Source organism: Puma concolor, chromosome A3, assembly GCF_028749965.1.
Source record: "Puma concolor isolate L17-30 chromosome A3, mPumCon1.1.hap2, whole genome shotgun sequence".
NCBI classification, from domain to species: Eukaryota; Metazoa; Chordata; class Mammalia; order Carnivora; family Felidae; genus Puma; species Puma concolor.
Window position 1 is genome coordinate 134,843,661 of NC_141669.1, and position 283,003 is coordinate 135,126,663.

A 283,003-nucleotide genomic window follows, 5' to 3' on the forward strand; every position below is an offset into this window, starting at 1 on the left:
AATGCAATTTAACTCCTCTTTAGAATTACCAAAATGACACAATTTGTATTCTGTAGCTCACATGTACACATGCATTTCATTCCTACCAGAGCAGGAGAAATGCTGCACAAAACTAGTTTAACCGTCTTTAGCTCGCTTTTTGATATCTGTCTACCTTCAGCTATTGACAAGGCAGGAGGACTGAAAGAAAAAGGAACTCTGGGGTGCCCCTGCCCTCCTCGTTCCTTCTAGTGCATCATTTTCAGCACAAATGGTTTGCTCACACAGGGAAGTGAAAAAAGATATGATAGAGTCCCACGGTCATTTGTGCTTCTTAGAACAACATCGCCTTCTTTCTGCCTTCAAAGCAGGCTCTGGTTTGAAGACAAGAATCAGCCTCTCAAAGCTATCAGTGTCCCTGCTGATTCAGCCATAGACGTAAGGTGCTTATCCTGTTCCCCTTGGAGTCTTGCTGAGGCCCGTGTGCAGTGTGTCCCCTGGAATCCTGTGCTCACGGGCATCATGAAACCTATGTGCCCATGAGGCAGACAGGACCCACAGCAGATACACACACGTGTCTCCTCCACTCATACAGACACATTGCTGTCCAGTCAGACTTCACTTACAAAACCTAAGTTCAAAGACAAATTGTTAAGAGGGGCACCTGGGTGGCTCAGTCGGTTAAGCATCCTACTCTTGATTTCGGCTCAGGTCACGATCTCAACAGGCTCCAACTGACCGTGTGGAGCCTGCTTGGAATTCTCTTTCTCTTTCTCTCTCTCTCTCTCCCCCCCCTTCCCCATTCTTTCCCTCTCTCAAGATAAACAAAAATAAACTTAAAAAAAAAAAAAAAAAAAAACAGTTAAGAATTTCAAGGTGGTGACAGCAGGGCATTTTGACCAAGCTCAGGGCCCCTCCGAGAACATGACCTCAGACAGAACAACTAACTGCCCGTGAAGCCGGCCCGCCTGGACCTCAGGAGACACAGCATCCCTCATGTTGACACGGACATTCTCTGGGTTATTCTGGATATTCCAACCCCATCATCACCACCCGAAACAACAGAGTCAAAAAGTAGTAGTTTAAAATAGGTTGGCCAAAAATAAATAAATAAATAAAATAAATAGGTTGGCCAATAGTCAAGGAAAATAAAAGCTCTCTAAAAGCCAATGTTAAACCCTACCGCATTGCCTATCTGGCTAATTATATGTTGTTCTGCTCTCTACTGCTCCCCTGACATTCGTCATCACTGAGATGGTAGAGACTGAGCTGTGCCACACGTTTGTTTCTCATGGATAAACGTCCAGAAACAAATCAAGCCATTTTGTGTATCTTTGCTGAAGAAGTTTGCCAAAGAAGCCGGGCCCATGAATCAAGGTCCTGGGGATCTATCGCTGACAGGCTGTCCACAAAAGAAATGAGTCATGTTGAGTGCATTTGGAACAAATTAGCTTTTATTTAGAAAGCACCTCTGTAGCTCTTTGTCAATGCCAGCAACTGTTCTAAACATTTCACAAATCTATTAATCCCCAGGAAAATTCTGAAAGAAAGCATTATTATGTCCATCACAGAGGGGGTCAAACCAACGGACAGAGGGCTCTATTAACACCTAGCAACATCACTAGTCGGCAACTGGCTAAAGGCAATTGCAATGGTCAGAAAGTCCAAGTCCCGAGAGAATCGACTAGCCCTGTTTTTCTCACCAGGCATAACACAACCCACCCAAAAGAAGTAAACCTTTACTCGGCTTACCTGAAACCGGGCGTTCTTCTAGCCCCACGGGTTCTCAGCCCTCACTACATATTGTCATAACCTGGGCAGCTCATAAATATCGGGGTGCCCCAGCCTCACCCCGGACCAATGACTCAGAACCTATTAGGTGGGAGCCAGTCACCAGTGTTTAATACAGCCGTCCGAGTGGTTGCTGTGTGGGATCGAGGCTGAGACCCTGCCGGGTCTGGCCTACGCTTCCTGGGACTGTGGTAACTGACCGGCCACCATCGAGAGGAAGTGCCACCATTTGGGAATGACATATTTTAACAGAACCTGCCCACCTCTGCTACTTCTTGAAGACCATGCACGCACGTCCAAAGTCTCAATATTGAAGTTATAAGTTAAGGTAATAAATTGTGACGTAAAACATGCCCTGATCCTCCCAGCTTGACAAACACACCCACCCAGCAACTGAAACGGAAAGGAAACAAAACACTTGTAAAGCAACAGTCTATGCAAGTAATTGTGGGAAGAACAAGTTTGAAGTAAGTTTCATTTTCTGCCAAGGACCGTAATTTGCTCTGGAGCAGGAGTGGGAACAGGAGGAGCGAAATGATCGCCAACAACCTCTGGCTCCCCCCCCCCCGCCCCCCGCTGGGTTGCCTCCTGGCTTCCTCAGCCTAAGCACACTCCCAACCTACAGACGCTTCGTCTTTTTCGGGAGGGGAGGCCTTGCCAGGAGTGGAAAGCTCGAAGTGCTGTTATCATCACCACGCCGCACATGACAAACGGAGGCTGACGTAGGTAAAGAACTCCCAAGATTCTGAGCCCGCCAGGCAGGGCCAAGATCTGAAATGAGCACAAACTCCAAAACCCTCGATGTTAACTGATACGTGACACCTTCTCCCCTCCCTCTGTCTAAACCGCATCCCTTTCACACGGGTCTCCACGAGGCCAGGCGACCTCAGCCCCTCAGCCAACCTGCCCCGGGCCCCCCACTGCCTGTGACCCGCGGAGCCCTGAGCTCACGTGCTCTGTGTCGGCGACCACGCTAGGCTGTGAGCACGTCAGAAGCTCTGCGATCAGCCTCACGGATGGCTGCAAAGCCATCCACCTCCAGATTCTCCAAGTTCATCTGTGCTCTCTTTCTAAATCCGAGCTGAGTACGTTCTTGGTGCCCAGAGATGCTCCCAGCGCCTCGCTCACCCGACCCCCCCCCACCCCCGTCCACCCCACTTTACAGAAGGGAAGCCCGCCTCCCGTCGCCCCGAATGTCCTACATCGTCCCCAAGTCCAAGCACTCTGGGGGCACCACACGAAGGATCATCAGAAAAGGAAGTTAAGTGTTGAGAAAGTGAAGGCCCCTTAATGTCGGGGTCAGAGCCCCCCATGAGTCCAGCGGCTTCCAGTTCTTAGCTTGCAACAGTATTACAGCAGGACTTAACTGGGTTGTCAGCTCACAGATAATCAAAAATACATTTCCTGACAAACTGCCGTGTGATTTTTGGCACATAACTCAAGAGTTTAAATAATTCAGTGACGCTGCTGTAGCAAACCTCTCTTATTCCCATCAATTTATTCACGTGTGAGCAAGGTTTCTCAGAACTTACATCTATAAAAAAATGAAAACTAAGAACAGAATTAATGCTGAACCCGGCATCATTATGGTAATAAGTCCTTCTTTTGGACAGCCTTTCTAAAAAGCCCTATCCATCTTCCTAAGAGACGCTGTCCAATAAAATGTTACTTTTTATGCTCAATAATTACTTCTCATATTTTATAAGAATTTCTGTGATGTGGACCAATTATATTAATAATAGTTAAATTGCAAATTCAATCTAGAAGACTTTCTTTAAGTCCTAACAGCCTTAGAGGGCCAAGAAGCCATGTTTTTGGCTTCAATGTATATTATGTTTGCCTACAGAGAACCATGCTAAAAAGGTCAATAAAAGTTTTTAAAGCATAAAAATATATGTCATTAGAATAAAATTCTCTCTGGAAATAAAATTGTAAACTCAAGGAAAAAGGGAGGCCAATGGGAAATTTACAGAATTTTTTTCCACCCATTCCTAAATGAATAATGGCAGCTATCAACTTGGTATGGCATTTAGATTCCACTGGATACAATGTTTTTAACATGTAAAATTTCTATTGTAAAACATAAACATCCAGGGGCGCCTGGGGGGCTCAGTCAGTTGAGCATCCGACTTCGGCTCAGGTCATGATCTCACGGTACGTGAGTTCGAGCCCCATGTCAGGCTCTGTGCTGACAGCTAGGAGCCTGGAGCCTGCTTCAGATTCTGTGTCTCCTTCTCTCTCTGCCCCTCCCCTGTTCATGTTCTGTCTCTGTCACAAAAAAAAATTTTTTTTAAAATAAAAACATTCATAAGATGCCAAAAGTAATATTCTTCACAACCAATTAAACTTCCCAAGAAAAATCTGAATGTCAACCTCAGGGTGTATAAAGGGAATTCATCGTTTTCCAAAATACTTTTAGGCTGGTATGCGTGCAAGAAACTACAGAAGCTGTCGGCCTGTGTCATTCACTGATCCCCACCACCGTGAACTGTGCCTCGGGTTTCAAAACTATTTAGCTGCTGTATTTGTTTGAATTTCCTCATGGCAGCCTTGTCTTTCCAACTCGACCTAAAGCAAAGAGCCGCACACCTTTCCGTGTCTTCACCCCAGTGTTGGCAAAGCACAGAATAAGGCTGAGCCCAGACTCCAGCGGCTCTCGATCTGCCCCCTTGTAACTCAAGAGTGAGACCTGAATGGAAATTGCATGTTTGCCGGCTACTGCACATGCTCCATGGCCATCAGTGCCCCCCTCTGGGTCTTAATTTTCTGGGTCAAGGCCACATACCTTTTGTATCTATGTTATAGGATTTTTATGAGGCTCAAAGAGAATAATCTTTCCTCCCAGTCTCAACTCCAATTTTTCAAGTATTACACCTTGCACCCTGTCTGGTGTTTCTGAGCTGGGAAACACCCTCTTAGGGGCGGGACACCTGGGTGGCTCAGTCGGTTGGACGTCTGACTTCGGCTCAGGTCATCATCTCACAGTTGGTTTGTGGGTTCGAGCCCCACATCAGGCTCTGTGCTGGCAGTGCAGAGCCTATGTGGGATTCTCTCTCTCTCCATGTCTCTCTGTGCCCTTTCCTCCCCTCTCAAAATAAATAACTAAATAAATAAACTTTAAAAAATATTTTAAAGAAATAAATAAACACCCCCTTAAAAGGAATAAAAACCCTCCCTACAAAAAAAAAAAAAAAAATCAAGGTCTGTAACTACCACCACCCACCCCCAAACAAGTGAATCTGTTCCTTTCTTGTCCAATGAACCAAACATGGCCTAACATCCCTTCACAAAACCCACAGCTCTCCAAGCCACTGCCAACTGATCTTCAGGGCCACTTTCCCTCTGATGTGTTTGATTATTGATTATTGAGTGGCAGGTGTACAGATTATTGAGCTTTTGAGGGCACCTTCCTCCCAGGAATTCAGAGGTCCCAGCTAGAGCCCTCTGTTGCAGAGACGGGCACTTACTCCAGCATCGGGCTGGAGAGTTAGGAAGGCGTGCAGGGTGGAGGGAAGAACTAGGGGATCGATGCCCCACCCTCCCTCCCCCAGAAGAGAAGCCAGAAAATGTCTCCACATGGTTGCAGACACTCTCTGCAGCATCTCGGCTCCATTTGTGACGTTCTCTGCAGAGTCTGCCCCCGAACTCTTTTAAAACCACCTTCATTCGGTTTGCTTCGAGGATTTAAGTAGGAGAAAATCCACTGCTCTGCCTGCTGCTTCTCTGTGCAAGAGGCTCATTTTATTAATAAAAAGACCCTCTCATCCTCAGAAGACCTGGGAAGGCAGACAAAGGAAGCAGAGCGACTCAATCAATAAGCCAGGGAAAGAGTCTCGGCAATTGCTCTAATTCACCCAGAGAACGAACACAACAGACCAACCTGTGTCCCAGGGAGGCAAAGCCGCTACAGTTCTGGGGCCAATCGTCAAGCCCACAGCCGCCACCCACAGGTAGGAGTCACAACACGGTCTTGGGGCACCTGCGTGGCTCAGTGGGTTAAGTGTCTGACTCTTGACTGCGGCTTGGGTCATGATCTCACAGTGCGTGGGTTCAAGCCTCGTGCCAGGCTCTGTGCTGACAGTGAGAAGCCTCCTTGGGATCCTCTCTCCCCCTCTCTCTCTGCCTCTTTCCCTCTCACTCTCGGTCTCTCAAAATAAATAAATAAACTTAAAAAAAAAAAAAAAGAGTCAGTACAGTCTTGGGCTGAAAACCAAATCGGCCATGTCTCAGTAAAACTCCAGTTCTCTGTCCTGATAGAAAATAGAGCCATACTGTCCCTTCCCACGTGGTCCCAGTATCTGCAAACATGCCCATGCAGACAGAGTCCGGAAGGCCTTACATCCTGGGCTTTACTGGGCTTGGAGTCTTAGTTCTAATCAATATAGAAGCCACAGGATGGAGGGCAGGAAGGAGCCTTCCAGGACCACCTGGGAAGCTACCAGTATTTGTCAGGCAGAAGCAGCATTACTTACAACATTACAACAAGTTGTCTCTGATACTCAGACCATAAGCCTCCCAAGGCCAATTGCCTCAGCAGGCATGGAAGAAACTCAAGTGCTCCTATCTTGGAGGGTACTGGCTCTTCTGTTCTAGGCTCTGACCTCAGTGCCTGAGATAAAGCAGTGGGCCGCAGACAAAAGTCCTAGTGGGGGACAGATAATAAACAAGAAAGATAAAATATATCCTATATCCAATAGTAAAAAGAGACAAGAAGGTGACTCATGTAGAGAAGGGTCTGAATAGGGAGAAGATGCAGCGCAATCTGAGACAGTGAGGTCAGGGAAGACCGGGCTGAGAAGGTGACCTACGAGTTCGGATGTGAAGGACATGAGGATGGGAGCTATGCAGTGACCTGGGAAGAGAGCAATCTGCACAGAAGAAGAGCAAGTGTGAAGACCCCAAATCAAAACCTTTCATGCATATCTTGGTCACAAAACTAAACACAGCATCAGCTGAGTCCATCTTCCTTTCTCAAGTCCTTTAACGCACTTATCCGTTGTTTTGCAACAAGATAGGGTGTTACACTCATCGCTCCAGTGGCAGACATTTGCCCCACTACTAAGAAATGTCTACACCTGCTGTCGTGTCCAACCCTTTCCGTGGGTCTAGTAACTTTTCACTTCGAGGCCAAATTACGGTGTGATTGTTTTGCAGACATTTTTAAATGGCAACCAGACCTATGGAAACGATGCTCATCACTCAGTTGACAGCTGTATCAGCAGTCAAGACCAAGTTCACACACATTCAGACAAGGACAGTCACATCACGCCTATTGTCTGGCTGAGAGCAATCTTAAAACACCGGTTCAAGACTGCAAGACTCATGTTTTCAGAGATTTTGAAATGTGAGATGAGTGGTTATCAAGGTAAACGAATAGGAGATTAATATACAGAAGCCAGCTCTGTTCTCAAAAGCAAAACCCTGGAAGCAACCCAAATAACTGGCCACCAGCTGGACAGCAGATGGGCAGACTATGGTGTATTCACATACCGAGATAGTGGATGGAAGTAAAAATCTATCCATTGCAGTGATCTGAAGTAACGTGCACAAAGCACGGCGTAAGTAAGTGAAAAAAGTCCAAAAAGACCACATAAGGCAGATACCCCCTTTATGAAGTTAAAAACCACTAAAATTAAAGCTACACTCCTTAAGAGTACATATAGATGCAATAAAACTGCATAAACAGAGAGAAAGGAAGTACTAACCAGTAACACGACATTCAAGGAGATGGTCGCCTTGAGTGGGGGAAACAAAGGCATAGGTTGATGGGGACCATCTGGTTAAATGAGGCCACAGGCTTATCCTCTGAGTCAACAAATACATATTTAAGATATGAGGGCAAGTACCACCTTGTCAATCTTCACCACCACCACGGTGCCTGTCTATGTCTCCAACAAAGGCGAAAGTGGCAGGAAGAAAAAGGAGGCAAAGCCAGCTTCTCTGTTTAGGACCAAGAATGGGGCGGGGCGGGGGGGGGAATCAAACCAGACTGGAGAAAACTGAACACTTTCTCCAAAGGAGACATTCGAAACAGCTTCCTACAGTGGAGAGACCCCTACCTTTGTGGAAAGACACATGGAGCTATCACCGTAGCCAGAAGACAAATTCAGGCTCAGGATCTTTCTGCCTCGTTAGGGACAGGGAAGGAATCCTGAGCCCATACAGAAGATTATCTAGATTATTACTAATAACATTAAATAGCTATAAATTGGGGATAATAATGTCACTGCGGTCACAAACTCACTGTGTGGTTCATTTGAGATAAATATTTGTGACTGGCTTAGCACAGTATCGGCAAAGCAAAGACATCAATAAATGAAACCGCTCTTATTGGGTGGTTATGACTACCAACGCCCAGCCAAGTACAACCTCCCCTGGTCATGGAAAGAGGCAACATTCTCTTCCCCGAGGAGTTCTGCTAATTCTTTCATCCAAATACAAAGACGGGGAAAAGTTATTTCCACTGGAGCTGGCTGGCTATGAAGAAAAAAAAAAAAATGACATTCTTTTCTAATTAAGTGACTGCAAGAGAGAAGCTTCCTCTGAAACCTATTGCTTGCTCAGTCAGTACTAGCTTTCAATGAGTGCAGCTGCAAAGAAAAAAAAATTAAAATATTGAAATGTCACAAAAGAAAGTCATCCCATTAATAAAGTTATAAGGCTTTATTAATTCTTATTATTTTTTATTCTTTATTCTTTATTCTTATTATTATTCTTTATTATTCTTATATAAGGCTTTATTATTCTTAAAGTTATAACTTTAAGAATTTGGGAGTTTTGAGGGGCGCCTGGGTGGCGCAGTCGGTTAAGCGTCCGCCTTCAGCCAGGTCACGATCTCGCGGTCCGTGAGTTCGAGCCCCGCTTCAGGCTCTGGGCTGATGGCTCAGAGCCTGGAGCCTGTTTCCGATTCTGTGTCTCCCTCTCTCTCTGCCCCTCCCCTATTCATGCTCTGTCTCTCTCTGTCCCAAAAATAAAAATAAAACGTTGAAAAAAAAATTAAAAAAAAAAAAAAAAAAGAATTTGGGAGTTTTGAGAATTTCCACCAAAACTAAAGATAAGGCTATCATATCCATCAGCATCCAGGCACACTCGAGTTGGGTGATTTCTAGAAGCAGTAATAAAAAACTCCATGTGCAAAGGTGAGGGAAATCACAAAGGATAGGAAATGCCCCAGCTCTAGAGGGAATGCACAGATACACCTTTAGGGCTGAAGAATGATGAGGAGAGAAGAGTTATCACACCTGGAAGGAGGGCTCCACGTGGAGAGGGCTGCCCAATGCCTACCTGGAGCCATATTCTTTAGCCGAAGAATGCAGCCATCCCAAATCAAACCTGCAGGGAATGGGTCAGGGGAATAGACACTCACACTGACCTCATTCCTCACTCTCATCCCTTCCTCTAGTTCCCCGCTGTGGATTCCCATTTGTCAAACCAACCTGAAGCCAGAGGGAAGGAAGCCCGTTGATGCAGATGTGCATCCAGGGGTAGGAAGCAAGGTGGATACGGATGGGACGGGAACTGGAAGCAGAAATGAAAAACACTGAATACATATATTGGATGTTTTTCAGAGCCTGGCCATCTCAATCCCAGTTAACTCTTCTATTAAACGGACTTCCTATTTGCTCATTTTCTCTGGCTGTTAATTCTGCCACTTGATGAGTGGAATCAAAATTCCAAGAAAGAGTTTAAGAGAAAATGCACAAAGGTCATATTAGTAAGAGCTATTATATTTAGGGGAAAAAACAGAGGACAACTGATCTACCCAGAGTGGGGAAAGGAATAAGAAAGTCAATTCTCATACATACACTGGGTGAGTATTACCTCCCTCTAAAAATAATGGTTCTAAAGTATGGTAAGTTGGAAATGTTTATGACCTAATATAAGTGAAAAACGAGGACACCAAATAGGCCATATAGTATGGTTTCTGTCTGTGTTAAAACAAATAATCTACGTTTGGAAGAAAATATACCAAAATGTAAGCGCGTTTGTGTTTCAGTGGTACAACTCGGGGTGTTTTTTTCTGCTTTACTTTATTTCTCAAATGTCTTATAAAAGCACCTAGTACTTTCAGAGGAACAGAAAAATACTAATGGAAAAAAACAGCCAAGGTGTTCATTGCGGTGGAAGGTGGAGTGAGGATGATTCATTTTGGCCCCTGAATTTTCTGATGTGTCTATTTTAACCAAGTAACTTGGATAATGTCAGCTCCTAATGGCATTCTGTGAAAACACAAGCATGGTGGTCTTCCCTTTCCCCACCACTGCTCTGGGCAATACTCCATCATCCACGACACAACGGCCAGAGAAGTGGCAAGAGACATTTGTCTCCAGGCTTCTGTTGCTGTCTCCCTGCACCCTCTCCTTCCCCATGTAAAAGCTCCTACCAGCACAATGGACCCTCTCTCCCACCACTGAACCCCAAACCCTAACCCCCTCACAAAACCCATCTTGGATCCTTCCCCACTCAGAAACCTTTCTGCTCCAACCAGCTAGATAAAATCTCCCTGTGATAAGGTACGTGTCCAAATGCCTAGCCCTAATTCTGGCCGATGGTGAATAATCATTTCCTTCTCTTCTCTTCTTTTTTAAATTAACAAACACTTGATTCAACAAACAAGATAATTTCTTTGCGAATGCCAGCCTGCGAACATTTCTTTGGCTGGCATCTTTTTCAAGAATTGTTTCCTAATTTGCCCCTGTAACATCCACAGTTCATTCTATTCCCCCCACCCCCGTACCTCAATTTCTATGACTTGGTCATAATTCAGAGGTCAGCACCAGGCTGAATGTGTCCAACGGTCATTAAGCGAAATGCAGAAGTTAAAAGCAAAGCTCTGCTGGATAACACAGCTGTTTCTACACTTGAATGGAGGGCATCTTAAGTCACGCAGCCAGTGTTCATTTCCGCCATCGGAATGTGGTTCATAAATTGTGATGTGGGTTCCTTTAATCAGTTAATTTCAACAATCTATAGCCTTGAGGTAGTTTCACTGCATTGTGTAGAGTGGATTGAGCCTTTAAGCTTTGGAAAGGATGGTGATTTGGTTTTCGAGCCCCAGGCATTCCAGGGGTCAGAGGACAGACCGTTTGGGGTACCTGTACCTGCTCAGCCCTTTGGAGACTTTCTCCTGCTCCCTTGGGATGCTGCTTCACAATGTCCCTCTCTGCAGAGTTCCAATTATGTCTCCTAATCACACAATTTCTATGTTTCAGAAATCAATCAATCAATCAGCCTCCAGGTTAGACTCACCAGAATAATGGGACACGTGCTGGAGGAGGAGGTGCCGATGCCAGGGGCTTTTGGTGCCGCACACTTTTCTAAAAAGGTGCTGCCTTAAACTTTATATGCAAGTAGGGGAAGCAGGCAATCTGACCTATGAGAAAAATTCCTCCAAGGCCGACAGCAAAGAGTCACCACCTGTGAGTCCGACAAACACTTCTTTGGACCTACCGTGGGCTGAGTGCCGTAGCAGGTATGAGGATGGGTAAGACCGGGCACCTGCCTGCCCGCAAAGGGCTCACAGCCTCCAAGGCACGGTGCTTGGCACTAAGGAGGCTCCTGTTCAGGTCTGGGTACAGGAACCCAAAGGAGTCACTACGATAATACTGTGACACAAACCAAAAGCATTTCAGTGGAAGCAGGTAGTCTGGCTCTGTGACCCTGGGAAAGGTTCTTAGCCGCTCTGTTTCTGTTTCCCTTCTTGTAAAACAGGGATAATAATAGTGCCCACCTCATGAGGAATAAATGAGTTAAGGTTTTCAAAGTGCTTATACCAATGTCTGGATCAGGTTTAAATTTTGTGTTCTACTTAATGTCCCAGTCATGAAGTAGAACACAAAACTAAGCCTAGCACTGGCCTCCTGGCCTCCCAATTATTCCCAAGTCTGGAAGTTGGTGAGGCGGGGGAGGAGGAAATACAGACGTTCCAGGAGAAAACTGCAGAGGAACTGGCAAAAAAAAACAAAAAACAAAAAACAAAAAACAAAATTCCTCATGTTGTATGGCATTTGCAAAGAAACTTTTGTTTACTTAATCTTTACTTTTCTGTTTACTTAATATGTGAGGTACAATCTGCCAATAAAGATGTATCATATAATAGCTCATATAATATAAATAGCTCATATCATATAATAGCTCATATCACATAAACAGCTCAATTTAAAAAATAAGGTAAACACCACTAATTTCCATAGTCTCCAAGAGAATAATCTTCATTATTAAGGTAGCTCCCACTTTTTGGAATTCTCAGATCACAATTAATACCAAATCATTAAATTAATATCAAAATATAGATATGGCACTTGGAGAAGCAGCTATTGAGGAAAAAGTCCACTCCTATCTCTTTTCCTTAATAATTGCCACAAATGTTATTACATACCTGCTTGTGAGATTATCTTCCTTTGCCCCAATAGACTACAAGTTCCATGAGAACAAGAACAATGTCTTTTTAACTTCTACATCTCCTTTGCCTAACATAATGCCTGCCACATAGTAGACATTCAGTGGGTATTTCCTGGCTGGCTGGCTGGCTGGCTGGCTAGGTGAAGAACAGATGGATGGGTGGATAGAGGGATGGGCAGGTGGATGAATGGATGGATAAAGGGGTGGGTGGGTGGGTGGATGGATGGATGGATGGATGGATAGATGGGTGGGTGGGTGGGTGGGTGGATAGATGAGTGGGTGGGTGGGTGGGTGGGTGGGTGGGTAGATGGATGGATGGATGGATGGATAGATAGATGGGTGGGTAGGTGGATGGATGGATAGATGGGTGGGTGGATGGATAGATGGGTGGGTAGGTGGGTGGATAGATGAGTAGGTGGGTGGGTGGATGGAAGAGTAGATGGGTGGGTGGGAGGGGTGGATCAATGGATGGATGGGCAGATGGAAGGATGGATGGATAGGTGGGTGGGTGGATGGATGGATGGATGGATGGATGGATAGATAGATGGGTGGGTAGGTGGGTGGATGGATAGGTGGGTGGGTGGATGGATAAAAGATGAACACATCTCAGGATCAATGTTTGTAGGTTTTACCCTTTAAACAATTCATGCATGCAGCACAGTACAACAGTTCAACAGTTCTCAACGGTTAAGGCAGAGTCCATGACTGTGTTTTGATCAGTTGTTGGGTGGATCATAAGTTATAGCTCTGAAGTTTGTGACTGATTTACAAGTTTTCCCAAATTGCATCAGATGCAAGATTCTCCTTACAAGAACATGTCCTCTCCCCAGCTCTATTCAAAACTGCTACCTCAACGGGTGCCTGGGTGGCTCAGTCTGTTAAGGGTCTGACTTCAGCTCAGGTCGTGATTTCACAGTTCATGGGTTTAAGCCCCACGCTGGGCTCCATGCTGACAGCTCAGAGCTTGAAGCCTGCTTTGGATTCTGTATCTCCCTATCTTTCTGATCCTTTCTCTCTTTTTCTTTCTCTCTCTCTCTCAAATGAATAAACATTTTTTTTTAATTTTTAAATGCTACCTCAAAAGGGGCAAGGAGGACTGACATTGCAGCAAGAGTCCCTAAAATAAAGTCCAAGCCCCAGCTCCCTTGTTTTTGTGATGTAGCAGAGACCTTCATTCCCACCAAATATCTATGTGCTTTTTCACATTTTCCAGCCCCCTGGCAGTAGGTTGGAGCAGTGTGACTAGTTCTGGCCAATGGACTGTGAGCAAAGTGGCATGTGTCACTTTGAAGCCACAGCACACAAGAGCTGGTGGATGACCCTCCAGATGATGTGGCTACAACACAGAGGAGGCCCCCAGCCTGAGTCAATAGCAACTAGAAGAAGCCACCATCCAGTCACGCTGGACGTGTGCAGGGAGAGATCACCTCCTATGGCGCTAAGTCATTGAAGTCTGGTAGTTGCTTGTTGCCTCAGCACAGCTCCACCTATCCCGACCAACACCCGCCACAATTGCTGATACTCCTGGGAGAGGTGCAGACACAGAGCTAGCATCAGTCACGTACCGTAAGACACAGAGAGAGTTGAGAACCACTCAACTCACAAACAGTTCTAGCCAAAATCTTAGGTGTTAGGAACGGTTGCTTTTTGAACATTTTGTAATTATGAAATCCATTCTATATGAAAAAAATGACATAACAGATAGTGTACCAGCCACACAAATTTGACAAAATTTAACACTGTGCCATATTAGCTTCAACTCTTTTCATTAATAAAACATTACAGCCTCAGGGGTGCTGGGGGGGCTCGGTCAGTTGGGCATTGGACTCTTGATTTTAGCTCACGTCATGATCTCAGGGTTGTGGGATCAAGCCCCACGTCAGGCTCCACAGTGAGCAAGGAGCCTGCTTAAGATTCTCTCTCTCTCCACCCCCCCCCGCCCCTCACCCCTGCTCAAGATCTCTCTAAAATAAAAAAATAAAACATTACAGCTACAACTAATGCCCCACAACATACCCATCCCTCTGTGTGTGTGTGTGTGTGTGTGTGTGTGTGCATGTGAGAGAGAGAGACCTTTGAGGAAGGTTGACACTGCTCGTTTTTTTTTATTTTTTTAATGTTTATTTATTTTTGAGAGACAGAGACAGAGAGAGAGAGACAGAGCACAAGTGGGGGAGGGGCAGAGAGAGAAGACACAGAATCCAAAGCAGGTCCAGGCTCCACGCTGTCAGCACAGAGCCCAACGTGGGGCTCGAACTCACGAAGCATAAGATCATGACCTGAGCCCAAGTCGAACGCTTAACTGACCAAACCACCCAGGCGTCCCCACACATTATCTTAAAATAACTTTGCAAACCATGAGAAAGAAGAAAAAAAAGAGAAGAAATGAGAGAACATTGTGCTTTTACGGTTTTCTTTTATAGGAGTAGGGCATGCTTTGTGACCTTAGCCACCGTTCCTGTTTTTCCATGTTTTTTCTTCTTTCTCACGGTTTGCAAAGCTATTTTGAGATAAAGAATGTGTGGGGGCGCCTGGGTGGCTCTGTCAGATAAGCGTCCTACTTCAGCTCATGTCATGATCTCACAGTTTGTGAGTTCGAGCCCCGCATCAGGCTCTGTGCTGACAGCTCAGAACCTGGAACTTGCTTCGGATTTTGTGTCTCCCTCTCTTTCTGCCCCTTCCCGCTCATGCTCGCTCGCTCTCTCTCTCTCTCTCTCTCTCTCTCTCAAAAATAAATAAAAAAGATTAAAGAACAGCACCTTCATCATAGAGCTGTTCTGATTATTACATGAAAAAACATGTGTGTGTGTGTGTGTGTGTGTGTGTGTGTGTGTGTGTATGGAACAGTCTCTGAGGCTCTCCGGTGGCTCAGTTAAGCATCCGAATTCAGCTCAGGTCACGATCTCACAGTTCATGGGTTCCAGACCCGCGTGGGGCTCTGTGCTGACACTGGGAGCCTGGAGTCTGCTTCAGATTCTGTGTCTCCCTCTCTCTCTGCCTCTCCCCCACTCATGCTCTGTCTCTTTCTCTCTCAAAAATAAACATTAAAAAAAAAAACAGTCTCTAGCACATGTATACAAACTCAACCACTATCAGCTTACTGCAGGATTACTAATAAATTCATACAATCCATGTACCTCTGAAGCACTGAAATATGGACACCGATGTTTTCAAACAACTACAGAAATCAATTCTTTCTGAAAACCCATCTTACCACGGCCTAAGGAATTGGCATTCGCTTATACATCTATTTATTGATGGACTGATTGATTGATTTATAGATTTATAGCAAGAAATTTGCCAAAGAAGTCATCTCAAGACTGAATGTGTTCACCGCACACTCTCAAAGAAATTCTTGGGGCGCCTGGGTGCCTCAGCTGGTTGAGCATCCAACTCTTGATTTCAGCTCAGGTCATGATCTCATGGTTCGTGGGTTTGAGCCCCGTGTCAGGCTCTGTGCTGATAGCACAGAGCCTGCTTGGGATTCTCTCTCTCTCCCTGTCTCTCCTCCATTCACACCCTCCCTGACACTCTCAAAATGAATAAACTTTTTTAAAAATTTATTTAAAACAAGAAATTCTTCATTTTTTATGAGGAGGTCTGTGCCTTGGTATAATATTCACTGCCTTACAGGGAAAAAAAAAAAAAAACCTCTTACAAAATGGAAATGATTTTTCTTCAAAGAACCTCCTGCCCCAAACTTGTTGAAACTGATACAATACTTGGTTAGATATTTGTCCCCAGGTCTGTTTCAAAATCTGGGGAGAAGAGAAGTGTTAGGCTTGGCCATGTGGTCTGAGGAAGGCAATGGTCAGAGCTGCTTCAGTAGAAAGGATTCCTACGGGAAGTTTCTCTAGATCCCGTCCCCTTGAAAGCAAAGGCGGAGTTTTTGAAAACCAAAATACTGATCCATGCTAAAATGCAAAACATAAGATCGCTATCAAGATCATTAACATTGGAAGGTTTTCATTTCTCGTGATCAGTAATCTGGTACCAGGCACACCCAGTGATTTGTGTAAACCTGCAGCGACTGAAGTTATAAAAGCTTGAGCGATTTATAGCAATAAAGCCCGAGGTGCCCAGCGTTATTCAACTCTCATCTCGCCTTTGCCAAGCCACCTCAATTCTCTGCACCTCCATCTGGATTGGGAGCCAGAGTGCCTACTTCAAATTGTAGCCCTACCACTTTTTAACAATATGACCTTGAGCAAATTCCTTAACCTTTCTGGGCCTCGGTTTCCTCGTGCATGAAATGGAAATAATAATAGCACATGCAAGGGGCGCCTGGCTCGCTCAGTTGGGGTGCCCAACTTTGGCTCAGGTCATGATCTCATAGTTGGTGAGTTCAAGCCCCAAATCGGGCTCTGTACTGACAGCTCTGAGCCTGGAGCCTGCTTCAGATTCTCTGTCTCCCCCTCTCTCTCTCTGTCCCTCCCCCGCTCATGCTCTCTCTCTCTCAAAAATAAGCATTAAAAAAGTTAAAAAAAAAAAATAATAATAGCACATACCTCACAGTTGTGGACATTAAATGAACTAATGAACATAAAACATTTAGCACAATACATGGCATTCATTTATTTATTGAACAAGTATTTGTTGAGCACCTACTATGTCCTAAGTGTTGTTTTAGGCACACAACAATCTCTGCCTTCATTGACCTTACATTTTACTTGGGGGAAGACAGACTATAAAAATAACAAACAGGCAAACCATAGAGCATGTTAGACAGTAATAAATACTAGAGAAAAAAAAAAAAAAACAGAGCAAGACATGAGGAATCCAAGCTGCCAGTAAGTGATGGGATTACAATTTTAACAAGATGGTCACAGAGATCTCACTGAGGTGACATTTTAGCAAGGAGCTAAAGGTAGTGATGGGAGATTGCCCAGCAATTGTACATCTGCTCATTTTTCCCCACACACGTGAAAACATGATCACATGGACACCATGCGTGTGAATGTTTATGGCAATTTTATTCCTAACAGCTATAAACTGGAAACCACTCAGATGCCCTTCAGTAGTTGGGTGGTTAAATCACCCTAGCCCATCCATACTAGGGAACAGTAGTCAGAAGGGAACAAACCACAGACATTCCCAGCTCCCCAGATGAATCTTCAGAGAATTGTGTCCATGAACAAATGCAATCTCAGATCGACTGCATGAACCCACGTGTGCGACACTTTAGAAATGACAAAGTACAGAGTCAGAGAAAGTAGTGGATTCCAGGGTCAAGCAAGGGCTGCCTGGAGGAGGGAAGGGGGTGGCAAAGAAAGGAATAACACGCAGGGTCTCACTGGTGATGGATCTCTTCTGCATCTGAACTGGGTCAATGTCAATATCCAAGTTGTGATATTGGAGTATGGTTTTGCGAGGTGTTTCACTGAGGGGAAGTTGGTTAAGGCCCGTGGTATCTCTTTTTACAACTGCATGTGGATCTACAAAATATCTCAAAATGTCTATTTCAAAGTTAAAAGTTTAATTACCAAAAAAAAATTCTAATAAAGGTGATGATGGAGTGGGCTATAGGAATGTCTGGGGGAAAGAGTGTTCCAGGAGGAAAAATCAGCCAGTGCAAAGGTCCTGAGGCAGGAGAATCCCTGACACCTTCAAGAAACAGTCAGAGGGTCCGAAGTAGTCAATGTTAATATATTTTCAAGGTGAAATTAGCAGGGTTTGATAATGTGGAATACGAGAGAAAAAGTTGGGTGGGACTGATTCCGAGATTTCGTCTTGAACAAAGAAAAGGATTGTGTTGCCCCTTCCTGGGTCAGTAAGTCAACCGGTCTGTTCTTTTTTATTGTTTATAATGAAACATTCCAGGCCTTGGTCTGGACTCTCATCTAATGCACCCATCACTTGACAATTAAACCTCAGTCCCTCGGGGACAGTCCAGACACCATGCCCAAGCTAGCAAGTCAGTCCACAGCCAAGTACTGAAGACACTTCCCACTCAGCATTAATTTCTGGACTAAGCTGGCTAAAATTAGCAAGCCAGAGTGGGACTTTCAGCTTGTACTCACTCACCCTGCCTGCCATGGATGGAGCTTTATCTCTATCTAAAGCAGCAGTTCTTGGGGCGCCCGGGTGGCTCAGTCGGTTGGGCGTCCGACTCTGGCTCAGGTCATGACCTCACGGTTCCTGAGTTCGAGCCCCGTGTCGGGCTCTGTGTTGACAGCTCAGAGCCTGGAGCCTGCTTCAGATCCTGTGTCTCCCTCTCTCTCTGCCCTTTCCCTACTCTTGCTCTATGTCTCTCTGTCTCTCAAAATTAAATAAACATTTAAAAAAAATTTTTTTAAGAATAAATAAACATTTAAAAAAAGCAGCAGTTCTTAACCTCCTGCAGATCCTGGACCACTCTGAGAACCTGATGAAAACTGTGCAAATGCACCTAGACATACACAGCTACATAGACCGTTCTGGAGACCCTCCCCTTAAAGCTAATCTGCAAACCCACTCAGGATTCCTGGGCTATAAAGCCTTGAGCTAGGAGCAAAATTGAAAATAACTAGGATTAGAATAACTAATTTACCATGATACAAATTATTTTTAATAGGTGCTACGTATGTAGGGGAAAAAAATCTAAAATGCAGAAGTACAAAAGGGTATTTGATGGCCTCCCTCCCACACCTACCTGTTAGCATCTCAGTGCCCCTGACCAGATGTACCCACTCCTTCTATAGACATCCAGAGATGGGGTGTGTGTGTGTGTTCGCGGGTGAGCACCTCTCTTTCTACAGAAAGGAGTATACTATACCCGTTATCCTGTTTCTTAGTTTTTCTCACTAAATACCCTATCTTGAAGGTCATTCCTTAACAGGATCTAGAAACACCTTGCATTCTTTAAGGTTCTGCTAATGCTCTTGCCTTTTATAGCTGGCCTTTATTGTTGGAATACTTAGGGACGTCTCAAATGCCCCTTCTTTGCCATAAAGAAAATACTGCATTGAATAACCCTCGACATCCCTGTCTGTGCCCATTTGGGAGCATATCTGTAACAACAGCCCCCCGGAAATGGGATTGGGGATCCAAAGAGGGTCCGTGTGCATTCTACATTTAATAGATTTTCCAAATTGCCTTCCAAAGGGATTCTACCAATTTACACTCACCAACAGAATCACCAAGTATTATAATAACATGGCCACATTTTTCCCAGAACTGGAACTATTGATTTTTTTTATTTTAAAAAAAGGAACGCATTGCATAAAATGCTTCCTGTCTTCTCTTGACCAGTCCGAGATCATTCCACAAACTATTCTCACAAATAAAAATAAATACAGTAATCTAACCCATACACTTACAAAGCTAGTTAGCTTAGGCCAAAGAGCAAAGGTAGAGTCTCAGAAAGCTTATCAGTTAATGAAGGACTGATTCTTTCTTGATTATTAATGAACAGACCTCCCATTATTAATAAATAGAACTGAGATCTTCTCAGAATTGAAGTTTGTTTCAATTCCAAAGGAACCTCGTACAAGAGAACAGAGAGAAAATAACAGAGAGGAAAGTTTGAAAACTCAAAACAAAATAAAAATGAAAAAAAAAAAAAAAACGAAACTGAAAGGGAAAGGAAAAATGTCAAGGCCAGAATGCATTCTCATTTCAATTAGTCCCAGCAAAGAACTACTGAATCATAGTTTTCAATGCTGCTAAAGCAATTACTCATTACAGCAAACTGAGACGAGGCTCAGTCCTGCCACTTTCCCTTCATGGGAGCAGAACATCCCAGGCTTTCAGATTTGGACACATCGTACCAAGTACATTTTAAAATGAACCAGAGATTTCATTTGAGGAGAAAAATAAATTTGAAACTGGATGTAACAGCCAAGACTCTGTTGATGATTGTAAGAGACTCAAGCTCAAACTGGCTCAAGGAGGAAAAGAAAAACAGTTCAGAAAGAGAAGGTTCCCCCTGCCTCCATTTAGGGCCTCTGATACAGCATCATTCCCTGCTGAGGCTGATGACTCACTCCCTGGCCTGCAACTTATGATGTTCCAGCAACTTCTGCCCTACGGTTACTCCCCTGGGATCCCTTTTCCTGGCTGACCTCCCAATGCGACACAGACGCAGCTCCCTTCCACAGCACCCTCTCAACCCACGGGAAAGGGTGCACGGTCGCTCCCCAGCTCAGCAAATGTAAGCCGCTTCCTCTGTGTCCTCTCTTCCCAGCTCCCTGCCATTCAGAGCTCCTCGGGCAGCCACCTGCCTTCAAGCACCTCTGGGCCAGAGGCGGGCACCATTCCACAGGTCCAAGTGCACACATGACAAGCTCTCCCACACCCTCCCTCACTCACCTTCTGCTCCAGCAGCATTTGGGGGGCCGGGGAAAATGGGGGAGGTGAGGGTGGTCCACACGTTTGAAAGCTCAGGGAGCCCCCGGCCAGAGGAGATGCCTGTCACACATATCAGGCTGCCCACATAGCAGATGCTGTCCCCGCTCTGCCCACTTCCACTCGGCCTCACCATTTTCGGGGTCTCTGGCAAGACTCCCGAAGACCCGACAGACGACTCTCTTCTCTGGCCCCTAGAGCCTGCTCAGCCTGTACAGGGCAAGCTGGAAACAGTAGGAGATTAACACCCCCAAGAACAGCCTTCCATCAATAACCAGTAGAAGTCGGTGTATAAATAATACCCATCCTCCTCAGCACTGACGTGAATAACTCTACGCTATCTCCCAGCGTCGCCCACCGTGGTAACTTGTGTGAGGACACATCCTTTACTGAGGTCTCCTCTTCCCTGTCCCACCTCCCCACTCTCCCACCGCTGTTTGCGGAGATCGCCTTTCAAATAAACCACTGGCACTTGAATCTGCACCTCGGGGCCTGCTTCTAGTACAGCCTGCGTCGGGAAACCAAAACTCTCCCGGAAGTCCCCAGCAGAGCTCTGCTCACGTCCCACTGGCCAGGCCCGGGTCACACGGCCACCAGCTTGCTGCAAGGAAGCCCGAGAGTAACTCGAGTATGTTAGCTGGTCAAATTGCGTCGCAAACAAAATCGGGACTGTCTTTCTGCATCCGGCTCATTTATTTCATTTAGCATCACGTCCTGGAGGGTCTTTGTCGTTACCAATGGCAGGATTTCATTCTTCCTTATGGCTGAATAATATTCCATTACACGTCACATCTCCTTCCTTCATTCACCCGTGAGTGGACACCCAGGTTGTTCCCGTACCTTGGCTATTGCAAATAAAGTTTCAGTGAGCGCGGAAGCACAGGTATCTCCTCAAGACACAGCTTTCATTTCCCCTTGATAAATACCCAGCAGGGAAATTGCTGGATCACACGGGAGTCCTCATCTTCATTTCGTGGGGAACCTCCATACTGTTTTCCCATAATGGCCGTACCGGTTTACATTCCTGCCGGCAGTGAACCCAGGTTCCTTTATTTCTGCCTTCTCGTCAACACTTGTCGTCTCTTGTCTTTTGGATAACCGGTATCCTAACAGGTGTGAGGTCATCTCTCATTGTGGTTTTGATTTTCATTTACTCGATGATTAGTGACACTGAGCACCACTATGCTTCTGGCAATTTGTTACCCAGTAATAGAAAACCCATATACGCACATTGAGAAGGGGGGGATTTCCAAAAGTCTCTGTGAACCTCTGGGTTCCCAGTTTGCTGAGGAGGGATGGACTGCTGATTACGATGAACCTCCCTTGAATTACTGAGCTTAACGTGTACTGAACGTGAGTTACAAGGCAACCACCAGGAACAGGATGAAAACTGAGACCCTGGAGCCACACAGCTGGGCATATGGCATAAGGAAAATTATAAATTCAGATATGCTTTAGGGGCTAAGAATATCCATATCCATACTGTCTTTGTTTTGCCAAATCCCTTACCTTGCCCGCGAGCCCCTGCCCGCTCTTAGCCCTGCTGACCTCCCTGACCTCATTCCTCTCCATTCTCCTCCTTATCAAACACATCCCTGTCTCTTCAGCTTTCTTTCGGTACCAGGAACCAGCCAATCTCTTCCCACCTCTGGGCCTTCGCAATTTCTGTTTCCTCTGCCCGGAACGCACTTCCCTTGGCCCGTGCCTTGGGTGGCTCCTTCTTCAGGCTCAGTTGCGATGTCATTTCTTCTTTTATTAAAAGGCTTCCAAGAAACCTTCTCTAAATGCTCAATCCAAAGGAGGTCCCTCCATGCCATGCTTTATTCATGCCCATGTTCAGCACACAGGAGAACCTGAGCTTAGATCAGGTAGCTGGCTGTTTGTTCATTCACCCTCTGTCTTCAGCACCAGGATGTATACACCACTGGCGGCCGGCACGTGTCTGCCTGTTTACTCGCTGCCTCCCCAGCATCTAGCCGAGGGCCAGGCCAGAGAAGGCACTCAAGGAGTGTGAATGGAAGAATGGCTGACTGCCTCCTACCTGAGCAGAGGGCTGCTCTGCCATCCCTCCCCCCTCCCCCCTTCCCCCTACCCCCCTTCCCCCCACCCCCTTGCCCCGTCATAAGACCAGCAAGGTGCAGTGACTTCAGGACTGTGCTTTATGAATCCCAGACATGCTCTACCCAAGCCCTGGTGATCAAGGTAGACATATTTATTAGCCCCACTTTACAGATGAAAAAGTGAGACACAGAGAGATTCAGAGGCGCACACAGCTCCTTAATGAGCACAGCCAAGATTTGAATCCACTTCTGTCTGGTTCAAAAGTCCACATTCCTTTTGCCAGCATCTATTGCCTCCAGACTTCAAGAGAAAGCTTCTTAGCGAATCTTAACATTCTGCATACACACGGCATCCAGGCCATGCCCAACCCAGGAGGAGAAGAGGGTCAGAGAAATCTGGCTAAAAGGAACTTGCAGCAGGTTACAAAGCAAGAGGCAGAGAATGAGTCCCCACTCGAGAAAAGTACTCCCTGCAGACTGTGGGCTCCATGCAGACAGGGGCCCCATCCTGTTCACTGCTGTGTCTTCAGAGCTAAGAACAGTACCCAGTATGTGATGGGCATTCAATAAATACTGTTGAATGAATTAAAATGGTAATATAAAAATATCAGGAGTACATGGGTAGGTACATAGCAAGGGTCCCAATTTGGGTAGAATCCTAACGCATAGGAGGATGCCGGCCGAATCGCTTTCAATTTCTATTGGGGTTTCTCAACATGGGCACCACTGACCTCTGGGACTAGATCACTCTCTGCTGTGGGGGCTGCCCTGTGCACTGTGGGATGCTGACAGCATCCCTGGCCTCCACTCTTTAGACCTCAACCCTGCAAGTTGTACCAACCACAAATGTCTCCAGACGGTTCCAAACGTCCACTCGGGAGGGCAAAATCACTTTCTGGACTCAGTGAGATCCGCTGAGATATATGCGGCAGGACCTAAGGATTCAATAATCCTTACTGAAATGTGATCTAGCGCAGAGCTGGAAAGTATGAAAAATCTCAGACATTTTCGCCGGAACAGGACACCCTGCTTGCCTTCTTATCCTGTATAAAATTGACAGACTCTGCCTCAGGAGAGACAGGAGGAAAGAGTCAGGAACACTCTGCAGGTCACCTGGAGGTATTGCTGGGCCGGCGAGGGCCCGGGAGCCCAAGACATGCCCTTTCCCGAAGCCCTCGTCAAATTCAAGTTCCTAGTTTGTAGGACTGTGGTAACATCCAGATTCAATGTGAAATGAGGCTCCACTGTCTTCTCACCTTGGGCTAAAAACAATTTTCAGCTTCAACTGGGGTATTTAACACTCAAAATGAGAGATTCTGGAACAGAAGGAATCAGCCATACCACAAACCACAAAAAAATAGTAGGGGGAGGGTGCTCCCTCCGCCAGAAATGCTGCTGAATTAAAGAAAAATAAAGATCAAGGTGTCCTTATGTGGGGTGTGTGATATTCTCTAGGAAAAAGCAGTACAGGAAATATGCATGTATCAAAGAATTTTCTAAGTGCCATTGTGAAACCTCTTATATTTGGAACCTCATTTCCCCAGAAGAGTTTCTTATCTGAATTGTTAAACACACTCATCTGGCAGAAAACGTGGCATCTTCCTACGGAACTATAAGGAACAGCCCAGAATCTGGTGAAGGCACAGAATCCAAAACAGTTATCTCTCACCTGCCCTTTCTCCCCGCTTTCAAACGTAAAGAGGAAAAACATGTTTTCATCCTAAATGTCAGGCCTTCTCCATGAGAGCCGCTAGCTCCGCTCCCCAGCAGGGCATCAGAAGAAAGACCACTCACAAGAGAGAATCTTCCTTCCAGGTTTTGAAAGAAAAGTTCAAGCTGGAATTCGTGGGGCACTTTGCTTAAATGCGACCTACTGCTGATGGACAAGGGAGCCTGCAGAGGTCAGAGGGCTCCAGAGGCTGACTTTCAAAATAGGTTTCTCTCTAATCAGAGCACCTGGGTGGCTCAGTTGGTTAAGCATCTGACTTCAGCTTAGGTCATGATCTCCGGTTCCTGAGTTTGAGCCCCGCATTGGGCTCTCTCCTGTCAGTGCAGAGCCTGCTTGGAATTCTGTCCCCCTCTCTCTCTGCTTCTCTCTCAAAAATAAATAAAACATTAAAAAAAATTTTTTTAATAGGTTTCTAACGCATGCAGCATTTTCTTCTGATGTAATCTTCAGCAAAATCTCCATCTCAATAGAAAAGCAGAGACGAGTAGACTTTTTCAGAGAAAAGTAAGGTCTAGAAAGCCACCCCAAGCAACACTCAGCCAAGCGGCTACCACAAAACCTCACCACGTTCTGCCCAAACAACTTGTAGCTCCCTGCCCCAGGGGGACTCGGCTTTCTCCTTGACATTCAGGTCATTCTGGACTTCCAGAGACTGTGCTTGCATCTGGAGCTACTTAGTCTGACCACCACAACCCTCACCACCACCCCCCCACCCCAACCCTACCCCTGTTCCCAGCACCTTCTTTCCTGTACCCTGCAAGTGGCCTGGGAACTGATTCTAGGGACTGACTGGCCCAAGTTCCCTTCAGCTTGGCCAGTGGGAGGCGAGAGCAGGCGATCAAAGGGCACCAGGAGGAGATAGCAGTCACAGCATTTCTTCCCCACACGCTCCCTGGCGTAGTCAGCTCAGGGACTGAGCTGTTTGTTTGTTTTAAATGTTTATTTTTGAGAGCGAGAGAGAGCACCAGAGCATGAGCAGGGAAGGGCCAGAGAGAAAGGGAGACACAGAATCCAAAGCAGGCTGAACCGTCAGCACAGAGCCCTGACATGGGGCTCAAACTCACAAACCGTGAAATCATTGACCTGGGCTGAGCCACCCAGATGCCCCAGATGCTGTTTTTGAACTGTGGCCATATAACCACAATTTTCTGAGTCCGCTTACATTTCGAACCGCCTGGCTGGGCTCTGGAGTTGAGAAATGTGATCCCCAATATGGAGGTGCGTTAAGTTCAAGCTGTCCCTGAAGAACATTCACATTTTTTTACCTGAAAGTGGAAGCTAGTAGTTGGTTGCCTAAGAGACAAAATGCACTGCTTTGTACCATTTAAATGTTAAGAGGGCTTGGATGGTTTTCTGCAAAAAGCTTATTTACCCCACACTGAGTTCCCTGGGGCCTCACCATATCACAGGTTAGGAAGTTCCCTTTCATTAGCCAATTCTTTAGAAAACAAAGGGGATGGATTTCATTTATATCAATTTCTTGCTGTGCTTTCTACCAAATTCTAAATTAATTCCAGCCCAAGGTTTAATGGATCAGATCCACGAGGTCACCGTGACTTTATATTTCATATTAAGCCTGACCACTGTTAACTGAGCATCATCCTTGTGCTAAGCATGTTCCATTCACTGTCTTGAGTCCTCCCCAAACTCCCAAGGGAAGCAGCATTCCTCTCCATGAAGAAACTGAGGCTTACAAATGAGTCACTTAGGAGAGCTAGAACTTGAACCGAAGTGTTTACGGTCCCAAAGCCTGAACCCTTTCCACTAGGGCACGCAGCCTCTTACATTTTACCCAAGCTATCTGAGGTTTCAATTTGGCAGTGTCCTCGTTTTGAGGCTACCATCATTTCCCGGCCCGGAATGGCTCTGAGCTGCAGTGAACTATGAGCAAGCTTCGTTTCTCCCCCTCGGGGTCCACACAGAAAAATGCAATTGTTTAGTTAGCACAGGAACCTAGGTACCACGTGGGGTGTAGGAACAAAGTGGCCTGGGTCCCCCATTTGAGATGATGCCAGTCACTTCTCTAAGTAGGCACAACACATCACAGTGCTTTAGAGCTTAGCTGCACTGGGCAGAAGGGTGTTCTCTGCAGAAGGAAGCTAAGAGGTCAGGGCAACTGAAGTTATCACAGGTGTGCTCACTCCATCACCAGCACCTTTGGGGAAATCATGAACAGAAACCTTGGCAACTCAGAAAAATGAAGCACGCTGACCAAAAAGGATCAAAGTAGAAAAGGCAAGAAAGAGTACTTATTTCATTAAATGGACATAATTTACATACCATAAAATCCTACCCTTTTATAAAGTGCACAGTTCAGTAGGTTCTAGAGTAGTCAGCAAGCTGTGCAAGCATCAGCACTAGTTCCAGAACATTCTCAACACCCCAAAAGGAAACGCCATGCCCATTAGCAGTCACTCCTCACTGTCACTGCCCCCCAGCTCCCGGTGACCACTAATCAACCTACTTTCTGTCTCTGCAGAGTTGCACATTCTGGACATTTCATAAAAATGGAATCATACAATGTTTGGCCTTTTGAGTCTGGCTACTTTTCACCTACCACAGTGTTTTCAAGACCCATCTAAGTTGTAACATGTGTCAATACTTAATTTCTTTTTTTGACTGAATAACCGTATGTATATAGTGGGGTGTTTTTTTTTTTAAGATTTTATTTTTAAGTAATCTGTACACCCAACATGCGGCCCGAACCCACAACTCCCAGATCAAGAGTCACATGCTCTACCCACATGCTGTACTGACTGAGCCTGCCAGGCAACTCTGTATAGCACATTTTTTATCCAGTCATTAGCAGATGGACATTTGGCTCATTTCCATCGCTTACTATGATGAGTAATGCTGGCAGAAGCATTCATGTACAAGTTATCGTGTGGATGTATTTTTTCAATTCTCTTGGGCGTATACCTAGGTGTGGAATTGCCTGATCATAGGATAATGCCATGTTGAACTTTTTGAGAAAGGGCCAAACTCTTTTCCACAGGGACTGTACCATTTGACCTTCCCCCCAACAATGCACGGGGGTTCCAATTTCTCTACAACCTTGCCAACTCTAGTTACTGTTCATCTTTCTTATTGTAGCTGAGTGGATGTGAAGTGGTAACAAGTTGTCATTTGGATTTGTATTCTCCTGAAGACTAATGGTGTTAAGCATCTTTTTGTGTGCTTCCTGGCCATGAGTACATCTTCTTTGGATCCGTCTAATTCAAATCTTTGCCTGTTTTCAAAATTAGGCTGTCTTCTTATTGTTGGGTACTTTACACAGTCTGGACACAAGTCCTGTATCAGAGGATTTGTAGGTATTTTCTCCCATTTTTGTGGATTACTTTATTTTCTTGATGGTGTCCTTTGGAACACAGAGGGTTTTAATTTTGATAATAAAGTCTACTGAAGAACTGTAGAATGTGCCTCAGAATTTTCCTCCTGAAAGAGAATGAAGTCGGGCTGCTCCTGGGGCCATGACATTCCTGGCACTCGTAGGCCACACTGGCGCCCCCTCCTGGGACTCTGTAGAAAGACCCACAGCAGCAAAGCAGAGACAGGCATAGCAAGCCTTCTAGGGCAGGGAACTGTCCACCAGTGCGGTGCTGAAGCCAGCTGGACCCAGAGGTGGTGGGGCACCATAAAGCATTTCCAGAGGAGGACCTCAGACCTCTGCCATTAAGCATGCCCAGAGGAGGACCTCAAGCAAGTCTTAAAAATAAGGAAAGAACTTACCAAGCGGACAAAGGAGAAAGAGCATTCCCGACACTGCAAACAGCATCTGCAAAAATGTAGCGGCAGAACACAAAATGGCGCATTTGACGCACTGCAATTAGCTGAATTGAGAAGAAAAGTGGTGGTGGCTTGTATTAAAGTGGTAGTAGCACTGATGGAAAGAAGTGAACACTCACTTTGAGGATGTCTGAAGAGAACAGTCAGCAAGACTTGAAAAAGGATTGGATGTTAGGGGTGAGGAGAAGGGAGGTGTCAAAGGAACCTCAAAGTCTGACTTGAGAAACCAGGTAGTTGAAGGTGGCATTTAAAGAGATGGAGAATGGGGCACCTGGGTGGCTCAGTCAGTTAAGCATCTCACTTCAGCTCAGGTCATGATCTCACGATTCGTGGGTTCGAGCCCCACGTCGGGCTCTGTGCTGACAGCTCAGAGCCTGGAGCCGGCTTCAGATTCTGTGTCTCCCTCTCTCTCTGCCCCTCCCCTGCTCAGGTTCTGTCTCTTTCTGTCTAAAATGAATAAACGTTAAAAAAATGTTCTTTTAAAGAGATGGAGAAAAGTACAGGAAGGCTGGTTTTAAACTTTAATGTAAAACAGGTCTGTAACAAAAATCAAGGATGAGAAGAGGGGTAGCAAAACACAGTGGTTGTTTTAGAAGCTTGTTTTCTTATTTGCTGACCAGTGTTGCTTCTGATCATTTTGAATCTCCTCCCCCTGTGGTGTGTAACAAACACCTTCACTCATTATCAGTAAGTTACTTTTGATCGGGGCAGGGGGGAGGATAATGGTTAAGGTCATTGCCTCCAAGACTAGATGACTTGGATTTGAACCCAAATTCCAGCTCCTATGAACCCCAAGCTCAGTTCCTCCTCAGGGAGAGATGGGTAATTACAGTCTCTAACTTAGAGAGCTGCAATGAATCTTAAATGAGTAGATATTTTGCACATCTGGGGAACGACTGTTAACAGGTATGAGGTTTCTTTTCAGGGTGATGAAAATGTTCTGAAAGTAGATAGCCATGATGGTTGTACAATTTCCTGATATACTAAAACCACTCAATTGCAGGCTTTAAAAGGGTGAATTTTATGCGGTATATGACTTGTATCTCAAAAACATATTTTGAACAGCACTTAAAACCGTATTTGGCTAAGTGCTAAGGAAGTGTTCAGCAAATAAATTAAAATAAATTGAAAAAACATTAAGTTATTATTTCACATTTAAAAGTCTTTGTTCTTCCATTCCTCCAGTCTCCCACCGCAGGGGATTGTTCAGAGTCTGCTTCACTCCTGCAGAGCCTTCATCTCTACCCGTCCCCTCCCAGGTGGCTCCCTTCCAACTCCAAATGTCCCTCTTTGTGTCGCATAAATACCGCTCCCCTGAGGCCCTGTGCCCCAATTCAGCACCACACTCATTTTTGTGTATCCAGATCAAGAAACAAAATGCCTTCTATTTAACAAGATTCCACCCTAATTAAAAAGCAATTGTGGGGGCGCCTGGGTGGCGCAGTCGGTTAAGCGTCCAACTTCAGCCAGGTCACGATCTTGCGGTCCGTGAGTTCGAGCCCCGCGTCAGGCTCTGGGCTGATGGCTCAGAGCCTGGAGCCTGTTTCCGATTCTGTGTCTCCCTCTCTCTCTGCCCCTCCCCCGTTCATGCTCTGTCTCTCTCTGTCCCAAAAATAAATAAACGTTGAAAAAAAAAATTTTTTTTAAAAAAAAGCAATTGTGGTTGGGACTCCTGGGTGGCTCAGTTGGTTAAGCATCAGTCCCTTGATTTCAGCTCAGGTCATGATCTCACAGTTCATGGGGTCGGGCTCTGCACTGACAGTGTGAAGCCTGCTTGGGATTCTCTCTTCCTCTCCCTCTCTCTCTCTGTCCCTCCCCTGCTGGTTCTCTCTCTCTCAAAATAAAAATAAATGAAAATCGTTTTTAAAAAAGCAATTGTGGTTTATGTTTTCCTTTTACTTACACAAGTTATTGTGATAGAAATTATATATTTTTTAATTTTTTAATGTTTATTTATTTTTAAGAGACAGAGAGAGACAGAGCATGAGCAGGGGAGGGGAAGAGCAAGAGGCAGACACAGAATCCAAAGCAGGCTCCAGGCTCCCAGCTGTCCGCACAGAGCCCGACGCGGGGCTCGAACTCACCAACCGCGAGATCATGACCTGAGCTGAAGTCAGATGCTTAACCGACTGAGCCACCCAGGCGCCCCCAAAATTACACAATTTTAATGGAAAGAACTCAGAAGATAAAGTGGAAAGGAAAAACTGGATTGATTAGCTAAAGATTGAGAAAGCACAGATGGCTCTGAAAACTAGGATCTTTTACCTTCTCATCCACCTTTATAAAAAAAAAAAAAAAAAAAAAAAAAAAAAAAAAACACAATTTTGGCCCCAGACCTTTGTATTTACTGTTCTCTCGACGCAGAATGCTTTTCCAACAAGTAGCCACATGGCTCACTCCCACACTCCACTCAGGTCTCTGGTCAAATGTCACCAATCCACGGCAGCTCAGGATTCCTGGACTACCCACGCTCCCTCGTGCTGTCTTTCCTCTCTAAAGCTAGTCTTCCGATCGTGTAGCCCACATACTGTAGTATCTACTTATTTACTGTCCCACTTCTTCCCACTAGAACATCAGCTCCCTCAGAGCAGTATTTTGTCTTCTGTTACTCTCTGTGGTGGCCCTAGCACCAAGAACGGTGTCTGATACATACAAGACACCCAGTAAATATTCACTAGACGAATGAATGAACAAATAAATGGATGATGCAAGTAGCCAACATCCAACATGTATTCCAGACAAGGGGTAATATTTTGCAGAGATGCTATCACTGTACAATGGGTGGCACTTGGGCTCATCTGTATCATTTCCCTGGGTACCATGGAGACTTCTAAGAAGCCATTGTTCTGAAATAAAATTACAGGGGAAAATTAGTCAATTCAAAAGTATTCATGCTTCTATATATGAACAGAAAAGGGGGGGGGAGATACCAGTCCCACAGTTGGCATTCTTCTAAGTCTTAAAAAAAAACAACAACTGTATTTCGTCTCTGCTTGTCTTGCCATTTTCTTCATCAGGTTGAGAGCTCCCCAGGGGAAGAGACTAGGGTGGCAGGGGGATTTAAGACATGACTGACTGTCTGGGACAGGGTGGTTGTGTTTCCCAGAGTTCTATGAGCTGTCTAGCAAATTACTGAACCCAAGGCAGGGGGGTAATGAGAACCCCAATGTATAGCCAGCTGGTCAGAGCACAGGTGACAACCTTTTACTTGTGACTGGCATCTGAAGAGGGTGAGTCTTGTGGAAATGAGCCCTGAACCTGTGGGGTCTGACATTAACTCCAAGCTGATGGTGTCAGAACTCAACTGAATTGTAGGACATCCAGCAGGCGTCAGGAGAATTGGTCCATATGAGAAAAAAACCTACCCATCTGGTCACAGAAGCGCTCTGTGCCAGTGGCAGAGAAACATGAGTTTTTTCTCTTACACAACCCCAGGAAAGCTGAAGCAGAAACTCTGGGCATGGGGCCCAGCAGTCTGTGTGCTAACGATCAACAGGTGACACTGGTGGAAATTCAAGTCTGAGACCGTCGCTTGCTCCCCCCGGGAAGTCCCGGAAATGTCTCCCCCTCCTCCACACCTTCCCCTCGGCAGAATCCTTCCATCTGGGCACACGGCACCAATTTCCAACTAACACACCTCACTGCTCACCTCTATAGCTCTAAACAGTATGCTCATACCATTGTTTTATGTGTCGAAAGAGTTCTGATTTTCAATTCCTGCTGACCTCTGAACACAAAAGCTAAGTCTTTCATGCTTGGCCTGGGAATCAACTCGAAATGTTGAAAACCAATAAATAGCATGCAAACTATTACAGGACTGTGTGTAAAGAGCACGTACGATGTTTAGCACATAGGAAGCCTTCCACCAACAGCAGTTGTTACTTTTATGACAAGGTGAATGCTGTTCATGTGGCAGCCAGCCTCCAGTGTGGTCCCCAGTGATCCTCACCTCCCAGTATTCACATTTTTTTTTAAGTTATTTATTTTGAGACAGAGTGTGTGTGATTGTGCACAAGTGGGGGAGGGGCAGAGAAAGAAAGAGAAAGAGAGAGACAGAGAGAGAGAGAGAGAGACCAACCCAAGCAGGCTCCTTACTGTTCAGCACAAAGCCCAACATGGGGCTCGATCCCACAAACTGTGAGATCATGACCTGAGCTGGAATCAAGAGTCGGACGCTCAAGTGACTGAGCCACCTGGGCGCCCATGGTATTCACGTCTGTGTAACTCCAAAATGTATCACAGTGAACAGGGTTGACCTATTCGACCAATAGAATATCACAGAAATTACACTGTATGATTACCAAAGCTAGGTTATAAAGAACATTGCGACTTCTGCCTTGTTCTCTTGGGATTACTTGACCTAGGGAAAGCCATCCCCAACTGGCCTGCCATGTTAGGGAGCCACTTTGGAAGCGGATCCTCCAGCCCCAATCAAGCCTTCAGATGACAGTGGTCCTGGCCCACATGTTAACTGCAACCTCATGAAAAACCGTGAGCCAGAACCACGCAGCGAAGTTGGTGCTAAATTCCTGACCCACAGAAACTGTAAGCAATAATAAATGTCTATTGTTGTCTAATCCACTGAGTGTCGGGGTAATGCATCTTGCAGCAGTAGATAACTCCTATACTTATCGCAGAGTCAGCCATCCTGTTGAAGAACCGTATTTCACAGTACTAGGCTAGCTCTGAATGGCAGTATTTCAGGTAACATAAAGACACGCAACCAGAGGCTGAGACTTTTAGCCTGAGCAAAAACATGGTTTAAATTTTCTGCAAAATTGTCTCCTGATCCTAGTGGCAAACCCAAAGCCAACTCCCTGCGCATTCTAGGCTCCACGTTGGCAGCTCACTGAGACCTTTAAGCTTAGACATTTTAACAAAGAGACAAAAGGGAAGGCTTTCCAGAGCTCACCCTTTACCACTCTGCTGCTCCTCCTCCCCACGTCTTCTGCACTGCAAAAAATTACCTGAATGGTTTGTTAAAACTACAGGTCCCAGGTCCCCATCCACAGGGATTCTGAATCAGTGGCTTTAGTCGAGACTCGAGAATCTGCTTTTTAAAGGAGCCATCCTCCAGGAGATAGCAAATGTTGGTGAGGATGTGGAGAAAAGGGAACACTTCTACACTACTGGTGGGAATGTAAATTGGTACAGCCATTATGGAAAGCAGTATGTCAGCTCCTCAAGAAATTAAAAAAATGAACCACCACATGATCCAGCAATCCCACTGGTGGGCACAAAGGAACTGAAATCAGTGTCCCAAAGAGATATCTGCATATCAGGTAATGTTCACTGTAGATCTATTCGCAACAGCCAAGATGTGCAAACAACTTAAGCATCCATAAATGGATGAATCAATAAAGAAGATGTGGCCTTATACAGTGGAATACCATTCAGCCATGAGAAAGAAGGAAATCTGCCACATCTGTGACATGAATGGATTGTTGGAGGCATTATGCTAAGTCAGGTAAATCAGACAGAGAAAGATGAATACTGTATGACATCATTTATATGTGAAATCTAAAAAAAATGAGCGTGCAAAAACAGGAATAGAATGGTGGTCACCAGGGGCTGGGGCAGGGCGGGGGAGGGGAGAAGGTATGGGAATTGGCAAGATGTTCTTTAAGGGGACAAGCGTACAACTAGCAGATAAATAAGGTCTGGAGATCTAATGCACAACACAGTGATTACAGTCAACAATACTGTATTATAAACTTCAAAGTTGCTGACAAACTAAATCTTGGGGCACCTGGGTGTCTCAGTCAAGTTAAGCAACTGACTTCAGCTCAGGTCATGATCTCAAGGTTCATGAGTTCAAGCCCGGTGTCAGGCTCTGTGCTGATGGCTCAGAGCCTGAAGCCTGCTTTGGATTCTGTGTCTCCCTCTCTCTCTCTCTCTCTCTCTCTCTCTCTCTCTCTGTCCCTCCCCTACTCTCACTCTCTCTCTCAGAAATAAACATTTAAAAAAATTTTTTTTAAAGAACTTAGACAACACTTTAAAAAGTTGCTGACACAGGTCACGATCTCGCGGTCCGTGAGTTCGAGCCCCGCGTCAGGCTCTGGGCTGATGGCTCAGAGCCTGGAGCCTGTTTCCGATTCTGTGTCTCCCTCTCTCTCTGCCCCTCCCCCGTTCATGCTCTGACTCTCTCTGTCCCAAAAATAAATAAACGTTGAAAAAAAAAAAATTTTAAAAGTTGCTGACAAGCTAAATCTTCACCACTCTCAACACACACACACACACACACACACACACACACACACACACACACACACACTGATAAATATGTAACATGATCAAGGTGTTACCTACCACTATAGTCATCATACTGCAGTACATGAGCCCATCAAACCAACGCATCACAGACTTATACAATGTTGTATGTCAATTACATCACAATTTTTTTTAAGCCATCTCCTTAACCCCACTCAGGTGATCCTGATGCTGACAGTCCCTCTCCACACTCAGGGAAAAGATGCTCTATGGAACGGTGTCTCTCCTCCACCCCCCCCCCCATTCCATTAGCTGACCTGAACGCGGCTCGTGAAATGGGAGTAAATCAAAAGTATTTGAGCACAAATGAGCCAGGCCTTCTCCAAGTCTGAAGGCAGAGGACAGCAAGCTGAGCTCCATTATGTAAAATACGTACAATCACAATCCTTTCTCAGCCTCATAAAAGATCCACCAGTGAATAACTCGGAGATAAATTCCCCTGAAAGAATCAGAGGCTACTCCTACCCCTTGGGTTTTTTTTTCTTTTCTTTCCCAGTTTTGCAAATCGGAGGGAATTGCATCTGTCTCATTATATCAGTTGTTTAGGACCAAGACTCTTTTTAATGGCTCTTGAATGTCTCCCAGACAATGCAGGGAAAACTTGGAAACCTTGGAAATCTTAAGTGTGAAACAAGAGTCTGGTTTCTTCCCGCTTCCTCGCCTGGCTCTGCTCAGGGACGCTGATTCAAAACACTCATTTCCTCAGCCAAGTCAATACCCTTAATTATTTACCACAGAAGTTATTAAAGCAGATTGATGTGCAGAAGCTTAAACTCTGCTGGTGTCCAGGCTCACTGCAGTAGGTAACGAGATCAGGACTTTGTACCTCACTGAAGCATAAAGATTCTATTTTTAAACGAGACCAAGAGATCATCTCAAACAAAGAAACCCATAGATACAAAAGTTGAAACTCCATATCCCAAGAGGAGAGCCCACACAGATGAGTGCCCTTTTGAGGGGCAGCACAATAAATCATTTTCCACACTAACATTCAGTATTTATAAATTCACTACAATTTACATGTGCAAGATTGCTGGAAGCAGGAAACCAAGATCTGTTTCTATTCCATAGGCTTTATGGCAGTGTTTGCCAACTGGTGATTCCTGGGGCCCCATCCAGAACTCAGAAATATTTGGTTCAACCTCTAAAGACTTGGGAGGACTGGTCGCCTTGTTTGTTTCTAACTCATTGCCAACATTTAAAAATCAGATTTTTACATCCTTTTTTTTTTTCAAATGTTTATTTATTTTGAGAGAGAGAGCAAGCATGAGCAGGAGAGAGGCAGAGAGAGGAGAGAGAATGAATCCCAAGAGAATCTGGGCTCCACACAGTCAGCACAGAGCCCGATTCAAGGCTCGATCCCATGAAACATGAGATCACAACCAGAGCCAAAACCAAGATTCGGACACTTAACCAACTGAGGCCACCCAGGCACCCATGAGATTTTACATTCTTTAAATGCAGACAGCAGGCTTGGGTCAGTCAGCATTTTCTGTGCAGCATTCTGTGCAGAGTCTCGTGACCCTGGGGTTCAGGAATTCGGACCGGGCTCGGCCAGATGGCCCTGCTGGTCTGGGCTGGCTTGGCTGTCTTGCTGGGCTTGTTCGGGTGTTTGCAGTCCTCTGGAGCTCAGATGGGGGCGGGACGTCTAAGACAGCTTCAGCTGGGATGACTCACTCTGTTCTCCCTGGTCTCCTCTTCCAGAAAGGCTACCCGGGTTTGTTCCCACGGTGACCATTTTTAGGAGCAACAGCAGAGTGTGCAAGACCCTTTGAGCCTCCGGCTCAAAATGCACACACACACCACCACCCCTGCTGCATTGCACTGGCCAAAGCAAGTCACAGACCAGCCAGAATCAAGGGGTGGAAAACAGACCTCACCACGGAACGAGAAGGGGAGAATCTGCAACCACCTTTGCAATTTGCCACGCGGCTTATCTTAAGAATTCAGGAGACAGGACCACCTGGGGCACACGATGTGCCGGAACCAGAGGCAACTGCCCCCTTAGATGGGTATGGTGGTTTACACAGGGTCTGTCCCTGTGGGGGAGGTAGGGTTTGCCATTCCTGATCCCAGGATGACCTCCCACCCCATATACCCCAAAGACCCGTCCCCAGCCACGAACACAGCTGCTGTGCAGTACCCCAGAATCACTTTTCGCTCCTCAGAAAACATCCCCTTTCTCTTTATCCTGTTTCTTCCAACACCCCCTCACTGCTGCCAATAAAGATCCCATTTTCTGCTGGAAGACTCAGTAGGGGGAGGGGGGACATGGAAAGTGGGAAGGAGGATAATTACCCAATAGCTGGGAGACTTAGGGAAAAAACGACCTTGGAGCCACACCACTCGGGGTCCCCTCCTGGCTCTACCTCTCCGTTCACTTTGTCTGTCTGAGACTCAGGTCCTCTTCTGGAAAATCATACCTGCTGAGTTCACATACTTCTCCCTGAAGACATTATGTCAACTGATGTATTCATCTTGCCTAAGTGTGGACCCATGCTGGTGTAACAAAAATAAACACAAAAGGACAAGGACCCAAAAAAGCACTCAGAGGAATGAGTGGTAAGGTTATTTCCATGTTCAGCCCTGAATTTAAGACGGGCTTCCTACAAAAGGGAATCCGCGACTCGTCTGCGTTAGGGAATGCTGAACGGGCCAGAGATTCCATTGCCCAGGGAACTGAATTCAGCCGCCGCATCTGCAAACGGTAAGAAACTCGCCCCAAACCGAAGTCCTGGCTGGGGCCTCGCCTCTCCGCGCTCGGAGCCTCGGGAGGGCCTGCAGCGCCACCTGCTGGGCAAGGACGCTCAGAACAGGGTTAGGCGTGCGCCGGGCCACACTATAGAGGGTGAAAAAACTCGAGGATCCCTCACTGGGAACCACCTGCACGTACCACTTGGCTGCAAAACAGCGGGACTCAGGTGCCCTGACGCCCGTCCTGAGGCCGAGCCACCTTCGGGTGCAGACCGCCCTCGTGCACGAGCACGCAGTCAGCCCCGGAGCGTGCCCCAGATATTGCGGGTTAAGGCTTCAATGAACTCGCATAGCGTGGGAAGAAAGGAAGCCCCCCACCCCCAACGTCAGGGAGGGCCCTGCAGCCCCCCGATATCCTTCCCCTAACCTCCCTAAGCCTTAATTGCCTCGTCTGCAAAACGGAAATGATGAGAATACCCACCCCAGGGGTTGCATTTAGGCGTAAACGTGACAATCCATAAAAAGCACCCAGAACCTGGCAGCTATCAACGTCAGGCCGGAATCTCCTCTACGTAATAGTAATATAATAACAAGAATGATGAGTAGGGGTCCTCCCGTCCAGGAGGAGTACAAGAGCAAGTACCATGGATTTACTATGTGCTAGGCTCTGTTCCAAGAACCTTACCTCCACTGAACCTCAAGCATTCCCATAAAGTCGATAATATTATTATCTCCATTTCACAGAGAAGGAAATAAACTCAGAGAGGTTAAGTAACTTGGCCAAGGCCAGCTAACAAGCCACTAGCAGTACTAAAAGTCAAACGCCAGCAGCCCGCATCTGGAAGTAATAAAAACCGTTATGCCTGGAGACGTATTGGCAGGTCAAATGCCTCCCCACCTGCCACCCTTTTTCTTGGAAATCTATTAAAAAAGGGGAAACTAAGCAAATCAAATGGCTTTGCCCCCCACCCACCCAAGACCCCTCCAGGATGCTTCCCCTGCCTGCTGAGTTCCTCGTTGGCGTGGTGGTCCTGGGTACTTGTCACCATCTTACAGAGAGAACATGGTGAGGATGTACTAGGCTAAAGGACTTCAAATCACTTGCTTGTCACTCCCACAAACCAGTCGGTGGCGGTGCCAGGCTAGAGCCCAGTGTTCTAGGACACACTGACCCAGGTCAAAACCGGACGGCGGAACGGCGCCCAAAGTTTGAGGCCAACCGAGGAAGGCTAACGAGCAACACTTCCAAATTGCTAGGAGACAAATGAGCGATTGGTGCGCGCGCGCGCGCATGCATTTCCGGGTCATCCAAGTACCAACATCACTTTAAAATGTCCCTGCGTGTGGAAGCCTGAGAACTGGCCCAGCGTGCCTGACTTCCCGGACGAATGGGACTCAGTTCCCACTGATGTCTCTCGCAAACCCTGGAATATAACCTTTCCAAAGGGAGAATCTTGACTTACCCCACAAGGCGGCTCTTTTTTCGTCTTCCCCACTCAGTTGGCGGCCCGCCGCCCCTCCGGAGCTGGGGGTAAAGTCCTGAGCCCTGCAGGTGCCAACGCCCGGGTCCCCCTGGCATCCGAAACCGGCCAGCGCACAGAGCACACGCAGCACAGAGAGACACGGGAGACGGAGGCAGGCCACCCCAGGGGCAGTTTTAAGCAGCCAGGGAACCTGGGGAGGGACACCTCTCCGCCCCCACCGCCAGAAGCTTGCAGTTTATACAGAGGCCTCAACTGAGCTCAGTCAGCGTCCGGACGGGCTCAACACCACCTGCTGCCCTCCAGGGCTGAACCGTGAAAATGGCTCCCTCCCCAGATCGGTGGGCGGGGCCAACTCCAGGGTCAGGGGCGGGGCCAGGGCTCTCCAATTGCCGGGTCGACCCGGAGTCACGTGCTATCGGCGACCTCGCGAGGTTGACAATCCCGGAGTCCTCTCTGTCCTAGCCCCACCCCAAGTCTTCCCTCGTGCATCTGGTGTCCTCCCACGTGGCCCCCACATCACCACCAGAGCCCAAGGCACGTTCCCTCTCCCTCTTCCTCTCCCTCTTCCTCTCCCTCCCCCTCCCCCTCCAGCCTGCAAAATCCTCCCCCGGGGGCTCTCTGCTTCGGTCTCTCCTCCCCCAGTCCATCTGCACTCCAGAAACACAGAGGGACCTGATTAACACGCTCGTAGGATTGCGGTGCTCGTGGGCTGAAAGCACTGCATCGAGAATGAAATCGACTGCTCTGGCCCCTGGCAACTTTTTCTGGCCCGGTCATGCCCCTCACTCCTTGTTCCGGCCACTCAGGCTCCTCTGAGTTCCCTGCCCACCCCCCCCCCCCCCACCCCCAGCACGCCAAGCTCACCTCTTTGGACAGGCCACCCTGCCACCTCCTGTGCTTGGCAGCCTCTTCCCACTGATCGCGCCGTGTCTGCTTCTTTGCACCCTTCAGATGGCCAATGCCTCTTCCTCAGGGAGGCCTTTCCGACCACCCAATGCCCACAATTCATGACGCTATCCTCGCTTGGCTATTTGTTCACCGTCCATCAACTCCACCCAAAATGGGAGCTCCGGACGAGCAAGGACCGCGCCGAGCCCTCCATCCGGTAACAGGCACAATACGGGGCAGATCACAGATGCTCAAGAAATATTTGAGGGAGGAGAGAAGGGAGGACGGGAAGGAGGGAACGAGAAAACAGTTATAACCCAACAAGAGAACAACCATTAGTTATTGATATAATTTATAATAGCTAACAGCCACTCTTCTGAGCTAGACAGTATTCTGAGCACTTTCCATGTGTTAATACTTTGAATCCTCCCAATTCTCCCATCATGTACCTGCTATCACTGTCCGCGTCTTGTAGATGCAGAAACAGAGGCACAGGGTAAGGACCTGCCTCCTGCCTTACAGGAAGAAGGTGACGTAGCTTCAGCTTGAACCTGGGCTTCGCTCCGGAACTTGACTCTCACCGCCACTGGGAAGATCCTAAATGTCCATCAAATAGGAAAAGGGGTAAACCCCCTTCTGGCACGGCCACCACAGAGAATGCAATGCAGCCATTTAAAGAAAGATCAGGTCGGAGCACCTGGGTGGCTCAGTCGGTTAAGCATCTCCCTTCAGCTCAGGTCATGATCTCACGGTTTGTGGGTTCGAGCCCCACGTCGGGCTCTGTGTCAGCCTAGAGCCTGGAGCCTGCTTCGGATTCTGTGTCTCCCTCTGTCTGCCCCTCCACCGCGCACGCTGTCTTTGTCTCTCAAAAATGAATAAATGTTTAAAAAAAAAAAAAAACAGAACGATTAGGCTGCTCTGTATTTACCCACATGGACAGATGTCCTTGATAGGATAGTGGGTAAAAAAGCAAATGAAGGACACATTATAATCCCGTTTTTGGAAGAAAAAAAAGACAAAACTAGATGGGACTATTCACATGTAGAAAGCTTCCTGGAAGGACACAAAGGCCCTAACCCTGTTGGCTCCTGGAAGGACCCTCCCTGGTTCTCTTGCTGCGGGCTCAGGGCACAAGAAACTTTTCCATGACATTTACCAGACCAGCCGGATCTAAAATCACCCCGCCCACTACTCCCCAATCCCTTACCTCTCTTCCACATGGCACTTACTGCTGCCCGACATCAGAATATACTTACTTAATGCCTGTCTATATAAGAGTGAGATCAAGTTGAAAAAAAAGGATTTGGAATAACTGGGTGGCTCAGTTAAGCGACTGGCTTCAGCCCAGGTCATTTCACGGTTCATGAGTTCAATCCCAGCATCAGGCTCTCTGCTGTCAGCACTGAGTCCACTTCAGATCCTCTACCCACCACCGCCCCCCCTTCTGCTCCTTCCCTGCTCACTTTCTCAAAATTAATTCTTAAAAAATGTTAATGAATTTTCCATGGTGCAAAAAGAGACCCCTCCTTTTCTTAGAGCATTTCCTTTAGAAAAGTTGAAAACTCCTTTTCTGCCCCTGTGAGATGCACGCAAAGCTTTTTAAAGGTGAGATCATCTCTTGCCAGTTTTACAACCCAGAAATGTGTTTCTTCAGAGTCTGAGAGCCATCTCTTTGACATGTGGACCTGCAGAAAGATAGCAGTGGAGGGGAGGGGCTCACTTAGGTGACTAGCTCCCTGTTAGAATCTCGGGCTTGTCATAGAGACACGAGAAGTTTTTCTATCGCTTTGGAGAGAGACAATTAGCAATTACAGTGGCCGTCCCAATTACCGGTGGATTTGAGATGAACTGTGTGTGACACACGGTGCTTTCAAACCCTCTTCCTTGAGAGCAAGTTATCGTTTATCCTGAGAACACGGGCGTAATGGGCTGCAACTGCTCAGTGGCACAAAAGGGTGAGATTTCTTTCAGTCTTGGGTGAATTGCCTGTGATATGTATCCCACCCTGGCTTAATGTTTATTCAACAATAAAACTGTTTTATTTCTCTTTCCCTTCTGTGAAAAGGTTTTCTGGATTGTCAGGAGCTTTTGTTTTAAATTATATGTCCCCAACATCTCTTCCCCAGTAGAGCACAAGCTCCGCGGGGCGTTGTGTCTTCCTAGGTCACGAGTGTGCCCCCAGCACCTGGGATGGTACCCCGCACTGAGTTCAGGTGTTCAAAACGTGTTTGTTGAAGGAATAAACAAAGTTACCCACCATCTCATTTGAATTTTATTTCTTACAGTGAGCAAGTATTATTTATTAGGGGCAAAACAAAAAAATCAATCGAGCTTTTAAAATCACCACAATTGCCAACAGAACAGGTAGGCGCTGGTTTGCTTTATGGATATTGATTTTGTGTCCTGTTAGACCCCATGCTTTTCAGATGTGATTCAGTAAAGGCAGTAGTCAGTAAATCGTTACTAGGAACTACTTCAGACGTTCTCATTAGCAACCATTTCAGACATCACACACAAAAAAGAAAGAAATCTTCAGAGATCAGAGTCCCGATTAATCCAGATCCTTCCTAAGCACTAAACAGCGATCTGTTTCTGTCTCCAAAACAATCGAGGGGAGAGTCTCAGGTGCGTCTCAGCACCTCCAGCCTCCAACATTTTTCTCAGGGGTGGTTTTATGAGTAGTGTCTCTCCCTGAGTGGCTTCACTGAACTGGACAGCTCAGGTCCCACGCCCCGAGCCCCCCACCTCGAAGCCTTTATTTATGTCTCCCCCACATCATTCACCCTCTCCTCAGAATGAATGAATGAATGGATGGATGGACGGATGAAGTACACACCACGTGTACTATGACTAGCTTTCTGGAGGGCATTGTATGCTCCAGACCCCATTCCAAGTACCCTGTGTGCACAGTTCCTCTTAATGTTCACAGCAACCCTGTCAGGTGGGTACAGTCATCGTTCCCATTTCACAAAGAACTGAGGTTCAGAGACGTTGAGTGACTTCTTTAGTCACATAGTGCACAGTAAAGCAGGGGCACGCCCCCAGGAAATCTGACCCCAGAGCCCCAAGATCTTGGCCCCAAACCCCAAAGTGTCATCAGTCCCCAGTCTTCTACTTATTAGTGGAAAAAAGAAGAGAGAACCCAACAAGGCAGGAAGTGGGGCGGGAGGGTTCAGAATCTCCTTACCACACACGTTTTCTGAGCTCCCACCACAGGCCAGGCAGTAGGCGAAGCACTTGAACGCTGGTGTCCAACTCAAGCCTCACACCAGCACTGAGGTGCTTACCGTCACTGTCCACATTTCAGAGACAAGGACCCCAAGGCATCGAGATGGGAGTCATTTGCCAGGGTGCCACAGTTAGTAAGTGGCAGACCCAGAATCACACCCAGGTGCGTCTGCCCCCATGGCCCACGTTCTCAGCCCGGATTCTTCCCCAGAGAGATGGAGAAAAGCAGAGAAGATGACCCAAAGTGAGTCCAAGTTCAAACAGGGGCAGGGCTCCCACGGGGTGAGCCAGAAGGAGAAAGGGGTCACTCTGAAGTGAGACGCTGCAGCTACCGCTGGTGACCTTGGTCAACACCAGCCTAAGGGGTGCAGGTGGAGCCCCACATCCTAGGAATGAAGGAGTCGAGGGCTCTTTCTGTGTGTGTCGCCTCAATGACTAGAACCGGACCTGTACTTCTCCGTCTCCTTCATGCCTAGCACAACACTTAGCACCACATGGATGCTGAATGCATAGATGCTGAACAAATGAGCAAATGCACATCTCCCTCCGCACAGGGACAAGTATCAGTAGGCGCTGCATGATGGAAGCAAAGCCCACACACATCATCAGTACCCAGTAAGGACACGCTGAACACGCCAGTACATGAAGGGATGAGATTATTTCACGGAGAGAGTTACTAATGCGATCTGCTGCTGCAAAACATCACACATAATTGGTATTGAAAAAAGGGCTGGGAGACTTGGTCATTAAATCCATGTTATAAGAGCAAAAAGAAAAAAAAAAAAGGAAATCACCTATATATATATCCATTATAATCTGTATGAGTCCACTTGGGTTCCCTTAACAAAATACCACAGACTGGGGACTTGAACACCTGAAGCTTCTGCCTCACCGTTCCGCAGGCTGGAAGTCCGAGATCAGGGTGCCACAGCCTGGTCCGGGGCCGGTGACAGCCATCTTCCTGGCTTGCTGGCCACCTTCTCGCTGTGGCCTTACATGGCAGCCAGAGAGAGGGTGTGGGGCCTCTTCCACGCCTTATAAGGGCACTAATCCCATCACGAGAGCCCACGCTATGACCTAACCTCACCCTATTTACCTCCTAAATTCCTCATCTCCCAATACTATCATACCAAAAGTTAGTGCTTCGACATAGGAACTTGTGGGATGAGGGGACACAAACATTCAGGCCATAACATCCATTACTAGGAGACTGGATTAAGTAAATCATGGTGCACCAACACCGTAGAATGCTCTGCAGCTTTTAACATGTTATCACGTACACTTTTCACAGCACCCTTTGAGATGGATGCTATGACTCCCACCTCCTACAAGGGAAGAAGCAAAAATTTATTTGGAGCCACTTAGCAAAGACTTATTTGGAGCCCCGGCTCAGGGCTGAGCCAGGTTCTAAGCCAGGCCTGTACCACACCACAGCCATGAGGCTAGCCACCAGATCTTGAAACAACAAGGCCTTCCTTTCACACAGCACGGTACCTGGCCCACAGCAAGTGTTCAGAATAATAAATGCTGATCGGAAAGGAACAGACGGGATGCAAGAAGTGATGGATGGGTGGGGGCACTTGGGTTTGCCTTGGGAAAAGGGGCAGAAACAGAAGGAGGTGGGGAATGGCATGGAGGGATACAGGGAGGTGGCCGGGGCAATGAGTCAAGACTCAAGCTTCCCCTCTGGGCAGAAAACATTTGCGACAGTCACTGCATAACCTAACAAAGATGGGGAGACAACGTGCCTGCAGCAAAGCCAGCTCGGCTTGTGGTTGCCAGATCCTCAAGTTCCAGACTCCCTTGCAGCTAAGAGGGATCATGTGACACAGTTCTAGCCAATGGGACAGAAGGGGCTTTTCATGGTGGGTGGAAGCGTGAGGGTTCCGGAAAGAGTTTTCATTCGCTGCCCAACTGAATCTAGGCACGTCCATTCCCAGCTCCTTCCAGAACCTTCCGGGCAGAAAGGCTAAGGTTTCCAAGACTCCTTTGCAGTTGAGTTTCTGGATGTGAATTTGTCTCTGCCAATTGGTTGCACTCACACAATATTCTGAAGGCGGACATGGGGCAAAGGCGTCGTCCTGCGGCTTGGGCTCTTTGGTGCTGGGAAACAAGTTTGCGGAGACGCGGAGGCCTTCTGCAGCAGAATTCAGGTGTCCGGTCGCCAGGCCGCGGGTATGGGCGAGTATTTGTGGCAGAGACACAACTCCCCCTTTCCAGAGTCCAGTAACCTGTTTTGTGGGAGCTGGAAAGCAGGTGCGGTGGCAGCAGTTTCCTGACCCCCCGGATCACAGCTCTGGCAGTGTGTTCTAGAATTCATTCATTCCACCGGCCAACTCCTGACGCCCACCTTCCCAGGTGTGGCTGAGGGGGCTGCTTCTCTGGCCGGCCACTCAATAGTGTGTCCAGAGAGTCTCCTGGGGGCTCAGCCTGCTGCCCACTTCTCTAGCTTTTCCGATGAGTTTCCAAGCACTAATTCCCCGTGCTAAATTCTTTTTTGCCTAAAATAGCAAAGATTTGGAAACATTTAGAATCCTCTAATTTCAACCAAAAAATTCTAAAGATGTCAAGCCTGAGAAAATCTTTGAGCCTCAGTTTCTTCTTCTGTAGAATGGAAATCAAAGATTATTATTATCACTATCATCAATTAATAGTTATCAAATACTGTGGCCGACTGTATTTCTCAAAGATGGTCACAACAATATTTCCCATCCCCTAAGCCTTCCTCACGTGACCTCGCCACTTTCCATCACGTCGGAGGAGTCTAACCCCCTTACTCTCGAATCTGGGCTGCCCCCCTGACTCTTGCAACCTACAGAACACGGCAGAAATCCACGCCGCATAAACTCCAAAGGTGGGGAACACGCGCGAATCTCCCGCCCCGCGAACTCCGCCAGGGCCTCCGGGTCCGGCCCCGCCCACTCCGCGTTCGGCTCCCGCCCCTCCCACCCCGCGTGCCGCTCGGGTTCCGGAGGGGCGGGTCTGGTGGGCGGGGCCTGGAGGGATCGGGCGGCTCGGGAGCCGGAGGGGCCGGTGGGTGGGCGGGGCCTGGAAGGGTTCGCGCGGCTCCGGTCCCGCCCACGCCGCTCTGGGCTCTGGCTCCGGCGGGCCCCGCCCACCGGCGCTCGTTCCCACTCGGGTCCGCTGCGCCCGCGGCAGCGCTTCGCCGCGCGCCATGGCCGGGCTGCTGGCGCTGCTGGGCCCAGCGGGCCGGGTGGGCGCCCGGGTCCGGCCTCGCGCTACCTGGTTCCTGGGTGCCGCTGCCCCCTGCGCGCCGCCGCCCCTGTTGCTGCCGCTGCTCCGGCCCGGGCCCGACGCCCCGCTGCTGCGTGCGGCCCGCGGGCACAGCCAAGGCCACCAGGTAAGCCTCCCCACCCCCACCCTGCTCCTGGGGCGCCCGGATCCCGGCCGACCTCCGCGCAAGGACAGCTTGGCTCGCCCAGCTGTGCGAGGCCGAGCCCCTCCAGGGTTCCCAAGGCCCCAATCCCTACGAGCCGAGGTAGCGAGGCTCCCAATTGACAGGCGGAGAAACTGAGGCTCAGGGAGGTCTGGTGATCTGCCCAAGGTCACACGGTCTCTGGCAGAGCCCCAGGTTCCCAGAGCGTCGGCCGGCACAGTGGTGGTAGCCCAGAGTATTATAGCTGGGGCTTGAACTTGGTATTAAGGCCTTCACTTGGCTGTCAGAGTTGTTCCCTCTGCAAGTGGCTCTGGAACGTCCCCCGCACTGCGCGGGGGAGAACGGCTCCGGGGGTGCTGCCGCCCTGAACACCTCCCAGCACTTGCAGCTGCTCCTTTTTATCTAACCAAAAGACCAGGCCTCCCTGCCAGACTTCAGGCAAGACTCGGGCAAGAAACACACGGTTTTTCATCCTGTTTCATTTCAGTTGCCTTCTATGTGTGATAAGTGAAAACTCTTTCCCATCGGAGTGGTAATACGGGACTTTCCTTCAAAAAAAAAAAAAAAGTTACAGGTTTGTTTGTTTGTTTTTTAAGTTCATCTTCTTAAAGAAAAACAGTAGTAAAGTAGTGCGGTCTGGAGACACAGGACCTAACAAGCTGGGACTCCAAGAACCCGGCCTCCTGCGGAGGAGTGCCTCAGGCCTTGCCTGCTTCTGTCCCTTCACCAGGGGATGGGATTCAGCCCCTCCACTCCCCAGCTGTGTGAGCGACCTCACCCCAAGGAGGCCGAAGGCTCTGAGCCAGCTTGCTGACCTTTCAAAGGGCTAAAAGTCGGACCTTCCCCAGAAGACTGGGAAGCAGGCCTGAGCACAGTGCCCGTGGAGCTTCCTGAATGATGGTTCCCTGGGGACTCACACCCTGACTCTGCCTCCTGTTCCACCGTCTGGTAACCAGTAGATCCTGTCTCTAAGTCTTGAGCCCTCTACACATATCTGGCTGCCTCCTAGTGATACTTCGTGGATCAGCCCACCTGTCCCTTCCTCCAGGAAGCCTTCCCTGACCACCAGGGATACCTTGGGTGCCTCCACTGCCCTCCCCCTCCCCGCCATCGGTCCTGCACTTACCACCTGGAATGGTCTCCTGACTTGCTTGTGTGTCCCGTCAGCCAGTATTAGCTTTGTCCCCAGCCCAGGCCCAGGCACTGGCACGTTTGTGTATGTGAGCATGTGCGAACGTGTGTATGTATGTGCATGATGTGTGTATACAGTGGTGACGAGTGTGGTCGCAGAGTCCCTGCATTCCTGTCTCTACTCACTAGTTCTGTGGCCTTGATCAGATTCCTTCACTTCTCTATTTCTCAGTTTCTTCGCCCATGAAATGGGATGTTAATAATTCACATTTCATGGAGCTTGAGTGTGAAACAAGGTAATGTGCGTACCTGGCATCGGGTACGTTCTAAATTAACGTTAGCTATTGTTGTCATTGTCACAGTAAATGTGTAAATCACAGGGCCTCGTGAGCTACTGGTAGATGGGCAGGATCCAAGTGGGATCGAACCTAACAGGATGCTAGGACAGAACATACTCATCAAAGTGTCACCTCCCTGAGAAGACACTTCCCCGGGGGGGGCCTGAGAGCAGGTGGAGGGGTGCCCCTGTCAACTGCCCCTGGTTACTCACAGGCACCTTGGTTTTGGCCTCTGGGAGTAGGGAGTGCGGCTAGGGTCTCCAAATGTGCCAGGAATTTAAATACCTGAGAGTCGCACCCACGTCTGCCTTCAGCGGGGAGTCTCCACTGTAACTGGGAGAATCCTGCCCTTTTCTCTTAACCCAATTCCGTGGCCTGCGTGTCACCTAACAGAGCTGCCTAGCCTGCCTGCACTCACACTACGGGAGGGAAATCTTGGGGAGATGACTGGCTCTCTTTGAGCCCCAGTGTCTTCATCTCTGTCGGTTCTGCTCACGTGCTATCTTTTCAGGGAGCCCCTTCCTGATGACCTTATTTAAACCGGCAGCGTCCCTGCCCACAGTCCGACCCGTCTGCCTGCCCTCCTTGGTGTTTCTCCACGGCACTTGTCACATCTAGCTGCCCTGATGCTTTGCTTTTGTTTATTGCCCCTACCCTCCCACTAGACCCTAGGCCCCCTGAGGGTAGAGTTTTGTCTGTCTCGTTCATTGCTGTCCCCTACACTTACAGCAGTGCCTCGCGTAGAGCTGTTATCCGTGAGTAAGTGAGGCGCAGAGCCTAGTTACTAAGAGCGGAAGTCTCGGAACCAGACTCGGCAGGTTCTGATTCCAGCTCTGACAGATAATTCCTGCGTGACCTTCTGAAAGTTAACTCAACCTCTCTGGGCTTCCCGGATCCTCTTCCGTTAGGTGAGGATAACAGTAGTGCCTGTCTCATGGGGTTGTTGTTGCATGATCTGCATTAATATTTTCAGAGCACTCAGAGCCATGTTTGATACAAAGTAAACACAATGTAGTGGTTGGTATTATCGTTACCTAGTGGCCCAGTGAAAACAGGTGTCACTCCAAACAATGTGAGCAACTCTTGAACAAAATCTTTGGCTCATTCCTCAAACCTTCCTGCCCCTTCTCAAATAGCCTTTTGTATTTTAATAACTATTAGGATTGAGGGGAGGAGGGAGTCTCTCTCTCTCTCTCATACACACACACTCACACACACACACACACACACGCAAGGATGTAAAAGCACTTTGGCTAAGCACAGATGCTAGGGGATGTATACTGTTTTATGCACCCTGGGCAGTGCCTAACACATCATATCACAGGTACCTGAAGCGTTATTTCACAAAGAAATGAATGCCTGAGAAACTCCCACTCTTACAAGTCACCCCCTCCCAAATTCCTTTATTTTAGCCTCTTCAGTCTCCTTCAGGGTTAGGAAGAAAACCGAATGGCTCACAATGCTTAAAGATACTTCCCTTTACCACGATGAAAGGAAGAAAACCGTCCAAGATTCAAACTCTAGAAAGTTAGCACTGAACCCTGCTGCTGCCTAACAGGAGGTGGTCCATCGTGTCTGAATAGTTTATCCCTCCCGTTGTTTTGCAGTAGATGCTGCTTATTCTGTAGCTGGAAGTTTGGCTGCCTCTGTATTTTTCTTTTTTGGCCAAAAGGCATTTTGCCAAAATAGAGGTTGCAAAGAAAAGAGCCCTCAACAGAGACAGCTCCGCTCAGTTCTGGTGAATGGACTGACAGGGCATGATTAAGTTCGGTCAGGCCAAGTGTCAACGGTGGAAAATGAAAGGGGCTTTCTCCCTCCTCAGCCTCAGAACGTTGTCTGGCACTTGGAAGGTAGATTGTAGATTACCGTCCTATCAGCGCCTGCCATCTGGCGGCTCCCGTCCCAGGGCTTCCTCAGCAGCTACAAGGCGGGTGGGGCCTTGTTTATCGGAAGGAACTTGAGCTCTGAGCAGCCTTCCTGGCGGGTGGGTGCCAGAGCCAGACGGAAGCTCCGAGGGAAGGGACGATCACACGTGCTGGCCAGCCTAAAGGCACTGACTGGTTTCCCTTCTCCCCACCAAAGCCTTGAAGTCCTGGAAGAGTGTTCCAGAACTTTAGCAATATTCAGCCTTTACAGGACAAGAAGGCGAGTCTGACTGCAGAAGTCATGTGGCCTCATGGTGGCCTGTGCAGTGACCCAGCCAGGCACCCACAGCCAGTTTGCCGCTTCCCCAGAACCTCAGTCTCCCCCATCTGTCTAAGTGGGAGCCACAGAGGTGCCTACTCATGGGTTTACTATGAGGGGTTTTATGAAATGACACCTTTAAAGTGCTAAGCCTGGGGCCTGGCTCAGTAGAAGGGGCCTATTCTGAGGACACAGATGGTTTTCCTAAAACCTCTCATAAGTGACGCATTACTGCCCATCAGAATGCACTCTCGGGGGGGGGGGGGGGGCGGGGGGGCGGTGCCTGGCTGGCTCGGTCGGCGGAGTGCCACTCTTGATCTCAGGGTTGCCAGTTCGAGCCCCACGTTGGGTGTAGAGGTTACTTACTTAATTAAAAAAAAAAAAAATGCACCCTCTGAGACCCATGACCCAGTACTGGATCTCAACCGCCCCTCCCCTTTGGTTAAGTCTTTGTTTTCGTAACTCTGCAAGTGGCCTGCACATTTGATTCCCAGGAATGCGAACATTTAATGAAATTGAGATTAATTCCCAGAGCGAGGCTTATGGGTAGGAGCCCCCAGTGAGCTGCACAGCAGGTGCATCTGAGGACAAGGGAAGACCCTCCTGGAGAACATGCTGAGGGCAGGAAAGAGCAGAGAGAGGTGAAGCAGGATGGGGAAGCAGGGGCTTTACCTGGCAACCCCGGGCAACTGATAACTAATCCCAACGCCCAGGCCTCACCCCAAAGCACAGAATCAGACGCTGCACCCCTGGACAGAGGTACAAACGGACCAGCAGCATCTGGGTCACCTGGGAACTCATACGAAGGCTCCCGCCCCACTTGCTGAGTCAGAGCTTAAGCCCGCAGGGCTGGGACTCCAGCAGGGTAGGAGCGGGCTGGGAGGTCCCCTGCGGCCCAGAGGAACCTTGCAGGGTCTGGAGGTGCTGCTCTGGGTCCCTGTGTTGTTTTATTTTCCCTCAGGGAGTCCTGTTCCTACCTCCTGGGGACTCTGGGTTGTCACGCTCCTCCCTCTTGCCTTTGAAGTGTGGCTCCATATGCTGCACACTCTAAAAATACAAGGCAAAAGCCATCCTGCTACAAGCCAAGAACCGGAGCTAACTGACCCAGATACTTTCTCCCAGGAAGAGCTGTGACACAGGTCATTAGGATTCAAGAAATCCTCTCATAAACAAGGCACTCTCCATGTTGAGAAGGAGCTTTTTACATTTTTTTTTTTTAATGTTTATTTACTTAGAGCGTAAGCTGGGGAGGGGCAGAGAGAGAGGGAGACACAGAATTCGAAGCAGCCTCCAGGCTCTGAGCTGTCAGCACAGAGCCTGACGCAGGGCTCGAACCCGTAAACCGTAAGATCATGACCTGAGCAGAAGTCAGATGCTTAACTGACTGAGCCACCAGGAGCCCTGGAGGTTTCTTTTTTTTAAAGAAATCCAGTGTTCCTGGGTTGTTTCTCCCAAACAATCCAGGCCCTGTAGGTGCTCAATAAATGTTAATAGATGCGTCCTTTCTATGCAAACCCCGGGCAGGGCATTTATGGCCCAGGAATCATCCCTCCCTCTGTCCAGAGCTCAGGGGTAAACCTCGATTCTGGTGGTAAATATACCATAGCTTCCATTCCATTTTATTTTGCACACACCGCCCTTGTTTTGTGGAGTCGAGGATGGGTGTCATGTGCTCCCGCTGTGGACCCAGATTACCTGGGTTCTAGTTTTGGTGACTTGGGGCCAATTCTTTGGCCTCTGGAAACCTGTGTTGCTCCTCTGTGATTTAGGAAGAAAGTTAGGATCTACCTAGAAGGCAGTTGTGAGGACGAAAGTCTATAGCAGGTGGAGAGAAGCATCTGAGCCTTGCCTGGCTCGGAGAAGGTGCTTAATAAAGCATCATCCCTGTCCCCAAGTGTGTGAACCCAAGGTTTTAGTTACTGTTGATGCTCTAACAGCTCACCGGAAATCCAGGGACTTAAAATGACACACATTTATTACCTCACAGGTGTGGAGGCCAGAAATCCAAAATGGGTCTCAGCTGGGCTAAAGTCAAGGCGTTAGCAGAGCTGGTTCCTTCTGGAGGCTCTGAGGGAGAATCCATTTCCTGACCTCTCCAGTTCCTACAGGCCACATGCACTCACTGGCCTGTGGCCCCTTCCTCTGGCTTCCAAAGCCGCAGGGCCGCCCCTGTGCTTATGACTCTGCTTCTGTCTTCACACCTTCCCTGACCCTCCTGCCTCCCTCTCTTCACTTATAAGGACCCTTGTGATTCCATTGGTCCCACTCGGGAAATCAGTGATGATCTACCCATCTCAAGACCCTTAATGTAGTCACATCTGCAAAATCTTACCTTTTACCACGTAAGGTAACATATTCACAGGTTCTGGAGACTAGGACCTGGACATCTTGGGGGCCCATCATTCTGTTGATCATACCCGATACCCAGCCTTTCAGCACGCTTAGTGTTGACATGGGCAGGAGCCTCGGCTGACTGAGGAAGGACAGCAGCTGGTCTCTCACTGGGTAGGAAGGAGAGCGGAACCCTGTGCGACACGAAAGCCACTGATTCCTGCCCCAGCACATCTCCCCTTCTGTGGTCTGTGCACAGGACCCCGGCAAAATCACTGCGACGACAGGCAGGGACGGCGGCAGCACAGAGGAGAAAAAGCCAAGCAAGTCACAGCAGCTGAGAAAGATTTTTCAAGAGTATGGTGCTGTTGGAGTGTCGCTGCACATTGGAATCTCCTTGATCTCCTTGGGCGTATTTTACACGGTCATTTCAAGGTAAGGTCTCTGACAGTAACAGACTATCATGTAGGATTCTTGGTGAATGAGAACACTTTTCCTATGAATTTTTTATACATCTGCAACTTTCAGCACATTTAAATTTTTAATTTTTTTTTAATGTTTGTTTATTTTTGAGAGAGAGAGAGAGAGAGCAGCAGAGGCGTGAGCAGGGGAGGGGCAGAGAGAGAGAGAGAGAGCGAGACACAGAATCCGAAGCAGGCTCCAGGCTCTTAGCTGTCAGCACAGAGCTTGACGCAGGACTTGAACTCACGGACTGCGAGATCATGACCTGAGCCGAAGTCAGCCGCTTAACCGACTGAGCCACCCAGGCGCCCCAAATTTTTTAAATACCATAAATCTTAGAGGCAAATTGATTGTCTAATCCCTTGCAGTAATAATCTCTCTCTCTCTCTCTCTCTCTGTCTCGTTTTTTGCCTCTTCCCCCAGCGGTGTGGACATGTCTGCAGTCCTGCTTAAACTCGGATTTAAGGAGTCACTGGTACAGTCAAAAATGGCGGCGGGCACAAGTACCTTCGTGGTGGCCTACGCCATCCACAAGCTGTTTGCACCCGTGAGAATCAGCATTACCTTGGTTTCCGTGCCCTTCATCGTCAGATATTTTCGCAAAGTGGGATTTTTTAAACCTCCAGCTGCAAAGCCTTGATGAACTCTTCAGTTGCGGGCCTGCAAACCTAGTTCTTTTAGATAGAAATTTGGGGTTAGTCTTAGGATATAGCTTTTTGGGGGTCGGGTGGGGACAGGAAGCTAATTGCTATGTTCTCACGAATAAGTTTTACCTTTCCCAGCAAAATCCAGGGTTTCTGTTAATAATTGTAATCATTTTGCTCCACACATGTTGCAAATGCTGTTTATCACAGGGCTTGTATACCTAATCTAAAATGTCAGCAAAACATCACAAATCGAGTTGTCACCTCCACAAAACATTCCTTCTGGAAGATCGGTGGTGAGGTTCTAGTCTGGAGAAGCCCCAGGGATTCATCTCTGCTCCACTTCTTAAAGGGCAGTGATTCATTAAGCTGGTTTTAAAAACTCCCCTTTCTCCAATATCTGCTGTCAGGCTGCCTGCGGTTTAATAAGCAATATTCTGCAAAACAGCTGCCAGGGCCACAATTAATGAAGCAGAATTTAAGATTTCCCAGTAGGTAATCAGGATCTAAATTAGCATCAACACTTTGACATTGGTTATACTTGTTTCGGGGGGAAGAAAACCCACAAGTATTTCTGGTGTGTTTCATTGATCCTCAACAACCTTCACATCTGGACAGGGTGATCGCCTACCTCAGGCAGGTTTTCTCTCATTTCGTGAAACTAGGCCATTTGTCCTTGTTTAGGTAAAATACAGAAACTTTGTCCAGTCCTAATGGCATCACTTGGCTTCTGCCGGGCCTGGTCCACGGGTGAATTTGGACACTGCGCATGCAGAAAGCTCAGACAATCTTTGCTCAATCTAGATCTCCAGCTTCAGACATTCCAGAACTGCGGTCACAATGTTTACATTGTGTTGCTATTCCCATTTTTAATTGAGTTGAAATTATGTTCTATAGGAAAAGATTTTGTATCACTCTCTAGAAAGGAAACTTAGTAGCATTTGCTGTAAATGGGAGGCAAGTGCGGAAATAATGCAAAATAATGCACCCCAGCTGGGGGAGGGGATGTGTAATTACTTTCCGTTGAGCCAGTTTTACCCGGTAAAGGGTGTTTGACCTGACCTGAGGTCTTCCCATTTGCTGTTAAGGACATTAGTTAAGAACAGAAACTCAGGCACACAGGTCCAAATTGAGATTTTTGTCCTCGAAGCAGATAGGGGCAGGCAAACCAGAGAGAATTGCTTTCTGTGGGATCCACGTAACGTACCCTCCAGGCCCTGCCCACACAAAGCGCTGTCCACACTAGGAACCCAATTCAACAAATTCTGCCCTGCCACCGTGGTCGAGGGAGTTCCAGGTTTTGTTTGTTTGCCTGATTACGTGTGTGACAGAGAAGTCAAGATGCCATAAACTGACCATCTTTTTACACCTGGCTGCTGACAGTTCCCTGGTTAGGCCTTAGCAACCTATGTCCGTAATTTCAGTTCTTTTCCAAGAAGCTCTGTGGGACAAATTCTCCACTTGCAACATCTTTAAAGTGGCTTTTTTTCTCCCCTTTTAAAGCAATGAGCCCCTTGCCAAAAGGTTTTACCCATTTAACGTTGGAACTGCCTTTCTGGGATCTAATTCCAAGGACATCTACACGGCTCAGTGAGAGGCCTCATGGAATGTGGGCAATTCCTCCTGTGGCCTGGTCTGTCTACACAGTTGGCTTCGTGCTCCCAACCACCTTCTCTGCCGGTCTCCATACCTTTCAGATCCCCAGCAATGCCTATGCAAGAAAAGCTGACAGTCCCTCAGGTTTAAAAGCTGAAATCTGAAACTTTGATTCCATGGAGGAAGGGGAAAGACAGGGCAAGCAATAAAACCAATCATCAAACCAAATAGCCACGGCCTTCTCTCCTGAGTGAGCCCCACCTCCACTCCACTCCACTCCACTCCGGCCGGTGGTCCCAACAGAACAGAGACACTGGAGACGATGAAATCAGAGGGTCAGGGACTATGTGAATTCACCAGCAAGATGTACAGATTGCTCGTACTTAACAGTTTTTATGGAACTAGGGGAATAAAACATGCTCTATTTTAAAAATGTAAGCCATTGCTCAGCCCTAATTTTGTATCTGACAAAAGGAGCCGCTTAAGTTCCGTGAAAACAAATAAACATCTTTGTAGCCTACAGAGAACTTTGCATTCCTCTTCCGGGGGAGCCGGAACTGTTGCCGGTTATGAAGCAGCACGGCGTGTGACTCGTGTGTTAATGTTGTGCTAACACAATGAGCTATTTTCTTTGCTCGTGTGGGTTTGGGGAAATGGCAGTTTAGCCGGTGTCACTGGAGAAGTTAGTCATGTCGTATGAACGATGCTTGGGTGGATGGTGTGTGAAATATCCTGGGGATGGAGAGGTTGGTTTAGCTCAAGACTGAGGAGCAAAGCCTCCTTTGTCCCTCGGGGATTAACTGGATGGACCACTGAAGCTCTACTATGTTTTGAATTTTTTTTAATATTTGTTTTTGAGACAGAACGAGTGGGGGAGGGGCAGAGAGAGAGGGAGTCACAGAATCAGGCTCCAGGCTCAGCTGTCAGCACCCGACTGAGCCACCCAGGCACCCCTGCTCAGTTGTGTTTTGAAGCTTCTGTGACTGCATCAGCACAGCGGACAAGTTTCTCTGTGCTGGCCTCTTCCTTACAATCAGACGTCTCTGGCATCTAGTTCCTTATGTCAAAAGTTGGCCATGAAAGCACAGGTCAGGAACTTCAACCCTTCCACTGTCAAGTTCACCATCTTTGTGACTTGAGGAGAGGTTGAGGAGAGGATGTTGGCAGCTAGAAACAAACATGTAGCTTGATGCATCAGGAGCACATAGTACAAGAAATCAAAGGGATACACCTGCATGGCACCTGCTCACATCTAGGCCAATAGCAAACAAGTGGTGGAAAGAATTACCCATGTAGCCTCGCTGTATTCGTGTACTCACGTTTAATGTTTACATACATGGCAGAACTCCAAAGTAATAAAAATATTAAAAATAACCTGCCAAGTATCCCTTGGGATACTGGCTCCCTTGGGAGCCAGATAACAAGGAGAGCAAAGGAAGCCTCTACCAGCTGTGAAGGGGCAGGAGGCTTGAACACAGGTTGTGCTCAAATCCCCACGCAGCTGGGAAGGAGGGATTCCAGCCAAGCAAACATTCCTTCAGAGAATTAAGGGCCACACTTGGAAAACCAGTTTGCAAAGAACTAGTTCACCCCACATGTAGAACTCTTTGCATCTTCTCGAAAACGTGGTCAGAGCCCAGAGGTGGGCAGGTGTGGGCGTAGATGACCAACTCCTTCAGCCCTTGGTCCATCCTGACCTCCTGTAGCTCTAGGGAACCCCCCAGAGGTGCCCATGCCATGCCAGGCACACCCACTTCTGTACTACTGACTCATCAGGTGGTCCCCCAGGATGAGGACCCACCAAGGGTTCCGCTCCCCGAGCTGGGCTGTTGCACGGAATGTTCCTACTGCAGGAACTACCACTTAACTGGGCACAGCTGGAGAGAGGGCGCTGGCAGCCCCCACAGCCCAACTCCTGGTGCCCCTGCCCTGCCACCCAGTCACACAGCCATACGCTTGCCCCCGTGGTGCCAGGTTTCCTGCCACCCCCTCCCGGGGCCACAGGGCTCTCTCACCATTCCTGCCCCCAGCCTTTAAGTCCTCCCCGCCCTTCAAGCCTAGTTCAGATGTCACTTTCCCTGGACGCCTCTCCTACCTAATTACCCATCACAGTTCGCCAGCTCCCTGAGTTGTCCCCGCTACCATCAGGGGCACCCCTACTGCTTTGTCCCCAGTCGTCGCAGGGCAGGTGCGTTCACAGGCCAGCCTGGCTCCAGAGCCCTGACAGCACCATTGGGGGGCCTTCCCACCTTCCCAGCGGGCCCACGCTTAGCCCAGCATTTCCCAAAGGGTAGAATGAACTGGAAAATGCATTATAATTTCAAGGTTAGACACGTGACAACTTTAATCATTTTATATGTGACTTACTGTGCTTCACCAAAACTGTATAAATAAAGCATCAAAACCACGGAAAGATCAGCCCTTTGACATTTAGAAACAGCAGAGACAGGTCTCATCCAGCCAGCCCCAAGACACAGGTGGAGCACGCATTCGAGTGTACAGTCACCGAGGGCTTAAGCCTGATCTGGTCCTTAACCACGTCCACTTGGCGCAAGTGTGGGACAGACACCGAACAGTCCTGAAGGGATGCCAGGGAAATGACATAGCAGTCTATACAGAAATCTTTATTTTGACATTTAAAAGAAAGAATCACATGTTCATCCTGACAGCTTTCCCAGGCTTGGCCACTGAGGAAGGCAGATGCACACGTAGGGACCGGACGGTCATTGCACACCTCTTTCACCGATGGAGTCGGGGCGGAGTGGCCACTCTCCCCGCAGTCGGGCCCCGAGCTGCCTTCCACAAGGACACCCTACTTGAGACAGGCCGTGGGGAGGCTGCAGGTGAACTTCGCCTCCGGACTGTGAAGTGGCCACAAGTCCTGCGGCTACTTTCACTCCAGAGTGCACTGTTCACGGAAGCGGACTGACCGGGGAGGGTGAGGCACCACCTGCTCGGTGGGCCCTTGTCTGCAGTGCCCTCGGTCATGGGTCACGGCCAGGCCGTCAACAGTGTCGCCAGCTGGGCCTCGTGGATTTCTCCCCCTGCAGGATTCTTAAGATTGTTTGCCGGTTGATTCTTTGCTTTTTTGGCTACCTGATGGTTTTGATGAATTTGCCGTGACCCAAGGGTGTTCAAGTACTTCTTTGAGAGTCGGTCTTTGGCTGGGATTATGTTTCAACAGTCTTGAGATGAGGTCCCTGGCTCCCTCCGGAACAAAGTCAGGGAATGTGAATTCAACCTGGAGTACGACAAGTGACAGTCACAAAACGCGGCTTAAGACAGAACAGTATGAATATTCAGCTCAGGGCCAAGGTGAAGGCTGATAAGAATTCGACAAGAAGCAACAGATCAGTTCTCGTTAAGGTCTTACCCGCGATATTCTTTTGTAGGTCTCTTGGTATGTGCTCGCCTCAAATGGAGGCTTCCCAACTAGAAATTCATAGCAGAGTACCCCAAGGCTCCAGAGATCCACCTTCTCGTCGTGCATTCGGCCTTCAATCATCTCTGGAGGCAAGTAGTCCAAGGTGCCACAGAGGGTGGTTCTCCTAAAAATGGAGGCAGGCTCGGGTCGATGCACCTGTTTTTATTACCCTAATTGCTGCTAGACGTCATTAACGATTACACTAACATTGACGGAGTGCCCTTCCTAGGCCAGATCCTAGGCTATGAAGCAGAAACTATTTAAATCCCCAGTTTCAGACAAGAAACAGATTGAGGGAGATGTGCAAGATCACGCAGCTAGCAACCAAGCCACGCCCCAAGTTTGTCCCACTCCAGAACCTCCGTAAGTGATGAAAAGTATCACTACTATATCAAAGTAGCTGGAAAAGGAAAGCTCTCTCTAAATACAATTTGGAGTTCCATAGTTGTTTTTATATTATAGAGATGCTAAAAAGCTTAATGGTCCTGTGACATTAGTGACAAAAACACTAAAAAACTGTCCCACTGTGAAAACACTAGCTTTGGCGTGACAGATCCATGCTGCCTTCTGACACATCAGTGGTACAAGAGAGACACTGAAACGTGAGGGTGGCCTAGGAAGTATTCTTGCCAAAAGTACTGTTCAGGTCCTTAGACCTACTTCCAGCTCTCAGCAACCACAGAAGATAAAGGACCAAGATAAGTGACACCACAATCAGAAAAATCCATTTTAGAGGTGCATGGGTGGGTAAGCATCTGACTCTTGCCATCAGCTCATGTCATGATCTCACCTTTTTGTGGGATCCGAGTCCCGTGTCAGACTCCACACTGAGTGTGGAGCCTGCCTGGGGTTCTCTCTCTTCCTCTCTGCCCCTCCCCCCTTCTCAAAATAAACATTAAAAAAAAAAAAAAAAAAAGAGGGGCATCTGGGTGGCTCAGGTCATGATCTCGTGGTTCCTGAGTTCAAGCCCCACATCGGGCTCTGTGCTGACAGCTCAGAGCCTGCAGCCTGCTTCGGATTCTGTGTCTCCCTTTCTCTCTGCCCTCCCCCCACTCATACTCTGTCTCTCTCAAAAATAAACATTTAAAAAAATGTTTTAAATAAAAAAGGAAAAAAGGGATAAAAAAGAAAAATCCATTTTAAATTGTGAGGCAACTGGTTTAAATTTAGACAAAAGAAACACAATCAAATATAATGCACGGACAGACCTTAGTTGGATTCTCACTTAAAGAGCAGCTCTAAATTTTGTGGACAACTGCAGAAATGTGAACATGGACTCTAAATAGCTATTGACAAGGCTGTTAATTTTCTGAGGAGTGATAACGGTCGTGATTATAGGGACAATGTCCTTATGTTTTAGGAGATTCATCCCACAGTGGCCAGAGAATGAAGCATAACGTCTGCAATATAATTTTGAAAATTTACTTACTTTGGTCTATTCACCAAAAAATCGACACGGCCAATATGGCAAAATGTTGGCACTTGTTGCATGTAGGCCCTAGACGGGAGCTATCAAGCCGCCGATTTGGCACTTCTGTGTGTGTTTCTACCAAAGGCCAGAAATACGCTGGGGGTGGCAAACATCAACCGGGCGCGAACACGTGTAGGTCTTCGTTGCTTCCTATCAGTTATTCTTTGCCACTGGCTCTCCTAGGGGGTCACGCGGGCCCTATGCTCAGCACGCCCGGCACCCAGAGAGCACACGTGAAACCCTCATCACCACGGAGATGCTGAAAAGGGGCCGAGTCAGCAGGTTCCTCCAACGACAGCACTCCCGGGAGCTCCCCAACTCGTGTTGGGGAGGTGGGGCGACATGGCTGGCGTATCTTTTCTGAAAAGGAGGTTTACCTTTCCCATCACATGACACCACCGGACAGGTTAAAGTCCAGTTTAGCCCTGCGATTTTACAAAGCCTACAATTCTTCATCATCATTTGCCTCACTAGATGCCAACAGCTCCCACTAGTGACAGACAACCAGCTTTAAAAAAAAAAAAAAAAAGGAGACACTACAACAGCAGATTCAATGCACTGCTGCGAACAATTACAAGTGATCTGGCGAAAATAAAGCTCCCCACCTCCACCACGTCATCTATTTTAGGTTAAAAGATATAGGTGGTTTAAAAAAATGTATAAAGTATTATGGCTATGATTTTTTAAGTCCTTTGCCAAAGTTGACAAACTTACCAGTAGATGAGGGTTTTTAATGCCCTACCACCTCACGAGGCTTCAAAATCTTAATTAGACCCAAATTAAATTAAAACAGTACAGAAGATTTTAGTTCTTGTTCGCAAAATTAAGATCTCTCTATTAAGAGGGGACAAGAAAGGACTATGCTACTGACAAAAGCACACCACAGAGAATCCAACCACCTGGAAAATTCTATCCAAACCAATTTGGATAAAATCTGTTTTTTTTTTTTAATTCTCCAAAGCTCTGTGCCCTCAGCTCTAGAGCTCTGTGTGTGGCCCTCTGAAACCGGTTTCCTGTCCAGGAAGCAGCGGAGTTTCCACTTCACCACTGCCCCAGGCATCACCACCCAACACATCCTGCACTTCCTCTGTCCTTCACTTGTCCCGTATGTCCCCTTCATTAGCCTCTGAGGACATGAAGCATCTTTAACCCAGGCCTATGACACAATAACCCCACAACAGTAGGAGAATCAAATATTCTCAAAGATACTTAACGGGCCTAGGTTTCTCCCAACTATGTGTAACTGTGACCAGCCCCAATTCCACATTTCTATCCTTAAGTATTTGACTATTTCATTCCTGAAAGCCCCGAAGGCTTTTGCTAAACACTAAGTAAGTTCCACCTCTAAGGTTACATACCTGGAGGATGGGGCATGTACCGACCATCCAAAATCTGCAATCTTAAGCTCTCCAGCTGAACCGAGGAGCAGGTTCTCTGGCTTAATGTCTCTATGAATGACTCTCTTTGAGTGACAATAAGACAGGGCATCTGCCAACTCCGTGATATACTACGGAAACAAAAAGTATGGAAAATCTGCGTCACACATTTTATATAACACATTTTATTTTTAAAGTTTTTATTTATTTTTGACAGGGAGAGAGAGAGAGAGAGAGAAAGAGAGAACACCAGCAGGGGAGGGGGAGAAAGAGAGGGAGACACAGAATCGGAAGCAGGCTCCAGGCTCAGAGCTGTCAACACAGAGCCCGACTCAGGGCTCCAACTCGTGAACTGCAAGATCATGACCTGAGCCAAAGTCAGATGCTTAACCGACTAAGGCACCTAGGCACCCCTATATAACACAATTTTAGACATCTCTTCTGAAAGGAAAGCCAACATCGATTTTAATATGTTTTATAGGTTTTAAGGCTAGAAACAACCGAGGACTCAAAAAAAATTTTTTTCGAACCAAATTCATGTTTAGCATAAAATACGAGTATTCCATACTAAGTTATTTATTTGCTAATATAGCAGATAGGACATTGAAGGACAGGGGGGAAAACTGATGAGCTAGAAATACTAGTAGCAATGAATGATGATAACAACTGAAAAACTGGCACAAATTAGCGAGTCAGACATGTAAACAATTAAAATTTTTTTTTAATTTTCAAGTACAGTCTGTTCCCATTTTTTTTAATTCCCATTTTTAAAACCAAGATCAATTTATAACACAAGCATTTGTTTGAAACTCAAAATTTAAGGGGAAAAAACAATCTTGAAAAAAAATTAAAAGCGGGTACATTTGCGTGTTACATAGTGTTAAACTTGGGGGTATACGTATTCATTGGTCAGCTTAAAAAGCACACACAGCACGTCAGTCCTTTTGTTAGTTTTCTTTTCATGTCAGCCAAAGAGAGCTCTAGCAAGTCCAGAATCTGCTTTAGCAAAAGGATAAGAATTGTTATCAGCGTATTGAAAGAATATGTTTAGTTCCGGCTGAAGGTGTTTTTTTTTTTTTTTTTTTTTTAATGTTTATTTATTTTTGAGAAAGAGAGAGAGAGCGCATGAGCCAGGGAGGGGCAGAGAGAGGGAGACACAGAATCTGAAGCAGGCTCCAAGATGTTAGCATAGCCTGGTGTGGGGCTCAAACCCATGAACTGTGAGATTATGATCTGAGCCGAAATCGGACATTTAAACCGACTGAGCCACCCACTCTGGCTGAAGAAAGGTTTTCCAAAGCAACCACTAGACAGAACTGAACACATTGTTTTACACCAAAAAGTTCTACTCGACAAATTGCTGTAAAAAGCAAATATCATGGTCAGAAGAAATGTTTTCATTTTTTTCAGGCAAAAGCCAGAGACCAAAATCTAGAAAATAATAAACTGAAAGTGGAGGCAAAGAGAGCTCTTCTACACCAAACTGAGCTACTGACATAAAGATCACATACTAGATTCTTGAGGGCAAGGCATTTTCTCCGCTCAAATCAAGGCCAAGGAGCTAGTTCAACCAGGGCTCTCCAGCAGCCGCCTCCTTCACACCTCCCACATCACACTGTGAATATGTATAAAGGGCCCCAATATTTCTCTACACTTACTTTTATTTGAATTAATCAGGAAAGGGAAACAGTGTGCATACATATTCATTCTAACTACTATAGAATCTAGAAAGAACCAAGTTTTTCTTTCAAATAACTACTGCTTACACCAACATAAACTCCATCTGGATTGAACAAAATGTAGTAGTAGAAATATTAACTGCCAATTAAATAAGACAACTAATTTGGTTAGCTAATATTTTGAGAGTAATAAGATGAATCTATTTCTACTTATCCACAAAGCAAACATTTAACATTAAGTTTAAAATAGTATGTCCATTTTCCTGAGACCACACCAAAGGGTCATTCACCACTCGTGCTGTGAATTCACAAGTACAACCACCTGAAAGTAACACCATTTCCATCAATGCCAAAAAGAAAGAATGAGTGTAATCAAAGTAACCACCCATCATCTGCTGATTCAACAAAAAAACTGCCCAAAGACACTCTACTTCTTCAAACAAGTAATTTCATCCAAAATAAAGAAGCAGCACAATCCATAGGGTAAAAACCAAAAACCCAAACCAAAAACCCAATTATGTTGGATGTTAAGATTAGATGCAGGTAAGAAGATGAAAAGACAAGCCACCAGCTGGGAGAAAACATTTGTAAAACGTGTGGGATAAAGGACCTGTATCCAAAATATACAAGAACTCTTCCAACTCAAAATGACCAAAAACCTGATTAAAAATGGGCAAAAAATCTGAACAGGCACTGCAAAGATGACAATACACATGGCAAATAAGCACATGAAAAGATACCTGTCATAGATCACTAGAGAACTACAAATTAAAACAATGAGTTACCACATACGCCAATAAGAAGGGCTAACCTCCAAAACACAGTACCAGTCGCTGGTGAGGAGGAGGAACAGGGGCACACTCACTGGTGGAAATGCAAAGTGGTGTAGCTACTTTGGAAGATGGTTTAACAGTTTCTTATAAAGTTACACATAATCTCCCCACACAAGCTAGTTTTCAAATCTGTTAAAAACGTACGACCCACAAAAACATGCATGCAGATGTTTATAGCAGCTTTATTCATAATCACCAGTAACTAGAAGCAACCAAGATACCCTTCAATCGATGAAGTGATAAACTGTACTGTAGCCATGCTGCAAAAATATTATTCAGCAATAAAAAATGAGCTACCGCACCCTGAAAAGATACAGGTGAATCTTAAATGCATCTAGTTGTTTCCCCACTGGGGTAACTGGTTAATCATTCGGATACCACTGCACATGGACACTGGAACTGAATAATCAAACTGTTGGTGGACAGAATTCAGGTTTTTCAAGGCTGCAATGGGAGGTTACAGATAAACAAGGGGAGGAGGGTAGAATGAATCCTGTGGTAATGGACTCATGTTTTGCTTAATATAGATACAAATGGATAAAAATACAGATACATGTGTATACATAGATTAGTCCCTGTTCTGTCAGCTGAGATCACGGAGAAGACATGACACCCCACTAGCAATGAGCACATCTTGCACCCAGGTCTTGGTTTCTAATACCATTTTCCCATAAAAGGAACCAGGGCTCCTTGGAGAAATGGCTGATTCTAGGACTGAGATAGGAAATCTACAAAATGAGGTGCAGCATCCTACAGGGCCAGATGCAGGGAAGTGCTCAAACACCACACCCACAATGATGGGAGTAGGTCAAAAAAACCAACCAACCAAAGAAAAAAACAAACAACAACAACAACAAAAACCCACCTAAAACAGGAGCCATGTGAAAGGGATCCCAAGGGCCAAAGTAGTATTGGACTATACTCAAAGTATAAAATATCCATGAGTCCACATTAATAAATGACTGAATAAATAAGGGAGAACAGACAAATCTCTGATGCAGAAGAATTCTGAACAATTTATGTAGATTAGGGTGGGGGTGGCACATAATCCCTACTCCTTAAGTGTGGGCTGTGCATAGTGACACGCTTTAGAAGAACCCAGTATGCAAAGAGAAAAAGAGTAACTTCACAGCAAAGACACCTAATGAACGTGACCTCAGCCAGGGGACCAAGGCCAACACCCGCAGCGATGAGCCAGGTGAATAGTAGGTACCCCACACTAATGTAAGATAAACAGGAGAAAATAAGTCTGCACTATCTTCACATTCTGTAAATCTAAAACTATTGTAAACTTTTTAAAAAAGAGGATAACTACAAAGGGGCACCTGGGTGGCTCAGTCGGCCGGCCGTTCAACTTTGGTCATGATCTAACAGTTTGTGGGTTCCAGCCCCACGTCGGGCTTTGTGCTGACAGCTGGGAGCCTGGAGTCTGCTTCAGATTGTGTCTCCCTCTCTCTCTGCCCCTCCCCTGCTCACATTCCGTTTCTCTCTCTCTCAAAAATAAACATTAAAAAATAAAAATACAATTAAAAAAAGAGGGCAACTATTCACATATACATTTCTCTAGAAAACCGCTGTGGAAACACACCAGCCACAATATTCCACCTGGTACTTGATTTTATGTGCATGGATGGTACAACTAAGGTATTCTGATTCTTTCATTCAAACATTTGATCCTATTAAGCAATCTTTCTTTAGAAGAAACCCACTGGACTGTAATGAAAGGGCGCATTGCTATGTGGGGTGGAACAGAGGGAACAAGAGTTAGGACAGTAAATGAAAACTCACAGTAGCAGTTCTCTGCTCATCAAACTTGGACAGTTTCTGAAGTTCTCGGTAGACAGCTCCAAGAGGTGCATATTCTAGAATTAGGTAAACTCTGGTGGCGTCATGGAAATAACCATACAGTCTGAGAATATTTGGATGCCTGCAACAAAGGATGAATACTCTTTAACACCTGCTTTCTGGAGAGGATACAAGAATATGTACTAAGTACCAATCAAACCCCTCATGTAAAACCAGTGAAAATTAGTTCTGGTCACAGACCCCCTACCACACCCTTCACCAAACTTGAGAATCTGAAACTACAGACCTGCTTTGAAGAAAAATACACACATCTGCCTATCAGTTTACAAGCAATGCAAGGTATTAGTGGACCTCAGGTTTGGTTAAGATTATTTCCTTCCTTCAGGTCATCTTTATTATTAGGGGGGGAAATTCAGCTATGTATTAATTTTCTGCCTATTAGAAAGAGGGAGAGGCATGGCACTCCCACAGCAGTTTGATTCCCAAGCACTAGGAGACACAACTTAAAAGCAGGGTTCAACAGCAGCAGATGTTTGCTGCTGAGGACTTCGGGCAGCTGAGAACACGGCCCAGGGCAATAGCCCTTCAGCTCCAGCTAGTTGTTGCCAGGGAGGGTTACAGGCCTGATTGGACAGGTTTTTAAGTATTAACAAGTGATTCAAGTCTGAAAAAAATACTAAGAAGAAAAAAAGAAAGGAAAAAGACCCATTGGCCAAAGTCAACCTGCAGGCTGCCAGTTTGCAACCTCTGCTTAGAACTCAGAAATATCGAGGTACTGGGTTGAGCATCTGACTTCGGCTCAGGTCATGATCTCACCACTCGTGAGTTCAAGACCCTTGTCGGGGTCTGTGCTAACAGCTCAGAGCCTGGAGCCTGCTTCGGATTCTGCATCTCCCTCTTTGACCTTCCTTGTGCTCGCTCTCTCTCTCTCTCTCTCTCTCAAAAATAAATAAACATTTAAAACAAAGAAAAAAAAGAACTCAGAAGTATCATTCCCTTAATCTCTCTCTCTCTCTCTCTCTCACACACACACACACACACACACACACACACACACACACACACACACACACACACACTTGACTCATATAAATTACTTCATTAACACAGCATGAACCTCCAAGTGATTTTTCAGGACCACAGCACTTCTCTAGTCAAATCCTTGAAAAATGATGAATTAAACCATTCTTTGCAGTACTATGGAGCAGGCCTTCCATGGTTTAACTCTTAGTAACTAGGTTCTGTACCACATTCTCTCGAACATCAATCTGGAAACTTACCTGAGGTGGGACTGTATTTCTACTTCTCTTCTCAGCTGATGCTCGACTCCCGCTTTCTCCAGCTGAGCTTTAAATAATACTTTAAGAGCCAGGATAAACTTGCTTTGTTTTTCTCTCGCCAAATAAACATTACCAAACTTTCCTTTACCCAGCGGGCGACCGATTTCAAAATCTTCCAAAGCCCACTGCCTTCTAGGAAAAATTTTGAATATTTTAAAATATGAAGAAAACAAATCTTTTCTAACAATTTATTAACGGGTAGTAGATAGACCTCTAAATAATTTTATATTTAATGTTGTATTCGGTAGGTAACCTCGGCAAGAACCAAGCCAATAACTACGCTACGGGAGTCTCCACAGGCATTAAATCCCCCGCTCCCCTATCTGCCAATGACTGTATGAGTCAGACAAAGAACAATCTGGGCTTTTAGAGCCGAAGCATTAACGCAAAGTGTCCCAAGACAGTACTACACTCTGAAGTGCACACTTGTTGCCACCACCGTTAAAGAGCACAGGAAAGGTTAGGTAAGTAAGTGGAGGGAGGAGGCCTTCAGAACGGTCTGTGGGCCTCTAGCAGGCTAACCACAGCCTCCTCCTCCAACCTAGAGATGCTGACTCTCGGGGTGGACAATCAGTCTGCCAAAGCAGGCGGGATGGATCCTACAGCTGGATTTCGATTCTCAGAAAGCCACTATTAGGCAGTCAAGCAAAAAAGCCTGTGGGTTCATTCCTGGCTCCTCCTACTACATTATAGACATTACGTTCTACGTTGTAGAGTCTACACAGTTCAGAAGTTGGGAACAAGCTTTGGGAAAATATCCGGGGAAGACGGTATAAAGAACAATTCAATGAATACTGTTGAAATATTCATCTAGTCATATATACGTGTGTATACAGTTTTGCAACAGGAGAATAGAAATAGTATAGAAACAAACCTAAGCTACATGTAGTGGTTACTTCTGAGGGTAGAGAGGAACTTATTTTACACATTTCTGTAACAGATTCATACAAGTTTGTTCTAAATTTGGAACACAGTAAGAAAAGCTTGAGTCACGAGTAAACATCATTAAAATTCCCTTTTGCCAAAGGTTAGAATTTGGAAACATTTATATATCCTAAGTGAAAATATAAAGACCTTTTCTATTTTAAAAAAAAAAAAATTTTTTTTTTTTAACGTTTTATTTATTTTTGAGACAGGGAGAGACAGAGCATGAACGGGGGAGGGTCAGAGAGAGAGGGAGACACAGAAGCCGAAACAGGCTCCAGGCTCTGAGCTGTCAGCACAGAGCCCGACGCTGGGCTCGAACTCATGGCCAGTGAGATTGTGACCTGAGCCGAAGTCGGACGCTTAACCGACTGAGCCACCCAGGCGCCCCGACCTTTTCTATTTTTTAACAAGTTCCCATAATTAAACTTGCAATTAGGGGCACCTGGGTGGCTCAGTTGGCTAAGTGTCTGACTTAGGCTCAGGTCATGATCTCATGGTCTGAGTTTGAGCCCCACGTCAGCCTCTGTGCTGACAGCTTGGAGCCTGGAGCCTGTTTCAGATGGCAAGAGTCTCCCTCTCTCTCTGCCCCTCTCCTTCTCACACTGTCTCTCTCTCTCTCTCAAAAATAAATAAACAGGGGCGCCTGGGTGTTGCAGTCAGTTAAGCGTCCGACTTCAGCCAGGTCACGATCTCGCGGTCCGTGAGTTCGAGCCCCGCGTCAGGCTCTGGGCTGATGGCTCGGAGCCTGGAGCCTGCTTCCGATTCTGTGTCTCCCTCTCTCTCTGCCCCTCCCCCGTTCATGCTCTGTCTCTCTCTGTCCCAAAAATAAAATAAAAAAAACGTTGAAAAAAAAAAATTAAAAAAAAATAAATAAACATTAATTAATTAATTAATAAAAGTATATTCTAACAGCACAATATCTCAGGACTTTGTAAGTAAAATAAAACTTACTTTTTTGATTCTTCATTTTTCTGTTTTGTCAGTTCCTTTTCAGAATTATTTCCTATATAGAATAAGTCAAAAACCTGCTTTTAGAATAATTATAATTACTTTAGAATAACTCTACAGAATAAATTAAAAACCTATGAACAGAAATGAATCAAAGAATGGTCACCAAAATATTAATGGTGTGTCCAGAATGGAAGATCTTCTTAGTTTTCTTTATAGAAAAAAGATTACCACACCCTAACCTGACTCCCACCTGGTGAAACCTTTTCTAGATTTCTAAAGATGAGCAGATATACACCTATATATAGAGAGAGACATATACATACAGCTAGGCCCTCCAATAATTTAAAGCTCGAGACTATGCAGATTCTCCCAGAAGCCTCAGTCTCCAAATGAAGACCTTCTAAGGCAGAACTGCCAATCTCTCGACCCATGATAAGCACCCACTCATCACCTTCGCCCCCCCCCCCCAGTGGGCCAGCCGACTCTCCATCAGCTACATACAAATTAACAGCGTGCAACAAAACATAAATCAGCCACCTTCCTTCATTAGTTGCCAAGGGGAAATATAAAAATAGAAGCCCCTGATTCAGCAAAATGTACCATAAACCAATTGCACAACAGGGTGCTAAAGTCATCGTTTCATCAGCCAGAGGCTGGACATTTCCACTTCAAACTCCAAAAGAGCAGGGTGTGCTCTGCTCAGACAGGTGACGGGAGCCCAGACCGGTTTTCTCCCTTCGCGCTTCACGACCTCGGTTCATGGTGGCAATAGAACCCCATCCCTACATCCAGCTTACTGCCCAGCTCCACCCAGTCTGCATCCAAGGTCAGCCCTTGGATCTGCCTGCACCCCTCCATCCTGCTGTGTCTGTGGGCAAGTTTATGCTTCAGAGGCTCCACTCCCTCGTCTGTAAAACAGAGTTGGTCACCGACCACCCGCACAGAGTGGTTGTGAGAATTGAAGGAGACGACGTGGATGAAGGAAGCACTTCTCCTGAGTGTGGGCATGCCAGGCTGGTAAATAAGGACTACTAACATCCACCTGCCCCTGCCCACTTCAGGTCCCTGCCATCTCTGACCTAACCCCCGGCAGCCTGCCTCCTGTCTGCTGCCCCTGAGTGCAGTTCTGCTTCTCTCCGGTTCATTCCACATGGCCAATCTAGTAAGATTTGTAGAAGGCCAGTCCCTCCTCCACTGGAAAACCTTTCAGCAATTTCCCCATGCCCAGGGGATGAAGCCCCACTCCTCAACAAGCCAAGAGCTTCCACCGTGACCTTACCCAACTGGCCTCAGTCCATCCAAGTTCGGACATCTACTTCCCCAACTGCCCTCCACACTCCAGACTTTGGAAGTTTTCAGTTCCTCAATCATACCACGAGGGTGGGAATCAGGTTCTCCATCCTGAGCACAGGGCTGGCCCACAGGAGACCCTACTACCTCAACCTGACATCAGATTTTTCTCCATATCCTCAATAAAAATGACATCAAAGCTAGGGCTCCAAACTATAAACGCCAAGTCTATCCTCCATCCACCCCCCCCCCCTTTTTTTAAGCAACTGGAAGGAATAACAATCTAATAGTCTCAAAAAGTTGACTTACCAGTGGCCGATGGCAAGGGCTGCTCACTCTTTTGGGTATTATTCAGCGGCCTAGAGACAGAACGAGGGACACTGGTTGCCTGTAGTTGCTTTTGCTTCAGATTCTGGACCGGTTTATGGCTGGAGACGAGCTTTTGTGTTTGTGAAGGAATTCGCTGGGAGGAATTTGAAGGACACAAGACCCGCTGAGCCTGGCCACTATTTGCAGATAACAGATTCTGAGAAGGAAATTGCTGAGTCACTGGAACACGTTTTGGACCATCGCCAAGGGGAATTGTGGTCTAGATTGAGAGGGAAAAAATAAACGTCATGGTCTTCATGAACAAAAGCGGGGTATTTTGAGAATTCCACAAAGTCTCTTTTCTAGTATAACAAAATAACAAAGGTCACTGATAGTACATGGAAGGGGAAAGCAATGTTCATCAGTGCTTCCAAAGGATGTGGTTAGTAGATGGCTGAAAGGAATACCAGAATGATCCTCCTACCCACCCAACACCCCACTCCCAAAAATCATGCTCCCATAAACAAATGTTCATTAACTAAATTTCCATCTAAAGAGGGAGACATTAAACACTTCCTAAGAATTCTCAATGGCTTGAGAATTATTACCCAGCAAAAAGCTACAATGCAGAAACTTTATACCAAAATCCCAATTCCATTGAAATTTCTTTGGTAGTATCATACATATATTTAGGAAAAAAGACAAAGAAATATGTCAAAATATTCAACAGTGGTTATCTTCTGGTAAAGATTTTTTTTTTTTTTTTAAGAAAGAGAGAGAAAGAGGGGCGCCTGGGTGGCGCAGTCGGTTGGGCGTCCGACTTCAGCCAGGTCACGATCTCGCGGTCCGGGAGTTCGAGCCCCGCGTCAGGCTCTGGGCTGATGGCTCAGAGCCTGGAGCCTGTTTCCGATTCTGTGTCTCCCTCTCTCTCTGCCCCTCCCCCGTTCATGCTCTGTCTCTCTCTGTCCCAAAAATAAATAAACGTTGAAAAAAAAAAAATTTTAATAAAAAAAAAAAAAAAAAAAAGAAAAGAAAGAGAGAGAAAGAGAAATAGAGAGCAAGTGGGGGAGGGGCAGAGACAGAGAAGGGGGACAGAGTATCTAAATAACTGAAGTAGGCTCCACGGGGACAGCAGAGAGCCCAATGTGGGACTAGAAATCAAATTGCGAGATGATGATCCGAGCCGACGTTGGACACTTAATCAACTGAGCCACCCAGGCGCCCCTCAGTGAAGATGTTTTAGAAGATCATCTGGGGGTGCCCGGGTGACTCAGTCAGTTAAGTGTTCAACTCCTGGTTTCAGCTCAGGTCACAACGTCTAGCTTAGCAACGCCCACAACACAGTAGGCATTCAGGCAGTGACATGTTAAACAGCAGTTTCCTAAAATGATCTTTATCGTAGGACTTGAGAATCAAATACAATGACTCAAGTTAGCCTTTTTCTAATTGATCATTTTAGACTTCCAGTCAGTAAATAAAGGAGAAGTATCCATTTATTTGAAAATGAAAACTTCTCAAATCTGTCAGAATGGCTAAAATCAAAAAGACCACAGCAAGTGTTAGTGAGCATGTAGAGAAAAAGAACCCCCTGTGCGATGCTGGTGGGAATGCAAACAGGTACAGACACTGTGGAAAACAGGATGGGAGTTCCTCAAAATGTTAAAAATAGAACCACCCTCCGACCCAGTAATCACACTACTGGGTATTTACCCAAAAAATACAAAAACACTAATTCAAACGGATATATGCACCCCTATATTTATAGCAGCATTATTTACAAGAGCCAAATTAAAGGGGCGCCTGGGTGGCTCAGTTGGTTAAGCATCCGACTTCAGTCATGATCTCGCTGTTCCCAAGTTCAAGTCCTGCATTGGGCTCTGTGCTGACAGCTCAGAGCCTGGAGTCTATTTCAAATTCATTCATTCTCTCTCTCTCTCTCTCTCTCTCTCTTCCCCTTGCCTGCTCACACTCTCTCTCCCTCTCTCTCAAAAATAAATATTAAAAAACTAAAAACAAAAACAAACCAAGAGCCAAATTACGGAAGCAGCCTAAGTGTCCACTGATAGGGGAATGGGTAAAGAAGATGCGGTATAGATATATAAGGGATCATTACTCAGCCATAAAAAATGAAATCTTGCCATCTGCAATGACATGGATGGAGCTAGAGAGTACAATGCTAAGCAAAATTAGTAAGAGAAAGACAAAATACCATATGATTTCACTCATATGTGGAATTTAAGAAACAAACCAGCAAAGGGGAAAAGAAAAAAGAAAAGAGAAGAAAAAAGAAAAGAAAGAAAAGAGACAAACTCTTAACTACAGAAAACAAACTGGTGGTTACCAGAGGTGAGGTGGGGTTGGGGGGGGGGGTGGTGAAACAGGATGGGGACAAAGGGGACCCTTATCCTTACGAGCACGGGGTAATGTACAGAAGAGCTGAATCCCTGTAACGTACCCCTCAAACTAATAAACCATGGTGTGTTAATTACACTGGTATTAAAATAAAAGACTTGGGGCGCCCGGGTGGCTCAGTTGGTTGAGCATCCGACTCTTGGCTTTAGCTCAGGTCATGACCTCAGGGTCATGGGATTGAGCCCCGAGTTGGACTCTGTGCTGAGCGTGGAGCCTGCTTAGGATTCTCTCTCCCCCTCACTGGTACTCTCTCTATAATACATTTTTTAAAACATTAAATTTAAAACTTAGTAAAAAAAGAAAATTAAAATTTCTAAAAATAAGACACCCCACCCCACCCCGCCCCCCCCACACACAAATCTTGCTTGATGTGTGTGTGTGTATTTTTACGCTGATTTCCTAGAAGCAAAAAACTCTGGGGCTTGCTTATATTAAAAGATCTTTGCATAAAAATTCGTTCACCCAGCCGCTCCACAAATACTATAGGCAGAGGGTCCTCCCTGGGGAAGCCCTTCCTGGATTCCAGCCCATCCCAACCTGAATGGAGCACCCACCCTCCACGGAATTACTCGGGTCATCTTACGCATCCATATTTTGTGAAGGCGCAGTACTGGCTCCCATAACTCCCCAAAAGGGCTAAGTTCTTTAGTCAAAGACCATGCGCTTTGCATCATTGTAATCCCTGCATCTGACACAGAACCTGGCTCAAAGTGGATTCCCAGCAAATATTCACTAAAACACAGCCCGACATTCCTAGGAGCTTACCATGTCCTGCAGCGTGACCAGAACAAGCTGTGGCAAAGCAATTTAATTTCTGGCAAGCAAGCAAATACAGGCAAGTATCGGGCACCTATTGTATACATTATTGTCCTGCACACAATGGAGGAACAGATACTTAAAGAGCTAGCTAGAAGACAAAGCAGAACAAAATAACAGGTGCCCATCAATGACATGGTATGAAATGCTGAGAAAGGGGACTAACTCCTCCAGGAATGTAGCAGACACCTCTAAAGTTACAATCCAAAGTGACGGTGAAAAGAACTCCAGATCTAACACCAACCTCCATTTGGGTTTTCTAAATGTGACAGAGATTACGATTATTCGATTTACCTTAACAGGCCCTGCGACGCAGTTTTCTTTAGATTTGTCCATGATGCCTGAAAAGAAAAAGAACCACTTTTAATGACACAAATCCTCATGCTTCAAAGTGTTGTTATGAGAGGTCAGGGATATAGCTCCTGATGAAAAAGCCTCCACAACACAAAAATTTTACATTTTTTTTCTTTGTCCCAATGAAGCTGACGAGGGTGTCTTATTTTCTCAAATGACAAGAGGGACAGATGTGGGGCCTCCACCCAGCTTCACTCCCAGAGTCCTCCTGCTCCATCAATGCAGGAGCCTGCTTCAATACCTGCTGCCTTTTATTATTATTTTTCAACGTTTATTTATTTTTGACAGAGAGAGAGAGAGAGAGAGAGAGCGAGCACACGAGCAGGGAAGGGGCAGAGAGAGAGGGAGACACAGAATTGGAAGCAGGCTCCAGGTTCTGAGCTGTCAGCCCAGAGCCCGACGCGGGGCTTGAACCCACGAACCGCGAGATCCTGACCTGAGCCAAAGTCGGATGCTCAACCGACTGAGCCACCCAGATGCCCCTCCCCCGCCACTGCCTTTTAAAAACAGGTCCCCCCTTCCCCATAACTGACTCCAGCTACGACAGCATCTCGCCCTCTGCCGTCAAGAGCAAAGCTCCAGAACAGTCATCCACACTCACCGCACCCACGTGTCTCTCACCCTCTGGCCCTCCCCCATCAGGATTTCATCCCACAGACTGGCCTGCTCGGGTGGCCAGCTCATGACTGACCTCTACTGTTAGCAAATTCAAAAGTCCATTCCGCGCCCTCAGCTCACTTGCGACCCCAGCGGCGTCTGACAAGGTCACTTTTACTCCACTCCCAGCCTCCACTAGCTTGTAGGCTTGTCTCCCCCCCCCCCCCACCACCCCCCACCCCCCAACCAGCTGTCCTGCCGCAACATCCTTTGCCCAATCAGCCTCACTTTTGCCAACCTGAGAGTCTGGGCAGACTGGACCCAGAATGAGTCCTTGGACCCCACTTCTCCATCCATACCCGTCCTAGGGCCCCTCGTCCAGCACCAGAGCTCTAAACATCTTTAAGATGATCTGAATTTACATCTTCTACCCTAAACTCTCCTCTGACTGCCAGACTCCTACCTACCCACCTGCTCAATATCCCCCCACGAAGGTCTGCCAAGCATCTCCATCCCAACACATCCAGACACACCCTCTTCTGTCCTCCCGGCTACTCCTCCCCTCTGCTCTCAGTAGCCTGAGCTCAGGCCCAGAAACACCTTTCCTTTTGCAGCTGTGCTCATTCCCTCTGTGCACTCATCCAGTCTCCTGGCTCCCACCACCATTCACGGGCTGAGACCTCCAAACCCCCATCTCCAGACCTCTCCCCTGACCCTTGCCACCTGCGAAACATCTCGACCTGTAATCTGTAATCGGAGAGGCATCTCAATTTAAAAAAGTTCCAAACTGAATTCCTGCTCCCTCCCTGTCCCCATCTCGCCAACCCTATTCTCATAGATGACCCCACCTCAGTTGCTGGCAAACCGATCCTGCCCGTCGCTCGGGTCCCCTCATCTTTTACACGGTTCTCCCTCAAAGCCCAGATCTAATCCATCAGCACCCCTTGGAGGCTCTACCTTCAAAACCACTGCCCACAACCTTTAATACCACCACCTGGTCAAACCAAGGCTCTCTCCCCTCAATTATTTGCAACGGGCTCCCAACGGTCACCCTGCTTTCACCTTTGCCCCGTGATGGCCCATTCTCAACACTGCGCCCTGTGGTCCCATTAACAAGTCAGCCATGCTGGCCCTTGGTTCAGAAGCCCCTCACGGTCCCTCAAAATCCTCCTTGCCTACAGTCTCCTAGAGTGTGGACCCTGACCACCTTCTTGGCCTTATTTCCTCTTCTTATCTATTGCATGCTGGTCACACGGAACTTCTTTCTTTCCTCAAAGCAGTGCCCGGCCACAGGGCCTTTGTACTTCCTGTTCTCTCTTCACCATTTGGCTCTTCGCTCAAATGGAAGTGTGGCTTGCTCCTTCGTTCCAGTCAGGTCTCTGCTCAGACGTCTCCTTTCTGACCATCTCTATTTTTCTGCTTAGCCCTTAACATCTTACAGAACCTCACTGTGCGTGTTTATTTCTGCCTCCCCAGGCGATATCCCACCCCCTGCCAGTATCTCCAAGGAAAGTAAGCGCCGTGAGAGCAAGGCCTTAGTCCCACTGTGTTCACTGCGGCCTCCCCGGAACATGCCTGGCACACAGTAGGTACACCCACCAGTGTCTGGGGAATGAGTTAACCCACTAAGGAAGCAAATCAGTAATGAAAACGGTTTATAACACTAGGCCCATGCTGTGAGGCGGGTACAACACCCCATCAAGTAAGTAGAACATAAACTCCAAGAAAACGGAAACCTTTCTGTACTTTTCTTACCTGGATACTCTCTGAATTCCAGAACCCAGCCAGAAAGCACCCCCCCACCCCCACCCTTCCACATCCATTCCACAAATAGGCAAATAACTCCACCCTGAAGACGGAACCACAGCCAGGAGTCCTTATATCAAACAGCGGTTAGTAGAAACGACAGAAAGGAAAAAGGAGTTACAAGCTCGTGCCGTACACACACTCTAACGCTCTCTTCACCTTCCCCAACAATCCCTGCGGATTAACGAGCTCACACAGGCCTAAGGGCATTCATTCAACAGTCTTCCACAGAAGCCAGAGATTTGCTCCAACGGAACATACTCTGCCTTCCCAGGGAGAGGAATAATCATCAACAGAATGGAAAATGAGGATTCTGATCCAGCAGTGCTGGAGAGAGCCCCCAAGAAGACTGCTTGCCCAGCGATTCCAGTCTACAGCCAGGTCCCGGAGCCACATAACCCAATGACCTTCACAAGACCCTGCAGTTCAAACCACATATCCTACTATTCTAAACAGGAAAACTGTTAAGACTTCACATCACCGTGCATTTAGAAGACTTTGTCTTCTTCAAGCCTGCTAGTGTCTGCACGGACTTACTTGGAGGGGTGGAAGTGAACGTGCTGCTGAAAAGTGTTTCGTTCAAAGAACAAGGTTAAGGAGGAGGAGGAACCGTTAAAAGTCCGCGACAGTATCTCCATCTGGACGACACTGGTGAGACGTGGAGACCGTCAGGCCCAACCACAGACCTAACAAATCACATCCAGCATTTTCCCATCCCCAGACGACTATGTGCGCAGGTCTAGATCACCGGTTCTCCGTGAAACATCAAGAATCAGCTGGGAAACCTGACAAACTACAGACACCTGAATCCTAGGCCAAGCACTTCTGATTCATGAGCTGGGTCTATATTTTCAACAAAGGCTCTCAGAAATCCCGACAAAGGTGGTCCAAGGTCTGTGGTTTCAGAAGCACGCACCAAGGAAGACATCTTCGAGGAAGTTTTCATTTATTCCTCCAAAGTAGCCCAGGTCAACCAACGACTGTTTTCTATTGAAAGCTATCGCGCCAGTTCGTCGTCTGGCCCCCACCCCCCTCTAGAACGTGAGCTTCCCGACGGCAAAAGCCCTCCCTATGTTTTCTTACCCAGGTGCTGGCCGATAGGAGAACCCCCCTCAGAAGGCACCCCCACCCCAACGCCACTCAATAACCCCACGCACTCCAGGAGTGTAACAACCCCCCAAGCGGCATTTCACAGGGCGCCCCACTACCCAGGCGCAGATGGGAGGGCGCTGCGAAAGCACCGGGCACAGAGGAGAGGAGCTGGGAGGATGCAGGGGGACAGGAAGAGGAGGACAAGGGAGGACGAAGGTGGAGACCCAGGGACGCCTGACCTCGACTCTTTCTCCGCCGCCCGCTCAAAGGCCACCCGGGCCCGCCGCCCTCGCCCGTCCGCCTCACAGAGCAGTCCCAGGGTCTACAAACCCGTTGGCTCCCGTCTCCGACCCAAAGGCCGCCGACTCCGACCCAAAGGCCGCCGACTCCTGCCGAGAGCTCAGCCGTTACGATTCAAAGTCTTTATTTTAAATAGGAGTTAAACCCTCTAATCCGAAAGCTCATTGGCCCGGGCTAGAGAGGCACTGCCTTTTGATTGGTTCACAGCCCCTCACGGCTTGAGGCACGTCCAAGGCGGTGACAGCACGCAGGCGCACTTGCCCCGTAAGGCCCCGGAAGTGGTGGAGCCAACGGCCCGCCGGACTTTGGCCGTTCTAGTGCCTGCGGTGTCCTCCGGGACCCGACATTTGTCAGCGAGACAGCATTTCCTTGGCGTCAGTCAGCGTTGTCGCGCAAGAGATAAAGTCGGAGGAGGTTAACGAACCCCTCGAACGCGCCAGTAAGTAAGATGGCGAGAAGGGCAGGAGAGAGTGGGGCCGATCGATAGCGCAGCGCTCGGCGCCTCGCCCTGTGCGCGTGCGCAGTGAACGTGCGCTCGGAGCGATCGATCGGACAGATTGCGTGCCTCCATTTTTCTGGGAGAGAGCGGGAGACCGAGAGAGCCGGACTAGCGGGTACTGGGGGGCTGGGATGCATGGAGAGCGGCTGGTGCGGTCCGCTGGGGTCTTCACGGGACCCCCGGAAAGACCAGCGCGGCGGGAAGGCCCGATAGTGAGCGGGGTGGCATGCCCCCTGAGTTGCCAGGCTCGGCCTGCACACCCCTTCCTCTTCCTCCAAGGCCTCGCTCCCACCCCCACTCCATCCTTGGTGCTCTTCTGTGGCGGGACGGTGGCGGAGCCTAGTGAGGGGGCGTCTGTGTTCTCGCCCTGGTCCCCCCTTCCAGTTCCCGGGTGTAAACAGTTTCTAGGTCCTGTTCTTCCTGACCTCGGGCCTCGCCTGCAAACTGGGGATGGTAATTAGGCACCTACTAGCGCAGGGAGCGAACGTTCTGTGAGAGTTGAGAAGCGGGGCTCGGCCTTTTCTTTTTGAATCTTTGTACACGCCGTGATGCTCCTGGCATGAGTGCAGAGACGGGATAGAATAGTGGTTAAGTTCTGGGCTCTGGTCTGGGCAGTCCTGGCGGCCACTTGACGAGTTACTCGGCCACATTTTATTTTCAGTTTCCTAACTTCTTTGTGCCGATTTCATCATCTCTATCGTGCCCTAGTGCTGTCTGCACAAGCATAGATTTATATGCATTTGCTTCTACATGTGCTTGAATACTTTTAATGATTTCATTCAATGACCTAATGCTTGTAAAGTGCTTAGCACAGTGTCTGGCAAGTGCTTACAAACGTTAGCTGTTGTTAGTAACACCCATCAGTGCAGCACGGTGAGGACTCAAGCTCTGGGGTCAAATACCCTGAGTAAAGATCCAGGCTTTGCTGTTTACAAGCTCTTTGATCCCATGTAAGTTAACCTCTCTGGCCCTCATGTTACCTATCTCTAAAATAGGATTAGATGAGTATTCAGTGAGGTAATGCATATTAGTTGCTTATGTGATGGGTGTCATACACTACACTGAATGTCTAATTTTAGCTAGTTTGTCATTAAGCTTTTTTTTTTTTTTTTAATTTTTTTTTTTTAACATTTATTTATTTTTGAGACAGAGAGAGACATAGCATGAACGGGGGAGGGCCAGAGAGAGAGGGAGACACAGAATCTGAAGCAGGCTCCAGGCTCTGAGCTGTCAGCACAGAGCCTGATGCGGGGCTCAAACTCATGGACCGTGAGATCGTGACCTGAGCGAAGTCGGACGCTCAACCGACTGAGCCACCCAGGCGCCCCAAGTTTGTCATTAAGCTTTTAAGGAGCACTAAAGGTAGTCGTTAGGAACAACACAGTCTCTAGAGTCAAACCATCTGCATTCTAGTCCAGGTTTCTGCAAGCACTAGTCGTGGGACCTTGAACAAGTTACTTTCCCTCCTCATCTTTAACACGATCACAGGGCTTCTCTTACAGGATGGTGTTGAGGATTAAGTGAGATAAAACATAACGCTCAGTAAATGTTAACTATTCTCATTATCAGTAGCTTCAGTTATTCTCCGGAGGGAGTTAGAAAACATGGTTTCCCACTTCTTTCCTATAACACACCCCTCCTTCCAGAATCAGTCCCTGTAAAGTACAGGAATACCAGGCAGTGCTGGTGTTACTGCTTACTCCTCTCCTTTTTTGTATTCATCCCCCCACCCTGTCTCTGTCTCTCTCTCTCTCTCTCTCTCTCTCTCTCTCTCTCTCATACTCTGACTTCCAATTTCTTGTCTGCCTTCGACTTCTGTTCTTTATTGCTGTTCCCAGGCTCCCGTGCCCTTCTGATAGCTGTCCAGACATACATACACATACGAATATTGATTTTTGAAAGTCAAAGTTATCTGCTGTCCACCAGTTGGAGGTTTTGTTGTTTCTTAACCATCATCTACAGTTTTCATTTTACTTTATAAGAGAGAGCTTAAAAACTTGGAAACCAATCCAAGTGCCCTTTTTTTCCTTTTTTTTTTTTTTTTAAAGTTTATTTATTTTGAGAGAGAGTGAGCAGGGAGAGGCAGAGAGAGGGAGGAGAGAGAATCCCAAGCAGGCTCTGCAGTGTCAGCGCAGAGCCTGATGCAGGACTGAAACTCACAAACCCTGAAACCATGCCCTGAGCTGAAATCGAGAGTCGGTTGCTTAACTGACTGAGCTACCCAGGCACCCCTTTCCGTTTTTTATACTCGTTTTGGCCATACCCTATTTGCCAATATTTTATTAAGCAATTTGTTTTTGAATCTTTCCAAGCATTCAACTTGATTTAGTTTTCATAGCGTGGTGGCTTGTTTGCCGTCATGTTTTTATTTACTATATAATTAAGTTATATAATTTAACAAAGTTGGTTACCTTAAAACATGTTTTTTTTTTAAATTTTTTTTTAAATGTTTATTTATTTTTGAGACAGAGAGAGACAGAGCATGAACAGGGGAGGGGCAGAGAGAGAGGGAGACACAGAATCTGAAATGGGCTCCACGCTCTGAGCTGTCAGCACAGAGCCCGACGCGGGGCTCGAACTCACAGACCGTGAGATCATGACCTGAGCCGAAGTCGGACGCTTAACCGACTGAGCCACCCAGGCGCCCCTTAAAACATGTTTTAAGAATGAACATAACTCAGGGCATCTGGGTGGCTCAGTCGGTTGAGCGGCCAGCTTCACTCAGGTCGTGATCTCATAGTTCATGGGTTGAAGCCCTGCGTCAGGCTCTGTGCTGATAGCTCAGAGCCTGGAGCCTGCTTTGGATTCTGTGTCTCCCTCTCTCTCTGCCCCTCCCCAGCTCACTCTCTGTCTCTCTCAAAAATAAATAAACGTTAAAAAAAGAAAACTTTAATTTTTTTTTTTTTTTAACATTTACTTATTTTTGAGACAGAGAGAGAGCATGAACAGGGGAGGGTCAGAAAGAGAGGGAGACACAGAATCTGAAACAGGCTCCAGGCTCTGAGCCATCAGCACAGAGCCCAATGCGGGGCTTGAACCCACGGACTGCGAGATCATGACCTGAGCTGAAGTCGGCCGCTTAACCGACTGAGCCACCCAGGCGCCCCCAAAAAAGAAAACTTTAAAAAACAAAAAAAGAATGAACATAACTCGGAATGCCTGGATAGCTCAGTCTGTTAAGTGTCCGACTCTTGATCTCAGCTCAAGTCATGATCTCACAGTTGCAGGATTGAGCACTGCATCGTGGATCCTGCTTGGGATTCTCTCTCCCTGCCCCTCCCCTGCTTCTGCTCTCTCTCTCAAATAAATAAACTTTAATCAAAAACAAAAACATAGCTGACATTAGTAAACATACAGCTTACCTGGTGGAAACAGTAATGTCTAGACATTCAACAATAGTAGCCATCTTCCCTACTGCAAAAACCAGTCGGTATTTTCTTAACAGAAGAAACAGAAGATTCTGGGATAGCAGAATAGAATAAAAGTGGCAGGTGGGTAGTATGACAGAGAGTAGTTGATGAAAAGAAGTTCTGTAGATAGTTGCTGGTACGATTTGAGTAATTTCTGTGTGCTACTATGCTCAATGCTCTGCACGTGCCATCTGTTTTTACCTTTGCTAACGTGCTTAACAGCTGAGGAACCTGACCTCAGAGGAACGAGGTCACTGACCGAAGATGATGCAACTAGCAGGGCCGGGACGGAAGCCCCGCTGGTCTGCCCAGACTGCTGCGTGGCTTCCGTGATTTACTGGTGCCTCTGCCCTTCACCATCCCTGTTTTCTCCCCTTGCAGCTGCCAGGGAGATTGTCTTCGTCTTCTCCGAGATGTACAGAACCAAAGTGGGCTTGAAGGACCGCCAGCAGCTGTACAAGCTGATCATTAGCCAGCTGCTCTACGATGGCTATATTAGCATTGCTAATGGCCTCATCAACGAAATCAAGCCGCAGTCTGTCTGTGCGCCCTCGGAGCAGCTCCTACATCTCATCAAACTAGGTAGCTTGGGGACGCGTGGATTCCTTGACAAGGTTTCAGAGGTCTTCACGATCAGAATTTTTCCCGATGATTTTTGTTCAGTCTTAGTGCCTAGTATGTGTCAGGTACAGTGGTAGGTACTGAAAGGGTAAGCAAACCCCAGATTATGAAGATTTCAAACCGGCTGTAGCCCCAGGATCTCTATGAGAATTATCTAGAACATTCTGTCATTGTTTTATTGACTGCAGATTTCAACTCACATGTCATCTCAGAGTCCTTTTCACTTTTTTGAAAATAACCCACTATCTTCCCCAGACCTCCCCAGTTATTCTACAACAACAACCCCATTTCCTTCATGACAGAATCACTCTCCGAAATGTACTTCATTGTTTCAGGTTGTTTCCCACATGTCTGCACCTTCCCCAAGAAAGGACAGCACGTGCAGTAAACATCAGGATCTCTGTCTCGTTCAACGGTACATCCTGGTGCTTGCCTGGGCTGTAGAAAGCACTCTATAAAATATAGAAATCCCAATATGTTTACACCCTTTGACTTAGCGATGCCAGTTTTTATGGTTTTTTTTTTTTAATTTTTTTTAATGTTTATTTTTGAGAGAAAGAGACAGTGTTTTGAGAAAAAGAGACAGAGTGGGGGGGGTGGGGCGCAGAGAGCAAGGGACACACAGAATCTGAAATAGGTTCTAGGCTCTGAGCTGTCAGCACCAGAGCTTGAGGCGGGGCTCGAACTTGTGAACATTGAGATCATGATCTAGGCCAAAGTCAGACACAACCGACTGAGCCACCCAGGCGCCCCATGGTGTTTTGTTTTGTTTTGTTTTGTTTTGTTTTGTTTTGTTTTGTTTTAATTTAAAAAAACAATGTTTTCTCATGTTTGTTTTTGAGAGAGACAGAGCACAAGCGGGGAAGGGGCAGAGAGAGAGGCTCCAAAGAGTGGAAGAATCCAAAGCAGGCTCCAGGCCCTGAGCTGTCAGCACAGAGCCCGATGTGGGGCTCAAACTCACGAGCTGTGAGATCATGACCTGAGCCAAAGTCAGACGCTTAACCAACTGAGCCACCCAGGTGCCCCTAGCAATGCCAGTTTTGAGAATTTGTTCCGAGGAAATAAAAAACAACTGAAATATCCAACAATAAGAAATTCGTTGTGAATGTTCTTGTATCCTCAAATTGGGTCCAATCACATGATGTAGATAAAAATTACACTGGCCAGATTTTTATTCTGTTTGAGTAAATGAACAAGTAAGTTATAACATGTCATATGGTTTGGTTCTATTTTTGTTGCAAGAATTGTAACAACTGTGCATGGAGAAAGGTCCAGAAGAATTCATCCCACCATTTTAACAGTAATTATCTCTGAGTAATCTAGTACAAGGTCATTTTTGTGTTCATCTCTATTCCTAATTTTTCTTATACTAATAAACATACTGTTTATATGGTACATGAAGTTATTTTTCAATTTAAAATGCATTTTCTTGAAAAGCTTGTTTATTTAAATATCAACAGTCTTTCAGCTACGTTTCACTAGTGTTAGTGCTAACAGTGTATCTGTCTTAATGAGCCCCAGAGCTGCTACTAACAGATCTCAGCACTAAAAATATTAAAATTCAGAACGAGAAAAAATGGGCAGCTTAGCTATAGAACTGCTTTTTTTGAGTTTCTGTAGTCGTCGTTACAGTAGAAAATTTTGGAAGCAAAAAAACGGGGAGGTGATGTGACCTATTGAGCCTGACCTTCCGCAGTCAATGTTATATTGCCTACGGTGTTGTCACTGAACATACACCCGGGTTGACATATACATAATTTTGTGAAGGGTTAAGTGTCACGCCACTCCAAGACAGAGTAAGTTGATGTTGGCCAACATCTTTCCCAGTTTGGATCCAGAATTTTGTCTTGGCTTTTTAAAATGACATTTTTGCACGCACTTAATTTTGGTTCATTTCAGGAATGGAAAATGACGATACTGCAGTTCAGTATGCAATTGGTCGTTCAGATACAGTGGCCCCTGGCACGGGGATTGACCTGGAATTTGATGCCGACGTCCAAACTATGTCCCCAGAGGCTTCAGAGTACGAAACATGCTACGTCACATCCCACAAAGGCCCCTGCCGCGTAGCCACCTACAGCAGAGACGGGCAGTTAATAGCCACCGGATCTGCCGATGCTTCCATAAAGATACTTGACACGGAAAGAATGTTGGCCAAGAGCGCCATGCCAATAGAGGTAAAAATCCCAGCAACGTACGTACCGTCTGCCTTTCGCTCGCTGCTCGTCGGGAGAGTGAGAGACTAGTTTAGACCAGCTTTAACTTAGCATAATCGGGGGCTTTGAGTCAGATTTTGCCCTTTGAGCATCTCTTTTCTCGTTGGTCTAGGTCATGATGAATGAGACTGCACAACAGAACATGGAAAACCACCCAGTGATCCGAACGCTTTATGACCACGTGGATGAAGTCACATGTCTCGCTTTCCACCCAACAGAACAAATCCTTGCCTCTGGTTCCAGGGATTATACTCTGAAGTTATTTGATTATTCCAAACCATCTGCAAAAAGAGCCTTCAAGTACATTCAGGTTAGGAGTGTTTAGAAAGGAGCTATCCAGTTTCTTCTTAAAAGCAAAGAGCACTTACTGTATGACTGCTCCTGTTCTTAAAGTAGCCTCAGGGACCATCTTACAAAACGAAGCAGCTGCAAGGACACGTGCTGCAGGTGGCACGGGACTCAGAGTGCATTGGCCCGTGGTTCCCACGCTGTCAAGCAGCCACTTTCTCTGGTCACAGTTTATGCAACAGGCCCAGAACCTGTGTCACTCTTTCATAGTCGCAGATCCCTGTTTAAAGGTGAAACAGTCACTTCACCGAAGTGTAACTTAACGGGAATCAAAAAATTATTCAGTTGAAACTCTCAGACGTTTACTGGAAAAGCGATACTGCAAAAGTGATATTTTGAGTATGCAGGAAAGAAATACTAATGTTTTAGTAGTGGCTTCCACCTTTTAGTAATTGAACTGAGTTTTTTACTCCGTATTTGGAGCCGTAGGACAGATTAAAGAAGCTGTCCACACGTACAAGTTGTGTTTATCCTCATTCGTTAACGTGTGAAACTATCCTAGCTTGATGATGTTCCATTCTGAGTTCTCCCAGTGCTCGTTTGCAAATGACGAAGCTCACTTCCACGGTTTTGGGAATATAATCCCACCAGTAGTTGGTTTTTAAAATCTCTGTTCAAATGATACCTTCCCGTATTTTACAAAGTTCGTTGTTCCTTCTTCTGCCTTGTAACATCTGATCGTTGTTTTATGTAGTCTCTCCGTCAACCAAATATTTTCCACATTTTCTCTGCATTTAATTATTCACCAGCCACTTAATGTGTCTGTCCTAACAGGAAGCTGAAATGCTACGCTCTATCTCTTTTCATCCTTCCGGAGACTTTATACTCGTTGGGACTCAGCATCCTACTCTTCGGCTTTATGATATCAACACGTTTCAGTGTTTTGTCTCTTGCAATCCTCAAGATCAACACACCGATGCTATATGCTCCGTTAATTACAATCCCAGCGCCAACATGTATGTCACTGGTAGCAAGGACGGCTGCATCAAGCTGTGGGATGGTGTTTCAAATCGGTGCATCACAACCTTTGAGAAGGCACATGATGGTGCTGAGGTTTGTTCTGCCATTTTCTCCAAAAATTCCAAATACATTCTCTCCAGTGGAAAAGACTCCGTAGCTAAACTTTGGGAGATATCAACAGGACGGACACTGGTCAGATACACAGGTATGTGAAAAGTTGCTGTTACCTTTTCTGTAGCATTTTCTGGCTTCCAGAAGAGAGCCACATGATCAATGTATGCGTTGAGCAAGGCAGATGTTACACCTCTTTTAGGTAAGAAAGCAAAGCTTAGAGGTTAAGTAGTTTAGCCAAGGCTACAGTTGGTAAGAGCTGGAAATAGAACCTTCGTTTCTGAACTGTGTTCTTCTCCGTACGTCACAGCTTCAACTAGATGTGAGTCTATGCCAGTAACATTGAGACTCTGGTGGTCTGTTTGTAGACCAGTGGACTGCCCTTTTCCCTCACAAACATAAAAGCAGTCCAGAGAAAAGGCGGAGTCAGTGGATCTCAATGAGTGTACACTTTAGGGAAGGAAGGCGGAGAAGGGCCATCTAGGCCTGTTCATAAGAGAGCACAGCTACCCTGACAGTTACTTGGTAATGAATGTTGTCAAAATATTGTCTTATTCTTCTGTTCCTCGGAGCAGCAAAGGCTGTTGTTTGGTAGCAAACCTCCAGGAAAGTTCAACTAGTTTCCTCTGTTGTGAGATGTTTGTGTCCCACACTAAAATCACCATGACCAGAACTTTAAAACTCTACAGGAAAACACCACCAGGACCGCCTGGGTGGCTCAGTCGGTTAAGCATCTGACTTCACCTCAGGTCATGATCTCACAGTTCATGGATTTGAGATTCGAGCCCCGCGTCGGGCTCTGTGCTGACAGCTCAGAGCCTGGAGCCTGCTTCAGATTCTGTGTCTCCCTCTCTCTCTGTCTCTGTCTCTCAAAAATAAACATCAAAAAAATTTTTAAAGAAAGAAAACCACGCCTTCGTAAGGGCTCAGCTGCTACGGCAGTCGCTTCTCCTTTTAGAGAAGATTGAAGAGGCAGGGACGTCGGAGCCACCAGGGTGCAGTATCATCCACCTCACATCCATCTCCTGGGGACAGTTTGCTTCCTGCTGTCCCTCTCTGGCTCTGACACAGACCATACAACTAGCAGGTCTTAGGAAGCGTCAGTTTCATCCTCATTCTTGGTCCTTTGTTGAAACGCTTCTGTAAGGAGGTATTTTGAAAACCTTCCTCTAATTATTACTGTTAAAGGGCTGCGTGCTTGTTGCAAAAAGAAGATGCAAAAGTGGTCAAAGTAAAAGTGGGCGGGCCGTCTCCATCTTCGGCAGTAACAACCGCCGTCGGGTGTGATGTGTGTGGAGGGCACGCGCCAGATTCTCACAGCATTTCTTAACGTTTGCTTTGTCCTGTGAACGGCAGAATGTTTTATGCTTCTGTGGGGCTGCCTGGTTTGCTTCGGCAGAGAATTGGGATTTGATTTTAAAGTAAGATTGTACTGAATCGATACGCAAATTCCCTCGTTTTCTAACTCACGGGCTAAGAGCCCATGTTTAGGTCTGTGTTTCCAGTTTTAATGTTTAGTTAGAATTCAGTGGGTTTTTGAAATACTGAAGGAAAAAGAAAAGCTATCGAGCATTAGAAATTTCAGTGTGAGAAATTAATTCAAAAGACTAAATAAAATGCTGAGCTAGGGACACCGTGTAGCACGTGTAACAGACACCTGCCAGACACTGGGCAGTGAGCTCAAGGAGAGAGAGATGACCATCAGTTCTACAGACCTAAGAAATGCACGTCAGAGTTTCTTTTTGTACTCCCCAGAGGGTAGGAATTTAAAAGATTGATATTCTCTCGTATTGAACAACACTTGGGGAAGTTACATACCTCGTTGTTAAGGAGTGCTGATTGGAAACCTTCTGAAGGGGGGTTGGTGTCATGAATCCTATTTTTCAGCATACGTATATATTTTGGACTCTTAGAAATTCAGCCTAAAAAGATTGCTGGCAGGTATGCCCACACACACGTAGAAGGATGTCCGTCCCAACATAGTCTCGAAGAGGGGAGCGTTAGAGACAGCAGAAGTGTCCACCAGAAAGCACCGAGGGCACTCTTGTCACGCGTCCTTTTCACAGCGTGCGGCCGTTAAAAACAAATACAGGAACATCTGTGAGCATATGTATGCCACTGGACGTGCCCTCATGCCAGTCCTCGCAACATCGTGTGGGTTGGTGCTGTCATTGTCCCCCAGAGAACGGAAGAGAAAGGTAAGGCTTAAAGGTGCTACGTAATGTGTCCGTGTTCACGTCACTAGTAAGTGTTGAGCCCAGATCTGATGCCAGCGCCTCTGTTTTTATCCATTAAGCCGTATTTCATCTTTATAGATCTCTGCTACCCTGCTGTATAAAAATAGCATATGATGTGAGCTCCGATTTACAGAATACAGAGGTATTTACAGAGATATTTAGAAAGGATTCATCGAAATACTGACTCTGGGTGTAGAATTATCAGGCGGTTGTTCTTTTTAGACTTTATATGATATTTTAAACATAAAGTCTGTACTTTCATGGTCATAAAAAAGCCTAGAGCTTCTTTTTGGAGAGCGGACGTTCAAACATCCCAGCAATTCTGTTCTAGGAATTTAATCCTGAGGAAATAGTATGTTCGGCATAAAGAATCTGTCAGCATAACTTGCAACCAGATGCCCCTAGCAGGAAAAGAATTACTAAATAGTAAGGGTGCTTCCAGATGGTGGTGTATTTTGCGGCCAGTAAAAAACACAGAAAAATGTACCTAATGAAAAGTTGGTTTAAACTATGACAGAAATGACCTATATGACACGGCACCAATTTTCTACTTTGTTAATGTTTTATTTATTTTTGAGAGAGAGCGAACACAAGCGGGGGAGGGACTGATGGGGAGGGGACACAGGATCCAAAGCGGGCTCTGTGCTGAGAGCAGCGAGCCCAGTGTGGTGCTCGAACTCCCGAACCACAAGCGGAGTTGGCCGCTCGACCAACTGAGCCCCCCCCCGCCGGGTGCCCCTGTATTTTTTTTTCTTAAGACGTCCCTGTGCCTGGAAGTACGTCGGGACGTTGACGGAGTCGGCTGCCTCAGGTGGTAGGTCAGTGGCGATTTATTTCTGCATGCTTCTGTGGAGGCTCCAAAATTATACGATAAATGTGTATTCTGTTTTAAGATGCCGTTTTTACATCGACAGGGTAACGAACAGAAGGACGGCAGTGTGAGGGTCTAAAGTGTAGCCCTGGGGAGCTAGCCCTGCCACTCTGACCCTTAACCTCTCGTGTCCGTGCAGGGGCCGGCCTGAGCGGGCGGCAGGTGCACCGGACGCAGGCCGTGTTCAACCACACCGAGGACTACGTGCTGCTGCCGGACGAGCGGACCATCAGTCTGTGCTGCTGGGACTCCCGTACCGCCGAGCGTCGGAACCTGCTCTCCCTGGGCCACAACAACATCGTGCGCTGCATAGTGCACTCGCCCACCAACCCCGGCTTCATGACGTGCAGCGACGACTTCCGAGCCCGGTTCTGGTACCGGCGATCCACCACGGACTAGCCCGCCTTCCTTGCCTAGGGTTCTTTTCTCGAGGACTGTGCCCCTGCCCCCACCGGGTCCCGTCACCAGCTTCGGTAGTAAGTCACCGCGCCATCTGGCGGTTGTGCCGCCACCTCTCCGTCCTTGGATTTGTACAAAAGAATCTTTTTTTACCTTGATGCAGAATCATGGTGGGAAAAGTGGGAAACGCAGATCCGTGCGGTTGCTCTGCATTCACTGATTATCACAGTGTGATTTTCATCGGTTTTGTAAATACAGGACTTGCCACTTCTCTTGAATCTCTTGATCATTTGAGGAAAGGTAGAGTTTTAAAGTGCTTTCTAGATCTCAAGTGGATCTGTCGTGAGGGATTTTCATCCGGTGGTTCTGTCGACTTCTGTGCCTCTTCTACACACACCCTCTTTGTGTCTTTCTTTTCAGGACACATTTTGGCAGGTAGGTGGGCCTGCAGCTCTGAGAATCCAGAGCGTCGTGCCGTTTTAAAACCAGTTTAGAGAATCCATCAGTCCTATCCTGAAATGATACCATTCTGATAATAAAGCTCAGATCTGCAACTTTAGTGTTCTACCTTTTTCACGTCAATAAAATTAATGGCCAGTTTTTCCCGAAGATTTCTAGGAAACGTATCTTTCGTCGTACCTCCCGCGTTCTCCTTTCATTGCCCGCAATGCTTCTCTTCAGCAAATATTTCTGATAAGGTTATTACCAGCGGATGGAAAGCGTAATTGAAGATAAAGCCAATCTAATCAAAATTCAGTGAGCCCGCTGCTGCTCTCCGACCGTAGCTTATTTCACAGATGATTACTATTGATTGACTTTGTTCTTACATAATTTTAAATCTTATTTTTCAGTTCTCTTCAGCATGAATCGTTCACTACTCGTCGTGGATGCACGTGGCAACTATGTTCTTGGAAGATTTTTGCAATTAAATCTTGATCAAGGTTTTTCTTGAAACTTTCTAATTTAGAAAGTGACAGTATTTCTCTGGATTCAGCTCAAGCTAAGGGAGGGGACCCTAACCTCCCCTCTGCCAGATAGACTTTGGTTTATATTTATCCCCAAGTGCAAATACCTCATGCTCTGGGTAGGAATACCTAGAAATATAATCTAGGGTCAGTTGATAAAAATACTAAATAGATTGATTATTTCATTTTACAGGAACTTTCAAATCTTCTGAAGTTTATTGCCTAAAAATTCTGTGTTAGTCATCCTCCTTAAGGATCATTTCACCTCTTTGGCCTGTGAAACCATTTTAAGCATTCTTAATGTGTTAAATCCGTTTTCATTCAGGTTTCCAAAACTGTATTTTTTGGTCTGTAGTGAGTTTAGATTTATTTTTGTTTTGTGTCCTGATTCTCCAGTATTTGCACGTGACTGTGGGTGCTCCTTTATAGGATGAGAAGAAACCTGCTGAGTAGGAACAGGAATAACCAGTTCCATAAGGAAATTACAGACCAAAAGTCCTCACTTCTTTTTCTGGCTTTTCTTTTGCTTTCCACGTACGAAATTACAGCAGAGGCTGAACATGTTCCGCATTCCTCTGCTCTAGCACATGTGCTAGAATGACCACATGGCATTCCTGATTGAAGCTCCACTGGGTCTTTTTAACTGTTCGTGAATTTGAATAATGATGCCTACTTTTTCCAGTTTCTGGAATAGTCTCAGCCATGGATCTGAAGTTTCAGGACTTCTGTCTACAAGATCAAGATACTTTTCTGTGCTTCCAAAATAGACACATTTTTTCTTCTAAAAATCACATCAATATTTTGAACCGGTAAGAATGCCGGGAATATTACATGGACTCGGCATCAGCATGTCATTAACTGTCCCATGTGACACCTGGTTTTCAAAAACGGTGAATGATAGGAACTTAGAACTTCTATGTTATTTTTTAAAGATATGTGATTTCTAAAATAAACTTTTTGTATGTAATGGTAATTTAAAGCTAGTCCTTTTTTTTTTTTTTTTTTGGACCTTGCTTTGAATATTTACATATTTGAACATGTGTTCTCCAACAGCAGTCATGACTTTGGACTGGAAACTTTCATGCTCTTCTTTTAGTGTTTCATTCTAGAAGTACGATTTTTATAGCAGATCTCCTTTAGCTATGTATCTCTTTTACTCTACAAATTTAAAATCTAAAAACTTTATAATTCCATTTCTTATGATGATTCAAAGAAACCAATCTTTTACCTTAAACTTTGGTTTCCCTTCGGAAGGGCAATGATGGGGGGAACAGCCTCAGCTGTATTAGCGACATGTTAGGTAGTAAGGCAAGTCATTTCAATGTCACAGCTTCCTTTTCTGTGATTAAAGTGCTTAATCAAAATCATCCCCAACATGCACTCAATCAATGAAGTGATTTTTTTTTTTTTAACACAGCAAGATATAAACAGATTTGGGGGAAGACTTCTGTTTATGAAAATACAGTGGACCAGATGCTCCAGAGAGCCCTTTCAATACATACCTGTTTAGAATTTATTTTTAATCTCTAAATAGATGTCTGAGCTAGCAAGAAATTCTCAGGCAGTTCCTGAGAGGCAGAAACAACCAAAAACCACAAATCTAGACCATCAGGACCAATGGGGCATCCAGCTGAACCAAGGGCATTTGTCACTCCCCTGGAGCCTAATGATTTCTGAGCTCTGACCACAAGGTGGGAGCTTTGATCAAGACCTAGAAAGAAAGGTACCCAGAACCCAAAAGGTACCCCCTACCCTCCAAAGGGTGAACTTGCCAAAAGCCCTGCCTCCAGGAAAGAGGACACCTGCCTGCCTGGATGCTGGCTCAGGTTTGTGGGGCAGATCGTAACGAGAATCCCATCTATAAACTATTTGTCCAAGTAAGGTGGGAACGACTCACACTACCTATGTGGCTTGGAGAAAAGCAAGCTGAGAATTTAAAGCAACTCCCATTGACGGTGGCCAAAGACACCTGACAGAAGCCAGCACAAATTAAGGAAGAACACCTCTTTCCCCCAGGCCTCCGTTCTCTCAGATACAGATCTAAGAATCAGGGGTTCATAATCCAGTATGTGAGGAAACAGCCGCCATGATGAGAACCAGTAGAAACTAGAGTCGCACTTGGAGACCTGGAATTCTCAGACGCACGATACGTGTGTCCAATATGAAGATCTCAAACAGGACCCAGGACAGAGACTAGGAAGTGACCCGGTGGATTGAAACAACAACAAAACCTTTGGGAAAATGGTCATTTCTATAGCGTTCATTCTTCATGCCTTTGGCCTTTTTTGGGCGATTTTCTCCACCTTCCAACTCTCTTGGCGGGCATTCTAATCTGTGAAGCCTCTTTCCCACTCACCCTTTGGTGAATTTACTCTTCGCATTCTGGCTGCTCACCCCACCATGAGGCCTTATCCTGGGGCACCATTTTCTGCCCTGGGTTTTCCAGTGCTCCCTGTTAGCACCCGGCCTTCCCCCCCAGCGGCACCTCGACACCTGCAACGTTTCCTTTGCGTCCTATTTCTCAAGTCTTGCTCTGGTTCCTTTTCCCTCTCAACCTAGGGGTCAAAATTTAGGTTTTTTGGGTTTTTTTTTTTTTAATGTTTGTTTATTATTGAGAGAGAGCATGAACATGGGAGGTGCAGAGAGAGGAAGAGACACAGAATCCGAAGCAGGCTCCAGGCTCTGAGCTGTCAGCACAGAGCCGGATGTGGGGCTCAAACTCACAAACCGCGAGACCATGAGCTGAGCCAAAGTCGGACGCCCAACCGACTGAGCCACCCAGATGCCCCTCAAAATTTAGGTTATTAAACTGAGTCAGCACTGACAATTACTGGAGCTGTAGAATCCCAGCCTTCCCTGTTTTATCTGTACGTTAGGGAATTTAGCTGAATTTGGTGACAATTGATGAAATTCAAATTCAATTTTTGTCTTTGACGAAAAGAGCTGTATTAGAGGTATCTTCATGAGGTTACAACTTACTGGATTATCAGATGATTTTAAAGCCGTGCAGTCTGACATTTCCTGCCAAGCCTTTAATGATCTGGATATTCTTCACCTGGTGTCCAGCTGCACTTTAAAAAGTAAGGTATTGGGGTGCCTGGGTGGCTCGGTTAAGCATCAGACTCTTGATTGGGGTTCAGGTCATGATCTTGCAGTTCATGGGATCAAGATCCGTGTCGGGCTCCACGCTGACAGTGCAGAGCCTGCTTGGGATTCTCCCTCTCCGTCTCTCTCCGTCCCTCCCCCACCCTCAAAATAGATAAACATTAAAAAAAAAAAAAAAAAAAAAAAAGGTACTGAGTGCCTAGCATTCAAAGACTACCGTCAAGGAGCTTGATAGCTAAAGGTTCATGTGAAAACAGTATAAGGCATACCAAACAACAGTCCATGTACAAAAGCAGTCTTCCTTCCTGCGCATTTATTAGGAGCTCTAGGAGTGAAGTGATCAGACGCCCTACGTTTTGAGGAGAAAATTCATCCAAAATGCTGTTCTCAGTAGCATTTGTTAAGGGGGAAAAATTACATCATTAGAGTCTCTCGTACTTGGTTCCCTTGAACTCTAGTTGTTTCAACCTTCAGTCAGTGGGATATTACGAAAGCCACCCAATTTCCCAGAATAGTGAAATCTTGCAACGTTTGTGCACAGAAGGATGCATTTGCCTTAAGTAAATACGAACGTCTAAGGGCTTTCATTCAGAAAAATGACAGGACAAAACACCAAACTGAGAAGCCAGGCCCTCATTCACAAAATACTACACTAGGTATCCAGATAGGAGTGAGTCTGTTTCATTTCAGGATCAAATCTATGGCTTTTGTGTCTTCCTTTTTGTTTGTTTGTTTGTTTTGTTAGAGCAGTGGGGAGGGAGAGAGAGAATTTTTATTTTTTTTATTTTTTATTTTTTTTAGCATTTATTTATTTTCGAGAGACAGAGAGCAAGCAGGGGAGGGGCAAAGAGGGAGGGAGACAGATTCCAAAGCAGGCTCCAGGCTCTGAGCTGTCAGCACAGAGCCCGATGCGGGGCTCAAACTCACGAACCCTGAGATCGTGACCTGATCCAAAGGCGGATGCTTGACCGACTGAGCCATCCAGATGCCCCAGAGAGACAGAGAATTTTAAGCAAGCTCCACACCCAGTGTGGTGCCCAACACAGGCTCAGTCTTATGGCCGTGAGATCATGACCTGAGCCAAAACCAAGAGTGGGACGCTCAACCGACTGAGCCACCTGGGTGCCCCTACATTCTGTTTTTTTAATTTAGGTTTTTCCAAAAAGAAGAAGAGGAGGAGGAGGAGGAGGAGGAGGGAGGAGGAGGAGGAGGAGGAAATGCAAATCACAGCATTCCAATCTGCATTGGGAACTCCAGGTCAGCCCTTCAGTATTGAGAAGAACCACCGTCAGAAGTTTGCCAAGGTGGTGGGAACAGTTCAAACTGGACCAGGTGTGAAGTCTACCTTTTTTCTAAGAGACTTGAGTCTGGATTCTGCCTCAGTCACATCACTGCATGACCTTAAACAAGTCCGTCCATCCTTTTTTGCTTTCTTTCAAATATATGCAAGAATCAATCATCCAGTAAAACAATGGTTGCCAGGTCCCCAGGGTACAGGGGACTGAGGAGTGACCACCAATGGGTATGGGTTTTCTTTCTAGGGCAATGAAATATTCTCAAATTAGAGAACGGTGATGATTGCACAACCTGAATATACTAAAAGACGCTGAATTGTACTCTTTAGAAGGATGAATTTTGTGGTATGTGAATTATATCTTAATAAAGCTTTAATTTTTTAATTCAATGTCAGCAGCACAGTACAATGAGTTTGCATGTAGCCATCACCCAGATTCCCCAATTTGCTACTCATAGCCAATCTTATTTTATCTATACCTCTATCCACTTTCCCCTCTCTTGAGTTATTTTGAAGCAAATCTTGGATTTTTATCCATAAATATCTCCATATATATCTGTGAAGGATAAGGACTTAAAAAATTTTTTTTAACATTTATTTATTTTTGAGAGAGAGAGAGAGAGAGACAGAGCACGAGCAGGGGAGGGGCAGAGAGAGAGGGAGACACAGAATCAGAAGCAGGCTCCAGGCTCCGAGCTGTCAGCACAGAGCCCAACGTGGGGCTCGAACCCACAAACCGCGAGATCATGATCTGAGCCAAAGTCGGACGCTCAACTGACTGAGCCACCCAGGCGCCCCTGGGACTTTTTGAAACAGAATCATAACATAATAACATCTAAATATACATGGAAGCACCAAGTTTAGGTTAATAGATTCCCACCCTGGAGACATGAACCTCAGCCTTAGCTCAGTAGTGCCTCCATGTTCCTTACTCGAGATGCTGCCCGGCCCGTGCCCACCAGCACAGAGGTGCAGGTAGGGCCAGAAGAAAGCAGGGGCGAAGAGGCATACCCAAGAAAAATGCCCAGATTCACATTCAACCACATGGAAATCATCTGCCATTTTGTAGAGCCTTTGCCTTACAAATATGACTAGCTATATGCATTGCGAGAGTACTGTGTTAACGATTTCTTTGTCTTACCTACAAATAATAAGATAAAGTCCTTCTGCTAGTCCAGGCTGTCTGTCATTCATAACTTCAGCCCTTATGACTCATTACTCTTTCCTCTGAATCTGCTTGCTTTCCTTAAATGGAACTTGCTAATTCCGTCTCTCTCTCTCTCTTTTTTTTTTGCATATTCATGGTGTTACAGCTAGGAACACTCTACCCTGATCTGCCCCCGCCTCTCACATCTTGCCTTCCCCATGAAGACTTCCCTAAATTACTCCCCATCCTCCTGTCTCTGCCTTCCCCTCCTGGGATCTCCACCTTGAACTTGTCGCTAAGTCAGTTCGTCCTCATTCTGCGGGGTCACTGTTCCCTCCCTGTGATCTGCTCCCATCTGCAACACGTCAGTTACTCGGCCCCGGAAGTTAACTTCCAATAATGATGCCCATTTAAAACATGGATTGTCTCAGCCAGGAATCAGTCGGCCGTGTCCACAAGTAAACCCTTCCCGGTGCTCAGACTCGTGAGGACTGACTGCTCAGCAGTGGGTGCCACGCAGACCAGTCAGTGAGCGCAGCACTTGCAGGAAGGTAGCAATGGGAGACAGCACCCGTCGGAGGTGCTACCTGAGGCAGGCTCGGAAGAACGGGTGCCAGTCTGTTTAAATGCAGTAACAACGTGAATGTGCCCCGCAAGAAGTCTGCCTCCCTGTATATGTCTTCCCTCAACGTTGAGGAGGAATTCAGGGAAAGTAGAAAGCCCGAGCAAGCAGTGTTGAGCTGCACGAATTAGCGGTGTGGCTTCAAGTTCAGACGGTGGGTGGATGAGATTTCAGAGATAATAGAATTGTACTGAGAGGTGCTCAGCACGGCCCTGGTACAGAGTCAGCACCCAGGAGATGTTCACGGTGAAGCTTTGTGAGCAAAGACCAGGAGGTGGGGTGGGTATGGGGTGAGAGCACGGAGGACTGTGCCTCCGAGGAGAGATGTGCTGGGACCAGGTCCTTTAAGGCATTCCCCTTGACTTGTTTTCTCCCGGCTGTTCGCAGGACAAGTTTAGAAAGCAGGAAGAAAGAAACAGCCACCATGGTCACAAATTTGTCCTAGTGGCCTCTCATCAGGAAAACGAGCTTGGTGTGTCGGGTGGGAGTTGTTCACAGTGTTTGTGGGACGAGAATGCAGAGCGTTCCTACACCGAGCTTTGAAAGTAGGAACTTCACCCTACAAAGCAGAAGAGTGTTTTTTTTCTTCGTTTGTGGTTTCACATAGCAAATGTGTGACACTCTCTACTTATAGACCAAATGAGATGCCAGGCATCGAAGAGTGAGTGTGGCCTGGATTTCTGGCCCCTCTCCGTCAGCCCTTTCGTTTTACTCTTATCGCGCTTTGCAGAAAGTTTGCCTGCTGGGAGAATCGTTGTGACAATTTCCCGTGTTGTCAGATAGCTCCATAGAATTCAGTTTCTGAGAACCAGCCCAAGGCATGCAGTGACATTGCATAATCCCTCCTCTGAAGCCAGAGATATCAGCCGGAGAGCTCACGGGAGCTGTTTCACACCAGCATGAAGGGAGCAGAGATCATGGATGGCACGCCCAGGGTGAGTGACGGGGGACCGTTCGGATGGGCAGTTCACCAAACAACCAGTTACGGTTAAGGACAATGACTGACTTTAGTTCCAAGTTTCTAATGAAGTCGAAGGGTGAATACTAGTAACATGTAGGTTGGAGATGGAAAAGCTTACTAGAAGTCTAAGCGTGGAAAAGAGGGGTGCTCTAAAGCCCCTGACCAGTTGGATTCAGAGATGGATGAAAGTTACTTCTCGCAGAAACCAGTTTGTGGGGTTGAGAACACAATCCATCCCGTTGTGTCTGCTCAGCTTCCAAACAGCTTTCCCAGCAAGATGCGGGTCTTGGCCTCAGCTCACCCTGACCTCTCCTCTCTCTGGACCCTGCAAACACTTAGTGTCACTCCCGGGTTGATTCTGTGCTCCTTCCCAAGAGCAGAGTCCAGATCTGGCTTCAGCCTCCCCTGCTGAGTCCACAGGGGGCATTCTGCATGCCATTTCCCGGTAATTTTTGTACTGGTACGTGTGAGTGGGGCTCAGGTCTGTGGCACGAATCAAAAAAGATTCTCTGTCTAGAACGCTGTAATGGCTGCTTAAAAAGAAAAATGGCTCAGACGCAAAGAAAATAAAGCTCAGGGATTATCTTGCTAGACCTTTTTTAAACCTTCAGTCGTGCAGGAAAGAAAATGAAACAATTACTAAATGGGAAGCTTGTTTATATGAATTAAATATATGCTATTGATTATTAAAGTAATACTAATGTATGTCACTAGTGGAATTTATGGCTGAGTAATCCATGACCGCCTCTCTTATATGGATCGTGTGTAAATAGCAAAGCTACCCTAGAATTTTGTGCCCACTTTTTTTTTCTTTGAAAAATGTTTAAACCATTGGAAAACTGGCGGGGGGGGGGGGGGAAGTAATTCAGTAAACCCCTGTATATCCTTCACCAAGATTCACTGATTCCTGGCACTTTGTCACATTTGTCTGCATCTATTTGTGTATATTTACACACATACACACACACACACACACACACACTTTGTTGTTGCTGTTGCTAAGCCATTTGAAAACAAATTGTAGGCATAATGACCCTTCACCCCCCCTCCCAAAACATCAACATGTGTCTCCTAAAAACAAGGACGTTCTTCTACACAACTCCAATATGATCACACACACAAAAATTTAATGTTGAATTAATAGTGTCCTTCTAACAATCAGTCCACATAAAGGCAGTAAGTACTTGGGCAAGAACTCACGTCTTCAAGTCCTAGTCCACAGGCAAACTCAGCAGAGTACCCCTTGGTACTCTTGGGTACCCCTACAGAACGGTCGACGCCCATGTAAGATAATACACTGTTTAAAAGGCTTTATACAAATGGGAACAGTAACTGATCCATTGTCGAGCTTCTTGCCTTTCACAATTAACAATACGTATTAGAGTTCCATTTGTTTTAGCACAGTTGATCTCCTTGATTATTGTTCATTAATTCTCTTTGATCAAAGTGTCACACAATGCTGTCAGGGGTCATATCACATAAGCGGTTCTCTGCTTTGGTGCATTTTGCTTTGAAGCACCTTCATGTTCAGCCAAGGGGACCCAGAGCACCTCTCATACCTTGAAGGTGGCCTGGGGACAGTGGGTGGTGACCAGCGATTGCCCTGTCACGCCGTCCCGTGGTGCTGCTGCTTTTTGTCACCCGATGGTTTCATGTCGGTAGAGCATTCACCTTTGTGTAGTCGTCTGCTTTTCACGAGGTTTTCCTTAATGTCTTATAAAACCAAGAGAAAACTGAAAAATAAGCACGCTGATACTAGTGATAAGAAACGCTGGGCTCACGCAGTATGGTTGCAACAGACGTAGAAGTCCTCATGTGTGGCAAAGTGGTCCGTCTAACACCTCATCTGTTGACTTACTGGACTGTAGCTGATTGATTCCCTGTTCACCTCCATTCAAGAAAGTCAAGTCTAAAAGACAGGGTGCATGAGTGATTTTATTACATGTAAATCTTTGTTTGGGATTCTGGGCAGTTTCAAAAAGTGCCTTATTTATGAAAATGGAGTCTGCATGTGCTTTAGCGATGCAGTCCCATTTGTTACAAATTGTGTTGACTTCTGAATATGCATGTGTGTGTGCACACATGTGCAGATGAATACACACCATTAGAAGTGACAGTGAAATTAGCACCTTTGTCTCACTGGGGTACATGTCCAGGAACTGAAGGAGAATCACAGAGTCAGATAAGCATGGTATTTGTTTTCCTTCGCTTTCTGAGAATTTCTGAAATGGTATTCTATTTTATTACTTTTTTAATGTTAATTTTGGAAAGAGAGAGAGACTGAGCGCAAGTGGGGGAGGGGCAGAGAGAGGGAGACAGAGGATCCCGGGTGGTCTCGGCACTGTGACAGAGAGCCTGATGCATGGCTCAAACTCACCAACCTCAAGATCATGACCTGAGCTGAAGTCAGATGCTTAACCAACTGAGCCACCCTGAAATTCTATTTTAAACCTACTTTCTGAAAGTATTTTCTCTACAAGCTGCACTTTTTCTCTTTCGTAAACATGACAGCGTGCTCACTTGCTTTTCTGAAGGGAGTTTTCAAACAAGTGTCTGTCCCCTCATTACTAAAGGGTGGATGTCCAGAGAATTGATCAAAATAATATTTATGTTTTAAGCACATTTAAATACTCTCAGATATTCTTAACAGTTCAGATTCAGCCTCGATTAAAGAGCAAACACCCTCTGGCTGTCTTACATCCCAATCCTGGGGGTAGTGGTCGTAGAGCCCCTCAAGGAGGGTCGCGGTAAAGACTTAGAGGTAAAGGCGCCAAAATTCTTAGACTCTGACAGACCCAACGGCGATGTGTCTCCCAGGGGCGCAGGCTGCACTTACTTCAGGGCTTCTGGGCAAGAGCGCTCAGGACCTCGGGACCTTGTTTGTGGGTGGGGAGCAATCACAGGTTCTCCTTGTGCCTTTAGCACCTCTGAATGGGAAGTAAGACATTTTAACTCAGTCTTTGTGGAAGAATGGCAAGTGGGAATGTAGGTGGAGAACTTACCGTGGCCACGAGGCGTGCCTGACCCCCTCCCCACAGCCCCCCACCACACTGCCCGCCCCTTCCCCTGCCTGGGAACATTCATGTAGGGGGGTTGGGTCCCGTGGGTCCTCCCCACCAGCATCTTCCACACTCACTCACTCGCTCACTCACACGCTTGCTCAAGGCCTTTCTGGACCGCCCATCCAATCGCCTCCCACACCTTCCCTGGTCTTTCTCATTCTCCGCCTCGTCTTCATTTATCAACATCTGAAATCATCTTTCTCAATCGTTTGTCCCTTTTATCATCATGTGTCTTCCCCTCTGGAGAGTCAGCTCCTCCAGGGACAGAGCTGGGCTTTCTTATTCAGGGCTGCGTCTCCAGTGCTATGGCAGTGCCTGCACTTAGTAGGTGCCCAATAAACACCTGGAGTGTGTGTGAATGAATGGGAGGTTACAGAGAGTGCAGATGGAGCTCTTGTGACATCGCCCTGCCCTGCCACAAGGTCAGACACGGCACTTCCTAGTCGTCACACCCCTGGGAACCGAGGCTGCCCGGCTCTAAGCTCCCTAACCCCTACCTGGCCCCGACCTGAGCCACTCAGCCTAGATTCTCGGGAACTGGCCCCCTTCCAGCTCCCATGGTCAGATGTTGCCTTAGATCTAAACCTTTGCAGCTGAGGTCAAGGTCACAAGGACCCGTGGCCTCCCTCTGACCGTGTGCAGCAATTCCATTGCTTCACCTGCCCCACAGAACAAAAGAGCCCAGACACCACAGCCAGCTTGAAAACACAATTCACTGCTCATTGTTTAGCCATCCATCCGGCATGCAGTTATTGGGCCCTGGGGTTCAGATGATCAACACATTGCTGATATTTTAGTGGAGTCAGAAAGTTAGTAAATGAGTAAATGGACACCATGATTTCAGATGGTGATGACTGCCATGAAGAAAAATAAAACAAGGTGATCTGATAGAGGTGATGGACAGAAAGGGCCTCTCTGGAGTCCTGAATGATGACAGAAGCATTCAGGGCAGAAGAAACAGCAAATGCAAAGGCCCTGTGGCAGGAATGAATTCAGCATTGTGCAGTATCCACAGAAAGGCCAGTGTTGTTGGAGCAGAAGGACCAAGGGAAAGAGTGGGCAGAAATGAGATCAACGGGGTAAGCAGGATCCCGTTCACATAGGACCTTGTCAGTCCTGTAAGAAGTTCGAACTGCATTCTAACTGCAAAGGAAGCCACTGGCCTATTTAAAGCAGGAGATGACATGGTCCGGTTTATGTTTTAAGAGATCACTCTGGCTGCTACGCAACAAAGGGAATGTTGGCAGGGAAGAGCAGAAGGAGGGGGATAAATCAGGGGACCAGGGTGGTGGCCTCTCTTTCCATTTCATTTATTTATTAAAAAAAATTTTTTTTAACATTTATTTATCTTTGAGAGACAGAGAGAGGCAGAGCATGAGCAGGGGAGGGGGAGAGAGAGAGATGGAATCTGAAGCCGGCTCCAGGCTCTGAGCTGTCAGCACAGATCCCGACCTGGGGCTCGAACTCACAAACCGCGAGATCGTGACCTGAGCCAAAGTTGGACACTCAACCAACTGAGCCACCCAGGCGTCCCCCGCTTTTATTTTTTTAATTTATTTTTTAACACTTATTTAACTCTTAACATTTTAGATGCCACCTTGGTGTTCTCAATGGACACGGACGAGAATCACTTGCCCTGCCTTTCAAAAAAAAAAAAAAAAAAACAGAGAGAAACTTTTGACATTTGAAACTGGCAGGAGATGTAAACAGAAAGAATAGTAAATAAAGGTGTAAATGGCTTTATTGAACTACATGTGCTATACACACACCTTTTTCTTTTTTTGGAAACTGACGTTTGTTTTCTACCAACCCCATTTCCATTTTCTGTTGAGATAATACACCTTTCATTCATCCAACAAATATCGAGTGCCCGCTTTGCGCCAGGCACCATTCTAAATGCCACAAAGAACACAAATGTCTAGGTCCCTTTCTCAATAAAATAAACTGTCATTTCAGTTAATAAAAATGTAATAGAAAATAGAATACATAATATAACATGTAATATAAAAATAGAATAGAATAGAATAACACTATATTATCACTCCTGTTTAAAAACTTTTATTCTCTTAATGTTTTATTTGCTATAGAGCTCACTACTAAAAAAAGAAAATAAGAACTAAACAGAATACCATCATGATCCCAGAATTTACCAGACTATTCGAAGGAAAGTGGCCTACATGGTAATCGAATGGGGAAGCAGCCGTAGAAACAGAACATGGTCATTTTGGAAATAGAATGACTAAGGGAGGAAATGACAAGTTCTTGGAGAGGAAATAACTTCAAAGGAGGAAGGTGGGGGGCTGGTAGAAAATATGCCGTACAAGTGATATTCGACTGCCCCAGCGTGAGCTGTGAAAAAGGGGAAATAAATAGTTTAGGGACCATTTCCAAATGTATGCTCATAAGCCATCTGTGTATTCGATTGGAGGACCCTGTGTCCACACCATGAGGACAGAGCCGGTGGCAAGAAGGCCATATGTCCCGCACCTGCAACAGCAGCTCGGCTTATGAATTACTGAACACACAGAATTGTTCTTTTTTTCCTTTAAAGTGTTGCTTCTCCTGAGAATCAAGAGCAGCTTGTGTGACGCACCTATCACAGGCAGTCTGTCATTTGGGGAGAAGAGCAAACAAGGAATGAGATGAGAAAGCAGTAGGGGCCTTCCTCCCTTGGAGACGTTTGCCCTCTGGTTAACGAAAAGTCCAAAGGGCTTTGTGGGATGTTCCCTCCGCTCCAGAATTTCAACTCGCTCCGAGGTTGAAAGAACATGAGAGTCAGTTACAGATGGCGAGTACTTGAAGTTGCTTTTTTCCTAAGCGAATGTTGCCCAGAGTGAGGAGATCAACAAGCACTGTGAGAAAAGGGCCAGTTACACACACCTGTCTCTAACGTTCTGCGTAGTCTCCTGAGTAAGACTTTTTTTTAATTAAAAAACTTTTTTTAAATTTTTAAATGTGTATTTATTTTCGAGACAGAGAGAGAGAGAGAGAGAGAGAGAGCAGGAGTGGTGGAGAGGCAGAGAGAGGGGGAGACACAGAATCCAAAGCAGGCTCCAGGCTCTGAGCTGTCAGCACAGAGCTCTACCCGGGGCTCAAACTCATGAACTGTGAGATTATGCCCTGAGCTGAAACCAAGAGTGGGACACTGAACCCACTGAGCCACCCAGGTGCCCCTAGAGAATGCATTTTAATGTGCATCAGGAAAAACTAAGAGGGGCGCCTGGGTGGCTCAGTCGGTTAAGCACCTGACTTTGGCTCAGGTCTGGATCTCACGGTTCGTGGGTTCAAGCTCCGCATCAGGCTCTGTGCTGACAGCTCAGAGCCTGGAACCTGCTTCAGATTCTGTCTCCCCCTCTCTCCCTCTGCCCCTGCCCTGCTCATGCTCTGTCTCTCTCTGACTCAAAAATAAAGAAACATTTTCAAAAATTAAAAAAGAAAAACTAAGACTAGTTCATTGAACGTAATTCTATAGGTAATATTGCTTAGGGAGAGTTGTTTTTAATCGGCTTAATTTAACACGTGACTTGAGTAAAAATCTGTACCGGTGGCCCATGGATATGACGTGCTGTGAACAGGCGCGAGGCCGAAGGAGTGCAGCCTTAGACGAAGCTTCCTCCTCATCCGAGGTCGTACAGTCGCTGGGGACCAATCGAACAGCACAAAACACCTTTTGTATCTCCCCTGCCTTTCCTCTTCGTTTCCCTCCAAAAAAAGAGAGAAAGGAGGAGGAGAGGAAAGGAAGCTAAGAAGGAAAGGACCCTACCTGTGATGTTCTTGCCCCCGCCCTCCTTCCTGGGGTGAGAGAGAAGTATAAGGAAAGAAATCATGCAGGGGGCGAGGTGTTGCAGCCACTCGGGAACGCTGCACGGCCACCCCGCTTTCAGGTGAGGTTAGGGAGGCCCCGAGAAGTTCCTAGTTTCTCACTCTCCTCCATCGATGAGCTTCTCACAAGCTGGGACTGAGCCCCAACCACTCCCAGAAGCTGCTTCCAACTTCTCCTTTTTCCCAACTAGGTATTGTAAACGATAAGTCAGGGACGTGGCTGGTCAGGAGCGAGCTTGGAGGTGGTGGAGGGGACACGTCCAGGAATACAGATGCCGGATCTCCAGGGCACAACCAGCTGTAGAACGCAGTTTGGTACAACATGCACCTTTCTTGGGCCAGATCTCAATTACTACAAGGCTTGGTTGATCAAATGTTGCAGCATTTCAATCCTGAGCTTGGATCGAGGGAACCTCACGCACCGCTCTCCCCAGCACACGTTATCAAACATACAGTAGGTGCTTAATAAAGAATCGTCTGGGCGCCTGGGTGGTTCAGTCGGTTGAGTGTCCAACTCTTTTTTTTTTTTTTAAGTTTATTTATTTATTTTGAGAGAGGGGGAGAGAGAGCGTGAGCCGAGGAGGGGCAGAGACATAGGGAGAGATTAAGAATCCATAGGGAGAGAATTAAGTTGAGCGTCCGACTTCATCTCAGGTCACGATCTCACGGTCCGTGAGTTCGAGCCCCGTGTCGGGCTCTGTGCTGCCAGCTCAGAGCCTGGAGCCTGCTTCGGATTCTGTTTCTCCCTCTATCTCTCTGCTCCTCCCCCGCTCACACTCTGTATCTCTCTCTCTCTCTCAAAAATAAACATTAAAAACAAAACAAAAAAAAGAATCCCAAGCAGGCTCCGATGCAGGGCTCGATCTCACAAACTGCAAGACCATGACCCGAGCTGAAATCAAAATCCAGATGCTTAACTGACCGAGCCACCCGGGCACCCTCCAACTCTTGATTTTGACTCAGGTCATGATCTCATGGTCATGAGATCGAGCCCCACATCAGGCTCTGAGCTGAGTGTGGAGCCTGCTTGAGATTCTCTTTCTGTCTCTCTCTCCCTCTGCCCCTTTCTTCAGCTCGCATGGCCTCTCTCTCTCTAAAATAAAGTAAAATATATCTTAAAAAATAATGGGGCGCCTGGGTGGCGCAGTCGGTTAAGCGTCCGACCTCAGCCAGGTCACAATCTCGCGGTCCGTGAGTTCGAGCCCCGCCTCGGGCTCTGGGCTGATGGCTCAGAGCCTGGAGCCTGTTTCCGATTCTGTGTCTCCCTCTCTCTCTGCCCCTCCCCCGTTCATGCTCTGTCTCTCTCTGTCCCAAAAATAAATAAAAAAAAAATAATGATAATTGTCAAATTAATAAAGCACTAACAGTGAGTTCTAATAAGGTTCCCATGAATAGGGGAAGTTGACTCAAACATGTTGATCTGGCCAAGACCCAAACCTATTGGAAAACCACGGTATTCAGACATCAGGGAAGAAAACATTTCACTTCCACCGAGTGGCTTTGGAATTTTTTTCTGGCCACAATCGCTTCCTCAAAGTCTCATTATTGGGCGATGTACGGAAGTCCTGTGATGAATGGCTTCTTCATCTGAACCATCAGGAAGAATTCGAAGCTGGAGGGGTCAGAGTTCGATGCGTCTACAGAGAAATCGCTTATACCTTTGTGCTTGTTCACAGACACCGCTGTCATCCCTGGCCACCGGGCCATTTTCATGGGCGTTAGGAAGACAAGGAATCATTCTTTAAGTTTTTCTTTTTCGCTCGTATATCTTCTCATGTCCAAGTTCACCAGGGTTATTCCCTTCTTTGTCCCCGGTGCCTATAGATACACCCACCATAGTGGCTATTTGCACCCAGAAGGATGGGAGGGAACCAGGGAGCAGATCAAGGGAATTCGTTGGGTGGCCGGCCCCATCCGCACCCAGGGCTGTCGGGTCCAGCCCAGATCTGCTCGCAGGAACAGCTGTGAAAAGAGCACTATTCACGCCCAAGTGTTTTAGACCCACACCTGTCGGCACTCCGGCACAAACTGCTACAGAAGACCCTCCCTTCCCAAGCGGCTTCTGCCGGTGTCTTCCAGGACACGGAATGGTCACCTTTAAACACAGTCTCCTTAAAGGATCAAGATGAGAGTGAATGTGAGTATCTGAGTTTCTTTCTGCTGGCCTCCATTTCTTTGCAACTCTAACCATGCGAAGGGGGCCGTGACGTGTTATTTCAAATGTTCCCCCCAAGTTAGGGAAGCCCGGAAGGACGGTCCTCCGATAGCTGTCGCACCGGTGGGAGTAACTGAAAGGTGCTCTGTGTCCCGTGTTTTGAAACCAAAAAGAGAGAATTTACATTTTGTTTAAAAAGTTGTATTCTGCTCGGTTAACTTTTTTAAGCTTCCGTGTTCCTCTAAATATAAAGGTAATGGGGGGGGAGGGAAGAAGCGCGTTTCGGTATCTCGCGTTCAGTTAAATGACCTCGGATCCCTTTCTCCGCATCCCGGAACCTCTTCCTTCGAGAACTTGTCCACTTGTACAGAGGGGTTGCTGGGGCCGAAGCTCGCTGATTTCCCTGGCCTCCCCGGCAGACAACAGCAGCTTCTCCTCAGCCTTCTCTCCTTTACCCACTTGGCTAAGTCTTTAAAAACCAGCTCCAAGAGAATCAACCCTTCCTTATGTCGCAGGATGATGCAAGAAATCACTCAGCTGTCACTTCATTAAAAAAACAAGCAAACAAAAAAAGCCCGAATATTTCCGAGACCGGAATGCAGATGACTGAACCAGAGCTGTCTCGGGCTCTACGATACCACAAATGAATTCTCCCACTACATTAGGCATGACAAGTGGAAGGATATTATTAACTGGGCGCCGCTGCAAATCTCAGGGCAAGTTCTGATTACGAAATGCACCATTTTGCTATCTTCTGTGACTCTTAGCTCCCTAAACCTGGTGGAACTGTACTTGGAAACGTAAACGTTGCTGTGGAAAGCTATTGAAATCCACGAGGGAAGACAAAAGTTGAGGCAACAGCCTCTTTCTCGGACAATTGTTTCAAAGAGGGATTCTTTTTTTTTTTTTTTAAGTTCATTTATTTATTTTGAGAGGGGGAGAGAGAGACAGCACAAGCAGGGGAGGGGCAGAGAGAGAGGGCAGGGGGGAGAGAGAATCCCAAGCAGGCTCTTGGTTTGCAAAATTCTAACTGTACCGAGGGGCGTGGGTTGCAAGCATGTTTTCCTTTAATCCCAAACCTCTATAATTTCCTGGGCTCTGGTTCCTCCGGCCAGAGGGAAAGCCCCAACCAACAACTTATGTCATCTTCCAGAAAGATGCTATCCTCATAACAGCATAAATGGGGACATACCATATGCACAGTTGGTCATCCTGATTAAATTAATACTGCATTTTGGAGATTGTTCCATTTCAACTCACATACACTCTACCTCATTATTTTTAATAGCTGTAGAGTATTCCATTATAAAAGTATATCATTATGTACCAGTAATGACAGTCAAGCTATTTCCTAAATTTTTTTTAAGTTTATTTATTTATCTTGAGAGATGGAGGGTGAGCAGGGGACGGGCAGAGAGAGAGAGAGAGGGAGAAAGAGAATCCCAAGCAGGCTCCATGCTGACATGACGTGGGGCGCGATCCCATGAACCGTGAGATCATGACCCGAGTGGAAATCGAGTCGGACGCTTAACCGACTCAGCCACCCAGGTGCCCCTAAGCTAGTTTCTGAATTCTTAGGACAGGATCTAATTCTGATAAATGGCCACACAACTTACACAACTGAGTTAAAATGTAGTTATCAGCTTACCATTCGTCTCCCCGGGGCACACTCTGTCATTCGCTGCTCTGTGAAAATGCACATGCCAACTGGTGGAGTCGGTACCAAGCTCTGCGATTTGTGGGCCAAAAAGGCAGACTCCCGGGTCAAAACTGCCTGTGTTCCATTCTTGGTTCTGTTCCTTGCCCTCTGAGCAACCTTATGCTACTCAATCACCCTCTCTGTGCCTTAGTTTTCCCATCTCTCCAACACTAATCGTGGTAACTGCTTCATGGGACGGTGAATATCAAGGGAGATCATCAAGGCTAATTACTTACCGCAGCGCCTGGCGCAGATGTTGAAAAAGTGTCAGCTACCCCATCTATGAGCCATTGGCTAAGTCGTAAACTATGACAGTAACAAGATGCCTGACTCAATATGCGTCCAGAAGATTAAAGGGGAGGGGGCGCCTGGGTGGCTCGGTCGGTTTAGCAGTTAAGCATCCGACTTGGACCCAGGTCATGATCTCGCGGTCCTCAAGTTCAGGCCCCGGGTGGGACTCTGTGCTGACAGCCCAGAACCTGGAGTCTGTTTCGGATTCTGTGTCTTCCTCTCTCTCTGCCTCTCCCCTGCTCGCACTCTGTCTCCTTCGAAAATAAATAAACATTAAAAAAGAAGAAGAAGATTGAAGGGGATTTTTTTTCTTTGATCAATTACAGGAAATTACTATTAGCTGACACGCCATGTGTAAGAAGCAGGCTGCATTGTTGTGTAGGGTTTGCAAACTGGGAATCCTTTTCAGACCATCTCTGCTGTAACTCCTTAGGAGCCTGTCTACCCTCTCTCTTTCCAGAGGTTACCTCACAGAATGCTGTCGCCCATCAACACCTCTCACAGGAGTATCATGAAGATACTTTGTTTCTTCCTCAGGATTGTCCTTCTTCCTCTGTCCTTCTTCCCTTTTTGGAGGGTGTGGGTGGGAAAATGGAGGTGGTAAGGGGATTTTGCTTACGCTCTTGGAAACTTTTTTTTTTTTTTTTTAACATAAGTGCTTTTAAAAATGATGGAAAATAAACAGGCACAAACCAACCCACAATCCCGGTTCTCTCTGCTTTGATCTCTCCAAGCCTGTCTGTGTAGTTACATAGTGTGAAACACTTCCGTTTCATCCAAGGAGAGACGGTTGTCTCTAACAAGGATCAAAGCGCTTTGCTCTGCTCTGGGTCTACGTCTGAGTTTCCGAGTCTGGGCTCAGCTGCACTGTAAAGATATACAAGAGAAACTTTCACTGATGTGAAAGTCAAAGCTCCCACATCCAGGGAAAGCCTTTGTGAACTTCAGGGATTCATACTTTCCATGTGTCAAAAGCTTTGAAATATATACACTGTATGCTTTTTTAAAGAGATTGTGGTTTATGTGTTACTATGCTCTCCGGATCCTCAGAGGGGAAGTAGGAACAATTCTGCCACCTTCTCCTACAGAATTCTTGGAAACAAGTCATAGAACCTATGAGACAGAAGCTAAAATGCTAAATGTGGACATTTTTCAAAGAAGGATTTTAGTAGAAGACAGGTGCCCATCTTACGAGCAATGAGGTTCTATGACATTGTAAGAGCAGGGGTCCAACCGTCACTCGCTGCTCAGGTTCCTGCCTCATGTACCGTCTCTATCGTTGTGTGGGGCACTCACTTATTTATTGCTTCCTGCTGTGAGCTGGTGACCTTGTGGTACGATTTATGTTCCCAAGGGAATGATGATATGCCGGCTACTTTGAAAGAAACCATCTCGGGGTCTCTTGTATCCCCGGCTGCGAACTTTTTAATTTTAGGAATACAGGAGTCCAGAGGGTGGGGATAGCGCTTGTATCAGCTGTGATGCTGATCTGACCCTTGTGAGGGGGGTGGGGAGGAGGAGGCAAGCAGGAAAGGGCAGAGAGACAGAGTCTCAAGTTGCGAGCAGGTGGCTGTTAGTCTTGGCTATAACATAACCGGGCAGGGTGGGGGGCAGGGGTGATTCAGGGCAGATCACCTGTTAAGAGGAGCCCTGCGCTGAGTCAGAATGCTCTAGCCTCCTGCCCATTAACTTTGGCTTCGCAAAGGAAAACAGTGTGGGGCCTCTAAGACCCCAGCAGTGGGCTGGACTCAGACCCAGAGCGTGTCATGTGGCCCAAGAAGTTATATTCTAAAATCTGTGTGAGCGTGCCAGTCTCCAGCACTCGGCCTGCCTCACTCACACCCACTCCTGCGATCATGCGAGCCTGCTGCAGCCTAGGGACGTCTTTCAAGCATCTTCTTCTGAAAGTACATGCATGTAGACTTTAGCGGATCAGAGCAAGAGGTTGACTTGGATTTGGAGAGGCCATTCGGGCTCAGGAGTCAGGCACACTTGAGTTTGACTCCCCTCTGCCACCGCGGGCTGCTGGGTGACCTGAGGCAGGTCATGTGATCTCTCCCGGTCTCAGGCACACGCCGCTCTGAAATGAGGTAAACCCGAAGACAGCATCTCCCAGGGTCCCCCATCCTGCCCTAGCGCTCTGAGTTTCTGCCGCTTTGCTCTTCCAAGCGAACTAAAGAAAATAAAAATGGAGAGCAGAGCAGAAAGGCAAGCCGGGCTCTTGCAGGGTCTCAAGCTGTGTCCGCCTTCCTGGTCCGGAGAGTGATGAGCGGTGAAGAAGCATAGAAATGAAGCTTCAGCAGGTGACATCTCTGTCGGCTCGTCTCAACCGGCTCCGCTTAGACTGGTTGCTGCTGCTGCTGCCTCTGCAGAAGACAGAAAGTACAAAAGCACCAACTGCCTCCATCTGCTTCTTGTTTTCCCCGGCCCATTCTGCGTCCCTCCTCCCTTCTCCGGCACTTGTGATCCTGCCCTGTTTTCAAGACTCGCCTCAAAGACCGCCTGCCATCCTTCACGACCTCCTCCCTACAGCTATCCTAGATCCAGCCTGCCCCCCATCTCCCACCCGGACTGGGTGACCGGCTTCGATGAGGCCCTTTGGCCTCCCCGTAGCCCCCCACCAATCCCTTTCACCCAGCTAGCAGATATATAGGCAGCAGCCAATAGGGAATCAAGCCCCACATCCCTTGTTTACTTCTCTCCAGCCAGTTCATCTTTCAGTTCCTCCGGCCCACCACACACACACACACACACACTCCGTCACTCCAGCCCTCACACATTTCTCTTCCCCTGCCTCGATGATCGTCCCCCCCGTCGAGATCTGACTAACTCCTACCCACCCCCAGAGCACGCCCCCCTTTCTCCCTACCCCAATAATATTTCTCACCACTTCCTGTATTTTCCATCATTGCCCTTAAGAGAAGTAGAAACCCTATATTGATTTCTGTGAAAATCTGATGGGAGTTGATCTCCTCTGCTGCAACATGCGTTGGAGTAAGATCAGGCTCTGCTCTGTCTCCAGCAGAGCCCTGGGCGTATAGTAAATGCTTAACACAATCTTCCCGAACAAATGCACGAATGCCTGAACGAACAACATCCCAGATTTCTCCAGTTGTAGCTAACTATTCTCCCAGCTCATTGCCAATTCAACATAGATTAACACATTGCATCCGGCAGCCGTGGGAAGGTCTCCCAGAAAGGGAATCGTATTCTCTGCCTTTTTGTTTCTTTCTTCCAAGTGCACATTCATTTTCCTTGCCCCTCTTCCAGCTGCCGCACGAAGAAGGGCATTTGAGGGAAATGCCCCTTTTGGAGACTAGTTAGCACCGTTTCTTCCACAGCTCGCAGGATCCGACTCCCAGCGTGCCCACGGGGAACAAAATATAAACATATGTCCTCCTTCATGTCTTAAATATCTATGAAACATTTCCAAATTCACACCCTATTTAAAAAACACCCTGTGAGTGGCCCCAGAGATGATCGCGTTGGTTGTTAGGTTGCCTTCGCTGAGCTGACGGTTGTTTCCATGCCTTGTCCGTAAAGAGCTTGGCACGGCACCAGGAACACAGGTGTGGGACAAGTGTTTGTTGCTATTTCTTCCTCTCCCCCCACTGCCAGCCTGCCCGAACAAAGTCCGGCTTGCCCTGTCTGGATTCCTTCTTCAGAGTGCCTGCAACATCAGCGTCTCAGTCGTGCGTGGGTGCAGAGAAGGAGGCTAGCCTACCATGGGTGGTCAGGGATGCCTCGGCAGGAGGTGACTTTTGAGCGGAGGCCTGAAGGAGGAGCCAGTCATGCAAAGATCTGGCGGAAGAGTGTTCTGGGCAGGAGGCATAGCAAGGGCAAAGGTCCTGAGGTGGACGTAAGCTTAGCGCGTCTGGGAGAAGTAAGAAACCAACGTGGCCGAAGGAAAATTAATGGATGGAGAGGGGGGCTAGGGGGGTGATCAGGCAGAGAGTGTAGGTTTTGTTCCAAGTGTTTGTCTAAGCAATTGGAGGTTTTTAAACCAGAAACCAACATGATCTGATTTGTGTATGTAAATATTTATGCGTATAAATGTCTGGAGAATGGATTGTAAGGGGAATGCGCAATAATAGATGTGAGGAGGGGCGCCTGGGTGGCGCAGTCGGTTGGGCGTCCGACTTCAGCCAGGTCACGATCTCGCGGTCCGTGAGTTCGAGCCCCGCGTCAGGCTCTGGGCTGATGGCTCGGAGCCTGGAGCCTGTTTCCGATTCTGTGTCTCCCTCTCTCTCTGCCCCTCCCCCGTTCATGCTCTGTCTCTCTCTGTCCCAAAAATAAATAAAAACGTTGAAAAAAAAATTATAAAAAAAAATAAAAAAAAATAATAGATGTGAGGAGAGCAGTTAGAGGCTAAGTGACCTTAGACAAGTCATTTCACCCCCATGAGCCTCGGTTTCCTCCTCTGTAAAATGAGGACAAGAAAAGCCACCTCTGAGGCTTCTAAGATTTCAGTGATATGACCGCAGTTCCCCCAACACAGAATAAGGCCCCATTCAATATAGTCCACGGTTTTCTTTTTAAAAAACATTTATTTTTGAGAGAGAGAGAGAACCCACAAGTGGGGGGGGTGCAGAAAGAGAGGGGAGCGGAGGATCCAAAGCCAGCTCCCCACCGTCAGCACAGAGCCCGATGCGGAGCTTGAACTTGGGAACCTTGAGGTCATGATCTGAGCTAAAGTCAGACACTTAACCGACTGAGCCTCCCAGGCGCCCCGATATAGTCTACTGTTTTCTAGGTGAAGAAAGACCCCCCCCAAGGTTCCTCTCTGGTGTTTAATTCTTCCTTTGGAACAGAAACTTTGATACGCTTTGTTATTCAAACTCTGAGACATCAGTGGATTGCATGAGGTGTCCAGAGACATCCCTGCCAATTGTAACGAAATCTCGCGCAGAAGGGCATCCTGTGACAGCAGCACACGTAGGATTTTCCTTTGCTGGGAGGTTACATCCTGTAAGGTACGCGCGTTTGCAGACAGCAGGCTGGAAGCGTGAAGTAAACCTTGTCTCCGGAATTAGGCCGGGGCTGTCCATCGTGGACCGCCGTGGGTGCCCGTGGGTGGGTGATCATACAAGCCCCCTGTGCTCTGGAAGATAATCCACTGCCTTTCACAATAGGCAAGTGCATCAACCACGCTGATGCCACTCGGGACACTCCCCAGCAGCTGCCCAAATGCAGCAACTGCTCCGTCTGGACATACACACGATCTTCTTTCCAGACAGATGCGAGCACGTCTCAGACGACCAGCTCTCTCTTTTCCGGACGCATCAAGCGGGTTTCATGAGATTGTGATGATGGGTTAGAGACTGTGTTGTTGTTGTTGTTGTTGTTGTTGTTGTTTTTCTTGCTAGTGTGGACAGTTGAAGTATAATTTTCAGAAAGGTAAAATCATGACCCTCATGAAAACATAAAACGAACTCCTGTCAAAGGTTTCATTAAATGGATTAATGAATGAGAGAACCACTAGAATGTGAAAACTAGGTCAAAGAGCATTTGAGAATTTAGGTATTTGTAGGCAATTTAATAAAGGAATATTAAGGGGTGCCTGCCTGGGTGGCTCGGTTGAGTGTCCAATCTCGGCTCCGGTCGTGATCTCACGGTTCGTGAGTTCAAGCCCCGCGTCAGGCTCTCTGCTGTCCCTGCGGAGCCCGCTCCAGGTCCTCTGTCGCCCTCTCTCTTTGCCCCTGCCTGGCACGTGCGCTCTCTCTCTCTTTCAAAAACAAACACTTTTTAAAAAATAAAGGAATACTAAGAAGGGATTGCAGGACTCCTTCTAAATCCGGTGAAAGTCTGACAAAGTATTACACCGCAAACTTTCAAGTTCTTTTCTTACCATACAGAGATGATTCGCCTCTTTAGGAAAAAAATCTACAAAGTAGCACGGAGCTTCACTCAATCCTGGCCTTTAATCCATCCTCTTTATGAGGCTCTAAAACTGTGTTCCCTCTAAATGCTTCATCCCTGCCAGCTTCTCCGAGCTGAGCACCCACATTCACTGGAAATGCGCTTAGAACACGTTTGCGGGACAGGAATTGAGTGTGCTAATCTGCACTCAATTAGCTAGGTCCTGCAGCCCATTTTCTGGACATCTCAGTGGTCGTTTTCACCGAAAGCCGCCTGAGGGGCTGGGCAGAGAGTCACGGAGAGCATCCTTTTTGACCCTACTCTGGACAGAAACGGGGACTCTCATCTTGGTGCTGTCTCTCTATCTCCCGAAGACTTGAACACATTACACTACTCATTCTTATCTACCCACTAACTCAACAAGCAGATGATGAGCACCTACCACGGGCCAGAAGCCGGGGATGCGGTGAGAGCCAGGGAGATGCGCTCTCTTGGAGCCTGTGCCCGGACACAGACGCCAAATAGATGATCACCGACTTAATGAATTACATGTGAAGGTCGTCAGTACGGACCTGGAAACGCATTGAGCAAAAAAAAAAAAAAAAATGGAGAGAACCAGGTGGGTCTGGGAGAGTCTGAGCGTGAAGAAATCCTTCGGCGAGGAAGAGACGTCTAAGATGCGTCTAGAAAGATGAGCGGGTCTCACTGGGCACAAAGCTGCTGACTATTTGGGGTGGAGGGTGTAGCCCGTGTGAAGGACTCAGGTCCCACAAAGGGCGGGGTGTGTGGGGCGATGAGGAACTGATACCCTGAGCCTTGGAAATGTAGGCGACAGTGAAATTGCGTAGGGCCCTGAGGGTTTGGGCAGAGTTGGGGCTACAGGGGAGCCCCAGGAGGCTCACAGAGCAGACCATCCCATGATCAAAACTGGTATCCCCGGACTCAAGCACGGGGAACGGTGCTGTACCTCGTGAACATTGAGCCAAGGTTGGCTGCGCTTGGGAAGGAATAAGTGACCGGCTAAGGGGACACTGCATGGGTCTCACCCCCAGAAGGCAAGCGGTGTTCATTAGCCCTAACTGGGCTCTCTGCTTTTCAGTGTCACCCCGTAAACTCACTCCACCTCCACCTGGTGGGATTTGCACCATCCCTCTCAGGTGAGCGTTTCGGGTCACCACGGATGGGAGAGGAGACGCCCACGGGCAGGGATGCCCTTCACAACACACATGCCCGTAACGCTGCGGAACCGTGTTCCCTCTTTTAAAAATGAGTTGGAGGGGCGCCTGGGTGGCTCAGTCTGTTAAGCATCTGACTTCGGCTCAGGGCATGATCTCGTGGTTTGTGAGTTCCAGCCCTGCGTCAGGCTCTGTACTGACGGCTCGGAGCCTGGAGCCTGCTTTGGATTCTGTGTCTCCCTCTCTCTCTGCCCCTCCCCTGCTCGCGCTCTGTCTCTGCCTCTCAAAAATGAATAAACATTTACAAATTTTTTTAATTAAAAAGAAATAAGTTGGAGCACCTGGGTAGGCTCCGTTGGTTGAGCGTCCCGCCTCGGCGCAGGTCATGATCTCACGGTTCCTGAGTTCGAGCCCCTCGTCGGGCTCTCTGCTGTCAGTGTAGAACCCGCTTCAGATCTTCTGTCCCCCTCTCTTTCTACCCCTTCCCTGCTTGTGCTCTCTCTCTCTCTCTCTTTCAAAGACAATAAATCTTTGAAAAATAAATTTTAAATGAAACGAGTTAATGGTGGAGTGTAGCGGGGAGGTGACCCCTTCCCAAGTTATCCACTCACAGGGGCATGAAGGCTGTAGCCAGTTCTCTAGTTTTCAGTAGTCTGGGCATTTCCAAGAATGTGTTACAAAAACATTTCAAGTTTCCATGACAAAGATTTTAAAAGAAACACAGCATCCAACAAAGAGCTCATGCACAGGTCATGGGGTGTGAGGAAATGGGCAGTCTCACACCCGGGGGTGGGGGGGTGGGGGGAGTATAAATGGGTCAGCCATGCCTGAGGGCAGTGAGGGAAGGAGGAGCCCCAATGACCGCCCTGCCAACTTCCCACCTAGAAGTTTCTCTGGGGAAATAAATAAGGAGGGTTGCAGATATTTAGCTATGAAGATGATCATCTTAGCGTTGTCATAGCTAAAAACTGGAATTAGCTAAAATGTCCCAGAACCTGAGGGGAAGGCATGATTCGTCCTTACAAGGGAAAACAGGACTGCTATTTAGAAGGATACTGAACAGGGGTGCCTGGGTGGTTCAGTCAGTTGAGCATCCAGCTTCAGCTCAGGTCATGATCTCACAGTATGTGGGTTCGAGCCCCGCGTCGGGCTCTGTGCTAACAGCTCAGAGCCTGGAGCCTGCTTCGGATTCTGGGTCCCCCTCCCCTGCTTGTGCCCTCTTTCTCTCTCTCTCTCTCTCATATAAATAAACATTAATATAGATAGATAGATAGATAGATAGATAGATAGATAGATACTGAAGAAAGCAATTTATTAACACAAAGATGTTCATAATCTATTATTAGTGGGAAAAAAAGATTGTAGCATACGATCCCATTAAGTTTTAAAAATATAACTGACTTGGGAGGCCTGGGCGGCTCAGTTGGCTAAGCATCCGACTTTGGCTCAGGTCATGATTTCACAGTTTGTGGGTTTGAGCCCCACATCAGGCTCTGTGCCGACAGCTCAGAGCCTGGAGCCCGCTTCGGATTCTGTGTCTCCCTCTCTCTCTCTGACCTTCCCCTGTTCTATCTGTCAAAAATAAACATTAAAAAAAATTTTTTTTAATTTTTTAATGTTTATTTTTGACAGAGAGAGAGAAAGAGAGAGAGAGACAGAGCATGAGCAGGGGAGGGGCAGAGAGAGAGGCTCAACGCAGGGCTCGAACTCACAGACCGTGAGATCATGACCTGAGCCGAAGTCGGACCCTCAACCGACTGAGCCACCCAGGGGCCCCTAAAAAATTTTTTTTAATTCAACTGACATGCGATGCCTGGAGAACTCAGTCAATTGAGCATCCGACTCTTGATTCTGGCTCAGGTTATGATCTCACAATTGTGGGATCAAGCCCCCCACATTGGACTCCAGGCTGGGTATGGAGCCTACCTGAGATTCTCTCTCTCTCTCTCTCTCTCTCTCTCTCTCTCTCTCTCTCTCCCCCCCCCTTCTCTCTCTGCCCCTCTGTCATGTGCTTTCTAAATTAATTAATTAAAGGAAATACGACTGACTCTAGACGCATATATATGAACAAATGTGCACAAAATGTCAGGTCATGAACCAAAGAAGTGACAGTGGTTATCTGTGGCAGCCATTTCCGTTCCCTTCTATTCGCTTATCACTATTTTATACCCCCCTTATTTATATTTTATATAATATATTTTATACCCCCTTTATTTATATTTTATATAATAGTGATATTATAAAATATCACTATTTTATATCCCTCTGTAATGGATTTTTATTTCTTTGCAGTAAGAAGAAAGTTCCATGCACAAAAATTGTTCGTAATCCCCTAGGATCTCAATTGCAGGAGATTTTACGTGGGACTTCTCAGTGCCTATTTGTCTGCATTCTACTTACTGCTTCTCAGATACATACACATGTCACAGTGTTTCTCTAAATCCATACTGACCTGACTGTGTGTTTAAGGTGATGCTTTTTAGCAGTTGGGCATCCAACTCCATTTTTGTAACAGAAAAACTTTATGCAAAAAAAAAAAAAAAAAGGCCACACTTCTTCACAAACATAATGGGATCGTTGGTCATTTATGCTTTGTTTTATTTGTAAATTGCATGTACTAGGAGCTAATAAGCATCAAAAGTATAATTAACCAAATTTAATTGAAGAAAGAAAAAAAGCACCTGGAAGGATAAATACTTAAAATGGTATGAAAAGTTACCTCTGAGTGGCGGGATTATGGGTAATTTTCACAGATTTCTTTTTTTCTTCTCTGTATTTCCCAATTTCTCTGTGTTAAGTGTGCACTAATATAGGAACAGGTGATTCCATTAAGCCCCACAGAAACAAGTCGCCTTCATTTAATTCGGCAGAAAGTTCAAATAAGAAGGAGGTTTGCTTACCCATTGCTGCCATTGCTACGAGGTGATTTTCCTTTGAAGGTCAGGGGGTGAACAGAAAGAGCATGAGTTCTGAGAATTAGGGAGACTGGGTTTTGATCCTGGCTGCGTGACCACAGATAGACCGGTCCTTAACCGCTGTGTCTCTGCTTCCTCACTCACCAATTAGTGAACATTTGCCGAGCATCTCCTATGCACCTGAGTGTGTGCTCGATGCTGGGGACAGAGCAGCAAATAGGTGAGCTATGGTCCCGGTAGTCACAAAACTTCCAGTCCAATCCAGGAGAAAGATAATAAGGACCAGACAGAGGGCGCTGTTATCGCTAGGACAGTAACCGCCAACCTCTACAGAGCGCCTACTGACTGCCAGGCACTGTTCAGTGAGCTTTGCGTACATAACAACCCATTGAATTCTTACCCCTACCCCGGGAGATACTAACATTAGTCCCATTTTACAGACCAGGAAACTGAGGCCCAGAGAGAGTAGCCAATTTGCTCCAAGGCACACAGCTAAGAAGTGGCAGGGTCAGGATTTCCAGTCAACTATGTGTTGGCTGCACTCACGCACACAGGTCATGGCCGTCACGAATTAAAACGGTGGCTGTTGGTGGGAATGCAAACTGGTGCAGCCGCTCTGGAAAACAGTGTGGACGTTCCTCAAAAAATTGAAACTAGATCTACCCTATGGCCCAGCAATAGCACTGCTAGGAATTTACCCAAGGGATACAGGAGTGCTGACGCATAGGGGCACTTGTACCCCAATGTTTATAGCAGCACTTTCAACAATAGCCAAATTATGGAAGGAGCCTAAATGTCCATCAACTGATGAATGGATAAAGAAGTTGTGGTTTATATACACAATGGAATACTACGTGGCAACGAGAAAGAATGAAATCTGGCCTTTTGCAGCAACGTGGATGGAACTGGAGAGTGTTATGCTAAGGGAAATAAGCCATACAGAGAAAGACAGATACCATATGGTTTCACTCTTATGTGGATCCTGAGAAACTTAACAGAAGACCATGGGGGAGGGGAGGGGGTGAAAAGGAGGTTAGAGTGGGAGACAGCCAAAGCATAAGAGACTCTTAAAAACTGAGAACAAACTGAGGGTTGATGGGGGTGGGAGTGAGGGGAGGGTGGGTGATGGGTATTGAGGAGGGCACCTTTTGGGATGAGCACTGGGTGTTGTATGGAAACCAATTTGACAATAAACTTCAGATATTGAAAAAAACAACAAAAAAAAACCCCGAATTAAAACAGTGCGGTGAGAGTACGTTTGGGACACTCCACAAGTTAGACTTCCCCAAGGATATGACCTTTCACCGGACCCCCAAAGGGGAGGCAGGACTAAATCAGGCAGAGAGCAGGGCCGAGAGCCTGTGGGGTGGTGGAAACCCACGAATGCGCTCCAGTGTTTCTCAGCCAGCGGTGTGGGTAGAATGGTTTTCGGCCACAGAAATGACGATGAATTCTTTCTCCTCCCGCCCCCAGACCCTCCTGGCCAGAGCACTCTATGACAACCACCCAGACTCTTTCTACGAGCTGGCTTTCTGCAGAGGAGACATCTTGACCATTCTAGAACAAAATGTGCCAGAAAGCGAGGGCTGGTGGAAGTGTCTGCTCCACGGGCGGCAAGGTCTGGCCCCTGCCAACCGCCTCCAACTGCTCCCTGAGGTCCCCGCAGACAGGCCCTGCCCCCCCTCCCTGAGAGGCCCGGGGGAAGCCCTCACCAGCTCCAAGGAGACCTACCAGGCGCCCACCCTGCTCAAGCCCCCGACTCCAGGCCCCGTCTACGAGCACATGAAGAGCTGGGTGGAGGGGCCCCCACCCACCACCGCCCAAGTCTACGAGCTCCCTGCCCCGCCCTCCAGAACCGGAATCATCTGTGAAAAGACCCTAAGCTTTCCGCAACAGGTATGCGTGTTTCCAAGTCAAACAGGTGGGGCAAAGGGTGTGTAAACTCAGGCAGGGGCTTCCCTCTGCCTTGAGTTCTTGGTGTCCTTCAGGAGATTAAATGTGCAAAGTGGGGACCTAAAGCAGGCGTGATCCGGTGAACTTGTATTTGGCCCCCACTTCAGTTAGCACTGATCTTCTCGACACCCCGGTGATTCCCTCGCTCTCCAAGACATCCATGCTTTACAGGAAATCAAATGTTGAGTGCACCTGCTCACAAAAGTATTATGGATTTTCCCAGCACTAGGATGGGTTCAGGGGCGAGAAATTACTCGACAGGCTTAACATCTACACTCCCTTCAACCAAGAAACTTGACTCCCAGAATTGCTACAGAACTACACAAGAAGGCAAAGCTATATCTGGATGAGGAGGCCATGACCATTGTGGCATTTTTTGTTGTAGGGAAGAATCAAAGATGCCTAAACGTTTGTCGATGAGGAGATTGGCTACATAAGTTTTGGCATACCTCTGCCACATATTAGGCATGTGCGAAAAAAAGATGGAATCGTTCTTGGAGGCAAAAAAGAGCCATTTAAACAAAAAAAACCCAAAAACCAAAATGACCCGTGTGTATGTATGTGTGCATCTCACACGTTGAAAGACCACACACCGGGGCGCCTGGGTGGCTCAGTGGTTAAGCATCCCACTTCAGCTCAGATCATGATCTCACGGTTTGTGAGTTCGAGCCCCGCATCAGGCTCTGTGCTGACAGCTCAGAGCCTGAGGCCTGCTTTGGACTCTGTGTCTCCCTTTCTCTCTGCCCCTCCCCTGCTCACGCTGTGTCTCTCTCTCCTTCAAAAATAAATTTAAAATATTTTAAAAAAGGAAGAAATAAAGAAAGAAAGAAAGAAAGAAAGAAAGAAAGAAAGAAAGAAAGAAGAAAACACACCAACAGTGGTTCCTCTTTGGAAGTGGAATTGGTTAAGGAGAAAGTGAAAGAAGGCGTCCAGCAGGGACCTTTATTTCATTCACTCCTGTGTCCCCAGCACCTGGGACTGTGACTCCCATAGGTTGGTACTCAGTAAGTACACAATGAGCAGAGAGATCAGAAAATGGATTTGTGTGTTATATATGGCCTGTATGACAACTGCGATTTTAAAAAATAGCACTTAAAAAACAGAGGAAAAAAAACACTAGGTAAACGCAGAATAAAAACTTTTTTTAGGAAGGAAAGCAATTTAAAAATCTTTTTAATGTTTATTTTTGAGAGAGGGAGAGACAGAGTGTGAGTGGGGGTGGGAGTGGCAGAGAGAGAGAGGAAGACAGAATCTTAGGCTCCAGGCTCTGAGCCATCAGCACAGAGCCCGATGCGGGGCTCGAACCCACGAACTGTGAGATCATGACCTGAGCCGAGGTCGGACGCTTAAGCGACTGAGCCACCCAGGCGCCCCGGAATGAAAGCAATTTAGAGAAGAAAGGAGAAAAACAGCATATCGTTTTCCTCCAGGCCCAGGCCTTGATGAGGGGCTAGGCGTGCAGAACACATCTGCACGGTCTTCAGCCACTGTGGGCGTTTCCCGCATTGTTCGCTTTGCTCTCGGCTCAAAGGACACTTCCCACCTGGCCAGAGCTCTGGGCAGGGGTCCTGGCTAAGTGTGTGTCCAGGAAGGACTCTCCCCCTGGTGTACGTGCTGGGGGCCCTGGGAAGTTTCCACTAACCACCCAGGCCTCCTCCACACCACTTCCAATGACCTCTTCAAACGGAAAGGTGTTGGTTTCTTAAAATATTTTGAATAGCTCAGATGTTCTAACCCCCCGGGCTGCCAGGCGGAGGACCAGACAGCCTTTACACGGAACAGCTTCCACCCAGGGGCGCTGGCTCCAAACCCCAGAAGGACGCTGCTCGAACCTACTGTGACAGCCCCTTTCTCCGGAACAGCTGGTCCATGTCAAAGCCTGGCATGTTCCGCTGCCGTCTGAGCAGCTGACTCAGAGCAGGGCCACAGTGTTGTTCCTCTGAGAACGAGTGGCCTTTGCTGAAGGCAAAGTTTGATTTGAGTCCCCCCTTCTGCCCCCGTAAAAGACAAACAGGTGTGATGACTGTTGTTGACCAGGTACCCCGAGTGCCCGAGCCAGTCCAGGCTCCTCCAACTTCAACGTTTGTTACGCGAATGAAGAGACCGGGGACAACATGGCACCTCATGACCATGGATGTAACTTCTAGACTGGTGCTGTGATAAACAGAAAAGGGTCAGAGACTTGTCCTTACCATGAAGTGTGTCCGTGATTGGAGCCCTCGCTCGTGTGAGGCTGTGGCCGTTGACAGAAACCACAGCCACCAAAGGGGAATTCAGAAACCCGGGCCCTTGGCCACTCGAGCAGGCTTTCTTGAGGTGGCCCCAGTAAAGCACCTGGGGAACTTTCCTGCCTTTTTCTCCTGCTTAAGTTGGAGAATCAGCAGTCCCGAGTCGCCTGGCTGGGTCACCGGGCTTCTGGGGCGGCCACGGCCGTGCTGGGAGAGTGGACACGTCCCAACACCCTCTGTTTACCTGTCTGGCCCTGCCGTGTCTAAGTTCTCCTCGAGTTGTGCCTTCTGGTGATTCTAAGTAATTCCACTGTTTCTTCTACTATGAGAAGGAAGGAGCTAGAAGAAATGGATGAAAACCAGTTGGGAATCTTCTGATCCATGGAAAAGGCAGACCTCTCTGCGCCGCTCATGTAATAACCTGGGAGTTAGCCTGACTCCGCGGCAGCCGGGGAAATGCATTCTGGGTGGAGCACTGGTTTATAGAACTAGGCAGGTCCAGCCCGCTAGCTCGGAGCTGTTTTCCCACGGGCTTGGAACTGGCAGGTGGCCCCACCTCACAGACTCCCCTCATCCCTGTGCCAACTGTCCCTAGGTTAAGCTTGGCCAAAAGTCAAAAACCAAGAAGGTGAAAATAGGTCACCTTTCTCAAGTCGACTGATCCAGGACGCTACATGTCAGAATCAGACATCTCTATGGCTGGGAGAGACCTCTGTGGATCTGGGGAACAACGCTTCATTTTACAGATGAGAACGTTAGTTTCCAGGGAGGTGAAATGGCCCAGCCAGGGTCCCAGGGTGTCGAATACCAGAGACTGAAGCTTCCTCGTGCCCGTGTAGGGCTGACGCTGCCCCTAGACTTTGAACGCCCTTGCTCTCCGTTTTCCTGACTCTGTGGCTGACACTGTACTTTGCAGTTAGGTTGTATTTTATTTTTTTAGTTTATTTATTTATTTTTGAGAGAGAGAGAGAGCGCGCACGCGCGCGAAGGAAAAGAATGATTGGGGGAAGGGCAGAGACACAGGGGAACAGAGGATCCAAAGCAGGGTCCGTGCAGACAGCAAAAAGCCAGATGGGGAGCTCAAACTCACAAACCGTGAGACCGTGACCTGAGCGAAAGTCAGACGCTTAACCGACTGAATCACCCACGTGCCCCCGCAATTAGCTTTTTATTGAGATTAATCTACAGATCCTCAGGGCACCTCTTAGTCACTAGTATCCATATCAAGAAATAGAACAAAACTAGCACCTCATGAGCCCCCCTCCCACCTTCTCTGAGTCACTTCCTCCAGGGTAACCACTATCTTGAGCTTTGTTTTACTTTTTATTCCAACTTCCTTAATATAATATACTAGCCCGACTTTTTTTTTTTTTTAATCACCATACAAAGAACACATCTGATGTTGGTTTGAATTCAGAAAGGGGAATCTTTCATATTTCAAGTGAAAAGCGTCCAACTTCCTGGTGGAATCACTCTCAGACCCACTAGTTCCCAAACTGGAGTTTCCGTCTGTCCCCCCAAACCTTTCGAAACCATATTTCTCAAACATGTTCCTTAATTGATTGCCATCTTGAACCCATGTTTTCCAAGAAACACGGGCGTTTGTGAACCAGGTTCCTCTACGGTGGAGAACCACCGTCCTAAACCAATCAGCCTGAGACTGACAGGGACAAATTCAGGTTTATTGCCCACCGGAGAGAGAGGGGTCACGTCGCATAGGGACCTCGGGGCATCCCACAAACAGAAGAAGGTAGCATACATCGTGATGAGGTTGGGGAAAGGTGGGGTTTAGCGTAAACAAAGCCTGTCTTGATAGGCTCTAAGCAAAACAGGGCAGTGTCTGAAGGGTCGGCATCAGCCCAGACTGCAAAGCTGATGCAGGCTGCTCCTCTTCCTTGGGGACCGCCAGGTTGAGGTAGACGTGGGACACCTGCTACCCGCCCTCTGAAGCTCTGTGTTGGGGATGAAAAACCAGCCTGCCTCACGGACGGGAGTAAGATGTTTCCTTCTCGCTGATAGAGCTTCAGGCCATAATGCTCCCGGGAGCTCAGGATTTTAGAGAACCAGGTTTCTCTGTAAGAAATAGTCGTCACTCAGAAGGACGTTATTTTGACACTGGGCAGCTGAGTGCGTCCGGGGGAGACAGGTTTGTCCTGTCTGCTTCGCAGTTGCTTTATCTGAGTCTGTTATTCCGGCCTGATGAATGGGGGGCCCACTGTCTTCTACCTACTGTCTCAAGCTGTACACATTCTTTCGCCCAAAACAAGCAGATCGATTAGGAAATACGAGCACTCACTTCATGCCGGGCACAGAGCTGGGTCACCCCCCTGAACAAAGGGACCCCGATCTAGTCCTTCCCAGCCTGAATTGCCCTCCCGGTCTCCGCACATTCGGGTCCTAACCACCCACGCGATCCAATCCGGAAAGCCCCCTGCAGTGACAGGTTCCTGGCTGCCAGATGGGAAATGCAGTCGGCCTCTGACAGACGCTCTGGACTTGACCTTTTGCTCTCCTCAAGGCCCTGTCTCGCTTTCCAGCCTGCGTCCTGGCTCCGTCCATACTTTATTTCCTCCTTTAGACCTTGACCCTGGCAGACGGCACCCACCCCCCTGGAAAATCACCCCTTCCCGCGCCCCTCCTGGAGACACTCTTGTTTGAGAGGGCTGATGTGGGGCCCCCGCAACTGTTTTATTTTAAAGTTTGTCAGGTGATTGGTTCTCTGGCCGGGTTTGGAAGCTGTCGCCCAGGAGCAGCTAGCCGGGTACCCGGTCTAGAGTGGACATTCACTGCAATCCAGTGACTCCAAGGCTGAGGCCACCATTGGTGTGGTCACCTCCCGCGGCCCCATCAGCCCTCAGCTGGAGCGACAAGTCCCGCGACCCGCCCCTGCCCCTTCCACACCCCCGATAGTCCCTTCACTTTACACCCTTAGAGCCTCTCTGCCTGCCTGGCTCACGGCTCCATCCTCAGCATCATCGGGTGAACACATTAGTAACCTTGGGTTTGAATCACAGCCTCAGATCCCAAGCGAACTCAGAATCGTCTGGAGGCTGGCTGGTGCTGCATATCCCCACACTCCCCGGGAGCACTCGGAGACCCAGATTCAGGGCCCAAGACTCCCCGGGGACACTCGGAGACCGAGATTCAGGGCCCAGGACTCCCCGGGGGCACTCGGAGACCCAGATTCAGGGCCCAGGACTCTGCATTCTAAGCTGCTCCCTGCTGAGGCTGAGGCAGGCAGAAGACTGCCCTCCACCACGGGACCCGCCCCCCTCATGTCCCGGGTCCCCCCACCCCCGCCGTCTGAGCAAAGGGCCGCACGTTATGGGTGCAGGGAGAACACCTCCACGCTGCGGGGGTGCCTTCGCTGTGTGAGAGTAACACGGAGCCTGAGCTGTGGACACCACGGTGACGTTTCCCCACGGTTCTTCTTTTTCTCCCCAAGGCCCTCTTCACGATTCCCAGACCCGCTCGGGCCTCGCCGCCTGCTCGGCCTTCCCAGGTGTATGACGTGCCGACCCAGAGCCGGGGTCCCCCGGTGCGGAAGGTGAGTCTCAGCCGTGGCCCTGCCCCACACGTGAGGCTCTCCGCGCCACCCAGATGGCTCCCCCGCATCCCTGCAGGCACCGCCCGCCTCTCCCACACCTGGTTTTGAACACCTCCCACCTGCAGGTTCCGAGGTGGGCCAGTGATCACTGGCTCGGGGACAAAGTCTCCTCCCTGGGCTCTGGGACAGGCCGGTCGCCTCCAGCCTCAGCCTCCTGAGATGCTCCCCCCCCCACCCCCCCACTTCTGGTCTGGCTCTTGCTCGGGTTCAGGTGTGACCCACATCTGGCCCTTGGATGAATGCACTTGACCCTTTGCCGTGACAGGTGCCAGGAGCACAGGCAGGGCCACGTGGGACAAGGAGGCGCTGGCCTTGGGCACAGAAGTCTTAAATGAAGACACATACAGGACTCACCTCCCTCACCTCACCCTCACCCCGGCCCTCTCCACCCTGTTTGTTTGTTTAATGTTTATTTATTTTTGAGAGAGACAGAGCATGATCAGGGGAGAGGCAGAGAGAGAGGGAGACACAGAATCCGAAGCAGCTCCAGGCTCCGAGCTGTCAGCACAGAGCCCGACACGGGGCTCAAACCCAAGAACCGTGAGATCATGACCTGAGCCGAAGTCGGATGCCTCAGCAACTGACTGAGCCACCCAGGTGCCCCACGAAGTCCCAATTTCCTTGATTCCTTTTAAAGTCAACCCTAAGGCTAACTTACAGAACTAAATGAGCCACTATTTTTAACTCAGGCCAACTGCGTTTCATTCTCTCTCTAGTTTGTCCCCATCTTCGGTCGAGAAGGCGAGCTTTTTAAAGCACAGGGTCCGTTGTTGAAAACATAACCATGTAAGCTTCCGCCTTGCAAGCGTCATGACCGGAAGCCCCAAAGTTTTCAGTGGTTTGCATTTTCCTTTGGAAAAAACACTGGCGTGGGCAGAGTCTGTGATGTGCGTCCATCGGGAGGGAAAAATCCAAGCTATCCTTTTCGGTCTCTCCCCAGGAGCCAGAGAAGCAGCAGTTATATGACGTACCCGCCGGCCCCCAAAAGGCAGGACTTGGTCCCTTGGCCAGCCAACCAAGTGTGAGTATGATGAGACGCGGAGATTTGCTGCTAGGAAAATGTGAGCCTCCTCCGGGACGTTTCATCAGCGTGGTCCAAAGTAGGGATACAAATGCCTCACAGCAGAACTTATTTCATTTGGAAACCTGATGGCAGTGATGTTCAGGAACAGGGTGGGCGATGTGGTTTGGGTGAGTCCTCTAGCTTCTCCGTGCCTCAGTTTCTTATGGCGGACTAATTGTGAGAATTGAGATATTCCTGTGGAGGACCTACTACAGTGCTTGGCGCGGAGCAAAAGCCCAGTGGATCTCAGTTAAACGCTTATTATTCTATACCTCACAGATGTGTTAAAGTAGGTTTTTGTATACTGGAGAGACGCCTTAATTTGAAAATCTGGAACCCGTGTTCATCGTTGAATTCTGTCCCATGTATACGATGCATACACCTATACCCAAGGTTATCAGGGAAGGCCTTACAAAAGAGGGGACATCTCCACAGGGTCGTGAGGGTTGCATAGGAGTTCGTTAGGTAGAAAGGAAAGGGTGGGGAGGGCTTTTAGAACAGAAGGGCTGGTTTGGGCCAAATGAAATACAGTGGGCTCAGTGAGTACTCTGAGTTCAGGGGACAGTAAACAGCCTGGGCGACTGGACCCACGAGGAAGGTGATGGCAGGAGTGGTGTGGAGGCCTGAAGGTGGGTGCAACCAGATTGTGAAGGGCCTTGAGCAAAACCAGCAATGGGGAGCCGCTGAAGAAGCTGGAGTAGGGGAGTGACAATCAGATTTTTAAGAAGCACAGTACCTGGCATTTAGGAGGCCCTCAGCCTAACACACGTTCGTCAGAGGAGTGGCTCACACCCTGTCTTTATCGCTGCTAACCTGGGCAATTTTGTTTGGTTCTTCACAGGGGCAGAGTGCTCCCCTGACGTCAGCGATCGCCTTGAGGCAAGGCGGCTACAACACGTTACCGAGCCCTCAGAAATCTGAGTGGATTTATGACACGCCAGTATCTCCGGAAAAAGCTAGTACGAGAAACGCATCTCTAAGCAGCTTTGCAGAAGGATCGGGGCCCCACACTCCCCCCAGTATATGCTGCTCCCCCCAGTATATGTCCAGCCTCCGCTGTCCTCCAAATAGCAGAGCAAGGTCCCTCGATCCATACCTGCACAAAAATGTGCCCATGCAGAAAAAACTCAGCCTTCCAGAAATTCCTACGTATAAATTTCTGGCCTCGAGGGACACGTTCCCCTTGGACGAAGGTGTCGGCTACAAGGTTCCTTCCAGCTTTCTGATTCCCCGAGCGGAACAGCAGAACACCAAGCCAAACATTTATGACATCCCTAAAGCAACGCCGAGAGGCCCTCAGGCCCAGCACGAGCTGGGGAGTGCTGACGGGGCTTCAGAGAACGTCGCGGACCGTGGCTCCTCGTGGCTCTCGGGACGGCCACCATTGCTGTCTCCGGAAGCGGACAGCCTGTCCGTTTCCAGCTCCGACAGCCGAGCCAGCATTGTCTCCTGCTCCTCCACGGCCACGGACTCTTCGTCCAGCTCCTGCTCAGAGGAGGCAGGGAAGGAGCTCTGCTTGGACCTGGACTGGGCCCGAGAGACAGCAGCGTCTCTGCAGCACAAGGTGGCCGGCTCTGTCGCAAGCCTGATGCTCTTTGTCAGCAGGAGGTGGAGGTTCAGAGACTATCTGGAGGCCAACGTCAGTGCCATCCGCAGGGCCGCCGACCACGTGGAGGAGTCTTTGAGGGCTTTCCTGGATTTTGCCCGCACGGTCCGTGGGACCGCCTGCAACCTCAGTGACACTCACCTTCAGGCCAGAATTAGGGACCAGCTACAGACGATCTCCAACTCCTACCAGATCCTGCTCGGAACAAAGGAGAGCCTGGATAGCTGCAATTGGTCCCTGGAAGTCCTCGTGACGGACAAAGCCCAAAAGAGCCCGGACGACCTCGAGAGATTTGTCACGGTGGCACGGATGGTTCCGGAAGACGTCAAGAGGTTTGCCTCCATGGTCATTGCCAACGGGAAGCTCCTTTTCAAGCAGAACTGTGAAAAGGGAGACACCTTGCAAGTGACCCCAGACGCACAATTTAAGTTTGCCGAATGCATCCAGCTTCCCCGAAGAGAAATGGAATTATACCAAAGAAGTGCTCCTTCTGATAAACAGAAGGAGAGGGAGCACTCCCCTGAAATACTAAAGAAAAACGGGACGAGTATCTGTGAACAGGTGAGTTCCGAGTGGTAGAACACAAGGAGCCCTTCAAATTTTATCTGGAGACGTCGCCCACCAGTTAGATGCTGAGAACCCTTCCGTAATTGTTAGAAACAGTTCAATAACTGAATATCGAATGATGATAATCTTTCGATAATTTCTGAGAGACGTTGGTTCCATTTTCCAGAAAATAAAATTCATGGAAGTGCTGTTCTAGATGAAATCTTATTAAGAAGTAACATTCAGGCAGATTGGACGTCTTCTGGAAACGTGGTGTCTTGGGGCTTATCTCTAACACCAGGGTTAGAAAGGACTTTGAAACCCTTTTGAAATCTGTTCTTTGAGCACATTTTTCAATCTCACCACCGAGTTTCCTTGCATTTTTGAACGTTGTAGATTTAGTCATTGTCTCTGTGTTTCTTAGAAACAGAACAGGAAGTGTAAACACTCTTCCAAATCGTGTGTGTTCTTAGCAGCCTCCAGCCTTCTATTACTGTTAGAAATACTTGGCTGCGTGAATTCAGACACGATAGGAAAAGAGCCTTTTGTTCAAGGACTGCAAGTGTCAAGGGGTAGAGCGGGTAACCTGGGGGCTGTGTCAACACGACTTGATCCCTTTTAGCCCCAATCTTGTGTGGTATTCTGTCAAAATGCCTGGTGGTTGGTGTAAGAGCTTTAACACATTCTAGAGAAAGCAGAAACCTGGGTGTTTTTCATTCCCTATTTTAAAAATATAGATATAGACATAAAGAGGTATAAAATACATAAATACAAACATACATAATTTTTAAACTATGTGTCCTTATATCAGGCCATGCGGGTAGGCAGAATTTAGCCCTGGGTCTGGCAAAGTTTCCTTTGTTGAAAAAAAAAGGCACCAGGGGGCAAAACTATTCACAAAAATAAAAACATAAATGCTCAAGTTTTCTTTTTTTAATGTTTATTTCTTTTTGAGAGAGAGAGACAGAGCACAAGAGGAGATGGGAGGAGATAGCAGAGAGAGAGGGAGACAGAATCCGAAGCAGGCTCCAGGCTCGGAGCTGTCAGCACAGAGCCCGACGCGGGGCTCGAGCCCACAAAGGGAGATCACGACCCGAGCTGAAGTCGGACGCTCTACCGACTGAGCCACCCAGGCGCCCCAAAATGCTCACCTTTTAAAGTAGACTTAAACACCTCTGAACCATGTCGAAACCACTCAAGTTGGTAATCGGAAGGGATTTTATTTTTCAGAAGTTGCCTAATCTAGAAGAGACAGGAAAACCCATCTTGGAACAAAGGTTGGATGAAAACAAAAACCTCGAAGCACAGGTAAGTGACAGGGCCGGCTCGCCCGTATTTCTGACTCGCATGCTTCATCCCTAGAGATGCCTCCTGCTATGAACAAGTCAGCATGATAGCCGTGATCCATGACGCCTTGGGAATAGATGTGGTGTTTGTGATGGTTCTTCCTATTTGCAGTAGAAGGAGCCCTGGAGATGAACAGGTCCAACGAGCCCCAGAATGTGGGGCATGATCCTTGAACCATGAGTGACAGTTCCGGGCGTCGCAGGTTTAGCGTGGGTGGGACTGACATGGTGTTCGATACCATGGATGCACATTCCCTTTGACATTCTCTTTTAATGCTTCTGGTTACAACAGGAAAACCATTTTGGTTTGGGGCTTATGTGTCACCAACGCCTCTGTGACACTTGATGTTCTTTTTCAAAAACATTCAAAGATGTTATCATGGTGCTTAGTTTTGTTGGTTCCTTCTTACCGGTGACAAATGACAGTGGTTTTCCAGTCATCAATTTGAAAAGCTTCCTTTAAAGTAATAGAAGTAAAACCGGTGGGTTCCTTTAAAGACAAAGATGAAACAAGTCAAGGTGAAGAAGGAAGCCGACAGGGCATCCCTGGTGAAGGTTGTCTGAGTACCTAGAGCCTGGAGAACAGGGAACCAGATCAGCTCCCTGGCTGGGGGTTGGGTGTGAGTGGAAGAGAGAAGGACAGAGATGTCTGATCATGTGGACATCTCGGGGGCAAATTGGGACGAGAACCCTCGTCTGAAAGTCTGAGATCAGGGTGTCAGCTTGGGCAGATCCTGGTGAGGGCTCTCCTCTGTCTTCTCATTGTGTCCTCAGGTGGCAGAGAGCAGAGACAAGGGCTCCAACAAGGGCACTAATCCCATCACAGGGCCCCACCCAAATGACCTCATCTAATCCTAGTTACCTCCCAAAGGCCCATCTCCTACCACCTTCACCTTAGCGGGTGGAGTTTCAACATACGGAGTCAGACCCTAACACTGAGTTCTTCTAGGCTGTGAGCTTTGAGATCACAGGTGGATGAGAGAACATGCAGTTTCATGAAAAGACTAAGACATTCAGACTTAGCTGACTCCGCCCAGAACTCCAGATCTTTATTTTACAAAATGAATGACCATAGGCAGCCCTTGGCTTCAGGGAGCATCAATCTCCCCACCTGTAACCTAACAAAGAGGCTTTTGATTATCCCCTGGAGTGGTTGCCACTAAATTCGATGCCACTAAAAATTTTTTTTAATGTTTATTTATTCTTGAGAGAGAGACACAGAGAGAGAGAGCAGGGGAGGGACAGAGAGAGCGAGACACAGAATCCGAAGCAGCTCCAGGCTCCGAGCTGTCAGCACAGAGCCTGATGCAGGACTTGAACGCACAAACCGTGAGATCATGACCCGAGCTGAAGTCAGACTCTTAACCAACTGAGCCACCCAGGCACCCTTTGCTGAGCATCTTTCTTTCTTTTTTTTTTTTTTTCAACGTTTATTTATTTTTTGGGACAGAGAGAGACAGAGCATGAACGGGGGAGGGGCAGAGAGAGAGGGAGACACAGAATCAGAAACAGGCTCCAGGCTCTGAGCCATCAGCCCAGAGCCTGACGCGGGGCTCGAACTCCCGGACCGCGAGATCGTGACCTGGCTGAAGTCGGACGCCTAACCGACTGCGCCACCCAGGCGCCCCTGCTGAGCATCTTTCGATAGTGCCTAGGCTTTGGGAAGACATCGGTTCCATATTTCAGAAACTAAAACTCATGAAAGGAAAACTCTAAATGAAACCTTATTAGCAAGTTAGAGAAATATTGTCATAGTAGGACAGATAGGTCAGCGTATTTGGATTTCTTCCGGAAATTTGGGGGGATCAGGTTTATTGCCGATGCTGAAATTAGAAAGGATTTTTTGAAAATTCCATTCTTTGAGTAAATTTTTAAATCTCATCGAGTTTTCTTGCGTTCTTTAAGGTTATAGATTTATTCATTGTCAATGTGTTTCTCTCTTTTTTTAAGTTTCTTTATTTACCTTGAGAGAGACAGAGACGGTGCCAGCAGGGGGAGGGGCAGAGAGAGAGGGAGAATCCCAAGCAGGCTCCACACTGTCAGCACAGAGCCCGATGCGGGGCTCAGACCCACGAACCGTGGGATCAAGGCCTGAGTGAGATCGTGACCTGAGCTGAAGTCGGACACTTAACCAACGGAGCCACCCAGGCACCTCTGTCCATTTGCTTCTTAGAACGGGCTTCTAATGGTTTGTTGAGAATACTGAATGAGATTTTATGTATTTAACACGTAAGATGATATATACAATGCAATATATAATATTGTATATGTAAATACCATACTTCATATGTAACCGTGCTTTGAAAACATTAACATTAATTTGTTAGGCAAATGGTGCACGGTGGGGCTCCCCACACAAAACTGCACTTTTTCTGATATAAAGTCTAGAACGTTGAGCAAAACAGGAAAAGGGAGACACCCACAGCCTGGCGATCAAATCTGCCTCTGATCGATTACTTTCCTCCCTCTTCCAGCATCCCTGTTCCCCCACCCCCCGGCCTCTGAGTCAGCAGAACCCTGAGAAGAGATTCCACCTTTCTCAACACTGCCGGCTCTATTTCGGGGCACTGTTCAAAGCCATCGGCGTATTTAACAGCAGCCTGAGCAACAGCCAGCCCCCCGAGATCTTCATCGCGCAGAGCAAGCTGGTCATCATGGTGGGACAGAAGCTGGTGGACACGCTGTGCCAGGAGACCCAGGAGAGGGACATGCGCAACGAGATTCTCTGTGGCAGCAGCCACCTTTGCAGCCTGCTCAAGAACCTCGCGCTGGCCACCAAGCACGCCGTGCTCAAGTACCCCAGCCCGGCAGCCCTGGGGCACCTCCAGGCCGAGGCCCAGAAGCTGGAACAACACACTCGGCAATTCCGGGGGGCGCTGGAATGAGCCTCCTTCCCCTGCCTTCTCCCTGTTCACCTCTTAGCTTCAACTTGCCAGTCCCCAGCCGTGCAACTGTGTCCTATGCGAAAAGCCAGCCCGGGGCCACAGCCATGGGCAGAAACAGCCACGGTGGCCAAAGCCGGTATTGCCAAGGGCCAAGCTACCCCAGGACATTGACTTGTCCCATAGAGAGCCAGGTATTAAGTAAGGACCTCGCTAAGGTTTTAGCACAGCATGTGGGGTCGGCGTACCAAGTGATGTGGTAGAAACCAATTTTATGTTGGTTGAATGCACGCCTGTCTTAAATTCACTCATTCAACACTTATTTATTGGGCGTGTACTATATGTCAGATTCTAGGTGCTGGGCGTATAGCAGTGAATCAGAGCCCTTGACCTCAGGGAGTTTACAATCCAGTGGGGAGAGGGACAAATGCTGGAGAGATACATATACAACGTATCAGGTGCTAGGGTGAAAGTCAAGGAGGAGAGACTTATTTTCAGATGATCAATTCCTATTGCGACCGTTAGCAAATGTTCTGTTTTTCATTTTGGACTGACTTAATTCTGTGAGATTTGGTACAAATTATGTATCTGCCTCTTACACTCTGTACATATTTGCTGTTTCATCTTAACCAAGTTAAAGACGCATGTTATATTTCCAACATAACACGTTGTGTTGGGTTCCTTGTTAATTTATTTTGTGTATCACAGATTCTGTGTCGCTAAATTCAGCATGCCCAATCAGAAAAGGCTGATGCTTCAACAGTCTCAAATCTGCTACCATTTATAACGTCATGTAAATATAATCGTGACTCAAAACATCCTTCGTAGCAACCCTTTCCTTGGAAGAGTCGTTGATCCGTATCACCCGGGTTCTGGGGCCGAAGCAAAGCCTCCGATATTGACTCGTCTCACTCAAATGCTTCTCCCGGACGTGTGCAAGGAGACGCAGTAGAGGCCAAGTGCTCATGTGCAAGGCTAGCACGGAAAAGGCAAAGCCGTCCCTCGTGGTGGTGCAGGCAGGAGGTATGGTGTGGACAGGACACCGACTGCCGGGCACGGGTCTGAGGGTGGTGCAGGAAGCGCCTCTCGAATCAAACCACCTCCTTTTCCGCTCCTTGCAGCTGGGACCTCAGCTCATGTTGCTATGGTTACAGCATCCCCTCCACACACCTCAGCCACTAAACGCCTTCTGCATTTCGGGCTGGAAGTGACCCGAAATGTCACCAGATCCAGGCTCTTCGCCCGGTCGGCACTTCTAGACTGTTGACTGCTAGCAGGCTGGTTATTTTCACCGAGTTACTCTTAGGGTCCCTAAAGGAGGACCGCGTCTTTTGTGGGGCTGGCTTGTTTCTCTCCGCCAGAACAGGGAGGCCCCGTTCTTTGAACAGCCGTGATCGGTATCAGTTAGAACTCCTTCTGTTGGAAGCGATCAAAAACCATATCCAATCTTTCTTAAGCAATAGAGGAAATTCATTGACTCAAGTATCTTTTTTTTTTTAATTTTTTTTTCAACGTTTTTATTTATTTTTGGGACAGAGAGAGACAGAGCATGAACGGGGGAGGGGCAGAGAGAGAGGGAGACACAGAATCAGAAACAGGCTCCAGGCTCCGAGCCAGCAGCCCAGAGCCTGACGCGGGGCTCGAACTCACGGACCGCAAGATCGTGACCTGGCTGAAGCCGGACGCTTAACCAACTGCGCCACCCAGGCGCCCCATTGACTCAAGTATCTTAAATAGCCCAGGGGCAGCCTGGCGTTAAGGCCGGCTGGTGTGGGTGCCCAGTTTCTCAGTCCCACTTGCTCTGTGTTAACACTCATGATTGCAAGGTAGCTGCACCAGGTTATATCCTTGGTTTGTAGCCAAAGGAGAAGAAAATGGTTTGATTTTGCTTGGGCTGGCTTAGAGCAAGTGCCTGTCCCTGAAAGCCCACGACAAGCAGGGCATGTAATACCCAGGTTGACCTAGACGGGATTCACCCACATGCACGCACACACACACACACACACACACACACACACACAGTCTCATGTGTCTGGAGAGAGGGAGAAGAATGGCCCTCCCAACAACCATCACGTGTCTGAGATCTCCCTGCTTTAAATCAACAAGTGAGCCTGCCAGTCTCACGGGTGCTGAGAGAAGACACAGACGCTGGCATCAGAGGATATGTCTGGGGTCCCCAAGATCACCCCTAGGTCCAATGATTCGCTAGGAGGAATCCCAAGACAGCATTATGTTCGCGGTCGTGGCCATGATTCATTGCAGTGAAAGGGGCCAGCAAAGGGAAAGACTCAGAGAGTGAGGTACAAAGGACACCAGGCTCAAGTGGCCAACGGTCCTGTCCCCGTGGTCACACGGGACAATTCTAATTCCCCCAGCAACAAGTTGTGACAGCACACGAGCGATGTTCCCAGCCAGGGAAGCTCGCGAGAGCCTCACGCCCGGGGTTCCTATGGTCAGCAGCCTCTCCAGAGCATTTTCCCTAACTCCAGGCTCCCAGAAGGAGAGCATGTAGCCAGCACGAGTGACACTCGTTGTATGAACAGTTTAGGCAGACTGACCCATTCTTACCAACCCTGGGGATGCTGGGAACCCTCCCCAAATGCCAGCTTTTATAAGCAACCAAAGGCCAACCTCATGAGCCAGCCTTCTAAGGACACTATTCAGGTGGGCTATGTCACAGAGACAAAGGAGTTTCCTCACAGCATCACAAGCAGCTTGTGCTTCACCTTTCCTTCTTTCCACCTGACCCCAAGTCCCAGGGCAAAGCAAAGGAGGGCACAGGTGATACTGTGCACACTGAGGGCTTGTGTCAAAGCCAAAGAACTCTGAGCGTAGACGACCCCGGTCTTTTATAATGGCCTCTGTGCAGACCTGGCCAAGTTTTGCCTCAGAGGGAAACATGACCTTTACTGGGCAGCAAACAGAGCTCTCTTTCTGCTCCGGAGGGAGACATCACCTCTCTCTTCCAAGGGTGTTTGCTGAAAACAACCTAGAAGAGGTAATCCAGAACAAAATGCCGTCAGCGCCTCTGCCCAGAGGACATACAGAAATGCGAGAGACCCTGGAGAGCTGTGTCCCAACGGGGGCCCCGACCCAAGTCAGGAATGTTGTCGGAAGCAGGAGGGGTGGCTGCGGGGAGGCACCCGTGGGTGTTCACACCAGCGGGGAAGATTATTTTCGCACAATAGTAATGACAGCAGTACATATTGAATAAGTGATTACTACCTTCCAGACCCTGTTCTAACGCTTTAGATGTTTTAACTCAATCGGTCCTTCATAAGTGAGAGACTCTAACAGGTAATCAACAGATCTCCATTGCTTTCGGAACACTACAGACGTAGGTAGGCAGACAGGTAGAGAAACATATGTGGTTGGGGCGCCCAGGGGGCTCAGTCGGTTGAGCATCTGACTCTTGATTTCAGCTCAGGTCATGATCCCAGGGTCATGGGATCGAGCCCCACGTTGGGCTCAGAGCTGAGCATGGAGACTGCTTGGGATTCACTCTCTCTCTCTCTGTGTCTCTCTCTCAAATAATAAATAAATAAATAAATAAATAAATAAATAAATAAATAAATATTTAAATTTAAATATATCTGGAGACATATTTGTCTCTCTCTATATTTTTGTACATATTTGTGTGTGTATATATATATTTGAGATGAGTTCAAACCAAGTTCAGCTTTGTTGACAAAGTACAAAACCATTGGCTTTAAAACAATTGAAAACTGCTGCTGTTAGCTAAATGTGTTTCCTTCCTTTTTTTTTTTTTTTTTGAAAGACAGCAGTTATGGGATGAGTTTCCACTAATTCAATAGGACAATTACTTCTGAAAAACATTTAAAAGTAGAATAGTATCAGTTGTTGTTGTGTGTGTGTGTTGTTTTTTTTTTTTTTTTTTTTTTTTTTACCTTCAGCAACGTTTTGCTAAGTAGTTTTCTTTAATGCACAGAACTCTGTACTGCTTCCTTTCAAGGTAGGAAGAGGAAATAGTGGCTGGTGTGGTGGTGCCCATGGTGATAGCAACTTGACCTCAATTAAGTTAAATTTCATCAGGAGGATGGAAGTGATGAGGAACCCAGTTAAGAGATCTGCCAGTGTGACAAGCGCTGGGGAGCTGTGTTTCTGGTTTGGGGGCAACTATCTTTTTTATATATACACACAAAACAGCTTTTAAAAATTTTATATTCTCCCCCAATATGCATCCAGCTCTCCCAAAGCTTCCCCTGTGCAAAAGTCTCCCGTTTAGGGTAGGCTGATTTGCCAATGCCTTTTTCCTTTCATTCATTTGTGGGACAAATATTTACGGAGTATCTCCCCTTTATCAGGCCTCTGCTGAGCACCAGAGGTGCTGCAGGGGACAAAACAAAGGTTCTGCATCGTGCAGCCTTCCTTCCAGCTGAAAGTGGGGGGGGGGGGGGGGCGGCAGGAAACCAGGGCGAGAAGAGGTGAGGTGAGTGAGGCATTCTCCTTGAACGCAAAATGTAAAGGGGCACCCGAAAACCTAGCAACCAAGATACATTTTATTTTGATGCAATATTTAAACAATCATAATCAGGGGCGCCTGGGTGGCGCAGTCGGTTAAGCGTCCGACTTCAACCAGGTCACGATCTCGCGGTCCGTGAGTTCGAGCCCCGCATCAGGCTCTGGGCTGATGGCTCAGAGCCTGGAGCCTGTTTCCGATTCTGTGTCTCCCTCTCTCTCTCTCTGCCCTCCCCCCTTCATGCTCTGTCTCTCTCTGTCCCAAAAATAAATAAATGTTGAAGAAAAAAAAATTTTTAAACAATCATAATCAATGCAAAAAAAAATCCACGGCACACAAGATGTCAAAATTTAAATTTATAATATGATGCCAGGGGTGGTAGGTGCCATGATGAAATTAAATCAAGGTGGGGGTAGTGGTCAGGGGAGAAGCTCGGAGGAGGGGTCCTAGAGCAGACATTGAGTCACACAAGGGAGCCAGCCTGGCCCACAGGGGAAGAGAGTGTTCCTGGAGAGGGGACAGCAAGGCAGGTGCCCAGAGGTAGAAACATACCTGGAGCCCTCAGAGGAGAGAAGGGGCCAGTGTGACTGGGGCCAAGAGAGGTGGGGGTGCTGGGGGGAAGGGGGAGACATGAGCTCGGATGGGTAGACATAAGGCCTGTATATTCCTGGAATATGTTTAATATTTCCCTAAGACTGCAAATTAAGAGTACATTTTTTTTTTTGTCCTGAATTATCTCAGTAATTACTTCCATTTCCCACTTTATTTTACTTTAACCCTCCTTCGGACATCCTCTTAAGTGTAACCTTGAATGATGTGGCTGTAAAAGTCTTAAAGAACCGTAACACATATTTGTTGGTTTTTCATGCCAGCTCTCAAAATGAGTCACTTTGCCTGTCAGCCTTGTCCAGACAGAATTTTATTTATTTGTATTTGTATTTTTTTTATTGAGAGAGAGAGAGAGAGAGAGAGAGAGAGAGAGGGAGAGGGAGAGAGAGGGAGAGAATCTTAAGCAGGTTCCATGCCCAGCACAAAACCTGACGCGGGGCTCGCTCCCACAACCCCGGGATCACGACCTGAGCCGAAATCGAGAGTCAGACATTCAGACTAAGCCACCCAGGTGCCCCCAGACAGAATTTCAAACTACAGCGCAGGGGGAGAGCTCACAGGAAATCAAACCCTCAAGGGTTCAGAAGACTAAAACATTTGAAACAATTGCAACAGGCAGTAGGAACATTTAAACTACTTGATCTTGGCCGAGGCCTCAGGAGCTGGTGAATGAGATACATATTCGTATTACCTGCAGCAATATTTTCTATGTACGACCGGATATTCTTCCACGGTGAGTGAGTCCAAACTTTTTCTCAAATTCTCCAGTGGGTCCCAACACCCTTTTGGGATTAAGAAATACTGGTTTTGCTAGGGGCTCATGGTTTTCTTTCTGTTGGTGTCATCCATCTCCCGCCCTTCACATCCACAGCCTGGCTGGGGCAAAGCTGTCGTCAAAGATCCTCACAAGGGAATATCCTGTGTCAGTTCGTTCAGCAAAGGCAGTGGAACGTAACAGCAGCTGATGACTCCAGCGTGTCTAATGTGGCTCAAGCAAAATGGCACAAAGCACGTGAAGGACACCGAGTGAGGTACCTGATACTTAGCCAGCTCTCAACACAAATGAGTTGCTACCGCCGATATTAACTATATAAAAGCTTAAGCTGTGTATTTTCGGTAGCACAGCATAGCCTAATAGCCAATACTCTAAATGAGGAAACCAAGGAGGAAGAGAAAAAAGAATCCAGCTGCCTGAGTTTCAACGGCCCACCCAGTGGTCACTGCTTTGCTGGGTGTCACGGTAGCTTTGGGGGAGAGGTTAAGGAACATGGCATTTGTAGTTCCATGGGCCTCACTTGAGAAGGCCTCTCATCTTGAACTCCTGTTACTCACCTGCCGTGTGCCCCTGAGCCAAGACACCTTGCACAGCTCAGTCTCAGGTCTGTCATTCGGAAAATGGAAGGCGTTGTACCCCCTGCCTCCTAAGTTACAAAGACAGAGGAAACCGTGCCTCCCGATCTCCCGGTCCACCGCCAAGGTTAAATGCAGAGCAGGTATTTCTATTTTCACTTCTCCAAATGAACTAGGGGAGGGGCAGGCTTTGTTGCCAGAAAAGAGCACTGGTTTGAGAGTCTGTCTAAAGATCTTTGGGTTTATGCTATTCCGTCCCTGATTTTCCGTCCTTTGGGGGAGAAAAGTAATCTTGGAACCCAGTCCCAGCTCTCCCTCCTACCAGCTGTGGGACCTTGGGCGAGTCCTTTGATCTTTCCAGGCCTCTATTTCTGTACTTGTAAGTGGATTCCCCTAGTACGTAGCAGTTTTAGGGCCTGCCCAAACTGGACTTATCACCCTCGCTGAACGTGTCTGTACTTCCTTTGGGCTTATTGTGGAAATACATACTGAGCGAGCCAAAGGTTCTTCCAGGCACCGAGGCTACGATGGGGACTAAAACAAAGTCCCCACGCTCACAGTTTACAATTCCTGTGATCGGCATAAAAATAAATCATAAGGCAATGAGAGACCAACGGATTAGAAGGTTTATTTTCTTTAAATTCCCATCAATTGCAGTCACAGAGAATCCAATGTTACAGTCCTTGAAGTTTTCATATCCACGTTTTCTGTTCCCAGCTGGGGAATATTTTCAAGGTTGTTTGTTTGTTTGTTTATGTCTCACTGTGGTCAGCAAGGTAACATCCAATCGTATAGGTCCACCTTACTCGCTGTGGTGAGACTTTCCCCTAATATTTACCATAATTAAAGGAAAAACTGGAAAGAGAGCCAAGAGCCTGAAAGCAGACAGTCATGGATTTTAGCCGGGGTTTTGCAAGGGATTTGGCCTCTCATTATGGACCTAACACAACCTATCTCTTGGAAAAGGCAAGTAAACACCAGTGTAGCCTTGATAAAGCTGCCTCTGTTCACTACACCTGCTTTTTAATAAATAAATAAAGGGGGCTGTGGATCAGATACATTCCTGGACCAACTCTGCAACATTTCATCTATAGCCGGTCCACACGGCAGTATGAAAGTTGCAGGCCTAGAGAATCTTACTCCCCCAGAACCTACTAGAACACCACTTCACGGGATTTGTTGAGAGTGTTAAAGTCACGGTGGTGCTCAGTTACAAGTTCTCCTTTGCACACGTGATGGTTCTCTGACACAACAGATGTCATTCACATGCATCATTAATTGCATTAATAAAATGCACCCCTTTCCCTCCAGGCGCTCCCATTCCGGGGATGTGCCAGACCCACAGTCAGACGTGCTGGGGTGGGTCGGGGCCCGAGAACCGGGGGTGCTCCTGAGTCACGCCCGCTCCCGAACCGCGGCGAGCGACCGCCACAGGGCGGCAGAAATTCAGCGCCCACCGGGAGGAGGGAGGGACGCCCCGCCAGCCCCTCGGCGCGCAAGGCTTCGCGCGCGCTCCGGCAGGCCTGGCCGCGGGGCCTCGCCCACCGCCTAGCGACGCTCTCCATGGCAACCGGGGCTTGGCAACGGATCCGCCCCCACTGCGTCGCGTCGGGCGTATTGCGTCATCCAGGCGCGCCGGAAGTGACTGCGGCGGTCGCCGGGAACTCCCGGAAGTGGTCGCTGCTGGGGATTCTGACTCCCGGTTTGCGATGGGTTGCGACGGAGGAACCATCCCCAAGAGACACGAACTGGTGAAGGGGCCGAAGAAGGTTGAGAAGGTCAGCGACGTGGGCCCGGTGGGGGCCGGGGGTGTGGGGTCCCCAGGGAGCGAGGGGGAGGTGGGGGTGGTGTGAGCCAGCGGGGCTCCTGACGCTGCCGTGCTCATTTGGAGAACTCAGAATTACCGACAGTATTAATATCAGACCTTTATTGAGTGCTTGCTTTTGCCGTCCACCTGGGGGTACGCTTTATATGGGGTAGCTCGTACAGTTCTTACTGTCATTATCCTCGCTCTTCGGACTTAGAAATTGAGGGCCGAGAGGACAAAGTTACCCCGCTAGTTAAGTGCCAGGGCCAGGATTTAAAGCCCGTCTGCCGTTAGTTAGTAACAAGGATACGGGTGGCTGCTGTTGATTGAGTTTTGTACACACCAACTTCCTTTTCTCCGGGAATTCTTCCCAAAGGTTCCCTTATCCACACGGGAGCAGGCCCTGCTCCTAAAAAACTATGTTACCACTCTGTGCACTGCCTTCGTGGTTGATTAAGGTCCGTCACAGAGAAAGGTAAGCTCCCTGTGGCAGAGGCTTTGCCTTTTCCCCCTCTACAACTAGCACAGTTCCTGGCACAGTAAATATGGTGAGTACCCAATGAATGAGCGGGTAGTTGTTAATTCCCATAGGTAACTGAGAACATTGTATATAATTTCCATGCTACTAACAGGAAAATTGAGTCAGTAACATGACCAAGATCACACAACTGATAGCTAATGAAGCCGGGATTTCCAACCATTTATGCAGGAATTCAAAGGTAGCATTAGCAATTTTTTTTAATGCTTTATTTATTTATTTTTTAATAATTTACGCCCGTCATGGGGCACCAACCCCTTGACATCAAGATCGAGAGTCACATGCTCTACCGACTAAGCCAGGCGCCCCAAAGCATTAGTAATTGCTTTTTAATAACAGAAGGCGCCCCGAAGTGTTAGTAATTACTTTTTAATAACAGAAGGCACGTAAAGCACCCAGTTTAGTGCCCGGCACACGTGGGTGCTCCATGTATTCTCCATTCAGCAGGTGGAGAAAGCTTTTGGAAAGGTAAATCTCATATATCACCACTGTATTTAAAACCGCCCGGCAGCTTTTTGTCATATTCAGAAGAAAATCCCACCAGGTCTTGTGTGATCAGATGCCTTGTCTCTCTCACCCCTCATCTTCTACCCCCCTCCAGGTCTTTGGTTCTGTTTCAGTGACACAGGCCTTTGTTCTTCAGCCTGGAGTAGAATGTCCACAACCTGATACATCGTTCGCTGAGATACCATTCATCTCTGTTACTTTGTTCAGTTCTTTCCTCAAATGTCATTTCAGTCCACTGTTGCAAAATACATTCCCTCTCTATTCTCTTCTGCTGCTTTGTTTTTCTCTATGGTATTTAATCACAGTTTTTATTTGTTTATTGTCTGTCCTTCTCTTACGTGAACAGAGACCTTGTGTGTCTTACCTCTGCCACACAGTCAGCACCTGGTAAATAAGTGTTGGATGCAAGAATGAATGAGCGCTCAAGAGATTGGAGGCGCCCTCTGATCACACCTACATGTGCATAGGCTCATGCTGGATAGTCAACACTCATAAGAGCTTTGCCAGAAAAGCATGCAGCTGGTTTTGTTAATGGCCAGGGCTGAAGAGGAGCACCTTAATGAAAAGCTCGGCAGGGTGTCAGAAGGGGATAGAAAAGAAGAAAGGGTGATCGGAGACAGCCGGAGCGCTCAGGCAGGATAGATTTGTGTATTCTTATTTGTTCAACAAATACTTTATTAAATGCTTGCCATGGGCACCATTCTAGGCCCTGGGGACACAGCAGGGAACAGAGTCCAGCCTTTGCATTGCTTACATTTCGGATAGATATATAGTAATTAAAAAAAAATTTTTTTTTAATGTTTATTTATTTTGGGGGGCGGGGAGGGCAGAGAGAGAGGGAGACACAGAATCCGAAGCAGGCTCCAGGCTCTGAGCTGTCAGCACAGAGCTCCATGTGGGGCCTGAACCTACGAACCCACCGAGCCACCCAGGTGCCCCAGATATATAGTAATTTAATATTTTTGATTACTCATATGGTGTGTTTGGTCTGGAATTTAAGACCTTGCCCTGAAAAGAAGACAGACCTTGGAAAAAAATGTTTTCAGAAGTTTTGGGGGGTTACCAATTTTTGGATCCTTGGGCAAAGATTAGTTTATGGCTTTTCTCCCTGCCCCCACCTCTCCCGATATTTTTTGAATCAGCTGAGGACTATGGGTAAAGAAGGTAAGGGATCCAGAAAGTAGATCCTGGACTTGAATGGCTTTTTTGCATCTGCAGACAATGTAGTAAATTGACCTCACTGGTGGCAGGTTTTCTCAGGGCTCAGCTACAGTGTGAATTTTGATAAAAGCTGTTTAAGCTGTCAAGGTGTGGCTCTTGGACCTGGGGTATAGATAGAATAACAGTTGCCATAATGCGGGTTTTGTTTTTATTTTGTTCTGTTTGAAATAATAGGCAATAGAAAGTAGCGATTAGAAGCATGGTCTCTGGAGCCGGCCTGCTTGGGTTCTTAGCTCCTTCATCTGCTTGTTGAGTGACCTTGGACATGTAACCTAACCTCTTGGTACTCCCAATTCCTCAATAACAAAGTAAAAATACTAAGCTACAGGGTTTTTATGAGGGCTAAAAGATTAAGTCACAGAAACTGCTTAACATAGCGCTTGGCACACAGTAAACACGTAAGCAGTTGTTACTGTAGAAATTAAATTGAAGGGAATTTTTCCTCATTTTTGTCTTTTCCTATTTTGTCCCACTTATGCCATCCTATTATATTATTCAGGTTTGGCATTTTAGGAGGGGAAAAGAGTGGGACGTGGAATATTATGTAGGTGAAGTAGCATTTGAGGGCAATGGAAGGTCTTATGTTTGGGTTTTCATAATGTGGGTAAGGATTTGATATGCTCCCTAATGAACAGTGTTAAATTGGTGATTTTTATTAAGAATTCTGTAGCCTTTGGGCACCTGGGTGGCTCAGTTGGTTAAGTGTCCAACTTCACCTCAGGTCATGATCTTGCAGTCTATGAGTTCGAGCCCCACATCGGGCTCTGTGCTGACAGCTCAGGGCCTGGGACCTGCTTCGGATTCTCTCTCTCCCTCTCTCTCTACCCCTACCTCTCTCTCTCTCTCTCTCTCTCTCTCTCTCTCTCAAAAATAAACATTAAAAAAAGTTTTTTAACTACATTAAAAGAATTCTGTAGTCTTTGTGCTGAACTTTAAAAAACAACAAACCTGTTTTCTGAGTCCTGAGTCCTTATATTCTGCTAAAGCTTTGGAGCCTTTCCCATTGATAGAAATTAAGCAGTACTGCTTATTGTTTTCTGTATGGCTTCTCTAACTTACTGTTAAGATACAAATTAGTATTTGGGCTAATACTGGCCAGGGCTGCCTGGCTGGCTCAGTTGAAAGAGTGTGTGACTCTTGATCTTGGGGTTGTGAGTTCGAGCCCCACATTGATTGTAGAGATTACTACAAAAAATAAATAACTCAAAAGGATGCAAATGCTAATATTTATATGCAGCTTGCATAGGCAATTTAATTATTTGATGTGAATGTTTTGTTTTAGGTATCACATTTAGAGGGAACTTATTTGACATGGTGTTGATTACTTTGACTTTTTAAGTCCCAGCCTCGTGTGTTGCTATCTTTGATTTCAAAGACAAAAATCATCACGTGGGGTAAAACTGAATTAGCCTTTATATGTAGAACTGCGGACCATATGTCTTTCGGAGGTGAAAGTTAATTGAAAGGATTTTTTTTTTTCCCCCCTTAGGTTGACAAAGATGCTGAACTAGTGGCCCAGTGGAACTATTGTACTTTAAGTCAGGAAATACTAAGGCGACCCATAGTTGCCTGTGAACTCGGCAGGTATGGTTCCTTTACTTAATTGAGATGAGTTTTTATTCAGTAATTTTTAAAAGAATTTCAGTGTGTAAGTACAGTTCTTGATTCATGAAATGTGAATCATCTCAAACAAATGTGTGAAGCCTAGGTTATCATTCCTTGTCTCTGACCATGTTTCTGCATTTTCCTATTCAGTTTGATTTATTTAATTCATGATCTGAAAATTCTGGGGCCAGGAGGAGCTCTGTTATAAACATAAATGCATGAAGGAGCCTTGTGGGGCTGTAGGGAGTGGTGGGGACTGGAGAAAACTGGAGAGTCCGTGTCCTGTCTGAAAGGGCAGCTGCTACTCATTTCTAGTCAGCTGTTGCTGTTCCAGAAAGTGGGCCCAGTGCTTCCAGAACCTCTGATTTTTTTTTTTCAGGGAAAGTTGAAAATGTGTACCTTTATATTAAATTTCCATACTGTTCAGATCCCAATCAGTCCTCAGATTGCCAGGTTACAACCCTTGGTTTAAACTACTTTCTTTCTTTGTATGCTGTGGAGATAGTTGAACCAGGATTTAATTTACCTTTTTAGCGACGCAAGCCACGTCTGTTATCCAGTGTAGATGACTTGGATTGAGCTCAGTTTAGTTCTTCCTCCTTTGTGTGGCGGTTGATTGTTGCCACAGTGTTTGGACTGACCCTTATTGTTGCAGACTTTATAACAAAGATGCCGTCATTGAATTCCTTTTGGACAAATCTTCCGAAAAGGCTCTTGGGAAGGCAACATCTCACATTAAAAGCATCAAGGTAAGACAGGTGATTCTGAAGTGCTCCAAGGGTGTCAGTGGTTAAGATTTATTTTGTAGAATTCGTGCACATTATAGACTGAAGGCTGAGATTTGGAATTCCACTCCCACCCAGCCATCTAATAAGAGTGTGATTTGGGGTAGGTCACTTAAAGCTCAAGCCAGAAATTCCCACACCTGGCCTTCCTGCATTATAAATCTGTTATGATGTAATACGTACAGAAGAACTTTGAAAATTGTTAATGTGATGAATAAATGTTTGGAGACATCATTTTTGTATTTAAAGCTTGGCTACTTGAATTTTTTATTCAATTCTATAATTCTTCTAGAACTAGAGACTTCTAGGTAGATCACTATGAAATCAGTGTAGTATTTCTTGCTACTTAGGCATTCTGATTGGCAGTTAAAGTTCTTTCATAAAAATGGGAAAACAAGGGGGTACCTGGGTGGCTCAGCCGGTTAAGCATCCGACTTCAGCTCAGGTCATGATCTCATGGTTCATGGGTTCGAGCCCTGCATCGGGCTCTGTGCTGACAGCTCAGAGCCTGGAGCCTATTTCAGATTATGTGTCTCCCTCTCTCTCTGCCCCTCCCCCACTCGCGCTCTGTCTCTCTGTCTCAAAAATAAATAAACATTAAAAAAAGGTTTTTTTTAAATGGAAAAACAAGATTTTTAGTAAAGGAAGTTGGTTGAGAGGACAAAATCTTTCAAATCTGGTCGATGGGAGAAAAATCAGAAAAGTGGCAGAGAACTTGGGGACCATCAAGCTTGTCAAACACTTCATTCCACAAGTGGGAATTCTCACTATCCATGACTTTTTGAGGCCACACAATGAATGACGCATTTAACCCAGAACCAGAATCCCTGACTCCCCATATAAGGCTTCGGGTTTTTCTTTTCTTTTTCTTTTAAAAATTTTTATTATGATATTAGGTTTTTTGTTTGAATTCTTGCAATGATTACAGGATACAAGAAAAGTTAATTTCAGGCAAATTAGTAATTCTGAGATGTAGCTAAAGTCATGCTTTAGAAATAACCATGTTGATTTCTGTCACCTTTTATCTTGGGAAGAGAATTCATTCCTTAAAAGACCCATGGTAGCGTAGTGATCTTATTTGAATATGATGATCATTGAAGTTAATTTATATAGTTCCATATTTAAAATAATATTCAGGGGGCGCCTGGGTGGCGCAGTCGGTTGAGCGTCCGACTTCAGCCAGGTCACGATCTCGCGGTCTGTGAGTTCGAGCCCCGCGTCAGGCTCTGGGCTGATGGCTCAGAGCCTGGAGCCTGTTTCCGATCTGTGTCTCCCTCTCTCTCTGCCCCTCCTCCGTTCATGCTCTGTCTCTCTCTGTCCCAAAAATAAATAAACGTTGAAAAAAAAAAAATAAAAAAAAAAATAATATTCAAGGTACATGGCTGGACTTTTAATTTTAATGCAAAAAAGAAAAAAATTCCAAGAAATCAGAACTGTAAAAGCAGAAGGATTCAGATAAAATGATGCAAATATGCCAGATTATCATTACTGTCATATACTAGTCCACACATACTTAGAGAACTTGAGGAGACACATGGCCGCATCAACCAGGAAGCCAACCCAAGGCACAGTGGCTTTCCTTTCAAGGCTCTCGGCTGCTGTCCGGAGTGCTGAAATCAAAATGGTGGGTTAAATGTCAGATGCTCAAGTGGAGCCATTAGATCACTCCTTGTGAAGGTGAATTTTTGAAAACCTGAATGGCCAGATCTTGGGATCTAATAGTATTCTGTGGCTAATATTCTGCTTTGGATATTAGACCGTGGTCTCATAGATTTTACTGTCTGTTCAGTTATTAAATAAACATGGGTGGCCAGTAATATGGAACACCTCAGTGAGGATTCATCTGCAGAGAAGGAAAATGTTCCTTTCTGGATGAAACTGATACAGAGCTTTCTCTTAGTGACATAGTTTTTCATGTCCAAAGTTACTTTCCCCTAAATGTCAAAATAATTGTAAAGTAGAAATTAACTAATTCACTTGCCAGTCAGTGAATTGGAAAACTCGTTTTCTATCACAATTTGTGGTTTCAGTTTTTCTTCATATTATAAGTGACGGCCAAAGGAAAGTAGGAAGAAGAGGTTTGGACGGGAAAGGACTGTAGTAACAATTTCTCTGCTGACTTCGGCGGTTGTTGAGGCTAAGGAGGATCCACTTATCAGATGAATTCTTAAAATATTGATGTTTTTTCACAGAATGTGACAGAACTAAGGCTTTCTGATAATCCCGCCTGGGAAGGGGATAAAGGAAACACAAAGGGTGACAAACACGATGACCTCCAGCGGGCACGTTTCATCTGCCCCGTTGTGGGCTTGGAGATGAATGGCCGGCACAGGTCAGTAATGGACGTGGGGCAGCTGATGGAGAGTCCGGTCAGGTGGACGGGCACTGTTAGGGTTTGCGCTGTAGCTTTATGATCGCACAGACTGCTTAAAGCGTCCTTTGGTTTGGGGGTGCCTCGGAGGCAACAGAGCTGGCACAAGGCCGTGTTAACTCCCTGGCGGCCGTTTGTGACATGGCGTCCAAGTGCGCTCAGCTTCGGTGCCTGTGCCTTCTGTTCCCGACGGGAGGAGAGCCGAAAGTAGGGAGGGAGTTTTAAAATTCCTCATGCGACACGGGAGGTGCATTGTTTGGTCTTTTCCTCTGGGAGAGAAAGCAAAGGACAAATGTTGCCCACCAGACGACTTCCATTTCCTCATAACTGCCGAAAAACAGGCAGTGGAAAATCGTTTTACCGAATGTGTGGTCAGTCAGTCAGCTAAAGACCCAGCTGGTAATGGTAACTTGCTTTAAATTTGGAGCGAACAGATCCTCTGACCAGAGCACCAGAAATCTTAAGGTTGACATTTGTGTAGCGAACGTAAGTGACCTGTGTACTTCTGCCTTAAAAAATATGAGTGTTGAATGGCTTAGTAGGTGCCTTTTTATAGGATGCCTCATTGTGAGCCAAGGGTTTAACCTCTTTTCCCACCATTTAGAAATATCTTTAAAAGCTGGTTGTCCCAGTTGTCATCTGGAATCTTCTGCCTAACACATTACATGTGGAAGGTAGTAATTTTTGACCATTTTCATTCAGGAAATGGGGTTAGGCTGGGGGCGGAGGGGAGACGTAGCTCACCTAAGTAAAAACTTCTGTTGGTCTGTAAACAACCACATTGAACCTGGAGCATTCTGGCACCTTTGTACACTTCTGCTTAACAGACGTGTGTGCTCCGTGCGGGGCAAACTGTGCCTGAGGGAGGAAGCACCGTGCTCCGAATTGGAATAACCTGTGGCTCTATGGATTTGGAGAGAAGTAAAATTTTTGGCCCAGGGAGCTTTTAAAGATGCTACTCTTCAGACAGTGTGAATTTAAATCCTTTAAGCCCCTCAGAGTTTACCATTTAGTGGTAACTGAGGTGGTGGGTGTGTTAATTGGCTTGATGGTGATCATTTCACAGTGTGTGTACGTATCAAATCATCAAGTTGTGCACCCTGAATGTATATAATTTGTGTTTGTCAATTATACCTAAATAGAGCTGAAAGAAGAATTAATTAGTTAAAAAGCTAAAGTTCACTGTTAGGGTCAAGCAGGCAATATTCTGGGGAAGCCGACTCACCTACCTAAGCTTGTCCTACTTTTGTGTGTGTTTCTGCACATGGGTGCATACACATTATCTCGAAGTGAAAGTCATAACATAAAGGTCAGCACCTCTGCCTAGTTCCTTTCTCGGTCTCCCTCACCCCCAAGGAAAACCCCCTGACCGTGGAGCAGTCCCTCCCATTCCCCAGCCCCTGGCCACCGCCAGTCTGCTGTCTGTCTGCATGGATTTGCCTCTTCTGGATACTGCCTATACGTAGAATCATTCAGTGTTTGACCTTTTGTGTCTGGCTTCCCACTTTTTTTTGTTTAAAGAAAACCATGGTTCACCCTGAAAGAGGAACTTAGCAGAAACAGACTCAACTCTGGGGTCTTGAGCAGGGGTTACCTATAGCTTTTGCTTCAATTGTGGTTTTCCTAGTTTTTCCCTTTCATCCCCTGGCTAATCTCTCTTTTCTCTTCCCAGTGAATTTGTGTGTTTTGGCTTTGCCCTCCTGCTATTAATAGGGCCTCCACACTAGAAAATTGATTTGGGGGTTACTTTGTGCATTTATTAAATGTTATATAATAAAGATTCAAATATAGAGAAAAATAGAAATAAGTGACTGGTGTAATGAAAACATTGAGCCTTTGTTTAAAGAAAAATAAACAAATTTAAATTACTAGTAGTTAGTAAGCATCCATAAAATAGAATTTTTTTTTTTGGTCGTAAACAACAGTAAGTGAATTTAGTATGGTTGTTGTTAATTGGGTTTTTGTTGAGGCAAGCTGCATCCACTATAATCCCTAGGGAATTGGAGAGACCTTCTATTGTGGCATTTTTAGAGGAACAGGTAAAGTAAAATGTACACCTGATGATTTTTGCCCCTTTCCCCCAGTCCTCGCCTCCAGCGGCAGCATTCTTGGTTGTTTGGAGTTTAATGCCCTCTGCAGACCCGCCCAGCACCAATGCACATACACCGCACTTCCCTACGCCTCTGCCAATAGAAATGTAAACGTGTTCAACACAGTATACATATCGTAACCTCTTTTTTGTCCTTCTTCTCTAATTTGAGTGTGTTTTTATAGCCTTGCATACAGATTTACCTTACTCTTGTTATAGCTGTGTGAGTGTTCCTAACTTACGTACCCATTCCTCTGCTCACAAACATTTAGGTGCTTTCTTTTTCCTTGTTCCAAGCAGCGCTGTCTTACACAACTTCATAAATACATATTTACGCATCTGTACCCTCGTGGGCAGGTTTTATAGGAGACATTCCGAAAGGTGATTCTTGTGTGGGACTCTGCCAAATTGTCCTTCTAAGATGCACCGTGCTGCACCACCCCCCGCCCCCAACAGACATGCCTGTTTCCTCAGTTTCCTGCTGGACACCTTCAGTCTCTTTTGTCACTGTCGGATATGTAAAACATTATATGACATTTTGCAGTGAATTTCTGTAACAGTTGAGGTTAAACATTTTTTATGTTTTGGCCAATTATAGTTCTTTTGTGAATCACATGTGAATGTCTTTTGCCCATTTTTCTAGCACACTGTTTATTTTTGCTTTTTAAGAGCATTTTGAATACTCATACTCAATCTCATATATATATATAAAATATTCTCTCTTTGAGTTCCTATTCTGTCTTTTGACTTTTTATGTTTGTGGTTTTATTTTTAATGTATTTATCTTATTTGTAGGAGAGACTTGATTCTAAAGGATTTTTGCAAGGCAGCAGGATTGGGACCATGGCCTGTATTTTTCTCTATTTCTGTTTCTTTTTCTACGTATAAATAGGTATATAGGACGTACTAGTTTTTTTCCTGTAATGGAATCAAATGTGACCATTTTTCTGTTTTAGTCCTTGGCCTTTGTCTAAACTGAACAAATGTTAGCTGATAATCCGGCTGTAATTTAAAAATTATTACTTAAGTCATCTTCCATTTTGGATTCCTTCTCCAGGTTTTGCTTCCTGCGGTGCTGTGGTTGTGTGTTTTCTGAACGAGCCTTGAAAGAGATAAAAGCAGAAGTTTGTCACACGGTGAGTTGTTGACACATGTCATTTGTTCCTTCTTGGTAGCTGAGGAAGTCACACGGTTTAGGGTTCCTCCTTCCATGTGTCATTTCAGCATGCTTCAGTTCTTTCTGAAATAGATCTGATTCGTTGTTTCTCTGCTCAAAGCCCTTCCATGGCTCGTCTTTGTTGGAAACAGACCCAGACAGCCTTTGGTGACCAGTCCCTGCAGGCCTGTCCGGCTCAGGCCAAGCTTGGGCTGCTCCCTGACCTCTCTGCTGTGCCTTTGTTCCGTCTTCCATGACCTACCAGCCTGGGGAGGTCATGCCCCCTGTGAACCTTTGCTGCTGAGCCTCCTTCCCTGTTCCCCCGGCACCTTGTTAGTTCGCTCTCCTCATCAGAATGTAATTGGTATTTCCATGGTGGTTTTCCCACAGGACTGGGCGGTTACTTTGTCCCCCCCCCCCCCCCCCCCCCGCCATAAGACTTTATTTATTTATTTATTTTAGAGTAGTTTTAGGTTCTCAGCAAATTAAGAGGAAAGTAAAGAATTTCCCCTATTCCTTCTGCCCCCCCCCCCCCCCCCGTCAACATCCCCGCCAGGGGGTGCATTTGTTACAGCTGACGACCCTGCCTTCACACACCATCTCCCAGAATCTCCAGTTTACGTGAAGTTTCACTTGCACATCCCATTGGTGTAGACAGACGTGGGACGATGTGTACCTACCATTGTAGCATCACACACAGTATTTCTGCTGCCCTAAAATTCCCCTGTGCTCCTCTGTGAGTGTTTGGGAGCGGGGGCGAGGCTTGTCCGTCTCATCACCCTCCAGAGCTTATTCTCTGCAGGGCACGTGCTGTGTCCTCAGTAAGTGCTCACACGAGAGAGCAAATACATGATGTAGGAGCTCACCTGTTCGGGTCACATGACAAATACCGATGGCCCCACTTTCACGGTGTTGCTGCGGCAGCCCCCAGACATTTGTGTCTCTGGCGTGCTGTTCGCCTGTGGAAAACTTACCATTTAGTTTAACATCGTGGATGCCAACAGCTCCCGATTGCACTTTCACCCATGTTAACTCAGCTGGGATTTCAAGCCCCTCGTTCTGGTTCTCCCTGTTGTGAATTATCCTTTCATTGAACAGCTTTCACTGAACACCTGTCAGGGGCCAGCCTGTGTCCTGAGCACTATATGGGGGGAGAGCCTAGTGGGCGAGATCGTCACAGTCCCTGCCTTCACGGACCCCACATCCCAGTTGGAGAGGCACTCAGACAACAGGGAAGGAGGCTCAAGGCAGTAGCGACTGTGACAGATGCCAGGAAAGAAACGGAGTGACGTCCCAGAGGGAGACAGGCTGGCGCAGTGGTGACAGAGGCGCCCCTGGAGGCTTGAGCTGACCTGAAGGGCACAAAGGAGCCAGCCAAGCAGAGTTGGAGCCAAAGCTGGGAAGTGACAGGATGTGGCTAGTGTGAGAACAGAAGGCTGGGGGCGAGCGGGGGTGGGGGTGGTGGTGCAGGAGAGGAGAAGTAGGAGAAACTTACAGGTAGGGGTTACTTCATACCGCGCCCAGCCGCCCACGTTGGGGCTTGTGGATCTTGTTCGAGGTGCGGTAGGAAGCCAGAGAGCAGCTTGAACTGGACCAGGTGTCCTGCACTTTCAAAACGATCCCTCTGTGAAAGAAGCCAGATGTGGAGGACACCCTGGGCGACTGCATGCGGGCCAAAGGTAGTTGGTTGCTGGTGAAGAAGTCACCGAGGAGCATGGAGTTGTTTCCAGTTTAGGGTGACTATGAATAAAGCCATCCCAGAATTTGGAATCTGCCTCGTTAAGCTTTTACAAAAGAGAAGAAATTCACAGAATGCGTTCAGAAATTGATTCATGTCATTTATTCACCTGTGCTTATGACATCTTGTGTGGAAAATGAGGTGACAGGCGCTCCTAGGAAAGGGATGGCCCAGTCTGTGCTCAAGGGAGTGCAGTCCTGCAGGAATCCTAAGTCAGACGAAGGATCCTATTCTTTTTTAAGTGTGTATTTTAGAGAGAGAGAGAGTGTGCACGCACGTGAGGGAGGGGCAGAGAGAGGCAGGGACAGAGGATCCGAAGCGGGCTCTGTACGGACAGCAGAGAGCCTGACATGGGGCTCAAACCCGTGAATCATGAAATCATGACCTGAGCCGAAGGTGGATACTTAACTTACTAAGCCACCCAGTCGCCCCTACTTTTTTTTTTGAGGCCAGCTTCCAAGTGGATGGTAAAGATGCCGTTGGAGCTCAGGGGCCAGAGAACTTCCTTTTGACTGTGCCGGTGAGCAGTGGCTTTATGAAGGAGGAGACGTGCGTTCTAAGCCTCGAAGGCAGAGCATGGTTCTCATCAGTCAGACTTTCACAGAGGTCGGGACATGACCACCAGTGGTGCAAGTGTCGGTGGGGGGCAGTGCGCAGACGAGACCCTACACGTGTCTGCGAGATACCGGAGAGCGCCCCGGGGACTCGCATTTCGGGCTCCTTCAGACTTCTTGCGTGCCTCGAGGGGCAAGGCTCCGAGTAGGTTTTCATTGGCTCTCTGACCCGTGCAGGGCTGCTGCGGGGGGAGGATGCTGCACGCAGAGCTCCGGCTGGCGGGTCAAGCGAGACTTGTTTTGTGTCCTGCGTGGTTATGGCTGCTTTACGTGTGCGGCAGGGGTGCCGTTTTTATACTTATGGCAAGAATGCCCCGTTAACATTTAAAGTAAATCTAAGTAAAATTAGAAACGGGCATGTTCGCAGAAGTACATCGAGACACGGCGCGTTGGCAGGGAGGCCTGAAGCTACGCGACAGGATGTAGGTGGCATAGCGTGTGGGTGTGGGTGGTGGAAGAGCTGGACGCTGCCGCATCGGAGGGAGGAGGGAGAGGAGCAGCTGCCGCATCGGAGGGAGGAGGGAGAGGAGCAGCTGCCGCATCGGAGGGAGGAGGGAGAGGAGCAGCTGCCGCATCGGAGGGAGGAGGGGGAGGAGAGGGGCAGCTGCCGCATCGGAGGGAGGAGGGGAGGAGAGGAGCAGCTGCCGCATCGGAGGGAGGAGGGGGAGGAGAGGGGCAGCTGCCGCATCGGAGGGAGGAGGGGGAGGGGCAGCTGCCCCATCAGAGGGAGGAGGCTGCCCAGGCAGTCTGTGGAGACAGAGGTGCGAGGTGTCGTCCCGCCTGGGTGGGGCGGGGTGTGGGAGCAAGGGGAGAGGCCAGGGCAGTGAGTCCCCTGGGGTGGCGGGAAGTTCCAGGGCCAGGCCAAGGGGCAGGTGCAGGTGGGCCTACAGCGCAGAGCCACTGACGCCCGTGGGAGCACAAACGCGTAGACCTGTGCGGGATGCGTGGAGAGCGACAGCGGAACAGGAGTCCGACTGTGGCGTCAGGCGCAGGTGACGCCCATGGGCGAAACACCACGGGACCCAGCACTCCACTGGCCTGGGCCCCCTTCGGGCAGGAGGGGAACTACGTAGACTTTCTGTTCAGGTGTATGTGTGTTTTCCCCCAGAGTGTGGAAGGTGTTTTTTGTGTGTTCGAGCGTTCGCGAGAATACTCAGGAAGTCTGCTGAAAAGCATAGAACTATGAGAAGGTGGGAAACGAAGCTGAAATTTATTACAGGAGCCAAACTCCCTAAATCCGTGCTTCCCAGACCAGGCCGCGTGGTAGAGTCACCGTGGTGGTGTAAGCTCCCGTGGCCCACGTCAGGCCCACTGAGTCAGAATCTTCACGGTTGGAGTAGCGCCCCATGGGTTTCTGCTCTTATTCAGGACTTTCCAGAATGATTCCAGTGGGCGACCGGGTTTGGGGGACTAAGTGGTCCACAGCAGCCAGCCTTTGTCTTCTTCTGCCCGGAATGGGAACCATCCCTGGGATGGCGTGAAGCTGTCCTTTGCATAGGCCCCCTCGCAGTCCACGTCGGTGACCACGTTGACACATTTGTAGCACAAGAGGGCTGCCTGCACAGAGCGTTACAGAGAAGCTGGTTTTACGTCAAGGAACTAGAACGTTGCAAGGGAACCTGAGACCTTGTTTTGGTGCTTGGAGAGTGACTGGATACGAGTGAACTTCTAATTTTGTTTTAAGTTCATTTCTTTTGAGAGAGAAAACACAAGCTGGGGAGGGGCAGGGAGGGAGAGGGAGAGACAGAATCCCTAGCAGGCTCCCTGCTGTCAGCACAGAGCCCAGCACGAGCTCAGACTCACAAACCAGGAGATCATGAGTTCAGCCGAAATCAAGAGCCAGATGCTTAACCGACTGAGCCACCCGGGTGCCCCTGGATGCTAGTGAACTTGTAAACGTCAGTACCTTGAGCACTTCAAGGGAAAGGAAGGAAGCAGGAGGAAAGGGGAACTGAGGCAGCAGGGCTGACGAGGGGAGCAGAGGGCAGGTCAGAACCAGGAGTGCTGGCTCTTCCTGTCTCGTAAGGGCGGCCCCCACCGCTGTCCGAACCGCCAGCAGCCAAGGCAGGACACTGGCTATCACTCGGGAATACCTCAGGGAGAGAATTTTCTTTTTTTCCTCTAATTTTTTTTAATCTTTATTTATTTTGACACACAGAGAGAGGGACAGAGACAGAGCAAGAGCATGAGCAGGGGAGGGGCAGAGAGAGAGAAAGACACAGCATCAGAAGCAGGCTCCAGGCTCTGAGCGGTCAGCACGGAGCCCGATGCGGGGCTGGAACCCACAGACTGTGAGATCATGACCTGAGCTGAAGTCGGACGCTTAACCGACTGAGCCACCCAGGGGCCCCGAGAATTTTCTTAAAAAGTAATCTGTTGCCAGAAAAGCAAGATAGTGAGCACTTTTAAGCTTCTAGGACTCATGTAAAAACTGCCCCTGCATAGCTAGGTTGAATACTCGATGTTATCAGTTCCCTAGGGCTCCCTTAACAAGGCACCACACACTGGGCAACTCAACAGAAATGTACTGTTCTTGAGGCCCCAAAGTCCAAAATCACAGTATGGGCAGGGCTGCTTTCTTCTAAGGACTGTGAGATGGCCACCTACTTCCTGTGAGTCTTCATACGGTGCGGTCTCCACGGAGTCCTCTCTGTGTCCAGATGTCTCCTTTTTATCAGGACGCCAGTCATACTGGCTTAGGGCCCACCCTAGTGACTGCATGTTAACTAATTATATCCACAGTGACCTGATTTCCAAAGGAGGTCATATTCTGATGTACAGAGGGCAAGGACTTCAACTCTTTGTGGGGGACACATTCAGCATATACCACTATATGGTATTTGCCATTTAGAAAAGCAAAGAGCGTGGACATTCGGGGGCACACGTGAGTGGGAGCTGTTCACCCACATGGCGAACAGCGAGAGCCCGGTGCCCATCAGCTTTAGGTCACACACCACTGCTGGCTCAGGAATACTCTGGGCTTCGGGTTCTGACACGTGAGAGGAAGGATTATAGTGAGTTCATAGATGCTCTCCTCTTAGATGGAGATTTCAAACAACAACATTTTAAAAAATTGAGGGGCGCCGGGGTGGTTCAGTCGGTTAAGCGTCCGACTTCGGCTCAGGTCATGATCTCACGGTTTGTGGGTTGGAGCCCTGCGTCAGGCTCTGTGCTGACCGCTCAGCTCAGAGCCTGGAGCCTGTTTCAGATTCTGTCTCCCTCTCTCTCTCTCTGCCCCTCCCCCACTCATCTCTCTCTTTCTCTCAAAATCAAACATTAAAAAAAAAATTAAAAATAAAATATTAAATTGAATGACACATTTGTGTACTGTTTCCAGGAATCAAGCTCATACTTGTAATTTAAAGTCTCCGAAGTTCAGTGATACTAAGTATGTCCATCAAGGCTGGCTGACCGCTAAGACGGACAGCCCTCAAGTTCCAGTGGCTAATACAGCAAAAGTTCCTGGTTCGGCAGCTCTTATCCAGGGCAGAGTCAAGGTTCAGGCTCCTGCTGTCTTACGGCTCAGACCTCGTCTAGGTTTGGGAATGTGCTGCGTCCCATTGACGGGAGCATCGGAGGGAGCACCCAGCGTAGGAGGTTTTCTCGGCCCAGGCCCGGAAGTGGCGCTCATCACTTCCGCTGCCTGTGACCACACCTGACAACGGCAGGGAAGCCCGGGGAAGGTGGCCCAGCTGGATGCCCGGGGACAAGGGAACACCAGCACTTTCTGCCCGAGTGCCAAGAGGAAGGATCATGGAGGCGTTTCAGCCACAGCACGTCGTGGAAACGCCAGCAAAGGGAGATAAAGTCCGAGGCTGAAACAGATATTTTCCTTTTTTAAAATAACGTCTGAAATTTAGAGAAACCGGTGTCATAAGAACGATGGCAGGGAGACCCTCGGGATCTTCAGGGTTGACTTTTTCTCTACTCTTCACTCGGTAGTTTCACTCACAGTTGGTTTTTCTTTTTTTTTTTTTTTTTTTTTAATTTTCTTTTCTTGAACGTTTTTATTTTATTTTTGGGACAGAGAGAGACAGAGCATGAACGGGGGAGGGGCAGAGAGAGAGGGAGACACAGAATCGGAAACAGGCTCCAGGCTCTGAGCCATCAGCCCAGAGCCTGACACGGGGCTCAAACTCACAGACCGCGAGATCATGACCTGGCTGAAGTCGGACGCTCAACCGACTGCGCCACCCAGGTGCCCCCACAGTTGGTTTTTCGATCTGCTAGAGGAGACCCGAGGGTTTGAGACAGCTCTGCTTCTGTGCTCTGAAACACACAGAGTGCACACTCGATTTGCCAGCAGGGTCCGAAGAGGGGTAGTTGCTAGGTTGTTTTGTTTGTTTTCACTGTAAACAAGTCACTAGCTAGAAACCTAATTGTATTCCCCACTGTGTTCTTCCCTTCTTGTAATAAGGAGAAACACATTGGAGTAATTACAGTTTGTAAAATACACTCTGTGCTCGTTACTCAGAGCACGATCCGTGGTCCTGCCATATTGGCATCACCTGGGAGGTTTTTGTTTTTCTCTTTTTAAGCGACGCAGGCCCAGACCTGTGGAATCAAAATCTGCCTTTCCCCTAGACGCCCTGGGGATTTGCGTGCACAGTGAAGTTTGAGAATCCCCACTTCAGATGTCGGAGGTATGATGAGGAGCATTTGACTTGCCATTTTCTGGCTTCATTTATTTAGCCTTTGTGGTAGGTGAGTGGGATGCTGTGCATATTGTGAAGCAGAAGTGGAAGAAAAACTTACGCTGGTTCTTTTTTTTTTTTTTAATTATTATTTTTAAGTAAGCTCTACGCTTGACACGGGGCTTGGACTCAAGACCCTGGGATCAAGAGTCGCGTATTCCACCGACTGAGCCAGCCAGGTGCCCTTTTGCTGTCCTTCCATGGAGAGGTGAGACGGAGAGGGGAGAAAATGTTAGGGAAGGGGTATCTTCAGAAGTGGTCTGCAGATGTTGATTTTTTTTTTTCAGGCACTGGCCTCCTTAGGGTGAGCTCTCTGCCATCTTCATGGTCTTCAGAAGTATTGGGGCGCCTGGGTGGCTCAGTCGGTTAAGCGGCCGACTTCGGCTCAGGTCACGATCTCACGGTCCGTGAGTTCGAGCCCCGCGTCGGGCTCTGTGCTGACGGCTCAGAGCCTGGAGCCTGTTTCAGATTCTGTGTCTCCCTCTCTCTGCCCCTCCCCCGTTCATGCTCTGTCTCTCTCTGTCTCAAAAATAAATAAACGTTAAAAAAAAATTTTTTTTTAAAAAGTATTAAGCCTCAGGGAACTGCATGATGGATATCACAGGCCGCCTTGAACTTTTTCACGTATAAGAAAAATCTAATAGAAAATTGAACGGTAGAATCTACATATTAGCAAGAAGATTCTACTCCTGGAAAGAGAAATGATCTCAAGATCCCTATTAATGCATCACCTTTAAGACACAGTCTGTAGCAGCATAATTCAGACATTTTTTGCTTGTGATTGGATTGTGTTCTTAACAAACGAATGCAGTAAGAGGCTGACTCCAAGTGAACAGCAGTTTCCGGTTGGTTCTAACGCTAGCGGAGGCTGCTGCTTCATGTTGGCCTGGCCAGCCTGGCCCAGCCTTGGTGGCTGCCTGCCTGTCAGCCTCCACTCGCTCCCAGCGCTTCCTCTAGCACGCCACTACGACCCAGCCTGTCCCTCCCTGAACCTCCCGCTGCTGCGTTCCCCCGTGCCTTTGAGTTACTTGTATTATTATTACTTTATCTGTTACTTGAGTAAGTTGTTGAGGTAGCGGCTTCTGTTACGTCTGATCCTTTGAGGGCGGCTCTGTGTTTGAGTCCGTTGTGTCTTTGTACGAGGTGAGGTGGTGCAGTAAGGGCTTGGACTGTGGGGCCAGACTGCCTGCTTGGGTCCAAGTCCCAGCTGCCCTTGCTTAGCCGTGTGCTCCTGGAAAGTCCCATCGTTGCCCCGTGCCTCAGTTTCCTCATCTGTGAGACATGTCAGACATTAGAATTCTAAGTGCTTCCTCCTCATAGCAAATCTCTTAAGTAGACGCCTGTATTGGACCCACTCATAGTCATGTGACCATGCTGTGAATGGACATTGAAGGGAAATGAAGTTAGGCTCATGTTTCAAGTGACTTGGAAAGATACCAGCTTTTTTAAAAATGGGTGGTTTTTAAAAAAAATTTTTTTTTGAATGTTTATTTTTGAGAGAGAGAGAGAGAGGGACCAAGCATGAGCGGGGGAGGGGCAGAGAGACAGGGAGACACAGAATCCGAAGCAGGCTTCAGGCTCCCAGCTGTCAGCACAGAGCCCAACGTGGGGCTTGATCTCACCAGCCGTGAGATCATGACCCGAGCCAAAGTCAGACGCTCAACCGACTGAGCCACCCAGGCGCCCCTAAAAATGGGTTTTGCACTTAACTTGTTAGTGAGTTGTTCTAAAATACAGGGACACAGTCGTGGTGAATTTGAGCTTTCTGAACAGGCAGTCAGAACGTAGCTGGTTGGTACCACCCGTGAGCCCTGTGTAGAAAAAACGTGTAGAAAAGCAGAACTGTGCTGTCGTGGGGCTCTTGGTGGCCTTGTCTTTGACAGTCTTAACATTTTCAGCATGTGCTTTCCTTGGAATTAGGCATCGAGGTGGAAGAAATGTTTGTTGAAATGGTGATGTTAATGTTCTATGGTGAGTTACATTTGATTTGTGCTTTCGAAGGCTCTTTTCCTTCTATCTAGCTTCGTGCTTTCCAAGGGCTATTTTCATTGACTAAGTAGATTTGATTTCGTTTCATTGCAAAGCTTCAGTTTCCCGAGGCTTTAGACTTTGCCTTTGAATTATACATTTATTTCTTTAGTGTCTTCTTTATTTTAGTTGTTTTATGTGGTGCCACTTAATGGTTGTACGTTTTCAGTCTTGTACAATGCCATGAACTCTTTTAGAGAAAGAGAATATACAGAAAATCCTCAACAGGACAATGAAAAAGTTATGGACTCTTTAGAGACCCGAGTCTGTTGAGTAGGGAGAATTAAGATCATTCCCACCTTTGACCTATGTTGTTCAATGTGGAAACCACCAGCCACATGTGACTATTAAAATTTCAGTTTATTAAAATTTTTTAAGTTAAATAAAGACAAAAAGTCACTTAATCAGGCATACTCTCCACATTTCAAATGCCCCAAAGCCCCCTGTGGTTGTGGTTGGTGTCAGACCAGACGTAGTACGTACCCACCAGGGTAGAAGGTACGATTAATGCCTCTTGACTCCAGAAGCTTATAGCATCCTTTTTAAGAAAGTGTGCTTCAGCTCTGGATTAGTTTTGTTTTACCCAAAAGAAGTGGACTCTTCTGTATTTTTCTAGGATTACCAGAACAAAGTTACATGGTTCCCAGCCAAAGAGCACTGTTTTAGATCAGCAGAGTTTTGTTTTCAGTGAGAGTTTGCTCTTGATTAGAATCTCATACACGGTAGTATCTTCAAAGCAAGATCTGTTTTTATTCTAACTTGAGGCTTCGATTTGCAGCAGCTATTTACTGAGGCAGTCCGACCTCACTTGGCTGATCCAGGAGCCCCCAACGGTACCTTGAGCAATACCTTTCCTCTCGTGATTTCTTCCTCGAAGCCGTAAGAGCGGCCTGTGATTTATAGGAAAGTCTTGTCAATAGCGTATCTCTGAGTTCACTTTAGGGCTAGCTTGTACCAAGGAATCAGTTCTCATTCTTTCTTCTTTGGTTAATGTTCTCTTATCACAAGTCAGGGACACGGCGATACCAGTAAGAGCACAGACGCTTCCAGATGTCCAGCTCAGCGGCTCCGTGTCGTGTTAAAATGACTCTCCTGTTGAAAGCGCCAGTGTGGCTCCGCAGGGACCTCTGCCTGCCGCAGCGCCTGGAGCCTGTGCCGCCTCTCCAGGCACGTGACCACCAGGGGGTCTGTCGAGTCCACTTTGCTGGCAAACAGAGAAGGCGACCGAATGATCCACGGCAGGTCTCCTGGTCCATACACGCAGCTCTCGTGGACGTAGCGCCCTGTAGAAAGAAGCACAAAAACCTAGTGCCTTTGTCTCGTCAGTTTACGTTCGCACGAAAAAGTGATGCTCTTCCAAGGTCATCGGGAAGGCCCCTGCTTCACGGGAGATCAGACTAAACATGATCTCCGCGATTGCTCTGATTGGGGCTTCTGGGTTGGGTTTTGAATCTATGGCGGCAGGGACGCTTTCATTCTTTCTGTTTAATGGCTACTTTGTTTAAGGGGACACTGTGGAATGTTCGTTAGTCACGAGCACAGGGGAGACGTCTTAGCATGCATTTGCCGGGCCAAGTCTAAATTCTGAACTGGGCCCCACGAACGTTTGTTTTCCTTGGTTGTGGGGAGTTTGCAGGAATTGCGTCGGTGTTAATGTGGCGTTGCTTCGGCCCTCTCTTGCCCGTGCAGAGTGAGCGTTTGATACAGATAGAAGTCATTAAAATTGGAATCATGGGTCGACTCCAGTGCTGGGTTCCTTCGCGACGAACTCAGCAGCACACGTTAGGTGCCTGACGCTGCACTCAGCTCTTCCTTCTTTCTCTGTTAACCCCCCGGCCAGTGCTGCAAGGTGCTTCATTACCACCTCCGGTTCGGTTCGCAGAGGAGTGAGCGCTCGGTCTGCGTGTGAGGCAGAGGTTGATCCACTTTGGAGACCTTGCTCTCTGCTCAGCTCCGCCCTGCTTTTCTCTCATGCCAGCCCATCGATCCTACTTCTGAAAGCCCATCTGAGGGAAATACAGAAAAGGGGCGGAACTGCATGTGTAGAACCGTCCAGTGCTGTTTGTAAGACTGGAACAAGGTGGAAAGAACCTTCCCCCAGTGAGCACGCATTCATCTAGTAAAGGGCCAAGCAGAGTAAGCACTCTGTAAGCGGCGGCTCTTGTCACGACTGACATCTTTCTCACTGGTAGACGTTCTTGGCACAGTGTCACAGACTCTCAATAGAATTACACTGAACCAGGTGAAAAGTACGACTGTGGAGACAAGCTGCGTGAACAGCGTAGGACGTAGTGAAAAAAGATTCAGCTGCACCTCGGTGGTAGCTGGATGGTCTCTACTGTATATACACGTGAATGTGAGCCAGGAAGGGGGCACAGGACTGTGGAAAGTCCTCAGAGTTGGGTTCATGCCGTTTGGGTGATTACAAGTAAACAAAACTCTTTGTTGCTGGTGACAGCAGGACGACCGTCACTCTGTGCATGCTCGTCCACTGGAGGGGCAGCAGACAGCTGCACCTGCTTAGAGACCCAGCTCTGCCACTTCCTGTGCTGCTTCCTGTGACACTGGGGGTGACCTCAACTTCTCTGAGCCTGGGGCTCCTCATCTGTGAGGTGTGAATACAATAGTGAGTACCTGAGAGTCATTGTGAGGATTGACTGCGGGCCCAGCACAGGGCTCCGGAAGATTCTACCCCGGTCACTGCCGGGGCTCAGCCTAAGGCGGGGGCTGACTCTTGGCAGCCACTTGTCTCGCTGCTTTCCTAGTGGATAGTTTGCAGTCTGAAGTGAGCAGCGGCAAGAACTTGCTGAAGTGTTCGCTTTGGGGCAACAGTGATTTTTGTTAAGATTTACAGAATATTGAAATATTCAGGTTGTCGTTGTAAGAATTCTAAATCATAACTGTATTATTGATAGCAGCCACCCTTCATGACTTCTTACTCTGTGAGTGAATCATGTTTTCAGGAAGCACCTGAGCCCCGACCCCGGCCTTTCGTGAGCATTTATTCACCGGTCTTGTCAACCCCAGTGTGTAATGGCAGTGAGCCCTGCTTTCTAAAGAAAGGCCAGGGTTGCTTCTTAGCCTGTGTAACTGTCACCTTCTTATTGTGTGAAGAGCCCCCTAATTGAATCATGGCTAAACTATTTGTTGAAAACACTAGAAAATTATTCCAGCCCTTCCGACCTGGTACCTGTGAGGAGAGTGGCTGTGTACATGGCCCCGGGAGTTGCTGGTCTTTGAGTTATTCTCTGGTATTGGGTTTTACATTTTTTAATTTGTCTACAACCTGTTTCTTTGAGATCAGTCCTTTAAACAGCTGGGAAACTGGGTGAACCTGGTTGATTTTGTATTTCTGACCTACTGTGACTCAAGCCCGAGGGGCCACGCCTAGACGCGCTATTAAAATCAGTGGTTGCGTCTGTGCGGTATTTTCTGTGGTGGTTGGGAAGCTGTGTGTAGACAGAAAGGCCAGGCCACGTGCCTGGGAGAGAGGATGCTGTGCCCCAGCCACCTGCACACACGTCTGCCCCGCTCTTCCTGCCTTCTCTGTCCAGCACAGTTTGCGGCCCCGTAAAGATCAGACGCCTTGTTTTTCTTTCCTCATGGGCTCCCAGAGCATTCACACCTCTCCCTACCGGACTTGTCCACATGGTGCTGTGACTGTTGTCCCGTCACCTCTGCTCCTCTCAGCCATCTCACCCTGGGCCGCGGGTGGGGGGGGGAGAGCGGTGGGGAGAGTAGGCGTGAATGGCAGGACCAGAGGCCGGTTCTGGGTCTCCCACTCCCTAGGCATTTTCTCCCAGTGGCTGTGCCTGAGTCTGCAGTCAGCTGCTGCTTTTCCAACCTTTTCACCAAAGAGGGACGCTGACGTCCCCACCCCAAGTCTGTTCTGTATTGTCCTGGTAACTAAAACCACCGGGACACCAGACAAAGGGGCAGAAGAATTGACAGCTCCCAGGGAGAGTCTCCTGAGGGCAAAGCAGAAAGACCTTCCCCTCAGCAAGAGTTTGCTGCCAACCTCTGAGCTCTGGAACAATCGATCGATCGCCTGCATTTCTCACTTGTCTGCTCTGGTAGAGGTCCAGGGAGACACAGAGCTTTTTAAAATAAATGTTTAGGGGCGCCTGGGTGGCGCAGTCGTTTAAGCGTCCGACTTCAGCCAGGTCATGATCTCGCGGTCCGTGAGTTCGAGCCCCGCGTCAGGCTCTGGGCTGATGGCTCGGAGCCTGGAACCTGTTTCCGATTCTGTGTCTCCCTCTCTCTCTGCCCCTCCCCCGTTCATGCTCTGTCTCTCTCTGTCCCAAAAATAAATAAAAACGTTGAAAAAAAAATTAAAAAAAAATAAATAAAATAAATGTTTAAGTTTGAATTCTAGGGGCAGGTGGAAGAAACCTGCCAGCTCGTGTATTTTTATCTTAAAACTTGTAAAGTTGCAGCCGAGTTGTGTGTTCACTTTGTGAAAATTTATCAACCCAAGTACTTAACGATTTGTGAGCTTTTCTGTCTAGATATTATAAATAAGAAGTTTTAAAAAAAAATTGCCCCATGTAATTGCAAACTCACGAATCCCTTCACTACTTCTGCTAACGATCGTCTCCCGATGTTATCGAGGCAGCAGTTGTATAGTTTTCATAAAATTGGAAGGCTTTTGCTTTTGCTTTGGTTCGAGTTTTACCTTTACATCCATCGTGGACACTTCCCTCCTCGTTCCTCCATTTAATGGCTCGAATGTCTCCTTCCCAGCCAGCGTCAGGTGTGGCTCCCGGGGCATCTAAGGGGGAAACAGAACGGGCATTACAGCGGGCAGGCAGCTGCTCGGCCCTAGGGTGCCAGCTCTTCCTGGCTGTGCTCCCCCCACCCCAGATGTGGTAGTGGGAGAAAGGTGGAGGGAAGTCCAGCCCTGCTTCAAGTGCTTGCTTGTCATCTGCTGAAAGGCTACGCTTTGGGGGCGGGCGGCGGCCGTGGCCAAGGTCTTGCGTTCCGGCTTTCGTTTCCATCCCTGTCTCCATCCCTGGTAACTTCCTGAGCGCACCTAGTGCGCCCTTGGCATGATGATGTTGGGTTTCTCCATAACAGCCCTCTGAGGGGATGTGAAAATAGGATTTTCAGTGGATAGGAGCGATTAAACTAAGATCCTAATCGATTTCTGCTGGATTCAGTGTTTGCACGGTCATCTGGACCGATTATAACCATTCAGACTTGAAGCCACATCAACTTTATACAAAGAGAAAGTAAGTCCACTTAAGGGAGGACATCAGACTTCCCTCTCTCAGAAAACCTACCTGAGGTATCATGTTTGCTACCCCCAAAATTACTACTTTTAATGTTTTCCATTCTTCTTTTTTAATGTTTATTTTTGAGAGAGCACAGGTGGGGGAGGGGCAGAGAGAGGGGGACAGAGGATCCGAAGCGGGCTCTGTGCTAACAGCAGAGGGTCCGACGTGGGACTCGAACTCACGAACCATGCATGAGATCATGACCTGAAGTCGGGTGCTCAACCTACTGAGCCACCCAGGCACCCCTAATGTTTTCCATTCTTAAAAGGGCCCCTAGCACAATGTCTGGCCCTCGTAGGTACCCAGCAGTATTTAATAAGTGAATGAAGAAATGAAGGAGTTTCTGAAGATTTGTGCTCAGATATTGGTCATACTTCTTTCTGGAGAGGGAACAAAAGCAGCCGGGCTGGTTGGGCGCGTGGCCCTCTCTCAGCAAACCTGAGACCCCTAAAGACCCTCCCGTACTCCCCAAAGTGGAAGAGGTCTTGCAAAACGTAGAGCTCTTCACCAAGCCATGGTAAATCGTGAAATACAATTTCCACTTACGAATAAGCATCTGTTGTTGCCTCTGATCTGAACAGACGCTGTATCGCTGGATGTTCTTACCTTTCAGTCGGTTCAGAGTCACCCAGTAATGCTGTTCTGGGCTCTGGATGTTTCTGGACCACTGGAGCAGGTCTTTTGCGCGGATGTCCGTCAGTACAAATTCTACAAACTTCCTTGTTAGTACGTAGTAAGCGCTTCCAAAATAAATTGTTAAGTTATGGGGTGGTTCATCTTTGAATCTCCTGTTTGGAGATCCATAGATACTTCCTTCAGGGGTGAATTCAAGACGACTTCCACTTGTCTCGGATGCAACGTGTGGTGGTTGGATTACTCCAGGAGTGATGTTTTTATCAGTCCATTTGCTCCTGATGTAGCTTATGATTTCTTTGTTGGTTTTGATTGGAAAGTCGTGTCCACAAAGGTTAAGGACATAGTTCCACTGAAATTTGGAACGGACCAGATCTCTCATACAAGTAAGATCTGCCTGCAGTCTTGTAAAGCCAGTGTGGGCCACTCTTCCTCTCTTTGATGAAATAAAAATATTTTCAAAACAGTTCACCAGGGTTTGCACAGCACTCTTATACTTCTTTGGGGCCTTTTTGTCAACATGAATACAGTAAAGGTTTTGAGGCACATAAATAGACCTGAGCAGCTGCACAAACATAGCCAGGTCCTTGTGAGTAGTTACGATATATGCCAAAGAGAAATTGCCCTCTTCTGCAGACAAGGGTCTGGTTATGAGATGCACCTCCTGGGAAATCCTGGAGCAGTTTCCTGGTGTGCGCAAGTGAGCAAGTATTTGAGAACCATGAGGGTTTTTACAAAAAGTTGCAATTTGGGGGGCGGCCTCTTTCCCTTCAAATAAAGCTGAACACAGTTCATCTGGATAAAAGCCACATTCCACCGCTGCTGGATAGGTGGACTCCTCTGGTTCCTCCGGAGGTGGATCCCTTAAATAAAGAAAAACGCACACGCACACGGCTGTGCACACGAGGAGTCCGGGCTTCGTGGCCCGCAGCTGGCTCATGTCTTCAGCTCCAGGTGCCTTCTTATCACCACCGCTTGAATTTCTTTCCCTCTAGGCTTCCTAGGAGAACAACAGATAGATTCAGGGTGGCATAACTCTCCCCCAGCCTGCTGCTTTGCCGAGGTACACGTATTTAAAGCACCAAGTGTGCTCAACACGTATTTAAAGCACCAAGTGTGCTCAGCTTTGTAGACGTACGTGCCCGCGAAACCATCACCACTATCGCCAGGACACATGTCCCCCCCCCCCCCGCCCCCCCCCCAGAGATTTCTTGTGCCCCTTTCACTCCACCCGCCTTGCACCCTGTCTCTGGGCAGTCTCTGTGCCCTCTCTGTCTCTGTACGTCAGCTGCGTGGTCTGGAACCATATAAACAGAGTTGTAGACTGTACTTTTTGCCTCTTCATTTTGGGTAATGATTTTGAGATTTCATGCAGCTCATTAGATTTGTGACCGTTCTTTCCTCCTTATTGCTGTGCAGTACGCTGTCCCGGGGGCAGGCGACAGTCCGTTTATCTGTTCATTTGTGGAAGGACACGGAATTGCTCCCAGTGTTGGGATATGACGAGGTGCCGTAAGCTTTCGTGCGTGAGTCTTTGTGCGGACGTTTTGTTTCTGTGTTTCAATAACTCTTCCGAAAGGGATAGTCCTTAGTACCAAAATGTAATGGTTGCTGGTTAGGTGACTTTTGCTGACGCAGAATTAACAGCAGTGCGTTCAGATGATTGAAATATATCAGCCTTTGGGAAAACTGAAAAGGTAGCCACAAAATGTGGTTTACAAAAGTAAAAGATCTGCTGTGGTTCTTGGGTTTATTGGCCACGCGTATTCACCCGTACGTAACATGATGTCGGAACTGAGTACAGCCATCCTGGAGGGACTCAGGCCACATGCGGCACTCGGTGAGTAGCTGTTTACTACTCTCATGAGTAGTACTCGGTGAGTAGCTGTTTATAACGCTACTGTGGATCTCTTCACATTTACTGACTTCACAGAAAATCCTGATGACTGCTTCAGCAACCTCATAATTACGAGGTTGCTTGATTAAGGCTTTCTTTTGGCACAGTAGGGTGATTAGTGGAAGGGTGTTCTCTTCCTTTTAAACACAATTCTAAATTAGGAGCAATGGCAGTTTTACAAAAATAGCCCTTGGTAGAAACTTCTGGAATGTTAAATCAGTAGGCTTTCGGGGTGATGTTAACAGGACCTGCGTTTTTGCTTCTCTGGGGGCAAATACCTAAGAGTGGAACTGCCGACTGCTGTCCAGAGTGGTTGTGCTGTTTCACTTGCCCACAGCAGTGGTCAGATTTATTCATTTTAACCATTCTGACAGGTATACGGTGCTGATTCACTGCGGTTTCACTTTGCATTTCCCTGATGTCTCAGGATGTTGAGCATGTTTTCATGTGTTACTGCCCTTAACGTTGGCAGGTTAAAAAAAATCTCAAATACTTACTTTGGACGTGAATACTGTCCTGTTCTACGTTATGCAGACTTCATTTTATGCTGTTATCCTGTATCATTTTATAACTCTTCCCAGTAAAGGAAGCAATATATCAAGAGAATTTGTTCATCACAGAATTTGATTTGTTGAAACGAGTTTATGAATTTTTTAGAGAAGGCTTCCTTGATTAAAAACAAGATGTCTTTACCTGATAAAATTATTTGGTAATAATTTAGTTGCCTTTCTGGGGTCCCATAGAAATGCACGAATAGGTTTAATAGGAACAAAGGTGACCCAAGGCGTTTTGATTAATTATTTTTTTATTAATTAATGATTAGTGCATGCAGGGAGCATCCTTTTGAATTTAGGGAGAAGACCGATTGTGTAAGATGTCGACATTATCAGTAACTATTTTTTTCTTGCTTATAAATCCTGGTTCCTGATTTCCATAAAAAGTCCTATCTCTGCCTATTGCTGTTTTTTCTGTTTTTTAAAAAGCCCATTTGCTTTTGAGCAGTGTTTTGTCTCAGATTGGACACTAGTCCCTTCCCTTCCACATCATTATTTCACATGCCATTGGGATAAAGCAGTGACTAGGCAGCATTTTGAGCTATCCTTCTCTTAAACTTTGAGCTAAAATTGTAAATGCTGATCGTGGACTGTGAATTTAAAGAATGTACTTATTTTCCCTGTGGTTTTCTTTTTCACCCGTCCTGCTTCAAAAATAAAAAGCAGCCACTGCCCAAATATGCCAAGTTTTTTTGTGCCAGTTTGGTAAATGTTTGTTGATTGCCCCAAACGTGAAACCTTATGATGTAATCTTGAAGACATTTTTATAAATTATATAATACAGTATTATAAATTATATAATTATATATTATAAATTATATAATACTGTATTCACTGTAATTGACACATTTCATATCTGGTCTCTGAACAAAACCTGTATCATAAAAGGAGATATTCACTAGGGAGGAAATACCTTCTTGAAATGAAATCAAAGCTTTTGCCTGCTTTTAATAATTTTGGTTAGGGGTGCCTGGGTCAGCATCCGACTCTTGATTGCAGCTCAGGTCATGATCCCAAGGGGATCATGGGATTGACCCCATGTCGGGCTCCTCACTGAGCATAGAGCCTGCTTGAGATTCCGTCTCTCTTTCTCTCCCTCTCTCTCCTTCTGCCCCCCTCCCCCACTTGCACTCTGTCTCTAAAAAAAATAAAATTTTTTTTTTGGTTAAAGGGAAGCCACGTGCCATAGTTCATTACATTTAGTATGGAGAGGAGGTTTTGGAGGTTTTCTGGCTTGTCATCTTTGGTTTTGTTTCTAGGCTTGTGGTTAAAGTAAAGCATTCTGGTTTCATCATAGAAATGTTGTTGGCCTCACTCCACTGACAGGTTACACCCCGTGTAAACCATGGCTCTGCCACAGGGAATTAGAGTTTTTCAGTCGTTTATGATAATTGAATGAAGACAGGTCCCACGTGGAATCCCTTGTCCTTCGGGCGATACCTGGGCTAAGCGGTTTATGTATGTCCCCTCTGCAGAGACAGGGACGCGGGCTGGGCTGTGTTCGTCCGCCGCCTTCCTACCTCCCGGTGTTAGTGCCGTGCTCACGGGTGCCCGGGTAGATCCGCTTTCCCGCTCGCGTTCCCTCTGGGATTGAGAAACCGCTGTGCCCTAGGTGCCATGTGCAGCGGGGACCAGGGTCCCCGGCAGATGAGCTCCGTTGTCACTGCTTCACCACAAGCTCTTAAAGGCAGTCAGACCAGCCTCCCAGATGAAGGCCCTGGAGCCCCCACTGCCGTGGCTCCTGCCGTGGCTCTAACCAGCATCCAGCGGGGACCCCGGAAGTCCCCGTCACCTCTGTCACCTCTTGGGGCGTGCCGGCGTTTCCTCTGTACGCTGGGGGTGTGCCCGTTGTCAGCGTGGCGGACGTGTCCCGGCCTTGATTCTTGGCGACTTGTGACGGTTCTGTCTCTAATGTGAAGTTCGCTTTTGTTGCCATAATGAAAGTGGAATTGTTATCACGTGACTCTTCTCCCACCAAACTCATTTCCAGGACACGCAAGTGGTGTTTCTCAACCGTGGGGAACACGAGCTCATTAAAAAGCGCAGTCTTGCTGATTTCCGAGCCGTTTTTTTCCTCCACACAAAGTCATATTCAAGATGTTTATTCATTTCAAAGGCTTTAAGAAAGAGGGGTAGCTATCCTTGGGTGTTATGGAGCAGGCAGGAGGTTCTTGGTCTGGACCAGACCCATTTTTAGCGCTCCAGTATCCTGTTTGCTCACGTGTTACCGAAGTCACAGATGGTTCCCAAACTTACTAATTTGTGCGTGCAAGGGAGCGTTCTGTTGGTCACTTACATTCTCTTCCCTGGGCGTCACGTTCCCTAAAATCCTTCAGCCCCCATCGCCAGAGCCTGCGGTGGTCAGTGTGTGCCCAACGTGCTCAGTGCGAAGCAGAGCGAAGTAGCCTCCACACCAGGCGCGATGCTGGTGAAGGTCACGCGTTGAGCTCACTGAAGACACACGACGTCCAAGGGATAGTGGAGAGTCTCTCCCAGTAGAAATCGTTACCAAAGTTGTGGTTAAGGATGGCGTTTAAATTGTTTTCCCTTATAGAATGCTAGACTCCACATAGTGACAGATGATTTGCTTCTGGTTCTCAGAATGGAATTGTGTGGCTTTGTATGTTTTTGTCCGAGCATAGAATACGTCCGAGAAATTATTTCAGAACACGTTACTGTCCTAATTATTAGACCAGGTGTGTACATTTTTTTCTTCTTTTCTTCATCCATCCATAGTTCCCCCTTCACCACCCCACAGCGAGCCTTAACAGCCAGAAACAAAAGTCAGCAGCACGGGTTCGGTATCATGCGTTTCCACTGAACACTTTCTTTAAGGGCAGTCATTTTGAATTTGTTAGGACGGGATCTAATTTATTATAAAGACTTTTCCGGGGGCCGGGGGGGGCGGGGCACGCCTGGGTGGCTCGGTCTGTTGAGCGTCGACTTCAGCTCAGGTCATGATCTCACACTTCGTGAGTTTGAGCCCCACATCGGGCTCTGTTGCTGACAGCTCAGAGCCTGGAGCCTGCTTTGGATTCTGTCTCCCTCTCTCTCTGCCCCTCCCCTGCTCACTCGCTGTGTCTCTCTCTCTCTCTCTCAAAAATAAATACACATTAAAAAAATAATAGGAAAGACTTTTCAGGGGAGTTGACATCCTGTATAAACGAACTCTTTTAGTTTTGTTTTTGTTTTTGTTTTTGTTTTACAGAGATAATTTCTGTGGGTAAACATAATGGGCATGTTTAAAGATGAACTGAAAATATTTTGCTGTATGTTCTAGAATATTACTGTTTTAGAGCACTTACATTAACTTACCCAGATTAAATGATTTAATCTCTGTTTGCTGGACTCACGATGCGGTCCCATAGGAACACCGGGACGGGGGTCGGGAGCAGATAGATGGAGCCCCCACTGAGCCTGGCTGGGGGAGGTACTCGGCTTGAGCAGGACTGGGGCGCTTAGTGTTGACCCCCAAGACCACGCCTGCCAGCACTCTCCATTTACTGCAAGTTTGTCTTTAAAATGTCACTCTAGCCACATAGTAAAAATTTGGTATCTGTTATTTTTGTTGTCTCTGGGCTCAGAATGATGCCCAACACCCAAGTTAGAACATTAGGCTTTCTTAAACTATTTCAACTTACAATAGCAGACTAACTTTGAATTTGAACACTGTCCGACTGGCCAGTAACGTAGATGTCCTAGTCACAACATGCGTACGTTTTCCAGCCGCTTTGATACAAAGAGGAAAAGTCCATTTCAGGGCACCCGACTCAAAACTACAACAGAAATAACATTAGTATGTTTGGGCTCAAAATGAGGCCTGAGCGTGTGGACGTGGCCTTGAGGCCGACTTAGTTATTGTCTCCCGCGTGAGGAAAGAACAGATGGTGGCATTTTAAATTTAAAACTCTAATCGCATCCTTGAAAAGACTCCACTTTTGCTGTCTTGGGCTGAAACGAAGAGTAAGGACTGTTTGAGAGAAAAAGATGCCTGCTACGTCTGCATTTACAAATATGACGGGGGGCGCCTGGGGGACTCAGTCAGTTGAGTGTCCAGCTCTTGATTTTGGCTCAGGTCATGATCTCACAGTTGTGAGATCGAGCCCTGGGTCGGGCTCCTCACTGTGAGCATAGAGCCTGCTTGGGTTTCTCTCTCTCTCTCCTCTGCCCCCCTCCCCCGCTCGCTTGTGTGCACACCCTCTCAAAAAATAAAAATAAAAATATTACTGATACTTTTTAACATTCATTTATTTTCGAGAGACAGAGACGGAGCGCAAGGAGGGGAGGGTCAGAAAGAGAGGGAGACATAGAATCAGAAGCGGCTCCAGGCTCTGAGCTGTCAGCGCAGAGCCTGATGTAGGGCTCAAACCCATAAACCGTGAGATCATGACCTGAGCCGAAGTCGGACGCTTAACCGACTGAGCCACCCAGGCGCCCCGGTACTCCTTTTTTTTTTAAGTAAGTTCCACACCCAACGTGGGGCTTGAACTCATGACTCTGAGATCAAGAGTCGCATGCTCTGACTGAGGCAGCCAGGTGCCCCTAAAAATGTTACTGATATTCCAATATTTCTGTTTTAAAAAACCACAGAGGAAGCAAGGAAAAACATTTTAGTAATCGTACCTGCTCAGCGTCTGCCATTTGTGGTCTGTGTGTAGTTAACGAAGCGTTTACCGAAAGCCGTTCTCATGTTCACGGGCTGCAAATGCTGGTGGTGTCCGTGCCCAGCCTGGATTTTCTCTTCTGTCCGTTGCTTCTCTTCCCGTGGCTCCCGCTTAAATCACATGAACAGAGTTGCTTGGCAGGTTTCGTTACCCTTTCGTCCCTGGAGGATTTTGTTCTTGTTGATTCTGACCGGTAGCTTGAAAAAGAGTCACGTTTGCTTCTCTGAGTGTTTCTTCAGGACTGGATCGCTGCCTCACAAAACAGGAGACCATGGCCATAAACGCCTGGTCCGGATGAAGGGCTGCAGAGTGATGCTGGTGTTCTGAAAGCCGGGTGGAATCCTGGCAGTCGTGGGTCAGATTCCATAAATGCTTTTAAAACTAGGAGGCCAAAGTTGGTTATCCGATCCTTTTTCATTAAAGGGATGAATGAAAGTCGCTTAAGAATCTTGGGTGCTTCCTGAATAGCGTTGGGAACAATCCAGGTGTTTCAGCCCCGCTCTCCAGAGGGCCTGAGTTCAGGGACGCAGGCAAGCCTGTGCCCCGTCCCTGTCCTCCGGCTCCTCCGGGGGGGGGGGGGGGGCCGTACCACCGCTCCGCCGTCGGTGCCGCTTCCGTTCTCCGCTGCTGGATGCCGGTGCCCTTAAGCCCTTTCCCTTCTCTGGTTTCAGAGCTTCTCTCTTTCGCTGCTGTCTCTTCAGGCTTACCACAGACAGGCAGATCTATCAAGAAGAGTGAAGCCAAGGCACCCGGGTGGCTCAGTTAAGTGTCTGGCTTCGACCCAGGTCATGGTCTCGAAGTTTGTGAGTTCGAGCCCTGTGTCCACGTCTCTGCTGGCAGCACAGAACCCGCTTCAGATCCTCTCCCCCCCGCCCCGCCCCTCCCCAGCTTGCGCTGTATGAAAAATAAACGTTAAAAAGAAAACAGTGACGCCGAGATGGGAATCGTACACGGTAGCTACTTCTCCCCTGGCCCGTGTCCAGACACTTGAGCTCGATGTACTCAGTCAGACGTGACAGAGGGAAGCACTGTTTTAAAAGTCAGTACACACACCCAGGCACATGTTCATTTATTACACTCCCCAGAGTACTGCTACGGGAAACAGGCTCCTGTGATGGAGACAAAGCGAGGCCCACAAGTGGGGTTTCTGGGCCAGGGACGCACGCCATCGGTCGCTCAGTGCAAATGCCGTTTGGAAGGACAGTGACTGAGGAACGGCTTCCGTTTGTTCGTCTTCTGAATACACAGATAGAGCAGCACATTACCCGTCATTCTGCCTCTGTTCCGCGACACTTTCCTACTGGCTTTTTTCCCCCAGTGCTTTAGAAAAAATGTAATATCCGGAGGTCATATGGTTACACAATTTGTCGTCTTTTTCTTGCAGCATAAACCACTTTCTACGTTGTCAGAAACTCTAAAATAATTGTCTGCTCCTCCTTTCTAAGAATGCATTATGATTTATCTATTTTCCCCATTTTTTGGACATCTAAGTTATAAGTGATAAAAGGAAGCAAATTTAAGATAAATACATGATTGGAGTGCCTGGGTGGCTCAGTCAGTTAAGCGTCTGACTCTTGATTTCAGCTCGGGTCATGATCCCACTGTTCATGAGTTTGAGCCCCACATTGGACTCTGCACTGACAAGGCGGGGCCTACTTGGGATTCTCTCCCCACCCCCCCCAGCCCTCCTCTGTGCATGCACTCTCTCTCTTTCGAAATAAACTTAAAAAAAATAAAATGCATGATGTCAGCTGTGTAGTAACTGTACACATAGAAAAACGCATTTGCAGGAAAACGTGGGTGTTTTTTTACTTACACTATGTGTTACTTTATAAGCAGAGAGGGTCAGTCCCTTTGAGCCACCTATGTCTTTGCAACTCCCCTCCCTTTCAAAAGTGACCCTCCCTCGACCCTTCAGTCCACAGAGAACAGCCACGGCCACAGCCACATCCACTGTGGATGGAAGTCTTCCTGCCCTGGTTTCACTTGTCCCCAAGGGGTAGACCACTCGCCCAAGTTTGTGGGGCCAGGCAGAAGCCTCCCAAGGTCAGTCATGCCCCAAGAGCAAGTGACAGGACCTGTAGCCAGTGGGAGGGTCCCGCGCCCAGGCTCTAGGGGACAGCCCTGCTCAGGTCCCAGCAGTTGAGGCCTTGAGAGCATGGGTTTGGTATTAATGGATCTTTTGAATTGGGGAGAGAAAGCAAGATTTTTAGTATGAAAGACTCCTGACTTTTTATTGTTAGTGGCTAATTCAACTTTAAAGATACAACTCGGGGCACAGCCCACCACAACTGTATGGTATGGTTCTAGACAACCAACCAGTCACACGTAGAGGAAAGAGACGGTTGACTGCCGACACGCCAGGAAGGGGGTTGCCGAGGAACGGTGGAAAGCAGGTGCACCAAGCCTGGAGGGGGGAAGGAGGAGGGGGAAGGCTAGCGGGACAGATGGGGACTCCTTTCGCCTCCTGTGTGCGCTCGGGAGGGTTCTTGACGCTGTGGCCCCAACACCGCTGGGCCCTATCCGCCGCCTGATTCTGGTCCTGAAGATCCCTTTTTATTTCCTACCCAAGAAGGGGACCCACCCAAGAGAATGCTCTCCCCAAATCCCCCACGGTGTTGGGGCTTCCCGGGGGTCGTCCTGCAGAGCCTGGAGGCCTCCCTGCACTGACGGCGAAAAGCAAGCTCCTGTTCTTTGAGGCCGTCCCAGCCCGGTGCCCTGGCAGCACCCCCTTGTGTCGTTCACGTGGCTTCCCTGTGGCCTCGACGGCACGCCTTGTGGGCCAAAGGAGGGTCTCTTCAGTCGTGGCACCTCCCAGATGCCCCTAGGGAAGGAGCTGCTGTGGTCCTGTGTGGTTTTGGAGGCGAGCAGCACAGTAAAGACCGAGCTGGGGCAGCAGCTGAGGGCTCAGCACGGGCTGGCCGGCTCCCGTGTGTCAGGAGGGGCTGGGAAAGGCTCGGCAGCGTTCAGGAAGAGGGCTTCGTGTCTTGTCCCGTGCTGAGAATGTGTTCTGTAGGAGATTCTGGGTGCCGTGGGGCCGTCACGGTCCCCGTTCCGGGCAGGGTAGGCTTTCCAGGAGCCCCTGAGGTCAGGAGCCCCTGAGTCGTGCTCACAGCTCACGCGTACGGCGGTCCGGTAAGGCTGTGTCGCCAGGCGGTAAGGGACAGAGACTCAGGCAGAGTCGGGAGGAGCCCGTGCTCTCCCCTCCGCGAAAGGACACCTTCCCCAGCAAAGCAGATGCGGCCACACACGTGCGAGGTTTCTCCCGGGGAGGCTCGTTGGAGACACGGACGTGTGTCCTGGAGAAGGGCCTGTGCTGGTGCAGGCAGCTCTCCCATGGGAAGACTGCACTGGCCGCGGCGGCCGACGCTGGTTGACCGGTGGGTGCCCAGCCCTGTGCTGAGTCCCCTGCGTGGTCACCCTGAAGTCTCGCCCCAGCCCGGACCGCGCCGGGATCTCGCTTTACTTCGCATTTAGCGGAGGAGGTAACCGAGGCCCAGAGAAGCCACCGGTGTCTCTGCCCGGGACCCACACGAAGAGGAAGACGCCACCAAACAGACGCTGGCCAGGATCCTTCCCTGAGCAGGGCGGGCTCCCCAGGCAGACCCCCTGTGGCAATAACAACGGGCAGCAGCCTGTGCCCCCAGACGGGCCTCCCCTTCCCCCCCCCCCCCCCCCCCCCCCCGCTTCCTGCTGGGACTGAGCCCACTCCCCTCACTGGCCCTGTTCCCGGACTCCAGAGCAGGCTGCCCAAAGCAGGGTTCCCCACAGGCAGCGTCCGCATCACCTGAGAAGACATGAGAAACGCAGGTTCCCGGGCCCCACCCTAGACCCCGAGTCGGACACCGGCCCGGGGTCCCATGAGGCCTGGAGATTCTGACGCAGGGCCGGGTTCACAGCCCTCGGCTCCGCCTGGAAGGGGAGCTCTGCGGGCCGCTTCCCGTCCAGGCCGGGCTCAGCGGCGAGCGGCACATCACAGGCTCTCGTGAAGTCAGTCGTCGTGAGACAAGCCAGCAGGTGCTGCATAAATGTGGCTGATGATTCCTTACACGGGCTTTTCCCGAACGCCCCCCACGTGCTAGGGGCTGTGTACGGCGCCCTCCTCCTGCACACCTGGAGGTCCGGTCCCTCTAGGATGTAGAGATCCGGCAGGGAGACCTGTGTGGCAAGCGGCCCGACACAGAAAATGCTGGGAACCCTCCCGAAATCCAGATTCGCAGACGCCAGAGACTAGAGGGAGGCTGGCCTGCAGGCAGGCCCTTTCAGAGCCGGCCCTCCCGGGCCTGCCACGCTAGCTCCACACGCAGAACTTGGCAAAGCAGAGCTTGACTCAAAAGCTGGCTAAGCTGAGATACAGGCAGAACACTCCAGGAATTTCCCGGGGGTTTGCAGAGCGGTGGTTGGGCAAGGGCGAGGGTCTCAGGGGTAGCTGCCCTCCGCGTGGTGACGGAATGTCCTGTTTCCTGCCCTCTCCAGTGTGGGGCTGCCTTCCAGGAAGACGACGTCATCGTGCTCAATGGCACCAAGGAGGATGTGGAGACGCTGAAGGGAAGGATGGAGGAGAGACGGCAGAAGGCGAAGCTGGGGAAGGTAATGCGGCCCTCGCGTCTGCCCCTCACCTTCCGGAGGCTTCGGCCGCCTCGGCTTCGGGGCCAGTTGCAAACCACCGAGCGGCCTTGCTGGCGGCTGCTGGTGGGTGTGCCTCGAGGTGGCTTTCGCAACCTACGGGGGCCGGGGCTCTGGAAGGACTCCCGTCGGGGCTCGCGGTGCGGGCAGGGCGGTTCTGCTCTCCTGCACTCAGCTTCTTCATCGGTGACCTGGGGGTGGCGGTAGCTCCTGCATAGGACAGGTGTCGTCAGGAGGGGAGAGGGCCAACAAGGTGATGCCCGAGGGGGGGGCAGCCGCCAGGGTCGCTGTGCCGTCACTGATGGTAAGAGTCCGTGCTGGGTGTGCCAAGCTCGTAAAATAGAAGCGGAAAGTTACCGTCACCCCAGCACCTCTGGAGAGTCCGTGCTGCTCAGGTTTGCAGGTCCCGGGAGTCCCCCAGAGGTGTGGGTGGGGGGCCCGACCCCGGAAGCCTGCGATCCCCACCCTCCGCCGAGGCACTTCCGGGTGGCAGGGAACTAAGCAGCCTGCCCACAACTAGAGCCCCCCGGCCTCCCTGCGCCCTGTGCCGGGGGACTGGCTGGGAGTGTGGTACCACCGCTCGCGGGGACAGAGACCGGTCGTGTGCCCAACCGCGGCGACCAAAGCTCTGGGTGGATGTGCCATGTGAAGGCTCTGTTTTGTGACCCTGGGCTTAAAATCACATTCCACGAGCAGTGGATTCATTGCTTAATGAGCTGCCGTAATGACCGGGCTGAAAACAGTTTATAGGCTAAGAAGTCTTTCAATGTGCCATCCATTCTGCCTCCAGCAGTAAATTTTGTTATTTCCTAAAGTGTTTGCGGATGATCCCTGTGGCTTTTCGCGAATGGCAAATTTTTCATTCTTTAAAAAAAATGTTGGGGACACTTGGCTGGCCCAGTTGGTCGTGCGTGCGACTCTGGATCTTGGGGTCATGAGTTCAAGCCCCACGCTGGGTGGAGAGATTACAAAAAAAAAAGAAAAAAAATTTGTATTTAAAAAGTTAAAAATAATAAAAAACTAAGTGAGGTTCAGGGTAAATGTGGGAGAAATTTTGTGATTAGAACTAAGTCAGAGGAATGCTTGAAGTATTAGAGAATTTGTTGCAGTAGCCTGAGTGCATAAAATCACGGGGGAAACCCTCTGTGTGGCGTGCATTTACCAGTGACGTGATAGAGATTTTTCGGAGTTGCCGTTGTTTTCATCATAAAAGGGAAAGGAACTCTGGCATGTAAGTGCACGCATTCTGCACTGGTTTTCTAAATTAACTAGGATTTCGTCATCACGAGAACAAGAAGAGAACACAGAAGGCTCGAGATATTTTAGACGATTTCCAGAAAGGAGCTGGTCGTTTTCTTCGTTGCTATCATTGACCCAGCTCAGTTTTTAAAAAGCACAAAAGGGAAGAACATGTGTTTCAGAGGAAGCTCCGGTGTTTGTGTGGTCGTTAACCATGTCACTTCAGCGAGTCGTCTCCTGTCCCAGGCTTCCTGCCAAGGTGTTCAAAGCCCAGTGGAGCCGGCACACCCCTCTCTGCAAAATACTCACCGCAGCTTCTGGGAATGCCTCTGAGATACTGCTACCAGGATACCAGAATGTTTCCCAAATATGCTCACAGCTGAAAACAAGATAGAGCACGTCCTAACTTCTCTTGCTTTTTATATAAAACCTCAGCTGTGAACGAAAGGCTTCAAAATCAGCAGTTGTCAGTCTTTTTCTAAAGGCCAGGTGTTACCTTCACGGATTTGAATGCATGCTTTAAGCGTGTGAAACCAACAGGAAGTTTTTACATTTTGTACAGCATTACAAGTCCCTCTGCACGTATATATTACAAGTTCAAGGCCAGTGCCCGAGGAAGGTCCTTTTTCCACGTTTTCTACTGAGGGGAGCCTTCTGAAGTAATTGGGTTGTGTCTTCAGTGCCACCTTTTGGATACTCTGGAAAATGGCGTGTTAAATTAATTCTCTGTGAATAAACACAGTTCTGTTTGTGTTTCGTGTGACTCAGTTCTAACACGGCTGTGTGATTTTAGAATGGTGATTTTCATTTTGAAAATTTTTGCTGACCAGTATAATTATTATGAGTGATGGGATTTTGGTGCCTAAAAATCTAACGGGTAATCCAGAGTTGAGATTTGGCTAACATGCCTTTTAGTATAGCCTCAAGCCATTTTGTTTTTTTTTTTTTTTTAAGTTTATTTGCTTTAGTAATCTCTACACTCAACATGAGCTCAAACCCATGACCCCAAGACCCCAAGACCAAGAGTCTCAGTCTTCATCTGAGCCGGCCAGGTGCCCCCAGCCTCAAGTCTTTACAGTTAAATAAACAAATATGAAAGCGGTTTGACAGCTTTGAAGAAGTTACTGGAATGGGTTCGATTCAGTCCATGTTTCTGCTGGTGGGGCTTGATGTTCCCATCTGTACTTTGGTATTATTTGTAGTCACCCTTAACGGTGTTAGCCCTGAAATCTGGCATCTGAGACTTTTGAGAATGTGGTTTCTGGAATATAAATGCAGAGCTAGGCAGGCGTCTCCAGGTGTATTCCCGAGTGACGCAGAAGTGCCTGGCTGGAAACACACACAGTTACCGTGGTCTCGAGTCTCCTTCAGAACGTGCACCCGCGCTCCACACACGGCAGCGGCCTGTCCCGGGGCACAGCCACACTAGCGCCGGAGTAGAGTGAATCCAAGCACAGCTCCAGTCTGCTCTTTCTTTTTACAGAAAGCAAAGAAACCCAAGGCGGTAGAGTCTGTCTCAAAACCAGATGTTAGTGAAGGTAAGACACTTAAAAAGGTCCTTATTTGAGCAAAAATAAGGCTGTGGCACTGTTCCTTTAAAAAGTATATGCTTTTGTTGGGGCGCCTGGGTGGCGCAGTCGGTTAAGCGTCCGACTTCAGCCAGGTCACGATCTCGCGGTCCGTGAGTTCAAGCCCCACGTCGGGCTCTGGGCTGATGGCTCGGAGCCTGGAGCCTGTTTCCGATTCTGTGTCTCCCTCTCTCTCTGCCCCTCCCCCGTTCATGCTCTGTCTCTCTCTGTCCCAAAAATAAATAAAAAACGTTGAAAAAAAAATTTTTTTTTTAAATAAAAAAAAAATAAAAAGTATATGCTTTTGTTTTTGTTTGCCTGACTGTTCTTTTTTAACAGAATCCCCAGGGCCATCAAAAATTAAGACAGGGAAGCCCGAAGAAACCAGCCTCGATTCTAGAGAGAAGAAAGCCAGCTCAGCTCCCAAAAGTGCAGGTGGGTCCTGTGGAGACAACAGAGAGCTGTTCAGAAAGCTGGTAAAGCCAGCTGGTTATGTCACGGTCTTTATTGGAGTGAGTTGGAAAGCTCAGGGTCGTCCGAAGTCACGTTTCTGAGTAGTTCGTTGAGCCCTCTTAGAGGCGAAGACACAGCCCCTCTACCCCAGGGTCAGCCCGAGGGAGGCTGGGCACGCGAGCCAGTTGTCTTCTTGCCGAGTGTGCCTTTGGAATCAAGCTACCGAGGCCGCACAGAGAGCAGGACCCTGCTGCGGACACTGGGTCGGGTCGTGGCCTGGCGCTCAGGGTGTTGGGCGGGAATGTTCCTGATCCCTTTAAGGCTCGGGTTTTCTGTGCATCCCGCGTGGCATTCAGAGCCAGCCCTTCTCCTCCCTCTTGGCCAAGTGTCAAAGGGCTATTTAGCCCACAGTCCAGAATTCAGTGCGTTTCTCCTCGTTGCCTTTAAGAGAAGATACGTATTTCACAAAAAAAGAAACACAGATTGGGGTGCCTGGGTGGCTCAGTCAGTTGAGCATCCGACTTTGGCTCAGGTCACGATCTCACGGTGGGTTTGAGCCCCGTGTCGGGTTCTGTGCTGACAGCTCAGAGCCTGGAGCCTGCTTCGCATTCTGTGTTTCCCTCTCTCTCTCTCTGCCCCTCCCCTGCTCGTGCTCTGTCTCTCTCTCAAAAATAAATAAACATTAAAAAAAATGTTTAAATAAAAAAAAGAATTCTGGGGCGCCTGGGTGGCTCAGTCGGTTGAGCATCTGACTTCGGCTCAGGTCATGATCTCATGGTCTGTGGGTTTGAGCCCCGCGTCGGGCTCTGTGCTGACGGCTCAGAGCCTGGAGCCTGCTTCCGATCCTGTGTCTCCCTCTCTCTCTGCCCCTCCCCCACTCTCACTTTGTCTCACTCTGTCTCTCAAAAATAAATACAAAATGTTAAAGAAAAAAAAAAAGAAACACAGATTGATTATCAGGTAAAAGAATGTGTAGTCTTGTGTTGTAAGTAGCGTCCACGGTGGTTAACGGATCCAGTCCCCGCCTTACATGTAGCGGCCACCTGGCCTGCCATAGGTGACCCAGCCTCTTGGGACTTCCGTTCCTGCCCCCCGTTGAAGGAGGCGGAGAGCGCCCCCTTGGGAGGACGATCTGGTTTACATCGTTCACGGGGCGGGGGCCAGAGCTGAGAAGGCAGCAGACGGTTACTGGTGTGGTTTCACGGGATCGATGTGAATCCAGCAGCTTTAAGGAGCGGGCATTGGGACGCCGGCTTCCACTGTATCCAGGGGAGGTGGCGGCAGATTCCCGAGACGGACCGACGTCTTTCCTGTAAGAGTGTGGTGCTGGGGGTGACCCGTGGTCCCGACCCTAACGAATCTGGCTTCTCGTTCTTCCAGCAGCAAACGGGAGCTCTTCGGGAAAAGTCGGGAAGCCTCTGTGCGGAGCCACAAAGAGGTCCATCGCCAACAGTGAAGAATCTGAAGCTTACAAGTCCCTCTTCACTTCCCACAGCTCTGCCAAGCGCTCCAAGGAGGAGTCGGCCCACTGGGTCACCCACACGTCCTACTGCTTCTGAAGCCCGTACCGCACCAGGCGCCCCGCAGGCCCTGCTGGGTCTCTGCGGGGGCGGTGCTGTCCCCTGTGCTCTGCCGGCCCTCGGCGTGTGCGCGGTGGGGACGTCGCCCTCCCAGACCTCGGAGCCGGCGTGGTCGCCCTTGCTAGCGAGGGGCGCGGGTTCCCCGGGTGGCCGTGCCGTCACCTGCCCGCCCCCTCCCGCAGGCCCCGCGCCCGCTTCCCCCTGTAGATGCGCCTGTCCCCCCAGCACCCAGAAAGACGCATGGGCTGCACTTTCTATGCTGAAAATCATTAAAGACTCCCGATTCCTCATGGGTGTGTGCGTGGCTCATTTTGACCAAAACAGGCCAAGAGAAACTGACCTTTACAAAGAAAGAGCGAGTTTTAAACGCACTGTGCCGCAGGTGTGGTTGAGGGAACTGGTCCGTGCTGGCAGAGGGGAGCAGGGCCTTGGCCCTCGAGGTTCAGGGCAGCTTCCTTTATCGGTTTCAAGACAGAAGAGAGTTAGGACACTTGATGTTTTGCCACAGAATGAAACACATCTGCCTTTCCTCCATCTGTCTGTGTTTTCTGTCTTCTGTCTTCCATAATGTTCTGGTAAGGGAATTGCAGCCTTTCCATTGATGGTGATCAGAGCAATCCCATGTCCTACGAATTCCTTTTTCTCCCAGAAGATGAAGGGAATTCTACGTAAAATCAGTGTGTTTTACCTTTACCTGTGCTCTGTGTTGACATCAGTCATTGAAACGTCCCGTGAGACAGCAGATGAGGAGCCGTGAGTATCCAGGTCTCAACACGGCCTTCTGGCCTTCTGGCCCCGGTTGTAGCATGGACGTGATTGGCTGGTTGGTTAGCAGCTGGTCCAGGGCCTGGCTTCCATTAAAAGGAAGGAAACCGAGCTGGGGGAGGCCCCGGGAGGGAGGGTCCTGTCCCCAAGTTCTCTGCCTCTACGTGGTGGGAAGTTTAGCCCCTGAGGAGGCATCCATACTGTGAATAGAGAAGGATTTTCATCAGAATTCCATCAACATTGGGTTTTGTTGTGGACTTCTCCAGAACAAACCTGCATTACCCGTCTTCTACCTGCTGCCCTGTTCCACAGAGCCCAGTTGATCCATTTCTTAGTTATTGCCTGTCTCCTTTTTCCTTTTGTTATTGTTAACAATCAGCACCTTTCTTATTTGGTTAAGATTTCTTTTATCACAAGGAGTTTTCTCATCTCACGAAGAAAACTTGATTCATTGGTCTTCTTATAGTCAGGTGTCACTAATTACAGCTTCAGTCATCACGAGCCATTTTATGTTAACAGCCATTTTTTCTGCCAACTTCTATTCCCCTGATTTTAGCCTTAATTTTATTTTGCAGCGATTACTTTGTCCGGTTTTTCCCGGTGACCCGGTCACAGTGTCCCCAGCATCAAAACTTGAGCGTCTCAGCCCGCCCTGCTTCCCCTCGATCAAGGTCACATCCCAGCTCTGCAGGTCACTCCCCCCCGCCCTCCCCCCACCCCCCTCCCCGGGGTGCCCCAGCCTCCCCCCACCTGCCTCTGGCCTCTGCTATACTCCGCAGTCTCGGTCCCCTGAGGCTGCCCTGCCGAGAGAGTCCCGCAGCCCCCAGAGAAGAGCTTGCTTTGGAGATTCCTTGAGTGTCTAGCAAGGCATTGAGTCCTCAGAGGCCCGGGGAGCTGCACCTGCCCCTGGTTAAGGCGGGGACAGTGTAGCCGTGTCTCCCTGGGCGGAACGCCTGATCTGCTGGAGAAGGAGAGCAGGCTCCCGGCTGGCTCGGGGCTACCGTGGTCCTGAGTGCTCACCCGAAGGGCTGAGCACCTGACGGTCTTTATCTTCGGGGCTCAGTGACCCGAGAGAGGAGCCGGTGACCAGCGTGCCTTCCCGCAGCACCGCACGGGTGGACACAGCTCATCTGTCAGGTCCTTTGTCTCCCGCCAGTACTTGCCAGGCGCTTAAGTCAGCTTAGAGGGGTCAAGTCAGTGGGAGCCGAGCAAGGGTTCCCGCCCCTGCCCCCCCCCCCCCCCCGCCACTTTTGTAGCCAGGAGGGCCATGGGAGGGGAAGTCTCCAGGCTGCTTAGCTCTTTTATTGCCAAGAACTAAAGTTAGGGCCTCCCCAGAATGAACTGAGACAACGACCACTTAACATGAACCTATTCTTGCCCTTTGACCCAAAGAGCATTTTGGCTCAAAGATCTTCTGGGGGCGCCTGCGGGGCTCAGTCGGTTGAGCGTCCGACTTTGGCTCCGGTCACGATCTCGCGGTTCGTGGGTTCGAGCCCCGCGTCGGGCTCTGTGCTGACAGCTCGGAGCCTGGAGCCCGCTTCAGATTCCGTGTCTCTCTCTCTCTGACCCTCCCCTGCTCACACTTGGTCTCTCAAAATAAGTAAACATTTAAAACAAAAGATGCCTATACCTTGCCTGCTTTTCTACTTGTCTTTTACTGAAAAGTGCTTTAGATTCTGACCAGGATACAAACCCCAACAGTGTGATTCCTGTCATCAAATGTCCATAAACGTTTTCAAATCAGAAACCGCCTGGGACAAAACTTGCTGAGCAGTCCCGTTGTTCGGTGGCATCTGTAAATCAAGTCTCTCTGCCCCTCACTACATCACGTCGTAAGATTTTTTTGGGGGGGGGTGACATAGAACACAGGGTGCACGCAGACACGGGGCCACCCCAAACACTCGGCTGCCGTAACTGAGCAACGGGGGTGACTCTCCCACGAGAGCCACATGAGGCTGCTCAGGAGAGAACAGGACAGAGCGTCTGTTCCCAGGATGAGCCCCTGAGGGCCACGGGGCACACCCTCTAACACACGGCCAGACACTGGCCAGCCGCTCCCCGAAGGAGCCCCTCGTGAGGAGTGGATTCCCTTCACTGCCCGCCTTCTAATCAGCCCTTTGGATTTGCACCTCTGCCCGCCCAGCGCCGACCGCCTCCTGCAGGAAGGCCCCCGCCTCTCCAGCGGGCTGTGCGCAGGTAGGCGCCGTCTTCCCCCCGTGGTTCCCCCGACAAAACCTCGCGGTCACTGCCCAGAGCTCAACCCGGCTTGAGGCACTGGGAGGGTTCCCAGGGGATCCCTTGATGACATTCAGAACATTTAATTCCCAGGCAATGAGTCTGTGAGTCCGACGACGTGGGGGAACAGGTGCCAGGCTTGTGTTCCGTTGCATGAGATTTTGGGGGTTCGTGTCATTTTAAAACCTGATGGCTTCCATTGTCACACGGGCTGGGTCCTTGTCACCTCAGCGTCCTCAGTCCCCTCCCCCATTTACCTGGCCACCCCCTCCTTTTCCCGGGAGAGCCTTCCCGCATAACCTAACCCAGCACCGCCCCTCGTTCTGTTCTCGGAAAGTACTCTGTTCTTATCACCTGTGGAATGAAGTACTTTATATTCTTGGTTAACCCAAGCGGTGCACACTCAGCAGCGATCCACGACTGGAGGCGGGCGGCAGAGACAAGGGGTGCGGGAACTGAGTGTGGCCACCATCTGGCTCCAGCCTCGAGCGGCCCCGTGTTCCCAGATCATCCCTATTTTCAAAGGGAGCCAGAAATCTCGGCTCTAAAAGCGGAGCCCCTCCCAACATTTAAATAGTGGCAAATAGTTACTGCTAGAAACACCGCGGAGGCCAAACGAAACACATCAGCGGCCCCCAGTTCGTGGCCTCTGGTTCAATACATACCTTCCCCGGTCGCCTCTCGGTGCCACAGGGGCACGTGCTGGGTCTGCCCTGCTCACCACCGCGTCTGGATCCAAGACGCAAGAGACAGAAACAGGTGAGGGCCTCTCCCGGTGGAGCCCCGGGCTCGGAAGGAATGTCCTGGCAGGGAGCTGGCGTCCCCCGGCTGCCCGTCTTCTCGCTCTTGACCGCCCCTCGGAAAGTTCTCCGCCTCCTTCAGGCCTCACTCCCGGGCAACCGCTGCGAGCCTCCTCATCGCCTAGCCTGGAGCCGTCACAATGGCCAGGGCGGCCCCCGCCTCTGTGACATCACCAACGGCCCAGCCCTGGGCACCCAGTCTCCAGGTGCAGGCACACAGACCCACCATGAGCTATTCCCTCCCCCGCCTCTGCTCACCATGCGGACGCTGACATGGGTCTTGTTCTTGCCTCTGTGCCTCTCCTGCGGCTGTGCCTTCATGTTCACGTCTCTGAGAGAGAAAGCCAAGGAACCCCAGGGCAAGGTGCCTTGCGGAGGGCACTTCCGGATCAGGCAGAATCTCCCAGAGCACGCCCAAGGCTGGCTTGGGAGAAAATGGCTCTGGCTTTTTTTTGTCGTCGTGCTGTATGTGATACTAAAGTTTCGAGGGGATCGCGAGAAGACTAAGGTAAAAGGGTGGGAAGGGTTTCCATCGCACCGATTCCGTCTCAAGACGCGTCCGCCCCGGAGAGGCACGCATTCCAGTAGGTTCCGCTCCGGGTCGTGAGGCAGAACCGAGCAGGAGGCGGGGCGCCCACCTCACGGTCCTGCGAGACGTGGGCACATCCATGTCCTGACGTGTCCTTAGGGAGGCTGGCAGTCCCCAGACCCCCGGGGGGATGGGCTACCGATTGAGGACGGCCTCCTGCTCATGGGGCGAATGAAAGCTTGGCCTGATACTCATCCTGTCAAGTGAGTCCTTTCAAAGTAAGGATAGAGTCGGGAACTTGGCGTGTTTCGGGTCAAAGTTAGTCTCAGAGACACCTTCACCGCCGGGTTCGTTCCCTGATTCTTGATTTCCCTGGCGTCTGACTTCTTACAAGTTGCTGAACTGGGGGCAGGTGGCGCCATTGTCCCCAGTAAAGGACAAGGCCGGTCGTGAAGGGGTAAAGGTGTGAAGAAGTAACAGCTCCTTCCTACGGTGGCTGAACAGCTAGCTCTCAGTCGGGGAAAAGGACAGAAACACGGCACGTTCTCTGCTAGACAGCCACAACACTTCGTGGCACTGCGTCCAGACCGATAGAGCAGCGGTTGGCAACCCTTTTCTGGAAAGGGCCAGCTGGTCAGTGTTGTCAGCTCCGGAGCCTGTACGGTCCCCGTCGTAACTCCTCAACTCTGCCGCGTTGGCCTGAAAGCAGCCTTGTGTAATGTGTCACTAAATTGGCAAGGCTGTGTCCCAATAAAGTTTTATTTACAAAAACAACGGGAGGAAAAAAAAAAGAGAGAGAGAGAGAGGTTAGAGTGGGAGAGAGCCAAAGCATAAGAGACTCTTAAAAACTGAGAACAAACTGAGGGTTGATGGCGGGTGGGAGGGAGGGGAGGGTGGGTGATGGGCAGTGAGGAGGGCACCTGTTGGGATGAGCACTGGGTGTTGTATGGAAACCAGTTTGACAAATTTCACATATTTAGAAACAAAAACAAAAACAACAACAACGGGAGGTACAGATCGGGCCACAGTTCGCCAATCCCTGGCCTCGAGTGCAATGCTGGAACCACCCTTACTTAGGCCAGCCCGACTCTCTTGGAACCGTGTGGAAGCCAGCAAAGTCAACAGTATCATTCACCCTGCATATCTTTCTTGACAGGAGCAGAATCCTTCTGGGCTTCGAGGCTGCTCATTTCGCTCTCCGCTGAAGAAGACTCAAAATACTTCCCCCAGCAAAGACTATGCGTTCAATACCTTAACCCAGCTCGAGGTGGACCTTGTGAAATTTGTGTCCAAGGTGCGCAACCTGAAAGTCGCCATGGCAGCTGGAGGTAACTCCAAGCTTCAGAACCTGGAGGCGCCTGTGGACCCTCACAATAACATCACCATCTATGAGATATGGGGGGAAGAAGACTCTGAATGAATGGATTTATGTGTCAGAGGAGGAGAGAAAAAGCTGAGTGTTGACAGACCCTATGTAAACTAATAAAACTATTCTGAAGAAAAAGGATATTCTTGAATGTGACACCTTCCCCCCTCCTTTCTTTTTAAAAAAAAAATTTTTTTTTAACGTTTATTTATTTTTGAGACAGAGAGAGACAGAGCATGAACGGGGGAGGGGCAGAGAGGGAGGGAGACACAGAATCCGAAGCAGGCTCCAGGCTCTGAGCCATCAGCACAGATCCCGATGCAGGGCTCGAACTCACGGACCGCGAGATCGTGACCTGAGCTGAAGTTGGATGCTCAACTGACTGAGCCCCCCAGGTGCCCCCCTCCTTTCTTTTTTTTTAAACCGGGGGGGGGGGGAATAAATGTGAGACCGGGGGCCACAGCAGTTCCTGTGTTGTTTTTGCTCTCCTCACCTCCTCGAGAGCAGGCAGAACACGGCGACGTGGCGGCAGAGGATGGCGTGTGAGGCTGCATCACTGGGACCCTGATGGGATGATGGGCTTGGGGGAAATGTGGAATGAGCTGCCGATACCGTTTTCAGAGCTGCTGTCTTTCCAGGAGCTGTTTGTGCGAAAGACGGAGCCAATCTTTATCTTCCTAATTTATTACAAAGTCCAACTTTAGTTACGGGTGTAAAAGACAGTGCTGGAGGGGCGCCCGGGTGGCTCAGTCGGCTGGGAGTCCAAGTCTCGATTTCGGCTCCAGTCATGATCTCGCGGTTCCTTGGTTTGAGCCCCACGTCGGGCTCTGCGCTGACAGCGGGGAACCTGCTTGGGATTCTTTCTCCCTCCCTCTCTGCGCCCCACCCCCACCCCTCGCAATCTCCCTCTAAATAAATAAATGAATAAACAGACATTAAAAAAGAAGAGAACGTGATTGAATTAAGGGGGGTGTGTGTGTGCGTGCATATGTCAGGGAATGGTGGATTCTAGAATCATTTGATTTTCTTACCACCAGAAAAGTCTTTTTATTCATTCCATCTCCTGGATTACACGTATTGACTTTTTCTTCTACCAAACTAGCAGTTATATATGTCTAATTGGATTAAGAAAAACAGAGAATTGATCTATATTTTCAGTGTAATTTGAATACAGACCAGCTAAGCAGAGATTCCCAAATTAGTTGATATGAATGTTTATAATACTTATTAGGGGCGCCTGGGTGGCTCAGTGGGTTAAGTGCCCGACTTTGGCTCAGGTCACAATCTCACAGTTTGTGAGTTCGAGCCCTGCGTCGGGTTCTGTGCTGACAGTTTGGAGCCTGGAGCCTGCTTGGGATTCTGTGTCTCCCTCTCTCTCTGCCCCTCCCCAACTTTTGCTGTCTCACTCTGTCTCTCAAAACTTGATAAATGTAAAAAAAAAAAATTATAATACTTATTAAAAATATGGATATTTTCGCATGTTAGGGTAGCTAATGGAAACTACACGTACCCGAGGCTGTTCAGTTAGCTTACTGACCCCCTAATCTAGGTCAGCGCATAGTTTTATAGATGTGCAGGTGCAGCCCAGGAGAGAGAAGCTAGCTGGGGAAGACCATGGAGATTCCGTATTCCTAGTTCAGTCCAAATTAATGTGTGCCTGACAGAGAAGTCCTGAATCTCCATCAGTGAATCCCCATCGTTGGGGCAAAGTCTTCAGGCTCTGTCCCCGTGTGTGTGGGCTTGGGGACACAAGGTCTGAGTCAGACCTCAGACAAAAGCCGCCCGCCCATCTCTTCCCGTCTTGTCATCCCTGACACTTTACTTTTCTCGTCTTGACCTAACAGGACGGGGAGAAATGGAAGGAGCTGGGATGACTCCAGTAGTCTGAGTTTTTCAAGCAACTGGGACTATATGAGTTATTTTTGTGGCACACTGAGGACATTCAGATAAGCAAAAAATATTTGGGTTTTAACCTGTGATCTCAATATGGCACAGACTGTGGAGGTAATCTAAAAAGCCAGGGGTCAACGAACCATGGCTCACAGGCCAAATCGAGCCTGCTGCCTGTTCCCATGCTACCCATGAGCTAATAATGGCATTTATTTATCTATTTATTTACTTATTGCTATATTTTTAAGCAGCTTTCTTTTTTGGGGGATTCTGTTTTGTTTCATTTTTTCACACAAGCATGGAGCCCAATGCGGGTCTTGAACTCACAATGCTGAGATCAAGACCTGAGCTTAACCGACTCAGCCACCAAGGTGCCCCTGGCTTTCATATTTTTTTAATTTTTTAACTTTTGGAGAGAGCGAGAGAGTGCACACGCTCAACTGGGGAGAAGGGCAGAGGGAGAGGGAGAGAACCTCAAGCAGACCTCCACGCTCAGGGCAGATCCAGATGTGGGGCTCGATCCCACGACCCTGGGATCATGACGTGAGCTGAAATCGAGAGTCAGACGCTCAACCGACTGAGCCCCCCAGGCGCTCTTGGTTTTTATATTTTTAAATGATGGAAAAAAAGATGAGTAATATTTCATAACATGAAGATTACACGAAATTCAAATTTCCGTTCGTAACTTTTATTGGCACACAGCAACACCTGTTCATTTCCATATCGCCTATGGCTGGTTTTGTACTCAATGGCAGTGTTGAATCATTGCAACCGAAACCCTATGACCCACAAAGCTGAAAATGTTTACTGACCGGCCCTTTATAGGAAGTTTGCCAACCCCTAGTTTATTCTAATCTTATTTACATGTTAAGAACCAGGAAGAGTGTTCAAGAGGAGTAGATATAGTCACCTGTAACCCTCACAAACATCCCACATTTGTCTGATAGGCAAAAATGTAATTTTAATGTTTATTTATTTTTGAGAGCGAAAGAGAGAGCATGAGCTGAGGAGGGGCAGAGAGAGAGAGAGAGAGAAAGGGAGATACAGACTCTGAAGCAGCCTCCAGGCTCTGAGCTGTCAACACAGAGCCTGATGTGGGGCTGGAACTCACAAACTGTGAGATCATGACCTGAGCCAAAGTCAGACACTTAATGAACTGAGCCACCCAGGCACCCCCAAAAATGTAATTTTATAAATCCTATTTATTGTAGTTCTGCCCAGGTCGCTAGCAATTAGAGATGGGGACCGTAAGAAAAGGCAAAACATCACAATTCCTTATAGATCGCAAGTTGGCAGAGGATATAAATTAGAGCAAAATCTGCTCTGCATTTGGATTCAGCAATTTCTACAAAATAGCGTCTCTGAGTCTTTGCCTAGTCTCATACAGAGCTTTGCAGCCCACGGTTTTGCCTAGACAGCAGTATTTTCTTAGCCCAGTCATTTCCATGCAATATTTTCATGTAAAAATGCAGTAGATTCAGGAACTCGACCTTAAGGAAGCTACTGAACTCTGCTGGTTTTTTTTTTTTCTTAAAAAAAATTTTTTTTTAATGTTTATTTATTATTGAGAGAGAGAGAGAGACAGAGCATGAGCAGGGAAGGGGCAGAGGGAGGGAGACACAGAATCCGAAGCAGGCTCCAGGCTCTGAGCTGTCAGCACAGAGCCCGACGCGGGGCTCGAACTCATGAACTGCGAGATCATGACCTGAGCTGAAGTCAGAAGCCCAACCGACTGAGCCACCCAGGCGCCCCCTTTTTTTTTTTTTTTTTTTTTTGCTTTCTTAAAAAGAGAGTGAATGTATGAGCTGGGGAGAGGAGCAGAGAGAGAGAATCTTAAGTGGACTCCTCGCTGAGCTTGGAGCGCGACACGGGGCCCAATCCCACCACCCTGGGATCATGACATGAGCCATGATCAAGAGTCAGATGCTTAACCGACTGAGCCCCCCGGGCGCCCCCGAATTCTGCTGTTACGGCATAAAATCCTAGCATCGCTACGCTCTGGGGTGTGAAAAGAGGAGTCGACAGGCCAACTGTAAATGCCGACTCACCGTGGTCACGTATCGCTGACACCCTGGTCAGAGGGGCTCGCCCCCCAGGGGTCGTGGCTGTGGGACTCATGGTGGCTTTCTCCAAGGCCAGCAGGAGGAGGAGGAAGCGTCCAGTCTCACGTGACGCAAGGAAATGAGAGGAGCAACAGCAGCCACGTAACCTACTGGTTAGAAACAAGTCCCTGCAAGGGAGGGGACGACACCAGGTACGAGCCCCACGGCAGACCGCGCCGCAGAGAGGGAGGCCGCTCCTGCGCAGGGGATGGGGACTTCACGGGCACCCTAACCAAGAAGTGAGAGGACAGCCAGTGCCCTGCTTGGCATGGTCACCGCAAGGCCTTTCTTGGGGACCTGGGCGTGGCTGGTGGGCAGAACCCAGAGGGGCTTGTGTGGTCAGGCTCTCCCTCGAGCGTGGACGGGAGCCAGGACTGTGACGGGGCGGTCACCCCATGGTCACGGCGTGTCCCGTGAGGCTCCGTCCTCGCCAAGACGCCCTCCTCGGGCTCTCGCGGTCACACCGCGGCCACACGGATTCTAGCAGCAACCAGTGGCCTGGGAGAGGCCCCCCGCGTCGGACGAGACCCCAGCTGGCGCTGGGAGTTCAGCCTGGTGACACCCTGAGCAGAGAAGCCTGCTGCCTGAACTCACGCTCTTGACTCGCAGAAAGTGTGCCGTAATAAATGCGTGTTAAGCTTTCAGTCACTGAGTTGGTAGCAATTAATTACACAGAGATGGAGCGTTAACGCAGCACGCGCACACAAGTTTTGCATCTTTCCACCTGCCGTCTCTGATGCCCGCAGTCAGACCTCGGCATCGGCCTCGGAATCGGAGAGCTGGGACCAGAGGATCCGGCATGCGAATGTCCCGTCCCCTGACACCAGAGGATCCAATCTGCTGGCTCGGGGACCAACCCTCTCCCTGCCCGCCCGTCACGTCTGCTTGGCCCACCGTCATCCTCTGAAGATTTTACTTTGAAATCATGACAGATTCGCAGGAAGTTGAAAAGGTAGAACAGGAACTCTCCTCGTACCCTTCACCCGGTTTCCCCGGTGGTTGCGGCGGGTGTAACCAGGGGCCTGACGTCGGGACCGCGTGTGTGGACAGTTCTGTGCCACTTTGTCCCACGTGCAGCTTGCAGGAAGCCCCCTCGCAGCCAAGACCCAGGGCTGGCCCAGCTTGGGAGGCCTCCTTGCAAGGGCACCAGAATGGCCTGCCCCACCATCCCGCCCCCGGCCACCACCGATCTATTTCCATCTCTAGGACTTGGTTGTTTTGAAGATGTCACGTGACTGGAGTCGTCCAGCCTGTGGCCCCTGAGGTTGGCTTTTTCACTCAGCATAACGCCCTGAGTTGCCTCCACGTGATTCTCTGCGCCCACGTCCTGCTGAGGATCTGGAACCGTCCACCCGCTATAGGTTGGGCTCTTACACGTAAATCTGCTGGACATGTGCCCTCCCCTGAAACCTACAGAGGCAGCCAACCGGCCTCTGAGCCCTTTGACCGACCTGTCTCCTCCCAGCTATGCCACACCAAGCCCATTTCTGCCTCAGGTCCTTTGCACATGGCTTCTCTCCCTGGGGTAAGTTTTTCCTCCAGATGTCACAGCGCTGGCTGCTATGTTCGTCCTTCTGGTCTTTGCCCAGAGGGTCACCTGCTCGGGGAGGCCTCCACTGACCGCTCGGCTGACCTCCCCTACCTCTCCAGCCATATCGCCCACTTCATTTATTCTCTCTGCAATACCACCACTGCGTGACATTATGCTTTTTACGGACCTGTTTCTTGTTTGTCCTGCTTCATGCGGACAAGGACGGTTGTCTGCTGTGGTTACTGCGGTGTCCTCAGCGTCAGAACGGAGCTCGGCACATCGTGGGCACTCCACACAGATTTCGAAAAATCTATTTGCAACTCACTTCAGATTTACAGACAACAGTAGCACAGAAAGTTCCCTCCTCCCCCCCGTTTCCCAGGACGTTGGCCTCTTAGTAACCGTGGGAGAATCGTGACAACCAAACATGATAATAGGGGTGCAATACTGTTTGTTCACTATGAAGTTCCTTTCATTTCTCTCTGTTCTGGGATCCCAGCCAGCGGCCCACGCATGCAGCCATCTGCCTCGTTCTCCTCCGAGGTGGCACAGCTTCATCTATCGTGACCTTGCCAATTTTAAAGAATGGCGATCAACTGTTTTGTAGGATATCCATTTGGGTTGAACGGTGTTTGTTTTCTCAGGATAGGAATAAGGTTATGCGCTTTTGGCAACGACACCATAAAGGTGGGGCACCGGGGAGGGGGGAGCTCAGTCAATTAAGTGTCTGACTCTTGATTTCGGCTCAAGTCATGATCTCACGGTCGTGGGTTTGAGCCCTGCGTTGGGCCCTGGGATGACAGTGGGGAGCCTGCTTGAGATTCTCTCTCCCTCTCTCTCTCTCTCTCCGTCCCTCTCCACCCAAAATAAATAAATATCTTAGAGGATACTACGGCGTCTATGCCAATCTGCCCCTCAAACTTTCACCCACTAGTGTGAGCCCCGATCAGGGGGTGTTTCCTGCAAGAATTATTTCCGTGGGATTGGTATTTGCCTGATATCCATCTTCCTCTTTCCTTCTACTGTTATTCACTGGAGCTCTACTGGAAGGAAGACCTGTGTTTTCTCCCCCGTTTATTTGATTATTTATTTATAGCAGGATAGACACATAGGTACTTATTTCATCGTGCTAAACTCCAGTGTTTTTGTATTTCTTTTCCTGCTCAAACTTTGCCAGTGCCCCCGGGTTGGCTCCGTCCCACCTTGAACAAACCCCATCCTCTTTTGAGCGGTTTCTTACTGTCTGGAAACCCAAGACGTTCCAGAATCATCTTGCTTATTCCCTGCCTCAGCCGGGGAGGGGGCGGGGATCAACCACTTCTCCAAAGAGCCCTCGTCCCTTGGATTGGAGACCGGCACTCAGCGACCAGGCTCTGGCAGCTGGAAGGTGCTGGTCTGCCCCGGACCGTCACAGCCCCCAGACCCCCGTGGCGGGAGCCTCCCCGCTTCCTGCTTTAGCCTTCCTGCATGTCTCTTGCACAAATGAACAGAGACGTGTGTTTTCTTGTAGCCCCTCTTTCTCACGGAAGGATACCTTGTTATCAATATGCTTCGGGGCTTTGCTTTTCTTAACAGCGAGCCCTGGATATGGCTCCGTGGTGGTTCACAGAGACCTTCCTCATTCTTTTTTTCCACCCGCAGAGTACTCCATTGGGTGGGCGTGCCAAAGCTGAGAGTAGCCTGTCCAGCCACTCCATGTGGACATATAAGTGGTTTCCAATAGTTTGCAAAGACAAATAATGGTGCAATGAATAACCTGGCTCACGGAAGCATTTTTGTGTTGTTGGAGGGTTAGCTGGGCGTAGATGCCCAGACGTGGGATTGCTGGGTCAAAATGCATGCACATGTAGTTGTGTTAGGTATTGCCAGATTTCCCTCGGGGGGGGGGGGGGGTTGTGCCAGTTCGCACCCTCGCCGGGGACGCCAGTGCAGATTTATAAACGAATGCGGGCACGGCTGCTGAAAGGCCTCTTGGAACCTGTTGTACGGCCTGCGGTTCCAGAGATCACCACCAGGTGGCAGACAACGCCCATCTCAGAGAACAGGGAGCCCTCGATTTCCACGATTTCTGTCTTGGGCCCTTGGCAGCAACAACGCGGAAGGTGAACGGTATAGCCCTGATGTTTTTATTACTAACAGCAACTAGCATTCGTAGTACTAGCAGGAGCAATGCCATCATTTTAGCAACAAGCGACATTTGCTGTGTGACTATTTACTCACTCAAGGGCTTATTCTGTGCCCTGTTGCGGCCCCGGGGATGTGAAAATGGAAAACAACCCGAACATCCCGCCTGGGGCGGGAGAGGCAATAAACAAATACATAAGCCCAACACATAGCCTGTCAGGTGCACACATGTACTAAGGAGACAGATAAGTAAGGGAGGAGGTATGCGTGCAGGCGTGGGGTCCGTGAGCGGGGTGGTTGGTTTACAGTGGGACAGTGTGATCGGGGAGGAACTCGCTGAGGGCAACCTGGCAGAAGGGTGTGGAGGACGGACATAATGGGAAGTGCAAAGGCCCTGAGGCAGGCGCCTGCGGCAGGATGGGGGTGCTCAGTGTAGGGGGGGGGGCAGCGAGTGAGAAGAGGTAAGAGACGGCAGGGTGTGGGCCATGGAGGCTTTGCAGGCCATCCACGGGATCGGGACTTTTCCTCCGTGATAGATGAGAGCCATGGGAGAGAATATCAGATGCTCAGGGGCCCGGAGAGAGGGCCCACCCCCCAAGCCAGTAATTCACCCCCCCCAGATATCTGTGGGCAGCCGGTGTCATACCACGGTGGTGGGGGGCGGGGCGCATACTTTAGCCCTGGACAGGTTGGGATCCTGCTGCCCGGAAACCCCTGTGAGCAGCCTTCCCCTGGGAAACCAGGCATCTTCCAGAGGGCCCTTCCGGGTCACCCCTGCCTCCCGGTCTTCGAGCTACTTAACAATCCTGTAAACTGTTGCAAAATGGGGAATACGGAAGCACCCTTGTTCGTAAACACGCATGAGAATAGCGCCGAGCGGGGCCCGCTGGTGCAGCTGTGTCTGCGGCCGTCCCCACTGCAGGCCCTGCCGTGGTTCTTCCAGGTGTCTCTGGAACCTGCTGGAATGCCTCCCGGACTCCTCCTTGACTAATGAGCTGGGGGGAATCTTTAACACATCATCGTTTGACATCTGGGACAACCACCCGTCGTGCCGGTTCAGGTCCCCTCCACGGAGACTGCACCTTGCTCTGGGAGGTGAGCTGGATTCCCTCCTGCTTGGGGAGGTGGCTCTCAGGAGGCTCTAAGCTCCCTGGGGTCCCACCCCCTCCTGCGTCCCCTTGTCCTTCCTCTGCTCTCCCCCCAGGCCTGAGGTCTCTGTGAGACAGAGGCCCCACCAGGTTCACTCCTGGCCTCTCAGGAAGCAGCCCAGCCCCTGGTGGGCAAGGGGCTTGGGCTTGGGAAGACCTTGCAAGGCTGAGGAGGGACTTGGGGGGCCAGGAGGCTGCTCCATGACCTCCCTGTGTGCATCTATTTATTTTTTTAAGTGCATTTATTTTTGAGAGAGAGAGAGTGAGCACGAGCCTTGGAGGAACAGAGAGAGCAGGAAAGAGAGAATCCCAAGCAGGTTCCACACTGTCAGCACAGAGCCCTACGCGGGGCTCGAACTCAGGAACCATGAGATCATGACCCCCAGCCCCCAGCCCCCACCTGTGTGTGCATTTGGACGGCAGGCAGAAACGTCCGGAGCGGTTGTCTCTTGTCTGGAATGGTTCCACCCATAACCACATAGCTTGACTCTGTTATTCCAGAAGTTCCATCTCCTATCCTTGCATCCGCTTCTCCTTTGTTCGGTCGGCCATCTGCTCGTCATTCAGCAAACACGTGATGAGCATCGCTCCGCACGAGCTCGGTGGGGGCTGACCAACAGTGATGGGGAAACGCAGACGCGGACCCCACGGGGATCTCGCCTCTCGCCCACTGCAGGCTCCTATACAAGAACAGAAAACAGGGGCGCCTGGGTGGCTCAGTCGGTTGAACGTCTGACTTCGGCTCAGGTCATGATCTCACGGTTGGTGAGTTCGAGCCCCGCCTCGGGCTCTGTGCTGACAGCTGGGAGCCTGGAGCCTGCTTCCGATTCTGGGTCTCCCTCTCTCTCTGCCCCTCCCCTGCTCATGCTCTGTCTCAAAACTAAAATAAAACATTAAAAAAAATTAAAAACCAAAACAAAAAACCACCACCACCACCACAACAAGCCCCGGAAAATAACAAGTGTTGCTGTGGTTGTGGAGAAACTGGAACCTCATGTTCTGCTCGTGAGAACCTGCCGCGGACGACAGCACGGAGGTTCCTCAGACGCTTAAGAACAGAATTACCGGGGCGCCTGGGTGGCGCAGTCAGTTAAGCGTCCGACTTCAGCCAGGTCACGATCTCGCGGTCCGTGAGTTCGAGCCCCGTGTCAGGCTCTGGGCTGATGGCTCGGAGCCTGGAGCCTGTTTCCGATTCTGTGTCTCCCTCTCTCTCTGCCCCTCCCCCGTTCATGCTCTGTCTCTCTCTGTCCCAAAAATAAATAAACGTTGAAAAAAAAAATATTAAAAAAAAAAAGAACAGAATTACCGTGTGATCCAGCAACTCCTCTTCGGAGCGTAAACCCAAAAGAATTGCAATTTCAGGATCCTGGAGACACGTTCGCACACCCGTGCTCATAGCTGTGCGACTCATGACAGCCAGGGCGCAGAAGCAACCAAACGTCCACAGAGGGGTGGCTGGGTGAACGAAACGGGGCTGGTGCATGCTGGAACGTTAGACTTCAAGAGGCCGGCACCGCGTGGGTCCTGGGAGCACAGAGGTCATCAAATTCTGCAGTTCGATTGGGGGCTATAGACAATTACGGGGGAGAGACATGGAAATAAACACATGAATGTCAGGAGTGGGTAAGCGCCGGGAGAAGAATGCAGCAGAGGAGGGGCGGTGGCCGGGGAAGACTTTTCAGGGGACACCTTGGATCTGTAGGAGGTGAGGGCACAGCTATGGGGAGAGCCTCTGGGCAGGTGGAACAGCAGGTGCAAAGTCCCGAAGCTCTCCTAGAAACCCACTCCTCCCTCCGGAGGACCGTCATCCTTATTTATAGCTTCCCGGTGCTATAATTAGATCCCCGTGAAGGCCATCAGGATGTTATCTCCTAAATATGCTGCTTTGGCCTAAGGATTATTTTGAGCTGAAGGCAACTGAGGCCGAAAGAGTTCTCTGCTCTCCCCTTTTCTGCCTCAAAGCAGGACATAAATTTCCTGATGAAGAAGGTGTCCCCTCCTCCCCCATTCCAGGGACAGAAGAGGGACTCTAAGCCACCAGACACAGAAGTTGAAACCAGGAGGAGTTTGCATACACAGACCTTATAACATAGTTCTCTTCTTCCATCAGTGCCCTACAGATGTCCCAGCCGCTTCCCCACAATTTACCCCTTGAGCTCCAAACCCTTTTACTTTTGCAAAAATGCCGTGTAAGTCTCAATTCTAACCACTTCTTTGAATTTCCCTTCTTTTCTGTGAACCCCCATGCGCATAAATATTAATAAAAAGTGTACATCTTTTCTTCTGTTATTCTGTCTTTTGTAGTTTAATTCACAGCCCTCAGTCACTTAACAGAAGAGGGTAGAGGAAAAGCTTTTCCTCCCTCAACATTTTCAATTCTCTACCCTCAACACATTTTGGCTTTTATCATTCTAGAGTTTGGATGTATCATAATTTAACCAGTTCTGTACTGAAGCCTAGATTCTCCCCAGTGTTTTGTTATTACGAACACACAGCTCCAGACTGGGCAGGATTTGGTGATGTTCACAACAATCAGCACAACTCACCATCTGCCAGTGTTTGGGTTTCTTCTACAGTCAGCAAACACTGCCGCCAGAGCCAGTCAAGACGCGGAAAACAAAAAGCCTGAAATGGCTTACGGGTCACTAATTTTAGAATTCCTAAGTACAGTTATATGATGACTCATCCCACTTAAATTCAAAGCTGTTTAATGGGCCATCTGGTTCATCAGAATATGAAAGTCTTTGCCCAGCAACCTAGAAAAGAACCCAAGAAGAAGATTAAAAAAAAAACATTCTTAACCACTGAGGGGAAGTCCCTCTGAAATGTCAGCTGAGTGTTAGCTCCCTGAGGACAGGGATATGGTTGAATAAATAAACTGCATTTCATCTGGGCCTATTTTTCTGTAAAACAATGCCTTTTTAAAAAAAAAATTTTTTTTTAATTTATTCATATTTGAGAGACAGAGAATGGGCGGAGGAGAAGCAGAGAGAAAGGGAGACCCAGAATCCGAAGCGGGCTCCAGCCCCTGAGCTGTCAGCACAGAGCCCGACGTGGGGCTCGAACTCACAGACTGTGAGATCATGACCTGAGCTGAAGTCGCACGCTTAACCGACCGAGACACCCAGGTGCTCCTAAAAAAAATTTTTTAATGTTTATTTAGAGAGAGAGAGAGAGAGAGCAAGCAGGGGAGGGGCAGAGAGAGAGAGGGAGACAGAAATTCCCAAGCAGGCTCCACAATGTCAGCACAGAGCCCCACGCAGGGCTCGAACTCATGAACCATGAGACGGTGACCTGAGCCAAAATCAAGAGTCAGATATTTTTCTGACTGAGCCACCCAGGCGCCCCTGTCTTTTTTTCGATTACGAAAGCAAAGCAACCCAAAGCACAAGTAACCAAAGAAAGACCAATTAAGACTTTATCAAAATTAAAAGCTTTCGCACTTCAAAGGAAACGATAAGAAAGCGAGAAGAGATCCCAGGTGAAGGAGGGAAAATATTTGCAAGTCACATATCCGACCAGGGTCTAATACTGAGAATCTATGAAGACCTTACAACTCAACAATACAAAGACCAATAACCCAACTAAAAATGAGCAAAGGACATAAATAGACCTTTCTGCAAAGAAGATGTACGAATGGCCAGTAGTTACGTGAAAAGATGCTCGACATCATTAAGCCATCAAGTGCAAGTCAAAACCATAACACGACACCGTGTCTGCTCACGAGGACGGCTAGGATTAAAAGGCCAGACGATGGCGAGTGCTGGGGAAAACGTGGAGAAATTGGAGCCCTCACCCGCTGCCTCTGGAAACGTAAAATTATGCAGTTGCTTTTGAAAACAGTCTGGCGTTTCCTCAAAGTGTTAAACGTATAGTCACCATATGATCCCACAACTCCATTCCTGTATGTTTACCTGAGAAAAAGGAAAGAAAATGTCCACACAAAAACTTGTACATGGGGACACCTGGGTGGCTCCGTCGGTTAAATGTCCGACTTCGGCTCAGGTCATGATCTTGCGGTTCGTGAGTTCAAGCCCCGCGTCGGGCTCTCTGCTGACAGCTTGGAGTTTGGAGCCTCCTTCAGATTCTGTGTCTCCCTCTCTCTCTCTGCCCCACGCCTGCTCACTCTGTCTCTGTCTCTGTCTCTCTCTCTCTCTAAAAAATAGACAATAATTTAAAAAAAAACTTGTAAATGAATGCTCACGGCACTATTATTCATAACAGCCAAAAAGCAGAAACAACTCAAATGCCCGTTACAAATGATACACAGATTCATAAAATGTGGTCCATCCGTGACATTATTCGGCCATAGAAAGGAATGCAGCCTGACGGACGCTACAGAACGGATGGACCTGGAAACCTATGCTAAGTGAAAGCCAGGCGCAAAAGACCACCTGGTATATGATCCCTGTTGGAGGGAAAAATTTCTCCTCCACCCTCTTAGGTTCTAGGCATGTGAGCCTGTGAATTAAACTAACAAAAGATCGCTCAACAGGAGGAAAGGCATGCGATTTTTATTAATAGTTGCATGTACTGGAGTTCACAGGGAAAAAAGTGAAAGTCAGGGGCGGGTATCGACTTGGGGGTTATATGCCATTTTAACAAAAGACAGAAGGTCTGAGCTCCGAGCAAGGCTCAGACGGGGATGTGCCCCGGGGATTTATGGGGGAAACCGAAGGAAGGTACAGGTCAGGCTAGTGAACTTTGTTCACGCAGACTCACCTCTACGCCAGCTCTGTCTCTGGGGGTGGGCATCACTCCTCTTCTTGGTTTGGGAGAGGGGACGCCTTCACAAGGGACGGTCTGGGGAGCAGCCCAGGAAGCGCGGCTCGGTGACCGTTTCGCCAAAGTGTCCTGGTGGTCAGCTCAGCACCCGCTCCAGCCGCATCCTGAGGCCGCCGCTGAAACTGGCAGCTTCCCGGGTGGTCAGCGTGCGGACGGAACGGGAGCGTCCCACAGGCTTCTGCTCGTCTCACTCTCCAAAAGCCATTCCACCGAAGTCATCGCTGCCCCTGACCCGCCCAGTGCCCCCCCCCCCGCCCCCGCCCCCTGCTGACACACCGTCATCACCATCTACTCACATCCTCCCGCGAGCCAGGCTCACGGGCTCCACGAAGTTCATCCCATTGACCTCACCCCACAGCTGTTCTGGCAAAGAGCCCTGGGCTCTGGGTCGCCATCACTTCCTGCCTTGGGACCTGGGACTAGCGACCCACCTTCTCGAATCTGCCTTCCCTCAAGGCTGAAATGGAGGTGATGGCGGGGGCCCTCAGGACCTGCCCTGCCCCTCGCTCCTGCCTGCGTATCTTCATGCAGCCCAATCACGGTGGCTCGGTGCTTTCGGGCTTGAGAGGTGACCAGCCCCGCGGACCGGGGTTCAGGTTCCCGGCTTGCTTGAGGGGCTCCAGGCCCCTGGGGGTGGGGGGTATGGTTCTACCTCATCTGCAGTTTCAACAACAATTTTTTAATAAGGGGGGGCACCTGGGAGGCTCAGTTGGTTGAGCGTCCAACTTCGGCTCGGGTCATGATCTCATGGTTCGTGGGTTCGAGCCTCATGTCGGGCTCTGTGCTGACAGCTCGGAGCCTGGAGCCTGCTTCGGATTCTGTGCCTCCCTCTCTCTCTCTGTCCCTCCCCCGCCCTGCCCCGCTTGTGCTCTGTCTCTCTCTCAAAAATAAACATTAAAAAAAAAAGAATGACTGAAGCCCAGCCAGCGGCCACTCTTTGTAGAAACAAGGACAGGCTTGATGTGGCTACACCACCAGCACATTGCTGTTTCTGATCTGCTGTGGGGTAAAACTCCAGATGCCCCAGGGCCCCAGGCGTGTGATCCCATCCTAGTCACCAGGATTGAGGGTGATTAGCAAGTCTAAGGTCACACATCTGGAGCTTGTGTGAACGAGGCTTTGAACCAGGAGCTGATTCTAGATTCCAGTGGCTCTCCACTTAGGGGCGCCAGAATCAGCAAATAAAAGGCCTGGAGGCCCACTTAAATTTGAATTTCAGATGCTCAATGAATCATTTTTGGCATAAGTATATCCCATGCAATCTTTGAGATATACTTATGCTAAAAATGTATTCCTTATTCATCTGAAATTCTAATTTAACCAGGCATTTTGTATTGTTACCTGGCATCCTACTGCCACATGCCTGGCCCACCGCTGAGGACAGAGTGATAAGAAATGGGCTTCTTCCCACGGATTCAGGCCCCTGGGAAGTCAGAGCCTCATGAGCAGAAGGAGAAGGTTCTCAAAGTTTCCAGGTAGGAAAAACCCTTTAGTGTGGCCTGGAAGGCTGCATTCCTCTTGACCACAGCTCTCTGCTCTGAGAGCCTGTGGGGTCAACTCTATCCACCTCTGAATCTTTCACGTGAAAGGGGGTGTTGGGACAGGTGGTGGAGGTGAGTGTGTTAGGGGACATAGGGCAGCTGGGGCAGGAGGAGCCACCAGCCTCTGGGGGCCAATTCCTGAGACCCCAAGGTTCCAGCCAGATGCAGGTTCTCCCCAGGTCTAAGAGCTGCTACCCTGGTGAGATAAAAAAACAAAACAAAACAAAACTATTTATTTATTGGGGCGCCTGGGTGGCGCAGTCGGTTAAGCATCCGACTTCAGCCAGGTCACGATCTCGCGGTCCGTGAGTTCGAGCCCCGCGTCGGGCTCTGGGCTGATGGCTCGGAGCCTGGAGCCTGTTTCCGATTCTGTGTCTCCCTCTCTCTCTGCCCCTCCCCCGTTCATGCTGTGTCTCTCTCTGTCCCAAAAATAAATAAACGTTGAAAAAAAACTATTTATTTATTGAGGTGCCTGGATGGCTCCGTTGGTTAAGCATCTGACTCTTGATTTCAGCTCAGGTCATGATCTCATGGGTCGTGGGATTGAGCCCCACATCGGGCTCTGCACTGACAGCTCAGATGGGATTCTCTCTCTCTCTCTGCCCCTCCCTTGCTCGCACACCCCCTCTCTCTCTCTCTCTCTGTCTTAAAATAAACTCTAAAAAAAAATCTTTATTTAAGTCATTTCTACACCCAACATGGGGCTTGAACTCACAACCTCAAGATCAAGAGTTACATGCTCTACGGACTGAGTCAGCCAGGCGCCCCAAGAGAGCTCCCTATCTTAACTGATTCCATGCCCAATCCCCTCGGCCCAGCTTTTTATCTTATCTTATCATCTTATCTTATCTGTCTTCATTTTTTTGCAGTTTGGGGGAATTTTCCAAGTACACCCTCTCCTGGCCAAGGAAATTCCTATCTGCCCTTCTGAGTCATGACCTTAAACGTTATTCATTCATTCAACGTTTATTTCTCTCATGGTCCTGGAGGCCAGAGGTCCAGACCCAAGGAGTCAGCAGGGCGGTGCTCTCTCTGCAGGCTCCCTGGGAGAATCTGTCCCATTTTCTGGTGGTTATGGGAAATCCTTGCTGTTCCCTGGCTCGTAGACAGGCGCTCTAATCTTCTCTACCTCACATGGTGGTCTCCTCCCTGGGTCTCTTTCCCTTGCTTTTGTTTTTGTTTTGGAGGGGGACAGAGAGAGAGAGAAGAGAGGGAATCCCAAGAAGGCTCCATGCTGTCAGCACAGAGCCCACGAACCATGAGATCATGACCTGAACCGAAATCAAGAGGCAGATGCTCAACCGACTGAGCCACCAGGCGCCCCTCTGGTCCCCATTTTATAGGGACACCAGGCAGACTGAATCAAAGGCCCACCCTACTCACTAGGACCCCATCTTCACTTACAACCCAATGGCATCTGCCCAGACTCTGTTTTCTTTTTTTTTTTTTTTTAATTTTTTTTTTCAACGTTTATTTATTTTTGGGACAGAGAGAGACAGAGCATGAATGGGGGAGGGGCAGAGAGAGAGGGAGACACAGAATCGGAAACAGGCTCCAGGCTCTGAGCCATCAGCCCAGAGCCCGACGCGGGGCTCGAACTCACGGACCGCAAGATCGTGACCTGGCTGAAGTCGGACGCTTAACCGACTGCGCCACCCAGGCGCCCCGCAGACTCTGTTTTCAACGTCACAAGTTCTCAACGTCACGAGTGCCGGGAACTAGGATCACAACATATCTTCTTGGGAAACGGAATTCAACTCACAACATACTTTCTCTGAGAAAAAGTAAACCTTATTGGAATTTTAATTGGAATTGTATTCAATTTATATGACAATTTTTTTACCTGTTCTTACTCAAACACATGGCACGTCTCCTTCTTTGTTCCTATTTTGTGGCATGTCTCATTTTTATGTATTTATCTTGAACCCAGCCACCTAACCAAAATCTCTTTTTTTTTGGTTAATTTTTTTTTTTAACGTTTATTTATTTTTGAGACAGAGCATGAGCAGGGGAGGGTCAGAGAGAGAGGGAGACACAGAATCTGAAACGGGCTCCAGGCTCTGAGCTGTCAGCACAGAGCCCGACGCGGGGCTCAAACTCACGGACCGTGAGATCATGACCTGAGCCGAAGTCGGACGCTTAACCGACTGAGCCACCCGGGCGCCCCAATCTCTCTTTTTTTTAAGTGTTTATTTATTTTGAGAGAGAGAGAGAGAGAGTAGCAGCAGGGCAGGGGAAGAGAGAGAAAGAGAGAGAGAGAGAATCCCAAGCAAGCTCTGCACTGTCAGCACAGAGCCCGACGCAGGGCTCGAACCCGTGAACCCTGAGATCATGACCTGAGGCGATACCAAGAGTTGACGCTCAACCAACTGAGCCACCAGGCGCCCCTCCACATGGTAGTGTTAAGTGAGGGGAATAAGAGGTGCAAATGAGGAATGGAATCTCGGTTTGGGAAAAGCATGAGGAAGAAGGCAGTAAGTGCGGATAAGGGCACATGTGAGCCGTGATTCTACGGTCACAGGGAGGGACAGAATGTTGGATTGCCTGGTGGGGCTACTTCCAGGCTCGGGGGTCAACGTGGAGGCAAGAGGGGAGGAGGGCCGAAGGCATTCAAGCAAGAAAAGAAGAAAGACTCTCCCCCAAATCCAAAATCGTTATGACACAGCCACGTTTATGCAAGCGCACACATACAAATGTGTATATTTACATTTATATTTGCTGGGCATGTTCAGAGGAACTTAATTTTTTAAGTCAACACAAAAACAGAAGAGTTCGCTGGAGACGGGGGCCCGAAGCTCACCTCCTCCCACGGAGACAACTGGCTTGACACCCTCATCCGCGTAAATCGCTGGGGAGACGCCCCGAAGATTGATAGAACCGCTGACCGCAGAGAAGAGGCCACACCGAGGAGGTTTTATTGAAGTACGACTCACAAATACAATCGGATGTAGTTAAGGCAAAAACTTAACGCAAAAACAAGCGAGGAGGTCAGACTCAGCCGGTGTGGCTTTCGAAGCCGGGCCCCAGTGCAGAGACATGGCCCAGGCCTGGAGGATGCCCGGCGAGGACCTCTGGCTCCTGATGAGAGGAAACAGTCGTGTCTGGGGGGTTACCCACCGGCATCCGTGTCCGTTTCATGGGAGAGCCCACTTTGCCCCGGGGAGCCACAGCCGGCCCCTCGCCGCCCCCGGCCCACACCCGCACTGTGCATCTTCTTGGTGGCACCGTCTATCCTCACACTCTGCCCCGCCGTGGCAACGGCAGCCGAGCGCCCGGGCGGCCAGGCTGGGGCTCCCCTCCAACCCTGACTCTCGAGTCCAAGGCCCGACATGTTTGCTGCTCACGGAGCCTGGAGCCCACAGACGACACGGCCCGGAACGCTGACACCTTGGCCGACGTCCTGCCTAAGGCCAGCTAGTGAAGTTTTCCTTTGATAACTTTAGCCTCCCAAATACATTCCTTTCTGGCCTAAATCAACCAGAGACCATTTCTGCTGACGAAGAGCCATGTGTGTGTGTATGTGTGTGTGTGTGTGTGTGTGTGTGTGTGTGTGTGTTTAAACCACATCTAAAATCCTTCCACCGCCTTGAGCACTTTGCACAACACCGGTGGCTCAGTTGGTTAAGCGTCCGACTTTGGCTCAGGTCATGATCTCACCCTCCGTGAGTTCAAGCCCTGCATCAGGGCTGACAGCTCGGAGCCTGGAGCCTGTTTCCGATTCTGTCTCCCTCTCTGTCTGCCCCTCCCCTGCTCATGCTCTGTCTCTTTCTGTCTCTCTTTTTTAGGGGGTGCCTGTGTGGCTCAGTCGGTTAAGCGTCCGACTTTGGCTCAGGACATGATCTCACGGTCTGTGAGTTCGAGCCCCGCGTCGGGCTCTGTGCTGACAGCTCAGAGCCTGGAGCCCATTTCAGATTCTGTGTCTCCCTCTCTCTCTGCCCCTCCCCTGTTCATGCTCTGTCTCTCTCTGTCTCAAAAATAAATAAACATTAAAAAAAAAATTTTTTTTAAAGGAAGGTGACAGGCACCTGGGTGGCTCAGTCGGTTAAGCATCCGACTTCGGCTCAGGTCAGGATCTCGCGGTTTGTGAGTTCGAGCCCCGCGTCAGGTGCTGTGCTGACAGCTCGGAGCCTGGAGCCTGCTTGGGATTCTGTGTCTCCCTCTCTCCCTGCCCCTCTCCTGCTCTCACTCTGCCTCTCTCTCTCTCTCAAGAAATAAATAAACAGTAAACAAAATCTTTTTTAAAGAAAGACGAAGAAGTTCAAATGGGGGTAGACATGCGGCTAAGTTATCAAATGATGTCCTCAGGGTCTCTTTCTTTCTCTGTTGCTGGCTTCACTTTCTCGACGCCATTCTCAGACAGGCCCCCCTGTGCTTGCAAGCTGGCTCCCAGGAGCCCCTGGGGCCACAGCCCCAGAGGCTTTCCTTTGACTTCCTCGTCAAATGTCTCCTGACCTCCCCTTGGCCCTTTCTAGATCATCTGCCCATCCCGGGCCCATCACTGCAGCTAAGGTGCTGCAGACTGCTGAGTGGCCGAGCCCGAGGTCCCATGCCCCATCCTTCCTCTGGGTGGGTAAACTTGAGGAGGCACCTGTCGGGGATTGGGGAGAGAACTGGGGGGCGCTCCTCTTTAGGGGAAGAATGAATGGAAATTGGAGGAGGGGAACACCGAACGCCGTCTTTATGGGAATGTACATGACAGCTTGAATCGGTGGGGTTCAGGGTCAGGTGGGTGGGACCAGATCCCAGAGGGCTCAAAGGGTGACTTTGACCAGATCCCAGAGGACTCGAAGGGTGACAGGCTTGCTGCCTAGAGGCAGCTGGGGAATATGAATCAGCGTCCCAGAGGGAGTAAGTCCCATCCAAGGTCGCCTGGCCTCAGATCTAAGCTTCTTCCCGTGAAGGGACACCTGCCAGAACTCCCTAGCTCACGTGGTTGGGCGACTGGCGGTTTCTTTCAGTCCATTCTCTCATTTTCTTTTTAAGTTTATTTATTTATGTTGGGGGGGGAGGGGCAGAGAGAGGGGGAGAGAATCCCAAGCAGGCTCTGTGCTGTCAGTGCAGAGCCCGACTTGGAGCTCAAACCCACAAACCGTGAGCTCAGGATTTGAGCCCAACTGAGGCGTCGGATGCTTAACCGACTGAGCCACACAGGCACCCCCTTCTCCTGTTTTGATGATGATGAGGGTTCGGATTCTTCGAGGAGGTTGCTGGTCCTGAGTTCCTTCCTTCAACAGGCTCCTAATCCACCCGATATACTTAGAGGTCCACACACTTTTCCTTTAATTGGCCAGAAATAGTAAATATTTGGGGCTCTGTGGGCATATGGTCTCTGTGACAACTGCTCAACTCTGCTGTTGCAGTGACAGCACCCACATTATTTACATATCGCCTGTGGCTGCTTTTGAGACCATATGGACCGCAACGCCTAAAATTTCTATCTGGCCCGTTACAGAGTTTGCCAAGCTCGTCCTGTACTATGAATATCTTTCAAGTCAATCCATACCCTTCGTTACCACACTTTTTAATGACTGTATTTTGCTTCCCTTCCACCAACGTTTCCAAAGCTGCTCTGCTGAGGGCGTTCGTTTCCCTGGCAAACGTCCTGGGAACTGAGTCTGCCAGGGGAAGCTCCCTTCTGAGCTTGGGAAGCGACGGGTCGCCTAGCCCTGGTGTCTAAGCTCTGACAGGCTGAAAAGGGGGCATTTTCTGAGTCACTTCTCATGACTCTGATCTCCTCTGGATCTTTTTGCAACGTTGCAAACCCACAAGTTAAGCCCCCTGCTGGGGAACACCCGCTGACCCTGTCCTGATAGTCTAGGACGGTCCCTCGGTTCCCCGCAACATGGTCTCATTCACACCGAGCTATTTTTCAGCAGTATACAAGGAGCACCTTGAAATCTTTCCCTCCCCCGCTTAATTGCAGCTTAAACTTTGTCTTATTGGGGGCGAAGGATTCCCTGCTTGCTGGGTAACGCTGTACATGAAGCCGGGCTGGGGGTCTTCCCGCTGGATCAACGGAGAGGACTTGAGATGGAGCCTTGAGCCAGGTTCTCTGGTTCCAAGCACTCTCCAGATCCTTCTGTGGGTTTACTTTTCTCAGGCAGAAACCCTGCCTGGATTTGCAGATGACATGGGGCTCTTTGTCACCCTAGATCCCTCAGGAACCCCTGAAGAAGTCAATCATTTGAAAAGTGTTGCCTCCTCGGCTTTTCCTTTTTTATAAAAGAGGAATTACAGTCTTTGCTCCCTATAACCTTGGACTCCTGCCAGGTTTTCTTGGTGGTATTTTTCACTCGGTCAATATGAACCTGAGCCAGGAGGGTGTTTCATGTACCAATAGTGGAGTTTGAAAAGCCACCCATCTCAAGCCTGGTTGTATCCCTGGGTTTATCACGTTCAACACTCCAAATGCACATGTCACTTTCCAACCAACTTTCAGATGGATTAGAAAAGCCAGAAAGAAATAAGAGGCAATCAGTCTGCTCATTTTTCAAATTGATAGGACTTCCTTTAAAAAAAAAAAAAAATTCTGGGGGCACCTGGGTGGCTCAGTCGGTTGAGCATCCGACTTCGGCTCAGGTCACAATCTCGTGGTTGACGAGTTCGAGCCCCGCATGGGGCTCTGTGCTGATGGCTCGGAGCCTGGAGCCTGCTTCGAATTCTGTGTCTCCCTCTCTCTCTGCCCCTCCCCCGCTCATGCTCTGTCTCTCTCTGTCTCAAATATAAACATTAAAAAAAATTTTTTTTTAAATTCTGGACTTTGAAGTTTATTTGAAATTTACTTGAAATTCTTTATTTTCTTATTATGAAATGATCCATGGCCATTGGAGAATTGAGAAATCTTAGCCTGGACACACGTGCTGTCTTGTCTTAGCCAGCAGCCCATGTTCAAGGAGGTACATACAAGCAACTCGCTATAGGAGAGACTCCTCCAGCCCTCAGCCCGACCAGGCTCTACAGGTTGTCCAGTCAACATCCATTCTCTTCCCCCTTCCCTAAAAGACCCTTGATTTTGTTCTAGCATCCGCTCTGGAACAAGTATTTTTTTTTTTTTAAGTTTAATTATTTACTTTGAGAGAGAGAAAGAGCAAAAGTGGGGACGGGGCAGAGAGGGAGGAAGAGAGAGAGAGAATCCCAAGCAGACTTCACACTGTCAGCACAGAGCCCGACTCGGGGCCTAATCCCAAGAACCAGGAGATCATGACCCGAGCCGAAGTCGGATGCTTAACCGACAGGGCCGCCCAGGCGCCCCTCTGGACAAGTGTTTTGAGGGGGGGTTATCAATTTGAGATTAATTTGTCATGGTGGCCATTTCCCTCCCGGCAGGTGGCTTGGGCCCGGGGAAGGGACGCAATTACGGGCGATGAGGCAAGAAGGCAGCTATCTGCTGAGGGGCTCCTCCTGGAGAAGGTTTCCTCCCTCCTAGTGAGACGCACAGAAGAAAATGCCCTTCTGCTGTTCTTTCGGGAGACTAGACAGGACACCTGCAACCACGATGGCCGGCTTGCCCTCAACCTGAGAAGGAAGAGCACGTGGGGAAGAAAATGGAGCCCAGAGAGTCAGAAATAGAGCAGGTGCCCCCAGCGCCTCGTGTCTGCCGCGCCCCTGCAGAAGACGCTCCCAAATTCTAAGCCAGGCCGACTTGTGATTCTGTCACTGTGTGCGAACCGAGTAGCTCGTGTGTGTGCGCACACGCGTGTGCATGTTACGTCGTCGAAGCGGACCGACCAGGTCCCTCGAGGAACATTCCTGCAGTCGAATAAAGACGGGCTCCTTTAACTGGTGCTGCAAGGACCAGAGGAGTCTTCGGGAGATTCTAGGAAAGGGGGGCTGGGGGGAGTTGGGAGCTTGCCCTGGAAGATTCTAAGGAGGGATGTGAGAAACAGGCTGGTTCCGCCCCCCGGGCACTGCAGAAACGCTGGGCAATTTGGCAACTACGTTAACAAGTGAAGCAGGACCAGATTGGAGCAAAGCAGGGTCGGAAGGGAAGCTGATGAGTTCGCAGTTACTCACGACAGAGGAGAGGGCTGTTTCATTATCTTTATGGTGTCTCTGTGGCCTCATCCGAGACCTGCTCCGAGTGCCGTCTATGGTGTGGTGGAAACACGGTGGTGTGGTCGCCAGCGAGGCCCCTCTCACTTCCCCGGGCTGTGAGGGAAATACAGAAAATGTAGATACAAAACCTGAATAGGGGCGCCTGGATGGCTCAGTGGGTTGAGCATCTGACTCTTGATTTTGGCTCAGGTCGTGATCCTGGCGTTGTGGGATCGAGCCCCGCGTCAGGCTTTGTGCTGAGCATGGATATTCTCTCTCATTCTCTCTCTCCCTCTGCCCTTCTCCCCTGCTCACTCTCTCTCTCTCTCTAAATAAATAAATAAAACCAAACTTGAATAAAAAGTTGGGCCCCATATCATCCATTCTCCATGTAATGTGACATTCAAAAAAAAATTTTAATGTTTATTTATTTTTCAGAGAGAGAGAGAGAGAGAGAGAGAGACAGAGTACAAGCGGGGGAGGGGCAGAGAGAGAGGGAGACACAGACTCCGAGGCCAGGTCCAGGCTCCGAGCTGTCAGCACAGAGCTGGATGCGGGGCTTGAACTCACAAACAGTGAGATGGTGACCTGAGCTGAACTCGGCTGCTCAACCGACCGAGCCACCCAGGGGCCCCAAGGTGACACTGAAAGACACAGAGTCTCCTAAGAGTCATTAAAAACAGCCGATATATTATTTCTTGTCAGCGCAAAGTGTGCCTGAGAAGCAACATGCGTAAATCGACCTGCATGCAAACGTTTTAAAATTATTATTCAATAAAACGCCAACGAGGAGGAGACACAGCCTGTTCTGGGATATACGGATATTCAGTACCTGATAAGAAAACTATTCTGGCAGCTGATGGAACTTCTTCGCCTTATATCTAGGCTTCTTTGTATCATAAATTCCAAATTCCCGGGTCAACCCAGGCAGGCTGCACGAAAACCACTTTTTTTCATGTTGCTGATGAAAACATCTGGATTCCCACTTCCTTCCTCGCCTGAGACTCTGTTTCAGCAACTCTCACCTGGGAACCTGTGTTTTCTCACACGCTCACGAGGTGATGCTGCTATACAACAGGACAGGGGATGGGTCCAGACGGAGTGCCAAGGTTCCACCTCTCGATCTTTCCGGGTCTCTACCTCAAAGTCACATCTCCTTTTCCTCCCGTTTCAAGAAATTTGACGGGCTTCACTTGGCTCACATGTCCCAGCCCTGGGCCGTTCACCGTGGCTGGTGACATGGGGCGCCACGATTGGCCGGATCCGGGTCGTCCGCTCCTCTCCCAGACCAAGCGATCCTGAGAGGGGGTGGTGTGACCGACAGCTATGCTGAACTGAACGATGGACTCAGGCGGAAGTGTTTCCTCGCAGGAAGTGCTGGGGGCCATGCTGGGCATGCCGTTCCCAGAATGCCTGAGTCTTATTTTAGGTCAAGAGGCGGAGGCAAACGAACAGTCGGCTTCCTTAGCATTCGCTGGGCTTTGGGCGAAACTCGAAAGCGGACTGTATCTCTTGGCTTAGAGGTGAAGAGGGAGGGATCGCTTGCCAACCGCCAGTCAACTGTCACCCGGCCACCAGGGGGCATCGTGCCCAGAGATGACCCAGCCAGGCCAAGAGCTTGAAGGCTGGACCTCCTCGTGGTCAGAGCTGCCATCGGGAGTGACAGCGGCCTTCTCCTCGGTGGTCTTAGAATTTGACCCTATCAGATTCCTGTCTTCCTCCCCGAAGGACAGGTAAGAGGAACAAGATTCTAAGCCGAAAGATCCCAGCGAAGGGCTCTGCTGGGCTCAGCTTGGGTCTGGTGGGGCCTCCCGCCCAGAGGGTTCCAGGTACATAAACAACACTCCCAAATACCTCCTCACTCATGTTGAGACGCTGTGGCATAATAAATCTGTATTTGGTCTCTGCCCCTATTTCCAGGCTCAGAGCTCCTGAAATCCTTGGAGTGTCCAAAGTCGTGTGTCTTTTTGTACGCTAATGAGATGACTGGGAGGTTGGGGCTCCCTTGCCAAGGGAACCAACCTCCTGCTTAGGGGACTTTCAGCCCCTCCCATAGACCCTTAGGGAGCAGAGAGGGGCTGGAAGCTGAGTTAATCACTAAAGGCCAATGAGTTACTCAGTCTTGTCTATGTAACGGACCCTCTGTAAACAGCCCTGAGCGGCAGGCTTCAGGGAGCTCCCGGGCCGGTGAACAGATGGACGGTGCTGGCGGGATGACAGGTCTGGAGAGAACGCCAAAGCTCTGTGCCCTTCCCCGCCCTAGACATCCTTGCCTTCTGGCTGTCTCAGAGTGGTGTCCTTCATGATAAACTAGTAATCTAGTAACTGCACGGGTTTCCTGAGTTCCTTGAGCCTTCTGGCAAATTACGGAAGGCAAAGAGTGGGTCATGGGAACCCCAGTTTATAGCTACTTGGTCAGAGATCCTGGATGCCCAGCATCTGAAGTGCGGAGGCAGACTTACAGGGCTGAGCCCTTAACCCGGGGTGGGGGGGGTGGGAGGGGGGTCTGCACTAATTCTGGGAGGGAGCGTCATAATAGAATTGGATCCTGGAGCCCGCAACCGATGTCCAGGGGTTGGAGATTGGTTGGTGTGGGAACCCCCACACTCCCATATATCTGGTGTCAGTCGAGTGTAGTACTAGGAAAACAACCTGTTTTTCGTTTTTATTTTTTTCATTTTGGATGCTCTTCTCTTCCCCTCCTTTAAAAGTATTAAAGCCTTTAATTTAACAGAACGAAATCTTTCAAAGGGTTTTGCAGTAAGGATTGCAGGAAGGGTGAAAGCCAGCAGAGCAAAGAGAACGAAATTATGCTCAGTGAGGCAAACTTGACTCATCTCTGGTCCTCATTTTATTCATGTGCAGCTAAAAAGACAGTTTTGCCCGAGTGGTGACCTAGAAATGTGGCTACTACCTTTCATTATTTTCTTTTTCCTGTTCAGGAGGTTAAGGTTTGTCCAAAGAGTATCTTCAGATAGCTCCTGCTTTGATCCAAAATGATTTTAATTAAAATAACCACAACAGGGACGCCTGGCTGGCCCAGTCGGTAGAGCATGGGACTCTTGGTCCCAGGGTTGTGAGTTCGAGCCCCATGTTGGGTGCGGAACCTACGTAAGGTAAAATAAAATAAATTTTTCAAAATGTTTATTTATGGGAATGCAAGCTGGTGCAGCCACTCTGGAAAACAGTATGGAGGTTCCTCAAAGATCAAAAATAGAACTACTCTGCGACCCAGCAATTGCCCTACTAGGCATTTATCCACGAGATACAGGGGTGTCGTTTCCAAGGGACACATGCACCCCCATGTTTATAGCAGCACGATCAACAGTAGCCGAAGTATGGAAAGAGCCCAAATGTCCATCGATGGATGAATGGATAAAGAAGATGTGGGATATATATACAATGGAGTATTACTCGGCCATCAGAAAGAATGAAATCTTGCCATTGGCAACTACGTGGATGGAACTGGAGGGTATTATGCTAAGTGAAATTAGTCAGTCAGAGAAGACAAAAATCCTATGACTTCACTCATATGAGGACTTTGAGAGACAAAACAGATGAACATAAGGGAAGGGAAGCAAAAGTAATATAAAAGCAGGGAGGGGGACAAAACAGAAGAGACTCATAAATATGGAGAACAAACTGAGGGTTACAGGAGGGGTTGTGGGAGGGGGGATGGGCTAAACGGGGAAGGGGCACTAAGGAATCCACTCCTGAAATCATACACGCTAACTTGGGTGCAAATTAAAAAAAATAATAAAAATTTAAATAAAGAAAGAAAAGAAAAATAAATAAATAAAAATGTTTATTTATGTTTGAAAGAGAGAGAGTGGAAGCAGGGAAGGGACAGAGAGAGAGGGAGACACAGAATCCAAAGCAGGCTCCAGGCTCTGAGCTGTCAGCACAGAGCCCGATGAAGATAAAGTAGAATAAAGTAAAGTAAAGTAAAATAAAAATAATATAATATAAAATAAAAAATAAAAAATAACCATAACAACCAAAAAGAAAAAAAAAATAGAGCAACGGCTTGTGAAATTCTGCAGGAAGGAGAAAGAGGGTTAGGAGTGGAAATCCACTTGAAATGGAGAAATTTGGTTTGAAGCAGAGTCTAAGGAGGCTCACCCTTTTTATTCAGATTATATGCTTATTTGGACTGCCTTGATATTGGGGTGCTGATGGCGATGGGGGGTGAGATGACCCCCAAATTGCAATGGCCAAACAAAAATACAGCACTTCCATTTTCTGCATACTTTGTGCATACGAGCCCATCTAAACCTTACAACAAGCCCGTAAGGTAGGTCCTTGCAACCCTCTGCAGATCACACAGCGCGTAGGGTTCCTGCAACCGCGATGCCACCCTGCCTCCCTGCCTTGGGAGACGCTCAGGTTCTGGATTTGCGGCTCACTGCCGGGCAAGCCTGGGCGTTTATCTTCTTTGAGCCTTGGGTCCCCACCTGCAGAACAAGGGTGGTTCGGAGCTGTTGGGACGCACGTAGAGCAGCTGACCTCGGTGCCCACGGAGGGCAGTCGTGAGAGCTGTTCCCGACTTACTTACGGTTCCAGCTGACTTACGCAGGCTTTGTGCCAGGACTCCCCTGGTGCTGCCCCTCCGAGTGAGCCCGGTTGGGGACGAGGCTCCTTCGTGCCAGAGAGCAGCAGCCCGAGCCTCAGCCTGTGCCGAGCTCGGCTGCACGTGGGAGGACACGATGAGCCATTCAGTAACTTCTCCCCTTGAAGCTGCTCGACGTTAAGGGGGCACCTGGGTGGCTCAGTGGGTTAAGGGTCCCACTCTTGATTTTGACTCAGGGCATGATCCTCCCAGTTCGTGGGTTCTAGGCCCTCTACACAGATAGCACAGAGCCTGCTTGGGATCCTCTCTCTCCCTCTCCCTCTGCCCCTCCCCTGTGCACACCCTCCCCGTCAAAATAAATAAACTAAAAAAAAAAAAAGCTCCTCGACATTAAGGAATCTTCCTCTTTCTCTCCTCTTTCTTCCTTCCCACCTCCCCACTTCCCTCCCTTCCTTTTTCTTTACGCTAAGTCATGGACGCCTGAGTAGGTAAGGAAGCAGGAGGGGCGGCATGAGGCTTGTGGGCTGCCCAGGATTAAGAGAAGATTAGGGCCCTGTGTCAATTACTCATCTCCGCTCTGCAGAGACAAGACCTGAGGTATTGCCGAAGAATTCCCTTGGTAACTTTCTCCGAGCCCTGTTTGGATCGCCTCGGGCTGGGTGGAGCTCCCCCTGCACGCAGGCTTCAGGCTTCAGGGGAAGGGAGCCCACAGCTGCCAACCCCGGTGCGGGGGAGCCAGGGCATTTGCATTGGGTTGGGTCTGCACTCCAGGGCCAAGTCGACTCCCCTCTCGGGCCAGTTGCCTCAGACCTCGGAGACAAGCCGCATCCTGCCCAGAGACTCGCTCCCCAGTTCCAGCGCCCAGGGGTGTGGTCCTGTGGTCACCCCGCCTGCCCCTCCCTGTGTGTTCCCTTCCCTTGTCTCTCCTGGTTTTTGGAGGAAACATACAAGCCGCTCTTACACAAGGCCAGTCGCTTGGCCCAGGTCCCGCCCTTTCCAACCCGCTCCAGGACTTTAAGGCTTTAATTCTCTCTCCACCTCGCCTCCTGACTTATCCATCCCTCCCTCATCAGCCACGGAGCTGCTCCCACACTAACAAGGGCAGAAACCCTCTGACCTCTGTGCGCCCGGCAGCGTCCATCCACACTCCTCTGCTTCCCTTCAGAAGCGAGCTTGTCTACACCCACCGCCGCTGTTTCCTCAACTCCCACCCTTCTCCTGCCCACTTAGCCCCCCGAACTCGCCCCTGCCAGGGCCACCAGTCTCATGAATGCCTTCAGGTCCTCTGTCATGGGGCTTCTTAGGTGCATTTGACCCAGCCCACCACGGTCTCCTTCCCGAAACTCCTTCCCGGCTTTCCTGCCTCCTCCCCTGCCTTCACCACTGCCTCCTCCCCTGCCGGCCCTCTCGATGCTGGCTTCTGCAGGGCCGGTCTCTTGTGGCTCTCCCCCGGGATCTAGGGGCTGGGGGTCCCGTCTTGCTGTCCCCTCACAGCCGACTGCCCGCTGGACACCCTCCAGGGAACATCCCTGGGGCATCCTACGCTTCACGTGTCCAGAACGAAGCTTTCCGCTGTCTTCGGCTGGTTTCCTCCCCAGGATTCCTCACCTGCAGGACAGGTGGCTGGGGCTGCATCCCTGGCGTCCTGCCCCGAAACCCTCCACCTCCAACTCCCATCCTGCTGTGCAGATGCCCCTCCAGTCCCACCTCTTCACCCCCACTTGGCTACCCTACGCCAGGCCCCCAGCAGCTCCCACCTGTAGCCATGTCCTACGTGACTGCCAGCCTTGGCTTCTGAGCCTTCTGAGCTGCTGCTGAGATCTTTCTAGAATGAAAATTGAATCAAGTCAGTCCTTTGCTTAAAACCATTTCATGCTCTTTACCGCTCCTAAGGTGAAGTCTGGCATCCTTAAGACTTTACACTGCCCCTCCCTGCCTCTCTCACCTTCAGGGCTGCCCCACTCCCCCCCACACCCCACCCCCCCCAACCCCCAGGCAGGGAGCCCTCCTCGTCCCAGATACAGGGACAGGTGCTCAGGTCCTGGAATGTTCTTCCCTTCCAGGCCTTCGTACTTGCTGCTCCTTTCTTGGGTACCCTTCCCTACCCTGCCCTACTCCCCACTTCTGGTTAGCGCCTACTTATCCTTCTGTCCTTGTCTTGGCTTAGATGTCATTTCCTCCAGGAAGCCTTCTCTGACTCATCCTCCGAAAACAAAACAAAATCCAATCAGGCTAAAAAACTGAGTCATAATCTCCTCTCTTCCCTCAGGAGAGATCGAGAAAGCCGGGTTTGCATAAACAAACACACCATTTTTACATTTTTACTTGACTTCTTTGTTACAGCTTAGTGGAAAGGAGTAAGGATCGCATCTAAATATAAATAATTACATAGCACTAGAAACACACAAAAGTCTACTGATATGTGACTAATGTGATCAGCTGATTGGGACAGGTCATCAATAAGTGAAATACTCAAAGCAGAGACTTGATTAATGAAATTATACTTTGCTCACATAAAAAGATGCTTACCTGGGTTTTATAGAAACCAGGTTTTCCCTTTTTCCCCCGACGGGTGGTCTTTTGTTCCAATGACGTGTTATAGAATTGGTTTCTGCCTTTCGCATATGAAATCACGATAACGCCACCTTCTGGAATTTTCAATACATCTTTGGCTAATTCTGTTGCCTTTACATTATTATTACCATTATTGATACTTGGGATGCCTTGAGGTCTCTAATGAAATAGGAGGCTGGCTGTGGCAATTTTCGATGCCCTGTGGCATCACTATTACTTGAACTGCAAGCGTTTGGCACTTAGCAGGGGCTGGATCAATACTGATGAACTGATGAACAATGGAACGATCGAGCGACCGAACGAGTGAATGAATGGAATGGCTCCCAAATAGGAGTTGCAGGCTTTATGTTATCGACCTCCAGTCAATTCCAGCAGCACAAACAGACCAGGTGTGGCATCCACTCTCCGAGCCATGGGGCCATCGAGTGACAGGAAGCAGGGTTCCTGGAGTGACCACAGCCCCTTCTCCAAAGGTGTCAGTTGAGCTGGCTGAGAAAGTGTCAGAGGAGGGACAAGGGGCCGGGTCTTACCTGACCTTATGAATTTTATTCTCAGTATGGTGAGAAGCCCCTTGGAAATTAAACATACCACCTGATCTGATTTCCTTTCGTTTGTTTGTTGCAAGCCTCTGGAAAGCCGGGTCCAGGACTGGAGACAGAAGGTAAATGATCAGCTGAGAGTGTCACACACATTTGTGATACCAGATGACCCACCCGCTCCCACCAGTAATGGCAATGCCTTGAATCAGCTTGCCATCTTGTGGTCAAACCTAGGGACCACACACTTCCCATCCTGCACTCCAGGGCCCCTGCAATGGGGGAGTCAGGACTTGGACCCCAGTCCGCGGCCCCACCGGAGTCTGGGGTCTAAAAGTCTATGCTCAAGTCTTGGTTTTATCATCCCCAGACATATAACCAAAGATGATTCAGGTTCCTTTTTTTTTTGCCCCCCCAATGTTTAATTGGAGAGGGGGCAGAGAGAGAGAGAGAGAGAGAGAGAGAGGAAGAGAGAATCCCAAGCAGGCTCCATGCTATCAGAGCACAGCCTGACACAGGGCTCAAACTCACAAACGGTGAGATCGTGACCTGAGCCGAAACCGAGAGTCGGTTGCTTAACTGACTGAGCTGCCCGGGCCCCACTCAGGTTTCTTATCACAATTGTGGGAACTGCCACCCTCTCTTGTCTCCCTGTAAAGACCCAGCGAGAAATAGATTCTTGTTATCAGAGGCTTTTATAAACTCTCCTGGTTTGGGGCGCCTGGGTGGCGCAGTCGGTTAAGCGTCCGACTTCAGCCAGGTCACGATCTCGCGGTCCGGGAGTTCGAGCCCCGCGTCGGGCTCTGGGCTGATGGCTCAGAGCCTGGAGCCTGTTTCCGATTCTGTGTCTCCCTCTCTCTCTGCTCCTCCCCCGTTCATGCTCTGTCTCTCTCTGTCCCAAAAAAAAGAAATAAACGTTGAAAAAAAAAATTAATAAAAAAAATAAAAATAAAAAATGAACTCTCCTGGTTTGGTAGCTGGATATGGTTTTTCTGAGGATGAAATTCCAGCATCTTTCTTCAGTGTTACCTTAAAACGAGAAAGTAAGATGCCTCGGTGGTTTGGATGTTTTGCACCGGAAGGGTCTTGGGGGTCACTAGGGTGACGAAGGAAGAAACAGCCTCACGCAGAGAGGGAAGCAGAAGTCAAGACTTTTCAAGGCTGCCGCCACTGCAGCATGTGGGTTTGCTGCTCCGCTGGCTTCAGGCAAGTTCGCTGGGCGGGGACAGAAGGCCCCAGGTGGGCGCCCAGAATGGACTTCGGGAACCAGGCCGGAGGGGACAGACATCATGGAGATCGTGGCCCTTCGGAGGCCGAGTCGTCTTTGGGCCGTGGAAGAGGCGTCCGGAGAGTCTGCAGGCATGAGCAGGGCTCCTGGCTCCCAGCTGTGCAGAATTTCTGGCATTTGGGGAAAACTCCTGCCCCACACTGGTCACTTTGCATCATGTTACAGAAGAGGAAGGTGAGACGAGGCAGGGGCAGCCCAGGGCACTCTGCGGTTTTAGTGGCTTCTGCATCCCAGCAAACTGTGTGGCTGCCGTTGTGACCGTTTGTCCAATTCTGACCCTTTTTCTTAGAGGGCTCGTGGCACAAGGCACTCTATAAACACTTTTTGAATGTTTACTTTTATTTTTGAGAGAGAGAGAGAGACACAGCACGAGCAGGGGAGGAGCAGAGAGAGGAGGGGGCACAGAATCCAAAGCAAGCTCCAGACTCCGAGCCATCAGCACAGAGCCTGATGCGGGGCTCAAACCCAAGAACCAGGAGATCGTGACCTGAGCCCAAGTCAGGTGCTCAACCAACTGAGCCACCCAGGCACCCCAAACAAGGCACCTTATAACCTTATTATCCTGTTAAACCTTCCCAGCAGCCTTGCGAACGAATAGTTTCATTCCCATTTTACCGATGAGGAAGCCGAGGCTTGGGGAAATGTCGCGAGGTGCCCAAGACTAGTGAGTGGTGGGTCCAGAAAGGAACCCGTCTCTGCCTCCCTCTAGAAACTGGGTTCATGTTCACTAAAGTGTACAGCAAAGAAGAAGCTTTGAGCCCTTCGGGGGTGGGTATAAAGAGCTGATGAGGAGGGACGTGTTGTCTCACAGGTTATTGAGATCTTCTCTGCGATGGAGGGAATCAATTACCCTCACTCATCACTTCTTGAGAAAGGAAATTACAAAATGGGGGGCACGATGCTCCTGCCTCAGTGCCTTGAGGCAAACTCAGTGCCCAAATAAAGACATTTCCTCCACTCATCCCACCCAGCCCCCACCTGCTTTAGGAACCCCGTGAAGGAAGCCTCCAAAATTAAGAAGGTATGAAGCGTGAATGCCTCTGGGGATTTCTTCCTACCCCCTGAACAGTATACCCTTGGGAAAAGGAGCAGGGCATCCCTCGCTGGAAATACCCCAGTTCCCTGAGGGATGATGGCAGCCCCATCACTAATGGAGAACACAAATCTGCCCTGGGAGTCCTGGGAGAGCCTGGGGAGGGAGCGGGGGACGGGGGCAGAGGCCATCTGAGGCTCTTTGGGCCGGAACCCCCAACAGAGGCAGGTCCCAAACCACACACTGGCCTTCCCGAGCGTTTGGCTGCTGGGCTACTCCATGTCACGGCCTATGCCTAATGTCATCCTCAACCCTGTGGATGGGAAAGTCCCTGTTTGACTGCCATTGTCTTTGTGTGTCCTCGGAAGTATTTCTGACCACGCCCGAAGATCAGTAACTTCAGGCATCCTTTCGAAGAGAGCAGACTGGACGTGGGAGAAAGGTTTTCAGTGGCTGAATATGTGATGGATGATGAACTTGCATGCTTCCTTCCTGGTCCCCGTGGTCTCCAGGTTCCTTGGAACCAGGAGGCATCTTTTCTGTCCCCCCAGCACCTCGTGTCCACCTTAGACCATGTCGATCTCTGCGGGGCCAGTTAAAGGTCTTCGTAGGGCCCAGGCATTGACACTTCAGTTACCGCCACCCCGCAGAGTAGAAGGCATGTTGAAATGCACCTGCTGCACGCGTTTAAAACATTTTCCTTGGTGCAAATGAGAACAGAAATGGATCCCTGAGTTTTGCTAGGACACATTGTTCACTTTGTCCTTGGGTTTCGAATTTTATTGTTTATATGGAACACTGTATAAAAAACCCCCAAACCTCCTGTATGCTTGGCAATGTGAAGAGAAACCTCTAAATAATTCACGAGTTAAAAAGGAAGTCATAGGGGCATCTGGGTGGCTCAGTTGGTTAAGCATCCAGCTTTGGCTCAGGTCATGATCTCACAGTTCATGGGTTTGAGCCCCGCATCAGGCTCTGTGCTGACAGCTCGGAGCCTGGAGCCTGCTTCGGATGCTGTGTCTCCCTCTCCCTCTGCCCCTCCCCCACTCACGGTCTGTCTCTCTCTCTCTCACTCAAAAATAAACATTAAAAAAAAAAAAGGAAATCATAATGTCAATGAGAAAATATTACAACTGAACAACAATGAAAACCCGCCTCCTTATCCTGGTGGGTGCAGCTAAGTCCCTATTGGGGTGGGGGGGTAGATGCCCATAAATGCACATTAATGAGCTAGATTTCTATTCAACAAATCCGAGGAAGAATATCAGAGTAAACCCAAAGAAAATGGGAAGAAGAGAATGAAAAAATCATAAAAATTAATTAGAATCAATTCTGAGTATCAACAAACCAAAAGTTGACTCTCCAAAAATAAAAACAAATAGGGGCACCCGGGTGGCTCAGTTTATTAAGCATCCGAATCTTTTTTTTTTTTTTTTTTTTTTTTAAATTTTTTTCAATGTTTATTTATTTTTGGGACAGAGAGAGACAGAGCATGAACGGGGGAGGGGCAGAGAGAGAGGGAGACACAGAATCGGAAACAGGCTCCAGGCTCTGAGCCATCAGCCCAGAGCCTGACGCGGGGCTCGAACTCACGGACCGCGAGATCGTGACCTGGCTGAAGTCGGACGCTTAACCGACTGCGCCACCCAGGCGCCCCAAGCATCCGAATCTTGATGTTGGCTCAGGTCATAATCCCGGGGTTGTGGGATCGAGCCCCACATTGGGCTCTGCACTGAGCATGGAGCCTTCTTAAGATTCTCTCTCTCTCTCTCTCTCTCTCTCTCTCTCTCTGTCCCTCTCCCCAGCTCACGCACTTTCTCTCTCTCAAAATAAATAAATAAACTTAAAAAAACACAAATAGATAAAACTTCAATGATACCATTCATTGTTTAAAAAGAAAATAGATATTTGCAAACGACATATCAGATAAAGGGTTAGTTTCCAAAATACATAAAGAACTTATCAAACTCAAGAGTCAAAAAACAAATAATCCAGTGAAGAAATGGGAAGACATGAATAGACACTTCTCCAAAGAAGACATCCAGATGGCCAACCGACACATGAAAAAATGCTCAACATCACTCATCATCGGGGAAATACAAATCAAAACCACCAGGAGATAGCACCTCACACCTAACAGAATGGCTCACTTAACAACTCAGGCAACAACAGATGTTGGCGAGGATGCAGAGAAAGAGGATCTCTTTTGTGGTGTTGGTGGGAATGCAAACTGGTGCAGCCGCTCTGGAAAACAGTATGGAGGTTCCTAAAAAATTAAAAATAGAACCACCCTACGGTCCAGCAATTGCACTACTAGGCATTTATCCACAAGATACAGGGGTGCTGTTTCGAAGGGACACATGCACCCCCATGTTTATAGCAGCATTATCAACAGTAGCCAAAGTATGGAAAGAGCCCAATGTCCATCGATGGATGAATGGATAAAGAAGATGTGGGATATATACAATGGAGTATTACTCGGCAATCAAAAAGAATGAAATCTTGCCATTGGCAACTATGCGGATGGAACTGGAGGGTATTATGCTAAGTGAAATGAGTCAGTCAGAGAAAGACAAATATCATATGACTTCACTCATATGAGGACTTTGAGACACAGAACAGACGAACATAAGGGAAGGGAAGCAAAAGTAATATAAAAGCAGGGAGGGGGACAAAGCAGAAGAGACTCATAAATATGGAGAACAAACTGAAGGTTACTGGAGGGGTTGTGGGAGGGGGGATGGGCTAAATGGGTCAGGGGCACTAAGGAATCTACTCCCGAAATCATTGTTGCACTCGATGCTAACTAATTTGGATGTAAATTAAAAAAAAATAAAATGTAAAAAAATTAAATAAAAAGAAAATAGAAATTTTAGGAATGAAAAAAGGAGCAGTACAGATACTCTGGGGGTTAAAAATAAGAACACTGTGAGTCAGACTTATACCAACACATGTGAAAATTTAGAGGAAATAGACAATTTTCTGGGAAAATAGAACCTTCTGGAATCACCTAAGAGGACTACAATAAACCTGTATCCATTACATTACCGTATCCACCTGTGCCAGTAGCTTAACATCCAGCCAGTGGAGACTGCACAGGACCCCAATGATTTCCAGAGAAAGTTCTAGCAAACCCAAGATAATCCTTGTATGGCTCCAGAAGATTAAAAAAATGAGAGAAAACTGCCCATCTCTTTTGCTGAGGCTAGATTTACCTGGATGTGACACCAGAGAAGAAACTATAAGAAATAAAAACTATGTCCAATTGATTCAAAAATCCTACATAAAGTGTCATCGCATCAACAGGGACTAAGGATGTAGAACATACGTGAAAATGGGTGGAGACCTCCTGCAGATGCCTTGGAACAGGGTGGGGAGGCAGCCCAGCAGGGGGTGGTGTCCACTTAAGGAGGGTGCCTGAGAGTCAGGGCCAGTGGTTCAGGAGATTCACTGCACACAGGGGATTGGGAAAATAAATGAATACATTGAGAACCAGGGGATCCATGTTTCTTACTATTAAGGAAAAGAGGTCCAAAATGGAGGAAAGGAATTGCTACAAAGAATCCCATGGAACTGACTTAGAATGGGAAAAGGATTAGAGTGCCTGGGTGGCTCAGTCAGTTGGGCGTCTGGCTCTTGATTCTGGCTCAGTCACGATCTCATGGTTTGTGGGTTCAAGCCCCGTGTGGGGCTCTGTGCTGACAGCTCAGAGCCTGGAGCCTGCTTCAGATTTTGGATCTCCCTCTCTCTCTACCCCTCCTCCTCCCTTGCTCATGCTCTGTCTTTGCGTCGCTCTCAAAAATAAACATTTTTTAAAAATTAAAAAAAAAAACTAAACTCAACTAAAATGAGTTGCAGGGCTCCTTCTGGAAGCTTTAGGGGAAGATCCACTTCTGTGCCCTTTCCAGCTTCTGGATGCTGCCTGCATCCTGGGCACAGGGTCCCTGCCTCCACCTTTAAAGTTACCAGCCTCTGTTTCCAGCACACCTGGCTCTGACTCTGATCTCCTCCCGTAAGGATTCTTGTGATGACACCAGGCCCACCCTGGATAATCCGGGATGATCTCCCCATCTCAAAATCCTTAACTTAATCACGTCTGCAAAGTATCTTTATTCAAGGTTCCAGGGGTTTGGATGTGAATGTTTTGGGGGGGGGGAGGGGGCATGATCATGTCTACCACATTTCGTGATTTATGTTGAGTGAAATAACAAGAAACATTTTCAAATGCTTTCCTAGACTTTGATTCCACCAGAAAAACCTGTTGATCAAGCAAAACTGGGTTTATTGGACCTCCTGCAGTAAAGGACAACACTGGCTTCCACAGAGTCTCAAATTAGGAAAATGAGGGATGGTATTTATAGGGTTTTAGGGCCCTGGCTGGGAGATTTTGAAGTGGGTCTTGCACAGCAAGGAGCAGGTGGGGACTGGGCAGTTTCTGACATAGGAGCATTGGAATGGTGGGCCAGGGAGGTGGGGTTTGGAAGTGAGGGCTGAGGCATCATCTTATCTCCCAGGAGCAGGCATTTCCTGGAAAAAGCAGTGTGGTGACTTTTGCCTGATCCCAGGATTGCTTAACCAAAGGATCACGGTGGCTGCAGTCCTCACTATTCACGCTATAAAAATAGTTCTTATTTTTTGAAGCGCCTCCTGCAGGCCAGACAGCTCGGTTACCTTTCAGCAACTAAACAACCCTAAAGGCAAGCATTTCAGCCTCATGTCCGTATAGTAATCCCCTTCTTGGATTCCGGGAGTCAAAAGCTCCTGCATAAAAATCGAGGCTCGTCCACCCACTTTCCAGGGGGGATATGGACAGGTGAATTCTCTGGGCCAGTCTCCATTTCTTCATCTGTAAAACGGGACGGTACTTCCTGCTCCGAGGATGAAGCCATGTATCCAGGGGCTTTGGCTGGGTGCACAGCGTGTGTCCGCGGGAATGGGGGGCCACGCACCCCGGCTGCCTGCAGGAGACCTGGTTCACGCCTACCCTTCTGGCTTCATTATCAAATAGTGCCTTGGTATGATTCTCAAAAGTGTTCTTCTGTAGATGATAAATTATACGGGCACAGGTCAGTACAGTGAAGCTATGGTCATTATTTCTACTCTGTAGGTGAAAAGGGGAAGGGGCAGAGAGGTTCGGTGCCCTGCTTCCAGGTCTGAGGGGGCAGAATTTGCCCAATTAAAGGTGCATTTGTAGGTCAAGTGCCATTCTTGCTGGGAGTGATGGGTCCCCCCCTCCCGCACGCCACACTTTGTGACTACACATTTGTGTGATTTTTATATTAAATCCATCTTTCCTATTCGATCAGGAGCCCCGCACGAGTGCGAAAACTGTGTCATCCTGACAGTACAGGGGTGTCCAGGCCAGCTCTTGTCCTCCCCAGATGCTTGTCATTTGCATGCAAACGTTCAGCCTGCTGCCCGGTAAGTGTTCAAAAGAAAGGGTGTAACTTAAGAGGGGCAGCTCTCCCCTTAGAGACAGACCCAGCTTCAGAGGTGCCGCCCCAAAGTTCTGGGAGGGTCCACCACCCCGGCCCGGACACTCCATAGTAGACAAGAGCTGTCCCATCACCCACCAGCCGCCTCCCAGTGCGCACCCGGGAGTTGGCGAGTACCCAGCGTTGGTCGTTCGTCGCTGCGACCATCCTCCACCCGACGGGGCTCTGATAACCATCCACCCTCCACAGTCGGGTAGACACAGGAAGCAGGAGAAAAGCGCCCACACGCTGGGCTCTCTCGGGCGCGGTGTATGTGCCGGGCTGGGGCCTGACCCCAGTGTCCCCAGCAAACAGGATTTTTTCCTGTAATTACCATACCTTAGGCTTGGCCCTCACAAAGTTATCGCCGTGCAATCAGACGGGAGGTTTGGGCTCTGATAAAAGTGTCTCTCCTTAATAGTAACAGACGTTAAGGAATGCTTAATGCCTGGTCTTCCTTTGACTCCCAGGAGGAAATTAACCCGCATACGTATGCATTTATTTAGGCTAAGATAATAGACGGCCCTGGTATTGCAACTTCAACCACCGCGGAGAGTTTTTAAACAGTCTAAAATCTGAGCAGACCCCGTGACTCGGCAGTTTCCGTCCCCGACGGTCCGCTGCAGAAACGCTCCGGACCAGCAGGTGTGCGCGAGGGCGCCCCTTTTATCTTTTATTTGTAATAACAGGAAAAACTGGAAGAACCTCAGGTCCCTTAAGGGGGGAAGGGGCTAATGACCGAACATCAGGGTATATGCACACAATGGAGGGCCTCCCCGGGGCCAAAAATAAGGAGGCCCAGGGAAGACGACATCCCGGCCGAGCGCAGAGAACAAAGCGAGCGTTGGCGCATTGATATTCATGGAACTGCCCCGATGAGGGCCTAGAAATGCAAATTCGCTGAATCTGTTACCTCCTCGGCAGTAACAAAAAAGATTGTATTCAGGTACCACTCGGTCACTTGAAAAACACACAGCATTGAAACGAACGGGAAGGTGGCAACCTTAAATCGGGGGGGCGGAAGGGGGTGGGGGGGGCGCTTAGCTCGGCAGCCTTCCATCCTGGGTAAATGCGGGTGTAACCAACTCGGGAGCTTCCCGGGTTCAGTTAGATGGTTTTTTGGTTTGGTTGTCGCTGTTGTTGTCGCTGTTGTTGTTTTTCCAGGGCTAGGCGGCTGCAGAAGGAAATTAAAATTACGGTAAAAATTTCACCCAGGGGCGCCTGGGTGGCTCAGTCGGTTAGGCGTCGACTTCAGCTCAGGTCATGATTTCACGGTTTGTGGGTTCCAGCCCCGTGTCGGGTTTTGTGCTGACAGCTCCGTCTCCCTCTCTCTCTGCCCCTTCCCTACTTTCTCTCTCTCTCAAAAATAAATAAACATTAAAAAAAAAAAAAAAAATATATATATATATATATATATATATATATGTTAACACCCGTAATAACTAACACCGTGAGCCTGAATCGCATGCCTTTGCAGCTCAATTGCCACCTTTGCTGAAATCTGGGCACCCAGCATTCTTCTTTCCGTGGTCCACTTGTATTTCCCAGCTTTTCCTTAAGGCCAAAATAAAACTGGGAAGCTGTGGGCAGTGGGCAAAGCCCTGGAAGGTATTTGAATGAGATTCTCCCGAGGGGCTGTCAGCCAGTTCTGGATTTTTCCACTTGAACAGAATTGTTTTTCAAGATCTGACCATTGCTAGAAGGGTGGTTTCTCCCTTGCCCTTGTATGAATAAGTATGGAGTGCGTGACTGTTCCTGGGACTGAGGTGATCCCTAAGGACACAGTAGTGAACCACTTAACAGAGCCCCTCCCCGCCCCCCAGGGGCTCTCATGCTGCCGTGGAGGCCAGTGGGCGTGGGTGTTGACAGTGACCCAACAGTCAATAAGAACGTGACAAATAAAAGAAATACTGCAAATTGTAATAACTCAAATGCCTCCTGGGAGGCCCTCGAAACTCTCCTGTTGAAACGCCAGCCCATGACTGTCCCTGCCCCTCTCCGACTCTTTACTTACTGGGTTCATTCAGCCAAACAGGCGCTCCACAGGACAAGATTTTTAGTCCGTTCTGTTCGCTGCTGAATCCCCAATGCCTGGAACAGCACTGGGCACGTAGGACGTGCTCCATAAATATTTGTGAAATGAGTGCATGCAGAAGGGACAACTTGGGGCAGAGATAGGGAATCACAGGGTGAGGGACCTCGTGGACCCGGGCGGCTGGGGAAGGCCAGGTTGAGAAGGTGACAGATATGACTCAACGCCACTCTGAGAGTTAGTCAGGCCTTCTCCAGGGCCAGGGCCCCAGAAACGTGGGCTCTGAGCTCCCCACAAACTGACCCCCTCTTTAAGGTCACGGCTTCCCCTCTGAATGCTCCCCAAGGGCTTTGCAGACATTGCCTTTCACGTCTCCCTCGCCCAAACCCCAAGAGCTTGTGAATGTCATTTCCTTTCTAGATGTGTGGAAACTGAGGCATGGAGACTTTAGCTAAGTTGCTAGTGAGGGCCGAAAATGGGGTTTGAATCCCTGCACACTTGATCAGTTCTAGGTATCATGGGGGCCAATTTCCCGGGTCCATGCAGACTTTTGCTGGCTTGGACCCCCACCAAGTCTCCTGACCTGCGTCCCCGAGTACAAGTGGACTGGATGAAGGAGAAAGAGATGTGGCGTTCAGACTGGGAGACAGCTGTCCAAGAGGCCCTCTTCTCCAGTGAAGGAGTCAGAACCACCTAGAAGTTCCACGAAATTGCTGGCTGGTGCCCCAGCTAACCTCTTGCTCCCTAATCTTGCTGTAAACCCTAACCCAGAGCTCCTGGAGAAGGGATTACACAGGTAGTGGGAAACTATGCACCCTTTATGTGTTGTTTCAACCTTGTGTACTACAAACATATGTCTTTTTTTTTTAATTATTTTTTCTTTAACGTTTATTTATTTTTGAGAGACAGAGCGCGAGCAGGGGAGGGGCAGAGAGAGAGGGAGACACAGAATCCAAAGCAGGCTCCAGGCTCCGAGCTGTCAGCACAGAGCCCGAGGCAGGGCTCGAACTCACTGACCGTGAGATCATGACCTGAGCCGAAGTCGGATGCTCGAGCGGCTGAGCCCCCCCAGGCGCCCCTAAACATATGTCCTTTTGGTAATAATACCGATCATTCCAGTGTTTGATCGAAAGGAATATAATGTGGTTGTTAGTAAAAGGAAAAGCAGACAATGCAGTGGGGGGGTTGGTAAAGGGTGAAAGGTGTCATTTCATGTCAGTGGAGAATTGGTTATTTGAAAAGGTAATGTTGAAAGACATAAAAAAAAAAAAAAAAAAAGAAAGAAAAGAAAAGACACTTTATTCATTAGTCCCAAAGAAAGGATAGGTTGGGCAAGTTTGTAAATGCGTGATGCAAAATGTCCCTGGGAAAATGCTAGGAAGAAAAGAGAAGCGATCACAGAAACACCAGGAAGGGGAAGGGAAAGGCTGACCCATTTCACTCCAGAAGGATTTCAAATGTGAAATATTTCAGGCAGGAAGCAAGACGAGGGAACGATACGTAGCGTGACTTGCTGTCTGCTCAGCTCCCGGCTCACGACAGAGGCCACCCCCAAAACCCTGCGAGCTCTACAACCTACACCGTCCGCCCAGCCTTCCCGCTGCAGACTGAATTTGGAGTTTTCTTCCCCTTCCTGTTTCTGTCCTTGCGTTTCCTGCGGAGGTACTGATGCCTCTTCTGCACGTTTTAAAATTGCTATTGGGCAGGGCGCCTGGGTGGCTCAGTCCGTTAAGCGTCCGACTTGGCTCGGGTCATGATCTCGCAGTTCGCGGGTTCGAGCCTCGCGTCGGGCGCTGTGCTGACGGCTCGGAGCCTGGAGCCTGCTTCGGATTCTGTGTCTCCCTCTCTCTCTGCCCCTCCCCCGCTCACACTTTGTCTCTGTCTCTCCAAAAAATGAATAAACGTTAAAAAATAAAATAAAAATAAATAAAATTGCTATAGGGGCACCCGGGTGGCTCAGTTGGTGAAGGTCTCAGCTCAGGTCATGATCTCAGGGTTCGCGGGTTTGAGCCCCGAGTCTGGAAGTGTGGAGCCTGCTTGGAGTTCTCTCTCTCTCCTTCTCTCTCTGCTCCTTCCTCTCTCTCTCTCTCTCCCTCTGTCTCAAAATAAATAAGCTTAAAAAAAAATAAAATTGATTAAAATGCTATCATATGGATATCACATTTTTACTTTGAGGTAAAATTCATATAACATAAAATCCACCATGTTAACGAGGTTAAAGTGTACGATTCTGTGGCATGTAATACGTTCACAATGTGGGGCAACCGTCACCTCTGTCTAGTTCCAGAACATTCCATCACCCTGAAACGGAACGCTGGGCCCATTAAGCAGTCACCCTGTGGATTTGCCTATTCTGAATATTTCCTATAAATGGAATGATAGCACAAGTGACTGGCTTCTGGCACTCACTGTTATGTTGTTGAGGTGCATCCCTACCGTAGCCATTCTTCACGCTTCGTTTCCTTGGATGGATGTGCCACATTTTGTTTATCCCTCCGCTGACGGTCATTTGGGTTGTTCCCACCTTTGGCTATTGTGCATAGTGCTGCTATGAACTTTTGTGTACACGTTTTTGTTTGAATGCCTGTTTTTATTTATTATTATTATTAATGTTTATTTCTTTTTAGAGAAAGAGACAGACAGACAGAGTGCGAGCCGGGAAGGGGCAGAGAGAGGAGAGGGAGGGAGACACAGAATCCAAAGCAGGCTCCAGACTGTGAATTGTCAGCACAGAGCCCGACGTGGGGCTCGAACCCAAGAACAGTGAGATCGTGACCTGAGCCAAAGTCAGACGCTCACCCGGCTGAGCCCCCCCACAGGCCCCTGAATGCCTGTTTGTAATTCTTTGGGGTATATACCTAAAAGCGGAATCGCTGAGTCCCATGGTGGTTCCGTGTTTGACTTTTTCAGGAGCGTCCAAGCTTTTCCACGGTGGCTGCAGCATTCTGCGTTCCCACCAGCAACAAGGAGGGTCCCGAAGTGTCCCGTCCTTACCGCCCTGGGGGACGCGTGCAAAGTCGTTGAAAATGTTTTTCTTAGCAACGATCTGCCTTACCAGTGTCTGTGTTCCTATGTGTGGCTTTGCCACAGAAGCACGTAACGCCTTGATAGAGTTCAGAACGTGCCACCCCAAAATACGCTGCTTTGGCCTATTGATTCTTTTGAGCTGTCGGCACTTAGAGAATCAGGGCTCCCTGACCTCCCCCTTCCTACCTGAAAACGAGCCGTAAAATTTCCCATAAGGAAGGTACCGTCCCTGTACTAGGAAGAGGAGAACATTCCGGAGGCTAGGAATCAGTGCCGAAGTGGATCTGTTCAAACAAGCCTACTAACATCGGCTTATCTTCCGCGGGCCCCTCCTCCCCGTGTACCTCCCAGCGACTTCCTGCAGCTGGCTGGCTCGAACCTCTTTGTCTTGTCCTCTGTTCCTGACTCTTATCGTTTATTGCAAAGGTATAAAAGCTTCCTGCTCTGGTCCCTTCTTAGGGGGCCTTCTTTCCCTGATGAAGACCCCCAAGGACATGGAAGAATTTACTGGAACTCTTGTGTCCGTCTCCTGATCATCTATCTGCCTTAGGTCAGAAGGATTCTCAAGCTCAGCCGGAGACCCTCCGAAGGTGAGGAACGTTTCCTCGTCGCCTCCAGCCTCAATAGCAGCTGGGGGTGTCGGAAGAAGCACCTGCCGGCACTGTGCCCAGCTCCCCACGTACGTCACTTACACCAATTCGGTGATGCTGGTGCCCTCGTGCTCCCCATTTGACAGACGCAGTGACTGAGGCCAAGATGTCAACTGGAAACTCCATTCGAAGAGGCAGCCCCTGCCCCTCACTCACCAATAATCGTTTTTTTCTCCTAAAACCCGCATCAAAGCTAAAGACTTTGTCCTAAGTTGTGTATAGGTTAATGTTGTATAATTTTTTTTTTTTTTTTACATCTGGGAGATTTGGGGAAAACAGACGCTGTCCTCAGCAGGACGCGCTCCCGGGTGGGTGATGGGACCAGCAGTGGGCGGAGTCAGCCGGGAAAAGGCAGGAACTGAGCCCTGCTGCTGGGAATTAGCCCATTGACCTGACCTGAGGACCCAGGCTGTGCGGACACTCACCCAGTACTCTCCAAGTGTACCTCTCGACAGGACAAGCCCAGGTGCCTTTCAGCACAAGTTCTGGCATGAAATAGGTCCTTACGGAAATAAGGAAGAAGAGACCCTCTCTGTACTCAGGGAAGCTGGGGTCTAAGGGGGAGACCCAGGAGCACAAAGGTGCATTTTCCTGCCCCCCCCCCCCCACCAAAAAGTGGGAGCTTGCCTGAATCTGAGCATGCCTGGGGCTTGGGGAAGGGCATGTGCTAAGGCCATTTCTGATGGGTTCTTATGCCCTTGTGATTGGTCTCTTTAGTCTTAGTTTTATTTTATTTATTTTTTTTAATTTTTTTTAATCTTTATTTATTTTTGAGAGAGAGAGAGAGAGAGAGAGTGCAAGTGGGGGAGGAACAGAGAGGGGGAGACATAGAATCCGAAGCAGGCTCCAGGCTCCGAGCTGTCAGCACAGAGCCCGACGCGGGGCTCAAACTCACAAACCGGGAGATCATGACCTGAGCTGAAGTCGGACGTTTAACCGACTGAGCCACCCAGGTGTCCCATTTATTTATTTAAAGTTTATTTTGAGAGGGCGAGAGCAGGGGAGAGGCAGAGAGAGAGGAGACGGAGCATGTCAAGTAGGCTCCACACTGTCAGCACAGCGCTCAACTCGGGGTTGAACTCACACACCGTGAGATCATGACCTGAGCCAAAACCAAGAGTCGGACACTTAACCGACTGAGCCGCCCAGGTGCCCCTGGTCTTAGTTTTAATGAAATAATTGTTTTTCGGATATAAAAGCAAGATATGCCCGTGATCCAAATAAATCAAATCCAAGGGCACACAAAAGTCGAAAATAAAAGGTAAGTTCTATCCTACGTCATTCACCCTCTGATTTTATTTCCTATGATTTTGTAAATTTTCAAGTATCTTATTAGCTAATTTGCAGATGGGTGATGGCACACTATCCTTATCCCCACACCCGGGCGTGAGGGAGGCTCCTTTATAAAGCTGGGTTCAAATCTCCATCAAGACTCTAGAAAGTACATTAAAAAATGTATCTGGGGGCGCCTGGGTGGCTCAGTCGGTTAAGCGGCCAACTTCGGCTCAGGTCATGATCTCATGGTTTGTGAGTTGCAGTCCCATGTCAGGCTCTGTGCTGACAGCTCAGAGCCTGGAGCCTGCTTCGGATTCTGTATCTCCCTCTGTCTCTGCCCCTCCCCTGCTCATGCTCTGTCACTCTCTGTCTCTCAAAAATGAATACACGTTAAAAAAATTTTTTTTAAAGAAAAAGAAAATGAGAGAGAATTTAAGGTTTAAAAGGAAAGAAACAAAAATGTCATTATTCATTGATAATATGACTAAATCAAAAATCAAAGAAATTCAATAAACCATTACAACAAATAAAGATACTCAGTAAGATTACTGGAGAAAAGATTCATATTTAAAAAGCAATGGAGCTTCTATACACGAAATAAGAACTGAACTTATAGTTAAAATAAAGGTATATAAAAGCAAGAAAAAAATGATAAGGAACAAATCTAATCTAACAATGTACAATTTTTTGGATAAATGTATAGCGGTTTACTAAAAACCTATAAGGTAATTTTACATAAAGGTCAATTTTACTCAAGTTAATTTTTAAACCCCCTGGAAGCTAATGAAAAAAAAAATAAATAAAGGGTTGACCAATAAGCCTAGCAAGGATGATTTTAAAACCCATATGCTCTCTATGGATTTCAGATTTTGGAGTCTGGATTTTAGACTTTGGAACTCGTCATTTTGTAAAAAAATCAGGGAAAGCCAAGATAGTTTTGCAAACTAAAATGAAAGGGGATATACCTTAAAAGATTTTAACTGTTCCTCTAAAACGGTGACAAGCAAAACAGTGTGGCACCAGACCCAAGTGTTAGAAGGGAGCTTGGAGAAGACCGCTGTCCCGTGGGGACGTGTGGGGCGGGGGTGAGCTGCCAACCTGTTGGAGAAGAAACGGATCAGTCAACGAGTGGTTCTGGGAAACTGGCTATCACAAGAAGTTAAGTTAAATCCTTATTATTAGATCATCCACAAAATGAATTTCAGATGGATTAAAGAAGTAAATGTTGGGGCGCCTGGGGGGCTCCGTCGGTGAAGCGTCTGACTTTGGCTCAGGTCATGATCTCATGGTTCATGAATTTGAGTTCTGCATCGGGCTCTGTGCTGATGGCTCAGAGCCTGGAGCTTGCTTCGGATTCTGTGTCTCCCTCTCTCTCTGCCCCTCCCTCACCCACACTCTGTCTCCCTCTCTCAAAAATAAATAAACATTAAAAAAATTAAGAAAAAAAAAAAAAGAAGTAAGTGTGAAGACACAGTACCGAAAAGTTTTAGAAGAAAACAGGAAATAGCATCATGATATCAGGGAAGGGAAGGACGCCTAATCAAGATAAAATAACAAAACCATGAAAGAAAATGTTGATGCATTTCAAAAAATTTTTTTTTAATTTTTTTAATGTTTATTTATTTATTTATTTATTTATTTATTTATTTATTTTTTGTTTTTAACGTTTTTATTTATTTTTGGGACAGAGAGAGACAGAGCATGAATGGGGGAGGGGCAGAGAGAGAGGGAGACACAGAATCGGAAACAGGCTCCAGGCTCCGAGCCATCAGCCCAGAGCCTGACGCGGGGCTCGAACTCACGGACCGCGAGATCGTGACCTGGCTGAAGTCGGACGCTTAACCGACTGCGCCACCCAGGCGCCCCTAATGTTTATTTATTTTTAAGACAGAGAGACAGAGCATGAATGGGGAGAGGGTCAGAGTGAGAGGGAGACACAGAATCCGAAGCAGGCTCCAGGCTCCGAGCCACCAGCCCAGAGCCCGACGCGGGGCTCGAACTCACGGACCGCGAGATTGTGACCTGAGCCGAAGTCAGACGCTCAACCGACTGAGCCACCCAGGCACCCCGCAAAAAAATTTTTTTAATGCTTATTTATTTTTAAGAGACAGAGAGAGACAGTGCAAATGGGGGAGGGGCAGAGAGAGAGAGAGGGAGACACAGAATCTGAAGCAGGCTCCAGGCTCTGAGCTGTCAGCACAGAGCCTGACGTGGGGCTCGAACCCACGAACCGTGAGATCATGACCTGAGCCGAAGTCGGATGCTTAACCCACTGCCCCACCCAGGCGCCCCTACAATGTTGTTGCATTTAACCGCATTCAAGAAAAGTTTCTTAGGGCAAAACATAAGACACTCTAAGTGAAAAGACCATCCATAGATTAAGATCAGGTAGATGCAATGCTTCAGAAGAAATTCTAGAAATTGACAAGAAAAAAGGCAAGCAATAGAACAAGATAAACGAACAAAAATAAGCGAAAGACATGAATAGGAATTCACAGAAAAGAAAATCCCAATGTCCTGTAAAGCTTTAAAAGTGTTCAGTCTTGCTGATGGTCAGGGAGATACAAATTAAAACCCAAATCTATTCCTCTCACTTATCAGATTGGCACAAACCAGTGAGCCTGAAAACCTCTACTGCTGATCAGGACGAGGGGAAGCCAGAACTCTTACCAGGAGGGTAAACGGATACAAATAAATTAATAAGGTAATTTTAAGTCATGCTTATGCTGTTAAGACTTGGAAACAGGGTGGTGGGTGGGAATGTCTGTGAAGAAGCTATTTGAGAAAGGATGGTCAAGGGAGGACCTTGTGAGATGATGGCCCCCTTGCACCCCGAATCCCAGCAACAGTGCCCAGCATGGTACCTTTGCCCGATGAATGTTATTTATTTATTTATTAAAAGTTTACTTATTTATTTTGAGAGACACAGAGACAGCGCGAGCAGAGGAGGGGCAGAGAGAGAGAGCGAGAGGGAGAGAGAGGATCCCAAGCAGGTTTTGTGCTGCCAATGCAGAGCCTGATGTGGGGCTCAGACTCAGGAGCTTCGACATCATGACCTGAGCTGAAACCAAGAGTTGGATGCTGAGATCAGGAGTCAGACACTCAACCGACTGAGCCACCCAGGTGCCCGAGGAAGGGCATTCTAACTTTCTTTGTACTTTGACACGGTTGGTTCACAAAGTTACACTAACACAGCAACGAAGAAGGCATTCCAGCCACGGGGATGCCAGACAGAGCGGGCCCTCTGTTCTGCAAATCCATAAAATACGTCAACATTTTAAAATATAACCATGAGGAGGTGAATGGCTTAGGGAATGGAGAAGTCAAGCCTTTATTTTCTGCATTTCTGTGCTATTCTCATTTTTTTTGGCGGGGCATGCAAATGTCTTGTTTTTATCATTAGAAATGAATTATTTTATTATGCGTAAATATATATATATTTTTAAACATGAGCATTTCTAAACAAACAAACAAACCAGGCATTTCGGACTGGCAGAAACTGCAGCCCACCTCCATGTCTGACCCGTTTCCTTGCTCCCTACGCACGAGCTGTACTCCGTCAGGGTCAGGGTCCTGCTGTCCGAGCCAGGCACCTGAACGGGCAGCTTGCCACACAGGTCTCCCTGCCAGACCTCTTGGTCCTAGAGGGACCGGACCTCCAGGTGTGCAGGAGGAGGGCGCCGTACACAGCCCCTAGCACGTGGGGGGCGTTCGGGAAAAGCCCGTGTAAGGAATCATCAGCCACATTTATGCAGCACCTGCTGGCTTGTCTCACGACGACTGACTTCACGAGAGCCTGTGATGTGCCGCTCGCCGCTGAGCCCGGCCTGGACGGGAAGCGGCCCGCAGAGCTCCCCTTCCAGGCGGAGCCGAGGGCTGTGAACTCGACCCTGCGTCAGAATCTCCAGGCCTCATGGGACCCCGGGCCGGTGTCCGACTCGGGGTCTAGGGTGGGGCCCGGGAACCTGCGTTTCTCATGTCTTCTCAGGTGATGCGGACGCTGCCTGTGGGGAACCCTGCTTTGGGCAGCCTGCTCTGGAGTCCGGGAACAGGGCCAGTGAGGGGAGTGGGCTCAGTCCCAGCAGGAAGCGGGTGCTTAGGCTACTACTCCCCTTCCATTTTTTAAATATTTTTTATCGGGGCTCCTGGGTGGCGCAGTCGGTTAAGCGTCCGACTTCAGCCAGGTCACGATCTCGCGGTCCGTGAGTTCGAGCCCCGCGTCGGGCTCTGGGCTGATGGCTCGGAGCCTGGAGCCTGTTTCCGATTCTGTGTCTCCCTCTCTCTCTGCCCCTCCCCCGTTCATGCTCTGACTCTCTCTGTCCCAAAAATAAAAATAAACGTTGAAAAAAAAAAATTAAAAAAAAAAAAAAAAAAAGAATAAGTCACTGAGGGGCGCCAGGGTGGCGCAGTCGGTTAAGCGTCCGACTTCAGCCAGGTCACGATCTCGCGATCTCGCGGGATCTCGTGATCTCGCGGTCCGTGAGTTCGAGCCCCGCGTCGGGCTCTGGGCTGATGGCTCAGAGCCTGGAGCCTGTTTCCGATTCTGTGTCTCCCTCTCTCTCTCTGCCCCTCCCCCGTTCATGCTCTGTCTCTCTCTGTCCCCAAAATAAATAAACGTTGAAAAAAAAAATTTATAAAAAAAAATAAATATTTTTTATCGTTTATTTATTTATTTACTTTATTTTGAGAGGGAGTGAGCATGAGTGGGGGAGGGGAAGCGAGCGAGGGAGGGAGAGAGAATCCCAAGCAGGCTCCACGCTGTCAGCGTGGACCCCAACATGGGCTCGAACTCACAACCCTGAGATCTTGACCTGAGCCAAAGTCAGAGACTTAAGTGACTGAGCCACCCGGGCGCCCCTCCTTCCGTTTTTAAAAATCTGAAATATCTCATATTTGAGATTTTTACGTAGTAGATCTTGTCAGCATTACCCTTCATGTCTTGGTGTTAAAGTCACGTCCACTACTGAACTGGTGAATTCATTTCCCATTTTATACTTTTATTCTTTTTTAATTCCTTTAGCGTTTTTATTCATTTTTTGAGAGACAGAGAGAGACAGAGCACAAGCAGGGGAGGGGCAGAGAGCAAGAGAGACACAGAATCCGAAGCAGGCTCCAGGCTCCGAGCTGTCAGCACAGAGCGGGATGCGGGGCTCGAACCCATGAACCGTGAGATCGTGACCTGAGCTGAAGTTGGTCGCTTAACTGACTGAGCCACCCAAGTGCCCCCCATTTTATACTTTTAATTCTTTGCTCTCCACTGTACTTGTTTTTGGAATAAAGAGTGAAGGTTTTGCTGCAAAATGCTTCATTTTTTTTTTATTAGTGTTTTAATGTTTATCTTTTTTTGAGAGAGAGAGAGAGAGAGAGAGTGCAAGTCAGGGAGGAGCAGAGAGAGAGGGAGACACAGAATCTGAAGCAGGCTCCAGGCTCTGAGCTGTTGGTGCGGAGCCCAGTACAAGGCTGGAACGCATGCACTGTGAGATCATGACGTGAGCCAAAGTCAGAAGCTTAACGGACTGAGCCACCCCGGTGCCCTCAAATGCTTTTTTTAAATGTCACTTATGAAATACCTGGTCTCTCTCCACTGATGTGAAAGGAAACCTTTTACCCTTTACCGAACCCTCACATAATACGGGACAGGGTATGAAAGGTCTTATTCAGGTCCGTTAAGTTTTTTGATTGTCCTTGTGCCAACACCAGATCATTTAATAGAAAATTAAGTTGCTGTTATTGTCGCCGGAAGACGTTTATGGTAAAGGATGTTGGAAGCACACATGGAGAGTGTCATTCCACGGCCACCACGGATTCCATCTCCCAGAGATAAAGGTCTAGGTTAGGGTTCACAGCAGCATTAGGGATGAGCCCAGCCCGGGTGCCCGCATTTCAAAGGCAGCTGTGCCCAGACCTTTGACCGGCAGTGGGGGGCGGGGGGGGGGGGGCTCAGTCACTTCGAGCTTCTTGGGAGATCCCCACGCTCGAGCTGAAAATGGTCTACCTTTGGGGCTCGTACTCACATGAGCTGCGACTGCTATTACTTTACAGAGGACAAAAAGAAGTTCTAAGTAGTTAGTTGTCTTGTCCCAGTCGTCCTGCTGGTCTGTGGGTGACGTTCTTCAAGTTGGGTTGCACAGCAGGGCCCTTGCTATGTCTTCCTGGAGCATCTTCCTTGCTCCCTCACACTTTGACATCTTGCAGCTCTGGATACTTGACGGAGGCTGTGTGTCCCAATAGACCCGAAACCTTGTGGGGGAAGACAGGAGATCTGTTTTGTTCACTGCTCTACGCCCAATGCCTAGAATCATGGGCGGTGGAATTTTGGGGGAGGGGGGGGGGATCGGTAGGGTAACCCTTAACCTACTGCCTGGCGCCTAGGAAAGGCTTAAGTCATGCTAATAATTACATTTGCGAGAGTTTCTCTTAGCAGGCAGTCTGCAGGTAGCTACCACAGCCTCCTTCCAAGGGTGTTCAAGATTATAGCTTCATGGGGTGCATTTCAGTCTACAGACAAGACTTCCCCATCCGCTTAGGTGCCACGATCCTGTCTGTACGAGTAAGTAACATGGAGTCAGTGAGTAACAGAGCATTCATCACTGTGGCTACACTTTGGTAACCAGCCAAGGTCAGCTAGACCCGGGAAGCGGGGGGTGGAGGGGGTCATGTCCACATACTAGGCTCTCCCAGACACCGCTCATGTGCATTGTTCCATTGATTCACCTCCGGGCTGGGCTTTCCTTTAATCACCACACATACAGGGTGAAGGCTGGCTCATAGATTCACCTCCATCTGAGAAGATAAAAGTTCTAGATTCTTCTGGAATATCCTCCCAGTTACTAGAATAACAAAACTTTCAAGTCTTGGTCTTCATCCTGGGCCCCTCTATCCCCCAGAAGAAAATTATGGTTTGCATCTATTGATGAAATACTATTCTGCAGAGATTTGAAAGTAAGATCTAGCTATAGACAATGATGTAGAATGGCCTAGAATATCGCGAGGTGGTAGTTATGTGTCAAATAGTAAAGAATAAGATATGTATAAAGCTGTTTGCAGAGATCTCTCAGATACATAGAAAAGGGACTCCAAGCATCTTCTGAATCGTGGTTGCTTGTGCGGAGAAAATAAAATTCCTCAACACCGTCCCAGGGAGGGCACTGAAAAGCAGAGTCTGAGGAAGAGAACTGGTTAGCGTCAGGGCTGCCGCTTGTTTCTGGGAAAAAGCGAGGGAAAGGGACAGACATTTCTATGTCCTGTAGCTGGACATTTGTACACGTCAGGAACATTCTAAAGCTAAAATATACCCACGCATTTCTGGGTCATTTAAAAAAGTACATGAAACTAGAAAGCCAACAGAAAGTTGTGAAGTGAGAAAAGTGCAAATCCCTGTCCTCACCCTTTCTCCTCCCCCCCCCCCCCAACAGTGTGGTTCCTTAGATCTGTAACTGTTCCTTGGTAAGTGAATATTTGTGTTAAGAGAAAATGTTATTAGCAGTTTTCTGCAGTAAAGTTGGTAGGTCTTGCTTTGGGTCCGGCCACAGGAGAAGGGAATTAAATCACACACCACCTACAGAGACAGAGAGAGAGAGAGAGAGAGAGTAAGTGGGGCCGGAGGGAAGAAAAGGAAAGAAAAGAAGGCGCCTGGGTGGCTCAGTCGGTTGAGTGTCTGACTTCAGCTCAGGACAGGATCTCAAAGTTCGTGGGTTCAAGCCCCGTGTCGGGCTCTGTGCTGACAGCTCGGAGCCTGGAGCCTGCTTCCGATTCTGTGTCTCCCTCTCTCTCTGACCCTCCCCTGCTCATGCTTTGTCTCTCTCTCCCTCAAAAAATAATAAACATTAAAATTTTTTGTTAAAAAAAGAAAAGGAAAGAAAAAAGAGAAAAGAAGAGAGGAAAGAACCCGTGAAGCCAACACCTCTTTCTGAATCTGCTCCCAGGAGCTCGGACGCAACTGCTGACCACCGGATTTTTAAATAATAATGCCGTTCATTAGAATAATACTAGAAGCTATTGTGTGCTTGGCCAGGCTTCAATCTGCCTAACAGCCTTGCTGCGCTTGAGAATGGGGCTCACATTTGATTTCCATTTTATTTGTTTTTGTTGTTGTTCTTATTATTATAGAATGTTGCAAACGCATCCTTAGGGGGAGGGAATTGTCCAGCGACCCACCCTTCACCCTGGACCCTCTGCTGTTTCAGCCCCCCCTTCCCACAGCTCCAGGCCTCATCCCTCTCCTGCCCCCGATGTTTTATTTTATGCTGTTTTTTTGTTTTAAACGTCTATTTATTTTTGAAGGAGAGAGAGAGAGAGCATGAGCAGGGGAAGGGCAGAGAGAGAGGGAGACACAGAATCTGAAACAGGCTCCAGGTTCTGAGCCGTCAGCACAGAGCCCCACGCGGGGCTCGAACACACGAACTGCGAGATCGTGACCTGAGCAGAAGTGGACGCTGAACCGACTGAGCCACCAGGCGCTCCCTGCCCCCAATGTCTTAAAACAAACCCCAGACTTCATATTATTTCACCCAGAATTACTTCAATGTGTGTCTCCAACAGATACTTTAGTTTTTAAAGTTTATTTTATTTATTTTAAGAGAGAGAGCGTGCGTGCGCGAGAGAGAGCCTGAGTGGGGGAGGGGCAGAGAGAGAGGATCCCAAGCAGGCTCTGCACTGCCAGAGTGGAGCTTGACTCGGGGCTTGAACTCACAAACCGTGAGATCAAGACGTGAGCCGAAATCAAGAGTCAGACGTTCACCTGACTGAGCCACCCAGGCGCCCCGAACAGATACTTTTTTGCTTGCTTATTTGTTGTTCTAACCCCTCAGGATCGTCACTCCCAGAAGAATTTAATAATTTCCTATCATCTGATAACCAGACCTGTTTCAATGGAGTGGTTTTCAAATCTTCCTGAAGGAAAACTTGAAGGAAAACCTGAAAAGCTTTGAAAAACTGGCAAATGCCATTGTCATTTAATGCCAAGCGAGATCCGGGGATTAAGGCCACCATGTCGCCCAGGGAGCTTGTTAGAAAGTACAAAATCCCTGCCCCGGACCCACTGAGACCACAGTGGCCGTTTAAGGAAAACCAAGGGTAAGTAAAGTTCGAGGCTATCGGTCTACACCGCACGGAACGCAGTAGCCAGCCCACTCTGGATTAACCCACTTTTCCCCTGAGATGTAGATCCTGCTTCTCCTTCCAGTCTTTCCAATGGGGACAGCAGCCCACCATACAGCAGGCGTCCACCAGGCTCCTGGGGACAGATGTGGGGTCCCAGCGGTTCTGAGCCTCTCACACCAGGGGAAGAGACAGAGGGTAAGTTTGCAGATAAATAAGCTAATCCGAGTTGTGCTCGCTCAGTATATCGCCTGGGTGAGACACCTCCCTTTGACGACAGATTCTGATCACATGGGCTCCAAGGTCCTGTCCCCACCACCCCAGCACCCTGCCTGCCTCATCTTGCTTCCCTTGTTCTGTGGACCTCACCTCCAGATGTTGGAACTGGCTGTGGTTGATTTATTTGCTCATGGCTTTCCTCCCTGGCTAGGATGTGAAGTGGGGGCTAAATATTTGCTCAACGAAAGTCTACTAACATGTTTTGAACGATGGAAATACTTAATAGTGGGGCGCCTGGGTGACTCAGTCGGTTAAACTTCCCACTTCGGCTCAGGTCATGATCTCATTGTCTGTGAGTTCGAGCCCCGCGTCAGGCTCCGTGCCGACAGCTCGGAGCCCGGAACCTGCTTCGGATTCTGTGTCTCCCTCTCTCTCTGCCCCTCCCCCGCTCATGCTCTGTCTCTCTCTCTCTCTTCTCTCTGTCAAAAATAAATAAACATTGAAAAATTTAACAGAAAAAGAAAATACCGAATAGCGATCAATATGTGAATTCGCTTTTTTTTTTTTTTTTTAATCTATTTGACCCCACTTATAGGAACAGTTACTCTGAGGAAAGGGGCTGATCCAAACAACTCCTGAACTTCAGAGAAGAAACTGCCCCTGACCCTGGAGTGGGTGCTGCCACGCCCCTGCCCCCGAGCTGTGTCAAGGTTGAGGAAGCCTGATCTTTGAGGACTCTATGCCCTTGTGGCCACACTGCAGGTCACTGGTCTGGATTTTTATGTTTATAACCTGAGGGCTCTGCATCCAGAAGCTGGTTTTGTTTTGTTTTGTTCTGTCTCTTCTGGGCCTAAAAGTGACCTAATCTCGGTCTCATTGGTGTAACGATCCCAAGCATTGTCAAATGAGTCTATGCGTTCACAGTAATTCCACTCAAAATTAAGGGAAGATTTTTGGGGGGTGGGGTGGGGGTGGGGGGCTAGAGCCGGGGTGGGGGCTGGAGAAGAACGAAGAGACCCTGAAGCTCTTGGGCAGGATGAAGGCAGCAAGAGAAGGCGCAAGGCTGCTCACCTTGTGTACCCCTTGGTACCCGTGTAGGAATATGCCGTGCGGCCAAATGGGCAGGACAGACAGTAGAACCAGGCCTGGGAGGGAGCCTAAGAGATGACAGAGGCAGAGGTTCAAGTGGGAGGGATTTTTAAAACATATTTTTTAATGTTTATTTACAGAGAGAGAGAGACAGAGTGTGAGCGGGGGAGGGGCAGAGAGAGAGGGAGACCCAGAATCCGAAGCTCAGGCTCCAGGCTCCGAGCTGTCAGCACAGAGCCCGATGCGGGGCTCGAACTCACGAACCGCAAAATCATGACCTGGGCCGAAGTCGGACCCTCAACCGACTGAGCCACCCAGGCGCCCCTCAAATGGGAGGGATTTTAAAATACTTGCTACTGGGGCGCCTGGGTGGTAGGGTGAGGTCAGCACCCAACTCTTGATTTCTGCTCAGGTCATGATCCCAGGGACATGGGATCGAGTCCCATGTTGGGCTCCCTGCTGAGTGTGGAGCCTGCTTAGGATTCTCTCTTTCTCTGTCCCTCTCTCTTTCGCTCTCTGCCTCTCCCTTCGCCCCTGCTCGTACTCCCTCTCTCTCCCTAACAATTTTAAAAAATTTTTAATTTAAAACAAAATAAACGAAAACAAAATACAATAAATGCACTGGGGCAACTGGCGGGATTCCCTGCATTTGGACGCTGCCCGCGAGTCTCCCCCTCAAACACGCACGGTCCCGTGTGGGTTCAACAGGTTCTGAGACTCGGCTCGAAACAGGTAAGAGGCTGGCGTGCCAGAAACGCGGGCAGACCGCACGGCCGGGCGGCTCACAGGGGAGGAAACACAAGGGGTCACTAAGTCGAGAAATGCCGCCAACCGTCGTGTCATCTCCACCATGAGACTGTGCCGAGGCTGGGAGAGATGGCTGCAGACGCACGGCCGCTCGTGCAGAAAAATAGCGGAGATCGTGGCTGCGTGGTCAGTTCTCGTAAAATAGCAAGCAATAAGATCTTCTTCACCAAAGCTGCGTGCAGAAGTATGGACTTAAATCTACAATACAAAGGCCTCCGAAGACACTCACCAGACTTCTTCCTCGGGCTTGCTTCTGGAGAGAAGCTACGAAGCTGCTACTCTTTAGGATGTACCCGGTCGGCTGGCCATGGCAGGTGACCTTGTGAGGACTTGGGGCCTCTCTGCACCGTTGGGGTGTCTAATTAAGCGTTTGGGGAACTAGAAGCGTGGCTCCCGCCTCCTTGACGCACGCCTTGACTTCTCGCACTTTCGCTACCTGCGTGATTCTGCAAGTCCCATAGATCCTACGGGGGCGGGTGGGGGTGCGCGATCCACTAAATTCCATACCTCGGAATCTTCCAGATCCTCGTGTCACCCAGGACTTCCAAGGCCCGTGGGTGGCTTCTGCTTGGGCCACTGACTGTGTTAAAAGGTGACTCAATCAGGCAGAGTAACTAATGGTTTCGCCTTAAAACAAGTAGTTTGCCACCGGGGGTCGGATTCTCACACTCGAGCTGCAGGCCGGGCCCTGAGGGCCAGGAGTCTGAAACCTCCGTGTGCCTGGGATCCCTCAGGGGAGTCGCCCCTGAGACATCACACCCCTTCTCTTGCCTTTCCTTCTCCGTCATGCCTGACCTGTCTTAGGTGTTAGGCTTGCGGGTGTTCCGCTGTCCCCCGCCCGCCCTGGTAAGCTCTGTGGGGGGAGGGGGCTGCTCCCTTCCTTGTGCGCCACCCCCTGGCCGGACCTGGCCCCCACCCCCACCCCGGGGACACGGGCACTCCGAGCGCATCCGGGCTTGAAGGATGACCTCATCCACCGCCCAGGCGGTTGAAGACCATCTCATTTTACCAAACACCCACTGCAGGTCTACGCTTTGCTGAGTCCTGTAGATAATAGATAATAGGAGGAGTGTTTGTGGACAGCATAACTGAGCTCCCGACCCCACCTTCGCTTCCAATTCAGGACCTGGGCTCCTGCTCAGGATGTCCCAGGGCCCTGTGCTCCCTTTCCTCTGCTTCCTCTAAAGATCTGTCTGTCCTGGGGCGCCTGGGTGGCCCAGTCGGTTGAGCGTCCGGCTTCGGCTCAGGTCATGATCTCACAGTTTGTGAGTCTGAGCCCCGCATGGGGCTCTGTGCTGACAGCTCGGAGCCCAGAGCCTGTTTCGGATTCTGGGTCTCCTCTCTCTCTCTGCCCCTCCCCTGCTTGCACTCTCTCTCTCTCTCTCTCTCTCTGTCTCTCAAAAATAAACATTAAAGAAAAAGATTTTTTAAAGGTCTGTCTGTCCTGCGAGACCCTCGTGACTTCAGTGTTGCCTCCTGTGGACATCTGTCCCATCCCTGGACGTGGCCAGGCTGCCGGACCTGCGGAACCCCGGTTTCTTCCAAGCACCCCCTCTGTAAATGCTTCAGTTGGCCGTGTAATCGTTTGCCAAGGTTTGTCTGCCACTGGCGACAGGAGGGCACCAAAGACAGAGATTTGGGCCTCAGTTTGGACGACCGTGAGCTCCCCAGCACGGAGCCTGGCACTTTGCCGGCGATCGATAAATACCTGTGGAATGAAGGAATGCGAAAGAGACAACTCCGGGCAGAGATAAGGAATCACAGGGTGGAGGGGACCTTGTGGACGCGGGTGGCTGGGAAAGGCCAGTTTGAGAAGGTGTGACAGGTATGACTGACACACCGTCCAGTTAGAGCCGGACCTTGCCGGGCGGCGATGCCACAGAGACTCGTGGACGCTGGACACCCCGCAGAGTGACCCTTTCAAGCTCCAAGCTCTCCCTTCGGGCGCTCCCCCAAGGGCTTTGCAGACACCGCTTTTCACTCCTCCGTCCCCCAGGTCCCAAGAGGTTGGGAACACCTGGCCCCTCATACCCAGTGAAGGTCTCAGCTCCCCTTGTCGCCACTGGGCGCTCTGCTCCCTCCACCGTCTGACCTGGGACCTTCCTGGTGGAATTGGGCACCAAAGCCCCCCAGTGTCACAGGTGCCATCAAGTCCTAGGACTGGGAAGTGAGGAAGTGTCCTACCCTCCCCCCCAGCCCCCATCTACAGGGAAAACTCTGCGGGGTTGGGTAGTAACCCCAGGACACTGGCCACCACGATCAGCCAGGCACTGGAGACCAGACCCTGCCTCCCCCTGCCTTCTCCCTCCTCCCCGCTGTCTGGGGGGGACCAAGAAGCCGACCCCTTGTTCTCCCCAGAACTCGCTGGGTTTCCTTTTGATGGTTCCTGACCTATCTTCTCCCCTTCAGTCATATGGGAGATCCTCAAATCGGGGTGGGGGGGGGGTGGGGGGGATGGGGAGAGGGGGAGGGGTCGGCAGAACGTGGGCCTTCTGCTGGAGGCTTACCCAGAGCAGGCGCAAGACAGCAGACGACCCAGAGGGTTCCTCTTGGTCTCCTTCTCCAATGTTCTTCTTCTTAGTAAAGAATCCAAGCAAAACATCGGATAGGAGGCCGATTACTATCCACTCACAGAGGAGGAAACTATCGAGAGAGGGAATGCTCTCCTCCCTCTCTGCTTTTCTTCCTTCTGCAGTAGATCTATCCTCAGATGTATCCAAAACCGTAACTCCTGATCCATTTACCTACTCACTTATCCTTCATGCATTTGCTTCATCCGGCTGTAGATGAGCACCTGCTTGGTGCCTGGCCAAAGACACTGAAGGGCAGAGATTCCCAAAGTTTTGGTCGAAAGACCTCTTTACATTTTTAAAAATTATTGCACTTCTTGGGGTGCCTCAGTCGGTTAAGCGTCCGACTCTTGATTTTGGCTCAGGTCATGATCTCACGGTTCGTGAGTTCGAGCCCCGTGTCCGGCACCTGCTTGGGATTCTCTCTCTGCCCCTTCCCCGCTCGTGTGTGCTGTGCATGTGCTCTTTCTCTCTCTCGCTCTCTCTCGCTCTCAAAAATAAATAAATAAACCTAAAAAAATTATTGAAATTCTCAAAAAGCTCTTGATGATGTGGGTTATCAATACTTACTGTATTAGGAGTTGCTGAGACATTTAAAACATGTATCTGAAGTAACAATAAACCCATTCCATATTAACCTAAAAACAATTCACGGAAAAAATGACCGAATTTTCCAAAACTACAAAAAAAATTTTCTTTTCATGAGAACGGTGGTATTGCGTTTTACTTTTCTGCCACTCCCCTCTCGCGTCTGCTTCTGTCTTCAGTCTGCGGTATCACACATCAGGTAGCCTCTGGAAAGTTCCACTGCACAGAGTGAGAGCGGCAAATGACCTGTGATGAAATAGTTGTGACCTCATGACCCTCTGAGAAGGACTCGGGTGCTAAGGGGACAGGTTCCAGGAGCTTGCAGTCTGGTTTTGGGCAGGGCAGCCGGGTCAGATGGGGCTGGGGGTCCCCGGCCAGCCTCAGGGGCCCCGGGGGCCTTCTCCTCAGCCTCCTCTCCATTTCTTCCCTCCTCACCTTCCTCCCCAAACTTCCTCTCTCTGTTCCTCTGCCTGACTGTATAGCCTTCCCCGGAGGCTCAATGTGTCAGCTACACTCAGGCTTTTCCGAACCTGAAGCTGCAGCTCCTGTTTTCATTTGGTGTGTGGCCTTGGGCAAGTTATGCAGCCTCTCTGAGCCTCATCTACCCCCCTCTCAGTGGCCAGGGAACGGAGACCTGACTCATGGGCACACTGTAGAGCCAGAGAGATTTTATAGGAAGAGTAAACCAGTATGTATGATGTGACTAATCCCCGGCGAATCCCTGTACGCAGGGAACGCACAGACAAATTCTTTGGCCCTCAAGAATTTTACATTTTATTTTATTTTATTTTATTTTATTTTATTTTATTTTATTTATTAAAAACATTTTTTTAACGTTTTTATTTATTTTTGAGACAGAGAGAGACAGAGCATGAGCAGGGGAGGGGCAGAAAGAGAGGGAGACACAGAATCTGAAACAGGCTCCGGGCTCCGAGCTGTCAGCACAGAGCCCGACGCGGGGCTCAAACCCATGAACTGTGAGATCATGACCTGAGCCAAAGTCGGATGCTCAACCGACTGAGGCACCCAGGTACCCCAAGGATTTTACATTTTGGAGAGCAGGTGAGTTTTCAGTCACAAAACAGATATTCATTAAGCACCTCTTATATGCCTGACGCTGAGTAACATATGGAAAGCACCCGAGTTCACATCATGAAATTCTATGCAGTAGTTAAAAATGAGGCATTAGAACATGGTTAGAACTTTAAGATATATTTCTTTCTTTTTTTAAAAGTTTATTATTATTATTATTATTATTTTTTTTTTTTAGTAATCTCTACACCCAACGTCGGGCTCGAACTCATGACCCAGAGATCACAAGTTGCGTGCTCTACTGACTGAGCCCGCCAGGCATCCCCCAAGATATATTTCTAAGTGGAAAAAGCAAGTTGCAGGATGATAATATGTGGATAGGAATATGCGATACTAAAATAAGCATTTAAACACACGTACTTTTTCTCTTAAATATCTAAATTTTATTTTATTTATTTTATTTTTTTTAAATATCTAAATTTTAGATGTTAATTATAAATCCAATTTCCCTTATATAATTTAAACCAATAGTGTGTGTTTATCTTGTATATCTAAACATCAATTACAAATATAATTAAAGACCATGGGGCACCTGGGTGGCTCAGTCGGTTGAGCATCCGTCTTCGGCTCAGGTCCCGATCTCACGGTCCGTGAGTTCGAGCCCCGCGTTGGGCTCTGTGCTGACAGCTCGGAGCCTGGAGCCTGCTTCGGATTCTGGGTCTCCCTCTCGCTCTCTGCCCCTCTCTCTGTCTGTCAAAAATAAATAAACATTAAAAAAAATTAAAAAAAAAAAAAGACCTCAAGGGGCGCCTGGGTGGCTCAATCGGTTAAGCGCCCAACTTTGGCCCAGGTCATGTCTTGTGGTTCTGGGTTTGAACCCGGTATTGGGCTCTCTGCTGTCATCACAGAGTCTGCTTTGGATCCTCTGTCTCCCTCTCTCTCTCTACTGCTTCCCCACTCATGTGTGCACGTGCAGTCTTTCTCTCTCAAAAATAATAACGCAAAAAAAAAAACAACCCTAAAAAAATCCCTAATTAAAGACCTCGAATAATTTAAGATAGACTAGGGGTGCCCGGCTGGCTCAGTCTGTAGAGCATGCAACTCCTGATCTCCAGGTCGGGGGTCATGAGTTCAAGCCCCACCTTGGGTGTAGAGCTCAAAATAAAATAAAAAAAGGAAAGAAAAGTTTAAAAGAGACTTACATAGTATATTATTTAAAATATATTATTATAAAAGTTATGATACTTATAATTAAACCTTTTCTAAAGCAGCTGTCACATAGGGCCAATTCCCCTCCTTGTGAGTTTCATACTTGCTTTAATAATTTTCTTCCTAGGGCTCAGTTATGGGATTCGTTTCACTTTTTTTTTTTTTTTTTTTTTTAACGTTTATTTATTTTTGACACAGAGAGAGACAGAGCATGAACAGGGGAGGGGCAGAGAGAGAGGGAGACACAGAATCTGAAACAGGCTCCAGGCTCCGAGCGGTCAGCACAGAGCCCGACACGGGGCTCGAACTCACGGACTGTGAGATCATGACCTGAGCCGAAGTCGGACGCTTAACCGACCGAGCCACCCAGGTGCCCCTTCTTTTCACTTTTAAAACATTGAGTAAAATTCAACAAAGCGCGACATCTTCAGGGTGCAGCTCGATCAACATTCACAGAGTAAATGTGCTCTTGTAACCCATACCCAGGTGAGGTCCTAGAATATTCCGCCACCCCTCAAGGTCTCCTCCTGCCTTTCCTGTGCATTCGCCCCACCCGAACGCGGTCACTGTCACCACTATTCTCACTTGTACCACCATTGGGTCAGTTCCCCTGTTCTTGAACTTCAGCCCCCACGGGATATACTTTTGTGTCTGCAGTCTGTTGCTGTAATGTTCTGTCTGTGAGATTCTTACCGGCTCTCGTGCCCAGTGGCAGGTCACATGCTTCTCCCTCAAGGCGTGGCAAGCGATTGTATACATATACCTCGATGTATTTATTCATCCTACTGTTAACAGACATTTGGGTTATTTTCGGTTTGAGGTTATTATAAACAAAGCTGCACAGAGCATTCTTGTGTGTCTCTTTTGATGGACGTGTGTTTTCATTTCTCTGTAGCAAATGCCCAGGTGTGGGATTGCTGGGTCATAGAAGGCCTAAGGACTCCGTGTTTCTTTCTTTTTTTTAAATAGTTAAAAAAAATTTTTTTAATGGTTATTTATTTTATTTTTCAAAATATTATTTATTTTGAGAGACAGGGAGACGGAGCGTGAGTGCAGTAGGGGCAGAGAGAGAGGGAGGACACACAGAATCCAAAGCAGGCTCCAGGCTCCTAGCTGTCAGCACAGAGCCCGACACGGGCTCGAACTCACTGACCAGGACCTCATGCCATGAGTCGAAGTTGGATGCTTAACTGACTGAGCCACCCAGGTGCCCCTTAAATAGTTTTTTAGAAAAGTTTAATTAATTAATTAATTTATTTATTTATTATTTTAGAAAGAGAAAACACAAGCATGAGTGAGGGATTGAGGCGGAAGGGGACAGAGAATCCTAAGCAGTCTCCATGCTCAGTGCAGAGCGTGACGTGGGGCTCGATCCCATGACCCTGGGATCATGACCTGAGCCTAAATCAAGAGCTGGTCACCAATGGACTCAGCCACTCAGGTGCCCTTGATAGTTTTTTGTTTTAATTTTATTTTTAAGTAATCTCTACACCCAACATGGGGCTCAAACTCACAACCCCAAGATCAAGAGTCGCACAGTCCACGGACTGAGTCAGCCAGGTTCCCCCGCTCTGTGTTTCTTACAGGTTCTCAGACATGCAGGTAAATGCTGACACCAAGGCCACACTCACACTGATCATCAGGTACCTCTTGAGCAGCAGGGACAAGGGAAGCAAGAGACCCGAAATTGGCAATGGTGATCCAATGGGAGAAGAGACTTATCTGTAGTCTCTCACATTTTTTAGAAGACAAATATACTCGGGGTGCCTGGGTGGCTCAGTCGGTTAAGTGTCTGACTTCAGCTCGGGTCATGATCTCATGGTTCATAGGTTCAAGCCTCACATCAGGCTCTGTGCTGACAGCTTGGAGCCTGGAGCCTCTTCAGATTCTGTGTCTCCTTCTTTCTCTTCCCCTTCCCTGCTCGTGTTCTGTCTCTCAAAAATGAATAAATGTTAAAAAAGAGAAAAGGACAAATATACTTCTGTATTACTGTGAAATGGAGTTTAAAAAAATCATTCAATCGCTTCACACAGTACCTTGATCGCAGAGTGGTCAAGGCTACATGAAGAGTAACTCTACTTGAGGAGTCGATGAAGAAACTCATCATTGAGGTGACCTTCCAGCTGTCAACACCTGGAAACTGGACAAAATGTATGAACAAACTCTTTTCCGACAGTAGACATTCAGCATCCTGGACCGTGGTCCCTGAACAGGGAGGGAGCCATCTGCGCTCCATGACCATCCTGCTTTCTGCCCAGTGGTGCCCTCTGGCCTGCAGCACAGGGCGGGCAAAGCAGAACAAGGTACTTTGAGGAGCTGGAGAGTCTGTGCCTCTTCAGCTCCTCAAAACGTGGGTGTGTGACACGTGAAGCTGCCTAGGGTCCCAAGCTTGGAAGGGCCTCGAGCTTGGGTTGATACCCTGCTATTACGATCTTGAAAATCTTAACTTTTGAATAAGGCCTGGATTTTCATGTTGCACCAGACCTGGAAAATTCTGTAGACAGTCCAGGGAGGCAGAGACTAGGGTCAGGAAGTCCGAGTTGGGTACAATGTGAAGAACTGGAGAGAAAGGAGCAACCCCTGAGACCCCTGAAAATCTCAGGGACCCCCCGGAGTCTTTGCTTGGATGTCCTGATGGTTGATTGTATGTGTCAACTTGACCTGGCCACCCCGTGCCCAGACATTTGGTCAGACATCCTTCTAGATGGGTGTGTGAGGGTGTTTCTGGACGAGATTAGCATTTGAATGGGTAGACTAAGGAAAGGAGATGGCTCTCCATCATAGGGAGGCCCTCAAGCAATCAACTGAAGACCTCAATGACACAAAGAGGCTGAGTAGGAGGAAATTTCTCCAGCTTGACCCCCGAACTTGACTACACACTGGTCTTTTTCAGCCTTCGGGCTAGAATCCAAACAGTGATTCATCTTGGGTCTTGAGCTGCTGACTTTTGGTCTGGAACGGAGACCACTGGCTCTCCTGGGTCTCCAGCTTGCTGACTGCAGTTACGGGCGCTGGCCAGCTTCCATAACATCATGTGCTAATTCTCCGTAAAATATGTGTATATCTCCTGAGGCACCTGCTGGCTCAGTCAGAAGTGCATGCGACTCTTGATCTCAGGGTGTCATGAGTTTGAGCCCCACACTGAGAGTAGAGTTTCCTAAAATATATATATATATATATACACACACACACACACACACACACACACACACACATATATATATACACATACATACACATATACATATATGTATGTATGTATATATAACATATATATGTGTCTTTATATAAATCCCATTAATATGTAACCTATATATAAAACTATATATAACTATATATGTAACTATGTAAAACTACATGTGTAACTATATATATAACCGTGTACATAACTATAGACATAAATATATAACCCAGTAATACCAGCCCTAGGTTTTTAAGCACGAGAAATGATATATACGTCCACACAAAGACTTGTACATGAATGTACGAAGCAGTTTTATTTGTAATAGTCCTACAATGGGCTGAATGTTTATGTCCCCCAAACTTCATACACGGAAACCTAATCCTCAATGTGCTCTAGCAGGAGGTGGGGCCTTAGGGAGATTCTACCCTCATGACTGGGATGGGGGCCCTTATAAAAGCGGCCCCAGAGAGCTCCCTGTCTCCTTGTGACGACGCAGTGAGAAGGTGGCCACCTATGACCCAGGGACCAGGCCCTCAATAGATACTGAGTCTGTAGCAGTTTGATCTTGGACTTCCCGGCCCCCAGAGCTGTGAGAAATCAGTGCATGTCATTTACAAGCCACCTAGTCTGTGGTGTTTTGTTATCGCAGCCTGAGCTAAGACAAGTCCCAACCTGGAAATAATCCAAATGTCAGTCAACAAACAGGTGAATGAATAAACAGATTGTGGACACCCAATGGAATACTACTTAGCATTACAAAGGACAGAAATACTGGCACACAGACAGCATAGATAAATGCCAGAAATATGCCAAGCAAAAAAGCCAGATGTAAAAATGTAGATTTTACTTGTATACATTTTATTGCTATGACACTTGAGAACTGTTTAAAATAATTTATAATAAGGGGCGCCTGGGTGGCTCAGTCGGTTGAGCGTCCGACTTCGGCTCAGGTCATGATCTCACAGTCTGTGGGTTCGAGCTCCGCGTTGGGCTCTGTGCTGACAGCTCAGAGCCTGGAGCCCGCTTGGGATTCTGTGTCTCCCTCTTTCTCTGACCCTCCCCTGTTCATGCTCTCTCTCTGTCTCAAAAATAAATAAACGTTAAAAAAATTTTTAAATAATTTATAATGATGGAAACAGATTGATGGTCATCTGGGACTGGAGATGGGAGTGGCCACTGGCTGCAAAGGGGCAAGAGGGGACTGTCTGGGGTGATGGAAATATTCTATATCCTGATTTTCAAAACTCATCAAAGTATACACTTAATCAGCGCATTTTATGATATGCAATTAGACCTCAGTAAAGTTGATTTAAAGCTTTAAGAAAGAAGGGGCGCTTGGGTGGCTCAGTCAGTTGAGTATCTACTGTTTTTTTTTAAAGTTTTTTTTTAATGTTTATTTTTGAGAGAGACAGAGAGAAAAAAAAAATGTGAACAGAGAGGGGCAGAGAGAGAGGGGGACAGAGGATCCGAAGCAGGCTTTGCCCTGACAGCAGTGAGCCCTATGCGGGGCTCAAACTCTCGAACCCTGAGATCATGACCTGAGCTGAAGTCGGACGCTCAACCGACTGAGCCACCCAGGTGCCCCTGAGCACCCCATTCTTGATCTCGGCTCAGGTCACGATCTTACAGTTAGTGAGTTTGAGCCCCACGTCAGTCTCTGCACTGACAGAACGGATCCTGCTTGGGATTCTCTCTCTCCCTCTCTCTCTGACCACCTCCCCCCCACACACACACCAAATAAATAAATAAACTTAAAAAAAAAACCTTGAGGAAAGGAAAGAATAAAATATATATATATGGCGAGAGCTAATTTTATACAAGCCATTCTGATTCCCACCCTTAGGAAGTGTACCTAAGAGGAAAGGAAGATAGTTCAGGCAACCTGACCCTGACCCTGGGTGCTGCTTCAGCCTCACATCCGACTGGGAGCCTTGGTGCTGCCTGGTCCCCATCCTGGGCTGCCTCCTGCGGAAGCCAGAGAAGCCCTAGGCCAGAGCTGCGGGTAAGTCATTGAGCACTGTGGCCACCTTCCGGGTTACCCGTCTGGATTCTGATTAACAAATCCAAATAACTCAGAGTTTCTCAACCACCCTCAATGCTGCTGACATTTTGGACCAGGTATCTCTGTCCTGGGGGGCTGTCTTGTGCGCTGTCCCATGTGATGTTCAGCAGCCTCCCTGGCCTCTGCCCACGAGATGCCAGGAGCATGAGCTGAGACAACCAGAGGTCTCTCCGGACATTGCCAAATGTCCCCTAGGGGACAAAATCACCCTGCTGAGAGCCACTGCTTTAATCAGGAGCTTTGCCTCAGGTGGTCTCCTTTTTCTTCTAGACCTAGAAGAGACCTAATCTCAGGCTTGTTGTATAAAGATGCCAGATCTTTATACATTCAGAGTAATTCCACTCAAAATTATAGCAAGATGTCTCTCTGTGTGTGTGTGTGTGTGTGTGTGCATGTGCGTGTCAGGAGGTGGGGAAGAATGTGACACGTTGACTCTAAGACTATTCTGGAGGACTTGAATCAGGGAGACAAGACAGATACGGAAATAAGGGCAAAAAATACATAATCAAAACAGAGTCTGGCATGGGCATAGGAACAGACTGTTAAAGGAAACAGATTAGGGGCAGAAAAATCCGCATATGTATAGAGGTCAGCTTCTGTGATTCAAAGTGGCACTTCAGGGCCCCATCTGCACCGTGAGGGCAATCGGCTATCATCTCTCCTTCAGAAAAAGTAAAAATTAGGGGCGCCTGGGTGGATCAGTTAAGCATCTGACTCTTGGTTTAGGCTCAGGTCATGATCTCATGGTTTGTGAGTTCAAGCCCCACATTGGGCTCCATGCTGACAGTGTGGAGCCTGCTTGGGGTTCTCTCTCTTTCTCCCTCTCTCTCTCTCTCTGCCTCTCCCCCACTCGTGCTCTCTGTCTCTCTCCCAAAATAAATAAATAAACCTAAAAAATTAAAATAAAATAAAAATTAGGTCTGTCTACCTTAGACCATCAGTATGTGTCCCCTCACATTCATCCCTCCCCTGCCATACCAGCTGCATTAAAGATCTAAACATTAATCCTGATTTATGAAAGCAGCTGGAAAAATATCAGAGGGTGCCCAGGTGGCTCAGTCTGTAGAGCGTGTGACTTTGGGTCTGGGGGTGGTGAGTCTGAGCCCCACGTTGGGGGTAGAGTTTCCTTAAAAAAAAAAAAAACAACAACAAAGCAACAGTTTAAAGAGAAAAATGAAAAATACCAGAGAAAAGATTCCTAGATAGAGAAATGGGCAAGTTGCACTAACGGGCTACAGAGGAAGTAACACAAACGATCAACAAATATTTGAAAAGATGCAAGTCAAATGTACCATTTTATTTTGGGCCGCCTGATCGGCTCAAATGGAGGATCAGTGAGCTGCCACCCCCCCCCTCGCTCCCCCACGCGGTCACTGCGAGAAGTGGGCACTTTTTCTATCCTGCGGACGGGGGCGTAAGGGGAACGGCAGATCCTGCTGCTGACTACCCCAGCCTCAGATGCCCCGGCTCCACTGGGAAGCATCACACCCGGAAAAGGGTAGATCTGCATTTCTGCAGGCCCCAGAAAGTCTGGGACCTCACCCTAGAGGCCCCCAGGCCCTAAACAGCCTGTGGCCATGTTCTAACTGTGCCACACGCTGTTTCAAAAGACCACCTGACTCAGCTTGTTAGGGCGTGTGTTTAGTCCCCAGGAGGTTAGCACCTAGTGTCTCGTTTCCCCCACCGGTGCCACCTGCCTGGCCCCAAACGTGTCTCTCAACCTCTGTGTTCCTGACTTCCTGCGGGCTCAGAATGGAGACACTAATAGTCCCGACCTCAAGGAGTTCCTATGAGGATTCAAGGAGACAATACAGGCCACAGGGCTGAGAACAGTAAGGTCCACGTGACGTCAATGCATGGTAGCTAGTAGGCATATGAAAAAAGCCAAATAAAAGAGGAAAAAAAAAAAAGCCTAATGTGGAAGCTATTATAGGCATTAGGCTTCTATACGTCAGGGGTCGTTTATTTTTATTTCTTTTTTTAAGCCCAACACAGGCTCGAACTCACGACCCTGAGATCCAAGGCTGAGCTGAGGTCGAGAGTTGGACGCGTCACCCAGGCGGTCCAACTGTTTTGAATACTTTACACACGTCATCTCATTTAATTGTCATCCGCCGACCCTGTGAGGTAGGGTGATTCTCTCTATTCTGCAGATGTGAACACTGGGGTAAGCAGAGCTGGGGACTGGAAGACAGTGGGCTCCCAAACCTGCAGCCTTAACCGCGGAGTAATAGAAGACGCAGAGTGTTCCAGGAAAGGTAGACCCCAGCAGCCTTCCAGCCTGGTGGGCAAGCCTAAATGCAGCTGGGTGTTTAAGCCATTTGCGCCCCTTGTTTTCTTGTGTTTAGGATAGCGGGGCCTTGGCCTCCCCTGCTGCCCTGCCAGACCAGGCAAGGTAACGCTTGGAGCCTGTGGCGAAGGAAAACATGTGTGCCTATACCTGTGCACAAAATATCCTCCCCGTTGGACAAAAATGAACAAAAGCTTTACAATCCAAAGCAGGGCTTAGTACAAAGCCTCTGCTCATCTAGTTTGCATAGCGGCCATCATCTCTCAACAGACACCTGGCTGGGGACACAGAGAGGCTTGGGACCGGGGGCCGCTGGGAAAAAACTGTTTCCATTGCACAATAACACAGGGTCATAAAACAAGCAGCCTGTCTTCAGTTACAATTCGGGTATCTTGTGCCTCAAGGATTTATTTGTGTTCATCTGATTTTTCAGAAATCTTGCATTAAAGGGGAGCCTGGGCGGCTCAGTCGGGTGAGCGTCCGCCTTTGGCTCAGGTCATGATCTCAGGGTTCATGAATTTGAGCCCCGGGTTGGGCTCTGTTGTGACAGCTCGGAACCTGAAGCCGGCTTCGGATTCTGTGTGTGTGTGTGTGTGTGTGTGTGTCTCTGGCCCTCCCACTCACGCTTTGTGTATCTCTCTCTCTCTCTCTCAAAAATAAGTAAACGTTAAAAAAAATTTTTTTTTAAGTTTGCGTTAAAATATTGTCTTCAATACTGAGGTTTTGTTTTGGTTTTTTTGTGTGTATGTGTGTGTGTGTCTTAAATTTTGCTCCCTCACCTTGGTTCCAGCCCTGGTCCTTACTCTCCTGTTATTGACCTTTCCAGTAACTGACTTGTCCTTCTTTCCGGGGTCATGGAGATTCACAGGGACGGCCACTTGGTCCAAGAGAGGGGAACCTCTGGTTTCTGACTTGTCTAAAGGATGGGGGTCCAAAAGAAGAAAGGATGATGTGCTTATTTGGATGAAATGGGGCTGGGGAAGACATGGTTTTTCCTCATCACCTCTTTTGGGGCTTCAGTATTTTCCTGAATATAAGTAAAACTTGGATTCATAAACTAACCTTTTGGGTGGGAGAAGGGACATAGATAGGAAGTAATCAGATTTTTTTTTTCTTGAGGAGCTTGAAAAAAATTTTTTTTAATGTTTATTCATTTTTGAGAGAGAGAGAGAGAGAGAGAGAGCATGAGTGGAGGAGGGGCAGAAAAAGAGAGAGAGACAGGGGTTGGGGGGTGGGGAGACACAGAATCAGAAGCAGGCTCCAGGCTCTGAGCTGTCAGCACAGAGCCTGACTTGGGGCTCCAACCCACAAACTGTGAGATCATGACCTGAGCCGAAGTTGGACGCTAAACCAGCTGAGCCCCCCAGGCGCCACTAAATAAATAAACTTAAAAAAAAGACAAATTTGTCCAAGACTACACTGTATGTTAACTAACTTGGATTTAAATAATAAAAGAAGATAAATTTGCAACAAGACTACAGAACATCACATAAAGAATTTATGCCACCTAGACCCTGAAGAAGCATAGAGGAATCCAATTTACACGGTTATGCTTTGGGAACATGCAAATTAGATTCACTGTACAGTTTCAGAGTCTCCCAGATGAACAAGGGAAGACATAAGTTCACACTTGTTTTCACAGGAATCATTCATGCCAGTGGGTCTCAGACTTCAGCACGTACGAGTGACCTGGAAACACAGGCTGCTGGCTCCACCCATGGAGCTCCAGATAGAGTGAGTCTGGCTGGGGTGGCCCCTGAGAACTGGGGGTTTTAGCACAGGTGATGCCAACGCCTAGACTCCGGGTCCTGAACTTCGCCTTGGGAATCGCTGCTTCATGCTGTGTCCAAGATTCTAATGCATGACAACTTTGCAGCTGACACATGCATGCAGTTGGACGTGGTTGTAACTGGTCTGCTTCTGCAGTAGGAGAACATCTTGCAAAATCAACACTCATTATTGCCTAATAGGATAAACTAGGGCAGGGTCGTGTTCTGAATCTTCTTGGAGCATATCTAAGCTTCTTACAAAAAGGAAATGTTGGTACAAGACATTTTTCTTTCTTCTTCTTCTTTTTTTTTTTTTGGAGGGGGGAGAGGCAAAGAGAGGGAGAGAGAATCTTTATGTATGTATGTATGTATTTATTTATTTTTAACATATATTCATTTTTGAGCAACAGAGACAGAGCGTGAGTGGGGGAGGGGCAGAGAGAGAGGGAGACACAGAATGGGAAGCAGGCTCCAGGCTCTGAGCTGTCAGCACAGAGCCCGATGCAAGGCTCGAACTCATAAACCGCAAGATCATGACCGGAGCGGAAGTCGGACGCTTAACCGACAGAGCCACCCAGGCGCCCCAAGACTTTTCTAATTATTAGTTTTGGAGGCTAAAGATTTCGTTCAGGTGAGAGAAAAAAAAAATATATATATATATATATGCTCATTGGTCTTTAAAATTTTTTGGTTGGTGCGCCTAGTATTCAAAAGGGTTGGAAATCGCTATTTATTTTATATTATAGAGTGGATCTAAAGAATCGTATCTTTCATATCTTTTCTTTCCTTTAGGTTCTGGCTTTAATTTGGTGTTGATTTTTGCTGGCTAGGGTTTCCCTCTGAATCCCTGTGTTACCATGGTGCCATTTTGGCTTTTTAAATGTTGTTGTTGTTTTTGGGCCGAAGGCCCCACTGAAATGAGTTCTTACATGCAGAACTCGGGAGCCTGGGAGCAGGTTCAGGGAAGCCAACGTCCGTGAGCCACGTGAGGAAGTAAACTGAAGATACCACAGCCTGGCTTGTAGGATAGGGAGGAGGGGGTGAAGGAAAAAGGGCACATGTGGCTGCCGGGACCTGAGAGCTCCCCCAAAGGGGTCCTCCTTCAGCACCCCACCAGAGGAAAGAACGGGGGCGGGGGGGGGGGGGGGGGGCGGGGAGAGGCGGAAAACTTGCCCTGGCACCGCGTTTTCGTAATTATGCATTGTGACAGTACAGGGTGGTCCAGTTTCTGGAGTCAAGTAATCCATTTGGACAATGACAGTGGCTATTGTTTCTTTCTTTAAAAAAATTTTTTTGAGAGAGAGAGAGAGCATGAGCAGGAGAGGGGCAGAGACAGAGAGGGAGACACAGAATCCGAAGCAGGCTCCAGGCTTCGAGTTGTCCGCACAGAGCCCGACGTGGGAGTCGAACCTTGTTTTTGTTTTAAGTTTATTTCTTTATTTTGGGGGGAGGGGAGAAAGAGAGGGAGAGAGAGAGAGAGAGAGAGAGAGAGAGAGAATCCCAAGAAGGCTCCACGCTGTCAGCGCAGAGCCCAACGTGGGGCTTGAGCTCACGAATGGGAGATCGTGACCTGAGTCCAAGTTGGCTGCTTAACGGACTGAGGTGCCCTTTTCTTTTCTTTTCTGTTTTTAAATTTTTAAATGTTTATTTTTGAGAGAGAGAGACGCTGATTGAGAGCACGTCGTGCAGGGGAGGGGCAGAGAGAGAGAGGGAGACCCAATCTGCAGCAGGGTCCAGGCTCTGAGCTGTCAGCACAGAGCCCAACTCAGGGCTGGAATTCAAGAACCCTGAGATCATGATCTGAGCCGAAATCTGAGGCTCAACTGACTGAGCCACCCAGGCGCCCTCTCCTCTCCCCTCCCCCCTCTCCTCCCTTCCCCTCCCCTCCTCCCCTCCCCTCCCCTCCCTTCTCCTTTTTTTTTTTTCAATTATAAAGCTAAGACACAGTGACAAAAGCAACACAGAAGACCAGAAACGTAACAACAACAACATACCTGGATTAAATTCGGAAATAAACTCAGGATGTTAACAGTGATTAGTGTGTTCATTTTAAAAAATAATTAAGGGGCGCCTGGCTGGCTCAGTCCAGGATGCTAGCGACTCTTGATCCCGGGGTCATGAGTTCGAGCCCCACGTTGGGTGTAGAGATTACTTAAATGAGAAAGTTAAAAAAAAATTGAAAAAAACAATAAAAACAACACACATTAATCACACCCCTCCCCAAAGGAAAACAAAACCCCAACCATAAAGAAGGAAAGTCCTTTCTCTCTCCACACCCCTCCCCCCAGCCCCACCCTGTTGCCCGGTTGCAGCTACCCCAAAACTGTGGCCTGTGGCCTTCTAGCTATTTCTATAGCAGGACCAAAACGGCACAGCATGTGTTGATCTTAGACCAGAAGAATATTAATGACCAAAATCCTAGTTACATCTTCAACCAAGCTCAGTTTCCCTGTAGTTTTGTATTCTAAGCTGCACTAGCAAAGAGTAGCAGTTTAAACCCCTTCCCACGAAACTGTGGCTGTGCTTATATCAGCTTTTGTTTTGAGAAGGGTAAAAATATCTCCATGGAGGGTTCCAGCAGTAAACATCTCTTGGTGCATTTAAGAAACTGTGCCTTTGAAACTAATTGGGAAACAGAGAAACTGGAAGAGTTTACCAGTAGGTGGGGTTGAAACCTGCAGGTTTTCAGCCTTGGTTGTTGTTGTTGTTGTGTTTTTTTTTCCCTCCCCCTTCCTTTCTTCTAAAGGCACATGGAGAAGAATCTTGGATAAGTTTTCAACTCACCTCCCTGGGAAAAAAAAGCCTTTTGGGTTGCCTGGGCAGGTTCTGTGTGCAAACCATCAAGGACCCAGGTAAGGAGGGGGACAAATGGTTCTTTGCAAATCTAATTTCTCCTCCTGCTGGTCCTGGGGATCTCAGTGGCGCCCGTGATGTTCCAAGAGCAGATCCAGCCAACACAGGGCATTTACTTTTGGGTCGACAGTGTTCCTTAAGAAAATTGGATTTTACGGGGCTCCCCGCTGTTTTTTGGTTTATGCTTTGTTTTGTTTTTGTTTGTTTTGTAACCCACAGCACTCCAGCTGCGTTCTTAAGGTGAATAGCATGAACGGCCTAGGTGCAAGCAAATGTCCCAGGCACCAAAGGAACACACCCCCCCCACCCCCAAATCCAGCCACCTCCTTCTCCCCCCACCCCACCTCCCCACCCCCGGAATCCACTGCCCTTGGTTCAGTTTTAGCTGAAGTCAGATCAAAGCTGGAAGTGACGGCCGAGAGTTCACGGAAATGCTAATAGATCTGGATTTGGGGACGAAATAGATCTCAAATGTCCTTTGCCAGCAAGCTGTGGGCTACATTTGCGAGAATTTCGTGATGGAAGCAGCCGTCCCTCGGTCTGCCTGTCACAGACGCGCAAAGATCGCTCAAAACCCCAAGGAAGACCCTTTTCAATTGGCGAGTTTACAGTTTCCAAGGGGAGGAGGGCAGGGGAGGAGTAACGACGACCTTTTCAGGTGTGTCTTCCAATCGCGATAGCCGGTTTTGGCTGTGAATCGAAAGCCCCCTCCCTACTTCCCCCTTCCGTTAATTAAATAAACCTCAGAGCACTTTGCGGCACGCGACTCGGCCCTTGGGGAGCGCTTGCAGCCCGGCTCCTATTGCTAAGCTCAACTCGCAGAGGCTGAAGAGCTGGCGACATGAATTTCCAGCTCCTGAGGGTGAGAAAGGAGGTGTCGGGCGGAGGGCAGGCCGGCAGGGAGGAGAGGCGTGCGGGAGGATGCCCGCGGGGTGGGGAGGGCGCCGCTGGGGCTGCGGGGTGGCTCCCGGGCGCTGCCACTTCTGGCGCCGGCAGCCGAGTCCGCGTCGCCGGGCGCCTGGCCACAGTGGGCCTCCTCGTCGCCTGGAGGCGACCAGAGAAACGCGTTAAGGCCGCCGGGCTCGGTTGGCCTGCAGGGGTGTGGTGTTCCTGGACGCCGAGCGGAGAAGGCCTCCGGGGACACCGGGCTGGAGCCTGAGTCCTCCCGCCTGCGCTCCGAGCGCTTAGGCTGCGGCGAATGGGCCCTGGAACACAGTGGAGAAGTGACAGGCATTCTGCGGCCAAGCGTGGCCTCCGGAGGGCGGGGGTCCCCCCGGGGCAGGGGAGGCGAGAGCCGAGCTTGTCTCTAACAGGTCTCCAAGAGCAGCTAGGGAGGTCGCCTCGAATAGCAGGCATGTTTGTGGCTTTGAGGTAGTTGGACGGCCAAAAATCCCCGACGCTGCTGAGAAATGGGGCTGCGGTGGTCGAGTTAGAGACTGTACCCACGACCTCTGCGCTTGGCGGGCGCCCTTCGAATGAGCGCGCGGACTCGACCCGGGACAGACACGGACCCGGGCCCTCCCCGCCCCGCCCCGCCCCGAGCCTGGGTCCTCCAGGCTCCCTCAGCTCCGCGGCTCTCTGTCCATATGTAAAAAGCAGGTTTTGCGAGGAAAAGCTACAGGCCGCGAAGCCCCTCCCTTCAAGCCCCGGGCCTGGAGCCGCGCGCTTAGAAGGAGCCGTAAATGGAGTCGGGTTGGACCCTGGGTTAAGCAAGCCAAGAAGCATCCGTGTGTGCGCGGCTGTCGCTCTGCGCACCATCAAAACGATCTGCTATTTTTATACTATTGCTGTAATTTTGGAGTGGCTGTGAAACGATGCAGTGGCGCCCCAGGGCGTGCGCCTTAGCGGGCTTAGACAGTCGCAGTACTCTTCGGTGCCAAGTGTCTGGCCCTCGGGGTGACGATGCCGCGATGGGAGACTGTGGGATAGAGGGGCACCCCCCCTCGATTGCTGCAGGCCCCGGCTTTTCGGCTCTGCTTAACCCGGCTGGCCACTTCACCGCGGTCTCTGCCGGCGCTCATGCGGTTCCAAGGGGCGGGACAGACACCTTGCGCGCTGCGCGGCGTTCCCTTAGGGCGCTCGGGGGCCTCCACCTGCCGCTTTCGCGCCCCCTCCCTGGGGCGGGAAAAGAAGTCGCAGGCCAACCCCGTTCCAGCTCGACCTGCCCGGGCGCCTTCCTTGGTTTGCGGGGGTGGGAAGTTGGAGGCGGCGGTCTCCGTCTGCGCCTCTACCCAGACGCCTCCTCGCCTCCAGACTCCGGTTTCTTGGGCCACCGGAGCGGGATGGGGGCTCGGGTCCAGGCTTCCAGTGTGTGTGAGCGTAGGCTCCCTAGGGGGCGACAGAGGGGAGCCGCGCGCCACCCTCCACCCCCTATCCCGGATTTTGCGTGGCGTGCAGTGAAGCTTGTCCCCGGGATCCTCTCGTTCTGTTTACAGTTAGGCGGCTGCGAAGCCTCGGAGGGTCCTGAGGGGGCACCCTTTCCCGAGCGGTGGCCGTCCCAGGGCGCGGCCTCCAGATTCCGGTCTTCATGCGGCGAGGGGCCTGAGCTTTGGAGGGAGGTCTGTCCCGGGTGCAGGAGCCATCCCCTCCCTGCTTTCCGCAGAGAGAGGGAAAGTGGAGCTCGAGGAAGAGCTGAGGCTTCCGGCACGCCGACGGGGGCGCGCGCGTGCCGGGGCTCCGGCCCCGAAGCCGAGGGTGTGCGTGTTTGGGCCGGGTCTCCCTGGCTGGGAAGATTGAGGACTTCTTCCACCCGCCTTCCATCCAGGGCGCGGAAGTCGCGCTCTAGCTTGAACCCGTGTCCCTGGGAGAGGGGGCAGCGCGCCGGTGTCCGGGGAGCTGCCTTGGGAATGAACGGCCCTTGCTAAGCGGTTCGGAAACATCTAGGCCCCTGGGGCTCCCAGAACGGAGGCGCGCAGACCCTCAGGGCCCATCGGCTCCCTTTTGCCTCTGCCCCCGGGCTGGGAGGAATCTCTGTCCCTTCGGGTTGCCTCGCCACAGCTCTGCTGCGGGAAGGAAGGACAGCCAGGCCCTGGGGTGGGGGATTGGCCCGTTCCTGCCCTGCCGGGGTTCCAAACCTGCCTACGGGTAAAGTTGCCGGCGTGAATGAGACAACTTGTTCAGGCTGCACTCCAGGCGGGGTCTTTGAGTCAAACCCGAGTCCGGAAGGCCCAGCATGGCGAAGGCCCCTCGTCACCGCCCTGGGGTCTGGAACGCCCCGAAGGGGGTGCCACAGCCTCCCTCTGGGGTGTGTGCCTGGGACCCTAACCTTCCACGTCCTGCTGTGCAGGTGTCCCGTTCTTGCGTGGCACAGGTGTCCCCCTTCCTGTCCCCCCGCCCCCCAATATCAGGTACGCTGCTGCTCCAGGCGTCACTTCTTAGTGCAAAGTCCTGAAAAGCCCCCCAGGTTTTGTCCTCACATTTGGTAGGAGCATCCCCTTGGCTCTACCTCCTCTGAGGCAAGAGAGGACGTTTCACTTGGAGGACGCCTATTTTTGTTCCAGTTCTTAATTTTATTTTAGGTCCACCTGGGTCTAGAGAAATGCCAAAGCCCAAATAAACCCGAGAAGGAGCAGGAAGGCGGTGTGTGCGGTCGTTCTGTAGACGGGGGGTAGCGTCCACTCCCGGGCCCAGGCCCCGGGCACTGCACTGATGGGCATTAATTACTGCAGAATCGGATTCGGAATCAGATGGAAGGGATCCCCTTCTCCGGTTCTCTCGGAATGTTTAAATTCCGATCCCGGAGCCAGCTGGGACGTCCCAGCGAAATTCGCCCTTGAACATTAGCGACTTTCCCCTTGCAGTGAAAAAGATCAGTTACAGTCATTGGGCCAATGGATTTCGTTTCTTTAAAATTTTTAAACAACTGCGCATTGCATTCAAGTTTGGGTGGCGAATAAATCCTGGGGCGAGAGGAGGCAGCGTTTATACTCGAGTTTCGTTTTCGTCCTGCGTCTGCAGAACGGGGGGTACTCACCCCTCCAGCGGGGTCCCCCTCTGGCCCCTCCCTCCTCTCCCACCTTCTCCCTCCCCCCTGCCCCCCCACCCCCCACCCCCCGCGCGTGGCGCTCGGGTTGTCTCCCGCCCCGCACCTCTTTCCCCGGGTGAGTTGAGGCTTCTGAGCGTCCGGCTCGTCGGAGGCATCTGCCGAGCCGGCGCTCTGGGCAGGGCTGGGCAGGGCTGGGCAGGGCTGGGCGAGGGAGCGCGGGTGACCCCCGGCCGCAGTCTGCGGCGGAGATGCAGCTCCGGGCGATGGCAGCCGGACGCCGTTGTCCCAGACTCTGCGGCTGGTGGAGGCCCGCCCGCCCCCTGGCGCTCGGGGCAGACTCCCCAGAAGGCCTTCCCTCCTCCAGCCCCTCGGAGGAATGGGCCGGCGCTGTGACCGCGGAGAGAGAAGGAAGGGGAGGCGTCTCTCGGAGGGCTTGGGGCTCCGGCTGCGAGGTCCCAGCCCAATTTAAGTCTCCGTGAGTGGGTGGGTGAGGCATTTCAGGCTCTAAGGGGGACCCCAGCTGCTGAGATGCCCGCAACGCGAGGTCTCTTAACCGCAGGTGACCACGTCTTTCGGAGGATGGGGGAAGGCGCTTCAGGAGAAATAGGGGGGCTCTTGGGCATTTGCAGCCGGGGCCCCAGCGCTGCCAGTCTCAGGTGTGGGCCTGGGGGGGGGGGGGGTGACCGACGGAAGGCGCGGCGGGAGACCACGACCTAGCAGGTCCGCGGCTGTCAGAGAGGTGCCCACGCCCGCTCGCCTCCCCCTCCTCGCCCCCCGCGGCGCGGGTCTCGGCGCGGCGCCCTGCCGGGGTGCAGGGCGGAGCTAGGCTGGGACTGGCTGGGGGCTGCCCCGCCCGGCGCCGGGGCCTTCGTGCCGGCCCCCGGGGAGGAGTTATGATAATTTCCTTCTCATTAAGGCGCCCGGGTCCCCCGGCTATTGCCGGGACACACAGTGCGGGCGCGGCTTCCCGGGTCCCCGGCAGCGGCTTCTACGCGCGCGGCGGCCGCATCTACGCTCGCGGAGCCGCCGATGCGCGTCCAGTGACCGGGACAGCGAGGGCCTCGCGTGGCGGGGGCGGCGGCGGACGCCCAGCCACCGTGACCCCCATTTTGGATTTACCGCTCGGGGGGTGGGGGGAGCCTGGATTTAACTGGCGACTGTTTTGGGGGACGCCGGACGCCATGTTGTGGAAAATAACCGATAATGTCAAGTATGAAGAAGACTGCGAGGTGAGCTGGGTGCAGGGGCGCAGCCCGGCCCCGCCCGAGTCCAGCCCGGGAGGCGGGGACCCACCGACCGAGGTCCGGGCGCGGGCGCAGCGAGCAGGCAGCAGCCTCTGCCCCTCGAGGGGACGGGGTCCGCTTTTGCGGACGCCCCTTAGTCCGTTTCTCCCGGGCCCTCTTCCTGAATCGGGCCCTTCCCCAAACCACCCTCCGGAACAGGGCCTGGAAGGAGACCGGCAGATCCCACCCACAGAGCTTACCGGTCGGTTTCGTGCGAAGCAAAACAGCCCTTCTTTCCCTTTTCTCGGAAGAGCGCCCCGTCTACAACGCCTAGACGTGGCTTTTACGCACGAGATCTCCGTCCCGAGGGGTCAGATGAGGCGACCTGCCGGCGACACCTTTGCAGAGTCCCCTCCGCGGCGGGCTTGTCACCTGCCCCGCTAACTCCTCGGGGAAACCAGAAAACAACCGAAGTTTGGCTCTCCAGAGAAGTGGGGGCTGGGGAGCGCCGGGGGGGGGGGGGGGGCGAGGCCAGATGGGGCCGTAAGCGCTCGGGAGTGCTCCAGCCAGTCCGACAGGTTGAGCTAGAGTTTCGGAGAGTGGGAGGGAGGCAGGCGGCGAGCGGGAAGAGGAAGACGCGGGCGGCGGGAGGTGTGTGCCCGGGCGCTGCCAGAGGGGAGCCCGGGCTGGGGGGCGACGGGGGCGGGGGGCCGCGCGCCCGCGGGACCTCCTGGGGCTGCCCCTGTTGGCTGGCCCGGGCACTTCCGCTAGGGGGCGACAGCGCCCGTTTCTCCTAGTTCCCCGCCACCCCTGTGACCCCGCGAACCCAGGGAGACGAGTCCTTGAAGAATTAGGTCGGACAGCCTTGAGGCGAGGGACGTGCGCAGGCGAGGTTGCCCAATATTCGGGGTCCTTAGTTCTCCCCCTCTGCCCCGGTTTGTGCGGATCCTGACCGTGGCCCGGCAGGGCGGCCCCACTGGGTGCTCCCCGCTCGGTCTGGACCCAGCTAGCTGGGGCGGAGTGGGGTGGGGAGCAGCCCTGGCCGCGAGGCGTTCCTCCCCGAGTTCCTCGGGCGGCCTTGGGTGGCCGGCCTGCCGGGGAGCGTCACTTGCCCGGAGGTCTTTGTCCTGAGGGCGTGGAAGGGAGGGTCCCTGGGGCGGGGAAGATGCGCACTTCCCGCTTCGTGCGCTTTATCCGCGTCTGCAGCTTCCCCACGTTCTTTTCGTCTGGCGCCGCTGACATGTGCGGGCTAGTGAGTGAGCGCAGTCCTCACGGTGCCTACAGCATGCCGACTTCCTCCCCGGGCCCGGGCCTCAGCTACTCCTGGCCCAAGACGTGGGGTTCGGATCCGGCCCTTCAGAGCGCCCCGGGCGTCCGACCTCCCAGGCCTTCGCCGCCGGGCTTTGAGAGCGAGTTCCCCCAGGTCTTTCGAAGCCTCTTTCCTCCGCGGGCTGGCAGTTCGCAACGAATCCTCCGGCGCATGGCGCCTCTGGGTGCTCTCTGGGCGGAGGGCAGGCCCCACGAGTCGGGTCCCTGGGGACGCACGGCTCAGCGCAGCGGCTGCAGCCACTTCGCAGTAGCGGGGTTTCGTACTAGCGGGGTCTCTGCTTCTCTCACCCAGGATCGCCACGACGCGAGCAGCAATGGGAACCCGCGCCTCCCCCACCTCTCCTCCGCGGGGCAGCACCTCTACAGCCCCGCGCCGCCCCTCTCTCATACCGGAGTCGCCGAGTACCAGCCACCACCCTACTTTCCACCGCCCTACCAGCAGTTGGCTTACTCGCAGTCGGCCGACCCCTACTCGCATCTGGGAGAAGCTTACGCCGCTGCCATCAACCCCCTGCACCAGCCGGCGCCCACCGGCAGCCAGCAGCAGGCCTGGCCGGGTCGCCAGAGCCAGGAGGGGGCTGGCCTGCCCTCGCACCACGGGCGCCCGGCCGGCCTGCTACCCCATCTCTCCGGGCTCGAGGGTGGCGCCATGAGCGCCCGCAGGGATGCCTACCGTCGCTCCGACCTGCTGTTGCCCCACGCGCACGCCCTGGACGCCGCGGGCCTGGCCGAGAACCTGGGGCTCCACGACATGGCGCACCAGATGGAGGAGGTGCAGGTGAGCGGCGCCTCGGCTCTTGCCCCTCCTGCCCGGACCTGTTTGCCCCCCAGCCTCTCCTCCCCCCTGCCCGGCCTCCCCGGAACTTAAGGGAAACTTTGTCGTTTCTCCCCCAGAATGTCGAGGACCAGCACCTGCTCCTGCATGATCAGACTGTTATTCGCAAAGGTAGGCAGCGAGAGCAAACTTTTTTCCTCCCTGGGCCGCACCTAGCCTGGCAAGGTTGGGGGCATTTGGTGGCCACCTTGGGACAGTTGTGATAGGGAAGGGGCCGATGGAGGAGGGGGCGGGGGTTGGCTGGAGGAACATAGGCTTTTAGGAGAAAGAAGAAGGCATCGCTTTTGGAGCTAAATGAAAGGGGCTGTTGGTAAAACTCTTAGGATTTGTTGCTCGATAGTGTTCTCTTGGAGACTAGGGCCCCTTGAATTTCATGGTGTTTTTACAGTGTTAGTCTTCCAGAGTGAGTTTTAACACTGACTTAATTTGGAAAAAAATCAGACCACACACCTTGGTTGGGTGGTTGGTGCCGTGGCAGTTGTTGAGTGGATGATTGAATTTCCCGTTTCATAAATGCAAGTGGCAAGGATCCCCAATTCTGACCCGCAAGAAGAGGTTCTGAAACAGTTTGGCCTACCAGATAGACAGCCTTCAAAGGACCGGAGTGGGACGATCTGCCGGGAGTCTGGGTTTATGCAAGATAGTGGGGGAGGGGATTTGGAAAATTGGATGGGGGGAGGGGGGAGTGTCTCAAGAAATTAAGTTACAGACTGAGGGATTGCCGGTTTGGCTGTTTTGAAGATGGAGTGGCCCTAAATGAAAGGGAGTTGTGGTCTGCTACTTGAAGTTAAACTCCTTGAAATCAATTGGGAAATGGTTTTTGAAGAACAGCTCACAAAATAAACCGAATTTCCCAGGAAACTTGTAACAGGGCAGGTTTGTTTGTATTTTTAAATTTACCGTGATCAGCTGCACCGAAAGGTTTCAGCAAAGGATCCGCGCGTGCCTGGTGATTTTGGTGGTTCTTAGACAGAGGAAGGAAAAAATCCCCATGTATGTAGGATTGAAGCAGTCTTCTGAAAACCAGTGTTCTAATTAAACACATTTTAACAGTGGCTAGAAAATGAAAACCCTCCACGCTTGGGGTCATGACTAATTAGCTTTGCAAGGTGTTAACTTGTGAATTTCAGATTCGATTATCTTTGAAGAATTGGACTTAAAAAAAAATCTGCTTGCAGTTTATGTAGCCCAACACACAACGCTGTTTGCTTAAAGAGCTCTTTCAGCTCGGGTTAGAGGTTTGAAAAGGTCCCTTTCTCGTAAACGCAGCTCTCGGGGACTGCCACGTCTAATCTTCGTTCACAGGTCCCATTTCAATGACCAAGAATCCGCTGAGTCTCCCTTGTCAGAAGGAGCTGGTAGGGGCTGTGATGAATCCCAGCGAGGTCTTCTGCTCGGTCCCTGGAAGACTGTCCCTCCTCAGCTCCACGTCTAAATACAAAGTGACAGTTGCTGAGGTCCAGAGGCGATTGTCCCCGCCTGAGTGCTTAAACGCCTCGTTACTGGGAGGTGTTCTCAGAAGGTACATGGGGGCACATTCTGGGCACGGTGGTTGGGTTGGTGTACAACCCAAAAGAACCAAGGAGGTATTTTTAACATTTATGTAACTTTCATACCTAACACTGAATTCTAATCGGCTCAGAGTTTTAGTACATTCCTTCTCTTTTAGAAAGTGCCAGATGCAGAAGGAAGTGCTAAAACACGCCAGCAAATTATCATTTGGTTAGAATTTGATTCCTTTATGAGATGGTGGCGTCCCTATTAGGGGGAGAGGAGCTCCATGGGGTTTGCTACCCCAGGGGACTTGGGGGGGGCTGCCACAGTTTTTAGAAGTGAACATTTATCTGCTCCAGCATCCTTTGCAATGTTCTGTGACTGGGGGGGGAAAGAATGTTGCTGTTAAGAAAGATGTTTGAATTTTACAGGCATTAATTAAATGAGGGACTCCCTGTTTCACTTGATTGCGACCCACATAATGTAGATACTCTTGGACAGATTTCAGTTTTGGTAGCATTTGAAGGATGGAGAATACGAAAGTGTGATTTCTAGAGAAGAGCCACAGTTCACTTTTCTTTTGACTCAGAGCCAAATCTAAAAATGGAGGCCGGTCCTTGCGGGAGAAGTTGGACAAGATTGGGTTGAATCTTCCCGCCGGGAGACGGAAAGCTGCCCACGTTACCCTCCTGACGTCCTTGGTAGAAGGTCAGTGGGGTTTTGCTTTTGTTTGGTGATGTTTTAATATGTTGCTAGGTTGTTTGTGTCTTTAATGCTACTCTGAAGAATAGCTTAAAAACAGCCCTGTCACCAGTTGAGAGATGAAAGTGATTTGTCCCGAGTTCATTGCAATGAATCACAGTAATTTTTATCAAAGAAGTTAACATTTAAATACCTGCCTGCTTAGCCATCCTGTTCTGGGTTCTCCAGCAAATCATTATTAAATAGAAATGGGTTTCCCAGACCGAAGAATTCACACCGTAGGGTGTTGGGACATTTCCTAGAAGTGAACCAGTTTTTGAAAGATGCAGTCGATCAACGGGTACACCTTTCAAAAGCTGGTTGGTTATGTATTGGTGGGAAGAAGCCCAGTTTCTAGCTTTGGTAGCTGGGGAATATCAGGATTGTGGTCGGTGAAGAGAGAAGCCTTTGCATACGCAATTCACAAGTCCTTTGTTCATTTCCCCCATGGGAAAAAAAAAATTAGTGGGGCCCCTCTCCCCCGACCTGAAATAGTAGGATGTAACATTTTCATTTCTTGAATGGGCCCCTACCCCCAATCTGGAAGGGAGCCAAGAATGCAATTACAGCCTTTAAAAAATAAAGGGGAGGAGGCAAGGGAAAAGTGAAATATATATATTTTTTAGAAAAACCAGCTCATTGTTGCCCAGTGGAACGTGGGGAAGCTTCTCCCGAAGCCTGGAGCAGCCTCCAGCCCTTGCCCAATCAGCAGGGCGCTGGGCTCCGGCTAAGGGCAGGGGGAGCCAATGAGGGGTGGTCTCCCGGCAGCCAAGCAATCTTTTGAACACTGTCTGTCCCTGGTCTCATGGCGGGACTGCGGTGCCGAAAGCGACTTGGCAGAGCCCCGCTCTACCTTTTTACGGGTGTCTTTGGGGGTCAGGGCCAGGAGAAAGGAGCTGCCTGCTAGCTGCCTGTTGGAGAACAGCTGTCCTGCATGGAGAATGGTGGGTTCTGCGTGCGTGGCGCCTAAATGGGGCTCCGCTAGGTTTTCTGACCAGCCGGGCGGGGGTGCTTGAATGAGAAAGTGTGTGCTAGAACAATGGTTCTCAGATTCTGATTTAGTAAGTCTGGGGAGGCAGGTGGAAGCCTGGGGGTGGGGGTGGGAGGGGTGCCACTATCTGGGTTTCTGCAAAGCTCTTGCCAGCCGCCCACGGGGCAGCCAGGACCTGGCATCTCTGGTCAGAGATGAGCCCCCTTGGTTTTGCCTCTCCCTCTCTTCGTCCCATGTTCGTCCCATGATTGGGACAAAAGGGGGTGAGTAGTCCAAGTCGGTAGTTGGGGCCCTAAACATTTCCAATGGAAACGCATGCCTTTCTTTTCTTAAACATTCTAGAGACTTGCCTCCTTCAGGAATGGGGCACCCTAAGTTAAAAAGAAGGTTCTACGTCAAAGACTTCATCCCAGTTTCATAAAGAGAAGTGCCCCATCGGCTTTTGTCAGAGATGCTTGTCTTTAGCATTTCCCTTGTGTCCACAATGAGAGCTTTTATAATCCAGAGAAAGCATGGGTGTGTCAAGAATCTGAGTTGCGTCGAAGACTGGTTAGCACTGTTGGAGGGCAGTGAAAAAATTCAGGGTCTTTTTTTCCCCCCACACATGGTAGGATTTCCTCCTCAGTTCCTAGGGGAGTGAACCCAGGGAGTTCTATTTGCTCGCCGGATTGTTTTCCTGGTGTGTAATTTCATTTTAAAACGCAGAGTGACTGGGGGGCCGGGCCGTCTGGGTTAGCAGAAGAGGAAAGGGAGACCTCCTAAGTCTGTTGCCATTGCTGATTATTCTAGGGGAGGCTGTGCATTTGGCTCGGGACTTTGCCTATGTCTGTGAAGCCGAATTCCCCAGTAAACCAGTGGCGGAGTATCTAACCAGACCTCATCTTGGAGGGCGGAACGAGATGGCCGCGAGGAAGAGCATGCTTCTGGCGGCACAGTGAGTATCCAGACTTGAAAGTGATGGCTGGATGCCCTCATGTTGAACTTGGGGGGCCAGTGTAGTCCCCGGGGCTTGGGAAAGGAACCCGCGCTTAAGGAAGGGTCTGGAGCGAAAGGAACTGACAAGAGGGCTTTCTTGGACACGTCAGATGGGTTAACTCTTCGGGAGGATTTGGAAGAATAAATAAAATGAATGTGTTGATTAGTAGTGGCTGTTTGGAGCTGCTCAGTTATTCAGCTCAAAGTAGTTACACTACCTGTTCATTATGGTGTCTCCATATCTTACAAAAATGTGTTGAAAACAATTTGTTTTGTCACATCCAGTAAAGATTGGGTGCCTTCTGCCTCCTGATGAGATTTTTTTATGCTTAAAAAAAAATTTTTTTTTTTTGGGGCGCCTGGGTGGCGCAGTCGGTTGAGCGTCCGACTTCAGCCAGGTCACGATCTCGCGGTCCGTGGGTTCGAGCCCCGCGTCGGGCTCTGGGCTGATGGCTCGGAGCCTGGAGCCTGTTTCCGATTCTGTGTCTCCCTCTCTCTCTCTGCCCCTCCCCTGTTCACGCTCTGTCTCTCTCTGTCCCAAAAATAAATAAACGTTGAAAAAAAAAAAAATTAAAAAAAAAAAAAAATTTTTTTTTAACGTTTATTTATTTTTTGAGACAGAGAGACTGTGAGTGGGGAAGGGGCAGAGAGACAGGGAGACACAGAATCCGAGGCAGGCTTCAGGCTCTGAGCTGTCAGCACAGAGCCTGACACGGGGTCGGAACTCAGACGGAGATCATGACCTGAGCCGAAGTCGGACGCTTAACCGACTGAGCCACCCAGGCGCCCCTTCTGTTTTTTACATGTCACGATCCAGTTGGATTTGTAGGAGATGTGTGGACAAACTTTGTCTCAAACCCTGCTTCATGCAGCTGCAAGGTTTCTCCTAGAAAGCCGACAGTGAATGGATTTTAAAATGACGGTAAAAGGGGCCCCTGGGTGGCTCAGTCTGTTGAGCGTCCGACTTCGGCTCAGGTCATGATCTTGCGGTCTGTGTGTTCGAGCCCCGCGTGGGGCTCTGTGCTGATAGCTCAGAGCCTGAGCCTGCTTCGGATTCTGTGTCCTCCCCCCTGTCTCTGCCCCCCACCCCTGCTTGTGCTCTGTCTCTCTCTGTCTTTCAAAAATGAATAAACATAAAAATGAATCCATGAAATGACGGTAAATGAAGCAGAAATCGTACAGTCAGGAAATGGGGCAACGGTGAACCAGGGTGTGCAAAGGGCGAGTTTCGGGGCAACGTGATTCTCCGTGTTCTTGAAGAAACTGGTACCGAGCTGCACCAAATAAAGGGCTATCCCGATACCTCTGGGCTGGAAATCCGGACTCCACCTCTTTCAGTAGTCCCGGTGACCTTGGCGTTTTGACGGGGGTTAATCCTGTTACCTTTCCTAATTGCAGTGAGGATTAAGGAAGATAGTGCTTGATGGAGTTTAGCTCCGGGCCTGGCACAAAATAGGTGCTAAGTACAATTTAGCTCCACTGTTAGTATCAAAGTCTGTCTGTTTCTCTGGTGCGGCCACGTGTTCTGATTGCCTCCTGGGGTGTCCTCCTTAGGGCGATTTGGCTCTGTCCCCTTTACCTGTCAAGAGCCAGACTGAGCTCACAGGTATGCGCTGTCTTCACAGGCAAGTGTGTAAAGAGTTCACAGACCTTCTCAATCAAGACCGAACGCCCAACGGGAACAACCGACCCACCCCGGTCTTGGAGACGAACATCCAGAACTGCCTGTCTCATTTCAGCCTGATTACCCACGGGTTTGGCAGCCAGGCGATCTGTGCCGCTGTGTCTGCCGTGCAGAACTACATAAAAGAAGCCCTGATAGTCCTAGACAAATCCTATATGAACCCCGGGGACCAGAGTCCGGCTGATTCCAGCAAAACCCTGGAGAAAATGGAGAAGCTCCGGAAGTAAGACGGGAGTGAGCCACGGGGCCGAAGAGTCTGGAGGGAAAAAGGCCTCCAAAGGCGTTCTCGACCCGGACAGACTGGGAACCCCTCTTGCCTGGGGACAGTTGGTTACCCACCTTCCCATTAAAAAGGCCTCCAGTGATTCCTGGATCGTTTACGTGCCCTCCTGGATTCCTTAGTGTTATTTCTGTAGCGCTGAAGTGTGCGTCTCCTTGACTCTGGACAAGTCACTGGAAGGTGACAAGTATTGTTTGATTCTTTTGAGACCCATTGTTTTCTCTGAAAGTGGTGCTACAAGTTTTAGAACCTTTTAAATCCGTTCCCCGGGCTCACGAGAAAACCCACACGCGTAGCTCTTCAAATATCTGATCGATGGCCATTCACATCAACGGTAACTTGCAGTGTTAAGGTAATGGTTGGCTTCTGGCGTCCACTAAAGATTTATCTAAACAAAGTATTTATCCGGCTTCTAGCTTCTTGAGATGTCAAATCCTGCATACAGTAGGAAGCAAAGATCCTCTCTGCTCAGCAACCAGCTTATTAATAGCTGGTATTTGACACACAAACCCCTTGTTTACAAGGGGCTCTTTGGGTTTTTACGAAACTTGTAGAAATGAAGCCTGCTGATGATTTTGTGTTTTCTTTTGCTGTCTTTTTTTCTTTTTCTTTTTCTTTTTTTTTTTTTTTAACTCAGAGAGTTAACTCTTCAAATGGGAGACTCGGAAATGACATGTTCCTTTAAGGTACTGAAGCTTTATTTGCATATTTATTTCACATTTTGGTGTTTTGAGTAAACTTGAAAAGGGTAGGCACGAAGCGTTTTTTTTTTAGTTTTGTTTTGTTTGTTTTTTGTTTTTTTTTTTTTTGGCTGCCCGCCACCACCATGTCCCATAGGAGGCTCTGTATTTTGAGAAAACTGTGCGTTGAGTGTACAGATGTTATTTATGCGTAATTTAATGGGGTCTGTAAATATGGGTGCACTTCCTGAGACTTTTTGACAAATGGGTTCGATTTTAATATTAACTTTGAAAGGTGATGGGGTAATCTAAAACACTAATTTAGGCTTTATTCATAGGTACGCAGGGTATTAAGAATTAAGAGGGTCTGGGCTCTGTTCTTGATGCGGAAGAGTCTATTTAATTGAAACTGTTCAAAAGCAATAACTTTGGGTCTCATTCCCATCATGCTGAACCGGAAGATGGGTGTGCGGTACCGTGTGTGGGGGTGGAATGGAGGTTTGGAATTGAACTCCACGTCTGTAAACGTCCCCCAGATAATTATTGTGTATACGATACCTGTATAATAAAAAGTATTCTCGATAGAAGCCGTGAAAGTCGGGTTACAACTTGGTGGTGGTTGTTGTTGTTGTTGTTGTTTTTTAAGTCTGTAGGGTGAGTAGAATAGTGGCAGAGCTAATTTATGGTTGGCCGCGGCTCGCGGCTTAGTTCATGGGACTGAGCAGGGAAGGTGTGTGCCAAGGGAAGGCTGCAGAAGTTTCATTTTCTGTCCCTTGCAAGGCAAGACGGCTCAGCCGCGCTAGGTCTTACGGTCTTAACGCCCATGGGCGGCTCACAACTTTGTGTAGTACCTCCCTCCTGCCACTAGGGCGGCCGGGCCGTGCGAGAGTCCACAGTTTTAGAATACCAGCTCTTGTATAAAGTGACCCTGTTAAGAAACACTATGGTGGAGTCGCCACCCCAGAATTTGGAGATGGAACCGAAACTGACGGTAGGTCATCTTGGGTGCGGATCCTTCTTGGGAGGATTTTTGCATTCAGTCAAACTCAAGCAATGGAAACTGTAGGCTTTTCGTTTTCGGTTCAGTGAAATTCTCCCATCTTGGCAACAGGACCGCGTGCATCTATCCAAAGCGCCCCAATCATTTGGTCCGCCTGGTGCGTCGGAGGTTGGGTCTCCGCACTCCACTTGGGGAGCAGAAGAGGCTGGCCGAGCTTGTGTACTTGCTGGATGTTTGTGAGGATCTTGAATGTACTCCGCGGGTCCTTGATTTCAAGTTGAAGTGGCCTGGCGTTTCCTCCAGGAAGTGAGATGTTTATAGTTTGGCAGGAGAGGCCGGCCTTCAAAGGGAAGTTGGGAGCGAAAGCATTTTCCACGTTGGATTAGGCTGTTTCTTCAACTCCTGCTTCATAATCCTTGATTTATAACTCCCTACCAAATGCTCAGCAATTCCTGATTTAGTGCTGGCATTGGATGTTAAGTCATTTAAACTCTGCCAACCTAATACTTTGCTCTTGGCAGCTTGTCCTTGGCCACTGAACGTTCCCATTAAGTTGGATTTATCTGGTTGATATGTCAAGTTCACAATTGCTTTGCTTTAGAGGAGTAAAAAGAGGTCTTGGGTTGGCAGTTATTTTCTCCATCAAGATGTGAGACCTTGGGTGTTAAAAGGAAATTACGGGGCAAAGGGCTGAAGGGGAAGGGACTATTTTCTTTTCGACATCTTAACCTGCTTTTGGACTAGAGTCTGGCTTTTAGGAGCCCTGCCCAATCGCAGTGCAGACAATGTTCTGGAAACGCCCCAAAGTCAACCAAGGATTGAAGTGAGTCATAAGCAGGGCTTGTGCCTGGCTCACTGCTCAATCGTCCTTTATCCTGGTTCCCACCGGAGCCCACAGATGGCCACTGGGTCCCCTGGGTCCAGGACACCTAATAACAGGTTTTTCTTTCAACACCTCTGAGCTGATGCCATGCCAAACAGCTAAGTCTCCCCAACAGGTCCCTATGGAAACTGTGGCTGCCTCAGCTTTGCCCTCAAGCTCCTGTTTGTGAGAGGAAGGGCGCCCTGCCCTTGGACTTCCAGATCCAATGGTAGACCGTTGCTCCTTACGGGCTGGGGTGGTTTTGCTGCAAGCCCCATGACCGTGAGGATCACATTTCTTTCTCCTGTTCTTCTCCCTGTGACTGTCTGGCTGACACATTGAGCTTGCTTTTACGAAGGCACACGATGCTGCAAAGTCTGCCTTCTGGGAGAAAAAATGAAGATGCTTTTCTCCCGTCGTTGTCTGAAGGCACGCTCCTGTCGAGCGTTCCATGTGTGACAGACTTCTTAGCAGGACCGTGTGTCTGGTGGCTGGAGACTTGCCCGTCCAGGTGTCTGGGGCCGTGACGCCCTCCTGCCTTGCAGACCGCGCATTTACAAGTTCTGTGGAAGGTCAGAGAGAGGGTGTTTTCGATTGGACTTCATGGTTGTCTTATCTTCCGTGTGCGCACAGTTGAAGTTGTGGGTTAGGAGAGGGACGAATTAGTCTGTTTCTCATTTGAAACGATTCCATCACAATGACCATCATTATTTTCTGTTCGGGGGCGGGGCGGGAGGGGGTAGGTCTAGCGTCAGGGTAAATTCTGAGACCTTAAGTTCCTGTATTTCAGTGTTGAGAAACAAAACAAGCGAGGGTCATGGATGGGTGACAGATAAACTCCTCAGGGCTTGGCAGTGGTGGGATTCCGGGTCCCCCCTGCCTAGTTTCCCCCCACCCCCCGGGGGACATGTCAGTTTCCAGCCGTTGTGAATTCCTGTAGCGGTTCTGTTACTTTTGAGGATTGCTGAGCATTTCTGCAGTCTTTCCCTTTTGCTGGGGGTGCAGGTGGGGTGGTGAGGCGGCAGTTGAATTTGTCTCCTTGACAAGCAGGTGGAGAACCGGGGAGGTCGAGCTACTGTCGGCCACCGGGGGAGGGGAGAACAGGCTGAGGTTCCTTTAAGTGTGTTTTCCAGGTGAGGGAGCTCTCTTAGCCCTGGCATGGCAGCGTTCTTGGCTAATGTATTCACTAGCCCCCTGAGCCCAGTGGGCGGGGAGGGTTTTCTCCTAAGTTGGGAGATGAGACTTGCTTTTGAAATTTCAGTGCCGCAATGCGCAGGTGGCTTTTCTCAGGGGTAGCTGTTGTTCCCGGATGATGTGAGAACTGTTGACTTCCCTTTCAAAGATCCCGGTTGCCCTGGAGTGTTTCTTTTCCACTCGACAGGCTTCATTTGTTTCTCTGAAGACCACAGGCCACCACGTAGGGAGGTGCCATCAAGATCTGATCCCCCTCCTGGTTCTGCTGACCCAGTCTGATCCAGGCAGTGCCCAAGGTCCACTGATGCAAGGTGTGTCGCGACCTTGAACGTCTTTTGTCTGCTAGTACCATGGAGCAGCGTCTTCCGAGGAACCAACTTGACCTCAGGAGTTTTAAAAATTATTGTTGTGCTGGAGTCCACAGTTCCGCGGAATGCTTGGTTATTTTTGGCACCATCATAAACGCTAATTTCCCTGCCTCTTTGGGATAACATCTTGATGGGGGAGACGGGGGGGGGGGGGGGGGGGGGGGGGGGGGGGGGGGAGGGAAGAAAAGCATGGAAACTGAGTAGAGTTGAAAGGCCTAATTCCAGGGACCTGTTCAAAGGAGCAACTTGGTGAAGAGTGTTTCCACGGTCAAATCTCAGCATTTTTTTCTCATGACGCCTGGAGCATTCCTTGCTTCGCCACATTTTCCACGGAGGATCCCGATCTTTTTTTTTTTTTTTTTTTTTTTTTTTTTAATTTTTTTTTTCAAACGTTTTTTATTTATTTTTGGGACAGAGAGAGACAGAGCATGAACCGGGGAGGGGCAGAGAGAGAGGGAGACACAGAATCGGAAACAGGCTCCAGGCTCTGAGCCATCAGCCCAGAGCCCGACGCGGGGCTCGAACCCACGGACCGCGAGATCGTGACCTGGCTGAAGTCGGACGCTTAACCGACTGCGCCACCCAGGCGCCCCAAAATCTATTTTATTTATTTATTTATTTTTTAATTTTTTTTCAACGTTTTTTATTTATTTTTGGGACAGAGAGAGAGACAGAGCATGAACGGGGGAGGGGCAGAGAGAGAGGGAGACACAGAATCGGAAACAGGCTCCAGGCTCCGAGCCATCAGCCCATAGCCTGACGCGGGGCTCGAACTCACGGACCGCGAGATCGCGAGATCCCGCGAGATCGCGAGATCGTGACCTGGCTGAAGTTGGACGCTTAACCGACTGCGCCACCCAGGCGCCCCCGGAGGATCCCGATCTTGAGGAGTGACCCTCCTAGGTGAGTGTCAGAGGTGGATGGATTGAAGGCATCCTGGCCACTTGCTCAGACTGGAAGGCTTTTGGGACTCCCTGGGCGTTCTGGGTTGAGACTGTGCTTCCCCAAAGAGTATGTCCGCGTCCTATCCCGTACTTTCAGAATGTGACCTTATTTGGAAATAGAGTTATTGTTCGTAATTAAATTAAGATGAGGCCCCAGAAAAACCAAAATAGAACCAAACAAAGATGAGGTCCTATTGGAGCAGAGTGGCCCGTAATCCAGCGTGGCTTGTGTCTTCTGAGAAGAGAAGAGGCGAACCCGGACACAGGAAGGGGGAGCACAGGTGCCAAAGGAGGCGGAGACCTGAGAGCGAGAGCCCCGAGCCAAGGACTGCCAGCCGCCAGCAGCCGGAAGAGGCAAAAAAAACCCCACAAAACTCCCCTGCAGATTTCAGAAGGAACATGACCCTCCTAACACCTTGATTTTGGACTTGTAGCATTCAGAATTTTGAGCCCAGAAACTGTCCAGTTTGTGGCCCTAGGAAACGGACACAGTGGGGAAGTCCTTCCTTTGTCCCCCGCCTCCCCCCCCCCCACCCCCCCGTTGATCTTCCTGTGGGTTCCTTTTTTTTAAAAAATTATTTCTTAATGTTTATTTTTGAGACCGAGAGTGAGCAGGGGGGAGGGGCCGAGAGAGAGGGAGACCCAGAAGAGTCCAAAGCAGGCTCCAGGCTCCGAGCTGCCAGCACAGAGCCCGATGCGGGGCTCGAGCTCACGACCCGGGAGATCATGACCTGAGCCAAGGTTGGACGCTTCACCCAGCGAGCCACCCAGGCGCCCCGT

General features: G+C 48.8%; 8 protein-coding genes and 1 long non-coding RNA gene across 18 annotated transcripts; 6 read left to right on the top strand and 3 right to left on the bottom strand.

Annotated features, from left to right (window-relative positions):
• The first annotated feature begins 45,737 nt into the window (after positions 1-45,737).
• Positions 45,738-55,238, top strand: MIMS2 (mitochondrial inner membrane scaffold 2). The gene is made up of 3 exons (XM_086702539.1): positions 45,738-45,996; positions 52,276-52,451; positions 52,902-55,238. The coding sequence occupies exons 1-3, from the start codon at positions 45,811-45,813 to the stop codon at positions 53,116-53,118; spliced, it is 579 nt and encodes a 192-aa protein (XP_086558665.1). The 5' UTR covers positions 45,738-45,810; the 3' UTR covers positions 53,119-55,238.
• A 1,798-nt stretch (positions 55,239-57,036) lies between these two features.
• AURKA (aurora kinase A) lies at positions 57,037-77,925 on the bottom strand. Of its 3 annotated transcripts, none has more exons than XM_086702537.1 (9): positions 77,553-77,925; positions 73,647-73,693; positions 70,125-70,404; positions 68,526-68,577; positions 66,588-66,779; positions 65,290-65,428; positions 60,972-61,120; positions 58,092-58,266; positions 57,037-57,959 (listed from the first exon to the last, which is right to left on the bottom strand). In XM_086702537.1, the coding sequence occupies exons 2-9, from the start codon at positions 73,686-73,688 to the stop codon at positions 57,774-57,776; spliced, it is 1,215 nt and encodes a 404-aa protein (XP_086558663.1). In that variant the 5' UTR covers positions 73,689-73,693; positions 77,553-77,925; the 3' UTR covers positions 57,037-57,773. The 3 variants fall into 3 exon arrangements, with proteins under 3 accessions (XP_086558663.1, XP_086558662.1, XP_086558664.1); XM_086702536.1 differs by having other exon boundaries at positions 77,532-77,924; XM_086702538.1 differs by lacking the exon at positions 77,553-77,925 and adding an exon at positions 77,441-77,518.
• Positions 77,784-91,111, top strand: CSTF1 (cleavage stimulation factor subunit 1). Of its 2 annotated transcripts, none has more exons than XM_086702535.1 (6): positions 77,784-77,940; positions 81,792-81,992; positions 83,931-84,208; positions 84,360-84,557; positions 85,370-85,760; positions 88,914-91,111. In XM_086702535.1, exons 2-6 carry the CDS (start codon positions 81,824-81,826, stop codon positions 89,171-89,173), a joined length of 1,296 nt encoding a protein of 431 aa, XP_086558661.1. In that variant the 5' UTR covers positions 77,784-77,940; positions 81,792-81,823; the 3' UTR covers positions 89,174-91,111. The 2 variants fall into 2 exon arrangements, with proteins under 2 accessions (XP_086558661.1, XP_025788107.1); XM_025932322.2 differs by lacking the exon at positions 77,784-77,940 and adding an exon at positions 78,007-78,115.
• Positions 91,112-96,585: 5,474 nt separating this feature from the next.
• On the top strand, positions 96,586-134,296 carry CASS4 (Cas scaffold protein family member 4). Its single transcript, XM_086702540.1, has 7 exons — positions 96,586-97,241; positions 119,719-120,141; positions 125,872-125,973; positions 126,974-127,054; positions 127,938-129,263; positions 130,479-130,556; positions 133,069-134,296. The coding sequence occupies exons 1-7, from the start codon at positions 97,206-97,208 to the stop codon at positions 133,477-133,479; spliced, it is 2,457 nt and encodes an 818-aa protein (XP_086558666.1). The 5' UTR covers positions 96,586-97,205; the 3' UTR covers positions 133,480-134,296.
• Positions 134,297-141,538: 7,242 nt separating this feature from the next.
• On the top strand, positions 141,539-183,681 carry RTF2 (replication termination factor 2). 2 transcript variants are annotated; one of them, XM_086702544.1, is made up of 9 exons: positions 141,539-141,693; positions 145,478-145,572; positions 146,249-146,342; positions 148,571-148,710; positions 151,896-151,974; positions 178,569-178,682; positions 181,441-181,495; positions 181,865-181,960; positions 183,359-183,681. In XM_086702544.1, the coding sequence occupies exons 1-9, from the start codon at positions 141,625-141,627 to the stop codon at positions 183,535-183,537; spliced, it is 921 nt and encodes a 306-aa protein (XP_086558670.1). In that variant the 5' UTR covers positions 141,539-141,624; the 3' UTR covers positions 183,538-183,681. The 2 variants fall into 2 exon arrangements, with proteins under 2 accessions (XP_086558670.1, XP_086558671.1); XM_086702545.1 differs by having other exon boundaries at positions 183,362-183,681.
• On the bottom strand, positions 159,606-174,953 carry LOC112868852 (putative beta-1,3-galactosyl-O-glycosyl-glycoprotein beta-1,6-N-acetylglucosaminyltransferase 7). 5 transcript variants are annotated; one of them, XM_086702543.1, is made up of 4 exons: positions 174,052-174,953; positions 166,951-167,977; positions 165,744-165,839; positions 159,606-160,312 (listed from the first exon to the last, which is right to left on the bottom strand). In XM_086702543.1, the coding sequence occupies exons 2-4, from the start codon at positions 167,915-167,917 to the stop codon at positions 160,092-160,094; spliced, it is 1,284 nt and encodes a 427-aa protein (XP_086558669.1). In that variant the 5' UTR covers positions 167,918-167,977; positions 174,052-174,953; the 3' UTR covers positions 159,606-160,091. The 5 variants fall into 5 exon arrangements, 3 of the variants coding, with proteins under 3 accessions (XP_086558669.1, XP_086558668.1, XP_086558667.1); XM_086702542.1 differs by having other exon boundaries at positions 159,606-162,351; XR_015249550.1 differs by having other exon boundaries at positions 165,744-167,977.
• A 3,852-nt stretch (positions 183,682-187,533) lies between the features above and the next one.
• On the top strand, positions 187,534-189,392 carry LOC112869421 (protein FAM209). The gene is made up of 2 exons (XM_025932541.2): positions 187,534-187,866; positions 189,044-189,392. Exons 1-2 carry the CDS (start codon positions 187,618-187,620, stop codon positions 189,305-189,307), a joined length of 513 nt encoding a protein of 170 aa, XP_025788326.1. The 5' UTR covers positions 187,534-187,617; the 3' UTR covers positions 189,308-189,392.
• A 37,276-nt stretch (positions 189,393-226,668) lies between these two features.
• On the bottom strand, positions 226,669-228,483 carry LOC147582829 (uncharacterized). The gene is made up of 2 exons (XR_015248798.1): positions 228,223-228,483; positions 226,669-227,447 (listed from the first exon to the last, which is right to left on the bottom strand). It is a non-coding gene; the product is annotated as an uncharacterized LOC147582829 (long non-coding RNA).
• A 40,087-nt stretch (positions 228,484-268,570) lies between these two features.
• Positions 268,571-278,442, top strand: TFAP2C (transcription factor AP-2 gamma). Of its 2 annotated transcripts, none has more exons than XM_086702546.1 (7): positions 268,571-268,852; positions 270,468-270,953; positions 271,070-271,121; positions 272,316-272,532; positions 273,094-273,212; positions 275,026-275,170; positions 276,837-278,442. In XM_086702546.1, exons 1-7 carry the CDS (start codon positions 268,805-268,807, stop codon positions 277,120-277,122), a joined length of 1,353 nt encoding a protein of 450 aa, XP_086558672.1. In that variant the 5' UTR covers positions 268,571-268,804; the 3' UTR covers positions 277,123-278,442. The 2 variants fall into 2 exon arrangements, with proteins under 2 accessions (XP_086558672.1, XP_025788018.1); XM_025932233.2 differs by lacking the exon at positions 268,571-268,852 and adding an exon at positions 270,002-270,269.
• The last annotated feature ends 4,561 nt before the right edge of the window (positions 278,443-283,003 follow it).

Bases quoted from the DNA above. Each gene is read 5' to 3' on its own strand.
- MIMS2 (XM_086702539.1), top strand. From the start codon at position 45,811: ATGGCCGGGCTGCTGGCGCTGCTGGGCCCAGCGGGCCGGGTGGGCGCC. The intron at 45,997-52,275 runs GTAAGCCTCCCC...GTCTGTGCACAG, and splicing joins GGCACAGCCAAGGCCACCAG to GACCCCGGCAAAATCACTGC. The intron at 52,452-52,901 runs GTAAGGTCTCTG...CTCTTCCCCCAG, and splicing joins TTTTACACGGTCATTTCAAG to CGGTGTGGACATGTCTGCAG.
- AURKA (XM_086702537.1), bottom strand. From the start codon at position 73,688: ATGGACAAATCTAAAGAAAACTGCGTCGCAGGGCCTGTTAAG. The intron at 68,578-70,124 runs GTAAGTCAACTT...TATTCTATATAG, and splicing joins GCCCTTGCCATCGGCCACTG to GAAATAATTCTGAAAAGGAA. The intron at 65,429-66,587 runs GTAAGTTTCCAG...CCTTTGTTGCAG, and splicing joins GAAATACAGTCCCACCTCAG to GCATCCAAATATTCTCAGAC.
- CSTF1 (XM_086702535.1), top strand. From the start codon at position 81,824: ATGTACAGAACCAAAGTGGGCTTGAAGGACCGCCAGCAGCTGTACAAG. The intron at 84,558-85,369 runs GTTAGGAGTGTT...CTGTCCTAACAG, and splicing joins GAGCCTTCAAGTACATTCAG to GAAGCTGAAATGCTACGCTC. The intron at 85,761-88,913 runs GTATGTGAAAAG...GTGTCCGTGCAG, and splicing joins GACACTGGTCAGATACACAG to GGGCCGGCCTGAGCGGGCGG.
- CASS4 (XM_086702540.1), top strand. From the start codon at position 97,206: ATGAAGGGAGCAGAGATCATGGATGGCACGCCCAGG. The intron at 97,242-119,718 runs GTGAGTGACGGG...TCCCGCCCCCAG, and splicing joins TCATGGATGGCACGCCCAGG to ACCCTCCTGGCCAGAGCACT. The intron at 125,974-126,973 runs GTGAGTCTCAGC...GTCTCTCCCCAG, and splicing joins GGGGTCCCCCGGTGCGGAAG to GAGCCAGAGAAGCAGCAGTT.
- RTF2 (XM_086702544.1), top strand. From the start codon at position 141,625: ATGGGTTGCGACGGAGGAACCATCCCCAAGAGACACGAACTGGTGAAG. The intron at 145,573-146,248 runs GTATGGTTCCTT...TTATTGTTGCAG, and splicing joins GTTGCCTGTGAACTCGGCAG to ACTTTATAACAAAGATGCCG. The intron at 151,975-178,568 runs GTGAGTTGTTGA...TGCCCTCTCCAG, and splicing joins AAGCAGAAGTTTGTCACACG to TGTGGGGCTGCCTTCCAGGA.
- LOC112868852 (XM_086702541.1), bottom strand. From the start codon at position 167,917: ATGAGCCAGCTGCGGGCCACGAAGCCCGGACTCCTCGTGTGCACAGCC.
- LOC112869421 (XM_025932541.2), top strand. From the start codon at position 187,618: ATGCGGACGCTGACATGGGTCTTGTTCTTGCCTCTGTGCCTCTCCTGC. The intron at 187,867-189,043 runs GTAAAAGGGTGG...CTTTCTTGACAG, and splicing joins GGGATCGCGAGAAGACTAAG to GAGCAGAATCCTTCTGGGCT.
- TFAP2C (XM_025932233.2), top strand. From the start codon at position 270,012: ATGCGCACTTCCCGCTTCGTGCGCTTTATCCGCGTCTGCAGCTTCCCC. The intron at 272,533-273,093 runs GTACATGGGGGC...CTTTTGACTCAG, and splicing joins CTGGGAGGTGTTCTCAGAAG to AGCCAAATCTAAAAATGGAG. The intron at 275,171-276,836 runs GTGAGTATCCAG...CTGTCTTCACAG, and splicing joins AGCATGCTTCTGGCGGCACA to GCAAGTGTGTAAAGAGTTCA.